General features: G+C 38.8%; 1 protein-coding gene across 1 annotated transcript; it reads right to left on the reverse strand.

Moving 5' to 3' along the window:
- Positions 1 to 35,996: 35,996 nt before the first annotated feature.
- On the reverse strand, positions 35,997 to 217,065 carry PREX2 (phosphatidylinositol-3,4,5-trisphosphate dependent Rac exchange factor 2). The gene is made up of 40 exons (XM_059836047.1): positions 216,925 to 217,065; positions 164,914 to 164,985; positions 164,717 to 164,839; positions 162,709 to 162,813; positions 159,794 to 159,895; positions 157,873 to 158,034; positions 150,227 to 150,360; positions 145,824 to 145,927; positions 138,859 to 139,008; positions 135,894 to 136,038; positions 134,266 to 134,366; positions 129,411 to 129,514; positions 128,013 to 128,062; positions 127,381 to 127,456; positions 126,542 to 126,614; positions 125,232 to 125,374; positions 124,986 to 125,078; positions 122,215 to 122,363; positions 119,670 to 119,755; positions 117,369 to 117,505; positions 113,975 to 114,092; positions 112,927 to 113,111; positions 109,934 to 110,095; positions 105,864 to 106,086; positions 105,304 to 105,511; positions 99,121 to 99,300; positions 96,106 to 96,200; positions 94,063 to 94,145; positions 93,641 to 93,731; positions 91,975 to 92,103; positions 85,898 to 85,939; positions 83,031 to 83,248; positions 80,177 to 80,279; positions 77,819 to 77,962; positions 73,847 to 73,961; positions 61,172 to 61,238; positions 58,940 to 59,130; positions 46,963 to 47,065; positions 40,096 to 40,163; positions 35,997 to 36,065 (listed from the first exon to the last, which is right to left on the reverse strand). The coding sequence occupies exons 1-40, from the start codon at positions 217,063 to 217,065 to the stop codon at positions 36,020 to 36,022; spliced, it is 4,821 nt and encodes a 1,606-aa protein (XP_059692030.1). The 3' UTR covers positions 35,997 to 36,019.
- Between the last annotated feature and the right edge of the window lie 71,293 nt (positions 217,066 to 288,358).

The following is a 288,358-nucleotide window of genomic DNA, read 5'->3' on the forward strand; positions in this document are numbered from 1 at the left end:
AAAGGCGGCCCCCGAGCCCGCGCCGCTCCGCGCGCTGTCTCTCTGTGTGTGCGCGCCTGTGCCTGGCAGCGCCTTGGTTACGGGAACAGCCGCGGCTCGAGCTGCCGCCCTCGCGACAGCGCCGCTCCCGAAGCCAATGGCCGGGGGCTCCTGTCAGCGCCGCGGCCGTTGACGGCCGTTAGCGCCCGGGCTCCGGCGCACAAAAGGCGGGAGCGAGGGAAGGGGGAGGAGAGCGGGCGGGGGGCGGGGGCTGCTCTGCCCTGCCGCCGTCTTACCGCCGCCACTCCCGTGCCCTCCCGGGGACGGGCTTTTACCCCGGCGGAGCCGAGTTCCCGCTCTCTGGGGGCGCTGCCTGCGCGCCGGCGTTTTGGCAGGGACCCCGCCCGGCTGCGCTCCCCCGGGCTGGGAGTCCCCCGAGCCGGGGTGAGCGCCGCGGGCGCGCTTCACCTGGTGGAGGGGCGCGGGAGGGTGAAACGAGTCTCTCGGAGAGCAGGGAATGGGGGTGCAGGGACTATAGCCAGCGCTTTTCCTCAATTTTTTAAACATTTTCTTATAAATCTTAAAATGCAGCCTTTCATACAATACTGATGAAATTCCCAATCAGCGACACCGAGCATCTTGGTACGATAATTCGGGTAGCTGTGTAGATGCACACTGGTCGTAGGTTGTGTCGAGCTCCCCCCAACAGCTAAGGGCTCTCGTCCAAAACCCGCTGGACGAAATGAGAAATTTCCAGCTGGCTTCAGGGAGTAGCAAGTTAGCAGCTACATCAAAGAAGCGGTATTTATTCTTTCTCCACTTAAAGTAATTAGTTCCCCACCTTTTCTGAAAGCAGGGTCATAACCAGCTTTTTTTCTCCCTCTCTTTAGAGCAGAACAAACAAAAATAGGCTTCTTGGGATTTGACACTTCAGTTCTTCTGCAATAACTGATTCTGCTGTACCAGCATTCCCGTGTTGAAAAAAAACCCCACAAAACAGTAAAAAAGAGACATCCTATTTTTTCATAAGAATTTTTTTTAAAGCATGAAACAGCTTTGAAGAATGCTAAGGTATTGGGAACATTCAGCACATCTGCTGAATCAGGCTGCCTGGTCCCAATCAAGCCGTGCTCTGCAAATGCAAGAGTACAAGCCTCTCCTGATTCAGAAACCGTTAAAGAAAAGGATGAATTTTGTCAGGAGTCAAAAGATCGTGAGTTCTGCTCCCACAGCCATTGACTGTTTTTTGTCTTCAAAGTCCTCCTTACTGACTTAAAACTCATGCCTCTACCTAGAAGGAGGTCATATGTTTGGTGTGTTGTAAAGAGTTAGCAGTGTACCCTGTAACATAAGCAAAAGCTTGTAGAATTCTTCCATGGTTTTGATGGTGCATGCTCAGTTTCACTGTTCATCCCAGTCTCAGTGAGGCAGAGTGTTTATTTTCCATAGTGGCCACTAAAAAATGGCCTTTTTTAATTTGGATTTTTAGTGTGTTGGTAGTCTTCTAAAATTCTTATCAGCTCAGAGTTTCAGCATAGTTTTAGCATATCACCTCCAGCAAAGTACAGCTGCTTTGCCTGTTGCCACTTAAATAATATGGTGCTAAGCTAGTTTAATCAGCCTAATGAGGATCATACAATCATAAGGGTAATTGCCAGTGATGCAGGTTCTCTATAGTGGCTCTAATGATTCCCATCAGATGAGGATGTTTGTAAAATTTCACAAATCTCACCAGAACCCAGACTGCTCCAACAGCTAAAAGTCTTCCACTTTGCAAAATGATGCTTTCCTCCCATGATCCAAAAATGAGAACATATGTTTCTATAGCCCTACACAGCCTGACTTTTCAAAGCAGCAGTACTTCCAGACCTGCTGGGACCTGACCGCACCAGGACCTGCAAACTATCACTGCTCTATGTAGGACCAATAAGAGGACTGAAAAAAAGAAACAAGACTATCAGCAATACAAATAATAAAAAAGAGAACTTATTAAATGAGGTTTTAAAAACAGCATAACTGTCTATGGTTGCATATTATGCAATTAGCTAGATCCTAAGATCTCACTGTTAAAACCCCAGAGTTTAGCATTTTTTCCTCTTTCCAAGAAAGCACAAAAACTTTTGCTAAATTTAACACAAGCCACGGTAAGATACCTATCAATAAATACCTGTGATTTGCAAATAAGCACAGAGAGCTGGGTATGTCCCTTCTGTCCTCTCAGTTGTTAGAGGAAAAGCATTTTTTAAATTTAATTAAGATATTTTAAATTAGTTTTTTAAATTGGTATTAATACAGGTCTTTTAAAATGAACATTCATTTTAATGCTGAAGCATCACAGACTTAAAAAAAATCTCGGGTTAAAATTACTGATTGGGACATGAATAAGTTTATATTAATCTCAGGAATCTTTTTGTATGAGAAACTGACACTAAATTACTTTACAAGCCAAGTAGTAAAATGAAGTCTCTCTATTGTGCTGTGCTATGATTCTGTTTCATTTTGTAGGTATTTTTCTTAAAGAACAGTATACAGCATGCACATCTATGTAACGCTCAGGACTGAACTGCAAGAACAGAAATGACTGTAAGAATTTACACACAGGCATCAAAAAATGGAAGGTGTCTTGATTTCAAATTATGTGTACCACACAAACCAAAAACCATGAGATTCCAAAAAAACAGGGAGAGGGACAAAAGAATAGAGCTAATTTTAAGATGCTTGTGACTACACTCTATTCAATTCTTAATCCTGTGTCCGCACCTGTGATACCTGAGCTCCGTGCTTACTACCATCGTATGTTGGTGGTTTTCTTGTCCTTTGCTCTTCTCACCAAGAGAACAAGAGTGTGCATGTTTTGGTACATTTCTGGTTTGACTTACTTAGTTCAAGAACTTCACTGGAGTAGGGGCCCGTTAAGTAATGCCTTAGTATTCTATGTAATTTCAGTCCTGTATGCATTTTCAAGGAATAAGATTGCTGCAGTTCCAATGCCAAGCACCGAATTTTCAAAGTTACGGGCACTTGCAGTACCCATTGATCATTGTTGGAGTTAAAATACCCAGGCTTTACATGCAAAGAAGGTGTTCTTCGGGAGTCAGAGCTGCCACTGCCTAGCAGAAAAGGAAACTGAAGACTTGGCTGTCTGTAAAGGTACTCTGTGGGTCACAAATACCTGGTGCCAAGTCAACAATTTTCTTTCTGCTGGATAAAATTTGATTTATATGCTCTGTAAGAAGTTTATTTTTTGAGATGGCATCTGGAGTGTAAAAGAGACATTAAGATCTAAGAGAAATCTATAGTGGCAATATATGAATTTATTACAGACCTTTACATGGCTTTCTAGCTCCCATTAAGCGCTTTATGTTTCGGCTATCAAAAATTGTCACTAGAAATTCCTTAATGAACCTTTCAAAGGACAATTAGGGAGAAAAAAAAAGAACTAGCAGGCACATTAAAAGAGGTAGTATTCCTCAAAACCTGGTGATATTTTCTTGATAAAGTTTTCAATTTTGTCAATGTTTCCTTTAATAACTTTGTAACAAATAATTCTTCTTCCATTACTGTGGTCTTTTTCTTTTGAGTTTGATATTCTATGCAAAGTCATTATCTACTTCATGAAGAAGTGAGAGAGCCATTAGTCAACAGCTGACTAAATGTAGTTCCTACAGTATGCTTGTACTTTAAAAAAATGCAACTGAAGTTACCTTCAGGAAAATAAAATCCCTGAGTTCCTGCACTTTATACGTGAGGCAATATTTTTTATGCTAAAGCATAGCCTTGGAACTTTACAAACCCCTGTTGTAAAATTTTCTTAAACAGCGCACACACACACACACACACACACAGGCTGAATATTCCAGTGCTTCAAGCTGTTTAAAATAATGGAGGTCTAGTAGTTCCTGACCTAGAAAGCTGCCATCTAGCTTTTTATTTATTATTCCCCTAGGAATGGATCTGCTCAGATAGGATGTTGTGAAAAGAAATTGAAGCATCTTAGCACATTGTATTGAAATATCCAATTTACCTTTTATCCCGTATCAAGTTAGCAGAAGAACTGGGAATAACGTTACTGGAGGACTCATGCCAGTGATTTGGCATACTTAATTTTGTTTGTTTTTTTTTTAAACCTACTCAGTACAGGATAATATCCCCACAAGCATCTGCTTGAGTTTAGACAACCTTGAATACCCTTTCTATGGTTTTATATTCACACCAAACTAAGAGCCATACAACTTAAAAATCTGGGCTGGCGACAGACTTCTTGTAAAGAGCAAGGATTCCTTTGCATCATCATTATACTAGAGAATTCAACCTAAGTTTTGGATATTTTGTCTTTTATACACTGTGATCTTGCCCACAAACACTCAGTCTCTGTGATAAAACAGTTCCTGTTCCCTGCAGGGCAGGGGCCCTTCGGAAGTAAAAGCTTGCGTTATCTTCAGGCTCTCAATAAGGACAAGAACAAATCACTAGAAAATCCAAGATTCATAAACCTCGCTGTGGTTAAGGAGGATGAGTGACTACCTCTTTGACTCCTCTTATTCTCAGATGTATTGTGTAATTTGTTTTCATTCATCATGTTCACTTTCCTGCTTCCAATAGTTTGTTCATGAATGCTCTTCTCTCATCCTATTCAGAGAAAAATCCATCTAAACTTGAAAAATTTAGTTAATATCATATTGCCAATCCAACCATTAATAGAAATCACTACTCTTTCAAGACTTTATTGCAGCTTATATCCATTTTTAGCACTTCTGTAGTTGCTTTCTTTCTGTTTGGCTATACATAAATATAATACATTAGTAAGAGGAAAAGTAGCAGTACTTATGAGCACACTGACGACAGAGCAGGACCTGACTGTATATATTAAATATGTTTCAAGGACAAATCTGCTCTGAGATTACACAGTCCAAGTGCAGTACAGAAGACTACAGGCAGGCATTATTAGGAAGCCAGCTAAGACTACAATGCAGCCTGCTAAGCAGAGCTCTTAGTACTCTCCTAAAGATGGATAGGCCAGATTCATATTCAGCTACACTAACACTCAGGGACTCAATTAAAGACTTACCACACCAAATGACAGTTACGTTCTTCCTTTCTGAGGGATACAAATATTAATTTAATTATTTGGTAGTGGCTCAGAGCATAAAAACACAAGCCTTCAAAAACTGTTCCCTTGCCCTCTGTCTCTAGCACTACCAGATCACAGGAGCATGTGTATACGCACTGTTGGCATTTTGGTGGTGCGGATGGCCGCAGGGACTGCACCAAGACCTTTTGGCGTGTCCAAAAGTCTGGTCTGGTTCCTCTAGCCCGTGACTAGCAACTGTAATATTATGTAGACCAGCCACTAGAGGGGAATAAAGAGTCACACTCTATTAACATGGGTTACTGCATTGTAAACTGCTTTGCAGGAAGATCTCAAACACGGCCATGAACAAGAGCTGTACCTGACTCAGCTGGCACCTCTGGTTTGTGCTGTAGTCCAATTATATTTGTGTGTGCATATTGCATTCAGACAGCAAGGTTTACTTAAGGGTCTATAAACCTGGAATATGTTTGTATATTCACTGCATAATTATTATAAATGTACTGCTAACTGTATCCTAATTACTTGCAGTGGTAAAGTCATGTAGGCTCTGAACCACCAAGCATTTCAGCATGTTTTTTTAGCTAAAAACATGCAGGTAAGTTAGGTTGTCAGGTGCTTATTTGAAGTGCATTGCTAGATGATGACCATTTCAAGGGGGGACAGTGGGGACAGCACAGGAGATCAGTCTCAGCTGTCTCTAGCCTAGGAGGGCTGTTAAGCCTTAGCTGCCTATAAGACACTCCTCTGGGAAGCTATTGAAAGCAGGTAACATTACTAAAGCTGCTAAAGAGTGAACCAGTGCAGAAGCCAATCTAGATAGAGGAAGTTTAGGACAACTGGTTTTCAGACGCTGGAGTCAGCTTTTGTGTGTACAACTTGGGCTCCTCTGCTCTTAACAACACAAGTTAACACTAGTCAGGGATTCTCCTTATTCATCAGGAATCCCCAAAATGCACAGGAGGCTGTTTTCCAGGTTGCTTTTTTAATACGAGAACATACCTAAGAATGAACAGGATTATGCTCAATGAGCATACTAGGAATGCCAACTTCCAACATTTAAAAAAGAAAAAAAAGTCTCTAAGCCAAAATCATCAGGAGAGACCTTAAAATAGATTTTAAACCTTTAAATTTCACAGTTTCAAGGCCTCTGAATGCCCCTTCTCCCCTGCCCCCTCCCCTGATACAAAGCTGTGATCTCTGGTAATTCCTTTTTTATAGTGAAAGCAAGGATTCTGTTGTAGCCATTTGATTGCAGGAACTAGAGGTGGAACAAAACCAACACTAAACATAAAAGGAGTAATGGTAAAAAAATATATGAGTTGGCAATGCTGCTGTATCTTCTTTTCCAGGCTTAAGGGAGCTGGATTTGAAGACAATACCCAGGGACAAGAGCTTAAAAATTGAAAATTTACTAACCTAAAGATTGCTGTCTTAACACAAAAATCCAGGCAAAGAGGTATGTGTTGCTTTTTAGCGAGAGGGAGGCTAGCAATGATCCCATTTAATTTCCTGTAGTAGGAAGCTTAACAACTATTTGGTAATAATATCTCCTTAGGTGATTACTGCTTATCCTTGGAGGGATGTGAAATTAGAGGAAGTCCTTGAAATATTAATGCCAATGCCCATCACACTCCTTGAAGAGGAGGACAAGGACTTTGGACTGAATGTGCCATTGAATTCTTGCCCTTGGCAGCGTTGCAGCTATCACACACACATCTGATTCTTTCCAAAGGGGAAAAATTCTTGGCTTGGAATCCATCCCCTTGGGTTTGTTTCTCATGGAAAATGCTGGACACAAGGTTACTTCATCATGGCTGATTTGCTTAATTGGAAAGAGAGATTGATTTCTGCTATGAAAGTAGCTGGAGTTTAACATTTCTGCATCTATCTGCTTTCATAAAGTTTCGACTGATTTTCCTAAAGCAGCATGTGTGCAGGTCTTCATAGGCTCCTGCATTGATAATGAGTTGCATTTTCCACCTGATACACCAAATCTTAGCCATACAGCTGTCTCCCACTAGCAATTATGAACTTGGAGCATTTAAAAGAATATGCATTACAAAAGAACATACATAAGACAATTAGCAAAAAGGTAATTAAATTTGTCTCCTGTCTCAAAATAGAGGGAAAAGCTTGGCTTGTTATTAGTAACATGACATCCCTAATAACATTTTAAAATGTATTTTTAATCTAGGATTAATTTTCAAGCACTTGATAAAGCAATTTACATTTCATAAGCTTCATTGTCCTAAACAATTTTTAAATAAAGGATTATCTTCTGTAGCAAAATTGAAAGGCTCATTTGGAGACCAGGTTACCTATGTGCCTGAGCTTTTTTATGCAAAGATGTAGATGGTTATTTTGCTGGAAAATTTTCATGCAAATAGGGGAATGTATTGTCTATTTTACAGAAATATTTTAGGTTCAGTCATGTTCTTATCAGGAAATTCAAATTCCAAACTCTACGTATAAAAAATAATATGTGGGTTGGTACCAACTTCCCCTCAAAAGAATAAAGCATGCAAATATAGGCCACATATATTATAGAGATACTAACTCAGTGTTTATAAACAACAGTGCAATTAACTATTAATTGTATTTTTAAGTGTTCTAGGAGTCAAGATTCTAATGTTTTAGTAATCATTGGCTGACCGGCTTTAAATCTTCTTACTAATGTGTTTACATGACTTGGACCACAGTTGTTCTATTCCAGTTGGATTTGTGGACTGAGTCTTGAATGTTTTGTTCTGTGAGAAATATTCGTACCAACTGACCCATGTGGAATTATACTGTATTTTTCATAATGCACTACAGAAATTCAGTGTAGTGGCTTTCTTTACAACAAGAACTATTTTCTAATTGTTAGGTAAGCATTAATACATGACTTAAAAGACTCTAATTTATGGACTTCAGTTCATTATCAAAGATAAGATAAGCATAAGAAATTTTTTACATTTGTCTGACTTTTAAGGCTTTTTGGCAAATGCTGTAGGGGAGGGATTTTTAAAAAGAAATGGGGATACTCACAATTGTGAATTTACCTAAGGACTTTTTGGTGATGTCTAAATGATGGCACAAAAGCTGAAAAAGCATGGAGAAAAGCACAAGGACTAAGTGGTTGGAAAACCATTAAGGGAGGTAACTCTGTGAGTATCTACATAACTAACATACATACATAAATAGTGGGAGTGAGCAAAGTACTAGAATCATGCAGTGTACAACATCAGTTCTCTGGAGAATGTGGAAAGGACTGTAGACCAGGTTCATTAGAAAATGATATCTACCAAGCTCACTATACTATGTTATGCTGGCAGTTTTGTCAAAATGACAAAGCACACAATACATTTGTCTACTTGTACCTAAGAAGAGGAAAAAGTTCCAAGAGGTTTGGAATCACACCTGCAGGATGGAGCCTATGCCTCTAAGTTTAGTGGGATCAGTATCAGGTAAGGATAAAGGGTAAAAAGAACAGAAAGCCTGAAGCTTTGAAGGTAATTTTGAAAGGTTTTATTTCAGAAAACAGAAATACATTGATCTGCCAGATTTGTTGGTGCAGCCTTTTTCTTAAGTAGCAACATGCTGCACTTGAGAAAAAAAAATGCATGAATGAACAGTCTGTTCAAAACAGAAAATGTAAGAAAGATAACAACATTGTCAGTATCGCCAACAGATTGTGAGCATGTACACAGGTTGCTATTACTGAGCTTTAGAAAAAGTACACTGGTATTTGGAACATCTCAAAAGGTTTGGAGAATCAATTCAGATAGTTATCAGAGATTAAGTTGGTAGTGAACATTCTCCTAAACAATTATATCACAACACATTCAGGAATGCAATACTCCTCTTTCTTACTCAAATATTTTTCCCATTTCTTTTCCCCCTATTCACTTCCTATTTATCATTTCTGATTGCTATGAAGAGGTATTCAACACAGATGAATACATTATCAATCAAAGTAGATAAGCACATTATCTACTTCTTTATTGTTTTTCAGTAAGGATGCTCTGCAAATTCAATAGTGTGTGGAAATAAAGAAACAAAGATGACTGGGGTTTGGTCTCCAGTACCTAAGCATATCACACAGAACAATCCAGATGTTCACTGACAATGCATTTTCCTACGATAAACTCAGCATCTCTCTCTTTTCCTACTTTGCACTGAATTTCCTCTGTCTAGTCTGTAAAGGCCTCTTAAACACCATACTTTCCCTTCTATCCCTTTCTTTGGCATAGATGAAGCATTCCTGCCACTGAAAAAATTCGTTATCCCAGGATCTACCCTAACTACTCTCATCTCAGATGCTAACATGGGTTCCAAGGATGGGAATCTCAGTTTTTGTTACTTTAGGCATTGTTTTGCCCCTCTTATCTGGCTATGCTGAAATATTTGTAGTAAAGATACTTCTGTTTAAGGTTGCAAATCTGATGTCTCAGTTCAATTACAAAGAAGGTAACCAGCTTAAGTGCAACTTTGTTTCAATGACATTAAGAAATTGTACCTCAGGATTTAGTCTTTTGTCTCCACCCATGGTAAAGTCTTCCTTCAAGAAATCACCATTTTAGTTTTCTACTCAAGCTCCTTAGGACAGAAAAATAATTGTAGTTATCTAACACCAGCTCTGCAGAAAGATTTATTTCATTGCAGATGTTCTCCATAATCAAGTTGCTTTCACCTCAGCGCTGAGATTGAAGTTGCACTGATTTTCAAAATTCTTCAATCCCTTTTCCACCCACCATTCTTGACAAGAATTTTTCAATCATCTCAGTCACTGCCCTTACACTGTTGGTGTCCTGTCTTACCTGATTCATAGTCTGCAATGATGAAAAGTTTATATTCTGTGTCATTTATTGGAATATTAATATTTGGAATATTTCTCCAAATCATTTATTTGCTAGCATCACAACAAGATTTTTACTTCTTTTTAGTGTAAAAATGCTTACCCATTTGAGTCATTATGCATGACAGCAATGAAGCTGTGTACAAATACATTTCCTTTATAGAGTTATGACTGCCTGGTCCAAATTGATGAGCTGTTTTCTATTGCATTGCATTTTAACAGAAATTCAAATATGATATACACTGGTACAAGTTAACAAGTTACAAGTCTTTTCATGACAAAATTAGCTTTCACAGAAACAAAATTTTCTTCTTAGTTTAAAAGTAGGTTAGCAATAAGAAATATTAACCTTTTAGTTTGTAAGTGTTTCTCATCATCTGAATAAACTGATGTTTCAAATATGAATTCCCATTCCACTGTAATGAGCACCTTAAACCAGTACATTCCAGTCAAAGGCTGGCTAGCATATGGGCATCCTCTTCAAATTTTCTTTCAGTAAATTAAAAAAATACATAATATTACAAAATTATCTGGTTCTGGTTTCTCAAAGAGGTTGAAATCACTCCTGCCTCCCATGAGGATATTATCTAAGGAGAGCAGGAGAGAAACTGCCATCTGGGAATTATTTTTAAAACATTGTAAATGTATCGTAAAGTGTTTTTAAAGTAGTTTTAAATGTTCACAGAAAGCATTGCACAGACAAAGGAAGGAAATGGAAATAGTACAAGAAGACATTTTCCTTACAAGTACAGAACAGAGTGTAATTCAGTTTCAGTTCACATTCAAGAAGCTTGAAAAACAACATATCAGAAATGCAAATGTATACAATATGTTTAAGACAAATATAATTCAATTGGTCTGGGTAGTAGCTAAATCAGGAAATTGACTGTAATTGTAGTTTGTTTTATGAGAATATAATATAATTACAAGGCTGTTGAAAGAGAAGCTTATATACATCAAAATTACTGGATTAAGACATGATGTTCTTTGTATGAAATTCTGCCCTCAGACTCTGAGGCAAAGGATAAGGTGGCAGAGAGTGTGGTAATGGAGTTAGGAGCCCCACAGAGCACTAGGGAAAGCCATACTGCCAGCAAAGTTCAGAGGGCGTGCAAGGAAGGAATCAGAGTATCATTTCAAAAAGAAGTGACACAAGAACATGGGATAAAGGAACTGCTCAGGCCCCGAAACACACCCTTTCTTTCTACAGGCTTCAGATCACCCCACCCCTATGCCCACATGAAATGCGAGTAAAGAGTATGAGGACACACGTAGCCTTCCGTGTCCAGCCTGGACTGGAGGATAAAGTTACCAATGGGCAAGTGATGATCTCCCAACTGATTTGGAGCTTGGAGGTGCAAAAGTAAGGCTGTTAGTGCTCAGCTGGAATAAAATTTGCCACCATGTATTCAGAGAAAACTAATACTGATCCCTGAGAGCAAGAAAAGCGATGCTTGTAGATTTGCTTGGACATTAAAGTGACCTGTAAAAGGATTAGTTCATCAGTCCTACAGAGTTTCCATTACATTTGTAGAGTAAATGAAATAAAAATTGTAGCATGACTAAGAAAATTTATCTGGAATACAATGGTGGTGATGAGCTGTGGGATAAGATCGGATGTGTTTTCTCATATAGCCTACTGAACAATAAGATCAGAGACTGTTTTGGATATAGTCCAAGGAGCATGCCAAGCAGAGGAAAAAAGATATGAGCTGAAGGAACATTAGGAAATGAGTGATTACAATAAAATCAGATATAAGATGTGTGCAAAACGCATGCTACAAGAAGAGGTAGTGTGCTTTTAAGAAGTGGACTGGAACAGGGGTTGGGAAGATGTAAATTGCAGGGGTTGATCTATCCTAATGACAAAAGTAATGATGTCATTTTGGATAAAGTAAGGATGAGAAATTGAGCCATATAGATACAAAATACTCTAGAGGCAGACTAGGAATCAAATAGGTTTCATATACATTCTGTTCAATTAAGTTTTCCTAAAGCAACTGGACTGTGATTATAATTTGCAGTCTGATATTAATATACTACCCAAAAGATTCTTAAAATGCTACCCAACACTTTGGCAAGGTGACAGCCACAGCAGAATCACATTTAAAACATTTGCAAAACCTTTCAAAAGTGCAATCCAGGTGAAAAATACCATTGTTACTTGTTACAAAGAGATTTCTGTGGTGCTGTATTTTCTAACAGCATTTTTTTTATGTCTACCTGAACTTTATTCTACCCCTGGATAATGTAGGGGAGCTTTTCAGTTGTAAGAAATTTCAAATTTCTTAGGTCAGGATTCTAGAAAGAACAATTTTTCTGTTCTGTATTACATTAGGCCACAAGACTGCCAGGCATCAAGTTTTTATCAGGTGAAAGAAGAGCTTGTCTATATAAATGTGTTACTTTCTACCAGCAGTTGACAAAGGCATTCCCTTTTCCAGTTCAGAATTTCTACCAAGTGGGCTTACTAGAGATCTTCCAATAAGCTATCATGCGCTGGGGGAGGGAGGGGGTAGTAAAAATCTCTAGTGTACACATTTATCCTCATACAAAACATGTAGAATGGTACAGCTTAATACATTACAAAGAGGTTTGTGGTACTTCCACACAGCCCGAAGTTTTAGTTCTTCTTATAAGTTAATGTAGAATGAACGTGGATACAACTATGTAGGCTTGGCAAAGATACAGATGTTCAGTTTGCTTGGATTAGCCTTGGCTTACCCAATTCTGCAATGGAGACATACATTATTACTTGCGATAGGAATATGCAAAAAACCTTCGAGTTTCAATTAGAGAAAGCCTAAAAATCCAAGAGTTTGCAGACAATACCTTTAACAATAGCCCTTTTTGTCTATGCATGAGGACATGTATGTGCTCACTCCACAGAGTGTGGCAGAAACCAGCCAGTAGGTAGGTAAGTGTTTGGCTTTCACAGGTGTAATTATTACTGGATAAGTAATACCCTCTGCCCTACATCTCCCTCTTCTCTCTCCTCCCTCTGGCAATCAGCATGAACTTTCAGAGTCACAGTAAGCAGCTATACCAACAATTTGTCATAGCTTTCTACTCCAAATGAGTACTTTATTTTGCAACCTTTATCTATTTAGATGCTATTATGCATATGTTAATATTTAATTATTTTATGTAATTAGCAAGTCCTTATGGCTCTCCATTGTATAATATGGTCATTGTATTCACTCCTTATTTTTTTTATAAGTGATGGCAGAAATGAACAGTAGTTCACAGTGTTCTGTGATCTCATCAGCTCACACAAACTAATTTAGGTCAGGCTACACCAGGTTTGGATGCTCTTCCAAAATACATAAAGGGACTTTAGTAGATGGAAGTAGAGTGATTTTCAACTTGACAATTAATCTGGTGTGATTTAATGCCAAATGAGCTAGAAGACACTGGATTGCTGCAGAAATTATTTGTGAGCTAAAGAGTGGATTCCAGCTCCTGATCAAATTCAACTTCCTTCTTCAGAAGGGTTTTATCCAAGTAATATCATTACCATTAGCATATATAATAAAACTTTTCACTTACACATATATCAAGAATACTTGTGGATAAAGATGCTATCTGAGATGAATAAGGGTAGCAGAATTTGTTCCAAAGATTTATTGGGATCTCCCTTTTAATCACATAAATGAATAGTGGCTATCAGGTACACACAACTCTCCAAAGGGCTTCAACTCGCCCTCTATTGCATACTCAAGTACTGAACAAGAACCCCTCACATCTGCTCTCTGCATGTGAAAATCAATGCCAGAAATCAAAAAACACAGGAGGAGGAAGAAGTAGGAGACCCACCTTTTCCCCAAATCCTCAATTCCCTATCTATTCCTATAATTACCCAAATTCTCCAGTCCATTTCAGAAAGTTTTCTAAATTAATCTCTGGACCTTTTACATTTGCTGTTTTCCTGCCTTTGTGTCACCTTGCAATGTTTTTACTATGTTCAAAACTGGTCTTAAAAAGCAGAGGGTTTTTTTGTGGACGAGAGCTGGGTTTTTGTTGTTTGTTTTCTAAAGAAAAGATCATAATTTCTTTAAGAACCAGGTCCACAAATGTAAAATCTGCTATACGACTGCAGGAGTACTACAAAATTGTAATTGATATATTGAATGAACATAACATAACAACAAGGATCCAGTACATTTGTAATGGAATTGCAGTCCATCTATAAGACATGCAGCTTTACAGATTGGGTAAATATTGTTGAGGAATGGTTAAAAAAAATGTGATTGCTGTTACGGTAGGAATTTGAGGAGTATGGCGGAGAATACAGTATAAACTTAGCAAAACAAGGACTAGCATATGAAATTTGGTGGAAGATTATTCATAAATTATCAGAACTGGGAGGGTGAATCATAAGACAAATTTAAAAAAATATTTTTCAATCAAGTGGGATCAAAACTGCTAGCGTAATATCTACTAAATAGTTTCAGTGTCTTATTTGTGAAATTGTTTCAACAGGTAATATGGACAAAAATCGTTAACTATTTCTGTTCTTTACCTTGATTGGCCATTTATGCATTTCTTTTAATGTGTATCTAGGTTAATTTAAAAACCTTTAAAATCTTTTTTTTCTCTATGCAGGGAAAACATATTATTAAAAGAAATATAAATGTACGTATATGACATATTTCAACAGAACTAATGCTTTCAGTGGCAATTAGATTTTTGGGTTGGTAAGTTTGTTATATAGCAAAGCCAAACAAATGCTGCATCCAGAGAGCAAGTAATACTTAGAAAAAACCCCACATCATAGAACATAGTAAAATCCTAAACATATATGCAAATGAGAGGGAAAACTCGGTAATTAAAACTTGTGATGCTAATGGAACAAATTTTCTTAGTTAGAAAAAGATTCACTGCAGAATTCAGCATGGTTAGAAATTCCTAGACAAAGGCAAGTCAAAACAGTAAGGCGCACAGATAGAAATTGCTTACCACAATTCAGTAAAAATCCACAAAGACTGGAAAATGTACTGTGTAAATATTCCCAATATCTAATAAGGGAGCCAAGGCCAGTAGGAGCACAGAGGCAATTAGGTTAGCCTTGTTGTAATAGAAGTCATAGAAACTATAAGATCAAATAGAAGCAATATCCAGATGTTTAAATTTAGGTGTCTAGAGACAGCTGAGACCTTGTTCCTGAAAGTATTTATACATATGCTTAACTTTACAGATCTTAATAGCTTCATGAGCACAGAATCAACAGGAGCTGAGTGGTCTGCATCTCAGGAAACATGAGACCAGTCCACAGAGGCAGACAGGACAAATGGAAAAGAAAAAAAGCCAGGGCAAATGCAAAAGAACAGAACAGATTTAAATATGTGCATACGTATATACACACACATGTATATATACATACACATATGTATGTGTGTATATATGTACATATGTATGTGTATATATGCATGTATATATAATGCCCAAAGAATGAAGAAGAAGAAATAAAGACATACAAGATTACGTCTGGTTATAAATGCCTTGAAAAAATAACACCAAAGCACAGTTCGTTTGAAAAGTGTCCATATTTCACAGGCTAGGCCAACTATTATTAATGTTTGCTACATAGTGCAGAATACCCTTGCCAGTTCCTTTTGGTCCCAGTTCCAGTTTTTGCACATACTTTTGTTCTGATCTACATTTTGCTGGATTTAGATCTTACGTATTACCCACTTTATTCAAAATCCTGGTAGGTAAGATAGTAAGAATCCTCCAAAAAGCAGTGGCAAACAATGATTTTTACTTCTATAAGGCACACACAGTTGTGTAGCAATATGCTTATGAACAGCTAACTTCTTGGAACAGGCAGAAATGGTGTAATTTATTTCAACAGTGCCATTCTTATTTACAGCAGCTGAAAGTGGGTATCTTCATGCTTAACTTCTATTTTGTGTAACTTTAACACAAAACAAAATAATTTCGTTCAAGTCTAAAATAGAAATTTTATGGTAATGGTTGCTTTTGAAATAGTTTTGTGTTTGTTCTAAATGACCAGATACTATCAGTTCCAAAATGTGACTTTGAACATTCAAAGTAAAGAAAGAGCTTTTTTCTGTTGATGCCAGCAGATGTGCAAAACCACAAATGATATAAAATGGACATTGACTGTGTTTCATTATCAGCCTGTGGGTCAGGGCAGGCTCAGGGTCATACTAGAATTTCATATAAACATTGAAAATTAGGGTAGAAGGGTTTTTGAGAAGTCCTTTATGCCATTCTTTGGTCCAAAGGCAAAACCAGCTACATCTGTATCATTTGTGACGTATGTTTGTCAAATATATTTCTTAAGACCTGCAGTGTGAGACACTGCACACCTTTCCAATTCCAGCTCTTCACATTGTGATGGAAAGCATTTCCTAATTTTCACTTGTTTTTCTTCTGCTATTTGAGATCTCTCATACAAAAGACATGGAGGGAAAAAAATCCCCATCCTTTCTGCAGCAGCATTCAATATACGTGAAACTCAGTTCTAGTTCAAAAAAGAAATAGTTTGTTTTCTGGTCAATAAAAAAGAAAAGCTGTTAAAAAAGATTTAACACAAAAAGTGTACTTAGAGTAACCCAAAATTTTTTTTAAATGTCTAGTTTTCTATGGAATATTCAGACAGAAAACAATGCTGTTTCATTCTAGGAAAGCACATTTATTCTTTGCTTTTTCTCTATCTAAGGATTCTTGGCTCTCTAAATCTCATTGAATCATTGTGCTGTCACCACTTCCTACAGTGTAGGGATGAAAGCATGTATTCTTTATCATCACTATCTCTGTATTCTGTTATTAATTTTTCAATAGGTAACCGAGACCATTCCAAAAAGGGAGGAAGCAGAGTCTTCCAGTCCTCATGAGGAGGCTATATTTTAGCCAGATTTCCATCTCTGCATTCCCCTGAGGAATGCCATTCACTATTCTTATTGGCAGCAAACAAAAGTAAGTATTCAAATATTTCTCCTTTTTATATTTATATGCATACCCTATCTTCTTTTAAAGCTCTGTTTTAGGATTCTGTTCTCCGTCTCGCATCCAGGCCCTAAAACTTAGATGATGAGTTACAACCCTTTTCTTGATATGTTCTTGGTTTGAAACTTCTTATTATAGTGAAGTTCTGAATTCTTAGTCAAAAAGTCATGTTATATTCATGGGTCGAGTAACTACTGTAGGCAACTATTTGATGGCACTTGACAGTCCAGGACTTCCTGTTCCTCCTACTTTTGCTCTTTGTTATGCTTTTTCTAAGTCCCTTTACTACAGAAAATGAAATCTCTCAACTCCCATGCAGGTGTCCAGGGCTATTTGAGAAGGACTGAAAATATGTTATTAGTTTCAAAATGGCATTCACCTTTCCGATGTATTTTGTCGTCGAATAGCTTTATCCAGAAGTGATGAAGCATTCAATCTTTGTCTTGCTTTGCCTTTCATTTGACCATCTAATGAAATTGCTGACACATCGCTCCTTCTGCTCAAGAGTCTATGCCATCTGAAGTGTATCTGGCTTTCCCTAGCCACCAGCATTGCATAACATGAGCCATTGCTATGTAGATAGTCAACAATCTGCAAGAACTGGTGTTTGAAAACTGTCAGTGAATAGAGGAGACATTTCCATCAGCAGCTCAGGTCTTTGACCACTGGACTGTTTGACACCATTCTAGCCAGTCTCCCCATCACAAAGAGGAAGTTTGAGTCCAGAAGATCAGTGCCACTTGTTGAAGACACATGGTTCAACACTCCTGGAATGACCAGGAAGCCTGTCCAGAATTTTCATAGGGAGACAGCCGTATTTGAGAATGTGGTTCACCACATCTAGCACCTTCAGGAAGCCTGTGGAGCCTACAGGCCTTAGCTTGTACTGATCAGCTGGCAACCAGTCCAGGGTCAGTGTCTCTGGAAGGAGCATGCTGGTGGCTGAGACCTTCATCTACTGGCAATTGATACAGCAACCAGAGTGAGTAATTTAGGTCAGAGGGGATGTGAAAGCCATGCTAACTTCAAAGTTAGATCAGATTGCTTAGGGCATTTTCCAGCTGAGTGTTAAAAAACTCCACGGGTGAGGATGAATTTCACAGCCTGTCTGGGGCAAACTCTTCTAGTGCTTAAGGTGATGAATGTTCTTTCCCTTAACATTGGTCATTCTGCATTTCCCGTATTTTATCTTGTGACCATCACATCATGTGCTTCAGCTCTGCACTTCTCAGAAGAATCTGGCTTTGTTTCTGCAACCCAACCCCCTTCTCTCCTGGCTGAGCAAGCTCAGATCCTGAGTGCCAAGTAGGTGGGATTACTCACTTGATCTGCTGTTTACACTCTAAGAGAGTCCAGTATGTGGTTAGCTTTCATTGCAGCTGATGACTCATGACCAGCTTAATCACTACAGTCCCCAGGCCCTTGGCTCCAGAGCTGTCACCTAGACAATTAGTTACCCCAGCCTGCACTGCTGCTCCACATAAAGCATTTTGCGTTTGCCATCGTTGAACTCTATGAGGTTGCCATGGGACCATTCCTCCAGCTCATCGAGGCCTCTCACAATGGCACCCCATCCTCCAGTGCATCTACTAGTCCCCACATTTTGGTGCCATCCATAGTTGTGCTGTGAAGGTAGTCGCCATCCCATTGGTCAGCCCATCAATGATTGTGTCAGACACATTGGCCCCAGTGTCAACCCTAAGTAAGCAAGGTGACGTGTGAGGGTGGTGGCTGCTCCAGAAGGAAGGCCACCATGATAGCATGATGGTCAGGTATGGCAGGAAACATAATAAGCTCCCAGAAGCATTGTTAGACTTGTTCTAATGTCCCTTACCTCTTGACCTCATGTTCCTTACAGAGCTCCTCTGGTAACCACTTGCCTCTGTGGCCAGTCGCTGTGCTACGGCAGGCCTATACCTTCAGTGATTCTGACTGTGGATTTGCTCCAGGATGATCTCCAGTACCCACTGCTTGGACAACCTGAATTTCACAGTCCTGGGCCTGACAATTGGTGTGTCTGGAGCTGAAGTCTTCTCCTTTTCTCCACTTTTTCCTGGAAAAGTAATGATGGGAAGAATGCACATTCTTTCTTATTTCTGGGAATGCATAATATTCTATACTGCTGCATGTACCAGCTGTTTCAGAAACCAGTATTCTAGTTTTGCAGCTGTTATGAGCATGGCTAGGGTGGGCTCATTCCTTGGAAGATACGACTTGCATCAAAGTCGTAAGGTATGGAACTTAAAGTATAGGTTTTCAAAGCATTCTCTAAAGACTTCCATCACTTAACTATCATATGAAGCCAGGCAAAGTTTGAAAATGCCTAGGTATTTAAAAACAAAAAACAAAATCAAAAACGAAGTAAAACATTTCACAAAAGTGTTTTTATTGTTTTTACGTTTGACAGAGCCAACTTTCATCCTAGTTTGATTCTGTCCCATTGTTGACCTCAAACGTATAAGGCGGCAGTTTGCTTCATAAAAGGTTTGTAGAAGGCTTGGAACTGTTTGGCAATATATAAAAAAAAACTTAGTGCTGATTTTTTTTACACAATACACTGTTCTCTATAGAGCTGTCCTTTATAGAAATCAATGCAATAACAGCTTATTGAGGCTTATTCTAGAAAAATCTCATTTTGGAGGAGTGGATGAGTTTCTGTGATTGCTTGATAACAAGCTTCATTATTTGGATTGATTCTTTATTGCACTTCTTTATTTTTTAAATGGTTTCATTACATTACTTTTAAAAAATTTCTTCCTGTACCAATTGAATTTTAAAGTCTCTCAATGAGCCGATAAGCCTTACCTTTTCATGTTCAGTGTTTCACCAAGATGTAACTGTTTGCTTCAGTGAACACACGGGGATCTTGGTAAAATCAGTGGAAATCCTGGTTTTCAGTACTACTGAAAATCTGGTCATAATGAGCATGTGCAGCTGTCATGTAAGACCTCTGGAGTCTATGGAGTTGTTCCAGAAAAGAGTATCACCCATAATAAAACTGCATAAGCATTATTCTTTTCTACTACTATGTATATTTTTTAGAAAAGGAAACTTCCAAATGACAGCAGGTTTTGCTTAAGTACAAAATATAAATCTTCTCTGTCTTCTCAATCTTACAAATGTAACAAAATATTGCAGTTATCAAAGAAAATTCTACCTCCTGTCTGGCAAAAAAAGCCTTTACAGTAAGAGTGTTCAAAATGTTTTTTACGTTATACATAGCAGAACACAGATGCAAGATGTAATATTGACAGTGCCTCATTTTACCAGAAAAACCTTGTAGAAATGGTTGTAGTTTGGTTTTATATTCGTAGCCATCATGCTACGTAAAGCCTTTCCTCAGAGCCTTTTTTGCTTATAGTAAAATACTCTGGACTCCTCAAAACACAGCCCTGCAGCGAGACTCACCAACTCAGCTGATATGTCCTGTTTTCAGAAATAACTTAGACATTCAGGGGCCTAAATCTTCTTATTCTTCACTCAAGACTTAAGTAGCTTTTGATCCAGTGCTCAATTTAGACATGCAAAACCATGCGTAGTACTTCTGCGACCATTAAGAGGCCATGGACCATGATGAAATCCAGATTCAGTTCTGTATCATAACTTCCAACCAAAAGAAACATCTTGACATTCTGGATAAGTACCATCACTTGTATTTCAAAAAGGTGGAATAAAATTGGAGTTACTTGAGATATTACTAAGTCAGAGCCAAACACATCTAGTCTTAAACTAACTACCCCTTTCTCCACTGTTTCAATACAGCCAAGTAGAAATATCTTTGCTAACACTTCTACTGCAAACAGCACAAGAGGCAGATCCATAGAAGGATGGTATTTATGCCCCTGGAACCACTGGACCAGCAAATTCCTAGTCTATTGAGAATCCAAATACACTCTCTTCTATTCCCTTTCCAAAGGCAGTAACGCCAATCTAATTCAGATGTACGTAGCTGTCTCTACTGCAAAGAACAAAGCTCTAGTTTTCATTAACCAATGTTCAGCTCTAGAAGACACTCCCAAATGGAGTCTGAAAAACTGGAACAATTGATGCAGTTTCCATCTTACAGCTTTATGTAATTGCTTAGCAGGTCTTCTCAACTGACAAGTCACGATGATTTTTCTATCTTTTCACAGCTTATAAAATGCCAGCCCTGAGTTGTTTCTGAGAGAGGTAGCAAGAAACTTAAGCTAGTGCCACTTACTTGAACATGGTTCCCTCCCAACCCCTCTAGGGATAAGGAGATGTGACAGCTCAGCTGCTTCCATTGGAATTACTTCCTTTTGCAACCACTGAAATGAAATATGGTAAGAAGTTGGGTTTTATTCCTGTGTTTGCTTTAATTTAAGCTTGAGGTTTGAGCCCTGAAACATCCTTCAGAGAGTAGAATCCGTAGGAGCAGACATGTCTGAGAATTTTGAAAATACTGTGCAACAATGAAAAAGCATCTTTAATTTTTTTCCTAGGAGGGATGACCCCTGATATTTTAAATGCTGCACTAAAAATACAGGAGTTCACTCCAAATGATCAATACCAGTCCTACATACAATTTTAGTGATTTCAGTCCCAGGTACTTAGTAATTCAAGTTTTTCAGTAGTCAATAGCCCTTCTCTCTTAAGGAGACTCTTACTACCTTTTTTATCACAGAATTATTTTTTTTTCCACAGCAGATAAAGCTGTTTGCTGTTGAATAAGTTCCAGTGAGAAAAAAGAAAAGAAAACGTATCAGCAAAGCAGACCCCCCCCCCTTCCTGGAATTAAAGTTTCATTCAGAAGCTCCCTATTCTTCACATTGCTATGGTGCTTCATTTGCTTTTGTTTACTGTAATCCAACCATACAGAATTTTCTACATAAGTGTTGCGGGGGGGGAGGCTTGGGGTGGTTTTGTTTATGTTTTACAAATACATAGTTTCCTCAGGCACATGTCCTTCTACCTCACTTTTCTCATTGCAAGTTCTGAAGAGCTATAGAAAATTAATTGCCAAATTGTTCTTTCTTTGGGTACCAAACAGCCATGTCAAGGAAATTTCAGGAAGAATGAAGTTAAACAATCCTAAGAACATCATATTTCCAGTCTCTGGATTTTTTTTTAATTTGTTTTGGAAATTAAGAGGTAACTAATGCATTAATGCATTACTTTCCCAGTCAGTATTCTGCAGTGACATAAAAGCAAATGCATATTGGCAATATATTCCTTTTGTTGATTCCTATCCTGAATAATCTTTCTTTGGGATGCAATATGAAACTTTTTTTCCTGTTTCACAACTTTCATACACACGCACGGTGTGTGCACCTAAAGAACCCTAAAAAATGAAAAAGTAGAAAGAATGTTTAGCTCCAGGTACACATCCTAGAGACATTTTTTCCAAACATATTAAAGCAATCATGCACTTTAAGGCTCAGTCAAAACTAAATTTAAACCACTGTCAGCTTGGCCACCTGAGCCTGGAAGACGCTTCTGCACATTAAGCATCCTCAAGGGCTCTCAAAATACTTGCCACCAAGAAAAAATGGCAGAAATTCTGAAACACATTTTCTTATGATCGTATGTGTGATCCTGCTCCCAGAAACCTCTTCAGCATTAACACCACTATGGCAATCAACTATGTATGTTCAATATAGCTTCTGAGCAATATCAATGGCTAAAGCCTCTGTATCCTTGTTTGCAGAATTACAAAATTACGATTTATACAACTTACTCAGCCCGTCATAATAAGACTGCAAAGTTATGTCATTATCTGAGCAAATGTTATGAAGAAAAAAATCCTGAATGCAATCCAAAACCTATTCAAATCTACAGATATATGAAAGATTAATCTGTTGCTCTAATTCTTCCATAATTGTTTTTCCTCCATGTAACAGTAATGTGCATCATAGATTAGAGTCTGTATTTTTCTTGCATATACAATGCTCTGTATACTTGCTCAGCTTCCAACCCCCACGTAATGTTAGAACTCAACTTTGAAATGTTTTATACTGCTGTTCTGATCATGCTTTTAGTTTCATCTGAAGGAGTGAGAGAGCTTTCTCTCATCTTCTCATTCAAATGAAGGCTCCTTCAAAGCCACCTGAGGCCAAGAGAGGTTTTGCCATTAATGTTACTGGGTTTTGAGCATGGCCTCTATCTAAAGAGCTTACTCATCTTACCAGCTTACTTATCTTCCCCTCCTTCTCAGCTGCTCTCTTCTTCCTCATCGAGTTAGGTAATTTGGAGGCACTTGAGAAAAAAAGATTCTGTATGCTTAGAGAATAAGAACATGCTAAATAATGAATACACTGATGTAAAACTTTACTTGTCTTGCTCACTATGTAGACAGAATACAGAAATATCACTGAACATATTTTGTTGCAAATGACCCATTTGTTAGAACAATTAGGGCAAAGCAGAGCTAATTATCACCAGCAGAATTATAGATTCAGCAAATTGCATAGCTTCTCTGTTGATAGCTTTAGAATAAATACCACCCTAATAGTTAGCCTGAAGAGTATTGACAAGGGCCTGACTTGGCATGTCTGGCCCATGTAAGACCTTATTATAAGAATAATCTATAGTTATGTGGTGAAATAATTAGGGTTCAGCTGTTCCTGGAAGCCTCTGCCAGAAGAACTGAACGATTCAGCAGCGCACCCCCTCTCTCAGTTGGTGTGTCTGAAAAGTTATGAATTCTCCAGAAAGTCCAGAGGACATGGATCCTCCTCTCCCACTATAACTGTATATAGTGCTTTACTGCTAGCAAAATCACTAAACACAGGTGGGCTGGTCTCCCTATCTGCTGGAGGACAACCTGGCTATACCACCTCACTCTCAAGGTTTTGTGTGAGCTCTGATCTGACATTTGTGTTCTAAGAAAACTCCTGTTAACAAAATATGCAGGAGAATATCTGCTTTGTGTTTCCAAAGAGGTTAAATCATTTACTAGATAATGACAGAGACTTGCATAGTTTTAGGGATGCCCCAAAGCAGGCAGGCAGGTAGGCAGCCAGGGACTTGACTATGGAATATTACTGGTGCAAATATCATGACTTTAAAGGTTGGTTGGCATTAAGAGCATCAAAAACTTGGATACAGATGCTTGTAAGCAGTGTTTGCATGTTTTTTTATAGAGAAAGAGAGAACAGAAAGACCTTAAAGGTTGAAGGAATAGTATTATTCACGTTTTACAGATGTTGAAACAGAAAAGATTCTATGCATTATTTACCTCAAGTAAGTATTTACCTCAGGAAACTGATCCAAGACTTCTTAATTCCTTACCATGGTCATGAACTATCCTCCTTTCCTAACTTAGTTATAATCCTGCAATAGGACAGGAAGACTATATATAACATTTCCACATAGATCTAAGAATGATGTGGTATCTAGAGGACTGAACAACAGCATGAATATGATGACTGTGTAACAATCCTTTAAGATTATTATGGTGCCTTTTATTATCCTCAGGGAATACTTGCAGGGATTAGTTCTATCCCTGCTGTTTCAACAGAAACACTGACTTACTTGAGTTGTGATCTTCCAGATTATGCACAATTTTTAAAAATCTTTGGATAGTTGAGATATCTGGGAAGCTGTGGTGGTACAAATACAACATGAGTACTAAGGTTCGCAGTGGGTGGGAGCCAGCCAGAGAGCCTGTCATTAGGTGGTTAGCTGAGACATTTATACATTCAAGGACATTTGGAAAGGAGGTTAGAGAAGAGGAAGCTCTGAATATGAGCCAGAAGCTCTGAATAACTATCATTTTGCCAGTAAGGATTTAAATATAACTTGCCATACACTGGGATTGGCAGTTATGGGGAAAGGTCTCTACAGCAATGACTCAAGCCAAATTAGACAAATATACAGTGAATTGAACTGCAAGTGAAAGGCTGTTGCTTTGATAAATACTGGAACTTCAAGTGAGTATGAAAAAATGTGCACTGCTTTTATGACTGAAAAATCATAAATGAAAGATAAAGTTTGTTTATAAGAATTGGTAATTTCACTTCTGTTCTGAAGGAAGTTTATGACACCATGAATATTACCTCCTTCATCGTACATTTTCTATGCATCTAGATGAGATTTTTAAAGCTACCTCTTTACAAATGGTGCAGATAGCCTGGTGGGATTTTCAAAAGCATTTTGATGCCTAACTGGCATGGAAATAATTTAGAATAGGCTTTAGAAATTGTAACAAATGGTTCTCTTCATGATTAGGTATCCAAATACAAATGCCTCATAAAAGGGATTTAAGACTTCTCTTGCCATAAGTTAGAAGTACTTAGGTGTTCACTGTGAAATTATCAGAGCTGGCTAATGGAACAGGAGCATTAGTTCTGTTCTCAGAAGTAACTGATATACCTGGACACTTAGCATTTGTTGACACAGTGACTAAATTAGTAGAAGCCAGGTTGCACATCAGAATCCAAGTCCAAAACTGGATTAATTCTCTTGATCCATGTCTTAACGCCAGTTGAATATATATATATATATATTTTCTGATAACTCAGCCCTGAATCATTTTTGAAAAACATGACATAATTTCTGATTTTACTTTTGGATAACTACAACTTCAGTACCTATACCAGGATGTCAATCCAAAGATGTTACTCAAAATGGCCTGTGAGTCTGCCTAAATTCTCCAGATGCCTCCCTTCTGGACGGAAAATCCCTTGCGTGACTGTAGCTCTGCTCTAGGTATGCCTAGGGCTGATAGGCAAATAGGTTGGAGCCTAGCTCTCAGATATCTAAGTCTCTCCAGGATCTGGAAACAAAGCAGGCCTGATCCAAAGCACATAGGTTTATAACACCTAACACACACAAGACTGGGCCACCTGCTGAAAGGGTGTAAGAATCTTCTCAGAGTTTTTGGCCTGGCAATTGGAAGTTTTTTAGTCCAAACTAAACATCATACTCTCCTCTGCCTGAAAAGAGCTGAGCGTGCTTATCCCAAGACGGCACATCAGTAGCCTGACTGTGCTCTAGAAGAGGAGCAACTCTTTATCTGTCCTGCTGAGGCTACAGAAGATGCACTGGACTAACAAGAGTGCAAGGCAGAGGAACCTCAACATCATCTCTGGTATGTCCTCCCACATCTTCACGCTGCTATCCAGTAGCTGAAACATCACACAACTATAACTTCAAGATGCAGACAGCAGATTATTTTTCAGTAGACTGACTGTTTAGATCCAGATTGATAAAAAGTCATCTTTCCCGGGGCAGCATATTTGAATAGTCCTGTGTGGGATCCAAACAGCAAATTTCACAAGAAGGGGAATCACATTTCTTCCATTTCACCCCACCTTGTTCAAAGCAGACCTACTTCCACGTATCATAACTTTGAAATAATCTGGCAGAGCTTGTATTTCTGCACTGCACCAGCCCTGCTCAGTGACATACAGACCAATGCTGAACAAAACAGAAAATGGTTGTGGCTCAGCACATTTGAAAAGCCTTCAGCACCTGTGATTTTTCTTTCCTTTGAACATGAGCAGAGTCCATTTTCCATGCTGGTTTATTCTTTGGCCTCCCCATTGAGTCTGCTTTAAGGAACGTTCACAGGGATTATTGGTGTTTGGAAACAGGGAAATAGGACTTGGAGAGTAGAAAAACAGTAGAATAAGTTCCTCAGTTTGTATCAAATTTTCTACTTCTTCAGAGAAAATGTTGACCTGCTTTGAATTTTATTGAAATCCTGATTATAATCAGGATACATTCTCATTCTTTTGATCTAATGTGGCCTAAAGCAAATTTAAATATTAAGGATACCTAGGGAAAAACTAGGAATTTCCACTGTTTTTTCTGCCCTTCTCATTCAAACTTTATTACCATCCTAAAACATGATATAAGCAGTTGTCCCACTTTTATTCTAACTGGTACAGAATATCTGTTTCCTGTTTTTCTACTAATCAGATATACGAAGGACCATCAGTAAGGCTCATATTCTACTTTCACTATACTGAACTGTGTTTTTTGTTATAAGCTCATTGAGATCACAGCTAAACTCCAATGGAAACAGCGTGCATTTTTACCACAATCTCGAGAGAAAGCACTTTGGTCACTCCTCCATTTTCACAGTCCTCTCTTTGCCTGACTGCTCACCACCGGGACAAGTGCACCTGAGGAAGCTCCAAACGGACTATCGTCTTCAAGAGAGGTTTTGAAAGCACAACAGGCCCATAACATCAATGTGACTGGAATCTTAACTTCTACTGTTCTTCTGAAAAGGCATCTCACCTGGCATGAACAAATGAGCTTATCAAATGAAGGGGGGGGGGGGGGGGGCGGGGAAGTCTTAAAATCCTGTTTAACACATTGTTTTGTTACTGAGGAGAGTAGAGAGACACTGATTATTTCTCACATTAGAAATTAGAAGCTATGATTAGGTAGGGAATTTGTGTTTCTTTAAAGGTAAGGATTAAGATTAAAAGAGATTCTCTTTCTCCTCATGACTATTGTGCGATGACTATCCAGATAATGTAGTTTAAGTCCTACACTACAGTTTCAAATATTAATGCTTTCTCTCAAAGTCATGGGAACTACTCCAGAAATAAAAGCCTACTGTCTGTTCTGTCTGCATCAGGCCCACAAATGTCCTTTAAAATTGGCACATGATTATACTTATTTCCCTGGGCTTCCCAAGCTACCAGTTTTCCAGGGTGTGTTGACAAAATTGGATGAAAAATGAAAAATGAAAGCTTTATGTATTTTCCTATTTTGGAACAGCATCTAATTATTGCTAAACATTCAGTCAAGCTTCACTTTGTCTTGAATTTGAATTCAACTGTCACGCAATGTATTTTGAAATGTATTACAGTATGAGGAGGTAGCACTGGTTAGGATCAGACATTCTTTCTCTCTTAATGTGGGTGATAGTTCATCATTAACTTTCGCGATGATGCACCAACTTTAGTTAATGCAGTACTGATGTTCATTTGCTTGCAGTCATGCCCTGTATTGGTTTGATTAGACCTACTGTACAGCTGATTGATGACAAACCCCCATTGATTACATGCGGTCTGCTTCTTTCCAGTCAAGCTTTCTGTCTTGAGACATGAATAGTTTCATTAATTAGGTGACCTAAACACATTGAGAAGCATTCAAGCTAGTCCAGTTCTGGCATAATAGTCCCAGTATTATGGATTCATTCTCTGTAGTCGATGAAAATTTGGTTATTTGTTTAAATGAAAGCAGAATCAAAACCTATTGGTGTTCCTTTTATTTGATTATGCTCCCAGAATATATCCAGTACAATTTCCGCCTACTTTTAGGGGCTGTTATGCTTCATAAGGAAAGACACCCATTATTTATTCCAGATGTTAAAATCCCTCCTGCCCTGATAAAGAAATCAAAATAACAAGAACAAAACATGACTAGCTAAAACGTAGAGCTTTAAGAAGAGTTCTGGATATAAGTCAAAATACTAAGAATTTACACTGAGTCTTCTATAAATGATGCAGTTGTTTAATAACGTATCAACTGTGCTAAACACTTGGAAAAACTGAAGTCACTTCAGGACATTTCATTTCTGTGTTGGCACTGCTCAGCACTTGTCTTATCTTGCACTCCTCAGTAGCTAATATCTTTTTTTTTGTTTGCCTGTCCTGTCATGTTCTGGAGATGCATTTTCAAATCTTTTCACCAAATTAAGGCTATAGAGCATTTTTGGATGCTACCCTTAGTCCCAAGATTAAAATCAATGGAAGAGGCCTCCCATCCGTCTTGTGACTGGAAATGGGCATTTTTCCTCACCAACAGCACTCTAATCCATTAATCTGCTTTAATGCAACACAAGCCAGTAGTATGTTAGACATGGCAGAACCCATACCAGCACTGGATGTTCCTCTTGGGGAGCAGCAACAGCAGGTCCCCTCCCTGAAGGAGGACAAGTCGGGAGCCATGGGTGAACACAGCCCAGTGGCCTCCCCCTGGCAGGACCAGGACAACAACAGGCACTCCTGACAGTCCCAGCGTGATCAGACAAGGCAAAATATTGAATCAGGTGCAGGGTCCATCCAGAAAGTCCCGTCAGAAACAGCAGAAGATGGGACTAGAGACAAAGCTACCCCTAACACAGGTTTCCAGGTCCACCCAGGAGATGAGGCTGGAGACAGGAGCTGCCGTGGCCTGGGCTGAAATGCTGCCCCAGATCCATGGCCAGCAGGTACAGTGGTGAGGCTGGCTGGGGCAATTAGGGCCCTTTAGTGTCCTCAGGACCCTGGCAGCTCCACAGAGGACAATGTATATCAGAAATGAGTGGGGGGAAAAAAAAATAAAAATCGAGTACTATCTGGGAAAGCAGTTTCAGAGAATTAAGATTTCTACAAGCAAGAATTAAGTACTTGTTAGCAATTCCACTTCATTAGTATAAGCAAAGTATGAGCATCATCTATCCTGTTTCTGCATGACATAATGAGCCATGAAAAAAAAGCAAGCAATCAAATACATAGTAAAAGTAAGTTTATGAGTAACATTTAAAAGGAAGTGTCTGAACTTTCACAGATCAGCTGTTGCCTACTTTGATGTGAGGCAAAGATACATTATCTTTTTTGAATCGTGGACTCACACTGTGCCTCATATGACCTCTGGCATGTAAGCGTAGCAAGTCCCTTTGCAGACATTTTGACTTTCAAATCATGGTGATAGCAACACTTTCTCATGAAAGATGACAAATTACTGAACATCCAAGTGCTACCATAGTGTAATTGATATCTTTCTCAGAAGTTGTTTCAAAGCACTATTTATTCCCATTGTGTACACTAATGAAGAAAACAATTCTTTGGACTTTATTTCTGATGTATTCATGGCAGCAAGTTAAGACCACAGAAATGAGGAGCACTGAAAAAAGAAACCTCACTTATGATGGTAGAAAAGCAGGCCATATTTGAAATCATCTGGTCACTTATGCTTCTCAATACTTCTCTGAAATTCCCTGCTGCCTTCCTTCACAAAATTATGGAGAGAGGAATACTTAGGACAGAAGGAAAAAAAGAAAAAGTAATCTATCCTTTGAAGTCCAGTTATCCAGAAATACTTTCATCCTCACCCTCCTCCCTGCTAGCAGAAGATGGAAAACAAAAGGGATTTTACAAAACCATTGTAGCTGCTCTTGGTCCTGCCTCCACTGTTCCTCTTGGTCTTGATCACAACCACCATGCAGAAATTGGAACTTACTTCATATAGAGACAGCAGCGGCGCAGCAAGGTCTAATATTTCATCAGCTTTCAGTCCTATGAAAGAAACATTCAGTGCAACTCCTCAAACCCCTGGCATCCCAGCAGTAGCTAGGAGCTAGTTCCCAATCCCTCTAAAGTATCAGTCATTTATAGGTGCTTTTTCAGCACAGGAAGTGCAACACTCCATGTAACACCTGTCAGATTATCCTGTGCACAGCAGTAAACAGATGATGACCGCTTACACACTTCAGTCTTCAGACAAGGGAATGCCAGAAACACTGGATGTTTTGGACCTTCGTGGGGCAGTAATGGCACCATGGGGCCAGAAAGGGATTTTCATGTCGGTGTCTCTTTCAGCCTCCACAAAATACAGCTGCCCAAAGCCAGGGACTACTGCTCACGCAGGCTTCAGTTTTCCACTGGTTATAAAGACATACTTTAATTGTCAGCAATAAACCTAATTGGGCCTGGGTTCTCAGAAGAGATTCTTATTATAAACATTTCTTTCTAGAAGTTTAAATTTCTGTTCTCCTGCAGCAGAATTCCTAGGGCAGCCATACTGAAAGGGTTAAAAGACCCCCAACCTCCTTCCCCACAACTTATTTCTTGCTTACAAATAAAGAGGTTTGCAGTGGCCATATTATGAATGGGTTTATTGCTGTCTGACATTTTGTAATACATTGTTACCATTCCAGTCTTTAATATGTAGACTAAAAAAATAAACCATAGATCAAGAAGTACACAGTATTAGTTTAAGCCATAATCAATATAGCAACTGATTCAAAGAATACCACACAGGCACTTTACAAAAAAGGAAAAAGTAATTTAAATCCATGTTTCAAGGATATTCAACATTAAATTCCAAAGGTTACTTCTAACAAACTCAAACTACCCACAGACCTGCTAGTTTGACTGTTTTCAAACAAAAGCTCACTGAGAGATTTTGTGTATGACTGTAATTATGCATAATATTTCAAAGCAGTAATGCTCTCTTGTGCTTAATGAGACCTTACAAACAATATATTCTTCATCTGAAAAACATGTGCAATACTCAATGCAGAAATTAAGTTCATTTTTAAAGTGTAACACAAGTATAACCAAATACGTACACTATATACAGGGTGTTAAAAAGTTAATAAGGCTGCTTAGTCTGTTAAATCTGGCACATGATACAGGTAAGACACACACCCACAAAAGACATTGTGGATATTCCCATGAAAGTCCAAATCTAAGTACTTGCAGAAATGTCCCAGCTACTTTCAACGCTCTACTGGACTTTCAAACTGAAGCGGAAGTTATTTCTAAAGTAGTTCTAGTCTGACCATACAGGATTTCTAGAATGGAGATGTTATTTCTGGAGAAGAACATAAGAAATGACTACTTGATTGGTCTCTGGACATTCTGAAATTTCTTGCCGGTGTTAATATCTGCATGACTGTGCATGCTGTATATTCATTTATACATACATAACAAGAAAACATAAACCCACATCTTCTAGCAGGAAAAGGGAAACATCCCTAGTAATACATTTTCTTTAGGAAAACTTGATTGATATATACAGTATATAAAAAAATACCTACACAATTGTCAGCATACAAAAATATGAGTTCAGTATCTTTTTATACTTCAAAACCTAATGATGAAAAATCCTGAGACAGGTATGTAATGCGCATCTAATTTACCAATGCCAGTGTACTGCTGGAGTACAATTAGAAAAGCACTACCTGCATTTATCAACAAGTACAGAGATAAAATACATAAGGCAATGCATTAGCTTGAGAAATTCTCCTCTTTTCATGTTAAACAAAAATGGTGCAAAATATGCGTAAAATGCTGGCAGACATATCCATGAAGTAGCTGTAAAGTAGAGAGTATGGAACAGTATGTATATACACTACAGTTACTGATTTCACAACTTAAATGAAAATAAATGAAAGATACTTTCCTTTTTTGAGCATCATGCTTAGCCATGATATGTATACCCACATTCAGGCAATTGTCTTAAATACATATATATATACACACACACACACACACACTACATCTGACCATGAATTCATAAAACAAAAACCCATTGTTCTTTGCTTGTGAATTTCTCTGGGTAAAAACAGATCAATAAAACTGGTTCATTTTTTTCCATAATGGGATTCTAACAAATGAAATGAAGTAGGATTACTATAAATAGTCATCAACTTCAGTTTAATTGTTTTGGCTCTAAAACAGTAGAAGAGCAGTTCTGATGACTATTGACTGCATTAAAACAAACAAATAAAAATCCGAAAACCTGATGCATTTGCTAAAACTCAGTGAAAACTACCTAAAAAGCCACTAAAGATTGCAACTCTCTCAGTGGACATAAAATTGGCTGGTTGGTTCAGCTGATAGCAGGAATATTTACTTTAAAATGGATCCCTAAACACAAAAATGTTTGACATAGAGAAACTGGAATATATACATTTTTGTATTTGTTTACATTTACAATCTACGAGGAAAATAAGTGTTATGAAATACTTAATTTGGGGAACTAGACTGAATCAATGCTCATTTCTAGATTAAAAACTGTTTAGCATCCTATTATTCATGGATGATGTTTACAAAGATAGGCCAATCATCAGCTCTACCTTAAAATCAAAATCCAAGTTTTCTCCAAGCAGGAACTGTACAGCAACTTAGCTGTTCCTTGGCCCTTAACCCTCCCTTCCCAGCTGTTAAATCGCCTATACGTCCCCCATAGACTACCACTGAATCATGGTAGTCAGTATTTGATAATGTATGTCTCTAGATCCTTGAACTTAATCCCAGAATTACACTTGTCTTGGATGAAAAAGTAAAAATTACATACAGAATGGTTTCCCTAAACCAGTACAATGCATTATCATAAAAACAGGCTGCATAATCTGTTGCTGTAGAAGCAAAGCTTTAACAAGCTATGGGTGTTACAGTTCTTGGAAATCATCACTCTTGGTCATCTCTTCTTGTCATCTGTAAGTCTAAAAATTTGTGAGAGGATAAACATACTGTGATAAGAATGGATTTTTTTTTTACTCTGCAAGTGCACCTTGCAGGAACAAATACATCCTCTACATATACCAAACAAGATAAATAGCTTTAATAATGAATATGTGTAAATTTGTAATTTAAGAATGGGCTTCCTAAAGGTCCATCTAATGTTATTAGAAGCCAGATGTGTTAGATTGTGCAGTGTGCTCTGAAAACAGAGGGACAAGAAAAGCAGTTTGAAAAGCTGCACAATGTTTCAAGCGAACACTGGCTTTTGAAGGGAATTTTGAGAAATTAGGCACCCACTTTCTATAGACAGTCAGTGGGACATTTATGCCCAATTTCCTGCAGAAATCCTATCTTTATATGCTACCTGTAATACCAGAAAACCAGGGCTTAAGTTTCTCAGCCCCTTTGATACCAGGCTAAATAAATACTTTGTTTTACAGTATGGGTCACCAATGAAGCTTACAGTGCTGAATAAGTTTTTGAAAACTGCCTCTAGAGGGGAAAAAAAAGAATAAAGAACCCAAAATTAGATACAAAAACAAGAGGTCAAGATTTCTGATGCACATTCATGAAACAATTGCTAAAGAATTTGGTCCAGTCCCTAGCTCATAACTGTTTGTTCCTCAGTGTTTACAGATGTCTATTATCCCATGCTTTCAACAACAGAACGAATTAGAAAATTACCATATTATACAGGAGACTATTTTGGCATATTTGCACTCCTACCAGTTTCAATGCAATAAAAAAGTGATGACTAGTTACAATAATGTGCGTGCATGCAACAGATTTTGTCCTCTAGGTTATTTTATATTATACAGGATTAGCAGCTCCATGCAGCTGACAGCTGACTTGCCTCATAGTAAAAAACTAAAACTCATGTGGGCAAATCTCACAGGAAGATGTGAGCTTGCAGCCAGGGCTGACACCGGCACCATCCTTGGCATGAGGAGGTTACGGCTCCTCTGTACTCCTGGTGTCTGAACAAGCAGAAACTGAAACATTTTTGGTGCTTTTGCTTGGAGTGGGAGTTACTATAGCCATTACTGCCTCTCTGAATAAAACACAACCAAAAGTGTAAGATCATGACTAGAACGACAACTATAGAAATTGTGACTCTTTCTTACGTACAAGCATTAGGTCATCCTAGACAAAACGAGTAAGTTTCTAAAGAGTAAAACTTCTGTTTTCTGGCTTGGGTTTGTTGTTTGTTGGTTTGTTTGGTTTTTTTTAACCAAAAGGATAGTAGTCCCACAGCTTCCAGTAACTATGAAAGAGTGTAAACTTCAAAGCACAAAGGAGAAATTGTTACTGAAGTGTTCGTTATTGCATGTCTTTGTCACAGTTTAAGGCAAACATTCTATATTTAATGTTGGACCAGTAATTGATATGACTACATAAATATATACATATTGAAATTCACATATATGTGCAGACATATATATCCGTGGATATATAAAAATATTTATTTTCTTAGCAAAGTTAAAGTCTGTGTAAAAATATTAAGAATACTGAAAAAGGTAGGAGCTCTAATTCCTCCTTTGGAGAAAAGTAACAAGTCCCCCAGATAGCCTATATAAAAACACTCTCTGCAAGAGTACAGCTCATTTTGAATTCTCACTTATTTCACTGTGGATTAATATATTTGTTGAAGATTCCATAAATAATCAATAATATGCAAAAATTACGTTGTGAAGTTTGATTGCTACAGCATAACTATAGGCCCCTGTTGTACAAAAAATAAATTCTATTCAGACAGTATATGTCCTGCTCTAATAGAATGTATAGCTACTGGTACAAGTAGAACTATTTCAGAATATAGTTTTTGTTTTAATGTGTTCACATATGAAACCTCATTTGGGGGCATTTTCTCTGAAAATTCTTTGGCCAGAAGAACAGCCAAACACAGCTACATTTTCCCTTGGCCCTGTAAATACTCAGTACAATTTCAAAATAAATCTATAACAATTACCACTCCAAAGAACTGAAACACTACACAAAACAATTCTGACAAAATATGGGAAACAGTAGCATAAAACATCAAACACCCAAACTATTCTTCAACTTAAACCACAGGCATTTCCAGTTAAACATAACAATACTGCCTCATCCTTGCCTTACGTAGATTTGCTACTATAGTACTATACAAGAACATACACAACTCTGGAAAACTCTGAAAGGCAGAGGTGCAATAATGTAAAACATCCATTAGACAGAGTCTGAAATTCAGTCTAACTACAGACGAAGATCAGACTTACCCTTCTCCTTCATTACACTGGCAACTGAAAAAGGGCAAAACTTCACCTCATATGCCATCTAGGTATTCCTTCTAAAGGAGTATGACAACTGACTGCTTAAGACATGGATGAGTTTACTGATTACAAGCACACCTTCATAGCAGCAGTCTGCCTGCAGCCATTAAACACAATTCTGAGATGAGTTTTCCATCTTTAAACCTCACTTACATTATATCCTTGAAACAGTAATGTCATCGTTCTGAGAAATTATGATGGTGACAGGAAAAAAGTGATTATCAGTGCAAAGGGCCCCATATGAAGTGCATGCTCATTATCAAGCCTAGTTTATCTAGGCTTTTATTCCTTCCACAAGAACACATTCTGTATAGTGTACAAGTGAAGTCATTCTCTCTGAACAAGACACTTGTTTTCAAGCTGCTAGCTATACCTATCATGTGGCTGAACAAGACCCATCAAAGGAATCTGATTCCAGTGTAAAATTCCCAAGGAAGATTCCTGTTCTACTAGTGTAAGGCCAGAGTGCACAGATTCCAGAAATGCTTTTTGGAAGCCATTTTTCAAAACCAATAGATAATATTCAGGGTATTTCTTTCTTAATCCTGAGTAAAGGGTTTTTTTATTTATCAAAGCCCCAGGCACATACTGCTGTAGTGCAGTTAGGTTTTGTCATGTAGTCCCAGTATCCCAAAGGCCATTATTGGGTTATTTTCTGGAGCAGTTCTCCTCATTCTTCTCCAACAGGTGGTGGTGGCTGGCATAGCTTGTATAATCTGACAATGACAAAAAACAAAGCAATTGTTATTCTGAGAGCTTGGTCATTATTAAAATGAGTAAATTTAAGGAACACAAACTAAATCGAAGCCTTCCTGCACTGCAAAACAAGAGGTGCTGAATTCAGCTTAATAACACTGATACAAAACCAGTAAAATCTTATTCATGAGCATGAATGTTTACATTGAAAGTGGTATTATTAAAATACACATCTATACACAACCTTATAAAGACATTCCAGTTTATTCAAGTTTTCATATTTCTGCACTGAAGACCCCGTTCTGGAGAAAGCTAAGTCTCACTAATCCAATTACCAGTTGTTGCTCTGAATTTCTAAATTGGAAAAGCTGCTTGCTGAATGCCATTGGCTCCATTTTTGTTTTGGCACAGAGTCAGACCTCACTCTAACATAGTTCGCTGTAAAACTGATGCTGTTTGAAGAACCTAAGACATATGTCAGACATGTCACATGCCAGCATGAAGATTTTAAACTCTCTCCCCCCCAACTTCCACATGTGTGAAGTCAAGACCAGTAAGATTTGGTTCAAATGACTACCTCAGTACAGACTGAAATAGCCACTCTTTCATTCATAGAGGCTTTTGAATTTCTATTAAATCCTTTTGCATGGATTTGGTTATTAGCAAGTGTTTGAAACTTTACCCTAATGTTAGGAATACTGAAAATAAACAGCAATCATTCTGACCCCAGGCTCTCTGTTCCCTAAGTATGCCCAGCATACAGTATCTCCCCTGCAACCACAGCAATTAGAACCAGCAATAGACATGATCTCATTTGGAGATTACATATTTTCCTCAGGGAAACTCTATCATTGAAGGAATAGCAAAGAGAAGAGACCGAGTATGGCATGGCAAGGAGAAAAAGCATCAGAAGCCAAAAATGAAGAGACAATGACACAGCATCTGCATTAATACTTAACATGAAGAATCTCTGACGTCGAAATACAAAAGCAATAGAAATAGCAGGTTTGGTAGGTCTGGCTACAGGCAGGGTGGTGAATCGTCCAGTGGCTTGGGGGCTGGAGATATTTAAGATGCTCAGGGCATCTGAGTTTTCCAAGTATATTTTGCAAATTTGCCTGCTAAGCATCACATTAATTTATATGACTCCATTTTAACTAATCATAAATTCCAAAATCGTATGACAGATAAACACAGAAAACAAAAATCTGTACATGTGGCTGGGCTCCCCAAGCAATTCAAGATCAATGGGCTGATGATATTCTGCTACTGAAATTATGTGCGGCATGGTATGTATGGCTGCCCCTGTGAGTACCGAAAGCCTGTTCAACATCTAGGCACATCCTGTCAGAAAAAGCATCCTGTGGCTACACAAGAGCAGGGCAGGATAGCTGCTGTTCTCTGATTTCAGTTCCCTTTGGAGTTAAAACCCATGGGACGCTGACAACACACCATGGCCATGGGCTAAATAACTTTTCTCTGAATCACTGGAAGTGATTATCAAGCAGAGTTGCTAGATGGTAAGAATAAGAAGCATCAGTTCTGTCAGCCAAACAGCAACTGCAAATCTGCTTTCAAACCTCCACCATAAAGTGTTCTGAAGATCACTGGGCTCTTCCACACTGTCATCTGGCAGATTCAGAAATACAATCATTTAAGGTCACATTGTACAGACACCAATGTATTTGTTAGAAACCATATATAAGCCATTACACATATATCTCATATTTGCATACCAATGAGAGAAGAAGATGGCCTGATCTTTATACAGACAAGTATGCAGAGAAAAATAAACAGGGGTCATTTGAGTTATTTGATTCTGCTGGTGTAATAAAGCAGTAATACTCAAAGCTGGCAAAAGACAGATAAAATTACTGTCAGAATCTCACTGAAGTAATTGCAGTGGGGTTAGTTTGTGATGATGTTTTAGAAAAATCTAATTTCTGCGGAACAATGTGCAGAAAAGCTCAGCCCCAAGTACCAAGGTCTGTGTATTCTTCAGGTTAAAATGGTAATCATTAAGGTTGCTTGTCTTCAGAGCAAGTGATGTAGGAGAATTCTGAGGCAAACTAACAAGGCTGCATAAATCCCTAAAGAGCTATAGTTGCTGAAGACGGTATGGAGCAGAAACAGACTGTTCTGAGTCAATATATATCGAACAACTGTTTGAGATGGTACAAACAGATCAGCTGAGAAAAGACAGAAAACACTGGCAACTGCAGAGAACTGAGAACACTGTCACATGACATTAAATGGAGCCAAATGTAATGGTAAAATTCTTTTCAAGGCAAAGAATTAAGAACTCACAGTGTCATTTACCTATACATCAAAAGTATCACTCCTTCTGATGACTATTCTGACTTATGTGACTTATCTCTCTAACAGTACATCAAATGCCGCAAACACTGAGGTCAATGAGATATCGCTGTGACATTGCTGTTGCTGCTGGCTGGCAAGCTTGTTGGATGCATCTGTCTATGCTATGTTCTAGGAGCCATCTCATAATTTTCCTTCAGCTTTTCATTGCTATGTTGTGGGAGCGTCAACTGGAAAGAGGCAATCTTTTCTTAACTGATGCAAAGCCAAAAAATGTCTTATGGCTAAGTTTTTTCTTTTTAAAACTTAGATTTTTCCTTTATCACAAAAGCTCTGAATCTAGATACATGCTCTGTCATTTAGAGGAGGGAAAAGTTTGGTTTGCAACAATTCTTTGGCTGTCTCCAGAATTATGTCATGAAGGAGGAGTCCATTTAAGGCCAAAACCATACCGTTCAAAATATGACAAGGCTTCTCACAGCTTTTACTGTAAGAAAATGTTGGCTTACTGCCTTAGGTTCCCACAATGCACGACAGTTGGTCAGGCAATTTTGGTCCTGGATGTCCTCACCTGCTGGTACAGGCAATGACTTTATTGCTGATGGGTTTACTCTAGGATCAGTACTTTGTTGGATCTTATTTAATCTCCTTTATGGCTCATACAAGATGCATATATGCTCCAACAAATGCTGCTACTCAGCAACTGAACAGCAGCTGCTACTCAGACTTACTCATACCTTGTACACTTAAGGTACACTCCTTTTCCAGAATCAGATTGAGCACATGCACAGAACAATGTGCAGTGATTTGTTATAAACAAGTTATCACCAGTAGCCTGATTCCCTACTGGGAGAAACTGGGACACCTGATAAAAGCGGAGCAAACTGCATAAGAAGAAAAAATTCCTGAGTATTATTGGTCAGAATCCAGAAGACAGTCTTTCTGTGAGGCTGTGGATAGCATACGTGTTCATTCACATGGTCACCTCTATCAGGTATACTAATTCATTGTTTCCTTACTGAAATTTAAACACCACAGGGAGTCTGTTATGTATTCCACATATCTGTTTAGCTCATTCAATATGTAATCATTAGTCAACAAAAACCATGTTTTAAATTAGTAAAAAAAAAGTTTAAATTAGAGCTGGATTAATAAAACCACTTTAAGATAAGATTAAGAACATTATTGTTCGGTTATTTTCATTTATGGGTATTGTGCTTAAGAAATTTCAGGTACCTGCAATCCATCACAGCATTAAAAGCTGGATAAATATAGAACAGTCACATTTTTCATTCTAATGGATGTTTCAGAAAGAGACAAAGAAAGACTACATCATCTCTAAAAGCAACTAGAATATGATTTTGCTGAGATATTGCAGTACAGTATTTCATTAAAATGGGGTTATGGATTTAGTTATGAAGATTTCCCCAAAACCACTAAACATCACAAGTGATGAAGGACTTACTCCAGTGTTTTCATAATTAACATGAACTAGGTTTCATTTTTCAAAAATGGGCACATTTTGAAGTGCTACATAGCCTGAATTTCTTCAACTAATTACCTTAAGTAAAATTGTATGGCTAAGAACATAATTGATTTTATGTACATTAAAAGCCAAGTCTTAACAGTTAGTGCACAATACAGACAGTGTTTATTGTTAACTTTTGAGTAGCTAGGACAGAATTTGGCACAAACTAGACAAAATCATGGTCTAGGACACAAGCAATCAATTACCTTGGGACAGACTGTGGTGTTCGATCCCTCACTCCTAAATTCTTAGCTGTGTTTTGTACTCTCGCACCCTGTGAAAGAAAAACAATTTTGCTTCATTTATTCCAACACAAGTTAGAAAGTTTTCTGAGCTTTCTAGATGAACGTAGCTATTTGATTCTAATTAATTAATACATATGCTCCATGTCCCAAAACAATGCTCCTCTTTAAGGTGGGGAACAAGTTACAGCAGTACATTAATTCTCAACTTAAGAGAAATATGCAGAAAAGAGACAAAATCTTTCCATTTGACATTAAATAAATGCGTACATCTATATCTTACTAACACAAAAGACTTCATAAAAAATTAACATTTAAAGTTTAAAACAATCCAAACACATCTTGTTTCAATTTGTTTGATTTTTGTCACTGTTCTTTGTGGAAGGCATAGATAACAAATTTTTTTCTGAAATGTAACTTATTTCCCATGAACTTCTAAACAAACAAATACTACAGATTATTTCCTATGAATAGCTTTCTAGGTAAATCTAGAAAAATGGCCTAAATTGAGGCACTAAATTAGGATTAGAAAAATGCAGGTCCTGATCTTCCTTTATAATCACAGAATCACAAAAAAAAAAAAAAAAAAAAAAAAAATATCAGGTTGGAAGGGACCTCCCGAGATTGTTTAGTCCAACACCCCTGCTTAAAGCAGGGTCAACTAGAAAAGCTGATCTCTCTGTACCTCAGTTGATCCTTTGAAAAAACAATAATGAAAGTACTCTTGTCTCACTGACTCATCCACCGTAAGGAGGAATTTGATAAAACATGCACAATGTTCATATACCATGATAGTGAAAAATGCAGACTCTTCTGCAAACTAGCTTAGACATATGAAAGAACTTAGTAAAATTTGTTCTTAAATTATGAGGTCTAGCTTTTAGAGTGCAGTTTTATTAATGTAAAGTAGTCATCATAAAGAAACATATCTGTTAGATTTACAGTCTCTTTATGTTTTCTAATACTTTGAAGGACAGGAAAACTACTTGTTCTGTCTATAATACATACACTGACTCTCCCTTTATTTGTTCTTCTGTACTACCTACAGAACCTACCTACCTACCTGTACTACCTAATTCAGGACAAAATAACAGAGAACAAAAATAGGTAATCTCAGAACTCCTACAGTGAGATCTTAGATTGGTATGAAACATCAAAGATAATTTACATTCCAAATAGAGCTGCAATGGCAGCTACACATGATGTAAAAATGAGGTATAATCATTGATTCAATACGTAGAGTAAGACTAGACCTTGCATTTGACTGAAATCTGGTACTCAGGTAATTGAGAAGGTATTAGTTCACTGTTATGGGCTCAAACAAAAGATGAAAAAGGCCTGCTGGTTACACACAGGTCGGTTCTCAGAGTTTATGCAAATCAACACGTGACAGAAAACATACTGTGTCCTTACATTTCTTTTGGGAAAAAAAATAGTGGTAAAGATAGAGAAAATAACTAGAGTACCTACAAAACTGAAGGCAGAATATAAAAGTGATTTTACTAGCTTTACATCTAGCTCAGTAAGCTTGTCTCTGACAGTTGCAAAAGACACGTGACTACAGACCACAACAAACATATTTCTTTCCCCAGAAAATCATCCAGAATTCAATGATTAGTCACTCAATACTTCCTCTCTTCAGCAGCGAGTATGTATTTAATTGATTTCAGTGATTCTCTTCTCTTCTTTCCCATCTCATCTTGAACCCATGAATAACTGCACATCACTAACATCCTTGTGGAAGGAGATCCACATTTGGGGTACAATCTTAGCTTGTTGTGTCAAGAACCACTATTTTCATTTGGTTTGAATCTGCTAGTTTCATTTGATGCCTTTAGTTCTGCACTGGTGAGGACAATGGTTAGTCCCTAACCGTGCCACATGTTCTTTAGACCTCTGTCATATCCTCCCTCACTCATAAAGCTGAAAACCCCTAGATTATTTTGTCTGTCTGTCTTGTCTATAAACCATTTCCAACTGTTGATCATTTTTTCTGACCTTCTCTGAACCTTTTCCATTATGCTGTATCCTTATGGAAGGGATCAGAACATCCTCTAGTTCAAAATGAAGGGTCATGACAGTATGATTTCTACTTTGTCATCTATCCTTGCCTAAACCATTATAACTTCTGATTTGCTTTATTGATAGCTACTGAGAATTGAGCTGATGTTTTCTATCATATCCTGAGGTCTTGAACATGAGATGTAATGGCAAGCTCACAGTCAATTATTGTGAATGTGAACTTAGGGTTTGTTTTTTTCCCCCTGTATGCATCACTTAAGAGTTATCTACACTGATTTTCACCTGCCATTTTATTGCTCAATCATGAAGTCCTGTAAGATTCTTTTGTAATTCTTCATAGTTACTTCTCATCTTTAATAAAAACTTGAAAAGAGTTCAGAGGAGAATAGGGAGAATGATTAGGTAAGAAAACACAACTGAAAAAAAGAAAGATCAGATGGATTGATGTTGTTCTATCTACAAAAGTGATGGCTTATCAGGAAAACTATAATCAAATTGGGGCAGACTTTTTAGCAGGGCCTGTAGCAATAGAACAAGGGATAATGGTTTTAAACTAAAAGCCAGTAGATTCAGACTAGACATAAGGAAGAAATTTTTTACAAAAAGGTTGCTAAAGTACTGGAACAGATTGCCCAGAGAGGTGGTAGATGCCCCATCTCTGGAAGCATTCAAAAGTCTATTGTTAAAAAGGAAGTAAAATCTGATCTTTAAGTCTACAGCACACTGGACAGAAAACAGGAGACAAACTGAAGGGGAAAAAAAAAAGACAAAAAAAAAAAGAGACTCAAATGAGGCACTAAGTAAAACATCTTAACAAAAACATTAAGAAAACTCTGGAACAGACCACTTGGAAGCACTGTGCAGAAATATCCACTACTGGAGGTTTAAGAACAGAGATGAAAAGTGTCTGTCCATGAATTACATAAGGATAGCTGATCCAGTGTTGGTTATAAAGTTAGACATGTCAAGTCCAGACCTTCATCACCTTCAGTGTCCTTTCCTCAGTGCCATTTTCTGAATTTTTATCATAATAAAGAAAACCCACCGTGACAGACTGCTGAGATTGGCATATCATTACATAACTGAGAGCCAGAATATACATATACATGGGAAAACTATCTAAATCAATCACATGTAGATCCTACCGTCAGTGCTGTGACTACCTCTGAGAACAAAACCAGCCTATTTTACTTGCATCACTCCCTAGACAAATTAATTTTAGTATCTTGCTCACATAATAAATCAAATGCATTAAAAGAGTCTAGCTTTATACAACCATGTAATTTATTGTTTAGCAGGAGAACAAATTAGACCTTACCTGCAACCACCAGATTCTTACTTCTTTTGAGGAAAAGCTCCCAAGAATTACTAGCAACTTGCTACATGACATCTCTTGGTCTCCACTGAGCACCATTACACCATTTCTGTTTCAATATACTGTTAATTTATACTTCTCCAATATTATTCTTAAAGCTATAGCAATAGTTGTGCTATGTGGCTCCCGAATGCCTCCCTCTGCTTACCAGTACTGCCAGAGCACTGCTGAAAGATGCTGGCACCTCTGAGGAGACACTGCCATCAATCTGGACTCTTATATATGAACTAGTATTCTCATTGCCATGAGAAAAAATTATAGCTTTATTTTCAAGCTACATGCTAATTTAAGGATAGCAAGAACCAGCCACATAAAGAAAACAGATTCTCTTTATGCCCTGCTCAAAGAGCTTTAAATCACTACAATTCTCCTAAGAATTATTCAAAATGCAGTGCTCTTATTATACTCATGAAAAAGCATGGGAAAATGATTACTCACTTAAAAGACAACACAAATTATCTCCTAGCCTTTTCTGTTTATCAGCTTTTTAGTTACCTTTCTTCCTCAGAGCCCTGTGCCCTCCTGCAGCTTCTTTCCTAGGCCTCCATCCTCTCCACACACTGCTGCATCCTGAAGACACACTCCTGTCAGGATGCTTTACATAGTATTTTGTGGGTACAGATGTTTATGTGAATTAACATACATGAGTAAATGTTTTAGTAAAAGTAAATACTTTAGTAAAAGTTACTAAAAGATAGTTGGGATGTTTTGTCAAAATTTTTATTTTAGAAATCAGTCTAGACTGCATTAGCAGATGAAAGACAGAAATCTCTTAACTAAAACCATCCCACAGAGCCAAGTTCATACCAACTCTCACAAGTTGGTCTCTTTTCTTTAGATCTCGCAGAACAGGTGCTTGTGAATACCTAATTGTAACTGACAGGGCAATTACTTTGAAAATTGTTCTAACAATACTGTCAGGGCTATGATAAGTCTTGTTAAACATGATCACAGCCTCATTCAAATTAAAAGAAAAAACCCACTTCCTGAGGTCATCCATTCAGTCAGGTGTCTCCAGTTATTCAGTACTGGTGCCCCAAGCTGGAAGAGATATCAGCTTCATGTAGAGACAATTTCCCCCTGTGGAAAGCTGATACTGCTAGGAGCTAACGTTGCTGGCTTCTCTAGAATAACAGATGGAATAGATGTCCTTTCATTTGCACCTCCCTGTGGCTAATCTCTTTATTCCACAAAAGATTCAGGGTGTAAATGGGCTAACAAAGTTTTTGTTCAGTTGGTTTTTTTATATTAAGCCAGATAAAAGACACATGTATTGCCCTTAACTAAATGTTCTGTATCAAACCCCAAGAAGCTTTATTTTTCCACCCCTCATCCAAGTTTTATGGCCTGCGTTCTGCTCCTGACAGTTAAATCCTACAGATAATTTAAACATTAAATCCAGAACAGGTTTCTATAAAATACCATAGTGCATTGTTGAAAATACTCCAAAATATTTAGAATTTAATGGAGGGTTATATTTCTACTACAGAACTCCAAGCCCGATTTAAAATTACAACAAAAGATTATTACTCTATTAAATGCAGTAGTTGTTTCCTGCAAGAGGAAGAATGTGTGAAAAAAGTCTGGCTTGATATACTACCAGACTTTTTTGCAGTGTCTGTGGGTGGTATTGAGGATATTGGTATCTTTAACAGCTATTGATCACCTGCTGTTTTACTTCAGAGAATGTAGCCCCACTGCAGGCTTCTTTCTACATCTCTATTTGAGCAAGTACAGTTACAGCTGCTCAAAACCAAGCAGGTTAACTTTCATTTTGTCTTTCATTTAACAAACTGCAGAAGATCCATAGATGAATCAGCATTTTTTAAAACTGTCCAGAACTGTACATTGAAAATGCGCCCTTTGACAGAACATATCCTGCAAGCAGACATATGCACAATCCTACATCCATGGTTTTTGATTGTGAAATACACAGATCTGCCTTTTGCCTACAACTTCAGGAGCAGACATATCAATGTGTAAATGCAAGTTTATTTTTATACAGCAGTAGCTTTCTTTTCAAGTCAACTTAAAGCTGTAATTCCTGAGCAGACCTACATGATCTGATTCAAGAACCTTAAGGGTATTTATTTACCCCAGAAACTTAATTTATGAACCGAATAAAGTGAAAGTCCGATATGAAAAGGAATGAGACTAATCACTCTGACGTATCCATGTTAGGCAACAGCACTTACATATAATTGATCAGAATCTATGGCTTGAGAATATCTACACAATTGCTTTAACAGACTACAGGTTTGATCTAGCATACATGTATTTTTATCTACAGCAAGTCAAAAGTAAAGTACAGCTGTTTAATCATTTTTATAACTAAACTGTGATTGCTGAACAGAATATGTAGCAGAATTAAGGAAAATAATAAAATTAGATGCAAATTAAACCCCAGAAATTATGAATCTCATCTTATCTGTGATTACGTGTTCCAATATTTAATTACCTTTTTTTTTTTTTAACTTCACAATTGAGTGCATCCCGTATCTTGTTTATGCTTTTGTCATAAGGTTAAAAGCTACCACACGCTGGGATATATGTTCCCTATGTATACAGAGTGATTAAGCCCCCACTCAACCTCTCTTTGATCAAATGAATAGGTTGAGCTCTTTAATCTTCACTTCATAAGCCTTGTCTAACAACCTCTGGATCATTTGTGCGCCTCCTTTGAACTCCTTCCAAGATTCCAAACATCCTTTTGAAAGCATTTATCTGATAACAAGATATTCTAGGTAAAGTTGTGCCAATACAGTACAGTGTATCCCCTATTTTCAGTTGATACTGCCTTTTAATCCAGCATTTTTTGTCATACCTTAGCACTAAGACTTCATGTTGAGGTGGTTAACTATCCACAACATCCTCTAAATCCTAATATTCTATTATGACCAAAGAGTGAAAAACACTATTTCAAAATAAGCACATTGTCCTCAGGAATCTTGCCTGGTAAGTTAAGAACCACGGTATTTATTTCTCCCCTGCCTTCCTACAGTTCCCCTTCATTTGGTACGAGTCACTTTTTATTAACAATAGTTAATAATCTTAAGTTATTTTTATGGACAATACATATTAAAATAAAGACTGTCTTACTCAACAGACTATTCTGATGTAAGGCGATGCCACAGGAGTTACAATACAAAAATCATTAAGTAAAATCATAACCCTGTAAAAATTACGATCCATTTACACATACAGAGAAAGCAAGCATCTGTTCCATTATTTAGAAAAAACAAACACCTTTCAGTCAACAATAAAGGAAGAGAATTTAAAAAAATAACCCAACAAAATACCCAAACTAAGAAAACTCACACAGACATTACACAACACTAAGATGGAGGTTAAAAAATGCTTGGTCAAGTCATTCTTGTTTAATGATAACACATCTTGAAGAAACATCAAGACTTTACCCTTAGCGAGCATCCTACCTGTTTGCGCATGACATCTGTAGCTTGCATGATATAGCGAGGAGGTAGCCCATGGCTCCGAGCCAGAATGATCGCCTGCTCCAGGGTAACACTCAGAGTGCAGCTGCAATGGAAGACAGAAGTCAGCTATCTGCTAGCAGTGATTTCCTTAAAATAATTGCTTTTAGATCAATTAGCTTTTAGTAGACCTGCCCCCTATCCCTCACCCATCCATGCAGGCATTAGCCTGGACACTAAAATGTTTCTTAAGTAGAAAGATTCTGAGTGTAACAAGTGTTCCTGCTGACTTACAACCAAATGCATTTGCCTTTTTCACTGTTGTTAAAAAAAACACCGAACAGCAAAACCCACAAGCCAACTATGGCTTGGCAAGTGCATGAGAGAGTGATAATGCAAGGAGAAGAATTTTTTGTAGTTGTATAAATCCCTTTCCAGGTGGTTTCTGCACGTGTTATCTCTCACCCTCCACTGTTAATGCAGACCATAGCTTTGGTATCAGGATCCTGACCTCTTGGCATTAATTTAGCTTGGCTATTCTTATGGCACATTAGTGCAGTTCAGTCCAAATAAAGAGACATTTCCCCCCTTTCAAAAAATAAAATAAATAAATAGGGCATTCCTTCAAGTAACTGTCCTCTCCTACTCTGACAATCTTTTTTCAAGTAAATACTTGAGGACAAAAACTGATCATGGTACCACATCCTAATGAAAAGGCTGTAATTGCTTTGTCAGAGCAACCAGGAAAGTTTCAGAGCTAAAGATCTTTCTGTAGGACAACCTGTCATCACACCAGACAAAAAACAGTAGGGAAAGTAATTTTGGACATGCCATCCAATTTCAGTTGTCATGGTAAGGACAAGGACGGATAGATGGTTTCTTATACAATCAAGACGAAAGCTGTAGAAGACTCACAGATAAAGGCAAAAAAACTGAGTAGAAACAGGTAGTTTTTGAAAAGCCGAACATGTTTGAGGGCTGCTATCATCCAAGAGGTGAGAGTGGCTCCATCCTGCACCAGTAAGCTGCCTGATAATTTTTCCATTCACAACCAAAGTACTGCAATAATCAAATCTCTTCAACCAGAAAGATGAGGTGTACAGAAAATGATCCTACCTCAGCAGAACCTGACAAAAGCTGCGTGTCTCAAGTTCAAATAATAAAACTAGGACACGTGGTTAAAACATGCTTTTGAGTAGCCTTTTGGCAAAATCTTGACCAAAAGATTCTGCATAGCTTATATTACGCACACAGAACAGACAATATGTTTCAATCACTCATCTTGCTGAGCAGAAGATCTGTAGGAGGAAAAAATGTGTCTGCACTTATTTTCTTACAAAAAAAAAAAAACCCAACCCTGACACATTTTAAATACCACTTAAGTAAATTTATGGACTGTAAAAACTTTCACAGTAGTGAGTGTAGAAGATATTAAATTTGATCTGTAGCTTTATTAATGGTCTTTCATTAAAAATTTATAAGCTAAGTGATTTTCCTTGGTAATGAAGCAATTTTTATTCCCCAGTTTCTTGTGTACACTGACCTCAGAGTTAACTTGAGGCAAAAATCTATTGATCTTTTGTTATATGTTTGATTAAGGGGCATAATAGTTAAATATTAGACTAGAAATTCTAAACACTGTGTTTTCATCTTGCCTTTGAAAGGTGAAATATTGCAAAAATAAAGTACATGCTCATAACATTTGCCAGCACCAAAATCTAAACATCTAACCTTCAAGAACAGACCACAAAGGAAGCTTTGTCCCATTGACAACAGAAAAAAGCAGGAGTATCCGAAACCTAATTTCACAAGTGTAATCCAAGCCAGAGAAAAAGGGCAAAAAGTCTCTTTGTAGGTGTAATAGAGGTTACTGGGCTCAAAGTACAGGTTTCAACAAACCAGTTACTAAACCAACTTTCCCATAAATCCCATCTTCCTGGAACCCACAAGACTGAAAGAACAGAAAAATCATATTCTGCACGTGTGAATCAAAACTAGCAAAAACCTCCTAAATGAAGTTCAGCTTGAAGAATTAGCTGCAAACACTAATTTTGTGATTGGAAAAGACTGCCAAACTCCAAAATCTGATGAAATGGCTGGTGATGGTGGACATTATGAGCTGTCTACATTTTGACAATGCTAACCAGTTCAGAAAAAAGGTTGCCAAGTGCGTAGATAAAGACATAACCAGAGTGGGAAACACAGAGACAAAGAGTAAAATAGCATCATGAAAATTTCTTTAATAGGCTACTATGGAAATAGCCAACAACTACAGTACAGTCCTGAAACATATAAACAGACTACAATTGAAGATCTCACCTCAAGACAAAAAAATAGTAATTCTGAAGATAATTTTTTTAACATATCCTAGGAAATCAGTAGTGAAGACACTCAAGATGACAGCAGTGATGATGTTAACTATTATCACATCTCTTTAATAAAAGATTTTACATTTGAGGTTAAGTCCTACAGTAATGCTGGCTAGATACATTTACTGTTTCTTTTAAAAAACATTCTTACTTGTTAAAATATGTTAAAAAATGTTAAAATAAGATCAGTCGCATGAATTCATTTCAATATAACATGTCATTAGAGATGCAGTTTAATATCGCTAGATTTTTTTTTAGACTTGACATTAGGAAACATTTCTTTACCAAGAGGGTGGTCAAACACTAGAAGAGGCTTCCTAGAGAAGTGGTCCATGCCCCAAGCCCGTCAGTGTTTAAGAGGCATTTGGACAATGCCCTTAATAGTATGCTTTAACTTTTGGTCAGCCCTGAATTGGTCAGGCAGGTGGACTAGATGATCGTTGCAGGTCCCTTCCAAGTGAAATAGTCTAGTCTATTTTCTTGCGTTTCTCTTGAGGTATGTAAAAGGTCTGATGAATGCAGAATTAAATACATATGATTGTTTATGGCTTTTGTCACGTAATTATAAAATAAGGTTACTACTTTCTAAACATAAAAACCAACAACACTCAAATAGCTTCATTTTGAATACCGAACCAATGAGATGGCATCCTCTAATAAAACTGATCATATAAACTTTCCATGGTGCTATGCTGAACTGACTCACTCACTAGTAAACCTGTATTTACATGCTGGTGCTTTCTTCCAGCTCTTCAAATACAGTTTTTGAATTACTACAGATTTGTTATCACAAATCAAACTACCTTGGAAATCAGCTCTGAAAACAACAAATGCACACACAAAACATCAGACAGTAACATGGAAAAGTCATAACTGGAAGTACCTCAGCAATAGGACTGCCAAGCACAGAGAGATTAACCAAATGCAAATTTAAAACAATACAACTTGTACAATTTTGTGAAACAATACGAAAGCTGGGAATTCCTCATATGGTAAGACTGTTCTGGTGGTCTGAACGAGGTTCAATATCAAGGATTGTCAGCAAATACGTGCAATAGGTAATAATCCACCCTTCTTCCCCATTTTGAGAGCTGATAAGCAGATGGTATTAAAGTTTGCAAAGCAACTTGGAAGTAGTTCTGACCACTGGAAGTATCCAGTCATTTGGAAGCAATCAGCCCAGACAAACCATACAAGGAAAATATTAGGGGGAAAACTCTTTCAATGCTCTCATAACATTCTGTTATGGGAAGCATAATTCCCAAATCCATATATTTTACAGTGTAAACAAATCAAAATCTGTTCTCACTCCCTCTCTTTTCCTCTCATCCCTTTTTTTATGCGAGAAAAACAAAAGACCCGAATTCATAATCTCAGAATTTATGTCAGTTAGAATCACAAATTCCCTGCCTTGACAGATTACAGGAGCAAGGCAGCACAGACATTTGGCTTTCCCAGCACAACTGGGCTGAGAATTCCTCATTTCACCCATTTGGTTTCCAAGAAACAGAAGGGGCTGCAGCTGCTCCCAGCCCCTGCCTGCTATCCCCAGTCACCCAACACTCATAACAGTATTGATGTGAAGATTAAATACAAACTTTCAACCATCTTCTGGATCAGACCATCCTGAACAAAAGAGGTTAAATCATTTTCTATCACCAATAGTCCATTTGTTTCTGACTGGATGTGATTTTTACTGAAGGGCAGCAAATCGGCTGGATAGACATACATCTACACTGAAAAATGGAGTTGTAAAAGGGAAAAACAGTTTCAAATTTTCTAAGAAATGGATTATTTTGTGACAGCTTGTTTAATGGCACCTGAAAGGAAAAATAATTTGAGTTCATGTGCACTACCTACAGAGCTGCCACTGAGCGAACTGTATATCTATGTTACCAGAGTAAACCAAATCTAAATCATTCAATTCATTCTCAGGTTTCAATTAGGATTCCAGCCATCCTACATCCAAAGATGCATCACAACATCCCTTAGAAAAATGCCCTGAACAGAAAAGATGAGGTGAATCAAATTAGTTTAGTAGTTACCACAGTCAGAGATGTCAAAATGCATTATGTTCTGGCTATGTGAATAGGAAAAAAATATGAAAAGGATGCATGTATGCTTCGTCTAATTACAATCTAAAGCTTCTACTCAACATGTAATTTAATGCCATTGTTATTATTTTAATTCCTTTTCTTTCCATACATCATAAGTGAATCATACTTACATTTAACCACCTTTTAAACCAATTATACTATTAAGTATTCATTTGTTTCTGCTGTCATTTAAATTAATACTTATAGAGCAGCTATTATTTATGTCAGTGTATGCAGCAATTAAAAAACTTAGTACTAAGTAAGTCACTTTGAGGTAAAAATTTTTGGAGGTATTTCTTTATATTTACTGGTGACGCCTGGGTAATATGTATTGATTCTGATGAGTAACCCACAGAAGAAAATAGGCCATGATAAACCTAAAAAGGAGGGATAGTGCTGTTCAGGACTATAAGAAATTAGCATAAAAAGTATAGACAGGCCTAACTCAAGACTCTCCCACAACTTCTAAGCTGTTCTCATTGTGGCAATGTCTCCATGCAAGTAAAATTGAAGTTTGCATTCTCTGTGCCCATGTATTGAAACTTGGTTGAACAGAATCTCATCTCACAGGGAGAGGGAAGTCGGGCCAGTCAGTAGGTATTGGAGAGAAAATGAGCAAGAAGTTTGCACATTAAACTACCATATTGTATTCTACAATTACCATAAAACTCTACTGGAGTTCAGGACTTAGGTTCAGTCCCTTTATGAACCTTTGTGAAGCTGAGATGTTCCCAGTGTGGAAAGACCACTACTTTAAAATCAGCCTTGGATTGAACCCATCCACTGAAGGTTAGTCCAAAACTTCTGCTATTTTTGCAACATACAGCAAGCCGTTACTCTGCATGTGAAATATATTTATTCCATTATGATGGTTCAGTAATCAGGCACTTTTCAAAGCATTGTTTATATCTGTGGAAGATATTACACCACCACACAGAAATGGGTAGTCCATGGTTAAAGGGACTTCGGCCTTTTATCCATTAAGCATCAGCATGCACAGGTTTCCCTTCACAAGGGGCACCACTGTGATTCCGCAGTTGTGCAAACCTCAAAATAAATATATCCCACCTCCTGTATCAGGCATACATCCACCCTCCCATGGCAGGATATTCAAACCCAGCTCTACCAGGTATTTTCAAACACAAGCTACCAACAAAGTTCTGACTTGCTGAAGTAGATGGCATGAACTTACCAAGCTAGAGAATCAGTCTTGGGAAGTAAGTATACATTAGCCGTATTTCAGACCTAACCTTGGTTAATGACTTCTTTCTTCATTTACAAATAAAGTTTTAATTAGGTTTATTAGATTCAATATTAGCAATTTTCAATCCTGAAGCATGAAACATGCCTTATGTAATGATGATTTTTTCTGTAGTTTATTTGGAAGATTACTATCATCCAATCTATTTCTAGAAATACAATGTGACTGTTCTACCTTTTTTTAAAACAGAGAGCTTTTCAAAGAATAATTAAAAAACCCAACAAAAACAGCACTTCTTTTCACCGTACATCTGTCAGTGTTAGAAAATTGCACAGAGCATCTTTTCAGAAACATTCTTCCTCTAAGATCTTGCCATCTTTAATCAGCTGGAAATATTGCAAGGAGGCACTTCCACCATTCAGTATCCTTTGTTTGATCAAAGAACAGCATTTTTAAAAGATTCAAAGTATCCCATGCCTTTTGTTGGTCAGTCATACTTGCAAGAACAAACAGAAAAATCTAAAGTCAACTGAAAACCCAGCTTCGGCCATTATCTCTTGTTCTGTGCAGAAAGTCTTTCACATTAAAGACTTCTTCCCATGTAAGCAGGCAAGTAAATCTGCAGGAAAATTGCAATTTACTTCCCGTCTTGTAACAGTTCAGGTTATTCAGTCAACTCTCTTCCACTCAGAATTTAAAGAAGATTTGGATAAGTTTTTAATGTTAGATCGTTCAAGACGATCTATTCTATTTTTGTTGTAATGTAGCAGTTTTTGTAAGGAAGAATCAGATTCTCCCAAAGACCTGGACTGCAGATAAGGTAATGCTGCAGGAACTGACGCATGAGAGGACGATTCTGCAGAGCAAGGCGATTGAGTTGTGTGTCACCCTTGCTACTAAATGTCTATCCTGGTCCATTATGTTAAAAGGAATCCAGGTAGGAAAAAAAAAACCACCTTGAAATCCGTACTAGTAACAAGTAAGATCCATCTTATCTGTTTCAGTGCACTTTACGCACTTCTCTGCTTTTTCAGATTGCGTTGTAAACAAAATAGTGTCTCACAATTTAAAACATGCAAGAGAACTCTAATACGTATTTGAAGGACTATAGTCTTCGAGATGAACAAAGCAAAAGTGTATCAGATTGCCTATGAAAGGCAGATATAGATCAAAATAAAATGATCATCACTGTAGAAATAACCTATTTGTGCTAAATGTTTTGCTTATTTTGTCTTAAGACAAATTATCACATATTTAACAATTACATAATTGTTTTGAAATAGTAACCAGCACAGAATGACTACTATCTTAAATTCTTTTACGAAAACAGAAGTTTGTTTATGCCTCAGTATGTAAGGTATCACAAAAATGCGCTAATTGTAGACAGGCATAACAAAACTGCCATTTAAAAAAAGAATGGGAAGGTAGCAGGACTAAAAGCACGGTTTAGACCAGAAGCCTGGAGAGGAGCAAGGATTAGTTCTTCAGCCTGTGCTGACCTGCCTGCTGAAAGTAGTCCCATCGATCCCAGAAAGCCTTCTTACTGTGGAGCTAATAGTCAGCCTAAATACAGCTGCAAAACTTCAAGAAGACTTTTTTTTGGTAGCACACATTTTGCTCAGAACTAAATTCCTACAGAAAAATTTCTAAAACAATCTAAACGGAAGACTTTTTACAATAGAATGTCTTAAATATAAAGTCAGAGCTCCTGGTTTTCACCTTGTTTTATTTGATTCACAAAAAGGCAGCTGGCCGTGATGGACAGCTTATGGTGTTACTCTACTTTGCTGTGTGGAAGATGGAGCAGGTTTAGTTGGATTGCAGGAGCTGTGCCAGCTACAGGGGACAGCATAATCAACCCTTGGCAAAACCTGCCTCATCATTCAGCCGAGTGTCTGCCAGCCAGAACCCCACTGCTTGAAGGATGGTAACACTAAGGAGAGACTTTCTGGAGGGGAAATTAAAATTCAGAAAAGAAAATAAGACAGTGATTTTTCTGGGGTTCATCAAGATTATAAAAGACTTCTTTTCTCTCGGTCCTCCAGGAAATGCAAAATTTTAAATAAACTTGGGATTTATTTCATTTGGATGCTTTAAATGATTCCTTTGAGCTTGTAAGGCCTATAGTCCCTGAATAGACTTCTGCAGCTGCTGCACCTAATTTCATTTTGGCATGGAAAGAGGCTAGGGCATGTCTGTGCAATGCAGTCTCGCTCTTCTCCCTCAAGCAGGAGCTAGCATCATGATTCAATAAAATTTAAAAGTGCCTTTCATCACCTACATTTGTAGGGAGTGATTGCAACTCCAAACAGAATGAATACAAGTAAAGAAAGCAGAGCATTGTTTACAGGGTGACAGCTGATTGGCAGGCAGAAATATAATTATGGATGATAAAAAAGGGAAAATAGAAATGCAAACTATTGATTTCCTGGACTAATTTAGAGCTCTGTTCCTGATGTTGATCAACAAGGCATGTTCACTTATGATAATCCAAGAGGAGTTTGTATTATTCACATGTCACTTAGGACAGTGAAGGTTAAAGGGACTTATATTTCCCCATCGTTGTTTTTCTGGTGATCGAATCATATTTGAAAAGAACCGCTGTCTGAAATAGATATAGGATTTCAGGCTTTAATGTAAATTGGTAAACATATTGTCATAACAAAAATCAAAGCAAAGCAATCACCAGCAATTCAAAATCCCCAGCATTATCTTGGATATAGGGATGAAAATATGAACTCTGTCAAGCTGTTTTAGCCTAGTGCAGTGTAAAAAGCAATTTAATATGGATCACAGAGAAGTCAGAAACCAAGACACTGCTGATCCAGAGATCAGCAATCACTGTCAAAGCAGACAAAGCTGCTGTTTCATAGTTCTTGGCCTCTTCTGCCTTGGACTGCCACCCAGCACCTCCCTCCCAAGTTATCTGGGATTTGCTTCTGGTTAGAAGGAGAGGAAGGGTGCCAGAAACCTCCCCCCACCATCAACCCATGACACCTAAGTTGAGAAAACACAGAAAGGGCTCTCCAGTCAGTTCAGTAAGAGACAAATAAATTCAGTGAGAGATGGTTCATACATATTTTGTTTAAAGGATACTAAATATATCTAAATTCTGACAGATTGTTTGCTCAGTTCCCACTCCCCATGAACAAAAGAAAGATGCTGACCAGCAGAGCATCCTGCACTCTTCCACAGACTCAGAGATTCTCTCCCATTAGACACCAATCACAGAAATTAGGCTAAAATGAGTTTGTGCCATTTTTTAAAGAAAGCATACAGGAACCTTTCTCTGAGTTGATTATTCTTCATTTTTAAGCTGGCAAGACTGGTAAATGAAGAATACACTTTCAAAGTTTAACCTGCAAGCTCGATTCAAATCTTTCCCCCATCTGCTTGCCTAGTAGCATCTGTAGATAATACCAGTTTTCAACTCATTTAATATCTGTAGCACAGTGTTAAACAGTCATGAGTCCTTTGGTCTGGGCCTCCAAAATGCCGATTTCTGCAACTGATCGCAATCAAACACTTCACAGCATTTAGTTTCTAAGAACACAGAAGGCCAGATACACTGCTGAATAGAACCAGAGATAAATATCCTCTCTTACTGAAAATCAGTAGGTTGAACTCTAAAGAACCAACTTACAACTTAAAGATCATTATTTTGCATTATCATCTGCCCTGATTAAATAATACTCCACCAAACAAGCAGAGGAATTAAGTCTTCAAGATTGCAGGCAAGAGGCAAAATCAATCTATGTCTACAGGACTCGATCACATCCAGCATCTTATTCTTCCCTCTTCTGTCCTCCCCACAGGATTTCATGGTGCTGCAAGACAGTTTCACTCTACAGAGCAGCAAGGGGAGAAGGTTCACAAAAACACAGCAGAATTTAGCAGAAGAAATGTCAGGAACAAAATTCACCCAGCAAGCCTCCTAGCTGGAGACAAAATAAGCTTTCCATCTGGGCAAAGGCAATTTCAGAATGCCAAAAAGCAGAGCCTACTTAGTGGACTGTCAGAATGTGGCCTACAGAGGCCAGAAAGGAAACAGCACCCGAAGTGACTTTATATGACTTTGAATTTTAAGGAGAAACTTCTTCATCCCTCCAGTTTGTATGCACAACAGTAATTTCAAGAAACGGTTGCTAAAAAAAAAACTTCCTCAACTTTTACCACTTCAAATAACAGCACAAGAATCCCTTCCAGTCTCTAAATACATGAGTTTTCTTCTGAACTTTCAGAAATTCAGGGCAAAAACTCTTTAAGTACCTATAAAATCTCAACTAATGCATTCCTTTTTCCTGGAGGGCCTATCTTAAAATGTCTTTGATAATGCCAAGAGTTGATGTTTCTTTCTCTGAACAGATGGTAGCCACAAAGGCAGTATTAATGCACAAGTGAAGTAACAGTATCTTGTACAAAAGCTCAAATGAACTCTCTGTAAAGCAAAACTAGTCATGCTTTAGAGAAAAGTGTTTTGCACCTTTACTATATGTAAACAGGTGATCTTGAATGCTTTAACATCTAGATGGAGACTCATAACACACTTAAACCCCATTACTGTTGCTCATAATATAGTCTTGAAATCCAGTGTGTTGGCTTTCTAATATTTTGTGGGTTTTAAATATACTTAAACAGACATTTAATAGTTTATAGCTTTGAATTAGCCCTAGTTTTGAGCAGAAATTTCACAAATAATTTATTTTCATCTAAGAACAGCTCACATTTGGAATCAAGCATACCACCCTTTATTCAGTCACTGAATTACTCTGAATAATTTGTGACCCACACACTGTGGGGTAAGAGTTTACTGGGGCTATTAAAGATGCGCTGACTTTATTCCTAAACTATAAGGATTTTTGGCACAAATATACTAGCAAATTTAGAACTTAATCCATGAAATCATAATGAAACCCAGAGGTAGTCTTTTTCAGCTTTATAAAGAAATGGCAGAATTAATCCCAAAGTCTTTTCTGATCACATAAGACATAAAACTGAAACCAAGATAAAGAGCCAAAGAAAAGCTGTACAGCTCCATGGTCTTCTGAAATGACAACTTCATGTCAGTCCATGCTACATAGTATTTCCATCTTTATCTGATATATTGACTAGCATTTAATAATACAGACTTTTTCTGTTATTGCCTAAAATCAAGGACAGTATACAGCATGTTATATACAGTTGTATCAGTGATGGAGAGCAATACAAATAATCCATTGCAAATTTTGTTAAAAGAAATGGCAAGCGCTGTTTCTATACAAGTTAATTGTGTTGGCTACGTATGGAGCTTTTCCTGGTTTTCATGCCTGATGATCTGCATTGCAGCTATGTTGCTTTTTTTTTTCCCCCTCCTCAAAGCTCTTTTAAAGAAAGGACATTAGTTAAAATGAGGAAAAAGTATGCTCTTTCTAACACAATGTACTGGTAACCAAGTCTGCTAAAATAAGGATTTGCATAAATCAGAAACTAAGGAGCATATTTTTAACATATTGCTACCTATAATCTAGAGTTTGGAATTCTTAGAAAAAGAGCAGATATTTATCATCAGATTCTTGGTTATGTTTGGGTTTTTGTTTGTTGGGGTTCCCCCCCTCAAGACCCCCCCCCTGCTTCCAATTGTAGTATTTGGCTTTTTGGTACAATGTACAAAAGAATTGTAATCTGCCCAGCTGGAACATAAACATATTGCTGCCTTTAATGAATATCATTAAGTACTAGAGAGCTCTACAATGAGACTATTGTCATATATATGCGTGTGTGTCTATTAAAATCTCTTAGCGTTAATGACAAAGATCAGTTGCTTATAGCTCAGTTCCTTTTTTGATATTGTATTAATCACACCAACTGTTCTACAGGCTGAACTTCTAGTTATAAGGTACACCTGCAAAAATGCCTCTCTCTTCTGTTTCATTTTTTTCTTGAAAAAAGCTCTACTACGATTCCCCCTAGCATACAAAGCAAATACAAATCTCAGCATTTCTTGCCTGTATTAAGAGTTTAATATAGCATGTGTTATTCACCCAGGAAACCTTCTTTTTTTTCTGCTTTAGCAATTAAGATTTCTGCCTTTTACTGACTTGAACGAGGAACAATCCATTACAACTGCACAAAACAAAATCGTACTGCTCATTTCTGTCAATCACTGCAAATACAATTCCAGAATTTCACCACAAATCTTTCAAGTGTGTTAGATATTTAGTCTAAGATATTAGGTATTTAGTGTAAGACCTCTCTATAAATAAAAAGCAGGAGTCTCCAACCTGCAATGACTTGTTGACCAACTGAAATAAAGGGAGGAAAAGAAATTGTCATACCGGTGAACTCCGCTGTTGCACATAATGATGTGACAAGCTCCAAGCCTGCTACAGAGTTCAGAAGACACTGAAAGCAATCCAACTCCGGAAGCACTGCACGCAGTGTACGCACAGGCAGCGGTGCGCTTGGATCGGATAAAGGACCCTATCAGTCGGTAAAGTTCATCCAAGCAATTCAGAGGCCTCATCAGCTGCAAAAGAGGAAGAGAGAGATTTAAGTATTTGCTACTGAGTGCGCATGAAATGCTCTTTTAGCATAGGTCATCACAGATGCAGATGGAATGGCAGGGCTGGCTGACAGCACCAAAGCCAAATTCCGTAACACAAATACAGAGCACGCAGTCTTCTGTTACATGACCTATGACAACTTCTCCAATCTTTTAAATTCTTACCGTCACTGACTGTTTCATTCCCAGTCCTGCCTACAGAGTGTTTTTCACATCAATAAACTAAATAGACCCATCAGTGCCATTTCCATTAATGGTATGGCCGAAGAAGGGGAGCCACGAAAAGGCACCCTACAACCGTACGCACATACAGGAGGGATGCCAAACTGATTAATTGACTCACTGAGAAAATCAGCCTTTAATTAAGACAACACTGTCCTTTATTTATGCAAATGTCTAGCTCCTAATCCTGACTAACAACATGGACAAATAAAACTTAACGGAAGTGACAAAAACATACTACAAAACAAGAATAGTTTACTTTGTAGCAGGACTTAAAAGAACCTCAGCATTACAGTATGGAACATAAATGATCCACCTAGTAAAGAAGGCAGCTTCAAGTGGAAGGGTGCTCTCAGAAGAGGAACCTTCAAGAGCAGTCTAGCAATGAAAAGCACCACCTCATGGTGTTTTCTGTAAAGGAGACATTCACAAGACAGTTTTTGCAGCTCTCATAATTCCAAATTCCCCATTCTCTTTATTCCAGAAACACAAAAGGTTCCAACAAACCCCCCTGTTACTCAAAGAATGAAACTTTTGAAAGACAGATTCATTCCCTAATGACAGTTTTAACTAATTAGGGAAATGGCAGCCTCACTTGCTTCTATATGAACGTTACTTGACCTCTATGCTTTCCAATGAAGTAAATCAGTTATAACAATCAGCATATTTAAACACAAATAGATTTAACTTGTTTTAGGTCCTATTGCTTTAACTTGCATCAATTTAAATTAATTTTAACTGGTGCCACTTAATAATCCAGAGCAACAGAGACTAGAGCAAAAGTCACAGCCACAAACTGAGATCATGCATGCACTCTTAGCTTGCTCCAATTACAAAATAAATGCATTAGCTTAACCTAGCATCCCCCGGTCAGATCTGGATTATGAGATGCTTTTATCTTGCCCTTGACCTTTTCACTGAAATAGATAGGGAACAGGTTTAGGGGTAACAAGCACTCCACATATAGCTAGATGTCTCATGCTACACCTGTGACTGCTTAGAAAGTTGCTAACCCACCAGGGAAGGAGAGGCACAGGCACATGTCCTCCTCCTCTCCTATGTGGTCCAGCACAGATCCAAGAAACAGGAACTATCAGTCTGTTAACACCCATTCTGGATGATATCAACATAAAATTTTAGTCTGTTATAGGGCTCAGCTGATGATCACTATATTTCTTAAGCCACAGTAGCTCAATCACTTTTGAAGTCAGTGTAGGCAAGCCCCTAGGAACTTCTTTTTTCCCTTACTGGGCTGCAATATGGGCATTAACTCTCCAACAATAGGAGAGAGCATTAAAAGTATTTTCATAGCCCCTGGGATCTCTCAGTCACAGAGGTTTAAAGACAGATGAAAGCATTTGAAGAAAGCCCAAATGAGGAGGTTCAGAAGAAAGCCTTCTGAGCAGAATGGTGAAGGAGTACTTAATTCAGAACAGCCCTTCCAATTTTCAGAACAAAGAATTTCTGCCTGCACCTGCTCTCCCCCTGCACATGCTCCTGGAGCAATTGCATTGCTCTGAAAGCACAGTGAAAAAGGTGGTTCCCCTTCTCAGATACGCTGATGCTCTCCAGCCACACCTTTTGATACAGAACCACATGGCACCACATACCCCTAAAACACAAGTGGGAAAAAATGCTGCAAGAGAGCTCTTCCTTTCCCTGCCGGCCCCCAGCTTTAAATAATTCAAGTTTTCTATGGAATTAAGAAAACGTCAGGAAAGGATTACAATAACACAGTGTGTAACATGCAAATTTTAATTAGGAACTTAGCATTTTTATTTACCTTATCTATATAAGCCGCTTTAGATGTTGAATTTGGAGGCAAGTTTGACTTGTCCAGGTAGAATGCCCTGAGAGAACAAACAGAGTAAGGCAAAAACTGTTAATTGTTTAAACTCCTGAACAAAATTTATGTAGGTGACTATTAGACACTGTCCTAAAGGTGGAATTTTTTTTTTTTTTTTAAATTTCATTATAAAGAGAGGATCAAGGAATAATAACTACATGGGTAAATAGGCACTAAGACACTAAGACAAAAAGGAATGTTTTTCTTTTTCTGGAGACAAACTGTCCCTCTGCCCTATGAAAAATACAGTGCAAAATTTTTCATCTCTAGTTAGCAGAAAAACTGCATCTGAAAATTATTTTCACTGAAGGGTTGTGGCAACTGCCTAGATTTTAAGTGACTTTGGGAAACTTGGCATGTAAATAGTGCCTGAGCCTCATGCGCTATGAGCTTTTTTTTATATTAGCTCTATATAAATGCAATAATATCAGAACAGAATCCCAAACATGAAACAGTACTGACAGAGGAAAATACACGCAAGCTCACAATATAAAAAGAAACAAAAATGCAAAAACCCTACAAGGGGCAAATACACATCATACAAGCAAAATGACGTTTGCAATGTGTGCACTCATGCATGCATGTGCAAATAAAAAACAAAATGGCTTTCTTTACAATTTCTGCACACTTTAAAAATGAATTAGTACATAAAAGGAAAAGCCAAAGAAAACTGCCATTTACCTGCAGAACACAAACGGGATAGAGAAAGCATACTTACTGTATCAGGTTTATCTATTGTGCACTAAAGCTCATCAACCCACATTCTCCTAGTTCCTTCTATAACCGTTCCCTTATCAATGAGTAGTACCAGAAAAAGTTTCTATAAAACAGACAAATGCAACATGCAATGTTTTAAAAAACAAAGGTTGGCTAATCTCTGTATGGCACAAAGGAGGCTGACATTTTGTACAGAGGACTTCCATGCTATCCTTCTCTCCTAAAACATGAACACTTCTCTTATTCAACACCAGAAAGGAAGAACTTTAGCAAAGAGCACACTGGAAGCACGGAGCTCTTCTCCTGTCTCCTTCAACTCAGGAACCCTAGAGGAATTTTTTTTTTTTTTCTTTCTACCTAATAAGCAAATTAATTGCTCACCACAGATGAGCTATCATTAAACATCTGATAAGCAAAGGAAATATCTCACACACCTCTGTGATAAGATCACAGTTTCTCTGCCTCTGCAGCATCGCTTAAGAAAAAAGAAAATAATTGTCCCTGTCTGTGGCAGGGAGGTTGGAGCAGATGATCTTTAAAGGTCCCTTCCAACCCAAACCATTCTGTGATTCTCTGATCACAAAACTCATTCTGCTGGTTGAAAAGCTCCTAAAAGTGGCTGGGCAGCTGAAAATGGAAACATCTGGTAGGCTTCCCTGCCTGGATGAGGCACCCAGTGAGAACCAGGCAACAGCTACCACTGCAGCAATTCTGGCCAAGGTTAAAATAAAACAAAACAAGAAAAACCCCACTGAACTATGCAACGTGTAGGGGACAAAAAAAAAATAGATTCTCCAGTGGAAACCTCAAGGTATCACCATGATCCAGCTCCATTTGCCTGTTCACAAAGTACAGACCGGACTAAAGGTCACAGCTGAGCCATGACCCAGGCTGGAACTGTGGAGTGTGGTAACCAAATTTCAGTTGCGATAAAATATAAACACTGAAAAGGATGCATCCTTGCATCCTAACTCTCAAATGACAGCATCACCTGGATCCTCCAGTCATTAAAACATTGATTCATATAACCTACATGGACAAAAATCCCTTTCTTCTCTTTTTTCTGCTTTTATCCCTGAGTGAAGTCATTCACATAGTTACATACTTGCAGGGCAGGGGTGTAGACTGCAGATTTGAATAGCCTTTTGTTCTTCAGTAATCTGGAATGACTACACTGATAAAAAAATCCAGCCACCTTTAATTCTAGTAGATTTTGCTTCCCATAGCTTTCAGTTTTGAAAAGCATCTTCTCCCAAATTTAAGGTTTGAACTAATCTCCTTAGAAAGCACAGCAAAGCTAATCTAGTTCTGTTATTCCATTAAGCCTGTTGCATGATCCAGAATGTACTCTGTGTCAAAGGAAGCTGGAGACTATTGGAAGGAAAAGAGGTTTGGAGAGAAAATTACTCATAAATCACTTTGAGTGGCCACAGCACATAAAAGCTACCTCAGCAGCAACAGACCAACCTTCTTCTTTGTTAGCAAAGCTAAATAACAAAGCACCACCCTGCCATCCACCGAACATTATCAAACTGAAAGCCTATACTGTTTTTTCCTGCCATGCCCCAGGAAAATCTGCTTCGTTCAGAGTCTGTTCAGCACTCCCATTCTCTTTGGACTGTTATTTCAGCAAATTCAGCTGCATTAAATGAAACCAGAAACCAAATATAGAACAGTACACACATTAATGGAGTACATGGAAAAGAATCAACTCAGGGTACAAAATGAAGCAACATGGACACTAGAATGGGATATACAATTATAGGAATTACTCCATTAATGCAGTCAATTATTCATTAACCTAAAGAACAAACAAAAATCAACTATACACAACATCAATTTTCAATATCAAAATATCCTGTTACAAATGAAACTATTCCCCCCCCATCAGATAACACTCCCAGATGTTTCTCAAGTGCTGTATTTTTATTGCTTTTCATAAAAACTGTCTTCAGTATTTTACAGAATGTGACAAACTGTGGACAGCATATAAATTTCCAAAGCACTTCACTTAATTACTAAATGCTGGTTAAGGTCCTTAATCATATTTTATGGGAAAAGTTAATGGCAATCTTGGCATGGTGCCCAATTTGGACAATATTTTCTAATCCATTTGAAATGAACAAGAATGAAATCATAGTTCTTTGTCTGCAAATGTGACGCTGGTTTTGCTTCTAAAAGCTTTACAATTTCTCGAAGCTGTAGCAGAAAAGCCTTTCTTCAAAAAAAATGGTAGAAAATCCAATAGGCATTAAAGCTACAGGGGATTATTGCTGTGTTCCACTTTTGTAAGGTATCCCCTATGTAACAATGTCAAATAATGGGACAAGTATCTCAGGGAAAACTTACACTGGAATGAGGTAACAAATATCTTAAGGTTCAAAAAGAAAAATCTATCACAAGATGAATGCTTTCCCAAGATGTTTTCCCAGAACTTGATTACAAAGGAGATGCAGAAGTACTGATGTTTTCTGAATGAAGCATTTTACAGGGTACCCTCCAAAATTGAGCCAGACATGTAAAAACCTGAAAATTTGTAATATTGAAAATTGAACCCTAAGCAGGCTCCAAACCTGTAGAGACATGCATTCCTGACCAACTTCGTACATGCAAATAATTTAAGCAAAGCCAAGTTTCTAGTCTTACTCTCAGTTTGTTGTTCCAGGAAGCCCACAGGGTTATCCTAGATGTTCATCGTCTTGTCTTTGAAATACAAGGACAACAAAGAAGTGATGTGGGGGCATGTAATTGGGTTAGGGCACTAAATAAAGGCAAGTTGGGGGTTCTGCTCTAGACAGGTTTTGCTTTGATGTTATACCAGAGACAAATTTAGACTTTTATATTTTCTTCATCACTGTGGGATACATATAAATAAATTTACATTGTCTTCAATAGAAGGATGGAAATATATTTTAGTTCTACTTGATTTTCAATCCCTTGGTCACAACATATTCAAGATCATGTAAATAAACATGGTCAACAACACGGCAAAGGATACATCAGTACAGAGGTGCAGAGTCAGGAACTGTAAGAATTAGTGTCCCTAATTCTTTTCTTCAGCTCAAACTACAAAGCATGTATTTATGACATAGGTAAATAATATCTCTGTGTATTTGCATATATATGCACACATGCTTTTGTATTTCTTTAATAAGAATTCTGTGTTCTGCCATCTGGTTGTTAACTATATAGGTGAGCACATGTATAGCGTGCATATTCTATATATGTACACACACACATCTGGAAATAAATTTTTTATACATATATATATATAAATTCAATTGTTTCTGTAGTACAAAATATCTGTTGCAGAAAACTATTTGCTGTCACAGCAAACAAATCTAGAAGTGTTTTACATGTTCTTTCTGCTAAATGGTAAGTCTCAATAAAAGATAAATCACCAAGCATAATTACCCTCTCAGCCCATACGAAGACCTAGTGATTTTAAATGATGCGTCCTAACATCTATGTCAGTGATACAATCCTATGTACAGAGTCATTAGTAGTTATAGAAAGGTTTAATTACAACAAGAGAAAACCTTCATGACAGTATCATGGTTTTAAATTATCAAAAAGCATACATAGTAATATTCTGACCTTTCACAACTATTGTGCAAACTGAAGTGCAGAACAGAAAATTTTAACACCATGTGGCTCTAAACCTACCATGGGTAATTCATATTTCATGTGTAAGCAACTCAGTAAGCCCTTTGTACTCAGCACTGGTGAGGCTACACCTTGAATACTGTGTTCAGTTTTGGGCCCCTCACTACAAGAAGGACATTGAGGTGCTGGAGCGTGTCCAGAGAAGGGCGACGAAGCTGGTGAGGGGTCTGGAGCACAAGTCTTATAAGGAGCGGCTGAGGGAACTGGGGTTGTTTAGCCTGGAGAAGAGGAGGCTGAGGGGAGACCTCATCGTTCTCTACAATTACCTGAAAGGGGGTTGTAGGGAGGTGGGTGTTGGTCTCTTCTCCCAAGTGACAAGTGATAGGACAAGAGGAAATGGCTGCAAGTTGAGTCAGAGGGGGTTTAGATTGGATATTAGGAAAAATTGCTTCACTGAAAGGGTTGTCAAGCATTGGAACAGGCTGCCCAGGGAGGTGGTGGAGTCACCCTCATTGGAGGTATTTAAAAGATGTGTAGACATGGCGCTTAGGGACATGGTTTAGTGGTGGACTTAGCAGTGTTAGGTTAACAGTTGGACTCGATGATCTTAAGGGTCTTTTCCAACCTAAATGAGGGATTGTTGAGAAATTGCTGTTAGGATAAGTACAAGTATGTGAGGTGCGAACTGAGGGGGATGCTTGCAAAGGAACAGCCCTACTGTCCCAGCAGGCACATCACAGCCTTACTCTCAAACCTTTATAAATGCACAAGGGGATCATAGAAATGTGAGCATAGAAATGAGAAGACAGAAAGTCATGGATGACAAAAAATGGAAAAAAATACCATTTGGTCTATGTATCACTGCCCACTTTTCACATGCTACATTTTAATCCCTATTTTTCCAGGAATCTAGTCTCCAGCATATCTATGTACTTCCAAGATCACTTGAAACCATCCTATTTGTGATGTGAAAGGGAACTTCTCGGGCCACAGACTATTTACAGCTGCCTTCCTGCTTCTCCCATCGTTATCCAAACAGCCAAATCCACACTGAACCCATTAGTACTAACTAATTGCTTCCACATTTGCCTTTCAGACAGTAGATGTCTCCTTTTTGGCTCCTGATTTTCCAGACATGGAATACACTGTTAAAAAAGACAACATGCCAAATAGTCATTGGGTGGTCAGGGTTTCGACTACAGCTATGAGCTGTACAAGCTGCAGGCTTGGGCTGGATTCCTATCAGTGACCAGGAGTGAAAGAAACGGCTCCATCTCTGATCACTGCGGATACATGTTCTCTGTGTTTGCAGAGGATAAAGACAGCAGAATGAACAAGATGCCCACTTCAGTGAGCAAAGATTCAGTATATATAATCTATCAAGACACGTAACTTTCAATTTCAGAACACTACCTATAATAAATACTGATCATACTTTGTCAAAAATCTATAGAAACAATGAATTTACACTCACAGAAAGAGCATAGCACTGGAAGAGAAAAAAAAAACAACTAAATTTAAGCCAGCTGCCAATATCTTTTAGACTAGCTAGACAAATTTAATTTACTTTGTCCAGGATCTCTCTATTCTCTCTGGTCTTGCTTCACTTAGATGCAATGAATCTTAAGTTCTGTTCTACCTAAAATGCTTCTCATTAAGTTCATCAGGAGACAGACAAATTTAGCTATTATTTCCTTGTTACGTCCTTCAGAGTGAATGCTTAATTTTCAATCTCTCCTTCATAAAGATTTTGCATTTAGAGAGAGTTCAGCCACAAGTATCTAGTTCATTTGAAACCACATCTTAACAATCTAAAAGGCATTAGATTTACAATTTTTATAGTCATATAAACTACATGATAAATTTGTATATGTAGCATTGCAGTCCAGTTTTACTGTTGCTTTTTTGAACACAAAGCAATGTATCAAATACCTAGTATTGAAAATAGGAAAACGTTTTTTCACCTGCTTTATAAATATCCCATTTCACCAAAAAGAAAGTATTTACACAGAATCACTCTCTGAAACCTGTAACTCTCCTCAGGTTACTCTTTTCTGAATTTGACGGCAATGACAAAATCTGTTAATATTGCTTATTAACACGTCACATGCTGAAGTGAATAGACATGAAGGAAAGGAGAGTAAGCCTAAAATCACAGGACAACAGCCGCACAAGAACAAACAGCATAAGCTTCTTAACCACATGACCAATTTGGTTTGGAAAAGCTTTCCACTGCTAACAGTGGGGGAAGGAAGGAATCTGCCAGTTTTAAGATGGATTTTAATGCATTTATTACAGGAATTGTTATATGATCTGGTCTTTGTGATAACGCAGGTATTGTTTTGAGGACCCATCAATTTGTTCCAGAGACAGACAAGCTCTTTCTTTCATAGTAATTAACTATCTCCAAGTGGATACGTCCTTCATGTCATTGTATCTCATTTATACCAAAGCAACTATTAGAGAAATTTAGTTCAGCCTGAAGCCATGAGTGCCATCACATCTATTTTCTGCCTTGACTAAATTATACAGGATACGGAAAACATCAGCCTGCCAAGAAGCCTGCAACTTGAGAGGCTGCTGTGCATGTATACGTGCGTGTATAAATAAAAAAGATGTTATATTCCTCAGACAGATTTTGTTCCATGCTTACATAAATTCTAGGGGAAGAAATAGTTTCCTTCTCTTGTCTTCTTAAAAATTAAAAGAAACAAGAAAACCCAACAACATGAAAACCTCATGAATTATAACATCCCCGAATAAAGGATTAAATTAAATTTGCCATCATTCTGTGGAGGGCTACTTATGCCATAAAATAAATACAGGAGGCTTCTGACGGAGAAACTGTTTGAAGTTACATTGTAAGCGAAACACTTTAAAATGACAAATATTACATGCAGCGTAATCAGATGTTCAATGTAATGAGGGTAGTTAGCTAAATCATTTGTCATTAGATTCACTGATTATAATTGCTTCCTTAGCGTAACAGACTTGCATTTACCTCCTAAAACGATATCCAAGAAAGCAGCAACATAGGGAAAAATCCCACAAAAATGGCCTTCTCCCTTTACTGCTTGATTTTTTCTTCTATTACCGCTGTACAACAGGCTACAAAAGTAGCTGCCAATAACCCTGGACGCAGCTGACTTCAAAGAATAGTTCCAAATCACACAGAATGGTAGGCAGGAAGGAAGGAACATTTTTTCCAGACCTTCTTTGTCTGCTGATGCACAGGCAAGTTAATTACTACACAGTGGTAATTAGCACCCACACCAGTGGCGGGGATGGATAGCAATCCTTGGATGTCTTTCCCACAGCATGATCCTGTACTAGGAATGAAGAACTGGGTCATCATATAGTCACAAGAAAGTGCCATGCTGGGGATAAAAGAAAAGTTATGGGAAAGTAGAGCTTTCCCAGTCTCACCTTCATCTATTATTTTGCTTATTGCCCTCTGAATATTCCCAGTCCAAGCCACCATAACATCAGGAACCAAATTTTAAAGGTGTTTAAATGTCTAAATGCAAGCATAGGTGCTGAAGAGGCATTAAAAATGCTTATGAATCTAAAAGCCAGTGATTTCACTAATTTCTCATCAGCTAAAAATTATCTGCATAGACAGTTTTGGAACACAAACAGGTATATTGACGTGCAGTTTTAGGGACCTATATTCCACCATAGTTTGCTCTTGTAGTCAACAACTTGCAATGAAGCATACTGCAGAGACCCAGAAGCTGGAAGCATACTTGGTACAGCCACAGCCCTGCACCCCACTGAATGACCCGTGCCCTGAACATCCTCTCTGTCTTTGAGATACATCCCTTGTGTGCACAGACACATCCAGGAAAAAACTCTTAAAGAGCAGATGTGCCTGGACTTTTCTGATTAAGAAGCTAACCAGGAGCACCACTAGAAAATTGCATTTTAATAGAATGTCACAGGAGGGACCCAATTTTTTCCCAGAAAGAGAATTCACAGACAAAAAAAAACCCCACTAATCTGATAAAATGTCACATACTCACAAAGGAAGGAAGACTGGAAGAGCAAGCTTCCTTACTACTGTAGACTGAAAGTCCCATCCAGGGCCATCAAGTCCAAACCTCTCATAACTTGGACAAACATTACAGAAGTTGTCATTCCTACACTCATCAAGGTCCATTTTAAGAAATGGCTTACTTTTTGCAGGAAGCTAATCCAAAACCTAATTTCTCTGAGAATAAAAAAAGCTGTTCTCATATCCAGCTAAATGTTTTATCTTAAAGTCACTATTCAGTCCAAGGATTGGCTGAGTTATGGCCACTCAGCTAACCTGTCTGCCAGGGTCTGTCCCAGCTTCCAACAGGCCCGCACTGCAACCAATCTTTTGGTTGCAGTAATGACCATAAGATTTATTTCTATACAACATAAAAAACTATTATACTGCATCTCACTCTGCAGGAAAGAGACCTTTACCAAATATAAAAAACATATTCAAAGGACAGAATGTATTTTAACTAAATAATTCTTAAAGCAGTAATGCTTCAAAAATTACAATTAAAGTTTACCCTCATGCTTTTACAATTACATGACTCAAGATTTGCAAGAGAATACTGCAACCAACCAAGCAATCCAAATAAATATAGTGCATTTGTGAGTTTTTGTTATTCCTATTAGCATTTGTAGTAGTTACGGATTCAAACACCATTGTCCCCTGCACTGTTGAAGCAAAATGGTCTCTGGTATCTGTAAAAGCAAAAGGACTGATTCAGGATCGAAAAAGCCTATTCAAATGGCAAGGAGTACCAAAACAGGAAGGTGGGGAAAACTGGGAGGAGGCAGGAGAATACAGAATGGGCTCACTTAACATCAGCCTCTGTACAGATCAGATACACAGGTTCTCTCTAGTCCTCTTCTAAATTAGAAGACAACTTCTGAGCTATCAAACACATAGTAATAAAGACCTTAAAAATCTTTGCTGAACTTATTACTTTCACTTGGTTGTACTGCATGTTTCTCATTAGCAAACAATTTGATGAGGTTAAATTTACATTATTGGCAACTATTAGCACCAGCTCAACTTGCAAACAGAATTTGAGCATATCTTTCTTTTCCTTATCAGTGTCAGAAAAACGGAATTGGTGAACTATAAAAATAAGCGCAATCTGGCTGACTGTGAAAAAGAAATCCAGCATGATTAATTGTGGGCCAGATGCCGCAGATTTCCCAGCAGTTTCAGAAATTTCATAAACTAGGTATTGGTTGGTTTTTTTAAAATAACATCTTATCTTTATTCTGATAAAGGACTTCCCACATATTGCTGGGATAGGGGAAGTTGCCTCAGAAATTGTAGAAAAACTCAACTTTAGCTGGCCTTAGAATAAAAGTTCCCTTATATCTTTAATTAGATTCAAATAGCTAGGGTTAAGTCTATTACAGAAGATGGAGGAACATTCTCTCCATTCCACATAAGCATGAAATTCTATAATCGATTTTCAACTGTCTTTCATGCATTCTCATAAAAATCATAATCTTATCATTACTATTTCATAGTTGAGGTAGTATTTGCAAAAGCCCTAAAGCAAGAACTATGAAAGACAGAAGCTCTTACGACTCTCAAATCAGTGTCAAGGAGGACAATTTTGCACCTGAATTTATTATATCACTTCTGATACTGTGGAAAAGCTGGTCACAGTTCCATAGTTATGAATGAATTTTGCAATAAAAGCAAGGATTCAGCTTCTTGACTTTATATGACGGTAAAGGTTATCCTTCCTGAAATCCACTAAAAATTTACTAATCTATCTTTTGATTCATTCAAATAAATAATTTGTAAATGAATTCTTTTAAGGCACACATCAGTATCAGATTTGTCACCCAAAAGACAGCACATTCCTCAAAAATGTTCTATGTACTCAAACTTTAACAAGACTTTACCACAAGAAATTAAGTAGTAGCTGAACAAAGGTACTACTCTCTTTTAATTCTACTGTCCTGCTTGGGTACATCCCAAGTTAGGCCAACATCTCTGTTTGTAAGTGGGACCATACACAACAAAATGGTCTCATCTGTTTCACATTATCATCTAAATGCATCAGGAGTAAGAAAAGATGAACTTGTATCGAGAGTTCTCATCAACAGATGGCTCGGCTGCAGTGTCACTGCCAGCCAGTGGTTTCATTCCCACTAATCCCCATCCTCTTCTCCCACTACTTTTTCCTTTGCTGTTGCTCCCATTTGCTTTCTGCTGCTGTAGCGATGGAGAGATTATCAGATGGTCATTTCACAGGCAAGCAATGCATTCCTTTTCTACGGAGAAAGAATGGTTTATGGATTGTGTCTTGAATGACTTAATTACTGATTAGGTGGTTCTGCACAGAGGATTTCTTCCACGTGAACAGTTTAAAGTAGTATTATTGCACTTGAGTATGTTTCCAGGGAATATTCAATTTCACTTTTTTGTTCTTCTTTAGAGCAATTATCCAAATGTTAATATCTTTTGCTGCTGTAGTTACTTTATTAGATTCTTCTGGCCAAACACCTACACAGGCTAGCAAATGGCAGAATAAAAACGAAGCATCTGCTTTTCTGTTTTTCCTCTTCACATTATGTCAGTGAATTCCTGAAGCTGTTTGTGCCTCATTTAAGAAATGGGCAGAGTTCACCAGAAAGCAAACAAAAAAATCAATTACTGAATGTTCTCATCAGACATTAGATGGCTGGAAAAAAATCCAAAATTTTCCTATTCTTGTGACTGGACAGAGCTATCCATGGTAATTTTTGTTGAACGCTAACTTTTTCATAGTAACTTCTTGCAAAACTAGGCCTTGGAGGTTAGCAACTGATCAGAGCTGTGAGTCACAACACCGTAAGAGGAATGTACCTCATTAGAGCCACAGCATGAAAGGAGGTCCTAACACACGAGGTAAGCAAGGTCAGGGAACACTAGAACATGAAGTCAGGACGAATTTCTTTTAATGATTTTCATGGGGGCTAAATTGGGCCTATTCATAGAAAAAACAGCACAAAAAGTCTTGCCTTGTCCAACTGATAGAAATCTCTTTCCAACACTAGCTGACTTCATCTAGGCCAAATACTGGCATGACCAAAACTCCCTGTAAAACTGATTTATAATGTAAGTCTTGTCAAATAAATACTCAGGAGGAACTTTTTTTCCCCAATAGGAAGTACTAATACAAGAAGGTGGAAAACAGAGTAAATAAATACTACATTTGTCATTAACATGGAAGTGCACTGACACAGATGACACAAGAAAAGGAAAGACAGAGTACTCACTGAATACAACTGGCTTTAAAATCACTTTTGCTATAGTACTGCTTAGATTAAAACAGAATCTAGAAAGTCCACTGCTTTCATAATGCATTAGAGAAATACTTTTGCAAGATCCATGAAGAAAACCTTCCAAAGACAGGAGTGGGCCAACATGTGAAGGAATTGGAAAGATTGACCCTCATTTGTCCTCTTTCCCCTTCTCCACTGTCCTTAACCTCTTTTTTTAACTCCTGTCCTCTGTTGCTTTTAAAAGCTGAGTTCGTAATTTCTAGTGAAATGATAGAGTTTTCATCTGATTCAAGAATTTTAAAAGTGAATAGATGTGATTTTACTGCAGTCTTTGCACTTTTCAACTCATGTGCAAATAAGTGTACTCAAACGGGTATTTTTCACAGATACAGTGAGATGCAAGAGTGGTCTATATACGCATCTTTATTATTATTTTACTTCATAGCTAATAGATTATTTCGTATACCAGAAATTCTGTCTTTATGTGCAACTTCTTAATGAAATATCTACTGACATACACAGCTGCATAACCCTTACATATACTGGCAAGTATACGCTCTGTAACCCATACGGGAAGCTGATGCAAGTACTACCTCATTAGTATGATGGGGGGCGGGGAGATAGATGCTCAGCTTTAAGGAAAACAACACTATTTTTTAAGTCCTGTTCTGTAGAAATTAGGTAAATATGGTCTGCAAAACTCATATCATATAATGTTTAGCCATTCTGATACTCCATTTGTGATCAAGCAGACATTTCCTTTTCTATATGCATTAGTACAACAACCTGGAGGCAATTACAGCTATAGCTTTCATGGGAAAGCAATTTTTTAAAAAGTAACTTAACAGTGCAGAAAACAAGAGTCAGAACCATGGATCTTGGATCTTATTCAATCAGGCACCAAAAAACAACCACCATACAACACACTTCAGTTTAAAGATGTGTCACAGAAACTGAGCTGAAAAGCAGAACTTGGTAAACTAATCTCAGGAATGTTGGTTTATTACCCACCGTAGTTTCTGGTTATACTGCTTGACTTTTTCTAGTGAGGCTGCATTAATCTGAGCTTGAAATTCTTCTACTGAGACACTGTCTCTGTAATAATATCCTTCCATGCTCTCCAATGCTGTGAAAAGAGAAAGGAGAATGGAGAAGAGAAAAATCAGTATTAAATATTTAGTATTCGACTTCTTTGTAGCTTTGTTCACACATTAGTGAATTACTTTTTAACCTTGAGGCTGTGACCCCACTGTGGATTTCTGAGCTGTTTCCGTATGTCATCAAATTCATATAGATTTCTCTTTAAGATTTCATTTACAAAAAAAATTGTATTTCTTGCCCTGTGGAAAATACAAAGGAGAGCACTAGTTTGAGTTCCATTGCTCTAATTAAAGTACTCCTACCCTGTGAATGTAAATGGGGTTTTTAGTTCTGATGTATCTTGGAAGAAAACAGTAGAATGAGCTGGGGTAGAAGAAAGAAAGAATTAATGCACCAGCTACTTTCACAGAGGGAGACCTAACACCATCTTACGAAGCCCAATTCTGGGGTATGTGGAGCTCTTGAACCTCTAGTTATTCCCACTAATAATGTGAACGCCTTCTTCTGGATCAAGTAAAGCAAACTTCTCTGTATCTGTGAAAATGCCCTATAAGCTCCTTTTCAGGGATCAGGTAAGTTTCTAAAGTCAAGTACTTGACTATGTCCACCTCTGCTGTATTCACTTCATCAAAGCAAGGATGAATACTGCTACAAAGACTTCCATTAAGGGAAGGATTGTATGTCTTTCTGATATGATCACTGCACAGAAATTAAAAGGAGGAAAAAATGAATGCACTACCATTCCATTTTGGGATGCTTTTCCTAGCAATAGTTTTCCAAAAAAGAAAGAAAAAGAAGAACATTTCCCCAGCCCCTTTAATTTAGATACTCGGGGAAGTTTACCCTTTTCTTTAGCCAAGTCAACTCAAGTGTTTGAAAGGTTCTCAAGAAAATTTGGACTGGAAAAATCAAGATCTTCACATTAAGAGGTTAACCTTATTATAACATAAAACACAGGCTCTTGGTGAAATAGTTTTTTCAGGGAGAAGCATTAAAGATTTTACATTTAGGAATATTGCTACTTTAATAATCCATACACATTCTAAGAATTCATCACCCTTTCAGAAAATGCAAGCAATAAGCAGAGTTCTGATGGAAACATGCTGCCATCTTACAGCTTCAGCTGCACACAGAATATTAATTCTGCTTGTACTGCTTAATATGACCAGTTAATAAATAATTCATTCATTGTGAAAGAACATGCAAATTGCACTCCCCTTCTGTGCTTTCAGAGTTTGTAATTCTACTCCTGTGTGAAAAATATTAAATTTCAACAGTCAGACTTGCTTCTTAACTTCCTTGGTGTTAAGTCACACCAGAAAGCCTCCACAAAAATATCCGCTGAACTCCATTTATAATAGCATGTTAGAGTGCAAACAGAGTTGATAATCCATACTGCTTATTTTACTGGCATGTAGTTGGTTTTATCCAATTAGATTACCCAACTGGGAAACTCAGTCATCTGTCGGGACTGGCTGGAGCACACAGTTCTGCCTCTACAGGCACTGCGGGGGCTGTGCTCACAGGCGCTGGCAGGGAATCCCACAGTGTGTCCTTTGGTTCTCCCCATTTTGAAGGGTTTAACATTTTTCTACCTAATGTATTAGAAAGCTCTTTTGTAAGGAAGCTTTCCTTACAAACATGTCTTCTATGGTATTCTTGAATCCAAGTTAGGATATTATGGTCTGAATAAATAGATAACTGAATGGGAAAAAAACCTGTTGGAATGGGAAAAAAACGGGTAGGCTCAAAGCGTAGTAGCTAATGGGACATGGTCTACCTAGGGGCCCATTACAAGCAGAATACCACAGGGATCTATATTGTTCAACATCTTTATCACTGACCGGAAGGAGGTAAGTCAAGTTTGCAGCTAATACCAAATTGGGAGAAGCAGTGGATATAATCAAGTGCAGGGTCACCTAGAGCGGGACCTAGACAGGCTGGAGGAATGGGCCAGCAGGAACCTTGTGAAACTGAACAAGGACAAATACAGAGTCCTGCACCTGGGAAGGTAAAGCCGAAAGAGCAGCTCTGCTGAGAAGGACCTCAGGGTCATGTTCGACAGCAAGCTGAACAGGAGCATGCAGTGTTGTCTGGCAACAAAGAAGGCCAAGAGCATCTTAAACTTTATTAACATTAGCATGACCAGTAGACTGAAAGAAGTGCTTGTCCTTACTTTACTCAACACTCATTAGATAGTGTCCTGAATACCGTGTCTAGTTTTGGGCCCCACAGTACACGAAAGCTGTTCCATTTGAAAACATTATAAACCATTGCATTTTAGGCAGGAAACAACTTAGCTCTGTCAAGCTTGGGAAGCAAGAATTCACTTCTCAGAGGAACTTACAGAAGATTTCTACATTTGTAGCTAATAAATTTCAGTTAAAGATGGGAATCTACTGAGTTAAGTTTGATGGCAGCTCAGCCAAACCTCATACGAAAGAAGTGAAAAATAGAATCCCTATTCACTCATTAATGAGGAAAAAAAACCCAAAATAATGATTTAAACATTAGGATTTAACTTCTTATCTTGGACTTCCTATTCGTGGAGTCTAATGGACTATTTTGGAGGGGGATCCTTGAAATATTAAAGAAATTTGGTATGATAAAGAAAGAAGACATCTTCTATATTACTGAAAATTATTAAGCAGATGTAACACTTGAATGAATCTTTGCCCTTTTCCTTTAGCTGACTACAAAGATGCTTATCCTAAGACTCAAATATTTTGGGCTTCTGGAAACAGAAAGTGAAAAAATTCTGCAAAATAAATTCTGTAGCACACCAATCCCCTCCCGAATATAAAAAAACCAGTATTTCCAGGATTTCATCTGAACCAAGGTATTTTCTGTTCTCTTTCATGTGCCTTTTTGTCTGCTCTACTGAAATGTATCTCCTGCTCAGTGTTCTCATTTTCCCCTATGACTGAAATCAATCTGTTCAAAAGAAATCCACTGAAGTTTGTCTTTATTAGTTTGCTTAAAAATCAGACTTCAGGGATCCTGTTTGTAAAAAATTCTGTGTTTTAAGTTTACAGTAAGTTCAGCTATTTCTCCATGTATCTTACTGTTTGCTATTTCCTTTTACATCCTCCTTATCTATCAGAGACCAAACCCTCCTCAAAACCTTCATTTGTATGCTTGACTTCTGCCTATTCCACGTAGACCCTGGAAGCCTTTCGCAAGGTATGGAGTACTTTCAGCTCCCTCTGAAATCAAAGGCAGCTCAAGGCAATCAGCATCTCGCATTCACCATTTCAGTGAATCAAACTCCACGCTCCTGATGACTGTAAGGACACTGCAGCTAATGCAGGCTGCCTGCAATTTATGAACAGTCTGAGCATCAGCGCCACCATTCATCACATTGGTAACATTTGCAGTGTCATAACTACAAAAGCCTGAAAATGTTATTTAAGTCTTCATTACATTTTAAAGAGACAGCATTCTCAGGGGATAACAATTTAGTCCTTAAATCTGAAGTAACAGGAAAAGATTACAATAGCATTTGGACTGCAAAACACTTTTAAAAGCAAGTTTCATGGTCTGACCATTGTCCACTAATGTCTAGAAAGAACAAAACAATACTGATGAAAGAAGATTCATTCTTCAGTGTCGGAATCATATAAAAGGTATAAACTTAGAAATATATACCATGCCTCTATTTTTTTATCACAAATCTCAGCATTTCTTAAATTCACATTTTAATTCAAAATTCTCAATAAATGCCCACATCAAACAACATATTTAAATATAAGGATTGTGCCCTTATAGTTACAAAGGATTTAAATCAGAATGAATCAGTAGGGTTTTAAAGAGAGTTAAACATTATGTGAAAGAATTGGGGGGGGGGGGGGGGGGGGGGGGGGGGATTAAAACTCAAGTTACCTTGCGAAAAAAGTACTGGGTGGATTTTAAATCCCCCTCCATTCTTCAGCCTTTGAGGAAGCTGTTCAAAATGGTAACTATCAAGGTAGAAGTAAACCTTCAGGGTTTGCCGGCTTCCTTCTGCTTGGTATGTGATTGGTACATCTATGAATACAGTCAGTGTTACTTTTTAATTAAAAGCAACTAATACATGCAACATTTTACATTATACTTGGTGTTGCTGGGGTCACTTTTGGCCTATCCATTATCAGGAAGTAGATAAACAGAAAAGCAGCGACTGTCATCTTTGCCAGCCTGTCAATGACAGCAAAAATACTAAGCAAATAATGTAGTTGGCAACACCCTACTTGTATTCCCTGTAAATCTGAAGAAGTATCTACGTACAGCACGTAGTTTGAAATCACTGGAAGGATACCTTTAGCCATATTTCACATGCCTTCCTCAGGTGCACAATGTATAAGGTCAGTGTGATACATAGACTCAGCTTCTCCTCAGATTTGTGTGTGATAGAACACAAGTACATACACAGTAGCTACCAGCATATTCATTCAACTTTTAATAAAAATCAGTACTCAACTGAGAAAACAAATGTATTATGGTAGAACATATAAAACTGTAAGAGCATATTTCATTGCACTTTGACAAGCTACATGTCGTAACACATCAATTGGTGTAGAGTTCAGGGCAACTAGCGGCATCATTTTGCAGTTACAGTGATTCCCCAACATACATTGTGTGTATTATGCCTGACGATTAACATGTAATGACCATTAGCAAAAGTTGATGAAAATTTTCCATTTAGCTAAATGTCTCAGATGAAGTCAGTTTAATTCAGATTAAGCTTTGTATGTATTTCCTGTTTAAGTACCACTTCCATACATACGTCTCCAAGTTGAAAGCAGTAACAATAAAATTTATTGATTTGCATTAATATTATCATGTCGTTTTTACACCATACGCATAAATTATTTTGTATCTAAATGGAAAAGATTCCAAAGGAACATTTTTAACTATAAGACTTTTTTTTCTTTTATTGATTACGCAGAATCATAAATGGAAAAAACAAATTTGCCAGTTCCTTGTCTTCTGTAATCACAGTCAGGATGACTGTGGTGGCAGCACTTAAACCAAAAGGAAATACAGAGTTTATTACAATCCTAGAACACACAGACTTTCCATTTATCTCTTTTTTAGCACAGACAACTCAGTTGGAAGATGCAGCAATATGAACAGTTCATGACACAGGCATAGCGTTAACTCCCCATCAGGAGGCCCTCCTGTAACTCCAGTTCCATGTTGTTACCTGGCTTGGCAGGGCTTCTTTTTAAAACAAACACTCTGAACAGGGTCCTTACTTGAATTATACAGAAATAAATACGGTCTTACATAGGCTAACGCCTACCTGACTACCAGCCCTGCGCTACTGAATTCTTCAGAGCAGGGACAGATTTGTGTCTTCTGGTTTTGGTTATTGCAGAAGTTCTCTCATGTGTGGTCTCAATCCAGCAAGGGAATTGTTTTAGAAAAGCTTGATGTGAAGCAGACATGCTTTCCTCCCTTCCCATGGGAGTTACGAGACTTAGGAAAATATGAGGGCTTTTTACTCACTAAACAAAGTTCACTGCAGGAAAATCTCTACTGGCTGAAAACATAGTGACTGAAAATGAGTGAAGAGTATGAACAGCAGACTGCAAAGACAGTCCCTTCCTGTGAGTTGGGCAAGTATTGGGAGGAAGGGTTCAGGACCCTGACCGTCTGCACTAGCAGGTCTCAGAGGAAGTTTCTTGCACAATTTAAAGCTATCCTAATAGTGTTTGCCACCTCCTTTCAAGGAACTCTTCCAAGATCTACTTTGTCTTTCAGACGATAAAATGAAATGGGTTTTATGCTTCTCCATCTCATCTCATTTGCACTTCACTATTAAGACCTTCAAGCTTATTTTACACATGCTTCAATAACAACTAGATCTTCCAGGGACTTCCCTGATGCAGTCACATACTCCCAATGGAAAATTTGGTTAAGCAAACAGTTTTGCCCCCAAGGTTAGTGACATTGCCAGATAATGACTCTGCATTGTCACTGATGATAGCTGTATTTCAGGAAATCTAGGAGTATTAGGAGAGCTACAGATCTACTAATTCTTCATAATCCCAAGTTATATAATACTCCCTGTGGGAGGTAATGTTCTAGGAGAGAAAAATGTTACAAATACAGAAAATGTTTATTACAATCCTAGAACACACAGACTTTCCATTTATCTCTGGTTTAGCACAGACACCTCAGTTGGAAGATACAGCAATGTAATGCAATAAACAGAAACTGAACAGCAAAGCACAGGTGTTAATTATAATTACTTACTTGCAACTAGTGGTTCTGGCTCTGACTGTCTGAAGTAGAAAGTAACTTTTTCCAAGTCAAACAGTGCAACCAATGTATCTTCTAGCATGGCTTGCTCATCAGCCTAAAAAAGGCAAAAGAAAAAGTTAAATGGTCAGTTCAGCCAGATGTTTCCCCTACCAGAAATAATATGAGAGCAGGACATAAAAGTAACTACAGAATGTTGCACAACATTTCACTGATGTAGTGTATAACCTAATTAACTCCTAGATAATGTAAATATCTCTGTTTCTATTGGCATTTTCCCTTTTATTACTAGTCCAAGATTATTAAAATGAATGTTATCGTTACACATACATAGTAAATCAATAGGTAATTTATAGCTACCATTACTTCTCATGGCTTTTAATCAAACAATACTGTAATTATTCTTTATGTAAGATACCAGACTTCAACAGCTTGTCTTGACATCAGGTCTAGCTTGTAAATTAACAGAGAGGAAATGTGAAAAACAATTTCTTTTTAGCAATTTTCTTTAAAAAAATGCCATAACTTTAGCATTTCATTTATAAACAACAGATGAGAGTTCATCGTGTCCACTCTAAGCACCAATAATCGAACCAGCCGCTCAGAACTAGCACAGCTCAGTGTGATTTGCACCTTCACCTAAAAAACTCTAGATGCAAATCAAGTATGTAGATATGCCAATATTCTGATTTGCACCTATGGTTCACTCTGTGTACTCCTGAGCTAAAGAGATGGCTAAAGAGATCCAGACTAATCTACCAAAAAAGCTTCAGGAAGTAAATTACTAACTTCACAGGACACTTTACTGAACCTTTAAAAAGCAAAATAGTAATCTACAAGTACGGTTATCTTGAGTTAAATATGCAGAGCAACTATAGCAGAAATCAATAATCACTTAAAGTAACTCTGTTCTTTATACAACCCTCCCTTAGCACCTTAAGTTAGCAAGAGCCAAATGGAAATCTGAGGCATGCATTTTTCCTCCTCTAAGAACTGAAACAGTAGGAAGGCAAAGAACAATAAACTAGGTGCCTATAAAATGAGAATAAACTATAGATTACTGAATTATAGAAAGGAAAAAAACCCCATGATTTTCCCTGATCTATATAGTGAAATATCATTCCCACTTGTATTTATGAAAAAGCAAAACTGCTAGAAATATTTTGTCTCCTGGCTCAATTTATGAAGTCTCTATGGACACAGCAGTTTTATCAGCAGAATAGTCTGAAAACCATTCAGCGACATGGGAAATCTGTGCACAACTGCTCATTCTTTACTGAACTCTGGCCATAATGAGTGCAATTTCCTTCAAATACCCTTGTTTAAAATAACACGGATCATTTGTAAGCAAAATAGTGCTGAGAAGGTATTGAAAAATTTGCCTTTAAATACTTTTCCCTTGGTTAAGAACAGTTAGAAGAGACTAAATTTCATTTTATTTTCAATTCAACAATGCATACTGCTGGTATCTGATTACGTGAAAATAGCTAAGTAGCATGCATTTTCACTACAAAGAAAATCTCTACAATCTTCAAAGAAAAAACAGAAGTATTCAGTGCTGTAAAGACAACAGTTATTTCGTGATAACATAACAACTAAGCACATGGGAAAAACAGAAGACAGGCACCAACTGAATTTATTCTTGAACTCTGAGGACTCCAGCACCAGGACATGTTGGTGCTGCACAGCGCTAAAAAGCATCCAAGACTCAAGACATAATCCCAAGCTCCCCTGACCATGCTTTCTTCACATACTCCTCATGTGGATAAAGAGCCCTCCTGTTTCTCTCAGGCACTGACTTTATCTGTTTTTAAGCTGCACACCTCATCCTGATGTACCCAGTCCCACACAAGCCCACGTAGGTACCTCAACTACCTGTGAGGTAGCTGCTCACACTAGCTCAACTCAATATTGTCCAACAATACCAGAGACTAATACTTTAGGATTGTGATTTAGAAATACCTTTATTTTTATTGATATCTTCTGCTTCTGAAGTTTATCAGGTCAACTTGACAGCAATTTGCTACCGAGATGATAGACAAGGCAGGGAAAGAAGATCTTTGATACTAGGAACATCATCTGTTATTTGCATGGACTTTTATACAGCAGGATGTACCAAATCAGTTATTTTCAGTGAGCAGCTCCAGAGGCTGAGAAGACTGCCACGGAGCAGACCGTGCAGACTGCTTCACAGTTCTTCAGGTTAGCAGGAACCAGTCTAGTGTGAGAAGCAGCTTCAATAGCCAAAGGGGTACTTTAGATAACGGGGGATTAGAGGACTACAAAGCCATGTCCCTTTTTTAATTGTTTCTTAAGCCATGGCTCTTTGCCAATCCTTGTGAAGAAATAGCAGATTTCAAATTACCCTGACAGGCTACGAGGATTCGTCCTATGACAGGAGCAAAACAGACTAGAATGGTTAGTCCTCCAACTACTACAGACCTATAGTTCTTTGGGGAAGGGAGTGATAAATAAAATACCTGGTTTGGATAATGTTATCTTGCATTGCTGCTTATTGCAAACTGAAGTTCTGGTTATGACCTAATAATACATTCACTCCTAGGGAACAGCTACGACAGCAGTGGGGAGTCAAGGGTAAACTCACTATCTGCTATCTCAAAAGAAACATAATATTGTCTTTGTGGAATATGTATTTCCCATATCACAAACAAACATTTCCCGTACCCGTAATTATCTAAAACACAAATTTTCCAAATAACAGCTAATTAAGTAACAAGCTAAGCACAAAGGAGACAGAAAATCACATTTATAACTAAGACTGTTGTGTCCCTGGGTTCAGGGAACAAACATGGGCTGTGACCAAGCATGCCACATGAGGAGTCTTTACCAGGTTAGGTGACAGCAGGGACTGGAAATGAAGGAGAAGACCCGCACTGGCTATCTGTTCCAACCACCTTCTGCTGGCCTCCAGTGTCTCCATTTCATATTCTTTGTTGTTGTCAAACATCTGATTTAAGGCCACCATTAGTTGCTCTGAAAAAGCGCAGACTGTGGCCACTAGGCTCTGACAGAAGACCATGTCTCGCCTCAGTTGTATCTCGCTATCTGTGATGGGTAAAAGCCAGAAGAGGAAAAGCAAAAATGGAGCAGGAGATTAATTAACAGCAAAGGAACTGGGATGGAATTTTTTTTTTGTGTAAAAAACAAGTCATTTTAATGTAAAGTAAATTACAGGTTTACAGCCTAATGTTATTCCCAGTAAATAGCACTCCATGACCAAAACTGCCATTTTCTACTTTAAAATATTACTTTATCATTCTAAAATTATATGGAAATGTGTTTAAAATCTGGAATTTAAAGTAGTTCTTCATAAACAATGTATGCTTATCTTGTAGATTTTAATGTACATGCCATCAATTCTATGTACTTTTGATGTTACAAGGTGACTGATGTGATTCAGATCTCTTTCCTGCACTGTGAGAACCAGCTGGGCACAAAAACATTTACTTTCCACAGGAAAGCAAGGATAGTCAGAAGCTCTCAATATGACTCCATCATCTGGTCAACTCCACAGCTACCAGCTGGGTAGGGCAGATGAAGACTACCTGCTGTAAAGGGCATACAAGAGCCTTGCTACCAGAACACAATCTATCCAAATACTATATATATATATATGAATATGAAATCCATAAAATAAGCACAGAGCAGCATCGCATATCCAGGAAGCTGCAGAGATTTATGGTGTCAGGAAAGTCCAGGACAGGTCCCTAGGTAGAAGTCTATGGAACCATTAGCAGCTGATTTAAATTAGGGACTAGCTAACCTACCAATTTATTCTGGAGGGCACAGGCATTAGATTAGCTAAAGGTCAAAAGAGTTAGAAAGGGAAACACGTTCTCAATAAAGCACAAAAATGTGGTGATAAATATTCAGTGCTTCCTTCTTCTCCTCTTTTCTGAAGGTCTTCAAGTATTTTTATCATTATGAGCTGTTAGGCAAACATCAATCACAAATGGTACAGGTAGACTTAATCTTTCTCAGAGCAAGAGAAGAAGATTAGGTGATATCAAGCTCTTTCCAAAGCCTAAAATCTTTGTCCTTACTTTTAGATTCCTCTGCCTCTAAGAGGTTTAGTTGCTTTTCCACCTTCTCTATGGAGCTAGCAAGACTTCAGATGACTGGATAAGTCAGCAGAAATAATTCTGTACTCACAAAATTAATATTGACTTTAAAAATATGCTTTTCTTGGACTCCCAAGTATTTCTCAAAGTAACTCCATTCTGTTTTCCTTCTGAGATCTTCTTCAATTTTTTTCTTGACTATTGATAATAGTGACCACTCTTTTACTATCATTTTGATTCCATTTGCCAGCCTTTCAGGACCTCAGGAATGTTCTCCATAAATGGTCTAACCAGTACTGCTTTTTGGTTTGATTATTAAAATTAACCTCTCTTTCTCCAATCTCTCAAGTTGTGCAGAATCCAGTACGGACAGAATTTTCATCTTTAAAAACTCCACCCATCTCCAGCTTCAAAAATCCCACTGGCTTCTCCATGGTCAAAAACTTCCCAGTGTCACAGCAGTACTCAAGGATTTGAGCCCAGCGCTCAGGGATGTGAGCCCACCACACATTCTTCCTCCTCGCTTTGCTCAATTTTATCTCTGTTTAACAGCAGCTGACTTTCAGTGCCTTCCTCTGTATTGCCTGCTTCTGAAGCAGCCCTCTTGTGTCTCCAACACCTCATTTCCAAATCTCATTTAATACTACTCGAACATCAGATACTGCATACAGGAGCACTTTGGGCTCTTTTTACAAAAAGATTTTTATACAAAATAAACAACAGAATTTACGAACTTACTAAACCGTGTAAATAGGGAAAACTTCTTTAAAAAAAAAAAAATCAAGTCTGGGGTATTTTCTCAGGTCACTTCTTATTTTAAAACACCTGAGGAATTACTAAAAAACTTGTAATATTTGGAAGAAATCTGTCAATAAAGAAATGTTATATTCCCCTTTATAAAACTGCTGTTATGTCTAATAACAAAATCATGAAATAATAATGCATTCATGTGGTCCTGCATGATGGTTAAAATGATCAGCTTTTACAGTCAAATGTGACTGCTTACTTGAACACTTATGCACCTACAAACTGTAGAGAATCTTCTGCCATAAGTATTATTTTCTACATACTGATTTACTGACATTTATTTTGCAGGCACACATGCCTATTTTGTGTATTTGAAGCTGTATGCTGTATGGGGTGATGGTAGAATAATACACAGAATAATAAGACCTCTTCCAAAAAGGAGGGACTTAAAAAAAGGCATTCTCTGAAAAAAAAAAAAAAAAAGATAAAAGGAAAGGCATGGGTTAGAATAGTAAGGTAAGTCTGGAAATAGATGGGAATGAAGAGAAAAGGAAAAAAAGATTGCAACTAGGAAAAAGCCGAAAATAAGAAAAACAGAAGTACTGTGCACAAGTTCAGTGATTTAGTAGTTACTTCATCTGCCAAGATCCAAAGTAAATGACCAGAGAAGGTATTTTGCATTTAAAAAAAGGAATGTGTAATGTTTATTAGAAATGTCTTTGGAATTGTTGTGTTCTTCAGGAATCCTCACTGTAAACACAGGGGTAAAGTTGTTGATTATCAGGTTATCATATCTGATATTTTTCCCCTTTCTCTAAACACAGTATTCTGTCCAAAAGTAAAAAAAAAAGTCTCAAACCCCACTCCCAAAAACAAGCAAAATTACCTGTATACTCAAGAAGTGCCAAGAGTATTCGTGCCTTCACCTCTTAAAGAAAAAAGAAAATATATTGAGGTCATGGTTAAAAGAGTTTTCACCAACATAATAACGCATTTGCAGTTTCTCATTGTATACCAGCTTAACTCCAACTTCTTGTGTAGGCAATCCTGATTTATATCTACAAAACTTCACTTAATTTTACATATGACTTGAAAAAATTCGTAATAGTCAAAAGAAACAACACTGAGAAAGACACATGAAGAGGCAGCTGCTCAGAGTACATGTGTACCAGCCGGCCAGTGCAAATCCACTTACAAAGAACTCCAGTCTTAAAACTCTGAAAAACAAGACCAGTTTTCACTGATTCCCACATTACCCCAATTCTTTCTTTTTTCTTTCCCCTCTCTCATTCCATACTTAAAAATCTCAAATTATCCTCGTCTTAATGTATAGCAAAGCATCCAGGAAAAATACAACGGCACTTTCACTTTATTCTCAGCCTTCAGGATTTTATTTTGCTTCAAATGTCTCTTTTCACTTAACAATTTATGAAGTAAAAAAGTATAGATTAAAAAAAAGTCTTAATGTACACTGACAAAAATTTGGGTTTATATCTTTTTTTATCTTTTTTTGGAGGGGGGGTGGGGCTTCTCAAAGTTTGCAGGCTGAAGTGATTCTTCCCCTCTACCACGTACCAGAGCACAAATTTAAATGTGTTAACCACCACTGCAAGGAATAGGCAGATTAAAAAGCTGCCATAACCTTAGAGAGTGTCAAACTTCCAGCGCATGAGTTGTCCTACAGTAACTGCCTGTAGGAACACACTGCTACTTCACTTCACATCTTCCCAAACTTTCTTTCACACACCCAATCTTCTGTGCAGTCCTATTCCAAGCCCTGCTCAGTGGACCAGCAGAGCTGCTATGGGGTATATGGACAACAGGACAATTTGGGAATATGTTGCTCCCTACTAAAACTAACCTTACAGGTTTGAATTTTGAATCATTTGAAATTTGAATACAACTCATGATCGAACTGACATGGGAGTTGACTGTATCAACAGCACAGTCTGGACTCTGTGTGTACTTGAATGTTTCTATGAAAAGCCAGAATCTTCCCCAAAGGTGACTATGCTTAAAAAAGAAGAAAACCTTTCAAGCCTGATCTTCATCCATGCTGTACATACGTTGCAAAAAGAACTGGCAGTGCCTATGCTTCTGAAATGCATGCCCACGGTATCTCAAATACAAGCACCAAAACACTCAAAATTACTGGTTATTCTTGAAAATTGCCTGGTGACGGGTCTTTGCCTTAGCTTCTGTCTTTTGAAAAAAAACTTAGAGATTAATAACTTGGCATCTTCGAGTCTGAACACAGCTTAGTAACTGAAAATACAATATAGGGAAATACAGCTTTTATCTGAAGAATTTAGATACATTAAGGCAATTACTTGCAGCTTATTTTGTAAGAGATTTGTTGGATCTCTGAACTCAAAAGCACTTGAGGTATCTATAAATAATGATTTCCTGCTTATGGGAAAATCACAGGACACTGTAACTCTCCTTTATCATTGCTATAAGTCTTCTCCATTTCAAAATATATCCGCAGGCAAGAGAGTATTTTTAGGTTATTTGTGTAAGTAGAGACTTACCTGGGGTTAGAAGTGAACCTTGGATGACAACCATTTGCTTTTCAACAAATTCCAAATGCTATGGAAGTTTTCACCCCTTCTTGCTACATGGCACATGGAAAGGAATAACTCCCTAGCAATTTCTCTTTAGATTGTATGATTTGTAATGCAAGATGCCTTCAACTTCTTTTATTCTTAAACATTCTTTTGTACTTTTTTTTTATCATGCTATTCTGATCTTTGCCAGTAAGGGCTAGATTTTAGTTTTATTTTGTTTCACACATCTGAAAATATTTTTTAAATAAGACTGAGATTTGCACTGCATGTTCCATGATTTAAATTGAAATACATTTTTTATAACTTCAATGACTGAAAGGCTCCTTCATGCCTCACTCCTAATTTAAATTAAAATAGATGTGAACTTTCTCAACTGCATAGTATTTCCTGTTTAAACTTAAAATTATTGTGCTAGCAAAACAACTGCACTTCCTCATGCAGTTATGTGACTAGCTGACTAAAAATCTCACTTGCTCTACAACATCTCTTCTTTTGACCAAAAATCTTACCTTTTTTTCCTTTGGGAAAAAGCAACTACAGAAATTTCTCCTCCTCTTTGTTCTCTTTCTGTTGTTATGCTGGCCAGTTTTGGTTTTACTTTCCTTCTGAAGGGTCCTTTTCTTTCCGTCCACCTTGTTGACTTTTCTGGTTCCTACTCGAGTCATCTCTCAGCTTTTCCTCTTGTGCTTTCTGATTCTCATGTGACATATCTCATGTACATCCAGAATCCTGTACCTACATTATTCTTTCTCTATTCAGTGACCATTGAATTCCTCCCCTGACTGCTCTCTCCTGCACCAAAATCAAGCACTCCATCTTCAAAGATCTGCCTGTGCCAACAACTTATCTTTATCTTTATTGATTTAGTAGGCCCAGTCATTCCAAAAAATAACTTTCACCTTTTCGTTACTTAGCTCCAGATAAATCCTCCTAGAATCTGTACGCTATTTCAGAGAACTCTTCAATTCTACCAACTTGATTAGCCTTCTAGGGTTGCCTTCTACTGTAACCATAACCATTCTCTAATGATATGGTAGGACAAATGAGACAAAGCAATCTCCACGTATGTTTTAAATTTATGGTCAAGGAAGATTTGGTTGTTTTTTTCTGTTGGGTTTTTTTTTTTTTAATCTGTGCAAACCTTCATAGATTTTTTTAAAAATTGTTCTCCCAATACTAATAAAAAGAAAACTTACAGACCAGAATGATCATCCTCAAGGCATTCTGAGTTTTCACATTTCTTCATACTTATAAAGAATCCTAAGATCTAGGACTTAAAATGTCTCATTTTTGTGGGACTCCCACATCTCCTTCTGCTTTAAAGCACTAATCAGTCTAATCTAATACAACACATTCTACAATGCAACAGAACAATGAGTAAAAAATTACAATAGACTATGATATTTTTATGAAAATAAAGATGAGTCAGTTTTCAATAAGGAGATGCATTTACTGAAAGCATTCATCCTTACTTTAGCATTCATCAATAATGGTTAAGAATGTTTTAACAATTGGAGGTTTTAATTACAACATTTTTTCCCCATGGTGAACAAAGTTGTATCTATGGTCTCCTTTGACTACTTTCTCTAGAACCTTCTAGAAAAGACAAAATATCTGCTTTCCTCAATTATTAAAATACTGCCTTTTACTTATAAACAAACATAAAGATTCTTCTAAAATCCCAAGACTTTGTTCAACTTGTTCTCATAAGCCCAATTAAGCAGCCAAATTAGGGGACATCTTTTGTTTTTTCTGAATCAGGCGAGTAAGAGGGAAAATGAGGAGGTAAATCTCTATCGTGTTAGATTTACAGCCAGAAATAGCTCAGGGCAGTACTAGTGGTTCTTCTAGGTATCCTGACCATTTGTGAACACAATGCATAATGGCAAGATTGGAAAGGAGAAAACAAGAAATGAAGATATGAAAGGAAAATTTAGCTGCTAAAGCTGTTTTAACCCTGCTTCGTGCTCATCTGATATCAGTTAGTTCCAGCTGCTGGTTGTGTCTCGAGTTTAATTTATACAGGCCTAAGCCTGTCTAAATCACAGCAGTCTCCCGAAACCGCCTGAGGGCACATTTCTGCCCTGAATCTTTTCAACACTGAATTACATATACCTGTCCAGACATGCCTTGGAAACTAAGGCTTGAGAAGTAATTATTCACTTCCATTCTCCTATTTCTCCTGCACATTATTCGTGCTAGCGAAGTCACAAGAACCTAGACTTTCAGGTATCCATTACATCACACCAACTCCTTGGTCCGATAGGCAAATTAAAATTATGATGAAGATGTGGGTCATGATTTTCAAGAATACTTCTCAGGAACAATTATTAGTGACACCAGTTTGTGGGGAGGGTGGTGGTGGTGGTAAAGGAATCAAACTAAAGAAAAAAAAACTACAAGAGAATAGAAAGATGTAAAGACAGACAGTGAATTAACAACCCAAGATGATTATTTTCCATGTAAACCCATGTGTTTGGTTAAGAAGATGGCACAGAAGCCAGGTGTTGGAAATCTCTGACAAAAGCTCAGATGCCATGGATGGAAAGGGAGAGCCAAGAATATTTAAAATTGGCAGACAACTTCTGAGACACAGTGATGAGAGAAGGTAAGGCAGAGTGTGTGCTCTCCTTGAACCACAGAAGAATAATGCCTTTTACTATTTATCTCTCTGAATCATGCACCATTCACAAGCATGACATTTGCAATAGCTAGTTACTATAATTTATTAACAGAGAAAACACTTTTAATCCTAATTTCTAAAACACTAGAAAATGCCAACAGTTTTATTGTTCTCTAAACATCCACATTTCTTCTGATAAATATCACTATTGCATTATAGTATTGTATAATATTGTAAAAAGAGAAGTTTTGTATTATAGAGAGGCAGCAAATCTTTTGGACCTTGCTGAACTCTCCCACAAAATTGTGTGGTAGATTTAAAACCAAATTTATCTAAATAACCTCAGCTCAGTATTGACGGTACATGAGCAGTGTTGAAATGGGTTAAGTCTCTTAATCCTATTTATGGGCAAACAAGTTATGTGAAAATGGTCTGTTAGGCTTGGCTTCAGGAGGGGGGCAATGAAGGACTATTAAAGACACATTTCCATTCCTCCTGAACTGTGAAAGAAAGCATGATTAATACTTGAAAATAATTCGGTTTAGTCTGAAGATAGACCCATCGAAAAAAGGATCCAAAGATATTTATTCATTTTCCACTCAGTGACAGCCACCATTAAACTAAAAGAAGTATTCTTAGTATTGAAGCCAACCCAGTGTGATTGACTCCAAAAATAGGAGAACTTTTTGTGGTTGTTTTTATAATTTTCTAAGCCAGGGTCTGAAAATATGATTGTATCTGAAATGAGAAATACCAAAAATCAGAGGAGGAGGAGTTTGTTTGGTTTGGCTGGTTGGTTTTTGGATGTTTATCTTAATAAAGCTTATCACAAAGTTCTTTTCCAGTGATCTGAAATTTAGCAGTTTCTTTATGGGACACCATGGAAATTAGCCAACAAAACAAAAGAAGTTAAACACACACACACAAATCATTTAAAGCTAGCCCTGACACAAGTTTTTGTTCCCATGTAGACTCCTAGTGCAAGCAGTTTTATAAAAATAATTTTGCTCATTATTTCTGTTTCTCTATCAAACAGCACAGAAAAGATTTCCTGGAGAGGAAATCCCAGTTACTTTCTTATGAAGGCAGGGGAAAGAGCAGAAAACCCCAACTCACATTGTCACTTGGTGGTGAAGAGGAGCAGAGTGCTACGTAACTTTTATACAGTGGTGGGAGGGAGGTGGAGGAGGAGGAATGATAGGATCAGTTGTGATGGAGTGAATAAGTGAAAACCAGTGGAAGAGGTTTGGCTTCATGGCAGAAGAGGGAGCATGATTTTAGAGGGATAATGATTCCACATCAATGACAGATAAGAGCAAGATATAGAACAAAAGTTGTCCTGCAGAATCTTCATCTTTCCATTGAAGATGGTAGAAAAAAGGGAGTTTAATTTCAAGGAAAGCCCCATTTTGGTGTATCAGTCCCATGAAGTTCTGTGACAAATCAGTCCAGCCCCCTGGACTTCAGCAGCAACTGAAATACCATAGCACATGCAACATACGGTTCATTTGTTTTCACTTGTCAGAAGAGACGGTTTTCTCTTCAGTACCTGAAGCAAATAGGGTGAGCACAATACAGCTGAGATATACTCCACTAACCTTGTTACTAAGAACACAAAAAAGTCCTGAAATTTAGGCATTTCCCATAGATCACACTGTGTTCAGCAAACTTTGCCTAGCAGCAACATGAAACAGTTGTATCTTTCCCATTCCCTTCCCCAGGCTCTCTATTGTTAATGAAGTGTTTCTTTATGGTCATGTTGTTCTTACTAACCTTCAACAAATTTTCGGATATTCTGGGCAAGACTCCGGACACTGCTGGGGAGGTTCCAAGGGTCTTGCTTGATATGGAGTCGTAGCCTCTTTGGACAGTTGAGCTTCGGTTCCATTTCCTGCTGAAACTCTAAGCAAGGACAAAAATATTTTTCTGCTTAAACCTCATGAGAAAGGCACATTAAGACATTATTTCTTCCTAAATGTTTCCACAGCTCAAGGAGTTGTCAACTTATTTAACTCTAGTTAAAGCTAGGGTGACAGGTCTAACAGTCATCTAAGCTCCCTACTTTGTCAAAGGAGAGAGCGAGCAGCATTCCCAAACATGAGTCTTTCTGAACCAGGTACATAGATAGAAGGTGCCTGTCTCCACAGAGTAAGCAGGACCCTGGAACTTTTAGAAGCAAAATTAATTCAATCGGAAAATTAAACTTAAAACAAAAGTACTTATTGCTTAACCTAGCCGATCTTTCAAATCATTGAAGTGCTCCTTGTACAGTTCATGAAGATGGTGCAAATCAAGAATAAAATATCTGACATGTCCCTATCTTCTGTCTGTCTGAACTTTTGTTATACCACTGAAAGGATAACACTTTGTTGAGTGAGTCTGTCAGGTACTCATTCTGAAACACAAGAGAGTAGAAATGCTCTAGGTTCATCCCCATTATCTTGGTCCCAAAATAGGAAACAAAACAAAAAAAAAAAAAAAAAGAAAAAGAAAAAGAGGATGTTATGCGGTCTTCCATGCAAATTCAGTGAGGGGGAAGTACTTCAGGCTTTGTAAAACCAGATAATCAGGGTACAGTAATTATGCTCTGTTGAATGCAGTGGGATTTTGGTGATTTATACAAGCCAAAGATCCACCCTCTGGCCATCTAAAATTAGTTTTCTTTGCCAAAAGACATATGCAGGATCAATAAAATCATAGTCAAACCTAGTTTGGATCAAAAAACATAGTCAATACATATTAATACAACATTCAGTCTCCCATTGAGCTTTTTTCTTCTTTTTTTTTTTTTTAATTCAGTTCACTGAAACAAATCCTTTGTATTTTTCATCACAATCTTATGGCTACCACCAGATACCTATTTATACACTTAGACATAAGCAACTACTTGATTGTCAACAGAGTATCGGAAATTACATATAGGGTTTTTTTAAAACAATCAATAATACTTATATAAGCATATATCTGGCACAAATATTACTGTGACTATAAAATTACATTTGCAAATTATTTATAAGTCAACTTCACAAATAATATATCTACAAAAAGTAATAAAAATCTGGCATTAGTAATAAAATAGATCAGAAATGGCTTCAGTAGTTGAGACAAAAACATAATACAAACACCTGCAATACACAAAACCTGTTTCTTGCTTCAAAAACCTCAGCAATTCTACAGCCAGTTCAGAGTCTACAATTTAAAGCTGACTTTCCAACAAACCTGAAATTCTTTCATACGTTGTGCAATAAAAGTGCAAGAAGCCAGTTTTCGACAAAGAATAAGATCTACTTAACAAGAATTTCAACAGTCAATTATTGCAGAAGACACCAGGATTAAGCAAATCAGTTCTTTAATACCCAGCTCAAGGAGTAAATAGCCATATATATCCATGTACCCTTCAAGCTGCCTTTTGATTCTGATAGATAGAATTCAGTGTTACCTTGGAGGCCTCGACCTGGTGAAAAGTATTTTGTCTGCTCAAAGGCCCTCATCACAGCTGGTCCTTTCAGAAGATTGACAATTGAATCGACCTGTGGGGATCAAGGTTCTGTGAGAAAGATGTTTTTTACAGCAACAATTAGAAATTCTTTCTTTAAGAAATATGGACTACAGAAAAGCAGCTTTGGATTCTTTCTTACCTAATGGTTCTAGTTAAAGTAACAAGCTAGGGAATGTTAGACTAAATCTAAGGACCTGTTTAATTTGCAGTTTTGAAGTATTTACAGAAAACTGATGGAGAACAAGTAAACACATACCATCCCAGGAAACAGTGGAAAGCAAAAGTAAAAAGAAGTATTTGCTAAAGACATGTTAGCTCAAACATGGACTTTAGTATCAAAGCCAAGAAAAATAATCTCATACTTGACCAAAAAGATGCTCCAAACAGCTATGGAGCTTGTCCTGTTTATCATGGGAGATTCGAACACTTATGGGAAGCTCATCACCTGAAAAATATTTTAAAATGAGAAATTGTTTAGAAGTTTCAGCATATTTTCTAAAATCTTTGTAGCTTAGATAATCTGCTTTGCACACAGACCGATGCTTAGGCTTTCAGGATGATAGTAACTGTTCTCGCTACATATTTTGCATTTAGTAGTCACTCAATAATACAGAATTAGCTCTTAGAGAAAAAAACATATTCAAAACCCAACTGGACATGGTCCTGGACAACCTGCTTTAGATGGCCCTGCGTGAGGCAGGGGATTGGACTGGATGATTTCAAGAGGTCCCTTCAAACCTCAACCATTCTGTGACCAGAACACACAATTGTTCTATGCTGGAGAATATCCTAAACACCAGACTAAATGGCTAAGTAGTGTCAACCTAATACAGCAGACCACAAAGTCACTGAAATGCATTCACCATAAAATTTTTGTAGGGACTCTACAGACAATTCACAATCTTACTGTTCTTCCTAATCAAATGGTTCTGAGATTTTAGTAATTCAACAAAAATACAGCATCCAAATCCTGTATTTGATACGAAGCTTTTAGTAGTACATACCACATCATTTCCTAAGAGAGTACAAAGGAGAAGGACTCTCCTAAGTCACTGCCCTCAGTCACTCGCTGTCTCAGACAATGGGTCTGCAACCTGAACTCTTTCAAAAACTGTGAAAAATTGAGCTTAAAACTGGTTTTCCTCCTTGCTGTTGCAGTGACAGATAAGAAGTAGCCACTTGATAATTTATAATCCAAATTTATTCATGGTCAATCTAGACTCATTTTTCTTATGTCAGTGAAACACTTAAACAGCATTTTTCTCTCCTTGATTTTTTTTCCGCTCCTTTAGATGTCCTTACAGCCAGTAGTTGTAACCCTTCACAGAATTTTAATTACAACAGATAAAGCATGGTGCCAAAGAGCCCTGATCTGGAGTTAACCAGGTTAGCTTTGGAACTAGGAGAAAATTAAGTCATCAGGAGAGCGGGAGTTTCACTGAGCAGCAGTATTTATCAACTCGAACACTATCTGCGCTTGGCTAGCACAGACATATTCTTTTAGGCACCTCAGTTGGTACTCCAGCTTGATGCCACGCAAGTGCCTAACAGCTCATTTATAGCTTAAGTTGAAGATACAGACCCTGGGTCACCTCTTTTATTAACAGTTCTTTATGCCCTTCATCCTTTCCTCTGTATCTGCTCAGGTCTGTAAGCATGTATCATTTCTGGAAAGTAGCTGCCTAGAATTGCATTATTCACAAGGTAGCTCAGATACCTTGCATGTCATTAATACCCTCCTGTCCCAACTGAAAATACCTCTCCTGGTACAACCAGCAATAAAATTTGCCTCCTCTATGGCCAAGTCTCACTGGTGGCTCATATTCAACTAATATGCCCAGTTCTTTCTTTTCCTAAATCATTCCCAAATTATAAACTCCCAGCTTAGAGCAAATACTTTTCATTATTACTCCCTGAGTATATGACCTTGTACTCCATGCAGTTAAATCTCATCTCATCCCTATTAGCAGCTGCATTTATTTAAATTCAATTTGTCATGGCATAAACAAGAATGTGCTTCTATGTGGTCTCACATTCCTTCCTACAAACATACACAGCCGTATCCTGACATCCGGGTGCTGACGCAGGCTGGGAGAGCATTCCACACTCACCTAAAATGCTCCTTACTCTGTGCAAAATAACAAAGTGGTTGCAAGTGGTTAAAAGCAGTGACTCTAAGAGCTCTAACTAATTCAGTCCATTCACAGAGATGCTGGAATGTTGGCTCTCTTTCACAGGACTCTTAAGTGCAGCACTAGCTAGGCAGAAGCAAAATGATACTCTTCTGTTACAAAGGAGGATGCAATTTTTAAAACAAAAACAACAAAACTGCCAGGCAAATGAAAAGAATAAAATTGTATAAAATGAACAGATGACAGATGCATAGCTGACTTTTCTAAACATACCTGAATCCATTTCATCACTGTGAAAGTAAGAACTGCACTGACTGCTACAAATGCTGGTGAATGAGGCAATGGAGTTCCTATTGCTGTTGCAATCGCTTGGAAAAAAAAAAACACAAAACAACAAGTCATGTCCTTTAACACAGGCTCTGTATCAAAGTTATGGAAAGTCTTTCCCTTTTCCCCTTTTAAATTTAATGATGAGATGGTCTGTACAATTCTTCATCAACAATAAAGATCCCTATACTTAGGCTATCATTTAATTTGCAATCCTAGTAGGACTCAGAAGACCAGATTCCCAAAATAGATGATTCGATTGTCTCCCTTCACCTTGCATGTGAACAAGTACTTGCAGAATGATAATACACACTTTCAATGAAAAACAACCAACTTTTCTTACATGACTAACAGTTTTTGAAACTGTGGCCTCAAATGTTTTAGTAACTCCACATTTAAATTCTGTACTCCTAGTGCATTCTGGACTCCTAGTCCATAGCTAATACAAATGACAAAATACTCTGGTTTATGACTTGCAAACTAGAGTCCATAATGGGTTTAGAAGAGATTTGATCCATTTGAGTAGCACCAAAACTCAAATTACAAACTATTTTTCCCTGCCAGCCAAAATATAGTTTATGATCCTGTCTCTTTCAGCTGTTCATTTTATTAGAGATGTACAGACATTTACATCTGTGACTTCAGTGAAAACTTCTGTGCATACAAAATGTCACCCACATTGATCTAGTAAGGATATTTGGGGATTAAAATGTGTAAATTTTTTTCTGCTCTTTTATCTCAAAAATAAATTGTTCTGTACAGAAAACAGATGGAGAACATACCTACTTCTGCAGCATAAACAGAGTAAAACATAGACTTTTGTACTGAAAATCCTATGAAGATAAATTTGAATTCAAAGTCTTCAGAGTTGTTTAGCCACATGAAGGTTGTTTAGTTTCAGTGCAGGAAATGCTTAAATAATTATCCAGCAGAGGGAGTTTTAAAACCCCAGGTCAGTGTAAGATAATGTAGAAGTGTACCTAAAGGATATTTATACATAATGATCTGGTTTTGGTTTTATGAATCATAGAATTGTTTAGGTTGGAAAAGACCTTGAAGATCATCAAGTCCAACCGTTAACCTAGCACTGCCAAGTCCACCACTAAACCATGTCCTTAAGTGCCTCATCCACACGTCTTGGGCGTACCAATTAACCAAGACACACATATCTATGTTTTACATATAATGCTGCAGTTATACATGTGCCCATGTGCTTCCTACTTGTTTTCTTTATTTTTGTAAATAGAGAAGTGATCTTTCACTAGTTTTGGCATACTGACCTACATTTCCTGGCTAAGGTGTATGTTTTGGACCTGTAGCCAACCAGGTTAAGTGAATGGGGAAAACTTTTAAATGAAGCAATATGATATAACTACAATCATATCCATTAAGTAGATGAAAAGACATCAGTAACAACATGTTCCTAACAGAGGGTGAACAGTCCCAAGGAGTATTAAGAATTTCTGGCTGGGTATTAAGAAATATTTTCTAACTAACTCGATTCACTTATTAAAGTCTCCAAAGGGAAGTGAAGGTTATTTAAAACTGGATTGTGCAAAGCATGAGAAAATAAAACACAGGCAAATGAGAAACAGATTAGATGTATTAGCTATACCATTCTGCTTTTTTATTGTGTTGTATTGTAAGGTTTAGAATGAGACCCTACAACACAAAATGAGAGCATTCTAACAGCTGAAATTAGCCTACTAGTTCTAAATAATAACCACAGTGGCATTATGGGATCTGGAGATTTTAAGTATTGCCTAATATAATTATTTAAGCAAAGAAACAAAAAATTCCAATCTCACTCCAACAATTGTTCGAAACTCACAGATCTTATTATTATTTTGCATATGGAACCCTAGATTTTATCATTCCTAATCAGCCAGAATGGACTGTAAATGACTGGAATCAGAATAAAGAAAATATTTTTAACAAAGAGACACTCATGTCCTAAGTCACACCTTCTTTCTCCACATACAAATCTTGTGCCAGCTGGGGAACTTCCCAACTGGAGCAAGCGCAGGCCACTGGAGCAGCTCCTGCACAGTCAGTTTGATGTATCATGGACATGCAGAAACCCCTAAACAAGCTTCAACTGGAAGAGCACTTTGCTTGGGTGTTCACCATGGTTAGAACAAGATGGACTTAATCTTTGCAAATTATCTCTACATTTATTTCTGTTCAAATTTATACTTATATTTCTGTTTCTACTCTGACAAAGAGTTCCCATCTACCATGCTGCAGTGATCAAATATTAGCTTATGAAAGAGATCTCAGCAGCAGAGGGTTCTGTAGAAAAACGATGACCCTACTGAGATTCTACTTTCTGAGCATAATAATGAAGCAGGATAATGAACAAATAATGAACCCTTATTTTACTTGCAGCTAAAATTTTAATTTAGATTTTGTATCGTGTAGTTAACCAATTCTCTCTGAGCAACAGAAGATAATTTTCATAAGACCTATGCTTGCTATAATTACTCCTTCCTTTTCAAAATTCTTTGTATTTTCATTCACAGTAAACATGATGCATCATGAATTCTAGAGATGAGATGATACTACAATATTTAGAGTGGAAAAAGGTGAGGAATATATGTTGAGAAACAGGTATTTTTTTTCTTTAGATCAGCAAGAGTGGTGGCTCTGGCATCTTGCTTTCCATAGCAGATACTTGGTTTGTTGTTGGGGAACATAGTAACAGATATTATTTCTGTTTTTTATAAAACAGGTAATCTTAAGTAAAGCTTTACACCTCTGGCTGTGATAACCTATAAAGGTTAGGGATACTGAGATCTAATAACTAATCTGTACTCATAAAAGAGTTTATTTTACACATCTTGCAACAAATCTTGCTGCTAGTCATTCATTATATTCTGATAATGTTCAGAGCCACTTGACAGTCTACAAACCCACAGGTTTGATTCAGCTGACAAATAAAAATATTATTAGTAAAGTTACCTGTAAGAATCCCTGTTGCTGATAGTATCATGACCAGAATCTTCTTGTTCATCACCTGTCACGCTGAAACAGACTTTCTTCCCATTCCTTTCCCCCTTTTCATTATCACTGTCTGCCGGTATTAAAGGCTCAGGCGTTTTACGTTCTGATTTGGGAGAATATGTTATTGAAGAAAGAAGGCTGTGAGACAAAAAAAAAAGAAAAAAGATAAATTCATGTTTTTCAAAAGTGAGCTAACAATGGGATAACATTTCTCGTCAACGTCCTCCAACTATTATTCTACATTATGTAAAGGGAACATCTTAATTCAGTCCATATCTATTTGAAACAAGGGAAGAAAGTCACACAGTTTGCTGTTAAAAAGTGTAACGGTGAAACCCATTAGCATTACTAAATACTCAGTCGTGTATGAAGGCAATGATTCCAGCTGGGGAAGAAATACAGCACATTCTTGAACACTTGGGGTCAAAATTTATATTAACATAACTATTTTTAAACACAAACCATGTACTTCTCAGCACAAATCAGGGAAAAAAACCAAAGAAACTACATCTCTGTGAAAAGCATGTATTTTCTCGATTACTACTGTACCAGACATGCCAGCCTGCATGACAAGCTATTTTACTAAGGCATTTTAAGAATCTTTATTAACATATCTGTGTATTTCCTGACATTCAAAGTGTCTAAGCCACTATCACTAGTACAACTGATGATTAATATACAAGCTTCTGTGACGAGCACAAAAGTGACATTCAGTCAAGAAGAGAGAACAGTGCAGACTGCTACATTTAGAACATGCATAAATACTGGAAGCAAAAGATTCTTATTCTCGGGTGATTAACTCATATTGAGATGTTCTAATTTACTTTGAAGATCAGAACAGCTATAATGGGCAATTGTCCTTTAATTCCTATTACTCAAACACTTCATTAGAATGTTTTCAAACTAATATTTGGAATTGAAAGGCAGCGTTTTTCTTGCAAAAACTACCTTCTAACTACCTGAAATCAGAAGACACTGAATTAAGCTTTTTTTCCCTGTAAAGTACTTAGACATAGTAACAGGGTTTTATTGTAGGAGCTGTCAGAATGGTCAGCTGGCCAACTTTCTACCAAATAGACAGGACAAGAGGAAATGGCCTCAAGTTGTGCCAGGGGAGATTCACACCGGATATTAGGAAAAATGTCTTTACTGAGAGAGTGGTGAGACACTGGAATAAGCTGCCCAGGGAAGTGGGTGGGGTCACCATCCCTGGAGGTGTTCAAGGAACATGTGGACGAGGCATTGTGGGACATGGTTTAATGGGCATGGTGGTGTTAGTTGATGGTTGGACTTGATGATCTTACAGATCTTTTCCAACCTTTGTGATTCTGTGAAATACATGGCAGGATTCAAACACGTTCGATCTTTTTGTTACACATAATTCTTACTTCTGAAGGGAAACTAGGGGAGATGCATATCTTCTGTGATCAAAAATGCTACCCTAATTGTTATTAAAAGGTAGCATTCAAAATTCCTTCCTTTACTCTTAGTTCTCGGCACACATATTAGCATTTTACTTTGCACAAGGGGGAATTCTGCTTTTAAATGGTTTAGAGCTCCATCTTAATTTTGTGGGGCTCTGCCAGTTGAGGTAATTCATTCTTAATCCTAAAAAAGTTAAGTTTGTTCAGCTACAGTTACATCAGCACTGAGCTATCAATTTCTCTACTCTTTTGACACAGATATTCTATCAGAAAATAACCTGATCCCAAGCTGTTCTTGAAAGTTGAAGTTTATGGACTTTTTGCATACAAAACACAGACAATGTATTCAATACCATGTTCAACTGTAATATTTTTGAGTTTACACAAATAATTTCCTGACTCTCAGGAACAGACAGAGTTTTAAGAAAGAAATTAAGAAACCATATACTTTGGAAACGCAATAGGGTAGATTATCCCTATAATGCTGTCTGTTGACTGTATAGCAATGAATACATACCTCAAATGGTATATCAATCTTGGTCTCATTGAAATCATGACCTGATAGATGTCAACACAGGGTTTGACATTAACTTCAGGGAAACAAGGATGATAAGTAAAGCTTTTTAGCAAATCCTTTCACCATTTCTGCATAACTTTCTCTGGTGAAGAGCTAACAAGAGATAGACATATTTATCCTACACATAGGAAAAGGTACTGATCTGAATTGCAACTGAAATATAGAAAAATGATACAAAAGGTATAATTTTACTGGACTTTAAACCCACCCATCCAGTAGACAGACATCTTTTAGGCTACATGATGCCTTAATAGTTCATATCAGTGTGAAATAACAACTCAGTTCTTCCCTATCACTTTAGTCACCGGTTAGCAGGATTCCATGAGAATGGGAAGAAAGATGGGGCCCATGTTTTACAGCAGTGTTCAGTTTCAATCTACCTGTTAGAGCATACATGTTCTTGAACATATCCTAAAACAAATGTGTTATAAAAATGTAGACCTTAGAAAATCAGTTCTTTGTACTTGTAAAACTTATCTTCTGAATACGAAAATACAAAAGGGGTTCAAAAAGGGATTAGATAATTTCAGGGCATATCATTCTAACAGTAGTCTTAAAACAAAAGGTACGTTCCAAGAAGACCTTGTAGCACTGCCTGCTGGAAGATGAGGTAAGAACAAGGATTAATCTATACTTTTGCTTTTTCTTGTGTTTCCATTATCATCCACTTCTAGGAAAACAAAAATGGGCTTTGGGCAGATACTTTCTGGTAACTTCTTGTGGATTTTGTTGTTGCAAGAAAATAATCAAGAGTAAGAAACAAGCATAATGAACTGCAATTTCAACTCCTGAAAATACCTTCCCCTGAGTAATTATTTGTCAAGACACAGACAGACTATTATATCCTCTTCTTTTATGTGACTGTTTAGTCACTGCTGCCAAGATCTCGGTAAAAGACTGATGAAGGTAGCTGGAGCTTTTCCTAAGGGAGCTTTTCACTTTCTCTCAGCAGGCAGGCTCTTTTTCTAAGGAAAATTTTTTTGCTGAACTACCATGAACGAAAGCTGGAACTTTGGATAACAGAGTTCTGGAGCTGGTAGTTCCTCAGGTCACTGAAGTGCTCTTAGAAACCCAGTTCAGGGAGTCTAAAACACACAAACCCAAATCTGGATGCAAAACAAACCCCAATAATCATACATATAATACCCCAATAATCATACAGCACATGCACATCACATTTTTCAAACAAAATTATCTTAGACGTCTATCTCTCATAGGATAAATATGTGAATGAGTAGTAACTAACAGCTAGAAAGTCTCTGTAACTATGAAGAAAATTTCCATCTATGAAGAGAAATTTAAATCTCAACCCAAAAAGTCCTCACATGTGGAATTAGTCCTATATGCAACCCAAATAAACACAATCCTAAAAGTATGTCAGAAACAAACAAAACCTGCTATGGTCAGTCAAAGCATTAAAAATGGATAGCCACAGGCAGTAACAAAAAACCTATGCAACCTGTGAGCTGCTTTGCCTTCTCACTCCACAGAGGCTCAGAAAATCTTCAAGCCTCTTGTATACTCCCAACAGACATCTTTCCAAAAAACAGCTGGGATCATGGGAGCACACTCAGTGCACGTGAACCAAGAACACAGCAGAGTCACCATATAGAAAACAACTTGAATAAGGACTTATTTCTGTATAACACCTAGCATCAGTGGTGGGTATCTGGCAATGGTACTAAAGAAGTACTAGGATACTATTAAACTATTTGAACGAGGAGCCAGTGGAACTTTGAGAGGCTCTGGAAAGGGGATATATGTGGGTTTTGTGTGTATCTCTCTTTCTCTCTCCATCAGTACTGTATTTTCTTATGCAATCCAATCTCATCAACAAGCCATGACAAAAGTTATTATGAAGATAATGCTAGGAGTACACAACCTTCTCTTAGACATTCCCTCCCCATAATCCTCTCTCCCACAAGCTCTCACAGACCTGCTTTTCAAGTGAAACACTTGGTTTTCAGTTCACTTTCATTCACTAATAGATAGGAGAGGTTGGGCAGATAACACTGGCCCAAGATTTTGGGAGCTGAGGGAGAGACCATTAGTGACCTCAACACAGAGCAGAGACATCTAGTAACACCGAAGAGCAACAGTTTTTCAACAGTACTTTATAAAGGGTACCAAAGAGTCATTTTGTAGCCCAATTTTTCTATCATTCAAAATCTTATAAATTTGTAATTGTGATACCGTGTTCATATTTTCTGTCCTGAGAAAATTATGATAATGAGGATTGCTTATAATAATAAGCAGCTCAGTAAATAAAGACATCAATTTTATTGTTGCTATGTTGTAACAGAAAACAGAAGTTCTACAGTCTTTATAAAGTTCAAGGATCGGTATGTTCAAGCATTTACTCCTAGCTGCTGACGTATGAATATTTCTAATTAAAGCACAGCTGTTTGATTATCCTATCTTATTACTCTATCTTTTATTTCTTAGTAGTCCCAACTTTTCTCTCAAGAGTTAATTAGTAGCTCTAACATGTTCTAATATAATAATATACCATGCAATGCTGAACTGCTTACACCCAGATAGTCCCGGCTTCCCACTTCCCTGTTCAGCACTTCAAGCAGGTCCCTTGGCTACCCTGTTTCCTGTATAGAAAGAACTGCTTTCCTCCACAGTAATGACACACTGGCAGTCCACTCAAAGTCCGTGAGGAATAAAGCATGAAAAGTCTCAGTCTTACAAATAGCAAAAGGTAAAATTTGCTGAATAAATCTGTGCACCTTACACAAGATCTGCTACAAGGTCAGTGTACAGGAAATTTATGAAAGAAAAAAAAGTGAATCCTTGCATTTACTGCCACAACTGTGTGAGTCTCAAAATGAATGTGTGTGTATATATATGTACATACCTGTACACACAATAAATACGTGTGTGTGTATTTATCTATACATATGTATGAAAGAAAGGCTCAAAAGTTCCTGTGCTTTTGCATCACAGGCTCAAGGGAGTGGAAAGGAAAGGCGTGGCAGACTGGTAGCTGGAACTTCCTGAAATATTGACTGAACTTCCATATATAATTTTCTGACTTCCTTGAGGAAGTGACAACACCGGCTTTACAGACAGTCATTTTTAAGTGCATCCAAGCACTGGAATTATCTTAAATCTAACTAACTGACTTCATCTTCAGCATGAGAACTAGCAGAACTATGTAAAGGCACAGAACACAACATTTTCTTTAAATAATTTGAGGCCAGTCTTACTTTCATTCCAATTGCATTATGTAATACACTAAAAATACTTATTACTGTGTAACTATTACATTACATTACTATTAGAACAGTACAAAAAAATTCCCACTATGAAATAACTATGAAAAGACAAAACGTTGTACAGTCTTCAAAATAACAGGAGAAGCAATGATACACCAACTTTTCCCAACTGGAGATCATGAAAGATTGGCTTTTAAGCTCAAAAAATTATATTATTGATATTTTCAAAATAAATAATTTTGACATTTCCATTACACATGGGATCTTTCAAAACTGAAAGACCTATCATCCTTCTTCATCCTTATCCCATGACAGCAAATAGCCTAGCAGTCAACCCAGTTACCTCACAAACGGAAAAGCAAGTTTTAAATCCTTGTCCCGAATTAGGACAAACTGTGATGAGACTCTGGGTCTCCCACATTCAAGCCAAGTGTCCTAATCATTCAAGAGTGGCTCTCCCTAGATCCATAGCTCTTCATTAAGGCCAATTTGTTTTTGAAAAATGTCTAACAAATTAATAATCTTCCTATGGGTGAAAAATGCTTTACCTACAAATTCATCTTTGGGACTATTCAGCAATACCTGAAGAGTCAAATAAAAGATATTTTTATACCTCTGCTCTTTGTTTCCATTCCTAGTGAAATTTTAGATGACACGTGGGCCTCATAATTCTCTCACCTCAAAATAATTACCATTCCCACATTCTAGAGAAAAGCTACAAACTAAAGTGCGAAAAAATCAGGGATGCTGGGAAAAAGAACAAATTATAATATGACTTACACTTAAATTCTTCGCCTTATTTCAATTCTATCTGAAGTCAACATTGGTTCCTACACTACACAAAAAGGATACCCAGATTTATCAGTATCTTCAATGGAAAAATTAAAGGCAAGTCCAGATGGTAACATTTACTTACTCATCTATTTGACAGACACATGTTTCCACTTCTTTCAGTGCAGCTTGCAATTTGAACAGCAATTTTTGATAGACATCTTGTGTTTCTAAATCTTCTTCTTTTAAGAGGTACCTCAGACCATGGCCTTCTTGCTGGCTAAGAGACTGTCCTGAAGGGGCAGCCATAGTAGTAATGGTATGTTGGACATAAATCATGGGATTCAGTTTACCTGGGAATAATCCAAAGAGGTTACACCATTATCTTTTTTTCAACATACATTTTGAAGTTAGTAAAATACCTAACAGATATTGAAATATTTTCCTGCTTAAAAACTCCATGTAATTATTTAATTTTGCATTTTATTTTGCATATCAAAGTCAAGCTATTTAAGGAAAAATTTATTGTGAAATTATGACTAGCCTTTAATATGCTTTAAAATAAACCGAAGTATCAAATATAGGGGGATTTCAAAAAGACTTGTCCTTAATTTTAGTATTTGGAACATAAACCTAAACCAGTTACCTTTTAAGAGTCTATATCAGAAGCACTGGAAGCAGTTCTTTCAAGCTCAACTGACTTACCTTGATCAGTGTTTTTATTTTCCTTTTCATGGGAAGAATGTTTTCTGCTGTCTAACTGTACACCAAAGGCACTACCAAGGGAAGTTGAGGTTTTAGGGTAAGACACTTCCATCACATTGATATGGCAATTGGTTGGACAGAAATCACTGCTGTGAAGTGGTGAAATCTTTGACTTAGCTTGTTTGAAGGTAGGCCAAGCTCTGTTTTTTAATACTCTTGAAAACTAGAAGTGAGAAAGAAAACAAAATTTTGATTAACAGCTTTTGATGTGTCAGCACTTGGCTGACAAAACTTGTGTACCTGACTAGAAAACAAAAGTTTAAAATATTCCAGGCATCCTTGATTTCAGACGCCTTGACTTCATAATTTTCATCTTTTTCTACAAGGGAAAGAAACAATATTTTTCATTTTACATTTTTGAGGGGCTGGTTTTTGAAATAAATTATATTTACAAATGTAAATAGCCGTGTAACAAGAAGACAGAATTTATTTTCCTTGCAACATAATAAAATATTAAGTGTCTTCCTAGGGAGAAAGTCTGGAAATGCTCTATGATCCAGTGCTGTACTGCACATGACATTTATAAACACATGCTGACATAGAAGTTTTCAAGTCAATGTATTGCAAAAATTTCTGAAATTCTTGCCTGAAGCTATAATAAAGACAGAATTGGAAGCTGAATTATGAACTTCACATTCAGGAAGGATGAAGTCCTCCCTAATGGTTTCCTGGGCTGCATTAGGAGAGGCGTTTCCAGGAGGGAGGTGATCCTGCCCCCTCTACTCAGCACTGGTGAGGCCACACCTGGGTACTGTGTCCAGTTCTGGGCTCCCCAGTAGAAGAGAGACATGGGCATACCAGAGAGAGTCCAGAGAAGGGCAACCAAAGGGATGAAGGGACTGGAGCATCTCTCCTATGAGGAAAGGCTGAGAGAGCTCAGATTGTTCAGCCTGGAGAAGAGCAGGCTCAGGGGGATCTCATCAACGTATTCAAATACCTGAAGGGAGGGTGCAAAGAGGACAGAGCCTGGCTCTTTTCAGTGGTGCCCAGTGACAGGACCAGAAGCAATGGGCACAAACTGAAACACAGGAGGTTCCCTCTGAACATCAGGAGACACTTTTTTACTGTGAGGGTGACTTAAGCACTTGCACAGCTTACCCAGAGAGGTTGTCAGATCTCCCTCCTTGGAGATACTCAAAAGCCATGTGGACATGGTCCTGGGCAACCATCTCTAAGTGGCCCTGCTTGAGCAGGGGGGTTGGACAAGACCTCCAGAGGTCCCTTCCAACCCCAACCATTCCGTGATTTTGAGTGATTCTGTGAAGCTGGTAAACATTACAGCACAAAAATTGCAAACACTATATTTTAGACTTTGCTAGTCCACCACCTCTTCTCTCCCCCATGTATCAGTGATGAATTTTTTTTTTCCCCTGTGTTTTACGGCCTAATTCTAATACAGTGTTTAGCCACATCTCCTTCACTATAACACCTCAAATTTTGCATGCACTCTTGAACAGGCTTAGAGTTATTTGTTTTTTAAGATGAGATGATGTCAACCCAAAATGGCTAAGGCTGAATTGTAGTAAAATTGGCCACTTGGAAAATACACCTACTTCAGAATCATAAAAGTCATGAGATCAAGCTCTCCCATTGGAAAAGAGACTTGTCAGTCACAAGTAGGATTTTTGTCAAAATGTGTCCTTTCAAGTGCAGTTTGTTGTTAAGGGAGAATTTTTGCTGGAAAAGATGTAATCAGTTCCAAGTCCCTGGTATTTTAATCACAGTATCACTCCAGTCAAAATATTGCACAGACCTACCTCAGCTACAGAGCATAGCTCATGCATAAGAATATTTTCAAAGTTAACTTGCAAAGTTCCTTCCCTAATAAATGTCAGTACAAATTCAGTCAAGTTTTGACTAACACTTCAGTTGAACAAAGGTATGTCCCTTCTGAGTAGTAACAGGTTTTTGTGCTGGGATTTAAATTTCTGTTTATTTTGGTGTCATATTACTTCAGCCAGATGAACATTTGACTGATTAATTGCATTTAAACCCTTGTATAAGAACAAGATCTGGAAGGTTACAAGAAATCCAATTATGGAATTGTTCGAAGGCTGAAGAATGTACAAATAGTTAAGAAGGGCACTAAGGACATTCAATGATGAAAATGTTCCTGCAAGCAGTGCATATTTCACATCTCAGTCTCCCACACATCCTGCTCCAGAGAGACCAAATGCCTGGCTACGATTTAATCAGGTCATAAGTCAGGCCCAAAATTCTTTTCATATATGTATTGAGAAACATCTGGGACTCATGGCACTGGACTTGAGGTCTATTATGAGCAAAATGTTCTGATAATAATAATAGTAGGAACTGCAGAAATCTACAGGGTTTCTATTTATAGAATTCGAACTTTCACAGTGAAACTAGGAGCCAAGCTGGGCTCAGGCACTCTGAAAGTCTCCTGTAACTATGGTTACCTTTACCTTGCCAAGAAAACGACATATCTATTCCTGAAATTCATTGTGTTACTAATTGTCATTAAAAGCTGTAACTGTGAAGCTACTGATCTTTGAGCAGATGAGCTTGAAAGTGCAGGTTGTATCAGCACTATCTGCTTCTAGACAGTATAAGCACTATGAAAACTTCCCCGAGGCTGTTCATTTAATATCCAGCATAACACAGTAAAATGGCATTTATTATCTTGGCCTCCGGTAAACAGACTGTACATCATACTCAACTTTTTTGGCTACAGGAAAGGTATAAATCACCTACATGTTACTCAAACTCTAAATACGCTATTATTAATGCTAAAACGAATGGATTTGTTTTTTTAAAAAGATATTTTGATTTTTAATCAATTTGAAAACACGGACGTTTGTAATTCAGGCAAACAATGGAAAGATCAGATGTTTGGTAATGCAGTATCAGAATCCTTTTGATGTCTCTTTCTGTGACTCAACTCCTCAGTTTATTCCATTTCTTGTCGGAGAGCACCCTGAAAAGTCTTTGGAAAGCTGCTTTTTGGCCTTCATCGTACTGAAGCTACAGGTTTTCCTTACAGTTTTCCCTCCTTTTCCTTAGAAAAACAGGAAAACATTGTCTGTTCTTTCCCATGCAACTTTTAGAACTGTGTGAAGCTTCTACATTGAACCTCTTTTTCCTTTTCATTTTTCTTTTCAATTTTTTGCGTATTAACTCTCAGAACAGACCAGTTTGTAAATGCCACAACTCAGATCCCCAACTGAGATAAGACAGGGCAGAGCCAGTTCTATGTAGCCATTTTGGGCCTACTTCAAAGTAGTTCCAAACTCCCAAGAATTAGGTTGTATGGGAGAAGAACCAGACTCCAGGATGAGAAAATAAGTTTGCATTAACAAATTGGCAAATGGCTGATTCATTTATGCCCTGCTTAGCTAAACGACTATAGAGAAATACACTGACAGCAACTAGAGGTCTTACTCTGGGTTATTTATTCATTCACATCTCATTAATTTAGATCTTAAGTGTATGAAAGTCAGCACCTTCTCCTTTTTTCCGTGCTATAATGTTTTGTTAACCCCAGTTAATCTAACAATTTATAGAGCTATTACTATTAATAGTCATGCTAGAAAAAGTCATACCAATTTGAAGGGCATAAAAGATGAATAAAAGGGTAACAACTTGGTATTTAAAATTAAGATGCATTAGAAGGAAAAAAACAATTCTGCTGTTATTGCTTCATTTTTGGTTAACATCTGCAAAATCACTAGAGTATTGGTTTAAGGCATTTACAAGAATGCTGGGCCTTTTGTGGGAAATATGCAGCTGATTACATCTACAACTGAACACAGCAAACAAGAAAGGATATGATCTACCCAGCGTCTGAAAAAGGGATAATAAGGAGCACGGTTTGAAAACAATTTATGCATTTACTCAGTTTAGGCATCCACGCCTCAAAATAGCTAAACTTTCAGCCATATTTTTGTCATTGCAATAGACATTTTGAAGAGTTATTAAAACGGTACCACATTCCCCTGTTTTTCCCTTAGAAGATAAATATCACCAAGCTTAAGACATGCCAGTCCTACCTTTTTATAACTAGAGATTCTTTGGTAGATATGCTCAATTTTCTCACTGCAAATGACACTGAATTTACTCTGAAGCTCAGTGGGGATCACTTCATTTAACGAATTGAGGCTGTTGCAATTCTGCACAAAATGTTCATCGCTTTTTGCCAGTGCTTCCAGAATCTAAGATAATAAAAACGAGAGCAGTACGTTATGAAATAAGATGACTAAGATAACCCCTTACTTAACCTCTTACTTATCATCCCTTATAATTAAAGCTGAAAAGCCCAATAATCAGTTGCCTTTTGTCATTACAGGCAATGCTGCATAACAACAATTAATGAAACTTGGAAAGCAAAGAGGTTTCTTTAAATCTATCCCCTGCATAAGTTATACCCATAAGTACTTTTATTTGGCTTCTCATGACATTGCCTGATAATGGATTTACTACTAATTTCCTACTAATGCAACCGCTATGGCTCCTCTGAAATACATTATCTGCTGTATTTACTTGAACAGCACATATTATGCAAAGCTGATGAATTAATTCATTACTTGTAGCAAAACTTTGGTCTAGCAGTATACGCGATATTAACACATTGAAAAAGCATACAAGAAAACTGAGTGCTATCCTCTTGTATATTCTGCATATATAAACAGGAAATAGGGAACAGAATAAGCTATACTGCCCAACAAAGACTTAAGTCTTGCTATGATGGAAATAGCACCAGCAAATGATGGCGACAGAAAACTGAAAAAAAGGCATGTTGAAGACATGAGGGTAGTATATAGACCTTTTTTTTGAGTTGGAGTTACATTTCAGGCATTGAAATTCACTGTGTTATGGAACTTGGGAGATGCCTATTGCTGTCTGGGTCCAGCTCTGAAGATGCGTTTGAAAAACATACCCAAAATATCTTTCTAACAAAGGCACCCAAAATCCAGATTAAGGCACCTAAATAAGAAAAGGCTTGCGTTTTAGAGATACTCAAAGAAGTCTGGACAAAACACATACAGTATTAATCCATCATGGGACTTAAGTCTGTAATTCACTTCTGCTACAGTTCATTATTATACCATACACCATCACAGGTGTAATATACAATTTATAAGCTTGACCAAGGAGTTTAGAAAAAAATGACAACGCACAGAAATTTTGGAGTGCAAAATCTGAAGTTTTTAAGAAGTCACAGATTATAAATGACTAGATCCTGAGACAATTTTTTTCTCAGGCCCCAAGGAGGATGAATTAAGGAAAGCCTTTAACTCTTCTGCTACAGTGTTTAATTACTGTAATAAAACATCCCAGTCACTTTGGTCACACTTTTAAGCTTCCTTTATGTCAGGGTTAATTAATAATACAAATCTAAATAATTCAAGTGGGTTTTTTTGCAGCTGTACATTAATGTAAGTGCATTCAAACCCGGTAATTTTTGCAGCAAAACTTTGGCTACTTCCTCATCATAATAATTAACACAAAGATTTGCACAATATAGGAAAGCAGTCCAGGACTACTTCACTCCCTACTACGTCTGATGCAGAACAGAGATGTTTAAAAAGGCAAAGCAACAATAAATACACAGCAAAGAGAGAAAGAAGCATATGGAGAGAAGCATAAGATGCCACTGAATGCACAGAGAAGTTTATGTTTAGAATATTTAAAACCATTTACAGACAGTTATATTTGATGAAATGCCACTACAATTTTTATTATTGCCTTTGAGTTAAGGGACCTGATTTTTCTACCAGTGGATCTTTTGTAGTCATTTAGACCACTATCACTTGATATAAACTTTCCATTATTCTAATGTAGTCACATTACATCTCCGTATTGTTTTTTAATAATTCCTAAATATGTAATTAGCCAGTCTAAACACTAAGAGTGGTGACACTGAATTATTTAAGGCCAGAATCAGTGTGCTGGAAGTACTTCTTTACTTAACTACTCCATATACAACAATGGAAAAATATTTCTTAAGCAGTTAGGGAATAATAACTTACGCTTTTTATACTAAATTGTAATTACAGCAAGACTTAACATCTTTCAGGCCAATGACTTGACGCATTGTCTAGACCAGCTCTAGCAAATCTTGTGATGTTGCTGCAAGAAGTTACTCCCCTGTCTGTCAACCTGACCTGCTCCAAAGTGAAGTCAGGGAAAAGAAACATGTGCCCATGCTCAGTTATTTCAGCAAAATATCAGTACTTTAGTTTACACTTCTGACGGAAAGTTCAACAGAAAAAGACATTTGCAGATATCAATACACTCCCCAAAAGTTTGGGCTTTCATACTTTTATTAAGTGTACTTTATTAATATGCATTTGTGTGTGAAAATATAAAAACAAACGTAGTAAAAGAGCTGTATTACTACATAATTTTCAATCTGACCCAGACAATACCAGATACATATAAAAAATTTCACATCCCATTCATAGCTATCATAGATTTTACCATTTGGAAATATTCACAAAATAAAAACTCCAAAGTAAACTCTGAAGTTTGCTTTAGTTACTCTAAAGTAAACTCTGTGATTTTGCCAATGTGTGCGCCTGTGTATGCACAGCTTTATTTTACTTCCAGACACAGAAAAGACAGATGTTGTGCTACTCCTTTTACTGAAACAAATTTTAAAAGTTGCACAAGCGATTCTGATGAGATTAAATAACTTTTGGGAACTACAGCCTACCTTCACCAAGTTTTGACATTTCACTGAGTCCTTGACTTTCTTTCAAGTTTCATTTGATAATTAAAAAAAAATGGGAGAGGGGCAGAAGGAATGGAAGACTTCAAAGTTCTTCAACATTTTTTCAGTTTAGAGACTCAATTTATAACCACACCATAACTTAGTTTGCTTCCTGAGTACACAATCATCCTCCAAAATGTCAGAGGGATAAAGGTGACCAATTATAAGATATTAAATGATTCTGTAATCCTAATAATAAGCAAAAGACAGATGTTGCTCCATTGGTATTAAGCTTAGTAAGAATTAATACATACAAAAATTGCTTCATACCTTTGCAGTCAAGCTGAAAAATCCTTTTGGTTCAATCATTTTTTCTAACACGTGGCACTTTATTCCAGCTGTGCTGTCATACTCATAAACCACTCCGTACTCCAGATGAACATTGTCAACAGCCAGACTCACATGATCTTTCTTCCCATCAATTATTGCCATAGTGTTAAATTTGTCAATTACCTCTAGAATAAATAAAGTAACACAAATCAGTTGAGGAGGGTTATCCATTAAACAAACTGAAAAGGACATAGGCAAACGTTCTAGGAACAGGTATGCTCTGATCATTCTACTTAAAAACATTCATCAAAAAACCCAGCTACCAGCTGAATGACTTAAAAAGCAGAACACCAGTAGGTTTATGGATGCTAAAATACTAGATTGCTAAAGAGGCATGAACAGACAAGTCACAGTAGTCTCTTTACAAACAGTTATCGAAGGGGACTAATTCAATTGCATTTATAATCCAGAGACATAAAAATTCAACAAAAAACGGGAAAACTGAGAACTTCTAAATAAACTAGAAGAAAATGACCGTGAAAAGTGTCAACATTCAGAAATGAAACCACAATATCAGCATTTACCCAGAGAACATAAATACAGTTCACATGTTAACTGTCTCTTTAATTACCATGATGCATATGAGTGGAGCTTTATCCAAATGTTAATTGCCTGAAAATAATCTGAAGCATAGCTGATTTGTTATTTCTCATGCAGTAGTGACTAACGTGTCTAATTTAGCCTTAAATGATTACTAGCGGTGAAAATAAATCAGGTAATTCCTAGGATTACGTATACTATGAATGAAAATTGATTTTCCCTGAAGTGTCCACAGAAGCTTTTTCTCAAAATGGGAAATACAATAATTTTCAGAGAACAGCATTTTAAATTTACATCTTTAGAATACATAAAAAGTAAATCCTTACGAAAAATACATCATATAGTCTGCATGCAATTTCCTCTTTGAAAACAAAACCACTGCCTATAATTTCCTTTCTACTACACCAACGTTCTGAGCAACAACAAAACCAAAATAAGCATCACATACCTTCCACTTTGCAGTCAAAAGCATCTCCTCCATCATCTCCAGAGGGCTTGGTGTTTGTTTTCTGAAGATCTTCCTGTGCACTTTCAATGCTATTGTAAACCCACTGTATAGAATCTTGCTAAAAAACAACAAAAAAGAGACAGCTAGGAAAAGCTTTGCAAGTGCAATTGATAGCAACTTATTTCACTGCTCTGAAACATGAAATAATTGCTTTAATTCCCTGATTATTATCAGCTTTATTGCATTCTGAGCTCCAAGGTAAAAATAATATTTTGAAAATTACAGAGAATTTTGGCTTTGTCTAAAACCATCTGAAGCATTTTGTCAACATATTTTTATTTCAGAATATACCGTCATGAGACAGTATGAAATCTGTGACAGCATGACATCCATCAGTTTCATGTCTCTGCCAAAAATAATTTAAGACATTTCAAATCAAACTGCAGATTGAAAAAAATTTGAGACAAGAATTCATGAAAAAATAAAGAGAACCGATTTTTGCCTTGCTAAATCTGCTGTGCGTCCACAAATCTGCTGGCAACTATTATGGAATACCAACCAAAGATATAGTATGTCCAGTTAATCTATCACCTATGTGTCACTAGCAAGAAAAACATATACTACAGCCTTCATTACTTATATTTACCTTTACTACAGTTATTTTACTAGATGTTCTTTGTTTTTCCCCCAGATTAGCAAACCCCCCAAAAAGGACAGAATCCCAGGCCCCAAAAGTCCAGCATCCGATGTGACCGAGTGACACATGAGCACAGGAATGGCAGCTTGGTCATACAACCTATGAAGAAGCCACGTGTACACCTTACATCTTGTTCTCCCCCCTCACTTACTCAGCCATATGCCCATCACATCCTTGTGGAAGAGCCTTTCAAGTATGGCATCTCCATACTACTCTTCCCTTTCCCTTACACTTCAAAAGAAGCTTGATGGTCAGTTAATCACTCCCTCTCCAACAGTTACAGCAGAATAAATGACATGATTATGACTAATCTGAATTCACAGACTTTAAAAAGTTTGTGGAAGAATTCAATGTTAAGCCAGGATAGCAAAAGTTTAAGCTGAATGTTACAATTTTCATGCAAAATGCCAAGTACATCCAATTATGCTTTGCTAATATACAATATTCAGCTGCTATCTTTATACCATTAATCATAGATAACTAAATTTTTGTATGACTAAGGTACTATTTCTCTCTAGGTTTCCAAGATTCATCCATGCCTTACTTTTCACTCAATGGCACTGAAATATTTTAATAAGGAAGCTTAACTTTCAGAGCTCTCTGTTGATTCTTGGAAGACACCTGTGCACAAGCTGATCAACAGAAACACTCCTGAAACCCACGCTTCTTTGCAGGCACACCTGAAAGCTTGCTGCTTATTTATGGAGTCTTACAGGTTTGCTTGGCAGCATTTAGACTGCCATGCCAATCTCTAACAGGAGATTTACATTATGTCAAAGGGTTTCTTCATTATTTGAACTTAGTAACACCTAATGGAAGGACTAACTACTTAAACTGGAAGTCCCTCTTTCAAAAGTTAACACAAGATACAATGCAATACGATTTGAAGCGATGTTCTCCAAAAGCATTACAGAGGCACAAACTAAGCATAAATCTGTCACATCATGATTAGTATCACTGCAAAGAAATTGCAATTCCAAGAAGTAAAATCTGCTTTCAATTTTCTTTATCCAGACAAGACAGAAAGAATATAAACATTGTCCAACAGAAGTTACACAGTTATTCATACTGCAAGAATCTGAAATGAAACTTCACGCTCCAGGCAAGCAGGAAGACTCTTCACTCAGAACTGGAATACACAGGAAACAGAAAAAGATCCCCTTTCAATTATGCAACTGCCAACCACAGGAGAGACTGCAATATTCATGTTGATTAAATGATAACCTAATGCACTGTACTAACAAAATAGGAGAAATCCATAGTCAACTTCCAATAATTAAAACCCAAAATTTCTGAAGGGGAAATGAAATTTTAGCTGTCTTGACACCAGTGGGAACACTGCCATTTATTTCAGTCTAGACAGCTATCCCATAGCATTTGATAGCACTACATCCTAAATGAAGCTTTTCTTGCCAGTCTGGGGGATTTTAGTTATTTGTGATTCGCTGAATTATGATCAGCTACTTTTTAAGATTGAAATAAACACTCTTTATAGGAAAAACAGTTAGGTAGTCCAACATATACCACAAGTGGATTAAAAAAACAGAGTAATTTTGCATGTCAGGGCATTGATTCATGTTGGCTGGCATGTTTTTCCTATAAAGAGTGTTTGGATGTCACTAATCTATGTAGGAACTCTACAGTTATACACAGAGAGAACACACCTGCTATAAAGAATTTAATTTATCTTTTATTCTAGCCAGTTTTGTTACTAGTGCACAAAGCACCATGTCTTTACTAGAGCGCATCTTCCTTTAAAGAATAGGTGAGCTTGATCTTGATATGCTATGTAACAATTTCAATTCTGTATTAGAGTTCAAACACAAACATCCAGACAAACCTTTTCATAAAGACTGTATTTGCATGACACAGTTCTAACTAACTCTCACTTATAATTCTTATCTCATCTATGCAGTAGGTGTGAGAGAAGTATTTCACTCTCCATTTTAATTGGACTTTTCCTCTCAATTAACATGCACCAGAAGAGTTTGTGAAGTTTATTAATGATATTGGTTCACAGATTATGAAAAGTTTGCAGGGACTTGGAAAAATTACGCTATAGAATCCAGCTGGTTTTGGTTTTCTTCCTTAAAGTTGTGTCTTGGAAGCTTTAGATTTTCTCCTTCACTAATGTGAAAAAGGTAACAAAAATGTCATGCTTATATTAAAAAAAGTGAAATGTTGAGTCATTGAATGTATGTTTATTCCCAAAATTGGAATGCAATGGGAACACAGACTTTTATAGATGGAATATGTGCACTCTGCTCTCTATGTGCTGAAGTGTTACAAAATTCTGGAAGAAGATCAGCTTTTTGCATTGCCTTCTCATGCAGCTGAGCAGGCAGCGAGCTGTGTAAATCCTTCTCCATCAGGATGAGAATATACCTCGTAATGCTTTCTGCATAGAACTGCAGAAACACTGTAAATAATCCTTTAAAAATACCATATTTTTAAAAATAGCTATAAACTTAGATTTATTTCAATGTAGAAATTAAATAGACCTTGAACATCGGCAATATATTAAGCAATCTTCAGCTTTTACCATTCATCTGTCTTCCCTTCAGTTTCATTCACCATTCGTTTCCCTCATCCCACTCAAACACAACAGATACATGGACAGAGATATACACCATACTGTTTACTTTGACCAAAAAAAAATTCAGAAGAAAACCTGCAAGCGTACCAAGTGAGACGTACCTGCATTGGCCGCCTGTACTTTCTGCATGCTGTGACATGAGCAATAACACTTGCATGAGTCTCTTTGCTGACATTAATTCCATTCACTTTGATTATGCATTGGCCAGGGTGAAGACCTGCTGCAGCTGCCACCGTTCCTATTAAAAAAACCCACATAGTTAAGAGACTTCTTTTCCTAAATATCTCCTTTAAAGCTTACAGTCCAAAAGCCTCATTTTTTAATCAGAATCTGCTCCCACTGATTCTTACATACTTCCCCTGACCACAGGGTGCTTCTGCAGTCAGCCGGACCTGGACTCCAAGAAAATGGAGTTCCCCAGCAGATGATTCCATAAAAAGAGACCAGACTATTTTCTAAAGACTGTTTTATAAAACAAATGTTGATTAGTAATATGAAAATGTGATAAATTCATCTTAAAGGATTTTAAAAGGATAAAAAGGCTCTACCTTGAAACTCACTAATTATAACTTAGACCACTTTTATTCTGAATTCTTTTATATGCCCCACGCTTATGAGCTTCTTGACTACTTCAGGCATCTCTATTTTATATACAAAACAGAAGCTTTCTGGCAATTCATAAAGAAGTATCAGAGCATACTAGAGTTTCTTGTTAAACATTAAGTGAAATATCCAAATCCAAAGACATTTCCAAGGATCTTGTTCTTCTTTTAATCTTTTTACCAACTCAATTATAAGAGGGTGCATTACAGCTTTAATCAAAATACCCAAAGATAATCAAGTAGGAGATCTCAAATTTACTTATTTTGGGGGGGAAAAAAACCACCAAAACAAAACAATCTCTTTGAGCAACATAAAATATATGGTTCAGTGATTTATTTTCACAACGGAGTAACCACCTTGGGAAAATCTTCTATCCACTGAATAAGTACTACAAAAACAGCAACTGTCTCCCGGTCTTTTCAGTGTGACTCAAGCCCACTCCTGAAAGACAGCCTCCTTAGTTCCAGCTATCTGAACGTTTGCCTGCCTTGATACTGCCACAAAGGTACCAGGGAAGTCAAAATCTAGGCTAGACTGAATTTGCAGGGCTGACAAATAGAAAAGCATGTCATGACTTGTCAGCTGAGCATATTTGACAAGGACATAACTTAAAGAATATACCTGGATTTCCCCCATTTTAGGTACTATCAGGTTAGATGATAGCTGCATTTTAAATCTAATATCAAAGAAAGTCTTTGGAAATGACACCATTACCAGCTATTGCAATTCCACCCCAAAAAAGGATTTAAAAATAAACAACTAAATAGGCCTTATTAAAGATCTCTCAAAAAAAAAAATCTCTCTTCAAAAAACGTAAGGTCCCAATTCAGCAAAGTATGTAAGAATATGCTTAAAATCTTTCAGGTTTAGCAAACCACATAAGCAAGCACTTAGATACTGTTGAGGCTAATTGAAATAAAGTATGGGCTTAATGAATAAAGATAGGCAGTTGAATTGAGATCCAGGTGCAGAAATAATTACCACATCAGCTCAACAGTCTGTAGTTTATTAGACTTTCTCTTGAAAATCTAATTTCTAGCAACACAGCCTAGAAAAAAAGTCATCAAGCTCTGTTCAAATTTGACTGTTTTGCAGATCAGTTCACATTGAATTCCTCAATTACAAAGGGAGGAGGGGGGAAAAAGGACACAGCTGCCCCACAACAGCTGAAAATACAGTGTTAGTTGGCTCTACCATTAACAACGCGCGACAGCAACAAAGAATGCTTCAACTTCTTTTATTGCCAGTGCACCAGTCAAGAACATATTGAGTTAGGGATGGCAAGCATTTGACAGTCACATCACAAAATGGACAAAACAGTATTTAGAGGAAACATCTGCAATTACTAAGACAGGCTAGGTCACTAGCACACTTGAAAAGATTTCTGAAAAGTGCATCTTCCGTAAAATGTTTTCAGAACATTGCAGAACCACATGGCCACCTAACAAATTAATGCTTAGGAACTGAGTGGTTCCCAACACCCATTCACTAGAGAAGGTGATTTTGCATCCATCAGCTATTCCTTACTCTGTAAAGAATGCACAGCCTTAACTTAACTTTCTTACATTCGCATAAATGCATACAACAAAAAAAAAAAAGCCAGAAAATCTATCCAAAGATTACAAAGTGTAAGAACACAAAATAGTCTTATTTGGTTTTATTTAATATTGTTTGTTACTTTTTTTTGGGAAAAAAAAATCTAAACTGAACCACTGGACCTAATTTTGATTTATCTCAGCCACGCCATTTAGACATTAAATGTATATTTACCACTGCCGTTGACAGCTCTGACAGCTTACCTCTCCCAACAGCATGGACAACTGATGGGCCAAAGCCCCGGATTTGGAAGCCGAGTCCATCTGCAGAATCAGGAATCTTCACTGTCCTGATACAAGCAAAGGTTCAATATGAATGTAGCAGAAGGTAGCATTTTGTTATTCAAGAGAAAAGTGGACAGCAATAAGTAGGTTAGAAGGGTGTAAGATTCCACACTTTAATTCAATTTACAGTTTCAGAGTCAGTACCATTCATATTCCAGATACTTTGCACCACTGACATCAGAAATAAGAGCAAGCTTAGATACTGAAACCAATCAGAGGAACACGATACTATTTCACAGGGAAATCCAATATGCTGGTTACAACCAAAGCACCACCATAGCTTTCAAATTCCTCCCAAAGGGACTGCGATTTGGGTAAGTTGCCAGAACACAGCAACACTGAAAGCCCTGGGAAGGCAAGTGGTCTCTCAGCCAAGAGGACAGAGCCTGGGGACTACAGATCATGGCAGGCCTTGTCAGATGAGCTGCAGAAGACTACGGAGACTAGATCCGTATTACAATTTGTTAACATCTAAGTGTCTACTTGGTGAGTTTTACCGAAAAAATATTTTGTTGCAGTTTTTCTGAGCAGCTATGCAAAGTACTGAGTTTTGTAAAGCAAGAATTGCCTACTACTGTTCACATAACCTGTAAGCACATTCTGCTACACTCCTGCTTGGTCTAAGTGCAGCAGTAATAAACCTACTGACAAACATAACCAACAAAAAACACAGTTCTGAGAATCAAAATTCACATCTACTCCTTAAAATGAAGCCCTGAGCTCACCCAAAGTAAGCTAGCATACCCACATGGTATCAGCTCAGGTTCCAGAAAAAGCAACACAGCTGCATTAGCCGTTATCAGAGCTAGTTAGGTCATGCATAACAGTGCACTGATTTAACTTTGCAGCCTTTGCTTCCAGAGCCAGCTCTGTTATATTTAAGGGATCTTTGCCCCGAGCTCCATTTGCCAGTACAAATGCAGACAAATTAAAATTGATGCTGAAAAGTGATTTTAAAATGCATTTGGACTGTAATAAACTTAATTTACACGTAGTTTTGAATAATATCATTGCATCGTTTCTTGTACTTTCATTTTTTTCTGGTATACATAATGTTTAGCATTTGGAGATGATTATCAGCAAAGGTGAGATCCAAAAGCCACTGAAGTCTATAAATTTTTTTTAAATATTAGAATATTCTTGCGATTAATAAATTTTCTTTTGAAATATTTTCTTAAGCATAGCATCATTTAGTATACTTATATATTAACTAAGGTTGATAGAATCTATATGTTTTCATTCTGAAAATGCTTTGTGAACATGCTAATGAGCTATGAAAGACCATCACTGGCAGTTGATTCCTAAGAATTTAGGAGAGAACTGTCTCTTCTGCCAACACAGTTGTGCTAGCAGCAGCTCCTGACAAAAAGCAGGCAGCACTGAGAAACAAATTCTACAAGTACTCTGAACTCCTCATTCACTAGATAATCTCTGTCAACCTTGAAATTCACCCACATTTTCACTGGCACGTTGTGTCAGAAATTAAACCAAGATCTACATTAAAGAAAGACCAAGATATGCCTTTTATGCTTGCTAAACACTATCATCTACTGGTTTGGGGAACTTTTTTCTTGTTGTTTTTGTTTGTTTGTTTGGAGGGTTTTTTTTGGAGTATCAGTCCAGATGATCATCTTTATGCCATATTTCTTTCTTTGCTCTTTTCCCCTTTCTGGGTGCGACTATATTTCTCAAGACACCTTTGCTTATTAACAGGAGAAATACATCTCCATGCTACCGCTGAACCAGAGGCATTTACAAGGCACTCTGTGTGTGCTATAGGGTAACAGAGGCTGGTTCCTTCTTACCCTGCAAAATTTCATCAAAACTACTCCTGACCACTGTTTCTTACTCTCCTCTTTCTTTAGTATGTATAAACTAGTAACACCTGCATTAACTTTATTAATAGACCTATGCTCATTTACGTACTTAGTGAACCCAGCCATTAAGCCTCACTTTGTATTTCCTTTACGTAACAAAAATTGCATTCAGGTAGGAATGGTCAAAACTGCGTACAGAAATGCATCTGCTACATAAAGATGGGGATCTGTTTACTTGCTCCTGCTGTTTACATGACCAGCACTGCCACTGAAGAGTCTCATTAGATCACAGAATCTGACTTCTGCCAAACCAGCAACTAATCCCCAGAGAGGAACTTGTTTAATAAACACAGTGAGAGATAAGTGATCAAAACTGTCCATATAGTCAAGGAAACTTCATTTACACTTGCGGTTTCTGCATGAATTTACAGTGGCAGAAATTATGATCTAAAGCACTTGTGTTTCACTTTTGCTGACTGACAAATGCAATAAAACAAAATCAAAGCAGATCAAATTGCTTGACTTTACAAAGTGAGACACAGCATTTAAAATAACTTTACAGTAGTGCTGTCTGAAGTTCCACTGGTCTTTTAAAATTCACTTCAATTGTAGTTTGTAAAAATTTCCCCAAAGGAATGACAACTTACTCCCGTGGTTTAGTGCTCACAAGAACCCGCAAGGGTTTTCTGCTGTTTAAACATGCTTTCAGGAAGCAATCCACTTCACTGAAGGGTCGCAGAAAAACCAGGTCACCGTTAATGGCAAAGATTTTTTTCCCAACTTCCAAGCCTGCCATCTAGAAAACAATAACAGTTGTTTATATGTTTGCCTTTTATAACCATTAACATTATGTTTTCTTCTGCTGGCATGCAACCCCAATAGGAATAATGACATGCACGTTTCCTTCACATTCGTTATGCCTACTTGACATCCCACACACAAAAGACTTACACCACAAAATGCTTCTAGAATTGGTTAAATTGACGTGAAGCATACAGTAAACACTCATTCTGAAGAGACCTAAATACAAGACCTAGTCTTAATCAAGATTTTATGACAGTATTACAATATCAGTTAATATTTGTAATAATTAACATAACAGCTTTCATTGAGCCAGTTTATTTTTTTATGACATTACCTAATTTATCCATCCATCATTCTCCAAGGGAACTAAAGCTTCTTTTCATAAGGAAAGACCTGATTAATATTTTAGTAAGTGAATATGTATTAAGTTCCAAAACAAAACAGTATCCTTAAATGTTTCATGGCCTTTGAGCCAAAGTATGGCAAGCCAAATTGCATACAGTTTTTAAACTCTGGTCTAACAAGAAAGGAACCATAACCAGCTGGGTGGCAGGAGTACACAGAGCGGCTCAGGTCACAGGCTAAGCCTCAGCGCCATCTGAGACCATGGCAGAACTTGACTGCTAGAAATCACCCTGGATATAGCTCTGTGGATGTATTATATTATTGAAGATTATGGAGCAGATCACCCTGAGCGCCATCACGTGGCATGTACAGGACAACCAGGTGATCAGGCCCAGTCCAGCATGGGTTTATGAAAGGCAGGTCCTGCCTGACTAACCTGATCTCCTTCTATGACCAGGTGACCCGCTTAGTGGACGAGGAAAAGGCTGTGCATATAGTCTACCTACACTTTAGTAAAGCCTTTCCCACAGCATTCTCCTGGAGAAACTGACTGCTTATGGCTTAGGATGAGCACACTCTTCGCTGGGTAAAAAACTGGCTGGATGGCCGGGCCCGAAGGGTTGTGGTGAATGGAGTTAAATCCAGTTGGTGGCCGCTCACAAGTGGTGCTCCCCAGGGCTCAGTTTTGGGGCCGGTCTTGTTTAATAGTTTTACCAATGATCTGGACGAGGGGATCAAGTGCACTCTCAGTAAGTTTGCAGACAACACCAAGATGGGCGGGAATATTGATCTGCTCAAGGGTAGCAAGGCTCTGCAGAGGGATCTGGACAGGCTGGATCGATGGGCCCAGGCCAACTGTATGAGGTTCAACAAGGCCAAGTGCCAGGTCCCGCACTTGGGTCACAACAACCCCATGCAACGCTACAGGCTTGGGGACAAGTACCTGGAAAGCTCCCCCGCAGAAAAGGACCTGGGGGTGTTGATCGACAGCCGGCTGAATATGAGCCAGCAGTGTGCCCAGGTGGCCAAGAAGGCCAACGGCATCCTGGCCTGTATCAGAAATAGTGTGGCCAGCAGGAGCAGGGAGGTGATCGTGCCTCTGTACTCGGCTCTGGTGAGGCCGCACCTCAAATACTGTGTTCTGTTTTGGGTCCCTCACTACAAGAAGGACATTGAGGTGCTGGAGCGCGTCCAGAGAAGGGCAACAAAGCTGGTGAGGGGGTCTGGAGCACAAGTCTTACGAGAAGCAGGTGAGGGAACTGGGGTTGTTCAGCCTGGAGAAGAGGAGGGTCTGGGGAGACCTTCTTGCTCTCCACAACTACCTGAAAGGAGGTTGTAGAGAGGTGGGTGCTGGTCTCTTCTCCCAAGTGATGAGTGATAGGACAAGAGGAAACAGCCTCAAGTTGTGCCAGGGGAGGTTTAGACTGGATATTAGGAAAAACTTCTTCACTGAAAGGGCCGTCAGGCCTTGGAACAGGCTGCCCAGGGCGGTGGGTGAGTCACCATCCTTGGAGGTATTTAAAAGACGTGGATGAGGCGCTTAGGGACATAGTTTAGTGGTGGACTTAGCAGGGTTAGGTTTACAGTTGGACTTGATGATCTTAAGTTCTTTTCCAACCTAAACGATTCTATGATTTGCCGTATCTATTTTTATCTAAAATTTCTATTTCTCCATGAGATTTAGAAAGGCTTGAAATCTAGGTCTAAATTTTTTCTCTCATGGAAGAGACTGGTTCTTTACCTTTACATGTATAGAGACTCCCATGCAGTTCAGTAGAATGTGAATTTACCCAAAGAGCATCTAAAGCAATACTAACAAAGAGAAAGGCTGTAATTTATTCATTCAGATTCTCAACTTCTAGACTTTATCCAAAGCTTGATACATCCTTTATTATTAAATATATCAAGTGCAACTCACAGTCTTTATACTAATTTCATATTCTACCAAAAATGTTTATTCCACTCATGATTAATGTAATCACTGGAATACTATAAAATGTATTAAAAAAAAAAATAACTTTTATATCACCACTCAATACGACAATTTACCTGAGCAGAAAATAAGTGTTGATAATGGTCAGAGCAATATTTTAAACAAAAAAACCAAAAACAAAGGAAAAAAAGGAAAAAGAAAGATTCATAACCACAGCTTACTTGGAAAGTTGTCATTGTTACCTTCTACTACTATAGATTCTCCTAACTGATGTACAAAACATACACCTGTGATCAAGTGAATAAAAGAGGGAATATCATTTATAATTCTTGATACCTCAGCATTGGATCCTTTCTCCACCACTTTAATAATTGGCACCTTGTTTTTATCTTCTAAACCAAAACCATAGGTGCCTTCATTAGATTTAATCTGAAAAACAAAATTGTTCAAAATATTGTTCAGAAAGGCATTAAGAAGAGCTAAAATATATCACCATTAAATAACAATACACAGTGTTAATTTATTGTCGCTGCAACCAATTTTTTTACTCATCAAAGCACACAATCATTGGGTTCCACTCACCAGTAATGACTTGGCTATCACATTTTCCACCACTTTCAGATCATGTTTCATGAGTCTGTGCTTCATATTTGACCCTTCCATTTCTTCATCCGCATAAAAACGGAACAGCAGTGGTTCATCTTTAAATTCACTTTTCTCTAACACTGTATGATACAAACCCACACGTATTAATCCTTTTTTTCTTTTGAATTTTTGAATATTATGTGTTTCATGAACCGTAAAATACTGAACATACATACACATATTAAATGCTAGCAAACTATTTTTGTGTGTGGATCTAGAGAAATCTTAATTTTTAACGTAAACAATGATTTTTATTTGGATCCATTACAGATAGGTATCACTAAGCTCATTTTCAACTACAACATCTGGATTCCACCAAGCTGAGGAAGGCACATTAGCCTGAAATGGTTTTAGTGAAAATGCCAAGCACAAGGTTTTTTCCTAAAAAGGATTCAAAAACATGATTTTGAAAAGTTCTGCTGGACAGCTGCTGGAGATGCTCACCACCAAGTTCTGGCACTCTCCAGGTGGTGAAGCATGCCAGGTTCAGCATTAGAAATGGATTTGGTGGGGATGTGGAAGTGACTAGAACAGCAGATGGATGCAGTTTGTATGTTTAAAAGTCAAAGGAAAAAGAATGATCAGTGCCAGAGAGGAAGTTAATTCTCCCTTCTTCTCTAAACAAGCTGATGAGAAAATAATTTCTTCCTCTTTTTTTTTTTCAGTAAATGACCTACTGCTTCAATCCTTTCACTGAAATCTTCCCTCTGATAGTATTAAATGTGACCTCGTTCACCCCATTTTTGGTACTGCACATATCTCTGCTCTCTTCTCCCTTCTTTGTTCGCTGCTGTCCTTATGATTTTCTCATTTTTCTACAGTCCACTTTCCCCTGTTGTCACCACTTCACTTTTTTAAAGTCATGCTCCTCCATACTTTATTCATTCCCCCAAAAATATTTCCTTTCTTTCCTACGTATTTCCTAAATTTTTAACATCTCATCTGTGCAAACATGTATTACCTGCTTAAGAAATTTCTTTCAAAGTGGCTAATAAAACTGCCCCACTAAATCCTTTAGAGGATGAATTCCTCAGTACATGCTACAAAATTGACTGAAAATAATTTTCAGAGTATACAATAGCTATTTTTTTTTTTTGAAGATTGTAGCATAGGTCTCTTCAGCAATACAATGAAAGAACTTCCTATCCCTTCTGTAATATCTTTACCAGCCCCTGCATTTCCTTCCAAGTATGTAGATAGCATTAAACAAAAGGTAAGCATAGCTTGTACAGAATGTATTTACTTACCATGGTGCATAAACCCATTATCACAAAGAGCTACACCAAATATCATAGCTTCCTCCCTTGTCCGGCAATCCCCCTGTTAAACCATAGCATATTTTTTTTAATATATTTTAATATAGCAGGAAAATGGATTCTATGCACAACAGCGTAACCTCACAGGGCTGGTAATGGTTGTAGATTATATTTACCACTGCCACCTTTACATACATTTATAGCATACATATAAAACAGTATATACATGTTTATGATAGAATTATGGAATCATAGAATAGTTTGGGTTGGAAGGGACCTTTATATGGTATACCTCTTTATAGTTACAAATAAATATATAAACATTTTAGTAACACTGCATTCTCCTTAAAATTGAGCATAATAGAATCTAGAAGTCTTGAAGTGAAGTTTTTAACTTTTATTTTATAAAACGAGCGTGTTGACTGAATGAACAGGATACCCTGTTCTTGTTCCTAGTTCCCTTAAAATAAAACAGAACTGATGACAGCGAATTGGTACGGACTTTTATCCATCTAGTTAGCAATTTAGTTTTTTCAGAGCCTATCCATTTCATTTTAAGCCATGAACAATGTTACACACTGAATCACAAAGCTAAGTCTCATTAAAACATTTAAAGTTCAATTGCAAATAAGGAAGATAAGCACAAATGGGATGAACAGCATGGCTGCTGACAGCTGATTTTTGTTACTTTACTAGTTTAAGAGGATTACACTTACACATGCTGTTCTAATAACCCTTACACAAAGTGTTTGCATGTTAATTCTGCTTCGCTACCTTTCAAATTAGAATTTAAATGCAAAACGTACACAAATCCAAAGGTGTATACTTGCCTGTGCAATCAACCAGTCTATGAGTTTGTTAGCCATGACCACAGATTTGTAGGTTCTCAAGTGATAATCTTTATCCCTGTTCAAAACAAAACAATTTTAAAAAATCAAACAAAAACTCAAAAAGAGCCTAATAGACAAAAACCTTGTATTTTATAAACAAGTTAGTACAAGCATGAATTGAGCATTTTGTAATGGTTCAGAAATTGCCTCTGGAGTAAAAAAGCAAGTCAAACCTTTCAGTGTAGATAGAAAGGAGGAGGCTGACCATATCTTACTTCGGCAATAATGTCACTGGAGCAGAAAGGCGGTTGTCTTGTTACAGCTGGGACTCTCCAAATGAGGTAATGGAGTGTTAGTAAAGGAGTGTATTAATACATACAGTAAGCATCTAAGCATATCCATCAGACCTAGAAGGCTCTAAAAGTCTGTAAAAAAAGGTCATGATGAACAGAGTTTGCAGTCATTTAATGATTCAATTATGCTTTTTGTCTTGATAGCCCTTCAGTCTTGTTCAATTACTCCCAAGAGACCGATCTTGAAAGGATTGGTTAGGTTCCTACATTCAAACACAGTATCTTCAGATTATATACTTCTTCCAAGTGACTCCCTAAGGATTTCCCAATTGGACTTACCTAATTACTGGGGTAAAGAGACTGTGAAGACGACAGTACAGTCGTACACCCTGTTAAAGAGAAAGATAAGGTTAGTTAACCACACATTCACACCACAGAGAACATAAGAGGAATGGATGCAGCAAGGAAGCCTATATGTTCTAAATGCACTTCATTTAGATAGCAGAAAAAGTCTGTTCAAACTTCTATGTATTTTCATGTGCCAAAACTTAGGATTTCCAGATAACAATATTGATGAATAAATTATGAGAAATAAAACATTTCCAATCCAATCTAAGCTTCACTAAGACACGTGCAAAAAGGATTAGCTTTAAGTTAGTATTAAAAAATTCTGAATATATAAGTACTTTGAAAGAAAAGTACACAAAACCTGAAAGATAAAGCAATGTTTCCATGCATTAAGTTTTTCCCAATCACTGGGTGCTATTCTACACACAAAGTGAGTAGTTAAAGTAAAAAAATACTGCATTTGATTATATGCATCGATACTTTGCTTACAAATTGAAATTATAACTAACCAATAAACATCAAAAAAATTGCAAGATGATTCAAAGATTGGAAATGTTTTCAATTAAAGACAAAAAATAAAGCATTTGGAGGAATTTAAGAAACTACTATCAGAAAACGTTACATAAAAAAAGAAATCACATTAGTATTCCTTAGCAGCCTACCAAAAAACAATTATGTTTATAACATGCAAGAACCATGTATAACAATTAAAAAGTTGTGTCAAATTAGATTCCCTACTACTTTGCTGTGTCTGATAGTTCAGTATTGAAGATTTTTCTAGACAGACATTAACAAATGACACCAAAAAAGTGAATGACACTGTAATGTAATACCCAAATGCTGCCATTTTCTACTGCCTCAAAATCATAAAAAGTTTGAATATTAATGAGTTTAAAGGCAACTTTCCTCAATCATTTTGTTATGCTTAGTAGTGTAGATGGATAGCACTACCTATCCATGTTTAAACATCTACGTGACTGCAGATTTACTGGCTTGTTAAGGCACTAGTAAAAGACACTCAGATTTAAGAGAAAATTAAAACCAATTTTCTATGTATAGCTTCATATTCATTAAAATGGACTGAAAAATACAATAGACTGAAACACCAGCTTCAGAACCACTCAGAAACACAGACAATGCATCCTGCATATGAAACCATTAAATAAAAAAAATAATTAAACAATAACAAACTTTAATTTTGTATTTAAAATGTGTAATAACAAACCAAAAACAACAAACAGAAAAGTGAATTTGATTCACATAAATATTGAGACAGGCAAGTGTGAGGGGATGTTATTTATCCTAGCATAATATTTTACATCTTTTTTCAAGCAGAAACTCCACTTCTGATGTGTTCTTCCTAATAATAGCAACTATTCTATGCTGTACCTTAGAGATCATATCCTGCATCTCATTCCTGGGGTAGTATGTTCCATCATCGTATCGGAATCTGTACAGCATGTGTTCGGGTTTGAATTGGTGCTTATCTGTAACTAAATTAAAAAAAAAGTCATGTATTGTTAGGTAACTTTCTGAAGAAATCCACAAGAGAGAAGAGAGCCGGCACCATTTCTTATAACAGCCCATTACACAGTAACAGGTAGATTTCAGACAGGGAGGGCAGGAAGCCCAATTAGATCATCTGCCCTAAGCTCCTTTATGTCACTGGTGACAATATTTCTCACAATGTTTAAGTAGTCCAGAAGAAACCAAGCAATTTCAAGTCACAGGGCAAAGAATAAGAAACACAAACAGGCAGGAAGGAAACAGCCTGAAAAATTAGGCCCTCAAATCTGTTCTAGTCTTCAGCGATTTTTGCAAAGCTTATCGACCAAATAGCTAAATAAAGCTTCTTTTGCAACTATTCATACTATTGTTCCACATTATTCTCTTTTCTAATTCCTGCAGAGGCCAGTCTCAGATGAGCCAAGAAAGATACGAACCCTCTAAAACATATCTGACCAGTCTTGCACTGGGGAGGAAAGGGAGAAGGAACATCTTCCTCTATGTATAGCCAGCTGAAGGTTTTCAGTGCAAGAGACTTGCAATCATTATGAAGGTGTTGATAATCAATTTCCCCAAAGACCCATGAAAAAGGATCTCAACGTGGATTTCCAGAGCTTCACAAGATTCCAACAACAACTTCACAGCTTCAAGTGTTTTGTCAAAAGAGTCGTATCATATGATACAAGACTTCTCCTGAAACGGTACTACAGCAAGTCTTTCTGAAAAACAGCTGATTCATTTGATGGCTGAGGACAGTATTAGGCACTAGCACCATCCTAGGATAACCGTCTTGTATTAATTACTGTTTTGCTTGCAGATGTAAGCCTTAATTTTGAAACTAAATTTGCATATCATCAACTGATAAAGGAGGCTACTGTAATGTCTTCATTAATCAGAGTAACAGACCTGACAGTGTTAGGTAATTCTTCTGTGCATGCCTTGCTATAGCAAGTGACTAAGCCATCATCCCTTATTCTCTTCAAAAAATTTAGTTATGCACCATAAACTTTGTATAGCAAGGTGCCTTCTGTCTGCATCATTTTTCATGCCCCTTCAAGCTCTTCAGTACCTCCACACATCATTTGATACATGGACATAAAAACTGGACTTCTTATATTAAGAGGTTTCACCACTGTCATGTGCAAGAGCAAAATAACTTCTATACCTGTATTTGATATATCGACTAATAGTAAAGCCCAGGACAGTATTCCAATTGCCTTGAACTGATGGTTCACACTAAGGTGATTATCCAAAATAACCCCTAAGCTCTCTTACGTATCATTGCTTCTCAACACATCAAATATAGACTACAAAATTTTCACATACAATGCCTATTATAATTATCTAAATGGATTTTAATCAATTGCGACCATTTAACTCAGAAAAAAAAGTTACCTTCTAGTTCTGTATGAAAAATAATTTCCTGCTGTTGGAGAAAAGATATATTACACTAGATCAGCACACATTAAAAGTTTTTAAAACCATCAACTGCAGAAAACAGAAAAAAACGCCACCAGGACAGTATTGCTTAAGGCCAAATTGTTCCTCACTGTTACAAAGATGCGCAGGGAGGGAACCAGGACTACAAAGCACCTTTCCATCCTTGCATGCCCATGACGAACAGAGCAGGCTCTGCCCTCTGAGGAACACAAGCACCGCTCTGCCTTTGCAGCCCCTGCTTACACACAGTGCACCAGAAACTAAGGGAGCAGGTCCACAGAGCTGGCATATCCTGAGCCCTGGAAAGCAAGGAAACCAGACAAGGATGCTTCTGACTACAGTATTGTGTAAAATACCACACATATCCAGGGAATGCTGTGAGGGAAGCTGTAAAAATCACTATTTGGTTTGTTGTTTTGTGGTTTGTTTTTTTTTTTTTTTTTTGGGGGGGGGGGGAGGCGGTTTCTATGATGTAGACGTGATTTGGCTTGTTTTTCTCAACAGGAAGGATAGATGATCTATCAGCTACTGTACTAACATGGAAACCTTAAAACAATTCTGAAAACATTTAGCTTACTGTATAGCTTTCCTTTTAACTAGAATCAGCTACGCATTTGCAAGGCCATAGTTTCAAACACTTAAAGCTGATAAAAAGCTGCATTACCACTAAAATAAGGAACCCCAAGTTGTTTTGTATGTCACTCCCAACAATGTACCTGTACTTTGTGTTGGGATAGATATTTATATGGCACAAACTAAGAAAAGGGAACTGATCCAGGTTTAAACTGGTCTTTACTTCTTTTGCCAGGCTAATTTTGACTCATATCAGCACATCATTCCAGGAAACTGCACAGCCACATAAATACCTATTAATATTAAAACTATCTTATATTCAGATTATTTTTGTAAGTACAAAGCTCCTCACTGCCTTGAGAGGAAGCTTCCACCTCTAATCAGCAGCAGCAAGTGACTGGACAAAGTATCCCAGCCCACTGTCTGATAGAAGTCATTTCATGTATTAGAGAATGCCACCAGGTGGATTTAAAACAGCAACATACAAACAGATTTTTCCCTTTTGCAAAACCGGAGGGAAAAAAAAAAAAACAAGGAAAAAACAGAAATAGTGTGGCCAGCAGGAGTAGGGAGGTGATGTCACCCCTGTATTTGGCACTGGTGAGGCTGCACCTCAAAGACTGTGTTCAGTTTTGGGCCCCTCACTACAGGAAGGACATTGAGGTGCTGGAGCGTGTCCAGAGAAGGGTGGCGAAGCCGGTGAGGGGTCTGGAGCACAAGTCTTATGAGGAGCGGCTGAGGGAACTGGGGTTGTTCAGCCTGGAGAAGAGGAGGCTGAGGGGAGACCTTATCGCTCTCTACAGTTACCTGAAAGGAGGTTGCAGAGAGGTGGCTGTTGGTCTCTTCTCCCAAGTGACTAGTGACAGGACTAGAGGAAATGGCCTCAAGTTGCGCCAGGGGAGGTTCAGGCTGGATATTAGGAAAAAGTTCTTCACTGAGAGAGTGGTGAAAGACTGGAACAGGCTGACCAGGCAGGTGGTGGAGTCACCCTCACTGGAGGTGTTCAAGGAACGTGTGGACGTGGCATTGCGGGACATGGTTTAGTGGGAATGGTGGTGTTGGGTTGATGGTTGGACTTGATGATCTTACAGGTCTTTTCCAACCTTAGTGATTCTGTGATTTTCTACTTGCAAGAGTTCACACACCAGGAAGTAAAACAATGCCCATCACAACATGGGTCTGGCATTGCTAGAATGAAGCCCAGAACAGTGAAAATAATGGCCAGCATAGTGAATATGCAAAGTCTAACAAAGCCCTCTACAACATTTGCAATGTGAATAACAGCCAAACTTTCTTTCTCCCTTGCTCCCTCTGTGAAAACAGATGGTTCATTCAACTTTATTTTAAGAATTCTATTTTCACTGAACCACAGCTGGATCCACTATTCAAAGTAGCATGTCTGGCTCACATTTCTGTGCTCTAATATAATTACCCTTTTATCTCATGACATTACACAATATTCATTTAACTCTGTATTGAGAGAGTCTATGAGTGTATTTGGGATATAAATTACAAGATCAGGAGAAGAAACTTTGGCAACAGAATCATTCCATTGAAAACAATTCTGTGTGTGTAGTAAACATAATAGCATCTGACATTTGAATGATGGTGGAGGAAAATCATGTAGACTGACGTTAAAGAATTAAAGACTACATGACTACCGATGAAGAACCTTAACGTTTTTCCTCCTACTCTGCGTATGTTTAAAATACACACAGCTAAGTGGCACTCTCTTATTCCTGCTTTCTTTCCAGTCAGGGACACTGAAAACATCGTGGCAAAGAACTTGAAAAGTAAATTCATTGCTGGCTGAAGTATAGAAGTATTAAGATGTATATTATCAATTATTCCATCTAAATTTACACCCTGGATCTATGATGGAACAGTAGTTAACTTCACAATTGTTTCACTATTTTTTTTTTTTTAAGTGACCATGTCTGGCTTATTGTAAACCAGACATGCCTTCAAAAACAGAAGTTTCTCCAGTTCGCTTATATGGTCCTGTTGGACTATACCTTGTAAAAGGGACAGCGATGAGGAGCTGCTCTGGTAAAAGAAAAATGTTGCCAATGCAAATTAGCTTCAGAAATCAAACCTTCTTATTGGCTCAAAAACTGAACCATTTCAGTGATTCTTCTCTCCAGAATGAGCTAAACGCAGATAGTTGACTGAAAGTTTCAGCATAAAAATATCAATTTTAGTAACTATACAATGTAGTGAAAATAAGGCCTTAAAATTCAAAAGATTAAACTGTTGGGTTCTAGGTTGGATTCCACCAGCTCCACTTGTAATACCTAACAGATGAGCAAGCACATTTATCAACAACCAACTGTGACTCGCTCCCTTCTACAATTGTTAGCTGAACATATATCCCTAAAAAGCCTGGCCTTAATTAAAAGGTTTAAATCCTTAAAAGCAGTCTCCTGTTCTCTGTTCCCCCAGAATTTATTTTTGCTTACAAGAGAATAGCACTGTTTCTCTAGGTCTCTGTTTGCAGTGTTGTGATGCCAACAGCATAGATGTAATCTGATTAAATCAATGGAGCCTCTCCCAGTAAATCTGCTAGGCATGGACAATGGCCCCATGAGGTCCCTGCAAGGATATAATGCAGATTCAACAAGCTGTCTTGCATTAACAAGACCATCTTCTTGTCAAACAAAATTAAGTCCACTCTAATTACAACAATTACCTTGAAAACAAGTAAGTTAAAACTAATTATATTTACCATGATGGATAATGCCATTCTCTAATAAAGCTTGGCCAAGATGAACACCTTCTTCAGATTTGTGTATCTCTCCAATTTCCAACAACCAGGACACAAATTCACTGAAATAAAAACAGATACAAAACCCAAACTTTAAATGTCATACCACCAGATCTACTACATTTCCTTCTCAGTTCCTAGTGTTTCTTACTAACCTAGTAAGTGATTCTTAAGCCTAATGATCTTCAGAATGTCATACCACCTTTAAAAAACCCACTCATTTCAACTTTTTTATTATTTCGACATAAATACATATGGTTTCCCTTGAGATGTCTTGAGACTTCCCTTGAGACTTCCCATGTTTTCTGGGATTTCCTAAACTAGCATAGCCACATCTGACCAGACAGTCAAATATAAGGCAATCCCAGGCATACCTACTGCACCTGCCCAGGGCAGATATGCCATGAAGACAGAACATAATCGCAGTATGATGGAACAGTAGGCCTGTTACTTCCAAGGTGTGTCAGACACATTAACATCCTGAGCATATACACAAAGTACATACTGCATGTGCAGGAAATGCCTGGCTTGTATCGTAACAAATCTGATGCAGTTCAGAGACATCAAATTTATAGCATGTAAGATATTTGCATGTGTGTTACAAATCAAAAGAACAGTGTAGTGAGGTAGTGCAATGCTCACATTCATGGGTTTTAACTGGTGACACAGGGACCAGCAAAAGCATACTTCAAAAGGGTCCACTTCAAAGATAGAACAGAAAAGCAGCCATTTGATGGTAGGTTTAAGGCTCCTCACCATAAGTGTATTCTTTACCTGCTTCCAACAATTTCACTGAGGGAACATGATTCAACCACAACTCAATCATTAATCTTAATCCTGGTTTCAATTCTCATCATCTATGTGACTTCTGACAGCACATGAAAATCTCCCAAGTTTCATTTCCACTTTTGAACCCAGTGGTATCTTTGGTATCTTCACTATGACGTGTTCGTGTAAAACAATCATTGTACTTTATAAAAATACTTTCCATACTTAAATGTCTTATGCTCAAATGAAATAAGTGATAATCCCTTCATCACCCAAACTAATTTTTTTGTCAGATACACATGTTATAGTACCTATTGCTTTCTCTTTCTCTTGCATTCAGTATTCTTAAGCCATAGGTATAATATGGCATTATAAAGATAATAGGGGTGAATTTTTAAACATGTAAACTTTATTTAGTAACTCGGTCCCTGACATTCAGGCAAGAGGAGGACCGAAACAGTTTTAGAGACAGAGATTTTCTGAAGTGGAATAAAGCAAATTTGATACTCTAAACTAGGCATTTCAAAGACAAAATGCATTTTAAAAGTTGGGAATTATTTCTTTAAAGAAACTATTTTATTTGATGTATTTTCATATTTTCAACATGCCTTTGCAGCCTTGTCCCTTTTATAAAACTACTTTGGAATACGAATACACATCCATAAATTTTAGGCAGACCAATTCACATTTTGGCTAAATTCTGGGAGGCAAATAGACCTAACAGAAATTACAAATAGAGCATGGTTTCCACAGAATCCCAAAGAAGATTTAAAATGTGTTTTTAGCTGGTTAAAATTCATGCTATAAAATGCATATAATACCTTCCAAGAAAGCATTTGGGGAAAGTGGTTAATTTCCTCTTTCTGTCTTTGATGAGATTCCCTTGTTTGCACATCATTTTGTACAGTCTTTCTCCTTGCTCAGAGATCATCACCCAAGTGTCCTGTTCCATGCCCAATTTTAAACCTGCCAAAAATGCATTAAAATTTTATGAAGTGATATTGCCATTATATTTCAGTATCTTTCACAAAGTGGAGAACAAATACCAATATTTTACATAGAAAAAAAATTAAAGGAACTGTTTTCCATTATTTTTCTTACAATCAACATTAAATCATGAACATCTGATCTTCATAAAGCATAATCAAATGATATCTTTAAGTTCCTCATAGTCAAGTTGAACTGTTACTATATCGACATCACCGCTAATACTGTAGTAATAAATACTAATGCTGTGATTTTCAGACTTCAGTATATGAACATTTGCAAGGGAGTAGTCATGTCTTCACAAGTTTAAAAGAAAAGGGTCTTGGTTTTGCTCTTACTATGTGATAATAAAAATGTTTTCACTTAAAGGAAACTTTTTCAAATTTCAATTAATAGTAACTAGTTATCTGTTATACATTTGTTAGTTTCACGTATTTCCACAAAAGCATATACACAACTTGATTTTTATTTGCTTCAGAATTTTTTCAACAATAGAGAGCTATCAAGGGTTTTATTTCAGTATTTCTTACTGGTTTATCTTTTCCTGTTTCTCTTCTTGAGAAAATCATTATGTTTTCTGAGTAACAGATTATCAAAACCAGTTTGTGTTGAATTATGCATCCTACTGGCCACTCACAGAAGCTTGTGCTTCCAAGGAATACTACAGACTTTCTATCCCATGTGCTTTCTCAATAAACAATTATTAATGCTGGACAAAACCACACATTTCTGGAATGTCTTGTGTACATGTTCTCAGCTTCTGTTCAGATTTTCACATTTTAAAAAATGTAACTGTACATATTCAATCTGAGTAATAGTCTGACACTTCTTTAATTCTGAAAATATAGCCAGAAAAAATGTACTTGTCATGAGAAAAAGATAACAATGGTACTGGACACAGATACAGGAGTGTCTCTCATTATCCATGAACCAGATAGTGGTGATGCCACACAAACAGATAAAACCTGATGTGTTCCCGGGAAAAGAAAACTTAACCAATATACTGCTTTTGGAGCTTATAGGATGTTGATACTTTTATTTGCTTTGACTGTTTGAATCAGATCATCACAGCATCATCAGCCTTAAAGATGATCACCTTTTAAATAAATTTCTAACTTGCTGAATGCCTCAGGTGGTTACAGGAAAGCCCCAAATCCAACAGAAAGACTTCCTAGCAAAAAGTTTCCAGCTCAGCTTGATTTCTCCTAGCAAGGAAATACAATCTATAAAGTGGTCCTAGTTGACAATTCAGTTACAACTGCTGAAATATCTGCTAAAGTACTTCACTCAGGGTATTCTCGCCTTGTTGCTCAGCTTCTGCTATAGGGATTCCAAATAAAAGTATAGGTCGAGTTTCCCTAAGTACACTGAATCTCTGAGTCTCCCAACACAAACAGCCCAGCAAGCCCCAGCTACAGGGCACACTCAAGCTGTAGTTCCATGCCTCACTCCTGCTCCACATGCTGTATTTACCTCATCTGAGGATCACTGCAATCTGACATTCTGTGTGAGATGTGGGGTCTACAGCACCACTACAAACAAATGCATGGGCACGCACAGCCCAGCCAGGAGGGAGTCGTTCACATGAGCCTCACTCCTAGCCTAAAAGATCTGTGAAGTGTGTTCTAACACTGTTCTAACATGTGCAGTCACTTAGACTTCAGTATAATTGCCTATATACATACACACATGAACAGGCTCCATGTCTTATTAAGTAAACATACAATTAAAGCATCTTTACATTCACAGTGAATGGGAAAGTGTTATAGCTACATTTAGATACAGTATTTGAATTCTAAAAAGATAGCTGTTTGGTTCCTGAGTCATTTGGCAACTTGACTGCAATTAAGCTGATACATCCTGCTTTGCAAGAGGTGTTTAAACTGTGGTCCTAAGGCAGATGTTCTACAAACTTCCATTATTCAACTTTAAAACACCGAAGAAAGTAGTTAGTCTCCATTTACAACGGAGGCACCAAACAACAGCTACTGCAACAGGCGATGGAAAACCTACACAGACCAGGAAAAGAATCCCACACTTAACTACAAGGTCATACTTTCTTTCAATACCAAGGCTCCAAACATCGTTACTGATTAGGGTATTTTAGCTTGCAAATGAAATTAGCTCCAGAAGATGATGATGCGTCATCTTTCCCTGGTTCTACTTTGTGCTGGGTTCACCTTGAATAGATGAGGTTATCTGTGGTCACATTTGAGATCAGGATTATATTTCGTCCCAGTATTCTTCCACCTTAATTCAGTTATTCAAAAAGATAGTGGTTTGCCAATGGTGATTGCTTACTTTCTTGGGTAGGGGAGAATACATGAAAGATGAGGTTGTGGTTATATTCCGTACCCCTTCATTTTGGATCATCTGCATGAAGATCTAACGCAGAAAACCTGCTCATTTCAGTGATTCAAATGTCCAATCACAAAAGGAGATCAATGCATACAAATCCCACAAGGCATTTAGGATAGACCCTCATATACCACAAACCATAACAGTACACAGGCCTCAATGAAATTATGACAATTTATACTGGTTGAGGATAAACTGCAACATCATAGATTAAATCATCTCCTCATTTCCAAAACAGCATTCACTACCAGCACATATGATTCAAGTCATTATGCCCCCCCCAGTACAAGTTTGACTTATTTTTTCCAAGCTGGTATTTACAAACCTTCAGCTGAACCTGACACCACAAGTTTGCCTAGCAGCTGGTTTTGCTTTATATCTCAACATCAAAATACAGTATGGCTTTCTGGCAAAGCACCACAAGGAAGTTTATTAACCTACCTTTTCTTCTCTCTCGCTCTTTCAAAATAGCTTCCAGCCATTCTTGCTTCTCTTCAGGGGTTTTTGCCATGCATACAAACCATTTGTTCTTTGCTGTGTTGTGGATCTTCCAGCCATTAATAACGGTGTGGCCACTGCTGTGATAATCAGCTGGGAATAGATAAAATGGCTTAAAGAGCACCAATTCTTAAAAAAGCAATAATTGTTACAATTATTAAGAACTCTTATCCTTATCCATAAAGCTCAGGAAATAGAGAAGAATAAAAACGAATTTAAAGTTATCTGTGACGCTTGTGAACTATGTTATAACTTAATAAGCTGTACTTTTAACTTTTAGCAAATAATGTCCTTTTTAAAATGTAAGAGAATTGCCTAGCGTATGAAAGAAGGTATAAACTCGACACTAAAACAGGCAGAGTCATATTAAAAGAACAGATCACAGTACTTGGGAGTACTTTTGTTCGTGTTAAACTGTAATAAATAATTTCTTAAAAAAGCAGCATTGTGGTTTTGCCCCTTAAATTACTCAGAGCTGCTGTGCTGATTGAATGATTGACTATTAAATTTAAAAAAGGACCAAATATACAGGGGAAAAATACAATTTCTATTTGACAAGTAAGCAAATCATATATATTTGATGTATCTTTACTGGCTACCTGAATAAAGAAATACCTACATTTGTTTAAACAAACTGAAATATAATACAAGATTTACTCTGATTTTAAAAAAATGCATTAACCAAATGCATAATTTTTGAAATATGATCCTAACAGCCCTATGTTCAGTGTGCACATTATAGAAGAGAGGTAAAAATTGCTGATGTTCTTAGATATCTAGGACTCCTGACTCTTAACATGTTAACTACCATGCTGTAAAAAGTGATTTACTACTTATTACTCTTTCTTTACCTACATAACATTTGATTTTAACATGGTAGTCCATAAATCGGAAATTCGGAAATTAGCTAAATAAACTTCCTCTCCAAAGCTAACACCCTTGAATATCCTTCACTAGGATTACCCACATTTCCTGGGGGAAAATTAGTGAGGCGTAAGTGCCCCATAATAACAAATAAATTTTTTTTGCATAAAATACAGATTAAAACTAGAACTCGCAACTATTGTACGAAACATTAAAAAATCAAAGGTCAACATTCTCTCACCGTGAACTTTCATTAAGGGGCAAGAAAGTACTGGGGCCAGCCCTGGACTACTATAATAACTACAGAACTTTTTATTTTGTAAATACTTTTTCATAATTCAGCCCTGTTTTGTATAATGAGATGGGATTTTCAGAAACTGAAACTCTTACTGAAATGCTTGCTAAGATTTATCATAAATCTCAGCAAACATGCTAGTATCCTTTCAATAACTCTGCATTTTAATTAGATGGAAAGCAGCCAAACTTTGTATATTGGGCTGGGAAATGTCAGGAACTACTAGAAAATCATGAGACTGATGGCTAATTTCTAAACCAACAAAACTTTCTAGTACTTGAAGTATGTAAGAAAGTGCAAGCAAGTCTATGACAGGGAAAAAAATGCTGAAGTAAGTTATGAAGTAAGTTATTTTTATGAAGTAAGTTATTTTTGCAACATCATGTTTATGCCACTTTACCTATTTATCGTATTTTTATTCACATAACCTATGCATAATATCCTTTGTCCCTTTAAAAACACTGTTTCTTGAAAACTAGCCATCATATCATTCGTGCACTGTCAGAAAATCAGAGTCAAAAGTCAGGGAAAAGAAAGAAGCCTCAGACAGAAGCTCTCAGCTGACAGACTGCAACTTATAAACCTTGCAATACGGCAATAGCTGCACCTTTTTGTTTATTTATTAAGTTAGAGGTTAATACATATAAAACTACAGGGTGATATCTCTCCTGTGCTCTTTGTTACCATGTATCTATCATCGCAACACCCATGATATGTAGGAAAATATTATGATCTCTAATGCAGTGAACCATAACAGTTAAAACTGTGGCAAAAACTTTAAAAATTATGGCTCACACTCACAAATGGGTTTAGACCCTCCTATTTCACTTTGGACAGAAATTTGATGTCAACTTAGTAGTTTAATCCAGAAAAAATGGCTCATGCAGCCACTTGAATATCTCAATGTAGAGATGACATTTTAAACATGCAGCTTCCTTGGCATGTGAAGGTCTGTAACTGCAGGGCGAAAAGCACTGGCAGTTTGACCATGTTTATCTCATGCCACTACAAACTCACTGAATTCTGTGAAAAGCCCAATCACCTAGCTAGGTACTAAGACTGCCTAATGTATGCAGATGGCAATGAGTTCAGGTGGAGGAAAATGGGCAGCTATTGCCCGGTTTTGGAATAGTAACCCACTCCTGTGATGCCCAGCTTGACTTCAACCTCTGCCTTTAACTGCAACACCCCTGCTTTCTCTTTTGCTACCTGTGTTCCCCATGACTATAGTCCTCCAAGGCTCTCATGAGCAATTTGTTCTCCCCAATACACCCATGCCCATAGTTTCCTGAAGAGCACTTCAGCATTCTGCTATCATCCCATATAAACTCATACCTTTTTTGGACTGCCTGTTGGACAAAATCTGGTCAAGAGCTGCAGATGTACTGGCCGGCCAGCCAGGAGGTATGCATGTTCTGACTGGCCAGCTGCACAGGATATATGCACACTCTTCACATCAAGGCAATCACAGCTGCCAGTCAGTCTAAACAAATGATTTGCAAACCTGACATAATGGTTACAGAAGGAAGAAGAGCATGAGACTTCAAGTTGCTCCATGCAAAGTCTGAACAAGCATGCCTAAAAAATTATTAACCTCCACCGTCCCAAGAAAAGGTGATGAAAGATGACATCATCTTCTAATGATACTTGGTAATACATTAAAGCTTGTAATTTGAACTGTAATATATTGTTCAAAATTCAAGACTCAAACATTTCAGAGATGCATAACAAGCAATTTGTTAGAGCCATGTATAATAGAATTTCTTTCTTTCCTTAAAAAAAACCAAACAGAAATCTCTGTATTGAAGTACTTCTAAGTTTCTCAGACTTTAGGTTCTTAGGAGCACCGATACTCAGAAATACCAAGGAAATAATAGCTGCATAGTATCAATTCCCTTCCTCCTCCGTATACTTTTTGATGCAGTCCTAGTTACTATCAGCATGTAGGGGTTTTTCTATTTCATGCCTCATTTCAAGACATCGGGAGACAGAACTAAGATAGTATAAGCAACCATAAATTTGGTATTTCCTAAGTCTCAAGTGCTTGTCTTCATAAACTAAATAACATTCATTTAATGGCTGTAGAATGCCTTTAGAAAGATACTTTTCTCTCTAAATTGAATTTTAAAAACTGAATACAGCAAAAACAATATCACAACATATCCACCTCTCTAATACTTTCAAGTGGTTGTGTAGTCACATTGTTTTAAGAACACAAATAGTCTGCCCTGATAAGTAATATGCATTCCACTTTAATCAGTGCAATCAAAAAAAGGCAGAGTGCTTCATGATGCTGAAACAAAAAAGAAAGCTAACACCAACTGTACTGCTCTGCCAAGGCCTAATTTCATCAAAGAAAATTTGCTTTCCAGAAAAAGCTTTGTTAATTTCTGTAGGCATGTAATTAGCATGACAATAAACCACACTGAGGATCTGTTTTCCTGTTTCTATACTTCTACTTACAAACAATGAAGACTACATTCCTACATCTACCAACGCTGAGAGCAAACACTCTCAGTTATCCTGTTCCCTGGAGCCCTACAGTTCCTTATACCAAGTGAGCAGAGGATCCCAAAATCTACAGTAAAGAACTGTAGCAGTATCATCTAGACTCAAGTCTTTAACGTCTATAAAGAGACCCATGAAGAGTACATGAAAAAGAGTCATGCATAGATATGAAAAAAAAAGCACTCTGCACTCAGAGCTTGCACTCTGAATTAAGAATTATAGAAAGTGATAGGTAATAGATGGTTAAGAGGAATAAAATAATACATTACCAAAAAAAGCACATGCAAAGTTAATATGAATGAGTCTCAGATGACCAGATTACTACTCTTGGGAATGAAAGGAGACAAAAAGAACACAGGAGAATACTGGGTTACAGTTCAAACATGGATGACTACACGGGATGAGAAACAAGACATCTGGGTGCAACAAATGAGAACAGTACAAAAACCAATACAGAGCAAGGTTAATGAAGGGCATTATGATCTGAGTGAAAGAAAAAAAGTGTCAGTGTGAGGAAAGGTAATACACTTCTGACTACAAGGAATTAAAACAGGTGGGTTTTTTTTTTTTTTAAAAAAAAGGGAGGGGGTGGCAAAAAAAGGACAGAAAGGTGCCACAGGCCAGGGAAGTAACACAGACATTTCCATATTTCAAAAAGAACCATAGAAAGGAGGGATCAAATAGCAGTAATTACAAGAAAAAAAATTTTAGGATCTTGAACAAACTGAAATGGAGAAGGCAGAAAATGTGGGGATATGGAAAAAAAAGCAGGTAAGAATAATCTAGAAATCAAAATAACCAAACCATTAACTGATGTCTCAGAAGTGTGGAAAGGAGGACACATTTTAGAAATGTTGCGTATATAACACTGACAAGATTTGTTATGGCTCAGGAGAGCAAGTGGGAAGGAAGCATGATAGCCTCCAGTACTGTGTGCAAAGCTATAGGAAATGGGGACGGTCGCAAAATTTCCTGTGGTTGGAGGAAATTAGACTACTGGTGTCTGGAGTGGAGAGGAAGACAATTTGTGCTCTAGCCAAACTGTACTTGAAGATTCATTGAGAAAGAAAACAAACAGGCAGGAAGGAAAATGGACAGTGTGAAAGAGACCAAGGACTGGATAGCTAGAACAAGCAAATTAAGAAAGTTAGGACAAATTTGAGAAATACAGGTTAGTCATGGAAGGAGGAAGGAAGAAATATTTGCTAAAGCCAACACTAAAAGCATGGCAATATGTGGGATCGGAACCAGTGAAAGAAAAAAGTTACAGAATTCTTGGAATATTCATCAGGAAGAAGATGGTTGGTATAAGCCTCTGTGGCCACAGTAACATCAAGAGTTATAAGGAAAGAGATGCCATCTTAGAAAGTGACAAAATGGAAACAGGAAAACTGTCTTTTATTTCTAAAGCATATATAAGGAAGATGAAGGAAAATAAATGCAAGGTAGTCAAATAATACATGACATAAAAGACTGAAACTGTCAACACTCTTTTTTGCATAAACAAAGCGCTGAGATTTCATACAAATAAAGCTCACAATTGGACAGGAATACAGGCCAGAAAAGGGAAATAGCAGGATATAGAATATTGGGTAAATTATATACAAGTCAATGAAGCTTGATGAAATTCACTATAGTGTACCCAAACATATCTCTAAACCATTAACTAAATCGGTGGGCCTGGTGAAGGACATAGCCCAAAACAGATGTCAAGGAGTTCTTAAAAAAAAGTCTAGTAAACAAAGAGAATGAATCAAGTGTGACGCCACAGTGCTCTACCTTATGTTCAGCATTTTCCACTAGTTTTATCAAGAGCTTAAATGGTTCGGTAATAACAATTGTTCATGGAACCAAGCCAAGAAGCATTGCGAGAGCTTTGGGGAACAAGACATGAATTCTGAATGCTTAATAAATTGTGGAAAAAGTAAGATAAAATCCAGCACAGAAAAGAAAGTAATTATTAGGACCCACTCTCAGACATTAACACAGTATAAGATATAATGGGATAGGCACCAGCACTGCACAAAAGGGTCTAGTATGATAGTCTGGAACACAAACTAAAAAATTGAAAAATAACGCTCTCAGAAAAGCCAAACAATCCTGGGATTAGTAATAGACATCCCACATGCAGCACTACAGTAATTATTCTGTTCTACTTGGCACCAGCAAAGTTTCAGCTCTGGACACCTCATAATACAAAAGATGCAAACAACCTTAAAAATAACCCCGAAACTCCAAAGGACACAAAAAGTAATAAAAACTTAGAAAACACAACCCGTGACAAAAGGTTGAAAGACTTCAAAAGAAGAGATGGAGGAGAGACACAACAGCCTTCCAATAAACCTGTTTCTTGCAATAAGTACAATAGTCAAACTGTTCTCCAAGTCTACCTAGTAGAACAAGAAGTGAGCAAACTATTTTGGAATGAAGTAACTCAAGATTAGAAAAAAAAAATAAAAATCTTAATTTTTAAGAATATTTAACTTCTATGATGGACTTCTATGAAGCTTACCTAAGCTGTACAATCCTTGTCATTAATGCTCAGTTTTAGGAAGAAATTACATTAAGAAATGCTCGGAATCCATAGTAGAAGTAGGGCAAACCTAATGCTATTTTAAAATCAGGAGACGTAATATGTTTCAGCTTTTCTTTATTAATTGTAAAGAAATAATAATTGTTAAGCTCAAAGGTCAAACTCAAGTTTCTAAAACAAAAATTGACATTTGTAGAAATACTTTGGGTTTTCACTTTTCTAATGTACGTCAGGAAAATCTCAAGCAATCACATGGATTATATCCCTAAAGGTATTAAAAAAAAATTCCTTTTTTCTTAAACCCTTACATTAAAATTTCAGTATTTATAGTATTTGAGGTTTCATTCCAGAGCTTTGCTTTTGCAAATATATCACATACCTAGGGATAACCTATTTAGGAGTTCTGGAATGCTGTAAAGTGACGTTAAATACATGATTTCAGTTGAGCAATAAATGTCACCTTATTCTATTACTCTGTTCATGTTAGCGGAAAACAGTCATCTATGACTGCCCAGCTAATAATGTATGAAAGCAATGATGTCACAGAAGCAAAGTTTTGATATAGCAGATAGTGTTTTTAACATGGCATCTCACTCTTACTTTCTAAGTACAAGGAGCACCCTCCATTCTCAAAGAAATCACGAAGCTGCATTTGATTTCAGTACCTCGAAAGACTGCTCTGTAAATGAGCAACACAAATATACTCACCTGTTCCATCATCTACATTCTCTACTTCCATCACTTCTGTGTTTATTCTGCCCCGAAAAAGGTAACGGTGGCCGTCTGTAGATGCTTTACTGTTCTTCAATCGCCTGATAAAAGAAAGAGCACATGAGCATTTCATCCACCACCTTTTTCTATGTTTCTGCACCACTACCTGTACATGTAGCATTTAAAGACTACTGTAAGAATCACAATACATTTATACATGTACAATTGAACTGTGGAAACCATTGCTGAATGGGACACTGCTGATGGTAATGCAAAAATGCTACCTCTGGTAAGAGTAAGCTGCAAATTGCTGGCTGACATGAGAGTTTATCAGTAAAGTCTCACTCTGTAAAAGCTCTGTTCCAACACTTTGGTACCCATATGCCACTGTGTGCCATCAAAGACAAAATACTGCATTGGGAGGATCTTTCCTTCTACCTGATGTAGCCTCCTTATGCCAGTCAAGAAATTCAACATGAAGGTAGCATGATTGAAAAAATGAAGTAAGAACACCTTTGGATATAAATCTTGACCTATACACATTAGTCTCATAAATGGGATTTATGCATAGAAGAATGAAGACAACATTTTTCCTTCCTCACATAAGGGTTAACCAAGAATTATAATTGAGAATCCTGAAATTTTGTGGCAGTTTCGCAGTGATATATTCCAAAGCACTTTGCATTGCTGTAACTCTGTTCCCAGTGAAGCCAAGGCCTTTTGAGAATCCCAGTTCTAGGCAGCTTTTCCCACCTCAGATAAGCCAGGGGTGATTTTCTGTCCATTTTTGCCTATAATGGTAATTAATACTGTCTATCAAACAAAGGTCAGTTCCTGAGAATTAATGATCATCTGAATTCTGACCTTCACTCACTCCAGAGAGGTACTAATCTTCAGAAAATTACCTGCCTCTCAGTCATTACTGTCTAATGAGTAATTCCACTGTACTATGTTTCTTATTCAAAAACTGAATAATACATTTAAAAAAACCAAAACAGCAGCAAGCATAAAAGGTTCAGTAACACGTATTTTTTCTGTCCAAAGTGAGATAAATCTAATAACTCTAGTGACCTTTGTATCTATGAACCCGAATTTAGCAGTCCATGTTTATACAACTCCACAGCAAAAGGATGCTTAAAAATTACATAAAATATCTCATAATGTAAAAATAGGCCAATTTTTGTAAAATTTCCAAAATACAAACCTCCTGTGAGCAACATTCTCTTTACCTACTTGCCAATTAATACCCAAAGTATTTTGCTGGCACATAATGAATTCATTTCGCACCATAAACTCTGAAACTATGTTCTAAATTGAGTTATTCTCATGTCTGCAGAGATGTCACCATGGTACCAGCCAATGACATGTAGGACATGATTGCTCAAAACTAAAGAAATCATAGACCTTTCATGTGTTTTGAGATTTTCATCCAATAGTGCATTTTAGTTAGAACACGGCTACAAAAATATGTAATTTAGTGGTTGGATAATTGAAAAGATACTATGTAATCCGTACTTTAATTGTAGTTGCCGGACAAAAAAACATAGCAAAAATTAGAAATTTTAAAAAGAGCATGATTTTATATTTAACCAGTCTACACAAAAATGAAACTGAGCAGTTGCAGAAGGATATCCTTGAAATAAATTCAGTATTCAACATCAGATATAACCACAAGGTTCTTAAATGGTTCATACTCAAATGCTCCGAAAGTTCCGCAACCTAAGCAAGAGGACTGATTTACTATTGCTAATGAAGTATAAATTACCTATCTTCTCACATGTAAATGCTTCCCTGTTAACAGAGTAACGTCTAGGAGGAAACAATATTCCCCGGGGAAGAAGATTTTTAAACCTCCCTCAGGTTTAGCCAGCAGCTTCTTCAGTAGTAACCCACTTGAAAAAACAGCATTTCCAGTGCAGTCTGAATAAGGTTCTTCCAGAACAAGGTTAGCACCTTTACAATATAGAGAGGTTCTTATAAGACATTCTTGATCAAGAGGGTCCATGGCTAATTTCCACTACTACCACTTTCTACTTTCTATACCACATATTGAGGAGTCTGATCTTGCCCACTATTGGTTCAGCAAGAAGCTCTACAGGTGCTACAGTGAACATAACCACAAGTCTATGACGGAATCATAGAACCATTTAGGTTGGAAAAGACCTTTAAGATCGAGTCCAACCATAAACCTAACACTGCTAAGTCCACCACTAAACCATGTCCCTAAGTGCCACATCTACACATCTTTTAAACACCTCCAGGGATGGGGACTCAACCACCTGTTCCAATGTTTGACAACCCTGTCAGTGAAAAATCTTTTCCTAATATCCAATCTAAACCTCCCCTGGCACAACTTGAGGCCGTTTCCTCTTGTCCTATCACTTGTCACTTGGGAGAAGGGGCCAACACCCACCTCCCTACAACCCCCTTTCAGGTATTTGGAGAGAGCGGTAAGGTCTCCCCTCAGCCTCCTCTTCTCCAGACTGAACAACCCCAGTTCCCTCAGCCATTCTTCATCAGATCTGTTTTCTACACCCCTCACCAGCTTCATTGCCCTTCTCTGGACACGCTCCAGCACCTCAATGTCTTTCTTGTAGTGAGGGGCTCAAAACTGAACACAGTATTCGAGGTGTGGCCTCACCAGAGCCGAGTACAAAGGCACGATCACTTCCCTATAATTAGCACAGGAGAAGAGAAAAGGGATATCCAACCCCTAGCCACCTGTTCTTACATATGACAAAACTAATATGAGTATAAACTTATTTGGAAAAAAAATTTTTAAAATATTTAAAACAATACTTTTGAATCATGAGTCCTATGCAAAAATTCATGTGAAAAATACCAGATATAAGCTATGTACAACAGCAGACAACAAGAGTTGCTAATAAGATTTTAACAGTTCAATTAAAAATTTGTCTCAGATTCATGCATTTTATGCATAAATTTCCATTTACTTTGCTGGCTGCAGTTGTATATACACATCTGAGGTTATAACTAGCCTATGCAACACATGGATATCGTCGTACACATACATACGAGTTCTTTTCTGTATTACCCAACCCTCATATCTCCTTCCCTCTCATCCACCCCCACGAAGAACAGGTAGTAAGAAGAGGACAAAGAGCACACACTATTGCCTAGACACAGCTAAAGCAATAGGGGAGAGGAGGAAATCATCATGGCATCAGGCTGCCCAATCAGCGTTTTCATCCTAAAGTTGATGGTGCTGGGTGCTCCCACACACTGGGCTGCATGGCCAACTACCTTCACCCAGATGCACCAAGCATACATTTTGCTATTAACACTGCATTTCACCATCCTCTCATGCACAGCCTTCAAAAGCAGCTGGGCCAGGATCCATCCTCTAACAGGCACGTGACCACTGCCAAGCCAGAGCACTGATTCAAACAAACAGATATTACAGGTGCAGAGAAAGACATCTTTCACTTGATGCTACAGACAATCCAGGACACTGGTAAAAGACAGTTGGAAAAACAGGATGAAAGCTGGCTATCAAATCTGGAACTACCCTTGAAAATCTTACAGCACTTGCACTGATCCAATGGACATAGCTGTGGTGATGACAGTAGAACATGGATTTATGAAGCAACAGTTTCAGCAGCTGCAGACTGTTTCCTCAACTGGACACTGAGGTCGATGGTGGAGTTTCCTCTGACACCATCCACAAACATGCAGAGGCAGAGGCAAAGATAATGGTATTCGCAGTGCTATTAAAGAGCACGCTCAAGGTCTATCATGCATCTAGGAATCTGTCAAGGATCTATGCAGTAACATGTATACAGTGGCTACTCAAAAACAGTTTCTGGATCAAAGAGACAAACTCAAGCAGTTTCAAAAGAGATGCCTGTATGTAGGAGAACCCTTATTTCTCAGATGCTTAAGAGCACTGGATGAACATTAACTGCAGAAACTTGTTGCTGAACTAAGGAATTGTTCCTTGCAATGCAGCACACAGCAGCTTTCTTACTGTTTTCCCTGATCAGAAATACAAGGCTTGAAACTGTTCAATCTGTAGAGACTAATTTTATAGCATAAGCTACAATACGGATTTGTCTGAACTAAAAGTTCAGTCTGTTCACCCTTCCTAGAAGAGAGTGAGGCCATCACATATAACCTGTTGTGGAAGACTGACAAAACAGATTCCTTCTCCCTGCACTTCATCATTTGGATCCTGCATTCCTACAAAACCTTTAAATACACTTCTCTTTGGAGTGTGAAAAATACACTTCCTCTAAAAATGCTGACTTCTGTATTGCAATTGACTGCAGTAAACACTTTAGTACTGTTCAGATATCCTTATGAAACAGCATACAGAGGATTAGCTCTACTGTGAGAAAACTATTATAAATTCTTTTTCAAAGTATAAATTAATAATTTACCTGTGCTTTTTTTTGCAGTAGACCAAAAGGTTATCAAAAAGAAAAAATATTCTCTCTTGGATATTTCCTGCTGAAATTTTCAGTAGTAGTCCACTTCGCAGCATTTCTGTGCACGTGTCTGTGATGTTGGACCCCTAAAATCAATTGGAAAAAGATTTTTTATTCTGTGAGAACTGAAGGATTCTGCACCAATTACAGAGAAGTTTCTTATACAAACTCACAACCATAGTGGTTCTCTGAAAACATCAAGTATAAAACACATGGTAATTTATTACATTGTAATTAAATAATAATTTCTAGTGTTTACTTAATGATGCTTAACACCAGCTTTGTATTCATTTAGTATTGCCATTAACTGGGGGGGAAGGGTTTGTGGCTTGTTTGAATGGATAAAGTTTAATCACTGAAGTTTCCAAATTATATTACATCTGTGCATGAGACCTCTCCTGAAAAATCAGGCCGACTTAATACAATAACTCTTATCCTCAGTAACTTTACTATTTAGTTAGAAATGTCTGAAAATGGGGCTTTACAAGACATAATCTATGCCAAGATGAACTTGAAAGCTGAAGCAACCTGGAACTTGAACATAATTAAGGGTATATACTTCTATACCAAATTAAGCTAAACACAAAATCAAAATCTAAAACCAGCAAGATTTAAAATTCAGGCAAAGCTAATAGTGGCACATACAAAGACTGTCTAGTATACTTCCTCTTAACACACTCTGAAGACATCAGAATTTTGCTAGGCTGAAAATGTTTGGGACGAAACTTCCCAAGCCTCATTTTTTGCTTCAAGGCAGATCATTCTTTCATGTGAAAAGAAGGCAGGCATTTTCATAAAGGTTAATGAAAAAGAAGCAACTTTAACAAAGGATAACATTTTCCCAAAAATATTTCTATGAAAAAGTCCTGGCATTTCTATGCCTTATAAAGAGAAATTTATCTCTCAAAGCAGCCTGCCTTGAATTCAGAGGTGTATTTTGCTATTGTTCTGAAAATCCATGTGGGACAAAGCTCCTGTCCATGTGCTATATGCATCCAGCCATGTGATCCCATTGATAATTACGCATGCTGGCTGCACTGAGCATACACCCATGGCTCGAGGAGTTTCCTAACTTGAGGCACTCAACAGTCAGCTTGGAAAACCTGCAAAAGCCAGGACTTTCCTTTCATCTGCACATGTTCTGAATGACTTATGCCTGCAATAGCTGTAGTTACTTCCTCTTCTTGATCTAACCACAGTAGCCCAAAGAAAAATGCATTCAATTAAGAGCCAAGAAGCAATCATGGGTTCTGCTCTCAGCTCTTCATCTTACCGTTTATCCTTTGTACATCACAGCACTGAATATTGAGCAATAGCTCAGACGCTGTTCTAAGGAGAATGCAGTCTGTTTACAGAGATGATAAGAGAGATTGCACAACCATCACACTGGAACACAATTCAAGTCTTGAAATAAAGCAGCTTCAGGATCAGTATTAACTAACCACTCTTGTTTCCATTTAGGATCAAATGAGCCAAAAATGAATGCCATCTATAGTCACTACACCATACTTCTCTTCCTAAGACAGAACAAGCACCAGAGGCTGGCATACAAATTTCACAGTTTTATTTGAAAACAAACACTGAAACACCTTAAAAGCACACTCAGTAATATAAATTAAGCATAAATTAGGGCTGCACTTAACGTTTGCTGACCACAACTACAGAAAAGCAGGTAATTTCTTTCCATTCTATTTCATTGCTTTTGCGTATTAAAAAGAGTAACCAATACCTTATGCTGCCTTTAAAATTTGCTGGAACAGTAGCTACTAATAATTTGCATTTTAAAAGGCTGGATATTTTTAAAGGTTTTTGGTTGCTTTTTACAGAAAACTTCAGCTTTGCTGGAAAATTGTGAATTTTTGCAGGGAAGCCAAAAAAATTTCAGCTTAAGGCTTCAAAACTGTTTCAGCAGTTTCAGCTTTCTACAAAAGGATGTATTTTTTCATAGAAAGGGTTTTATGAAAACGTTTTGTCTCTTTCTATTGAAAAATTTCATTTTCACTGTAGAAAAATACTATCTTTTCCCAACAGTTCTAGCAAGATCTGCTACTGTGCCGGCATCATGTCATAAAATACCATATTTTTTACATATTTTAAGTGTATATAATTCAAGCTACTGGAATTATCAGGATTTGCCTCATTCATGATTCAAGCTCAATGTTGCAATATGACAGTGAGTATTATCTGTATCATATTAGTACCCTTTGCTATTGTTTTCTTCTTCATTTTCCTCCTTTTCTAATATAAACTGCTAGATGATGAAAAAAACATTCTAGAGATATTTTTTCCCCTTGGAGACCTCCCGTCCAAATAGTGAACAGTGTTAACCTCACTTTTCGGATACCTTTTGACAAGATCACAACCCATGCTGGTGTTGCCAGAGGTCAGTGAATTTTGTTATTGCTGTTTTATTTGCTGAAGTCCAAGGGAATAAGCTAACAGGATCAGAAGTCACATTTGGCTGTCTCACATAACACTGCCAGTGCAGAAAAATCCCCTGCTACTCCCTTGCCTATGTAACACTGTTAGGGTCAGCCTGTTCCTAGACTTCGGGTGGGCATGGAGCTGAAAGGGAGAAAAGACGAAGGGCATCTTTTGTCAAAGCACTTTGTCTCTACACCTGGGGTCAGCACTCCTCTCCATCGCATCCCTTAGGGATGAAAAACATGCCCGAAGAAGGATGAAGCAGAGAGCACGCAAGCACTGCCACGTCCACCATGCAATTCAGAGGAGGGCTGACAACTATAAGAACGTTTTCATGAAGGATGTAGCTACGCCTTGAACCTCCACATGGGTTTACAGCTGGATCACCAAGCTACAGTAGGATAATTCATCTATCCACCTCCAAGCTGTCCCTCTCATGGGGGAAGGTTCGAGGCTGCAGTAACGGATCAGAGGTCACACTGTCCCAGAAGCAGGAGAGGCTATCTACTGCACAGCTAAAACTGAACTACGCTACCTGCAAGCAGTACTTTTGGAATAAATATTACCAAAATATTCTAACACAAACATGTTTTTATTAAATGTTTCAATTGAAACTACCAGGGAAATGTCAAATATGAGCAATTTGAATCTGAAAAGTAATTTGCTATTTTAAAGTTTTCATGAATGCGTACATTCATACTCAGCGCTTGCAAGGGAAGATCATATAGTTGCTCAACCTAAATGTAGAATCACTACTACTATGCTACAATTCATGTTTCTATACATTTAAAGCACCTGCAGTTAGAGCTGATGGGGTGTTTTCAGTGAAACCAGCATTTTTGGAATATGTCAATTTGAAAATGTCATGTACAACAAACAAACAAACCTGTTCTAATCATCTTCCAACAAAACATATAAAGGATTCAACTGGAAAAAAATGCAAAGCAAGTTTTTGCTTTCCAAAGCAGGCTTACGCTGTGAATCTAGACTAGTTTTCCCTCCTTCTTTCCTACTGAGCCACTGAAGACTCCGAACATCTAACTGCTGAGCAGTCCTCTCCTGTGGGTCACACTGGGGCTGAGGACTGTGAGTACTGTGCACTGGTGTGAAAACTAAAAGCCCGTAAGATCTCAGAGCTTGCAGACTATTTAGACAAACTGGCTCCTAAGAACCCCGGGCTGCCAGTCAGTTGCCTGTCCCCCTCATCCTTAAGTCATTAAATACCGATCTTTGACATTAAAATATGTTCTTCATTACCTTGAGATCAAAAGCAGCATTTGTTGGTTTTATTTGTTACAAAAGCTACTTATCCACATATTCTGGGCAAATTTCAGTCAAACACGGTGGTCTGACCATACTGATTCAGTGGCCATCACGCTAGCAGTGATAAAGGTCAGAAATAGCAGATATTAACTTACTCTTCAGTACTTGCACATGGCCAGAGGAAACAGAAATAAAATAGGGGAAAGGGCTAAAAATTCTGGAGTTTAAAACAGAAATTTCTATTAAAATACTACTTGATGATATGGCGGAAAGGAAAGGAACAGAATACCCCATGCTATTGTCATTAAGTTGGCCTGTGATTCAGACTGGGTTGTTCGGTTTCCAGCTTACAACAAATGCAACAATTTTATTTTTTCTTCTCTCACTGTAACATCCACGCAAATTTTACTGACAGACTCCTTCAGCTGCTGAGCCATTCTCCAGCTGAGACAGCCACCTACACAAGTTCTGAATTCAGGCCAATAAATTTAACCACTTAGGAAATTAAGTGAGAAAGTCATTATATTCAAAATTTTCTTTCTTGAAACAGATGTTCCATTTTTCCATGAATCCGTATTTTTATCATAATAAACACAGGCTTCATTTTATGACACTTATGTATAGGAATTCAAGTCATGCTTTGATCAGATTCTAAAAATAGTCTTTATTTTTTTCCCTTTCCTTCTAGTTGGGGCCAAGCAATGTGCTAAGCATTTCCTTCTGGAAGGAAATCTCCAACAAGTTTGCCTCTTTATTTTTAGGCAATGCAGAAAACCAGATGTTTATTTAATTAAATCCACTCTCATACACTGCATTCAGAGATTTTTGGTAGTTGTTGTTGGGAATCATTCAAAATACTGTTAGCTCTTATACATACTCTGGAATTCTTACCATTTCAAGGACTAACCGTATATTATGTTTGAAAAGGATGCACATATTAAGACCAGGGCAATTTTGCCAGATTGGGCACCTGGTGGTTGCCATATGATAACATCAAACCCAATCAGCTAAACTACAATAAACACCTCATAACACTACTGAAAACATACTGTTTTAAAACTAAAATTAAATCGGGGGGGGGGGACGGACGGATGACCAAACAACCAAAAAAAAAAATATCCAAGATTGGAAGGAAATTACTATGTTACGGTTCATGGAATACATTCTGAGCACAAAGAGAGTAAGTCTATGTTTCGCGTGCTTCTGTCCATATTGTTACCTTTCCTTATTGTTACCTTTGCTCATTAACATATTTCCAACAGCAAACATATTTACTACTGTATGTCTTACTAAGGATTCAGAAGAAACTTAATGCAGGAAAGTGGATTCCTTTTTCAGGGTTAGAGGTTTGAGAACAGTGAGTTCTTAACCAACTTATATGACAGATAATGCACTGAGTTAATAATACTCCAACTTTATACTTGAGTGTGTTCATTAAGATGGATTTGACAAATATAAGACTCACGCACTGAAAGCAAGTAGAAGTATTTTAATCACTATAGCTCAGTAGAAAACTTAGTTGAGAAGTTGAAAATAATAGGAGTAAAGTCAGTGCTAGGTTATAAGGATTATTTCACAAATTTCCTTGCCACAAAATATTCAGCAACACAAGCACTTAACTTGCTGTTGCTTCTATCATGAAGTTATTGTACAAGCATGTCTAATGTATTTTAATATTCACATACACTAATCTTTCCAAGTTATTGCTGATGACAGCAAGTTCAAGCCAATTACAGAAAGAAACTTATCTTCACCAAGTCTAAACAGCATTGCTTCTCTTGGAAAGTGTTAGGTCAACTAGACCTCCTCTCAATTACAATATTTAGAGGTTTACTTTATGTAAGTAGTCCTTTCTTTTTCAAAATCCTACAAACAATATCATGGCATGAGTACACATTCTCTGTCATTTGTCTTTAATGGCTTTTTTTTTAATTTGAGATTGAGGATTACAACTAAATGCAGAAAGGTTTGTCTGAATACAGACTAGCAATTATATAGCTTTTGTACTTGCTAAAATTCCTTCTCTTGAGGCACAGTGAGTTTTAGTGGAATGTGTTACAGTGACAGTCCTGTACCAAAAGACTACAGTGCCCTGAGCTCTGGCATAAGAGGATTTCTCTGTGCTAAATTATACCTACGCTAATTACAGAAATGGAAGAGAAGTTCTTGAAAATGCTGCTACACAGGAAAAGGAAAAATACCTTAAGTGATACATTTCAAATCCCACAATGTGCTGAAGAAACACAAAGAATTTCGATTAAAGTAAAATTAGGTGCTTAATCCACGTTTAGAATGAATCAAATCTTCCCACACTACTCAATTAACAACAAACCAAAGGTTTGCATAAGTCCACGGATCAGGAGATTTCACATGGAGCAGATAGGAAATAATTTTGCAGTGTCATGGGCAGTATTTAGAGGGTTCATTGTTCAGTATCATTTTTATGCTCCTTTCAGATAGTGGCTTGTTCCGCTGAACCCTTCTGGAAGGCAGGGGAAGTCCGAATCCACTGCTACAGAAACAGAGCGTATCCTTAGGCAGAGCAAGTTCAAGGAACAGCAGGTGTGGTAACAGCAGCAGATGTAGGGAGGGAACAAAGCTGTGCAGAAACTATTTTTTTATTTCTGCTGTTTTATCTATTACTATGAATATCTCCTTAAAAATTGACTCTTCTAGTCAATATTCTAATTTTTAGTCATCAGACTTCTTGGGGAACTCTGTCAGTTAATGTTCAGGCAGGTCTAGCTCAAACCTTTCTCTGATTCAGTGTCCCATTGGTGTCCCTAACCTGTTCTTTTCTCTGCACCATACAAAGGCCATTTCCCACGACATAGCTGAAAGATCAGGTCTCAGTCGATCAGACTAACATGCAAAAAATACATTTTTCTTGCTACCTTCTCCATCCAGCAAGCCTTCCACAAAGCTTAAAGGGATAAAATCTCTTCCTCTAGTTCTTAAGCAGCTCCCTCAGGAAGAGAAGTAGCACATCTGAGTAAAGTATTCAAAAAAGCAAAGCACTACTTCCATGTTGCAATTTGTGTCTTAAAAAACCCTGTGTATTACATTCAAAACTGGTTTTTTTAACAAATGTTTGCATTACTTGCTTTAGAATTCTTTTACTAGGACTTCACTCGTTTTTCCCTCCCACCTCTGTGCAGGCAGCTCAGACATTTTGATACAAAACACCCAAGGCAATTTAAAAACACACCTGTATCTACGTCTATCTTTCTGTACAAAATAATTATAGTGCTCAAAATAACACAAAAGGAAGATTTTGGTGCTACAACTACTTGATCTTGTTGTTATCTAGGGGAAAGGGTGGCTCTTCTGGTTACTACTGAAACTCGTAACGCAGAAACAGACCTATGGTTTCTTCACAAAATTAAAGCATTAAAGCTCTTCCATTTGCAAACTATAAAAAAACCCCACAAGTCTTACACAGATTCTGTTGAACACATTTATGTTAGTTTAGCTCAGCCAATAGTAAGGGACTACCTACAAGCTGACAAAAACTAATAGACTCAGTGCTTAATCAATAATAAATAACAAAAATTTTTTTCAACCAGACAAAATCCTGTTAGGCAGGCATCAATAGCAGTAAAATCAGAGCAACTGTTAAATTCAAGTTTATAGATGTGTATGTGTGCGCACATACACGTTGATGTAAATGATCAACACTCTAAGTCAAACACTAAAAATTTGCCCTCTTTCCTGGAAGTCTGCTATTTTATATAATGGTGCTCAGTCATGGACAACACTTAATTTATAGAGTAGATCCCAAATAAAAGTTGTGATTTCACAGAATTGGGGCATTGACAGTACCTCAGGATCACAAAAACAGTGCAACAGGGAGTTGTTAAAAACTGTTACTTCCTCCTCAATATACAAAGCAACAAATCTTACGACAGTACCTCCCATCCTTCAACATGAGACTGCCATTCCTCCAAAAACTCTAATTTTTCCATTTGTCTCTTGGCCTCATTTATGTTGGAACAGACAGCTTTCATGGCCTGGAGGGCTTCCATTAGTGCCGCATAGTCACTGTGCTTCCTTGGAGTCCGCTTCAGTAACTCCTATTTAGACATTTTAAAAAAAAAGAAAAAAGAAACCTGTCTTTGATCTCTAAATGTACATTACAGGAGGCTTAAATTGAGTAGGATACAAAATCAAAAAGTAGCCAGACTTCTCTTTTACTAGGTGGAAAAGTAATAAACTGTCCAGTACTGTGTCCTAGGAGGACACTAAAACTCAGAGAAATAAATTACTAACAATAAAAATAACCACTACTTAGGAAAAAGGTTGCATTTCAGCTACTTTCTCCCCCCAGCAATGTTTCTTCATGCTGAGCTTTGGTTTTGGGGTTTTTTTTTTTGGTTTTTTTATTCCACAGGATGGAACGGTTCAACAGCAAGGATAACAATTCTGCTTAAAAATGTTAGTTTACGGATGTCAAAATTAACACCTGCCTTTCCCACAACTCAGAGCAAAAACCATGTTCCTTTAGCTCCACGCTATTGTTTAATCTAGTGCAATACACCAGAGCACTGAACAATAGCCTAGGTGACTCATTGATCTTGGGCGGTTACTGGCAATGGCAGCCATACTAAAAAACAAAAGTGGACTTGCCAGTATGCATCTGAGATTTCCCATTTCAAACTACCAATTACCCATTTACAGCTGGACCAACTATGGACAGCATTCAGTGCATACCCTGACTGAGGCGTGGGTACATTGCTTCTGGAGCCTTAACCCTGCTGCCACCACACCTTGTATTTAAATTTAACATAAATATATTAATTTCAATGTATCCCTGAAGTAATTCATTAGTCATTTTCCCTTGTTTTGTCTGTAGATCCTTCATTCAAAAAATAGAAGATAAAAATAATGTTAAAATAGGCCAAGGGAACTGTAAAACCACAGATATCTGGGATGACTCAAACCTCATTGCAATTATTATATTATTTAACATGTCTTAAAAACCTTTCTTTTAACATGTTTACTTTTAGTTTTTTATGTCAGTGCAATGAAATGCATATGCCTCATAACTGGCAATGTTTTGCATCTAAACTCATACATGCATTGTGAAAAATACTGTCCAATAATCAGGTTTCAAGTAGCTTCTAGAGCAGAATCTGCTTTGGCTTTTCTCTCTCAGTTTGAAATTATAAACAATATTAAACCTTACTTTGTTAAGCATAAATTTGTTTTAAATATTTACTTTCCTGCCAATTGTATTATTTTCTTTCCTAACATGCGAAAAATTTCAGTAACTCAGAATTTTGAATATCTAACATTTATCAGCACGTTTAACATTTTTCATTAAGTTTTAAGCATTAACAGTACGATAAGAACAAACATATAAATGTACATAGAACCACCTACAGCATCTTACTGTTACTCTACAGTTCTTACGAATCATTTTCATAAATAGTTTTCATTTACAGTTTGGTGATGGTAAATTAGAATCATCAAAGCATGTCACTAACAAACTCTGCCATCCCCAGCATTTTAAGCAAGGACATGGTCAAACCCAGCTGAAATCAGTCTCATTAAACTCCCTTAAATGGCTCACTTCCGTTCAACAATGGAGAGGCAACCTTACGACTAGATGCAGAAGGGAGCTAATCATCTTGACCCAGCCAAACTCCTCAGTCCTTTTAATACTGATGTCAGAAGACTTGCCACTGGTTTTAATGAGAGCAAGTCTGGGTCCAATATCTAATAAAGACATTATTCACTGTGTAGAGAGATTGTTCCTGCAGTTTGGAAATATGCTTAGCAACCAGTTTTTATACAGAAGTATGAAGTTCTAGATAAAAATCTTGTAAGTACCTTCAAAAGAAGGGGATACTTGCATATTCTCTGTATCGGTGTTACTAGATATCCCTCCAATGGTACATCTGTGTTCTTGCGTCCTCCAAGGAGCATGCAATTCTAGAGTGTGAACAGTTTCAGAAATTATTAAAAAATCCCAAGAAAATTATCAGAAATAAAGACAAGGTCATACGCATACAGCAATATTGGCTAAGCTATATATAAATTATACATGTATATGTTAAATATGTGATGAGGAGGTTTTAAAGAGTGTCAAAAGAACAGGCTTGAACACATGCATAGGAAGGTACATTGACTATCATACATGACTAGGAAGCTGCAATGGTGTTATGCAGGCATCTCCCCTAAGCATCCTCTTCATCCAGTCTGATTAAGAGTGGCCTTTTTTTAAAGTTTAAAAATAAAATACAGTAAATAAAATGCTAAAAATATGCTTTCACACTTCAATGAACAAAAATAAAATTAATTCAGGGTGACCACTATAGGTGCTGTTGGTTCCAAAAGGTGTGTTCACAACAGTAAGCAGCATCAAAGATGCTTTGAAAAGTTTGAATACGGCCATCCTAATGCACACACACAAAAAAAGTCTGTTTACATGCTTCTATATTTAAACACAATGTGCAATGAATAAAATATCCTTAGTCACGGGCTAAAGAATATGTGAGTTTTGACAAGACATCCAACTATGGAAGCAGAGAATACATGAGATATTGGGTGGAAACATCCATGAAAAAGCAGCTGAGAGAGAAAAGAACAAGGGCTATTTGAGATAGCAAAGTATGCAAGGGACATCACAGCAAATATTTGAAATTGCTGGCATTAAAGTGTAAGTACATAAAGACCTAAAGTAATGATGGAAATTATTTTATGGAGAGATCAGAAGGAATTGTGATGCAATGGTATGAGATAATCTACAGCTTCAAAGAGCAAGATGTCTAAACTGAGAACACTAAACATAAGTAGTTCAACACAGCCAGATGGTATGTTGATGCAGGCCACAAATCTGGATGCAGACACATTGTTGATGGAACAGAGACTACCCAAATGGGTGGCCGCTCCACTCAGCACGTAACTCACAACACACATACCCCATAACCAGTGCTGCCAGGGGGATCTCTACACCCACCCTTAAGTCTCTGCTTTGAACTCATGGTTAACCAGCTTCTGTCTTACCCTAGAGGATCCTTTATCCTGAAGGAACTGACTTAACCTGCCAACAAAAAAGCCTTACTGAAAAAGACTGGGCAACTTAAACAAGTTAATGGCAATGCAGACTATAGGTTTATATAATGTCTGTCCTTATACTTAAAGGCTCAAAAATCTGGTTTCAACTCCCAGCCTCTAATGACCTGAACTGTTCTGTCTGGCTAGAAGGCTTCAACTGTACCTTGAAACCGAACTGTCAGACCTCCTGTTCTCTAGGTTAGACTGCTGCCACTTATTCTACAGATATGTCCTGAATCTATGAGGAACCCAAAGCAGATGTGGAAGCCCTGTGCACGCCTCCAGGAGTACATGACACTGACACATCATGAACTGCCACAACTGCACGCTTGACTTCCTTTCTCACAGAACAAGCTCTTTGCAATCTTTCTCCAGAATGTTTTGCTTTTTGTCTCTGTAGTCAGCATCCACCCCTTCTTGAGTCCGGCCATGCTGCTCTCAATACAAGAACCATGTTTGTGCAGCTCCTCAAGTCTGGGGCAAGTTGAGGGATACTGTGTCAACTGCTGAGGAAAAACAGTACAATTTTGAAGCTGTTTTTAACTATGAATGGAACACTGCTGAATAAGAGACTCTTAGCAAAAAGGCGGATGGAGTTTCACATCACCCAGTACCCCCTTACAACAAGGGAATTTCCACACTGCTCACTGACTTGGCTGTAAGTAAATGCAGCTAGGAAGAGAGTCAGACTCAGTATCTTTCAAAAATTTAGTGAGCTGCAATAGGACAACTTCACCAAGAACTCTGTCAACAGTGGTCATGAAAGCTTACTGCATGCTAAAAATAATTATTAAAATTCAATAAAACTTGTGATACTGTCAGCATTGGCATCATCTTTTTTTTTTAAACATATCTGTGATGCTTTGCTGATAGTATCATTTGCTCTTCAGTCCCAAAATGCAGTAAACAGATCTGATAACTCCAAAATTTAATATCACATCTGAGGGCACCTTCTCAAGCATTTAAGTTGCAATACAGTAGGCCCCACATTTCAAAGCTGACCTTGTTATCACATGACGCCATGAAGGAAAACACAAAAATCATTGCATACTGAATCCTTCTTTTAACAACTAATGTCAACTATTAGAAAACTGAGTATTTACATGGAAACTGGTTTTGCTGTGGGAAAATCATGAGGATTGGCATGCTTAACATTTTAAAAGCCCTCCTTATTTGCCTTGTAAAGTGAAAGACTAATTGTGTAGCTGTTTCTTTTGGCCTCAGATTAAGTCAGCATCTAAGACCAGGATGGCTACTCTATGATCCATAACAAAACATTTTTCTGTCTGGCACAGCCGTGGCTACAGTACCAGAACATGGACCTTCTCTTCAGAAGTTCTGATGAGTCCTTCAGCTTCCTTTCTCTAATTTCTTTCCCTATCCCTCCTCACATATCTTACCCTCTTCTTTTTTCTTTCTACAGACATGTCTGGATTTACAACCTTGTCTCTTGGCCAGCAAGTTCAAGGCACACTGCCTAATGCTGTATTACGCACGGATCCAAGTGCAGCAGTGAAAATATGATGTACACCCCCTTCCTCCGTAAACACCACCACCCCCAGCTGAAACTGCCTGCTAACCACCTGCAGGTGTGCTTGTAGTTGTTACATGGTGGAGGTGACAGTGCTAACAATTCACTGCCCACTCAAAAAATATTAAGTTGGAACACCAGTTCAAAGTTTATTTACCAAAAGAAACGTCCGCACTGTCCTTATTTTGTTAAGGTCAAGCAGAACTTTCTGTGCCTTCTCATGATTACTGCAGTATTCATCATAGATACGGAATTTCTCTTTCTGCAGAAATAAAGAAATACATTGTTCTTCACATGCCATTTTGACTTTTTATTTTAATAAATAAAACATGGAATGAACACTTTTCAAAGCTGAATAGCTAATATAGTTTTCATCTTCGAAGGTCAGCTCTTCCTCCTACATTTACTATTTGAGGTCCAACCTCAAATTAGAATTATCACAGAATCACAGAATCACTACGGTTGGAAAAGACCTGTAAGATCATCAAGTCCAACCATCAACCCAACACCACCATGCCCACTAAACCATGTCCCACAATGCCATGTCCACACATTCCTTGAACACCTCCAGTGAGGGTGACTCCACCACCTGCCTGGGCAGCCTGTTCCAGTGTTTCACCACTCTCTCAGTAAAGAAATTTTTCCCAATATCCAGCCTATGAAGTCTGGAAGCTTCATTTGGGAATTTGCTGAAAAATTTCAGAGACTGGACTATTACAAAAAACAGGATGAAAAAAACAGGAAGAAAATGTCCAAGTTGCTTATTTACTGACATTACTACCTATTTTGACTGCAAACACTTGTGTGCAAATATAATCCATACTTCTGCAGAGTCAAAAACTGATGTTACTCAACTCCTGCAAAATACTTCCATGAACCATTAGTAATTTTCTCCTCCCACAACGAATAAATAAAGACTTAGCAAACAAATGGGACTCTAACCAGAGATAACAACAAAACCTAGACTTTTTGTTAGGGCTACAACTGAAAGCAAACTAACTTGTCCTGATTTTGAAGAGCTTTGTAACACTGACATCCTTGTTTTGCTCCTATAGGAAAAATACTCCCAGAAAACAATTACTACAGGACATACAAACATACTTGTGGAGATACTGCAGTTGTGAGAAGTAAAACATCTTCACAGTCACGAACCATGGAGATATTTTACCTAGCGTATGCAATTCTTTGTTAAATACTTAACATTTTTGCCTAGAATCAAAAGGGAACAAAAATAAAGCCTACTATTACTTTCCCTGTTCTGTACTGCCCTGTTCCTGGTACCTCCATCTCATGTATGGGCACGAGTAAGTCTCGCCCATGCTGCAGGGCTCAGTTTGTCAGCCTGGGCTGAGGTCTACTTCCAAAGCCCATCACCCCACAGGGATTCTCACCAAATGGAGCTCTGGTGAAAGAGAGAGCCCTTGGCCCCCGCAGGTCCTGTGGTCTGAGTTACAATGCTGTGGGACTCAGCAGTGCTCCCACTGCCCACCACTAGACACCTGCACCCCAGCACACGGACCCTTCCTCACCCATGGCCCCACATGCCGGCACCCCAGCCACCACTTGGCTCTGGGGGTCTCTCATCCAGCAGGACACTGGCAAGTGCAAGACCTCTGCGGTTACTTTTGTAACTAAAACACAGTTGTAGGAAATATTCATGTTTCTGTTAGGCAAAGCACAGCATTAGGCATATAGTTTTGACTCCTTGTCCAGGACTCAAAAGCCCTGAAGATAGGATTATGTGAAACCTCTGGCAGAAGGTGTAAGCTTGCACACTTGTTTGAAAGAAAAAGTTATCATTGACAGGATTAACTTTTAGCCCTTCAACTGATTTTTCCTCTGCATTTAAAAGAGAAAAAAATTCAGTTTTGTGAAGAACCATCCCAATTCATAGCTACAAAAGACAGGAAAAGCTAATTTGATGAATATAAAAATGAAGCAACAACAAAAGTTTGCCCATTTGATATGTTCTTTCTTCATTCGCCTCCCCGTCTCTTTTTTTAGAGGTGACAATAACCAAGAGATGACCTCAAAGTACTCTACATTACGCAATCGAGTCATATTTTGTCCTCATGACTATGTACACTCATCATCATGACAATAATTAATAAAGACAATCAGAAAAGGAAAAAAGTGAAATAAGGCTGTAATAAAAGAGAGCATACATAATGAAGAAAGCAGGTTCCGACTTCGTGCTGCGCATTAGGTTCTGGCTGTAAGCACTCCTCCACCAGGGACAGGAAGTTTTTGTGAACTACAAGAATATCTTCAATGTTTGAAAACAACATCTGCAAAAGAATAAAACATACATCAATAAAACATCAGATACAAAACAGAAGAAATATGTAATAAGGAGACTAACCTTAACTGTCTCTTCTGTGACATTTTTATCCACTTTGGCTGTAGCACACTGGATCATTCGGTGAAGGAAAGCCTGCACGAAACAAGACAAATAAGGAAAAAAGTTATTTCAGGAAGATTTGAACAACTTTTGGCATTTTACACTTATAATTTGTTTCCCAAATTTCTTATGCTTTGGATACAGAGTCACATCAGAATACTATTTGGAATCTAAAATAAGTGTTTTATTTAGTAAGCATTTAGTAGTTCTTTTATCCTAACATGATATAAGCCCTATCTACATAATGTATAAAAAGAGTTCAACAGGGAAATACTAATAGAGCTGAGAAACTGAACATTCTCTGAAGTACTGCTTTCACCCTGCATTCATATTACAATCAAGCACAAGCAAAATGAGTCATTTTCAAAAATCTCACTCTAGCACTTTACAAATTGACTACAAGACAAGCCAAAATAAGCCTCTAATTTCTAAATTAAAACTAGTCGGGAAATACTATTATGAAATGTAACTTTTACCATAGTAACCACAAGTAAGATTTCTGATGTATTAATAATCAAGCCCATTGTAAAGTAAATTGGCTTAGACAACAGTCAGCTGCACCTGGTTTTGCGTAATGAAAATGTTCACTCTTCCCTCCCCAAGAACCGCATCCTTGGGGATCAAATGAGAAGTTAGTAATACCAGTAATGAAATACCAAAAGAGTAAGTTTTGTTATATTTCACATTCAAGAACTGGAAACAACAAGAAGACAAGATGTACAGTAAGTCATTCCAAAATAAATAAATCACATTTCAGATACAAAGGATATAATTAATTTTTATTAATTCATTCCATTACAAAGACTTGGGTACGTTCTGAAAATATCTACATATTGTAGACTAAAATTTTACATTGATAATTCTTCACCCGGACATGCATATTCTTTAGTCATTAAAAACTAGCACCACAAGTGCACAACTGTCATGTCTTTCGTAACCATTTAGCTCCAAGTCACTGTGCATTGTATACTGTACACAAACTCATCTAAATTCTGGCGTGGTGCAAATTCCATAAAAGAGGCAATAAATAACCCCTGTGTGGAAGGAGAGCAGTCACAGCATCCCTTTTTTTTCTCTCCACTGGGATTTAAACATTTTCATTCCCAAGCAGTGATCCTTTCTCTGCTGAAGAGGACCATGTAACTGGCATTACACATTTTTCTTACTGAAGAGACAAATCTAGTTATCCAGGACATAAACAGAATTAAGTGTGGAATATTGCCAGCATATTATATGTTTCATATCACTTTCTGGAGTGAGGTAGATTTTCTACTTCTTTAAACCCCTCTTTTTCCTGACTATTTATGCTTTCTTTCTAATGTTTTATTGATGGTAAAAAATATCACTAATTCATTTGCAGCAGTTAACTATTGGTGGACAACAGCCCTTTATATCCTTCCCTGCTACAAATATCAAGAGGGTTATGGGAAATTTGCTGTGCGCATCGCCTGTACAGTGCTCAACTAATCCCACATAGAGTGAAAGCCTGTTTAACTATATGACCCTAAATTCATTTTTGAAAGTTTTCACTAAACCAGCCAACAGTATTAAATATACTTCAGAATTGAGAGGGGGAAAAAAAAAATCACAACTACTTCTGAGACTCATGTCTATTTTTACTGTCTGTAATCTCTCTCTGTTCACATTATTTCCCCATAGACCAAACATACTGCTCATCCACACTCATGTTATCCCAGAAGATCTTCATTTCCTGTAACTGTGAAGTAAGGTGAACATTCAGTTGGCTGAAGGCGGAACTGAGAATGGTCTGGGAGCCAGGGCATTAGTTATTCTCAAGTCACTCAAGACACTAGCCGAGAGTCATAAGGTCAAGAAGAGTATACATCAGCTGCAATTAAACAGAGCTCTCGCCTGTCCAAGCAGCGCTGTCCCAGACCCCGCATCTGCAGAGGTTATCAGAAACCGAATCCAGGAAAATCCAGCCTCTCGCAGAACCCAGACACAAGCCACTAATAAAGGTAGGGAGGCCTGGGATGACTTCAGCCCCTTCCAGCAACTTGGCGCAAGCCCATGTGTTATTTTCCTGTACTCATACTGAAGGGGTAGTGTAGTGACAATGCTAGTTTTTCCTAAAGATTTGCCACCTGTTGTCCCCATCATTGCAGATTTGCTTCCTGAAAAAATCATAACACTATGTCCCACAAAGCAACGGATGTGACCATTTGAATCTTTCAGAGCACTTACATGAAAGCACTATGAAACCACACACATCTCAAAATAACTGGAATAATCTCACATTTTCTAGAAAAGCAATGAAAAAGAATTCAGGGGCGTGCAGGCAGGGATGGAGGTGTCTACCTCCATCCACCTCCACCAAGACCCATTCTTGGTGGGCTTCACCTGCTGTGGAGTGAGCAATGCAAAGCAACGTTGAAACCTCTGGCTTCTCCCCATGTTTCTCTGCTGCCAAATACCCTTACCAACTGCCTTCCTGGAACGCAGAGACACTGCTCACTCCATACGCACATCACCTCTGCTCTGGGACTTTGCTAGGGAGAACAGACAGCCATCACCAGGCAGGAGGATGGAGAAGTAACTGCTTTTGTTACAGTGTAAAATAACCTTAATCCAGCACCGTGGCTATGGAAAGATAAATGTCTCAGAACTTGTATGAACACACAGTAGGTCTGAGGGAGAGATGACTATTCAAAAGACTCCAGAATTATTTGAACATCAATTGAGAACAGTTCTTCAAAAATTAGTAAACAAAGAAAATAACAGGTCATTTGTAGACACAGCTTTAAGGAGCACCTTAAAAGGAAAATACGTAAGGATGCCCAGAAACTACTCAGGAGTTGACAGCTGCTGCGCTGTGACAGCTAACAGAAAAAAGTTTATAGAAGCTTTTGAAGATAAACTGCATAAACTACTACTAAACATAGAAAAAACACACCTGTAAAAAAAATGAAAGAAAAGTAAAATGGACATCTCAGCCAATTTATGATTCACTAAAGAACCAGACACACAAATAAAGTTAGAAACTCCTCTGAAATAGCACTAAATGGTTCTAAAAACTATACCATAACTTCAAGTTTGCTGCTCAAAGTCCAGACTCATTGCTGAGCACCACATTACATGAAGGAGTAAAGCATTACAAATTGGAAGGACACAGCTAAAAAAGCCATGTTCCTGGACTGAGCAATCAATTGGCATACATGATTCCCATGCTCGTCAGAAAAAAAAAAAAAGGGAAAAATCAGCTCAAACTTAATGCAATTTCATTTATCACGCACACATGTCAATAAATCATCTTTGTTTCCTGGAGTATAGTGCAGGTCTAGCTGAGGTTACTTCAACATTCATCTCCATTAGTGTAGATGTTTCTTAGCACAACATCAAGCACAGAAAATAACACGTATCCCTGTGCACAGCAGGATTCCAGACCTTTGTCACCTAGACAGTGGTCCTCAACTTTCTCAAAGCTTTTCAAGTGGATTCCAGAGTTTCCCTTAACTTACCCTCAATTCTTAGTTTTGTCAAGTAACAGCAAAGCCATATGGTTTAAACATAACATAATCTTCCAAATTTTCATCTTGTGCTACCAGCATTCTAGTTACTTTGCTATAGTACAGGGATTCATCCTTGCAGCACTGCAAATGGAGATCTGCTGCCCCTGGCACAGACTCTAGCTGATTTCCTGAATTCAGAGTTAAGAGACCTCCATGAAACATTCCAGAGGAGTAAGTTGGTTGGGTACCATAAAAAGCAGTCTAAATTTAAATGATCAGATGAATAGGAAAGATAAAAGATAGGACGTTTGTCATTTACATTTAAAAAAAATAAATAATCTTAATCCAGTTTTGTTTGCCAACCTTTAGAATTATCTATGGAAAACTCTGTCATTCTAGGAATATCCTTGAGTCACTCAGATTGCTACAACCCTGTCCGGGCAAAGCTTGAAATTCAAATTACAAACCTAAACTTCCTCAAGCATTCTTCTGGAAACTTCATTAGCACAAAATGGCATCTAAATGACCAGTGTACAGCTTCTTTGAAGAATGAGAAGACATGCCCAAAAATGCTGAGAAAATTCTAAACATGAAGAGGCACATCCTTAGAAATTTGATGATCTTTAGAAGTTTGACAAACTTGCGACCAAAACGTGGTGTACCAACTGAGCCTTTTGGAACAGGGGAGCAGCTACACATGCAATATATAAGATAACAGTTTAGGGCTGAGGTTCCCTAACTCCACTGGGGACATAAAAACTCTATTTCTGGCTCTGACTCAGGGTCTTTGTGCAACACTGGTAAGGAGGAGAGCAATTCACCTCCACCTTAGAGAAATGTGGCAAAGAATTACACAGAATATTTGGAGAAGATTCCATACTAATAACATCAATGCAGACAACAAAATCCTTTTTTCATGACTGTGTATTGTTACTTCCAAAATATTTTGACATACTTTCTGTACTAGTCCGTGTTCTAACACTTTTACCCTTTGCTTGATACTGCTGTAACACACTATAGGAAACACCAGGACTGAAAATTCAAACATAAAGACTGAAAAACCAAATGCAAAGAATTATAAAAGATACTGCTCACTATGCCAAATAAACACGAATGTGTTCGCCTGTCTGTTGATCTGCTGCCATTTTGCAAGGCAGCGTGTTTCATGGAGAACGCACACTGAGTTCTTGTTATGGGGATTTTACTTCTGGTCTTATCAAAATAAGAGTAGCATTGTTGGGTTGTTTGGTGAGTTGTGGTTTTTTTTTCTCCATAGTTGCTCTGTGTGCTGTTGAAAAAAAAGAAAAACACCACCGCTACAGATAGCACAGGAAGCTGCCAACAGCACAAATGACTTCTCTGACATCTGGAATTAAATCAGGGAAGACAAAGAAGTCTGCCTGCAGAAGATTCCCAGGGCACAAAGAGTTTTCGCCTTCTCAACAGATAAGAAATTAAGTCCTGAAATTATGTCAGAGCACCTGGATCACAAAATATATGTAATTATTTTTCTAAGAGCAACCATCCTGCTTTTGGGAGCCTAGCAAGAAATATTCTTTTTTGTTTGAAAAAAGAATTAAAGAAAAATTACTTATTTTTTTCCCCTCAGACTTCTTTTAACATTGTTTCTACCCTTAAGTCTATACTGTCATAAACAAAACCAAGGTGGGCTGCAAAAACATATATATTTATAATAAGGTCATTGCTTGTATATTTTCACTTTAGGAAAACCAGTTCAACTGAAGCGCCCAATCTATCATATTGACACCTACTGAACAAAGCTAGCACGATGTTTTGTACATTAAAACTGAATAAAAATTTATTTTGCACACTGTCAAAAGAAGATATCCTAAAAGAAACCCACAACAAGGAAAACGTTCATATATTACAATTTTTATAAGTGTCTATGATAGTAGGCTTATCTTCACAAATTTAGAAACAATGCTGAAATACTTGTGTTTTTTATGTTTTCTCTTTATGTTCTTAGTGTATCTATAGGCATCTGGATGGTGGAAAATATTTTGCTCTTTCACAATATTCAAAATGATCCTAGAGAGAACACGGAGACCTATGCTTGGAAAGGAAACTGCCCAAGATTATAGCAGACTAGCCAAACGTATTTTCTTATCATGGCTAATTCAGCTCACAAACATCAAGGTAGTATTTTGCACATCAGCCTGAGGTTTTGTGCGCTTTAATTAACGCACATCAGATTCCAGGTCCCAGAAGACCACCACACCAGTTTTGCTGAAGCACTTTTGCTTGATTTTGCCACAAAAAAAACCATTTTCCATAGAGAAGACTCCAGCAGCAATAGCAGCTGTGGCAAGCCCTGTGTGCTTACCCTCCTCTTCCCATTAACCTGTGCCAGAAGCAGTGGCAGTAGCTGCTCAGGCTGGCTTCTGCTACTGAACAAAAGACTCTTCTTCTCCCTCCAGTAATTCACCAGCTGAGGCACCACCTGTTTCTCCCATCTTGCCTGCAGGACTGGATGACTCACAAGCAGCAGCGAGAGCATTAGCCAAGGTCAGATATAGTCTTTCTCCCTACTGTACCTAGAGCCACTTTCAAAGCCGGCGTCAGATCCTGCTGCCCCTAAGGACAGGGGAATAGATGGACCGCATCTGCAATACCTTCTATTCTAGCGCTAATTTTCTTTCCACAACTGACCAAACTATTCCCTTCTTCATTCATCTGACCCAAAGAGGCATCAGTCTGCCTGAAAGACTTACTGCCTTAAAGTAAACATGGCCTCTTAGAAGTATACACACACAAAAAAGGTGATTGCATTGACAAAAGACGGATCTTCATAACCTGCTCATACATGATGACTATACTGCCAGATTTTGGGATAACTGTAACCCTCTGTCTGTCATGTATAATTTTTTATTTTCTGCTAAAGTTGTTCTCTATCATATCAGAAAATGTTTTCCAAGGGAAGAGCAAGAAAGCCTTTTCTCACCTTGTCCTGTATCTCAATCTCCTTTTCTGCATTTCCCTAGTCACCAACAATATTTTTCAACTTTTTTCTGCACATCTTGTTTATCCTTTCATGCCCACTGAGACTCCTAACTCAGTTTCCTCGTTTGATGAGGAAGTGCCCCCTAAACTGATCTCCCCGGCCTCTAAAATCACCTGAGTTATGACTGTGCTTTCACTTTTGATCTCCTCCTTCCTTTCAGCTCCACAGCAGATGAAAGCAAGAGATTTATAGCCAAAGTCCAGTTCCCCTCAGCCAGGCGGGAAGTCAGATGTCTCCACCCTCTTCCCTGTAATGAAGCCTTTCTCAGAAAGATTTAGTACAATCTTTTCCTGGCCCAAATCAGAAGATATCTGTTCCCTTTTCTTCCCAGATGTCAAGAATCCTGTCACCCGTATCTAATATCTTCATTTTGGGAAACTGGCTTTCTGAGGACTAGCTATGCTCTTGCTGGTCAATACAAGCTTGGCTGATGAGTAACGATGGAGTTACTCGCGCAACTGCAGTTAAGATCATGCCTGAGTGAATTGCCAAATCAGAGGCTGGATGTCAGGCTGGCTCATGCACGCTGCTGCAATCTGAAGTCACATGTAGAAAGCTGCTAGAAGATCATACCATTTTTTTCTTGATTAAAACATAGCTTAACTAGAGCTTTAGAGAAAGGCCGTACATTGCCGTAAGGGATGAACACCCGTCTGCAAGTTGAGCAGAAGGCAGAGTCTGTCTAATATTTTTGGCAAATATTTTATGCAACATGGGTTGCTGGTAACCAGGCCTTTGTCCCATTAAAAATGCAAACAGGTTAGATTCTGGTCTCAGCATCACCAATGGAGAGTTTTTGGAAGGGTAAGGGGAAAAGAGGGATTTGCCTGTCCCACATGAATTTCTGAAAAGACTGCTGGGATTGCAACAGATAAACCAACCAAGCAAGGGGCATCCGTATCAATAATGAATAAAATGTTTCCAGCATGTTTGTGATGAGTACAAGATTAATCTTTATTGTATTTTGAAGAATTCCTGATGAAGAAGAAGATACTCTGGATTGAAAAATGTCCACAGGCATGTGGAATTCCCTCTGGTAATGCATCATATGGTCCTGTTGCTGCATTTTACAAAGTGAATAATATGCTGCTAATCATACAACTGATCTTGTATCACTCTAGTGGGAATGGAAAAGAAATGACATCTACAAAGTTTACCTCATAAAAGTCAGCAGTTTCCTGAATTTACAGAACACTAGGTTCTGACTGGGAAATCTCAGTGAATTCAGCTGTGTTCACTACCAGCAAATCAAAACAAAAAACTAGGAAAACTGAGAGCAGTTGTAGACCTGGAAGTAACAGTATGTTCCTATTAAACTGCAATCATAATTAGAAAAGAATTTATACATTTGAAAGCTTTATAATTCATAGCAAAGTTTCTGCTCCTTTTATGCAGACATGTCTGCTTATTCTAATCAATAAAAACAATTTTTTCTTGAATTTGCATTTAATTTTTACTCCAAAAATGATGATTTTTCTAAACTTTTTTTTTAGTAGGAGAACACTGGTTTGAAAGATTTCAACATTTCCAAAATATTTTGGAGACAACTTTAAAATTCTACACATCAAATTATATTTCTTTTTAGCTTAAAGCATCTCACGAGCTTCAGAAAGTGTAAAATGAGCAAGATGCAAAACACGTCTGTCACAAATTAGCCCAATGAAAGAATCTTTTTGATTTTCTGATTCACTTTGAGATATAATAGAAATCTTGAAAATATTACAAGAAAGTAATTTTCTGCTAATCTCCCTTCTTTTTATCCTTCCAAAGTTCATTAACATGTTTAAAAACAAGTTTGAGTCTTTTCTGACTCAAAAATTTCCACCAGAATTGAGAGCGCCATAATCTTTATTACCAATTAGGAGAAACCTGAAATAACACATCGCACCTTCACTTTCAGAATTAAAATTTAAAGCTTAATTCTGAATGTATCTGAATAAGAGAGGAAAGCTGATGTAGCACCAATGAAAATGCAATATTAAGTCCTTACCAATTAAGGCAGCTACTTAAAAAAACCAACTGTTTTACCTATAAGCTGAGAAAACTTCAAACTACAACAGGCGATCATAGTGGAAGCCCACTGAACCCCTTTTACATGCTCGGTTTTCAACACATAACACATTTTTTTCTAATATTGCATTGCACAGTCCTTAATTGTGAGTTTATTTAATGTTTAATGTGGTTAGATTCTAATTAGGAATTAGAGTGTTTGAGAGTTCTACAATTATTATTGCTGGAGTTGTATAAATAAAGTGTACTTCTCAAATACTATTCAGTGCCAATTCTGGCTGCCATTTGTATTTGCACACTTATGCCAAGAAAAACACGAAGCAGGGAAGAGTATGAAACAGCAGTTTTCTATCCCAATTTCAATTCTTCACAAAGCCTACAGGGAAGCTGTAGTGAGTACAGAACTTCTAAAAAGTGCCCTCCTGATCACAGAAGAAAAGCAGAAACATCCCGTTTAAGTTCTTTTCCTATCATTAGAAATCAGAGCAGTTCCCTACAAAAGGAAACCTCTCTTATGTCTGGGATACATATCCCTACTTCCTATCACTTGTCATTTAGGTAGGTCCTGGGATGATCAAATGGTACAAAGTTAACAGGCTCATATGAAACGATGCCTCATTTCATGCAACAATTATGTGCTGCATTTCCGAGTCTTAATAAGACAATAGCTTTATTTTGGAAAAGGTCACAGACAATGATACATACTCTGGCTTCCCCTAAAAATACACCAAACTGAGAATCTGCATAATCAAAAGACATGCAGGTCTATACTATGATGATGTTGCTATTTAAATGCATAGTGAAACAATTTCTACCTTCAAGGCAAAATAAGGTTTTAAGAAAACCGTATTACTTTAAATTACTTATTTCACAGAGAATTAAGATGCTCTTGGCTTCTGAACTCATTTCAGCCACTAGTTTAGCAACACAGACAGTTCTGCAGAATTATTAAATAAATGCAAACTGTAAGTCATAGAAAAGCCTTGAAAACATAGCAAATAATCCCAGACCAAAAGCAAGGCTTTACTATTGTCAGCAAATCTAAGGTATACAAAAAAACCACCATGGAGAGCCAGGTCCCAAGAAATACAACAAAAATTCAAGTCAATCCACACTTTTACAGTTATCCCAAGTATGCTTAACTCTGCCTAGTAATGACAACAAATACATATAATGATGTCACTATTTAAGAATACTAACATTTGCATTTCCAGGTTTATTTCAAGTAATTTCACTACAGAAGTTTTCGTATGTTCAAGTATCTTGGCTGCATTCATGTGCTTTCAAGTTCTGCAAATCATGGGGGAAAAAACCTTACAATTTCATGTATAATAAACCAGAGTTTATTCGAACTCCAAGAGAATACTAACCTGCAACGTTTCCACTGGCCTTAGATGTGTAGTATTAAATATAAACCAATTAAATTACAACTTCAAAGAAATTATATACCAGAACAGCCAAAGCAGCCAGAATGGTCATTAAAGTGAGCTTTAATGATAGACCCCATAAAGAAAGTGACTGAAGCATCTCCATGAATTTGATCCTTAATTTGAAATCCAAGATGATACACCCAACACTTTGGATTAGGAGAACCATCTGACAGCAGATTGTCTGAACAGCAATTATCCTTCTATGCAGACATGTAGAGCAGTTAATTTCTGATGCAAATGTTCAAGTGCATACTTGAATTCAGGTGGATAAACCAAGCAAAAGTCCTATAAGAGCGCCCAGATAAAAATTACATGGGTTTGCAGTTTTACATTTCTTCTCCCCTCCCCTTCCCCCCCCCCCCCCTTTTGTAAGACTATGAAGTTTGCAAAATTTCATTGGAAAAGTGGATCTTCTTCACAAGAGAATTCAAATACAGAGAGCAGGATTGTGGTGAATGGAGTGAAATCCAGTTGGCAGCCGGTCACAAGTGGAGTCCCCCAGGGCTCAGTTTTGGGACCAGTCTTGTTTAGTATCTTTATCGACGATCTGGATGAGGGGATTGTGCGCTCCCTCAGCAAGTTTGCAGACGACACCAAGTTGGGTGGGAGTGTTGATCTGCTTGAGGGTAGGAAGGCTCTGCAGAGGGATCTGGACAGGCTGGATCGATGGGCCCAGGCCAACTGTATGAGGTTCAACAAGGCCAAGTGCCGGGTCCTGCACTTTGGCCACAACAACCCCATGCAAGGCTACAGGCTTGGGGAAGAGTGGCTGGAAAGCTCCCCTGCAGAAAAGGACCTGGGGGTGTTGGTCGACAGCCGGCTGAGTATGAGCCAGCAGTGTGCCCAGGTGGCCAAGAAGGCCAACGGCATCCTGGCCTGTATCAGAAATAGTGTGGCCAGCAGGAGCAGGGAGGTGATCGTGCCCCTGTACTCGGCACTGGTGAGGCCGCACCTCAAATACTGTGTTCAGTTTTGGGCCCCTCACTACAAGATGTGGATGTGGCATTGTGGGATGTAGCTTGATGGACATGGTGCTGTGTGGTGTTGGGTGGGTTGTGGCTTGTTATTGTTGTTGTGTGGCGTGGGTTTTGTGGTTGTGTTGTGGTTTTTTGGTTTTTTTTTTTTTTTTTTTTTTTTTGGTGGGTTTTTTGATGTTGTGTGTTGCGGGCTTTTTTTTTTTTTTTTTTTTTTTTTTTTTTTTTTTCCCCCCCCCCAGGTTGGACTCGACGATCTTACAGGTCTTTTCCAACCGTACTGATTCTGTGATTCTGTGATTCTGTGAAGAAGGACATTGAGGTGCTGGAGCGTGTCCAGAGAAGGGCGACGAAGCTGGTGAGGGGTCTGGAGCACAAGTCTTATGAGGAGCGGCTGAGGGAACTGGGGTTGTTCAGTCTGGAGAAGAGGAGGCTGAGGGGAGACCTTATCGCTCTCTATAGTTACCTGAAAGGGGGTTGTAGAGAGGTGGGTGTTGGTCTCTTCTCCCAAGTGACTAGCAACAGGACAAGAGGAAATGGCCTCAAGTTGCGCCAGGGGAGGTTTAGACTGGGTATTAGGAAAAATTTCTTCACTGAAAGGGTTGTCAGACACTGGAACAGGCTGCCCAGGGATGTGGTTGAGTCCCCATCCCTGGAGGTATTTAAAAGACGTGTGGATGAGACGCTTAGGGACATGGTTTAGTGGTGGGCTTAGCAGTGTTAGGTTAACAGTGGACTTGATCTTAAAGGTCTTTTCCAACCTAAATGATGCTATGATTCTTTGTAACTAGGTCAGAAAGCAGTTTCAGCTGTAATGTATTTCTGTATCCAGCAATAAACTGACAGACTACTTGTGAAGATAGCATTAGTGATAGTGGTGGGTATTTAAGAAAACATAGACACACACATGCTTACTTATATGTAAAAGAACAATTTACAGAGAGCATTATACTTATTCTTGCTGTACCATCATATAGTACAAAATGTCATCATCAGAGAAATACAGTCTTATTGCACTTGTATAAAACAACTTTAAATCTTTAATATTTATTTAAACTCAAAGCTCCTACTATCACTCCTAGTTTTCACACTTTACAATTTTAAATGAGAAGTAACACTGTGACCTGAATGCCCTCTGCCATCCCAAACCAGGAAATAACCAGTCTACAAACCCAGGCTGCATTAACTGCTACCAACAGCAACTTACATAACACCTGCACCTTATACCGTATTTGTCAGATGTTGGAAATTAAACCAAATTAAAGGATTTCTCAACAATAACGGGATCTTCCTGTCAACTAGTCAATGAACTCTTCCCAGGGCAGCACACAACACTGAATTCACTCGTATCTGGTAAGCAAGATTAACCAAAGCAATTCTTTCCAGCAAGGCTGACCAAAGCCATGCTAATTACTTAAGGCATGCAGGTCTGAAAAAAAAAAAAATCATTTCAAAGGAGAAACACGCAACTTTATTACAGGATGCTGACAAATTCTGTGTCTCTTCTTGGAATATTTTGCCTAAATTTTAACTTATTTTTCTTTGGAAATGATCAAGAGTAGATAGGTTGAACAAACTAAACAACTAGAAACGCAAACTGGCTGCAGCAGTAAACTGAGGTTTACAATTTCTGCATACTGGCACAGACCCAGCACTCAGATTTGCAGGGCCAGATCCCCAGCACTTCTGATGCAGGATCCCACAGGAATTAGTGACATTCAGTGCAAGAACAGGACCCCATTCAACTGGACCTTACTGCAGTGTTAAAGGATTAAATTACAACTAGGATCGATTCTACATCGAAGATATTCTGATGACAAGAAATGGGCTTAAAATTCACCCTGAAAAACTAGAAGTATTTTAATTAAAATACATTTATTTTTTAGTAAGTATTTAGTAAACACTGCAGTGTCATATGTATATGTATATGATTGTGACTTTAAACTCCCATTTCTGAACAAATATTTTGAAGTGTCTGAAAAAATTTTCTTCTATCATCCATGGAAAAAAGTATGATTATAGCTATGCAAGTCTTGCAACCTGGCTGGAAAAACTAATTTTTTACTTCGAACCAGAACATAAATATCAGAAATAAAACCAGCAAATGAGGAAACTGGTGGCTTCTAAAGATTAGATGCCAATGTTAATTGTCTTAACTCCATTCCAACAAGAATACAACCATACCAAAATTTAAATTATTTTATTTTACACACAGCTTCATGAAAACAAAAGACTGTAACATGCCCTTATTGCCTGCCATGAATTGGTCTCATGAACTTTCATCTGCCTATACGGTTTTGAGCCAATTTCCATGGAAATGCAATCAATAATTTTTTCTGGCTTATATTTGATTCATGAGCTGCTTCAACTGTGCAAATGAAAAGAATTCATCTTCTATGTCATTATTGGCTTGATAACTGTCAGAAAGAATATATGATAAAAAAATGTTAGCGCTCTGCCTTTTTTTCTTTATGCTACCATCTAAACATCTGCTGAACATTAATTATATCACAGGTTATTTATGCCAATCTCAGTTTACATCGATCAAAGAGGTTTCATCTCTTGAAGTATACAATGATCACCAAGGACAAGATTTTAGAAAAAGAAATGGAGCATATTCACATACAGAATAGAGCTGCAGGAATAAAGCCATGCCATTTGAATTTATCCACATTAGCTGGATTGCCTTACTGTCAAATACACTCATAATTTCAAGAAATAGTGACCTGGATTCTACATGCATGCTAGGGAGAAATAACCCCACACACACACTCACAGGCTTTCCTTCTCTCACTGGTCCTTTCTTTTCTCCTTTCCCTATTCAAGCACAGACTTTTTTTGTAGGTCTTATGTAGGTCTATAGCCTGTCATTGGCTTTGATGAGTTCCCAGCATAATTGCACCATTTCACTGAACCGTCTGTGAAGCATGTGTTCTTCAGGAACACAAAGACTGCATGGCTGTTCTTGTTCCTTTCATTAATTTTTATAAGGGAAAAACCCGATTACAGTACAATTTTAGTTGCCGCCTTAATGAAATCTTTTGTTTGAATGCTGGGACCTAAAGATGAGAGAGCTTATTATTACCTTTTCTTGAAATAAGAGCCTCATTTTTTTAGGTTATAATCAAAAGCTTTAAACCATCCTCCACTTAAAGCAGGGAGGATTTGGGATTTTTTTTAGTTATTATTAAATCTGTAAAACATAGTACAAGAAAAACTGCCACTCCCAATCAGTCCGCAGGGAGAGCTTGTAAGAGTGTTACTTAAGGTAAAAAAGTAAAATATTCAGCTGTCACAACAACACGCGAATCACCCTGCCCACCAAACTACCTGCACTGTAACTGCAGACAAGTACCAGCAGAGCACATTGGTAGCAACTGCCATCTGCTAATACTCAACTGGAGTTTGACAACTCTAAATACTGCTCGTACCAGGACATACTGCTGCTTACCAAGACACCCACATTGATTACACAAGCAAACTGAAGTCTCACAGAGTCCTTCCAGATAAGGTTACATAAGGATATGGAACTTTTCTTTTTTTCTTTTTTATTTCATTCATGAATTTGCTGTGAGGAACATACTTTCAGTTCCTACTCTCCAAAGAAAAAAATAATTGTCTAAACCATTCAAAACCCCAGATACCAGACTTCTAAGAACAACACAAGGGAACAATGGTGTTAGTGGGACCAGGAAATCAAGAAACCATAAGTAAATATTAAGTATTGTTTTCCAGCATCTTCAATAGTTTTGGATCCTTCCTCTGGGTGAGGAAATGACGCCTCCGCAAGTTTTTCTCATGTCCATAATAGACCACTATAGTTTGCCATACCTGGACAAACTGAAGGCATTGAACTTGCAGCTGGTGAGCCATGCACAGGCCCATCTGCTGGGCCACAGAGCCACTGTGACCACAGATTAATTTCTTGACTACAAAGTGCTGCCCCTCCACTACAAAGCCTGATTTCTCCCTTTTAAGGAACAGATTACGGCTGCCTCGGAGATGACCAAACCATCTGAGCTATGGTACTGCATGAATGTACTGGTAGAGATAGCTTGAAAAGACAGGCAAAATAGCTTCAGGAGCAGTATCATGGCTAGGAAGCAGCTTTAGGAGGACAACTGATGCCAAGATCAAGTCTGACAGTCTTCGGGTCTATACATGATCCTGGTAGAAACCTCTTCATCTTCCTCTTCCCTTAGATCCTGCCCGTAGGAAGGACCAGCAGCAGGGAGGCAAATGAGGCAAGGCAGGGAGGCCAGGGCAAGATGTTCTCTACTAATGTCATTCCAGATGTGCAGTATTCACAATTACACCAAAAACGAAGGGAAAAGGAAGCAAAACTTGCAGGAAGACAGGTTTGCTTTAAATTAGGAAGCACAAGCCCAGAGAAGAATTAATACTTCACACACACAAATGCAGCGGGCGCTACATTAACAAGCTGAAATCCTGTCAGAAGGAAGCAAAAAGAAAAGTAGATTGCTTGGTCTTTCGGGCTTAATCTTACTTTCCCCAAACTGCCTGTTAAAAAGTTACTAACTGCTAGACTTTGATTTTTTCCAGTGGCGTGTGAAAGAAACTGGGATAAGTACAGAGCAAAAGCTGCCAAATCCAGAGAGTTAGAAACTTTCCACAAGGATTTTTTTAGAAGATAGAGAGTTTCATTTCAAAATATTTTTCTAGCCTCTTCTACTGTGAAGAGTGCAGTGCAATGATTTACAGAATGGATGCTATCTCTATAGACAAACAAAACCATAATTCCCAAGAGATTTGACCTTCACCTTCCATCCCAAAATAGTATGGCCAATTACATAGCAGCAGCAGCCCACATCCGTAAAACATGTTTGACTGAATTATGGAACTAAGTGCTAGTCTTGACCTCTCAAGTTTGCGAGGGACTGAAACTAACTAGAAGAATAAAATATACAACTACAACAAACAGTTACGTTTGTCAGAAAATAAATTTCAGCAACTAAATGGTGATGCAGTACTGTTGAATTTGTTCTAGTTAAAAAAAGGAGCTAAAAAAATGCACAAACCAACTTATCATCATTACATCAACTCGAGCAGTAAACTACAAGCTTGCAGGAAGTTTATCATCCTGTTTGCTGACTATAATTTGGCTTGTTGTGTTTTGATACCATGTTCCTGTTCCTTCAACTCACGTCCTCCAAACAGGGCAAGCATTGGAGTCTCCCTGCCTGTACTCCAAACACTTACCCAGCCCATATTCTCATCCCAAATATGCTGTAAAGAGTGTTGTAGGGCAGAAACAGCTTCACATCTTCCCTCAAATCTGAGCGAAAGAGCAGACCTGTGGCTCATCTGGCTAGGGAAGGGTAACAAAAATGCACCTATATGAAAAGCATCTTAAATATACTGGACATTTACCGACCAAACACAGGGCAAATATTTAGGTAACAGGATGTTAATCTGATCCACTGTCACTGAAAGAGAAAACCACTGCAGGTCCAACAAATAAAAAACCCTGAAGTTTACAATTAGGCCTCCGTTTTTTGGATGTTATGTTACATTTTAGTCCCATTTTTAACATTATAGAATTTCCTTTCCATTAATACTGTACTTAGCTAGAATTACCATCAACAAATGTGCAGAACAAATCCACAATACAGACTCAGCCCTAATATTGCCACTATCATTTCTGCCACAAGAGCAACGATAACTCTTTGATGACGAACAAGGGATACTGCTCTCTACATAAATGATATTTTCCTATCATTTAAATTATTTTCTGAAAATTCTGTTCTAAGTCCAGGATAATGGGATTAACTCCACCACACAAGAGCTATGGAAAAATTTAAATCCTTATCAGTGATTCCGCAAGCCCTCTCATGATGACCAACTCAAAAGCAGCAGCTTTTGAAATACAATAGTCATCACAGAAAACTGAGCTCCCTTATTAATAAGATAAATCAGCTGAACACCATGAGTTCAAATGTTATCATGAGGGAAAAACTAATTTGTTATTAAGGAACGTTTCCTTCTCTCCTTTGTAGTCTCTGCCATTATCTACGAAACACAATAAGCACACATCACATTTTACTCTCTGCATAAAGAAACTCAGCATCCAGCACTAAGAACACTGAACAGAAATAAAATTTCAAGGAAGTCTGATAACATGGCAAATACTCCAGGCTTTCCTTCTGAACCCTGAGTGGACAGGCATCCTGAGCACATACAATAGAGAAAAATAACACCCATTGTAACAGAAAACCCTTCTAGAGATGCCTCCATTTAGAGTTAAGGACAATCTGGCAAGGCTTTAGTGCACAGAGCTGTCATACATGAGGGTGGAAATTTCCAGATCCGGAGTGCTACAGGGAGCTCATAGACACAGGATCCCTTCTGGAAGCACCAGAAGGCTTGTCTCGTTTTCCGAAGGGATGGGTGACATCCAGATATTGTTTTTCAACTATCCTTTTAGACAGCAAGGACACTTCTTTTTCATTGTCATCCGAAGAAAGGGACCAAAGGAAAAGAGCACAATTTCCTGCCTATTTTGAAAAACCAGAGTTCACCTAAGGAACAAAGGAGGGTGGAGGCCCCAACACTACTGCGTCCTTCTGGACCAGAGTAAGTGCTCGGAAATAGGCAACACTCATAGCATGCCGACTTAGAGCAACCAAATTACGCTCAAATAAATAAGCCCGGCAGACAATTAAAAAAAAAAAAAAAAAAAGAAGTCTCCATGTGCAGAAGTCTCCATGTGAAGACAGAGCTGCTCCTGGCTGAGCTACCCCCAAGCAGCTCAATACCTCAGCACACTTTGCAAGGCAAATACATGGAGGATTTAATGGCCAATGTCGTTTTCCTGGTCATGTGATGTTATCTAGCATTGGACTGTGTATTTTCAGACAGAAAGGGACCTTGGCCATGGGCCTTTTTTCAGGGGCTGAGGTGGGAAAAGGATCAGATTAGCAGCTAGTTCGGACTGAGAAGTCAACCAAAAGTACATACCCTGTCTGTCAAACAGCTGGTATGTAAACAGGTAACAGTGATTAGCATTGCTTTACACAAATATCTACCTACCCGACTAATTATGTTGAAGAAAGCAGGACTAAGTCACTCTGTAAATACCCCACAATATTCTGTATGTTTGTTTTCTCCTCCAAACCTGGACATTGATTTGAAGAGGTTTCATAACATGCTGTCATTCAGCAAACAGACAAGAACATTATAATTGCGCAGCCAGCTTCTCCCACAATACCCATTTTTGTCAAATTTCTTCTGCACATGAAAAATTGCAGAAGCAAAGTTCTGGTTTACAGGGTTTCTGAACGCACCTTGCACAAGTCTCTGTGCAATGCTGTCAGTCTGGCATCCATCCCAACAGCTACTCGACATTCTTCATCTGAGCAGCATGCAAAGGTCTGGAAATTTCCCAAACTAAAGAACAAGCAAAGTTGTCAATAGACATAGGCCTCCTGCTCCTATATAACCAGATTCTTACATGGTCTTCCCAGACTACTGTATCAGGGAGTGCTCTGAGAAAACACAACAAAACAAAACAAACCTCTCTTCTTCCCGAAGTGTTCAGCATTTATTGGAACCGAATGCATGTTTCCCCTCCCCTCACCACAAGGGAGAAAAAAAGGATCTGCTTGCTTATTTTATTTGCCCTGTTTTGTTCATGTCCTAGATAATGGAGGAACTGAGGCAAAGTTCTGCTCTTACTCCTGGCAAGAGCACTTTTTTCCAGTTTTCTCCATGAATTCCATGATCTAGATCAAATTCTTAAAGTGCACATCTTGTATCCCAAAGACTCCGTCTTAGCAACCAACCAGACTACTAGTTTTCCACTGGATCACACAATATAATGTAGGATAAGCAGATGGAGTCTTCTTAAAGCCCAGAACCTCCTCTGTATCAGTGGGAAGTCAGTGCATAATGCTGTTTTTGAGAGGTGTTCCTGGTAATTCATAGATAGTCAGGTTGCTGAGCTATGGGCTACCGAAAACTTTTTTAGATTGGGTAGTAGAATTTGTACAGTTCAGATCAAGTAACGGAGTCTGAATGAGCTTGGCCTACAGTGGGTACAATGTTCATGTGAAAGCTCCCGTGACCACCAAGAAGAAAACTATCAGCAGTTCCTTCAAGCTATTTGGTCTCTCAATTTCCAGTGCTGTGAAAATCTGCACAAAGGTCTGATGTGTCTTGTTTCTGAGATTCCTGGGCACTAGAGACAAGCCAAGTAGACACAATCCTCCCAGCTACTATGTTTAGACTATGTATGTGCTTTGCAATCCCCATGAATGCCAATGGATTAATTTTCGACCACAGGAAAACATCTCCAGCTTTACTGTTTGCCTCTGGCTGGAGCGAGTGCAAAACCGCAACAACTTTGATAGGAAGGAGGACCTACACCCATCTGCTTTTGCCTTACTTCCGTGAACCAAGTCTTGCTCTCAGAAAAGTACTGCATGCCTAGTCACTGATTTTGGGGAAAAAATGACTTTGAAAAGATGAACATTTTGTCATCAGTTTGCAATGTTTACCCTGAGATGAGAAATTTCGTTTATTGACCACTTTATGAATAACTTGAATCAGATTTTGCTGAAAGCTGACTTTTCACTGTGCCTCAGAGTACGCATACAGGACTCTCACTCCAAAGTGCTTTGCTAGCAGTCTTCACACTCACAACAGCTGATACAATGTCAAATATATCGACTATTATCAGATCCACTACCACAGTTAAATAAAATCAACATATTCTAAGTACAAAATAACAATGGTTTTTCTAGCAATTTAAAAGTGACCTGGGACATGTCAGAACGACAAGTTTCTGGGTAACAATTACTAACACTTCAGAAGCCCACAGCAGATTCCTGCCTCGGCAGTTATTTAAATCCAAGAAATAATAAGCACTTTCTTTAGAATTCCTTTATCTCTAGATAAAGTATAAATATTCCCTCATCAATCAGTTTGAATGAGCTTTCCAAAGAAGTAAATAGTACAGAGGGGGCAAAGCAAAGGCTGATACACAGGACATTAGGATCTTAATATAAAAGCCTCCACTCCCTAGTCTGAAATACCATATTTGTTACAAAGGGAGGTAACTTCTCGCTGGCTAACCCACCATACATGTAGGCTAGATTGCCGCATTATACAGATTTACAAATACACTGTCTCACATGAGGAAGCCCTACAGGTGAGACCAGTCAGGATATGATTAACATGATGCATAATCGAGATGATATTCTGTTCTGGGTTATTGGGTCTTGATTTTGTGGTACTGCTGACGTAGATAGCAGGTTTCTTCCCTTGTTTGGCCTTCCCAATGAATATTCTAATGACATTCTACCTGTACGGTCCAGTCCTACTCCTGTAGTTCTCATGCTTGAGATGAACCTCAGGGGAAAATAATCAAATTTAGCCACTTATTTTCCACAAATATGTCACGTTACCCATTTAAAGTATGCTATCTGTATGATGTTAAACTTGGCTATTCTAAGCAAAAAATAAAGTCAAATACCAGTGCTGGGCTTTTTCAGGATATTTTCACTTGTAGTACTCCCTCATGCATGGACAGAACGATAACTTTTTTTAGAACTTTATTTAAATGGCTACAGTAATTCTATAACATGTTTTAAGGTCTTCTTCCATGATTCTAAGTATCTGGCTGGGTTTATACTGGGTTAGAACTTCAGGATCAAGCTATTTTGCTAACTGGATATGCTGTCATTCATTTTCCAAAAGGACAGACACTCTTACTGAAACTTATTCTTCAAACATAAACTTTCACTCAAAACCTATGAAAGGCAAAATGCAGCATCAAGCTTTTACTCTATTTTTTTTGCTTATCCGTAGGACTGTATGCTGAACATACCAGATTCAAGTCTCAAAAGCTCATAGAAGTGCTGGTTAATTAGATATTCAGGATACAAAAGGAACTGCTTTTCCACAGAATTTAATGTGGTATTTTGGAAAAAGAGTAATCCTTGATAGAGTGTACTAATTTAACTTGCAACCACTGCCATGTTCCTGCCTCTTTTTTTCCCATCACAACACAGTCAGATTGTGGGAACTTTCAAGGTCCAACACTTTCTTCTAAGCTCTGTGACAACAAAGCCCCGGACATCATTTCACTCCACCTCCTTCACATGAAAAAGCTGGAGAAAGCAGCCAGAACAATAAGAACATGCTGATGCAAGCAGGAACTCAACCCTTTTTTCATGTTAGAGGAACACCCCTCTCCAAGAGGCACTAAGTCAGAGACCTCAGAGGTAAGGGGCTGGTAGCTAACTCCTGGCTGAGACAAAGTCAAGGACAGTCTCTCCTTACTGTGCCACACTAGAGCACACCCAATGCTAGTGAGATGCAACATCAGAGAACTAGTGCTCCTATCGCCCTTCATGAATTAGTCAATTATGCTTGCAGTTTGCAGAAATATGGAGTTCTGGATTAAGTCTTATAAAATATCCAGGTTACATCTTAAAAGGAAAATGCCAACTCCTGTGAAAAAAAGAATCCTTAAATTGTGTAAGACTTACAAGCAGCGCTTTCAGAAGCATGCCCACAGAGGACTGAACCTGAGGCTGTGCTTGCTGCAAGATGCTTTTCCTGGCTTCTGCTATGCCAGCCTGCACTGCTATGCTGCTATGCCCAGCACTGCTGTCCAGGCACCACAAACAGGGCACAGCTGTCTTGGGGAGCTCTTCCAAGGTGTCCATCAAAGACAGAAAAGACGTCTGTGGTTTCTATTCTGAATAGAGCCCAGGAAGTGTTCAGTCAGTACTACATATATTTCCACACATTGTACTTGCCTGGTGTTTACTACAGGTTGGTTCTCCCTCCCCCATTTATTTTATTTTTTTAAGATTATTGGCACCACAAATGCAAAAAACATCAGCTTCTCAATATCTGGAGAACAATGGTTATGCCTCTGTACTGAGGCACAGTCATCCAGGGGTATGGAAGCACTTCACAAACAACACACTGAGCTTCCACAACATGCTTGCAACAGTAAATAACAACTTCTGCACATTGTAGCTGTACAAGCTAAAAGTGAAAAGGGGATGCTACCACACATTTGCAATAAAGCACAACTTCTATATATATAAAATCAAGTGGCATTCTTTGCAAAGAAAAGTGAGTTCTGAAAAGATGCGATTAAAAGGCTTAATTTCCATGAAGGAAAACCAAAACTGAGGGGAGTAAAGCCACATAATTCATTAAATCCACTTATGTTCAGCTGGAATACTTATTAAGGCCCATATTCCCATAAGAGATCTACGTAACTGTAAATGTACCCCATCAGGAAGCCTTCAGTGCCTAATAACTCCAACTAGTGCAGAACACAGACAAAACGCTGCAGCAAAATAAACTAGAAACATCACGCCTATTCACCTTCTTTACAGAATTTTAATATGGCTTCAAGGAAACACACAGACAGAGCCTCAATGATATAACAGATTGTCAAACTTCCGCATAATGGTTATGATGGACATTTCTGCTCCCTAGGATCCATGCAGATCTCTGCAAGTAACGGTCTAATTAATTCATATAAAAAGAAGAAACTTCAAGCATAGTCAGTGGTTGTACAAGAAACATTTCCTGATGTTCTTACAGGAAATAAGGCACATCGCTGTCTCAGTCACCTTCCGCTTCGAGTGCGGAACACATTCCTTTGATTTTGTCTTCCCTTAACAAAAACATAGCAACAAGAGTATTTAAACAAAAAACCTCATAACCCTCCTGAAACAAAACACTCAACTGCACATGCTTTTCCCTCCCTGCAGAAAAGATGAAAAAGCAAAGACCCTATGACAAATGTTAGTCGCATCACTTAGTATATAAATGGAAGACACTCATCGTAAGGTCCACAATGCAAAAAACTGACATAGCGCTAAAAGCTTGAGAGCACTCTTACTATCCTAGATGGATATTTTTTAGCAAGTAATTTTACAACTGAGACACACATTGAATTTCCATTGGTGTCCAAGTTTTTCAGAAGCATACAGCTTTGAAACCTTCTTTTAAAACTTGTGTTTAAGTGTGCATGCGTTAAGTGCTGAAAGAAGCCCATTTTGGAAATCCCTTAATTCTTGAATCACAATTAAGTTGTTTGTATCTGTTTTCTTTGCAGCAAGTCTGAAATGCAAAACTTGCCAGTCCACTTCTTACCAATAGCTAACTTTTTCCTTTAAACTGCATAAAAGACTCAAAAATGAAATATCCCAGATTTCAAATAGATACTTCTGTGAGTTATTAAAGTGAATTTTTATATGACCTTTTTTGCTTTAGAAATGAAGAGATTTCTAAGCCAGGTTTTGAGCTACAGCAATTCTTATGTCATTAGTTTGGAGATATTGTTCCCTCCCCTTTTTTTTTTTTTTAAATAATTACTGACAAGTTACAATAAAAAGCTACAGTTAAAAAAAAAAAAGGTCACAGAGTCATGAATGTTAACCACATTACCAGTTAACTGCTTCCATGAAACTGTGGGAGCGCTGGGCAGAATGGTGGGCCCTTCCTGAATATACAGATCACAGTCCTATAGACACCAGACCACTGTGGATTACATTTAACACAAGGATATAGCAGAGAGAGATGCTCTGTAGATTTAAAAAGAAAATAACCACAGTAATAATTTTCTCCCATGTATAACATATTTGATGTAACAAGATACATTAACTTCCTTCCTTCCTTCCTTTCATTTTTCTCCATCCATTCCTAATCTCAAGACCATAAGGCTGTGAAATCCACCTTTTTGGAGAGAGTACCTGTGAGAGGCATTTCTGAGACTAGTGCTGAAGCCTATCCTCTTCCTACGAACAATTCACTCAAAGTCTCCAGAAAAATATAATCTATTGCAATAGCAAATGAAGCTGAGATGTGAAGAGGTTTCCTTCCTTTAAGTGAGTTATAAATCTAAAGAAAAATGAAGTACATTTATTCACCCTACAGACAACACCCCAGGTAAGAACGCGGGGGAAATAGCTGCCTTCACAGCAGGAAGATTCGCCATTCTCCTTCTCCACGCAATACAGAAATTCAATGCCCTGCAAGAAAAGCACAGGTAGTTTAGGCTTGAACTCTCAACACCAACCACTGACAGCAACCCTGCGATCAGAGCCAGGGAGCCAGGCATCACGTCAGTCCCACTCTTTCTAGAAAAATCAGGGGAACTCTACAGTGGATTATTATAGTTTATCCTTTTCTTTCACTCCCAAAACATCAGTATGAATGAAACGGGATTTCTTCAAAAGTAAGGACTTGCTTGCAATGGCCTTCTTAACCTGGGCAAAGCTGTACTTCTAATAGCAATGTGAAATGGTGACTAGTATCACCATCTGCCACGTAAAGGATCAGTATTTGAGAATTCAATCTGCTTCACAAAAGTCAGATTTCTGACCCGCATAAACCGATCCCTTCAACAGGGGTTACAGAACTGGCCAAAATCGTGGTTAGTTTACCACAGATGACCTTTAAGGTCTGAAGCTAACAGCAGCTGCTTTGGGTTTTCTCAAGAGCAGCACAGCCAGCACCCATCTCTGACTTTTTATACCATTTATTAACATATTCTCAAGTACTAATAGTTCCCGCTTCCTTCTGATAGTAACATGATCTTTTGCCATATAGTATTATGTCACATATACTCCTCTCCAGGAGAGCCCACTGGCTGACACAGGAAGACAGTGCTGCCAAGACATCTTTGTGAAGGGGCTACAACCACTGCCTGCCACATCTTTTGGTAGCAAGGGGGGAAGTTGGTGTAATAAAAGAAGGAGCTGAAGGCATATTACTGTTGCTTGCTTATAATTACAGTAAGAGAAGTTTTAATTCATTTTTTTCTTATTAAACTATCATTTTCATACTGCCTTGCAAGCTAAAGAAAAAAAATTATAAATTATTACCACCTCAGAACTGAGGGAATTTATAACAGCAGGTTTGTTTAAGAAGCATTTTTATCAACATCTACTATGTAAACCTCTTGTTTCCTAAAATCACCATTATCTGCAACATCTACAGTTAATTGTTAATTAGTAAGCACATATAAGCCAGAAATTTCAGAGTTAGAAATGCCCCGCACATGCCTGGAACAGGCTGCAACAGTAAGCGAATCACTCAATTTAAGGAACTATGTGAAAGAATTTACCCACTGAGTAATATAATTAGGAGCACTTGTAGTCAAAAAAACTGTAAGAGAAGTTACAGAAAGATTAGGACAGGAAATAAATACTTTAAAATGTTAATATTCTGCCTACGGACCAAATTCGAACTATTATTAAATTTAACCATAAATTTGGACTTCCTTCACTTACCATAGCATGAACTTACCCTTGAAATAAAAATACAAATTCCTTTCTTTGAGTTCTTTTTCAATTAACTGAATTGATTAGAGTATTTCATTATGGAAATACTTTTGCCTGTGTGCATTGCTTTAAATCCTCAGAATCTGAAGATTCAAAACTTTTCCCAGTTTTTACCTCTCTGACTGGACTGTCATCTGATGCAAAGAACAGTGACGTAGAACAACAACATAAACCCAATGAACACACCCCTACTATTGCCAAACTTTGCTTGGTAACAATATTATGACAAGCATCAGAGGTCTTTGTTGTTTAAAATCAGCTTAAAGCAGAGAGAATGCAATATTTAGTTGTGATCATCCTATCCTTGTACTGTACAGTACAGGATAAACTTAAGGGCATCTGCGTATCATCACCACATCTTACCACAGATTTCTACCATTTCATTACTTTTTAGTATAACCTAAGTATAATATTTGAAGTATAACTTCCCATTTGATTTTTTTTTAATAAATCCTTGTAGGAGCAAATAAAATTTCAGCATGTTGAAGCATTATAGTATTCTTAGCCCTTCCTCCATTTTCATAGGTATTTACAGTGCAGTGGAGTAAGACAAAAGAGAAACAGTTGAGAGTTTTGGTGTTTTGGTTTGTCTGGAAATACTGTTAAAATGAAGCCTGTATCTCAGACCCCTGAGGTTTGGTGCTTGCAAAGAGCACAAAGATCAGGAACAGACTGCACTCCTAATTACATCAACTGTAGAGCACGGGACCTCTGTGCTAGAGTCATTTGTTAACAACTTTGTTTACATAAGACATATGCTTGAAAGTCTTCCCATTAGAAATGTCAGACAACTTATGGATCTTATCTCGAATTCACATTGAATTTCAATGGGATACAGTCTTCAGACTCTCTTGACCATCTTCGAAAAACCTTAGGCTTCATTCAGAAGCAATGAAACTAAGTTTAGGGAATTAAAGTACTCCTTTTATAAAATAAGAAATACAATGTCATCATCAAGAATAATCAATATATTCTCTTTCTCAAATTCTTGGGCGCTCTACTGAATAAATATTTCAGGGGTTGAAAATTTTTACAACTATTGAAAATAGACAATTTTGTTCCCCAAACTATAGGTAATAAGCCAGGTGATCTGTACAGCACTGGAAGAATGAGTTATAACTTTTTGAAGCATCACTAGGAAAAGAATGTTGCATCAGAATATGTTTTATTTTACTTTACATTGATACCTGTCAAACTATACAGAAATGAAACAAAGAAAATAATTCTCCAAGTGTAATGAAGCAATGGAAAAAATCCTCAAACAATTCTGGGTTTATGGACCCTAATTTTTTTTAAATGCAAAAAATGGTGAAATTCTGCAACCGCCTGTTGGATTTCATAGGAATAAAGAATTCAAGTCATTTTACTAACACACTGAGCTTCATAAGTCAATGTATATGATTGCTGAAATCTCTGACCTTCAATTCAAGACTCATGGAATGTGAGGTATAACACATTGCACTTCAACTATATTAACATGTTGGAGACATCTTTAACACATCACATCTGAAAAAAACCAAAAACTCCTATTCGATTCATATCCTAAACTTCAAGGGAGAGAATGGAGAATCATTGCAGCCCAAATTGTATCAGAAAGGAAGATGCCAGAGCATAATTATTTTTAATTGGGTCCCACTAACAATGAGAACACTTCTTACCACTCAAAAAATAAGGCAGAAATATTAGTCTAATCATCATCATCCAGGGCACTGTCATAACTGTTTTGTTTTCATAGACTTTTTGGGGTCCTTTTTCCTGAATATCTTTCTTATTGGGTGCAAATAATTTAAATACCACCTCTCAGTTGTGTTGTAGTACAGTTGAGTATGTTTAAGGACTAAACAAAACTGCTACACACATATTTTAATTATGAAGACTTACTTCCATTTTTAAGCATCATAAGAAACTGCAGACAGCTTAGTGCAATAAAGGAGAAGAAGAATGTCCTCAGACAGCAAAACAAACAAACACCCTTTTATTCTGGTCAGACCTAGTACTGATTGGGCACGACAGTACTTAGCTCATCCTATGAATTTAGATCACTAAGATCTTTTATTCTTACTCATCTTTAATCATCTTTAATTCCTTGAAATGTTTAATTTTTTCTCATGCACTGAACCCATAACTGTATCACTACTTGAATGTTTCTGACTGTGTGGTTTGGAAGAAGTTTTAGGACCCTTTACCTCCCAGCCAGTAGGATGGTCCAGGCTCATTCAATACACAAAAATGAATCTATTGCGGTTTTAATTTCATTTTACAAAACAACTGAGACCTAAACTAACCTAAAACCTGACTGTATACATCACATTGATCATGCAAAACAAGCCACAAAACTAGAAAAAGACAGCATTTTGAAAGTTACTGTTACTCAGGCATCTAAATAACAATAGGGAAAAAATCTGCTTACATTTCTAGCTCTGCAGACTTATTCAAACTCAGCAAAGCTAGGACAGTACAGGAGAAGATGATTTGCTCCACATATTTCATGAGCTGATAAGCCAATTCATTTTTTAAGTCATACAGACTACTTTCATCTTTAGAGTATTAATACCTAATAAGTGTGAATGCTTTTTGCAATTTCTTTCAGCTACCCACAGAATTCTTTGTCCTTACTGGAAACAGTTTTGTCTTCCAATAAACAGTTTTCATTCATTAACATAACGGGGGGGGCGGGGGGACAATCAACCCACAAATTAAAAATTATACAGTTCTAATCAGAGACATACATGTGAAAACAGGTATGGGTAGTTTTCAAGGTTAAAAAAAACCTTGACAAAAAGCTGATTACAGCCACACCCATCGTTACAGCTTTATTCTAAATTCTCCATAGAGTTCTTTTCTTTACAAAAACAACAGCAGCATCACCGCCCATCCTCCAAACTGAAATCACATTAATTAGCTAGGCAGCAAAGTTTCAAAGCATACCAAATGCTTACTAGAGCTCACTCTGCTATTGTGTTTAACTTTGAAAACAAGTCATGATGAGGAAAATCTACATGGTAAGCATACTTCAGCTGCAGAAAAAAGGTTTTAATCTGCCTAGAAATTGGCAACCGCTCACTGTGTTTTCTATACTTTATGTTATGTTTCTCCGCTCACTGGAACGAATTGGCTGCTATGAATGAAAAGAAACTTTGCATCTAATCAGTGGCATGAATTTAGACTGAAAGCTGCTGTGCAGGACGTCTATGGAGAATCTGGGCCCTCTGCCATCCTTGTGCTTGTGAATGAAACGGCGTGAGCCTCATGCCCTCCTCCTCCCCCTCCCCAGCTGGGGTCTTCGCCCTTCCCTTTGCAGGGGGGCCCGGGGACCAGCCCTTTGCTGGTGAGACGACCATGACCCAGAAAGGCATTCAGTGCCATCAATGCCATCAATGCGCTCGCTTGAGAGATCTCAGCTGCGCCTTCCATCCTGTGGCTTTCACTTCTGGTTTCTAAATCAACTTGTGAACCTATGGCGAGGCAGCCCTCCAACTCATTCCCTTGACAAATAGGCCCCTAAACTGATCTCTGACCTCTCTGCATACTTTTCCTAAGTTACTACTGACCCCAGAGACTCTGGACCCCACTGCCTGTACAGGTTTGACTGTTTTTGTATAGGGACATACTGATCAAGAAAAAAACCCAAACAAACAAAAAAAACTTCATTACCATACAATTACTCTAACAGCAAAGTCCCTATTCCTCTATTCACTCGTAAGAACTACCATATGTTTTTGATTAAAGTACTACAGCCAGTGAATTTTCAGGAGATACAAAATAATACAAAATCTATTTAGGCTAATGGAATTTCACATTTGTTTCAAAATTAGTGATAGATGTCCTACTTAACCAAAGAAGTTCATAACAAGCTAAATTTTAAATATAAAATTCTGCTGAATCTGGATGAAGAACCAGCTGCTGTCAAGTAATTCTTTAACTTAAGAGTTGAATCAGACTTAGAGAACAGACTATTAACAATTTCAAAGAACAAACACAATGTCTGTTTCAGACGTGTATTTGTTTAGCTCTCTTCAGCAGTCCTTAACTATGTTCAAATACTACTTAGATCAACTTCAATAATGCACTTCTCAAAACAATTTTAAATATATATACTTAAAACAGTAAAACTATAAAATACCACCATTTTCCATTGAATACTATATTAATGGTTTTCTCTCATTTAAAACACTAATTCATTAAACTTCCTAGCATGTAATTCAAGTTTGTCATTTAAGTATTCAAAACTTCTTGATATAATATTCAAGTTTTCCCATTCCAGGAGGTTTTTTCAGACATCTACTCAAAGAATTTATGCAGATTTGTTTCCATTCAAATAGTAAATATTACTAAACCCTTGGGCTTTTGCACACTTCTACTTTGCTAAACTGGTTAAAAAAGCACCCCATTTTACTAAAAAAAGTATACTCTAGTGCATCTCAAGTAACCTACAGTCTTTTTTCAGTGGTGCCCAGTGACAGGACAAGAGGTAACGGGCACAAACTTGGTCATAGGAAGTTCCATCTAAACATGAGGAGGAACTTCTTTACTTTGAGGGTGGCAGAGCACTGGAACAAGCTGCCCAGAGAGCTTGTGGAGTCTCCTTCTCTGGAGATACTCAAAACTCGCCTGGACGCATTCCTGTGCAATCTGCTCTAGGTGAACCTGCTCTGGCAGGGGGGGTTGGACTAGATGATCTCCAGAGGTCCCTTCCAACCCCTATCATTCTGTGATTCTGTAATATAAGAAGACCACAACAGATCAATTCCAAACTGTCAAGGAAGCTTCTGGCTTCCAGTGAGAGGAAGATTACTGATGTCCAGCACACGCGAAGAACCTTTCCCAAGCACAGGACCAGTACGACTCCAGAGGCAGCTTCCCTCATCACCTCTCTTCATCCAACACACCTGGCATCTCTTTGTCCCATAGTCAAAGATACATCAGATGGCAAAACTGCAGATCAAGTGTGAGGTGCTTTGCAAAACTTGAGAGACAGAACTCAAAGGTGTCTTCAGAGGAACATTTCATATGAGAGGATACACTGTAAAAGCAATGGACTTCTACCGTGATCACTCCCATTCCGTGTCACATGACAGATCCTCAATAAAACAGATATTCCCTGGCTGTTGCAAAAAAATGGGGTTGGTCAAGCAAAGAGATGATCATGGCAGGAAGCCGAGTCAGGATTAATATTTTGGCTAACTGAAAGAGCAGGGACTGGCCTAGTTGTCCCCAACGTCATAACACTTGCACAAATTACGTCTTTATCTACAACACCAAGAGGATCCTATATGGAAAAAAAGTTGTTCGTATGATGATAGTGAAAACAACCAAGAGGAGGAGTAACAGGGTTAGCAGAACTTCAACAGACACCAGCCACTGGCACTGCAACAAAGACTGATCTTGTCCTGCCCTTCTCTGTCCAACTCACTTAACATGAGCAGTGAAGTATGCTAACCTCTAGTAATCATTTTAATTTTTTTTAACCTGAAAAACATACATTCTGCCATGTAAACTGATACTCACTTCTGCATAAGTCATTAGTCTTTACATTCAGAGCAGAAATCTCTACTGCTTCGGTAGACTAACTGGTAATAATAATAGGTTAAGTAATCCTCAGAGTTTACCAGAGCAAGAAGCACTTCCCTTGTGTTTCACAAATAGTCAAGGAACAAACAGGAAGACCTGGGAACCCAGAATTTCACTCCATGTTTTTTATGCAGAGTGCACTCAAGTGTTCTTATGTATTGACTTCTGCTTACAATTTATTGGCTTTTCCTGCCTGTCCTCCTGCCCTTGCTCACCATTTCCACTCCTATCATCCATTCCCAGCTCACAATTCTGTTGATTTTTGCTTTTACGCTCCTTCTCCCTGATCCTATATTTACTGACACATTTATCCTGCATTTATCAAGTGGGAGAAGAGGCACAAAGTCTTTCCCAACCCAGCTTTAAGGTTTGGTACCGAAAGGGTCCAGCCTATCAGAGATGTAACTGCTTGGAAAATCCCGCTCAGGCCAGTGGCTCTGGACTGGAACAGCCTCAGCGGCTGTAGAGAGATGGCAGATGAAGAGTGAAATCAGTGCAGCAGTATGCAGGGTGCCAAGAACACTGAGTGCAAACAGATTCTGTGGGCAGCGACGGTGGAGGCTTCTAATTAGCCTCCGCTGAGCGCTTCCGAGCTTTTCACTTGGTTGAACTGACTGGATTCACACACAAGACTAAAAGCCAATTCTCCGACATTAGGAAAATAACCCCACCACATCCTCCACTTTGCCTCCCTCTCCCTCAAGTTTAATAAATATCTATGAAATACAAAGGTGCCAGTGTCCTGACCAAACACATAGAAAACCCTATTCTTGCATCTTATCTGTTTATTAAGAGCAAATGTAGCCTGCTTTACTGACTTGGCCATAAAACAATAAAGATAAGCTTTTCATTTGTGCTGAGTGTTACCACTCAGTGCACTGTACGAAATCAGCATCATCATATTTTCTCTACACTATAAAATTATTAAAATATAGACGCTTTAAATACCTCTTTTTACCTTAAAAACTTTAAATACTACATCAGGAGATCAAATGAGTGGGGTTTTTTTAAAATTAAAATTCATAAAGCACTATATAGCTACCTTTTGCTAACATAGAGCACATACATATCACTGAAAGGCACCAGTTTATATTTAAACTATTGTTAACACCTGAAGCACTGATTTCTTTTATCCCATTGCTATGTTTTTCCTGCAGTACCTTCAACTTAACCAGCCCTCTCCTTTATCTGTTTGCAAAACAGTTATCTCATCCAGGTTGCCAAAGCCTGCTGCTCTTTTCCCCAGCAGTATCGATGGCTACACTTTCATACCAGTGATGCTGTTCAACACGACAGCGGATCAGCTTTTCACATCATGTTTTCTTGTACTATGGCAGGCCAATCTACCTTAGACAGAAGTAGCTAGAGGTTCAGTATTGCAGACACATCACTAGGAGACAGCTAAATTTACCCTTCATGCTATTTCCCTAACCAAACCCAGGAGACCCAAGCTTCCAGCATGCATAGGTACACATTCAAACTTAAAGTTACCCGTAATTATTAAAATGCTTGAGCTAAGAAAATAAAATTCCAGAAACTCAAGTCTCTTCTTTTGCAATCTGTTATTAGCAGGGCTAGCAGTTGCCACAGCATTCATCAGCCTCTGTCTCTGGTCCTCCCCGTATTTCATTCAGCAACGACTCCAGATGCGGTCATCAGAATCCCCACCCGCATCAAGAAGTGGCACCGCTGACAGGAACAGCATGGTTTGAGTTCCAGTTGTTCCAAATAATGAAAGCCTGAATGTACCATAAATAACAAGCAAATCTCAGAATAACTGTGGCATTTTGAGAACGCTTATCCATTATGTGTTACCCAGCACTATTATCAGAATACAAAATCTACAATACACATTAAGAATCTTTTTGGCTAATGTAAATTTGAACTTTCAAAGTAAATATTTATTTAAACTAAGACAAAGCACTTCTACTACAACACTAGAGTTCCAGGATAATGTTAACTACTTAGTGCTTTTTTGAGCTAGAAGTACATACAGTAGCTCCTGTAAAAGCCTTTAGAAACACAGACACTAAGTACACTTCTGGAAACTTAAATATTTTATTCACAGTCACTTAATTAATTCATTCTTGCGGTTACCAAAGAGAGGTGATAAAATCTGTCATCTTTTATCCATACTAGGGACAGACAGAGAAGACTGAAAGTGAAAAATGGAATATGAATAAAGGAGTTCTTTACAGCATAAGAAGAGTTTTCAAGGGAAATCTAAAGCTGAAAAATTATAGACAAATCTGATGGCAATCTTGGCTGCTGAAGTAACACCAATAAAGAAAAACTGATCATGCAAAGGAAAAACCTATTGGTCAGCATTTAGGAAGGGTATTTAACTTCATATGGTAACTGAGTGAAAAAAAGAGACAGCCTCCTAACCAAGGTGTTCTGAATTAGTCCTTGAGGCAATTTCTCTTCCCCCATTAACTACCTAGATAAACAGCTCCTAAAGTAGGCATCTCTAGTAGATGCCTCAGGTTAGGACAGACCCCCATTCATATCTGAATATACCTATATTATACAGCCATAGTTCTTTTATTACTCTGACACAGCATTGCTTTGTCTGCCTCTATCTAAAAAGAACCTGGAAATAAAACTGATATTAGACAGATTGGGATCAGCAGCCCAGGGGTTCCCTACCCCACCTCAGAATCTAAGGTAAGTTTGTTTTCCTGTCATTTCCAATTAACAGAATATTCATAAGTATGAGCGTACAAATTTAGAAGTTTATTGTGCAAAAGTTTGTTTACAGAAAATTAGGGGCAATCTAATTGTATTTTCATTCTTGCATTATCAAAGTACTTAGCACTGAAACCATTCTTTCTCATTAAGGGAAAACTGGACATAGACTTTTTAATTAAAAAAATCAGAGCCTCTGTGGGGCAAGAGCAGCAGTATCTAATTCCCCAAGGCCAGGTGGCAAAGTCCTGAATAGTAGTCATTAAAAGAGCTTTTAAAAAAAGATAAAATTATCAAGTGCAAGTACACACAGAGGTTGAGACGCAGTGCCTTGCCTAAGTCCTGTCCCTGTGTGAATAGCTGGGAGTAGCATGAGCACTGGCAGACAAATTGCTTTCACTCTGCACCAGAAGCACTGGAGATCTGAAGACAATCTGAAATTTAACCAGCAGTCTGGTTCCTCAGGTCTTTGTCTTAGCCTGGGCAAAGCATCAGGCTATGTCATGATTTATGTTAATTATCCATTTTTACCAGGATATTAATCATCCTCTAAAAACAGTGGATTCACATGGACAGCTGACTTTTCCTCCTCTGTACCGCAGACACAGCCTGTGCACATGCAGCTACAGAAAGTCAGAGGTGTAAGGACCAGCAGTGACAGGCTAATGCTTGCTGTGGACGCGCCCATTTACAGGGAGCTACCACTTCAGGATTTCACAAGGATTTTGAGATCTCTTTACACCATTTATCAGGGAATATTCTTCCAGGACTGGCTATAGCCCTTAAACATTCTGAAGTATTATCTTTAGCTCTCAAGCTCAAATAGATTAGTTACCATTGGTCTATAGCGCTTTTTGAACAATTTTATTGTATGCAATTTGTATTAAATTTGTACACATACATTTAATCAAAAAGAGAAAAATTATAATACAACACACTTTTCCCATGGATACAAAATATGGGACCTGAATTCAAATATCGAGAGATGTTATTAAACTCCACAGACCAAGCTTTTTTTTTAAAAAAAAAAACCACAGAATCACAAAACCCACAAAAACAGGAAAAAAAAAAAAAGATAAGCTTCCAGAGAAGAAAATATGCATGTAATATACAACAGACATAAAATAAAGGGAGAAAATGAAAGGTTTCAAATTTGGTTTAGTGACATGTTTCTGTAACAATTAAAATGTGACAAACAACTATACTCATATGTGAAGTCTGGTCATGGCTCATCATGGCTTTACAATCCACATAATATTTTGGGATGCGTGTAAATTAGAATTAGAGACATACGAGGAACAGTGGGCTAGATATATCTGTATATGACAGTCTACTGAAGTAGAAACCAATTTATAAAGTGATATGAAAAGCCTTTACATAGAAGGTCAAGATTTGATAGCACCTGTGGTAGCCACTTTTCCTAACTGTGAAAATTCAGGAAGACAGTAGTCCCCTAAAATCTCAGTTTTTATTGTATTAGTAGAGGCTTTGAGGCCAAAAATCTTATTCTAAGATCCTCTCTGCACCAGTTATGCTTCATTTTCTTTCAAAACCTTAAAAGTGAACTGAGTTTAAAATTTGGTTGCATGTGGCAAGTCTGCAGTTCATTTACATTTTTCACTAACTAGAAAAAAACCTCAAATCTTTCACTGTATAAGACTTCATATTGCAATAGGAACATTCAATATGCAAATACTTGCTTCCCATCTACAGTGCACAGTAAAGCTATAGCTGCCTTACTGCCATTAAATGTTGCACCTATGACTTAAGTCCAGTTATCTATCAAGAACAACACCATCTCCCGCAAGATAAAAATAAGTAACTAAAATGTGAATAAATGGGAGAAATAAAAGGTCAATATCCAGAATTGCTGTGATATACCAGTAAAGTCCTTTGGAATTCTGTGCGATAAGTATTAGTTACCTAATACTAATTAGTTACCTAATACTAATAAGTATTAGTTCACTAGCCAGCATATGAGAAATATTTCCTCTGTGAAATGAAAAGGTTTAGAAACCAATGGGAAAGTCAGAGTCTGATGCACTTATTAGCCCAGAGCTGTTTGGTGGCTGCAAAGCAACAGGAAACAGAATGGAATAGCCATCACAGCCTTTATTGCCATGGTATGTTAAGACAGACAACAACACACAGTTTAGACACAAAATAACATTTTGCCAAAATCCTGTTTTATATTTAACAGTTCTTGCAGTCAAAAGCCAAACTACACTTGGCAAGTAAGTACAGGGAATTTTTCAGTACAAAGATGCGTAATATGCAAATGCATAATAGTAGCCATGGTGGTAATTTTTTTTTTAATATTGTAATACCATTTGGTCCAAATATAGCTATTAAATTTTTTATTAGCAAAAGCTACAAGTGCAAAAATTGTTACTTTCAGTGCTGAAAGCTGCTGTAATACAGATGAAAATTAATTAATCCAGTATATTTCCAACACACATTTCTCACAAGATCCCAAATTAACTTCATTTTTCATGATACAGCAATTGCCAGCAGAAAGCAACACTTGCTCACACATCCCATACAGTAACCTACATAAAATGAGTTTAAATGTCAGGAGAATTGAGTATTTTATGTAACACTGCCATTGATGACTGTTGTAAAGTGGCATTTGTATACAAAATACGTTTGACGGAGAAATAGGAGAAGCTTCACAAGATAAAAGGCAATTCCGTTATACCAATTCACCTGAAAATTTTGACTCAGACCCGAAAAAGTGTCTGAAAGGACCCCATTATCAAAAACATTTCTCAGGGAAAAAGTGTCCTGCAAAGAAATTTGGAAAACCTATGTTTTACTGGACTGTATACATTGAAAACTACATTAGAAAAATCTAAGTTAAGAACCTACTGAGACTGAGTATTAACTAATTAACTTAATGACTTAAAAACTGATAGTATAGCAGATGATAAACTACTTAACTATAAAATAGAATTTACTTTTTTAAAAAACAGTATTTAACCTAGCAAAAGTTTCTTCACTTGGACTATTGAATGAAATGATGAATTAATTGCACCAATACTACAGCTCCTGTTAAACTTTTATCTTCATGTATTCCAACTAGAATAACCTTTAATCATGGCTGAAGGTCATCTCCACAAACCCACAGGAGTGTTCTGTAATATATGTATATGAAATTTAAAGACAAGCAATCTCTTGTGAATTCATCAGGGTGAATCTTGACTTAAAGGGGTTTTGCAATGTTTTTTCTGGGAGGGTCAGATCCTTTGTCTTTCCCTATCTATGGAAAAGCACAGCTTATACTGTAGCAGTATCAGTGTAATTTATCCTCAGCTTCACATGAAAATTTCAACATTGTATTTGCTGAGACACTGATTTACCAGCTTTCCCCAATTTTGTCCTGGCACAGTAGACTTAAAAACACAAAACCAAAGCACTCTTCTTTTTTGCAGTTCAAATGCTTATTATTTTGAAAAGCTTCTGAGTCTACTATATTCATATTCTCCTCTGCTACCCTTTTGAGGATGTCAGAGTCAGGCCCATAGTAGGCACACAAACGTGAGGATTATTTAATATAATTTTATTTCACCACCTAGCCAAAAGCATTCTAACCACAGAATCACAGAATCATTACAGTTGGAAAAGACCTGTAAGATCATCAAGTCCAACCATCAAACACACCACCATTCCCACTAAACCATGTCCTGGAATGCCACGTCCACACGTTCCTTAAACACCTCCAGTGATGGTGACTCTACCACTTCCTTGGGCAGCTTATTCCAGTGTTTCACCACCCTCTCAGTAAAGAAATTTTTCCTAATACCCAGCCTGAACTTCCCCTGGCACAACCTGAGGCTGTTTCCTCTTGTCCTGTCGCTAGTCACTTGGGAGAAGAGACCAACATGGCACAATATATTTGAGCATTTATAAAGAAGGAACTTTAAGCTTTCCCTGCTGTAATTTACTATTTCTAAATGCAAATACTGAAATGTAATCAAGACAGGTAGAACATTTAAGAGAGTGAACCACTGCTTTTCAATAGAGATCACAGCAACTTCATACACTAATGAAAAACAGTTCTTTGTGCACTCACACATGGACTGAAGAAAGCTTTACCTTCCTTGGGGCCAAAGACCTCTTCGATATCTGCAGAAAACAGGAAACTTTCCTTCCCATTGTTTCTGTCTGGTCTGACTATGGTAACAGTTCAGTGTAACTAAACATGGGAAAAAGTTCCTTTATTTCCTGTGAGGACAACCTCGTAGCATATGGGAAGAAATTAACACACTCATACAGAATATAACTGCCAACTTCCAGGCATTATTCTTAATAAACAGGATCTCACACAGTGTCAAAGAGATAAATGAATGAGGAGTAACCTTAAAGTAAACAAAAATAAAAGTTATTGCTATTAGGTCTTCACTCTCCTGCCCCTGTCCACATAAATAATGCTTCCAAGTATATTACAACATATTTAAATGTGGTAACTACATCCAATTAATTTTGTAATTTCCATTCATTATTTCCAATATTATTATTAATGGTAGTTACATGTTGTTTTGTGTAACCAAACTACAGAATAAACTCTTATTAGAAAACAAACCTTTCTACTTCGAGAAAACAGCAGATACGATCCTTCTATTTAAGAAGTCTCCTCTGTAATTCTAACCCACAGAAAGATCTCAACTCTGCCAAGAATATTTCCAACATTATGAAGCAATCTACAACTTGTCACTTTCAAAATGTTAAATCAGTCACACCATCTTGAAAACCTGGAGGTCTCTTTTGCTGGTAAGCTTGAGATCAGCTAAAGACAGCTCTCTTGAATTACAAAATTCTCAGTTATCTCTTGATAATTATTGAAACTTCGTATTTTATCATAAAATAAATGAAAATAAGCAGACAATAAGCAAAGGCAAAGGTAATGGTACTTTCACACCTCAAGCTGACTGTATTTGAAGAGATCTAAGAAACTGCACTTCTACCTTATTGCTAGCTACAGTCACTTCAACCACCCAACAACACAGTTAACTTCTGGGACCACGAGTGGCACCTAATTTAACACCGCAAAAGCCAGTGATGCCTGTCCTGTTAACACAAATACTACAATATGAGGAAATCTCATCACATACTTGACATGTTTCAAAGAGGTTTTTTGCGTGCTTTTTCATTTTCAGAAGAACCAGTAACCTTTCCCTCTTCCTTTTCTACCCTGTTGATGCATTTTTTTCTTCATTTCCAGTATTCTCCCCCTCCTATTTCCAGAGCACAGTTTCTCCTGTAATCTCACACTGCTCATTCTTCATATTTATTACTGTTGGTGACTACTTTTGTCCTTCAGTGAGCACTTTTTTCAAACCTTTTCCCCATACAGTTTCACACTGCAAAACAGAATGGTGAGGACGACAGCAAACAGCAGCTACAACTCATACTTCAGGCATCTTCCCCAACATCTAAAAACATCACTTTCAGTATTTAAAGATAAATGAAGAGAGGAAAGCAGGAACTAAGTAAGGTGCAAACTACACTTTACAAAAGAAGGATAAGCAGAATTCTTTAACATCTTTTGGTACAAGAAAAATCATAATTCGGTACCTCAAACATCTATTACACACATTTGGGGGTTTTAATTTTTACGCTCTGAAAACCGTTGCGCAGAAGATTAGGAATAAAACCAGGGTGAAGATCAATGATACTGACACCAGAAGAATTCATCCCACAGGAGTTTGAAAGATGATCAGAAGTATGAAAGGGCTTTCATAACAGGAATAATTAGACTTGGACTTCTAACAAGAAAAATAGTGACGCAAGTACTTAGTGAATTTTTCAGGCAGGACATTTAAAATGAGCAAAAAGAATTATTTTGTGGGAAACACATTCAGAAGTTACTGGTGCCAAAAAAATACAAACTGTACAAAAATAAAGTAGTCAAACTCAGAGATTACATAGTTTGCATCCAGGCCCTACATCCACAATCTCCAGTACAGACAGCCCCCAAACTACTGGTGCCTGAAGCTGGGAAGGATACACCCTCTTTAAATAATGCTACTAACCACCATTACAAAAAAAAATTACTGTGATAGATTAAATCTACCACAGCAATTCACAGGTTCCTTCTAACACCTCTCATTTTAGGTCTTTATCTTACACTGCAAGTTCATTTTTAAGTGGTATTTTATAAGCTTTCAGGAACAAAAATCAGCAGGCACAGGAAGGAAGGAAGCAACTATCATTATAAATTTTGGGTGGCCATTTTTACAAAGGCATTCTATGAATCAGGACGTATTTACTGTCTTCCTGCTTTATATGGCTTCTGCAAAATAACTCTCCCCCACATACAATAAAAGGATAAATAGGAAGTAATCAGCAATGAACATTTCACAAGTGACAGAACACAAACACTACAGGTATGTGCCACTCTTTCCCTTCCCTCTATCTTGTAAGGCTTTGGTATCTTTTTAATGAAAGTACTGCTTATACACTGCAAAGCTTCAGTTGCTTCCACGTCTGTTTAAGTTTCAAATGCTTCCATGACTCTTAAAACGACGTCCCTTTACCACGCTCACACTACAGAATCCAAGGATGTTGTCTCAAAGCGTCCTGTCACATGCTATTTCTTCTAGGCATCTGGATACCCCATATGCTTAAATTCCTTGGGTAAGGTAACTTAGCACATACTAAGCAATAAAATGAAGTGATTTTCCAGTCTTGTTACACAAATTCATAGCATCCCAGAGATCAACCACTTTGTCATACAGAACATCATTTCAACTTTATGGCTTTGTGTTTTTAGTGTCCAATTTTTTTCAAAATGTCACAGTAGGCATTAAGAAGTAAAAACATGGCCAGTTAAGTTTACAGAAGAACCTGTGAACATCCTGAAAGTCTATTAAAGGCTGGGGAAGAGAAATCTTGCTTACCATTCTTCCATTCTACATCTAGTACTTTCTAGCTTATTTCAATACGTAAAATGGGAAGTTGATGATTTTTATGGTATCTTTTGTTAATGAAAATACAAGCTAATGAATTATTTCAGGGGTTGCTCCATTTCGGTGCTGTTACCTAGTAATCACTATTTAACTTAATTCCCAATCTGGAATTTTTAGCTGAGTAATAACATAAAACCAGCTTTGGTTTAGATACACATTCATCATGTTTTGAACTGTCATGCTTTTGGGGGTGGGGGGCAGTGAGAACACAAATATGGATGATTCAGGGTTTGCCACTGGACGTGTCTTGAAGTGTCGCATCTACTTCACCAGTCCGTGCCTATTACAAGGCAGTCTTTCCAATACAGATCCTTGGCTACCAAGCTCGCCCTTCATTGCTTCCAGCAAACTATTCCTAAACAAGCCCCAAGATACAGGTCTCTGAAGCCTGTAAGCACAACTTCATGAAGTTAGTAAGGCAAAGAAATCAGGCTTTTCAAAAAACTGGACATATACAACAAATATGAACACAATTCTAGCCCAAGTCAGAAAACTCTCTTGTAGTTTAGCCTTTCTGACTTACAGTTCCTGAAATATGTCCCAGCCATTTCAGCTGGGGACTCAGAGGTCAAAGCCACACATATATTCCAAGTGTTACCTTCAGATTTGTTTCTCAGATTACCGAGTACATGACACTAATCATTGTCCCTCAGCCAGCCAGACCTGGCCAGCCTTTAAGCTCTGACCAGCCACTACCCAATTATATTTTCTCAATTGCTTTTTGTGATGCAAATAAAAACATACTTGTTACCTACCAAGAGGCTGAAGTCCCAAGTACAGAGAATTTCTCATAGTCCAGCTCATACCTAACCAGCTACAATGAGGATTAACTGCATAAATCTCATGGGTAACTCTTCCTGGCCTAGATATTCTCCATGTTTGCAGCCTATTTCTCCTTTTCTATTCAGTCTGCCAACTGATTGCTCTTGCCTAATCCACACTATTCAAATTGATTTATATCCCTGACGGAGCTCTTAACACCTCATCTTTAAATATTACAGAAGACACCATGCACACACCTCAAGCAAGTCAGCTCTCCAATATATTACCACATTCCTGTTGAGATCGCTTATAACACATTACTAACAAGTTGTTTTCCGAGACTTGTCTAAGAGCACTCTGTATCCACTGATGGTCCTCTGTCACATCATGTTTGATTTTGGCATAAGGAGGCTGGGATTGTTGAGTCAACATGTAGGAACACATCCATCTATCTCTCTAGGAATGACTCCATTTAAACAGCCTGAGAAATTAACAGTATATTTCACAGGGCAAAATATAAAAAAACTTATTTAATATAAATTCACTTATCGATAGATCCTGGTCACTTGCTCTAGCTGTTACGACAGGCAAAACTGTATTTAGAAAGCAAACATATGAACACATATAATGTATTTAAACTTCAGGTGTAAATATCAGCAGCTACATCCAAATTTCATTTTGAAGTGAGAACGCATATAAAACTTCCCTAGGAAGGTCAAGGAGTGGATTATTTAACTATGCTCCATTCAGCAAGATATTACCAATTTGTCAGGGGGCCTGCACCACACAAATGATATTGAAAGAAAGCAAGCCACCCTCCTACATCTTATTACTGTTCAGTCCACTCCTTTTCAGTTCTAGTTGTTTCTCCTACCCATTCCCCTACACTGAACTCATGTTCTTCAGCCTTGAACTTGAAAGTTCATGAGGTAAGCCAGATGACTTGGCAGCCAGGCTGCCAAAAGCAAAAAGGAGAATCAGGAGGTCTCATGAGACCTAAAGCAAGTGTCAACCCCCAAGACCTCAGTTCTGTCCCTACAACAGGGTAACTTCAGTTGTGAACAGTCTATGAGAGAATCACAGGAGCAACAAAGCTTGCACAAAATGAAGCTGGCTTTGAAGAATCATCCTTGCAGTTTCTCAGACATTTTAAGTAGACAACCATTCTTCTAGCATCAATTATAAATAAAGGGAAAGGACTGCTTTGCTGTCAGAGTACTGAACTGGAAATCAAGACATCAGATTATATTTCTGGCTCTGCCATAAACTTCCACTGGGACCCAAAAATCAAGATCTGTCTCTTAAGTTTCCCATTTGTAGAACTACTCATATTTGATTTATTAACGACAGCAATGCACTGAGAGATCTCTGAATAGAAAATATTACAGAAGCACCAAGTTATCTGTTTCCTGAGCAAATATAATACAGTGGAAAAAATATCTGTTTATCCAAGTTTCCTCTTGGGTTTTGAATATTTGTTTGCTGAATAATATAGCCTGGCCATTGGCATTGCAATTTCAGAAGACAGAGGAAACAACAAAGTAGAAGTACAACCCTGAAAAATTTGCTTTCCTGAAGAGTTGAAACTTCAAGACACTCTCCCTTCTTTTTCCCCATCATATCAACAGACTGCAAAATTGATGAGTCATGTAGGTTGGAAGGGACCTCCAGAGGTCATCTAGCCCAACCACTTGAGCAAAGCAGTGTCAACTACAACAGGTTGCCCAGTCTTGCCCAGCTGAGCTTTGAACAAAATACAGATATTCCACAGGCTCTGGGCAAGCTGTTGCTGTTTTCAACCATTCTCATGGTAAACAATATTTTTTCCTCTCACACTGAGTTGGAATTTCCCATTGCCTCTCCTTCTTCCACTGTGCATCTCTGAGAGGAGTGTGGCTCCATCTTCTCCATATCCACCCATCAGGGAGATGCAGACAACAATAAAAATTTCACTGAGACTTCTCTTCTTAAGGTCGAAGAAACCTTGTTCTCTCAGCCTCTTTTTGCAAGTAATATGCTCCAGGCCCCTCATCACCTTGCTGGCCCTCCACTGGACTTGCTCCAGTACATAAATTTATTTCTTGAACTAGGGAGCCCAAAGCTAAGACCACAAAGGTCTCACAACTCTAGAGTAGAAGGTAAAGAATCACTTCCCTCGACCTACTGGTGACACCGTTGCTAAAATAGCCTAGGATGCTGATTGTTTTCTGCACTGCAACTGACTCATGTTCCAGTTCTTGTCCACAAGCACTGCCACAGCCCTTTCTGTAAAGCTGCTTCTGGCCTCCAGCCTGTATTGGTGCATAGTGTTATTCCATCCCAGGTGCAGGACTCTGCGTTTGCCTTCACTGAACTTCATGAGGCTCCTGTCAGTACTGTAAGTACCCCAGCCTCTTGAGACCCCTTTGCTGAAAGTGCACCTTCCTATCCCACCATTCAGGACATTACTGAAGACATGATACAGTCTTGGTTCTTCAGGGACACCATTCATAACTGGCCACCACTTGTAGTTTGTGCTATTAACAACTGTCCCTTGAGTCTAACAGATCCACCAGTTTCCCACTCACCTTACTGTCTATTTATCCAGTCCAAATTGATGAGATCTGGATGTAAGGATACTATTTCAGACCATGCCAAAGACTTTGGTTAAATCAAGGTAAACAATATCCATAGCTCTCACCAAGTTCCCTGAGCCAGTCATCTCCTCATAGAAGGCAATCAGGTTGATCACACATGATTCACCCTTGGTAAATCCCCAGAGGCTGCTTCCAATCACTTTCTTTTCCATCTGCTGCATGGAAATGGTTTTGAAGATGATTCACTGCATCACCTCCCCAAGGACTGAAGTGAGGCTGATGAGCTCGAACTTCCCCAGATCCTCTTCCTTGTAGTTCCTGAAGCTAGGTTTGACATTCGTGTTTTCCCAGTCATTAGGAATTTCCCACAATCACCATGACAATTCAAAGATGACAGATAGGCTTCACACTGACATCAGCCAGCTTCCTCAGATGCATCCCATCTGATCTCAGACTTGTGTATATCCAATTGCCTTAAGTACTTTGTAACTGTGCCGCCTTCTACTGTAGAACACGCCACATTCTCACAAAATCTGCAAGTAAGCTTCCAGAGGCCTAAGAGAAACCATTATCAGTGAAAACTCCAGGAGAAAAAGCATGGAGTACCTCAGCCTTGTCTATGTCCCCTTTTCACAAGGCTCCCTGCCCCACTGAGCTGTAGGCACACATTTTCCCTAGCCTTCATTTTGCTACCAATGTACTTAAAGAAGTCCTTTCTGTTGCCCTTCACATCCCTAATTTCAATGCCAGTTGAGCTTTGGCTTTGCTATCTCCAGTCTTGCATGTCGTTATATTCATCCTGAGTAGCCTGTCCCTAAGCTCTCTCAAGTCCCACACCAATGTACACAATCTACTCACCAAAGACAGGGACAATCCTGCTCAGTCCAAACCAGAAAATCGAATATGCATGCAGTTTAGAATTAAAGCAAAAATAGTTTAACGAAAATTCCTGAAAAAGAATACACATTAGTACATAAGTATACAAAATTATTCAAGATACTTATATAAAAAGATAGAACCTAAATAATTCAAATTATTAATAAAAATTATTATCTTATTCAAGTCTATACTTGATTCATGGGTAGCCCAATTCCTTTCCAAACAGGGACATATACTTAACATACAGACACATGGTTATAGCCTTCTACAGGCTGGCAAGTTGCCCCCACCAGTATCTTAGGTCAACTATAGCCAGTTTGGATTTGTTTATTTTGGCCAAAATACAGTTCCTTTTGGTTTCCAACGTGAAGAACTTCTCAGTTCCTCCTATAGTGTAATACTGTTACTAACTCTGAATTCCTCTGCTTTGACAAAATTGTTCTTCATGCTAACCCTACCAAAAAAAATACAAACCAACCCTGGAATGCATAGTTTCAAAGCACTTGGTGTTTTAAAATGGTGACAAAAATTACTACTGAAGAGGGTTGAAAAATATGTCTCCATAAATATTTGAAATCACTGCAAACAGCATACTATTCAATCGCATTAGGCTGCATAGAGTAACTTAAGTCTGGACATGTTGATTGACGGTCCCCTCCAAATAGTCTCTTCTAAATTAGCAGCTCACATTACAAACTTGTGAAATATATGCAGCAGTAGAGTTAGGACTGAGCTATGAAGCAGAGCAAAGGAATAACTAGAACACTGCAAATATAATGATATTTATAAATACAGATACATCAAGAAGTTGTACAACACCCCTAAGCATATCTTGGTCTTCAGCATGATACATCTTAGTCCCCAGTAAGTCTTAGGAACAGAAAAGTTTCTTAAATGTTATGAAACAAAGATTTCTCCTTTCAGTATTTTAGGCTTTTCACTGAACAGCTAAACAAAACACCTTTTTTTCTTAAAAAGCAGCTTTTCAAAATATAGTCTAAGTACATCTGAGAGCAATAAGAGGAAATCCATTGATAAGTATGAAACATCTCTCTAGAGTATAGCGCAGTATAATTCTTTACACTTCCAAACAAGATAAGATACGTGCTTAAAGATTCTTCTGAAAAACCTCTGCTTTTTGCCACTATCATACCTGGCACGAACTCTGTGCTCAACTAGTAGAGGCGCGAATAATCTTTCTTGCTAATCCACTCCATTAAGCAAGCATTCAACCTTGGGTGCAGGGTTTAGAAAGAAATAAACAGCTTTTAAGCAGTTACCCTCACTCTGATAAAGACCACAGGTGGTGCTATCGATATAGCCAAGCAAAGTCAAATAAGAATAGAATACCGCATTCAGATTTTTTGTAATGCTTAAGCAAGTTAAAAACAGCAGAAATTGGAAGTGAATGGAAAAGATATTGACTTTCTATAGTAATTGTGTTTGCACTTCCTTTTGACTTTTTATGATGAAGTAGCCATAGAATGTTGTTTTTCTTTTCCTGAAGAGAAAGGAAATCACATACCCTTATCAAAAAATGCAGCCAGCTAAAACCCTTCCCTTCCATTCATTTAAATCCCTTTTATAAAATATAAATGCAATTATGCAAACCATTATGAAGTTACTCATCATTACGGTAATTGAGATATACATATAGCATATTTAGGGAGTTGGACTCGATGATCCTTATGGGTCCCTTCCAACTTGAGATATTCTATGATACATGCACATACATACAAAAACAACACACGCAGGTTGTTATTGTATCAAACTGCAGCCATAAAATATCATTTAAAAGTGGTTCTTTTGTGAAAGGCCCACCATCTAATTTCATCATCTAGCATAACCATTTGAGGAGTTTCAATTCAGGACACAAATCCTCTACTGCTGGTCAGGGTCAGTAATAAGACTGAATTTGACTAAAGTTTACCTGGAGTCTCAATTACTATTAATCACTTATCCAACTAATTAGTCTGCTCAACAACTAGAAAAATACCTATTGAGCCAAGAGAAAGGAAAGGCTCAGTGTCACAGGGAAATACAGATCCTGCGGAGTCACGCAGCCACCGAGGACGCTGGGCAATAAACTTTATGAACAAAATCTCTTTATGCGCGTTGAAAAGCAAGGACTCGGCTTCCCTTAACAGGGCACACATTTAAAGAAAACAAACCCTTTTGCCACTTTAGTGCAAGCAGAAGAGAGGAGAGAAGATAGTACAGTAGGATTTAAAGGCAGTAAACTGAGAGTTGAGAGTTAACTGACAGAAATGTATATATATTCACAGAAGAGATTCTGTAAACCATGCTATAGTCTACATAATAAACTAGCTTTTTTTTTTTTCCCCAGCTGCTTCAGGATCTAACTAGTCACCCCAGCTGAGGCCGTGGGGTTTTGCAAGGCTTGCATAAGTGCCAACATCTGCTTCTATTCCCATCAACGTCAAATTTGTCAGAACACAAAACTGCACCAGAAAAACAATCCCTGTCATAGGAAAAATAAACCCTACTTCCATGGCTATCCCCTGAAGTACCAAGTGTAGCAGATCTATTACATTTCCAATTTCTATTCCAAAATAAAATTTCTTTCCAAAATATATATATACACACGCATATATATATTTTTTATATATATATATATATAGACCTACTGTTGTATCTAGCCTATTTCCCTGCAGTGTATCTACATCCTAAAGTTGTTCACAGCTTGGTTTGCCCTTACTGGCCAACAATCAGTGTAAAGTACAATCATAAAAACTAAGCCTTATACCAAGTTACAAGGTGACAAATTAAGCCAGCCACTTTTTGGCAACTCTTTACTACTAAATACTTTTTAATTTCTCAGCAACTTCTGCCCACAGTTTTACTGGTCTCTTTACTACTGGTGTGTTGAGGGTTCAGGTGAGCACCCCAATTTATACAGTAAATGAAACCTTACATGAAAACTTTAAGCAAATTAAAAAAAAAACTTATTTTTTAAAACATTAATTAAAAAGTCAAGTCTATTACCCAGCATAAAATCATGGACCAAGGACAGTCTTGGAAAAGTTTATTCAGTTTTACTCTAGTTAGCTAATTGTGCTTATAGAGCAAAATAGGAAATTTTCATTTTATTTACACAGAGCACATTAGGTATAGACGCTTTGTTGTTTGCTGTAAAGAATGAAATAGATAAGGTACATATTGATAAAGTCACAAAATTTTTTAAAAAAAGCATCTTTACCATGAACACTAAAGGTAGTATTAAGTACTCAGTTACACAGCTGGGTGACATGTAATTATTTTCGACAGAGTAAACATTCACCAATTGCTGCTTTCTCTCCCTTCCAGAAAGGGCATTTTGGTGAAAAAAGATTCTCCTCTATCCTTGCAAGTACAGCTTCTTTTTCATTGGAAAACAAAGATTTTGCCATAGGAAGATGGTATGATCACCAGAGAGATCACCCAGCAGCAGAAAAATCCCAGTTGCTAATTTAGCCAGTAAAGTATCAATAGTTTGTAACCGAAACCTCATATTGTAGCTCTTAATAAACTCCATCTGTAGATATAGTTTTCAAAAACGTTTTAGTGCCTTAGGTAAATTCTTCCATCACTAGATTAATTTCGTTTAAGAAATGCTAAATGCTAACAAGAACAAAAACTCTGGTATTGCCATGACACTCTGAATGTTATAATGAAATGTTTGAAGGAAAAGTGTAAGCCTTTCTTCATAATTTCCTGTGCATGCCTGCTCCCTCCAACATTGCTGCAACTACTGGGGGACTTAAGTTTATCCACCTCATGTATGTTTACATACCACACGCGGATGGGCCCAAAATTGTTATTGCTCAGTATTACTCACGTCTCAACATACTGAGCTACTATAGTTTATTACTGGAAGATTCAGGAGATGCGAAAGAATAATATTAATACAACCAGACCTTTCCACTCAGATTTTATCTGTGATGAGTGCAGATTAAAAACAATATACTGTATTTACACAGCGTAAAGCCAAAAAGAAGAGGTGAATGAACTCACATGGGAATGACTACTTGGCTACGTCTATCTAATAAAATAATGAATATATTAAATATATTAAATCTTCTGTTTTGCACTTAATAGCTTTGTAGACTTTTGACAGAATACACCAACTAAGCTGCTTCTCACTACACTGATGATACCTGGAGGATGAAGAATCACAGAGGAGCAGGGGAACAAAAATACTTTAAATAACGAACAAGAAATTTGTCCTCAGTGAGACGCTCTTTAATTCCAATATAAACTGAAGAACCTAAATAAATCTAACATATAATAGACATGTTTCCAGTGTAGGGAAACCAGCAAAGCATTTCCCATGTTGACACGCACCAGCAAAGCCATTTCCTCCCTATAATGTCTTCATTCTCCAGCCAACCACAAGCTCTACCAGGCAAAGGGCCATTTCCCCAACATGACTGCATCAGCAACAGGGGTCTTCTCCTCCCACCACTCAGATAAATCAGGCTTACACTTCACTTCCACTCCTGTTTATATTATATATTGCCCATTGCAACAGTGTAATTTTGCCTCAGATGAAGGGGTCATAGACATTATCAATTCACTTCACAAGATCTCATGAAGTACTCAGGAAAATTAGTTAGGTGAGGTATGATGTACATTATGCTTCCACACAAATCCCACTTATATACTTTCCTACACAATAACAATAAATTGAAGAAAATTGATTGAATTTTTCTGTTCTTTAATTTAACTGCCTCCTCTACAGGGCATGTACACAAAAATTTCAGTCCAAGTAAGTGAAAAGTTAGGTCTCTTACCCACCACTACTACACAAATGCTAATGTACTTTTCCACATGAACCATACACATCATAAAAGATTACATTCTGTGACCCCGCAGAAGAAATAGGCTCCAACCCTGAAACCACAGGGTTTTTTCATTTATCTAAGTGAATACTCTGTTCCTATTAACTTCAGTGAAAACTGCAGGTACTCCGTGCAAACTGTCAGAAAGACTATAAATGGCTTCAGCTTTTCAATCATAAAGGAAACACGGTTTCTACCACAATGACCTCTACTGACGGTGTTGAGGAGACCTGGAAGCCTAACTCTTAACATTTATTGGAACTTCAACCCCTCGGGCTGCCTCTACTTTAACTTTTAGTCCTGCAAAAGAGGATAGGGTTTGGACAGAGAAACAGTCGGTGCTGGGACCCCACACTGCTGGCGGGGTGGGGGGTCACTTCAGACTAGCTCTAGTCTAGTCCCAGGAACTGCACATTCATTAGCAGCTGGATGTGCTCCTACGGAAAGCCTTACAGTTCACTTCCATCCAAAAGGAACCCAGGATGTGTGCCCCAAGACCACCTCATGGTGTGAGACAAAGTAAGCTGGGATAGCGTTCCTGTCTCAGAAGAGCTGATCGTAGGAAAATGGTTTTAAGAAAGGCAACCGTAAGCCTAGGACACCTAAATGAGAGGAGCTAGCCTCCACATCAACAAGTAACCATAGGAAGAAGTACAATGATGGTTTTGATGGCTTATGTAAAATAAATGTGATGGTCCCCATACTGGCCCTAGTCCAGGGCTGTCCCCCTTGTAAAATCCACCACCACAGCTGCTCTCAACAGCAGTCCTAGCAGGCAGGCCAAGGAAAGCTCAGAATTTTTTTCCTCAAACCAAGGCTGAGGTACAGTTAAAATGCATGACATTTCCCTGTGAAGGATTTATATCTCTGAACCATCACTTGAACCCTGTTCACAACCATTAATGAATATGAAAAATTCAATGTAGAACCAGGTATTTAACTCCAGCCCTCCTCCCTTTCTCTATATGATTTATTTGTATCATCTTGATGCACACTGCAGAAAGACTTATTACTAAATTCAATATTTGGATGCAACTTGAAACATGTACAGAGTCTGCTCTTTAGAAGGAGCTGAGCACTTACTGCTTGAACACCAATATCTGTTACATCTTAAATGATAGAGTCCAACATTAAAGATATTACAAATTCTCTAAATTTGCTGAAATGACCTACGACTTTGACATACACCAAATTCAGGGCTTAAGATAAAACACTGAAGAACATTCCCTTAGGATAGATATTTTTTACAATAAGTAAAATCTGATTGTTAAATGGAAACACGTAAAACACAATCGCACAGCCACTTTCTCAAATATACATGTTAAAATTTTTTTTAGAAAAAACAGAAAACACATTGCACCATTTACCATTTTTCATGGTTCTGCTGAGGATAAACATATGGAGAAAATAAGCTACTCTGTAGATCTTATTTTGCTCCAGTGTCTGTGCTTTTATTCTCCCTGTCACAGCCAAGTTGAGAATTTCCTCCTTCATGATAATAAGCAGAAAGTTCACAGATCTCAGGGCAGCAAAGCAGGAAGTTTGCAGTTTGAAGGATTTCCCCTCTTCAGTGGGACAGGGGAGGAGAGAAAAGTATGAGGGGGCTACTGTGAAATCTGTTGCAAACTTAAGCAGCTGATGTGGACATACCTATCTCAACAGGGTCCTAAAGTGATGCTACCGAGCCCATGCGCAAATGAAACACTGCCCACATCTGTTCTGTAATAATGTGTCACTTTGGCTTTTTGAGAGAGTGAAAACTCCTGCCTTTCTAATTAGCGTACTACCTGGCACAAATAATCCTATCAACAGTGACAGTCAGACGTAGAAGGAAGCTAAAACTGCTGTAACACAGCTCTCACCAGAACACGCTACTTTCCCAGCTGACCCCTGTATCACAAGGCAGGAGTGAATGCCGCATGTGGCTTTAATGCCAAGCAGCTGCTGCACACCAGCACCCCCCCGTCCTCCTCCTTACCCCCCTGCGCCGCTGTGTTTCACGGGCTATCGCAAGTAATGGAACTGCGGCGCCCTGTAAAGAACACAAGCCCCCACACCCAAGGCAGACCCGAACCCAAACGCATCCCCCCCCTCAGCCTCCGTGCCCGGAGAAGTGAGACAGCTCATCACCAGTACAGGCTCTCCGAGGAGAGCGGCTGGGGGGAACACACGAGCCCTCCCCAGCCACTTCAAAACCTGTTACTCTCCCTCCCTTTTAAGCAAAAGCGGCCGCCCCGCAGAGCTCGGGGCGGAAAACCCCTCCCGGCTGCGAGCCCCCGTGCCCCGCGGCCGGCAGCAGCCCGCCGCCCTCCCCACGGTGGGCGCCGCCTTCCCTGCGCGGGACCGGCAGCGAGGCGAGCGCGGCCCCGCGGGGCCGGCGGGCGAGGCGAGGCGAGGCGAGGCGAGGCGAGGCCCCCCCGCTTCGCTCCGCGCCCCTCCGCTCACCGACACCAGGAACTCCAGCGTGCCCACGTAGTCCCGCTCGGTCTTGAGCAGCTCGTTGAGGACGCAGACGCGCAGGCGAAGCTGCTTCTCCAGGTCCTTCCCGCTTTCCCCCTTGCCTTCTCCTTTGCTTTCCTCTGTCATGGTGCGGCGAGGAGGAGCGCTGCTCCCAGCCCGGCGCCCTTCCCGGCTGCAGGCAGCGCTGCCTGAGCGCCCCGGCACTGCGCTGCGGACAAGGACAACAAAAGACCCCGCTAAGTTACATAGCGGGGCCGGGCTCCGGCCGGTCCCCAGTCGCGGAGCAGCCTCGGCCCCTTCTCACCCAGCTCCAGCAGCGGCCCGAGGTCCGGAGGCGAGGAGCCACCCCAGTGCGTGGTCCTTTCCCGTCAGGAAGGGGACACAGCCTGGAGGAAACGAGCGGTCACTGGTTCCCAGCTCGCCCTCTTAGCTGCGAGGTTGGAAAGCCGCCGCAGCAGCACAGACTTGGACATTAATCAAAAGCTTTGTATCCATGTGACTCCAACCCCTTCCCCCCCTTCGCTAAATCTCAGGAAAAAGGAAAGGAAACAACTTCGGGGAAGATTGCGTGCCAGCAGCTGCCTGTTTCACACACAAGCTGCGAGCTCCAGTTTGAGGCTAATTGGAGATCTCCAACAACAGAGCAGAAGAATTATAAAAATGTCCCAGCAAGCTTGCTGGCCAGGGAATCAGCAGTTGTTTTTGTTTGGGTTTAATCATCAGCAAAAGAGCCGTTTCAACTTCCCCTTCCACACCTTCCCACGAGGCGTATATTACAACGTATATTGCAACTGATGTGTATTACAAATACCTGCTTTGATATTCTTCTGAACAAACATCCACAGCTAAGCATGTGGATGTGCTAAGTAGGTACAAACAGTATATTCTACAATAGTTACAGAAAAGTTCCTCCAAGATAGAGGGGTTTTAGGTTTTTTTGTTTAATGAAAACGACGTGCTATAAAATCCCCAGGTTATAGTTTTCCTGTCTGCATTGGAAGTTCAGATTTGCATGAGACATTAAAAGAGTAAAAAAGAATTCAGTAAGCTTTTCAAACAGTTAGCAAAAAGTATATAGCTACTTTATACAAGAGGGACGGACTTCTTGAAAACTGAAATGTGTCAGGACACTACCGTGTGAATTTTGGGAACACTGTTGAAAGCTGAAGGTTTCTCTGGCTAGCTCTTCCATCTGTGACTGGAAAGAAAATCCAGGTATTCAGTTTCGAGATTCCATATCAAAGTATCTTTCCCAACCTGCAACATCCTAAAAGGAAAGAATAAAATGGAAACCAGGGTGTAAAACTTTTCTACAGCCACAGTACAAGCTGAGGCAGCAAGAACTGTCCTTACTGGGAGAGACTAAGCAAAGACATTTGTGTTCTGATAACTAGACATCATCTAGCTGTCTGCCGCAGACATCTACTGGGAAATACAGAATACAGTTCCCACAAGATGTTTCTCAAAGAACGGAAATAAAAAAGCCTGTTTCTTTGGATATGTCCTACTTCCCTGCATCCCTCCCTTCCCAAACACAGCTCCCTCACATAAAACCTAGGCAGGAAGCAGCAGTTGCTGGGACTGGTTCTGCTACATGTGTCCTGCTCCGCCATTTCTGCATGTGCAGACTAGCCTGCAAACTTGCCTGCTGACCTCGGTGTAGCTCTTTCCTCAATGGGACCCTAGTCCTCAATGGGACACTAGTTCATTCCAAAAACAGACACTTGATTTTCATGAGAATCAGAACTTCATGTTTTTAAGGACCTCACTCCCCTGCCAAATCTGGTTCAAATGGACTGATGAGTTGAAAACAGACTGGGGCAGAAAAGCCAACACAGTTCAATCATTGAAGTTTGTTTCCTTAGGAAACCTGTCTAAAATAGACGACGTGTCTGATGATTAGCTAGACACTTTTTCACCCTCTCGGGTGGACTTCACCAGTGAGGCACAGAACTGGAGTCCCAAAGCTCTGTGGCATCTACCCTGATCCTATGGAGATTAAGTGCTTCACACTTGCTTGCACTAGCACCAAGAAAGCTGATGCTATGGTGGAAAGGCAAAAAAAGAGGGATCCACTGAACCCCATGGTAAGTTTTCCCAAGTGATAACTAGCAAATGGATCCGAAACCACTGGCATAGAACACCAAGCTACTGCTTTCCCACTCCTAAACGCATGTGGGTGCCCTTTCTCAGGCAGTCATAGCCAGATGCCTCAAACTAGTTAAATTTCCTGTCAGCAAGTACCCTCTCTTTCTTTTAGAAGAACAGAAATAAGACATGGTTACAGTTTCTGATTTCAGACATTCCCCTTTGCTCTTGGCTTCAGCCATGTGCTATTAGTTTTCACAACCCACATGCACACTCACAGACCAAGGTGAAGGCTAAAAGAGGCAGGAGCAGCAGTTTACTGTCTTTTTCTTTCCCATCATCTACAGCTCTAAGAGTCCCTTCCCTTCAAAGGTTTGTCATCTCATTGCCAGGAGACCTTAAAGCCTAAGCGATCCTTGTCCAGTTTACACTCCTGCTGTCCTCACACAACTGATTCTTGCTCCTTCATTCAAGCTGGCAGCTCCAGCTATTTGGGCGAGCAAAAGCATAACTGACAACACTGAAGAGGTTTTTATGACTCACTTAAGGCCACTGAACCCAGCAAAGCCCGCAGCAGCTGTGCAGTGATAGGGAAAGTAGTTCCAAGTACCAGACATAATCTATGGGAAACACGTGCATACAAGCTTAGCCAATTTTCCTGACAACCTGCTTGAAGTACTAAAGACAAGGGCAAATTACTCTTTTCCCCCCAGTTTCAGGAAAAAGCTGAATTGCTCCAATTGTAGTTTTCAGTACAGCAAAATTGGAAAAAAAAATAAAATTAAAGAAAGGTAGAGCATACACACAAGATGAAAAATTTCAGCCCAAACAAAATGTTGTAAGCAACTAAAGGACAGATTTAGGAGGTATCAGGGAACCTGACTAATAGATAGCACTACCTGTCTTAAATACAGAAACAAGTTACGTAGAACAGTATATTGATTATGCTAGCATGTGAGAGATGGCAATTCTTGCTCTCCATGGGGAAAGCCATAGGTTTGGAGAAACTGCAAAAATCAGATTGTTCCCATGGGCTAATGCTACACCTTTGGAATGCCACAAGAACTATTTCGGTCCAAGGGTACTTGAGGCCCAAGTTTGAATTCTGTTTAAAGAGTTTTGTTGAAAAAATATGGCACTGAACAACTTTGGGCCTATTCACAAAACCACATAAGCATTGAGGGTGGATGAGACCTCTCAAGACCATCTAGTCCAACCCCCCTGCTGAAGCACAGTCACCTACAGCAGGCTGCCCAGGACAACAGGACAAGTCGTCTAGCAGGTTCTGAGTATCTCCGCAGATGGAGACTCTCCACAGCCTCTGTGGGAAAATTGTGCCAGTGTTTGGCCAGTGTTCTACAGTAAAAAAAAAAGTCTTCTCTTGTGTTTAAAAAGAATTTCATGTTTTTTAATGTGTCCCCATTGCCTCTTGTCCTGTCTTCTCTTCCTGAGAAGAGTCTGGCTCTCTCTTCTTCATTCCCTCTTATTAAGCATTTAGAAACATGGATAAGATTGCCCATGAACCTTCTCCTGTCCAGGCCGAACAGTCCCAGCTCTCTCAGCTTCTCCTCCATTCCCTTAATCATCTTAGTGGTCCTATCTGATGACCTGGAACAAGTTTCCAGCTATTAAAACCTTTATGCATGGTAGTAATTAAACTTCAACGATCTGCCATGACACTTGTGTCCTCTATGGGAAAACCACATGGATTTGTTTCTGCGTTGCTACTGAACAATGGCTATCAATGCAAGACAGTTCCAGTATCCCATGTGAATGAAATCAAACATTCTGCAGGGCTTATTATGTTCTATCACAGCATTGTGAAGGACTCTTCAGTCCAGATGGGAATTTCAAATTGTCTTCTTTTCAGAGAATTCTGAAAAAAGTTTCTGAAGCCGTATCAATAGATGGGATAGTTTACTTTGCAGGCTTCTCACCAACACTGAAGACTTTTCTCTCTCCAAGAGAGACAAGCCAGCCATTTTTACTGACTTTGTAGAAAACATTACTGGGGGTCCCCATTCTCCAGGTAATCTTGATAATGCAGTAGTTTCTCCCACTCTAACCTGCCCAAAGGGTCCATGCAATGCAGAAATTGCTATCAAAGCTGAAACTAGCCATTTCCCCCAAACAATCTTCACTAGCAGAATTTAAAAAACCCACAAGAATTCTTAAGAGACCCATTCAAGAAATGTGATTAACAAGCAACGCTAAAAAAGTTCACTTGAATAAAAACAGTTTCTTTAGAGGTGGCTCTGTATTGAGCATTAAAAAGGTTAATATCTAAGGCAGTAGCTGTTAACTGGTATAAATTGTTGGGGGGTGAGTAAATGGAGAAGTTCACTTCTGACACACTGCTGTCTTTTCATTCACCACAGAGTTTACAATAAACCATGTTTTCAGCCACAGGTTTTAAAGAGAAGTCATTATTTGTACAGAATGGACCAAAATGATCAGTTTTGTAATATTTCTTTATGGCATTTTCAAAGGAAGATAGAGGTACTTTAACCACAAAGACATTTAAAGGGCCCCAACTGTATGTTTGTGGAGGCAATGTAATACCGTCATCAACATAATGCTTAGAGTGAATTCATATAATTAAAAGACTTCTTCAAGTATTCTGAATACCAGCTGGTCCCCCTCAAAAAAGAGGCTTTTTTACCCCAAACTGCTACAATATTACTTTCCAAGGATTAATATACTGGACTTCACCAGATAGTTTTTCCACAAGCCTCTAATAATGGTGCATATCTATCTGCAAGGCTCTCAACCATTTTATTCCCACCTGACAAAGGGACACAGCAAATGTCTGTAGCAAACACAAACTTAACATTCAGCTTGCCTTAGCATGTAAAGAATTACTGTGTAATCCAAATCTGATTTATCAAAAAATAAAGCTAAAAGGATTTATTTAGATTGTAACTCTTAAGAAAAGGGGTGATTAGCAATTCACTTGAAGGAGTGTATTTTGACTTTCCTTATAAGAATTGTTTGTACCTTTAAGAAATCCTGCAGCAAGAAGCCACATAAGTCTTATAATGGCAAGTGATCACTAGGGGTGTTTTTTCTTCAGAAGGATATCTAGCATGAGCCAGCACATCTCCAGAACGTCAAGACAGGAGCGCAGTTAGTTCACATACCTTTTGAATTTAAATTAGTATTAAAAGAACATGAACTAACATAAAAGCATGGCAAGACCTCCTCAGGAAACTCTAATTCAGGAAGAAACAGACCTTACATGGAGACAGCATGGTCTCCACTAGGTTCAACACCAGGTTAGCGTACCTTGATGAAAGCTATTTAAATTAAAACCTCACCTTATGTAGTATCTAAGCAGAAGGACAGAATGGACAGCTGTGGACAATTACTCCACCTCAATTTCAAGAGGACAGCTGATTACAGCTTCTTCACACTAGATATTTAACAACCTTTTTTAAAGCAGAGAGGAAACTGACAAAAATTAATTATAAGCCATGCAAGCTGAAATAAACTGAATACAATTTACCCAAGTAATCTCAAAAAAAAAAATTCCACATCTTAGTGAGGAAGAAAACAAATTAACTTCAGAGTATACAAGGTCTTTCATGTTGCTAGCCAGATTTATATCACTCTGGATTCTCCATGGGAAAGAAACCATAACTGATTGATTAAAGCACCTTTTTTGATCTGCTCTGTGTCGTGGGAGCTCTGCAGAACAACCAAACAGAGATTGAGGAACAGGGCTTTATGTGGAAACAGTGACAGAAGAATAACTCAACCATTTCTTTGACTTTTAGAACGGACAATAAACCAAAACTTGTTACGAAGGAAAGCATAATGAATTTCCATTTGGTTTACTTTAGGGTAAAAAGAAAAACAACCTGCTAATAATAAAAAGCTAATTATGAGCTTTCAGGAGAAATGTTAGCTGATCTACAGGGAGCTCTCCAAAGACAATAGCACATTCGTTTGTTTATAGTTAGCCAGTGGACAGTAACTAATCAATAAGTTCCCAGCAATTATGGATGAACTAGTGTAGAAACATGCCCAACTATTCTGTAGTATTTAGAAAGTGGAAAGAACATTAGATTCATCAGCTGGTACAAGCTATAAGACAGACACATCTATATCTGCCTTTCACAGGCATCCTTTATACCTTGGCAAGTACATGACATGTTAGACCCACTTGAAGGCACTCTTTCACTCAGCTTGAAGTATCTTTGATATAAGAGGTAATTTTATCACATCTAAGTAAGGAACTTTTGTCCCTCAAAGTGCAAAGACTCACTACTGTTATTCAGAGGCTAATACATTAAATATTTTATTTAACAAAATCTTTGTTGTGCTGTTCAAAAAAGCTGGTTTTTTCTGAAGTATTTTAATATTCTTGTACAATGAATTAGAAGAGGTTTTTTCATCTTTTTTCGATGTGTAAAATTGATCAGAATTCTCTCTAGTACTTACATGTGCAGTGAATGGTACTGTCAATATTTGCTGAAAATCTTAAATTAATCTTAAATTAAGCAAGGCTACTAATTAGGTTAAAATTTTTTCTATCTTGCTTTAATTGCTGGATGAAGTGATACAGGAGCCTTACATATCAATCAATTGAAAGCCCAAGACAAAAAAAAACCAACCTAAATTCCTACTTTGTCAGAAATTATTTTTTTATGTTCGCAAATGTGTGTGTGAGAGAGAGGGTAGGGAGCAGACAATGAGAGGTAACAAAAAGCAGATGTCCAGAAGCAAGTTATACATACATGTGAGCAGAACACAAGTCACATTGGTAATGCCAGCACAAAACAAACAGCATTTGACTGGTCTCAAGATTTCCATTTTGTTTTAAGTAACCGATACTTGCGCTGTATCTCTTTGTCTCTGCGAAAGCAAGAGTAACTACAGACTGTTCGAGTTATGATGTGCTATAAGGTACATGGCAGCTAAGCTGCTTTTTTCTTGTAGTTTCTTTTGCCATGCAACAACTTGCATAGATAATAAAAAACAGCTGAGGTACTGAGTTCACTGGTTGAAGTTGAAAGTACAGAACAAACTGCCATTATACTCCAGAGGTTTAATGTTGATGATACCCAAAACAGATATTTTGTATTTCTAACACTTCAGAGAGTACAAGAGTGGAGAGAGTAATATTTGAAACCTTTCCAAATTAGGGGTTCTAGCAAGACCTATCAATCAAGAAAAGATAAACTTTTAAATGAATCCTTTAAAAATCTTTTTCTATTAGAGATTATTACCAGAAAAGCAGAGTAAGACTGGACATGCCCAGGATTTTAAAAAAAATCTGAATGGTAAGTTTACCACAGTGGCAACTTACTATTTTATAGCAAGATATTTCACAGACAAACTATGATTTGTATGTTCTGATGTTCTTTATTCATTTGTCCAAACAGGGAATAAGCCAAGGCTCCGCAATCCAAGCCATGTGCTTTAACCACGACACAACATGACACAAGGTTAGATCATCAGCTGACATAAATCACCGTAATTCCATTAATTTCACTGACCATTAAAGACTCAAATGAAATATGGACTAGCAGTCTAACCTTGCTTGAACTATCACCCATTTATTTTAACTATGTACGTGAAAAAGAACAAACATATTACCATGGAGTTGCAGTAGTTATTTGGAGGCAGAAATGTTGCTATTTTACAGAGTGTTCCTAATATACTTTTCTTCTCTGGGAATGCAGGAGAAGGACAGAAAACATTAGAAACAAAATAGAAAATCACTACCAAAAAAATCTATGAACTAAACAACAATACACAGATTCCTTCATAAATATACTTAGTTCTTCAACCATGAAAGGGTTACACATTAATATTAAATGTCTGTAGACTACTTCAAATAAAACATCATAATTTGCTCTGAGTCACTTACTTTCTTTTTAACCTTCCTTTTCACTTCTACCTCTCATAATAACATATATGACTTTATCAATATATTCACATCACTTGCCCCCAGTGAGCTATAAAATGTCAACTATACCAGAACAAATTTCTTTCAGGCAAGACCGATTGAACAACAATGTACAACATTTTTTAAAAAAAGACAAACTTCCTCATTCAGCTCCTCTATCTTCCAGGATTTTGTTTCCATAACACAACTATTTTGATACACTACTTTAAAAACTGACAATTGACTTACAAAAATGAAGATTTAAGCTGGAAATACAAATCTAATTTTATACAATAGAAAGTGAAAAGATTCAGTGTTACGCTTAATTCTACCTGAGTTTAAGCTAAACATCTAGATTTTGCAGCCAAGTCGTACTGACCAAACTCCAAAGTTTCTTCAGATTTTTTTTCGCAGTTTGTTCTTACGTGACACTACAAAACTAGGTTACATTGGAGGTAGAAGTATCTCAGCCTATCAATAATCACAGCCTTCCTCCTTGGCTGATGTTCCTCCAGAAGCCTCTGATGCACAAAACTAGTATCTTTTGACCGTAAGTTTTTCCCCTTTTCCACAGTTTTCTGCCCTGACTACACACTTCTGAGACTACTGTGTTTATTTTTTAGAAGCCTCTTCTATGTAGATTTTTACCTGATCTTTGTGGTATGATCCAAGTGACTACCACTCAGGCATTAAGCAACATGACTGGGATCTGGTACATATTTATTCTCTTACCCTTCCTTTAAGGAAAATGGCCTATGCTGTTAAGTGTTAAGGTTGGGATTAAAAAAATCACATACCAACACACAAATATTGCTATTTATAATGGAGGAAGGAGAGTCAAAGCAACACTCCTTGCACTTCAGGCAGAAACTGGTTAAGAAAACAACAGTCCCCAATTTTTGGGCAAGTTAATTGCAGCCCTTTGAGACTATGAGAAAGTTTCTTTTTTTCACATGTACAACTAATAATACAAGTGTTTAAGAAATACTTTGGCTAGGTAAATCTAGACTTTGAGGCTATGTCTCTTTTCCCTGAACCATGGGACCAAATAGTAACGAGTTCTGGATCCAGCCAAGTAAATCGGACAGGATTCCTCTAATCTGTGTGTTTTCATCTGTAGCTCTAAAATCCCTTTTGCCTGGTCCCTATACCAGGGGTCTGGAAGGAAGTACAACAACTGTTACAGTAACCAAAAAATCTTATAGGTGGAAGGGACCTCTGGGGCACTTCCAGATCAAACATCCTGCTCAAAGCACATACAGTTAGAGCAGGCTGCGCAGCTGAGTTTTTAGTATCTACTACTCTGGGCAACCTGCTCCAGTGTTTTACCTCTCCTATGGGGTTTTTTCCCCTTGTAGAGGTAGCATTTTCCAAGTTCTAACTTGTGTCTGTTGCCCCTCATCCTTCCACTGTACAACCCTGAGAAGATTCTGGCTCCATCTCTCTACAGCTTGCCATTTAGGGAGTTACAGAGGGCACCACCACCACCACCTGCTCTTCTAAAGGTTGAACAAACCCATCTGGTTCTCTAAGCCCCTCCTCATATATCATGTTGCCCAGCCCTATAAGCTTCCTCTTGGCTCTCTGCTGGACTAATTCCAATATGTCAATGTCTCACTGGTACTGGGGAGCCCAGAACTGGGTACAGCGCTCCAGCAGCAGTCTCTGAAGAGCCAGACACAGGGGAAGAATCACTTCCCTTAACCTGCTGGCTACACTCTTGTTCTTATACTCAGCCCAGTATGACATCCGTCACTGGATAACTTCTTATGAAGGGAATACAGGACTTGCTGACTGTGCTGATTTTAAAACACTTTTGTTCCGCCAAGAAGCAATGCAACCTGAAACAGAGCCAAGTGGTGTCTCAATATTAATCTTCTCTCAGTTATTACCCAAGTTTAGCATCATTCTATGGCTAACAGAAGTGTTAAAGGTCAGCAGCAGCATAATGCTGCTCTGAGACAAAAGCTTACTAGATGCAGGATATAAATGTGCCTGTCAGTGACAGCACACTGATTTATGAGTGCTGAAAAATCAGTAATTTGAATAAAAGTTAGGTTTGGAACAGCAACCATTTATGACCATCCATAAAGGCTGTGTAGCAATAAGTGCTGTAAGGCAGCCATGGGAATGGATGATTGGGAATTTCCTGTGGAAGTAGCATTTTTTTTTCCACAGTAAGAATTCCCACTCAGTTACTATGACATTGTTTGGAATCTAAAAAGTTTCCTGTACAGGTGCTCCACGAATGCTGGAAGGAACTGCAGAAATGTTTGTGCAGCTAAACAGCACACAAACACGTTCTGTCAACAACATGAAATCACAATTAAAAAAATGTGTCAATATACTGATGAAGATACACATCTCACTGGCCAGGAAGCAGTAAACTAGGAACTGAATCTGGAGTTTACCACTAATTTGTCATGTAAGCACCAGTAAGTCATTCCTCTACATGCACCTCTGGGTTCCTACCGGCTGTTAGCTCCATTTATACACTTGACTACCGCTAACCCTCAAATCAATACAGGCTTTTTTTTAGCAGCTGTTATGTTTTCATAGGTCTTCATAACTCACACTTCCTTGCTCACGTAATGTCAAAAATAGCTGGTGGTATTTCCACAAACTACCTCTCACTGAAAAGAGACACAAATTTGCTATTCTTGTAAACTGGAAGTATTGGTGAAGGGCTGCTCTCTTACACTATCAGGAGTTTCACTGTAGGAGACTAAACAGTCACATCCATGCAAATCAGTGTAAATTGTAGTATCTGTTAGATTCTCCCTTCTCAGACAACAGAATTTAATCTGTTAGAGTAGTAAAGTTGCCTCAATATTTATAATTTCTGTTATTTTTCAAATTACTGCAAAAGATTTTATTTTTACTTTACAAAGGAGTTTATATACAACAGTAACACAGCTGTAAGATCTGCTATCCCAGCAAGTTTTCACAGATTTGCATACCACTTGCTAGTGCAGTTGGTTTCCCTGTGAGACAGTGGCATACAGCTCTGGTACTTGACTCCATGAATGCTTAATAACACTGGATGCAGGATTTAGACTTACAGCAAGGACTGGTGAACTGAGGTTCATCCAGCAAATGACAAGAATAATTGCAGAGTTTGATTTGAGGAGCTGAGCAGTATGGTTATACTGAAAAATCTTTCTAAGATTCAGAGTAATAAGCCCAAGACGGTCATGTTGCTTGTAGGGTGAAGAAGTTGAGCCACTTCCAATGTATAAGTTCAAAACCCAAGGCTTGCACTCTTTTTGGTAGAAAATATACTTTTTATTTTGTCATTCTTTGATAAACCATGACACATTTGGTAATATAGGAACTTTATATTACCATATATATCTGGGACTGTTTAGCCTAGACTGGGACTCTGTAGCCTGGAGAAGAGAAGGCTCGGGTTCAGGGGAGCAGCTGATACATACATATGACAGGAGCAGTGGCTGATACACAAGACCGTTGTGCTGCCATTCAGAGGGACCTCAACAGGCTGGAGAAAAAGGCAGAGAAGTGCCCATGAAATTCAACAAAAGGGAATGTGAAGTCCTGCACTGGGGAAAAATAACTCCATGCATCAGCATGCACTGGCAGCCAACCAGCTAGAAAGCAGCTTTGTAGAGAAGGACCTGGGGGTTCTGATGGACAAGGTTAACATGAGTCAACAATGTGCTGCAGCCCCATGAATAAGACCAGCATGGAGCAGAGCAAAAATGTCAGAAGAAAGAAGCAGCAAAAGAAAAGAAGTAAGGAGCAGCAGAAGGAAACTGCTACACACTGACCCCAAGTGCCTGTGCCACCCATCACCTCACAAGAGGGACTGGGAGTAACCGGCAGTAATTACAGGGGGAGTGAAGACAAGGAAGATGGAAGGAGAGGTGTCTGGAGTGAAGTTAAGCCTCGGAAAAGGGAAGGAAAGGTGTTTTCCCCAAGTCTTTCAATGTTTGTCTTCTTTCTCAATACCCAAATCAGTAATTAAATGTTTATGTTAACTGACAATAAATTCTCCAGCTGGAGTCTGTCTTGCCCATGACTGCACTTTGACTTCTGCACAGCCGTACCTTACCACCCCCCAAGCCCCACCTTGACATTCCTCCCCACATGCACCTACCCCTACAGTCTTAGGAGTCTCACCCCACTGTTCCCTACAGACCCTCAAAACTTCCCTTGACCTGCACCCAAAGAGCACCAGCACCCCAACAACCAACAAACCCACCACAAGTCTATGCCACCAGCAATGCCCCTGATACCTGTCATGGTTTAGTCCCAGCCGGACTAATCACCACACAGCCGCTCACTCACTCCCCTTCCTCAGCTGGACAGGAGAGAGAAAATATGACGAAAGGCTTGTAGGTCGAGACAAGGACATAGGAAGATCACTCACCAATTACCATCATGGGCAAAATAGACTTGACTTGGGGAAATTAGTTTAATTTATCACCAATCAAAATCAGAGTAGGATAATGAGAAATAAAACCAAATCTTAAAAAAAACACCTTCCCCCCACCCCTCCCTTCTTCCCGGGCTCAACTTCACTCCTGATTTTCTCCACCTCTTCCCCCTGAGCAGCGCAGGGGGATGGGGAATGCAGGTTGCGGTCAGTTCATCACACATCGTTTCTGCCGCTCTTTCCTCCTCACACTCTTCCCCTGCTCCAGTGTGGGGTCCCTCCCAAGGGAGACAGTTCTCCACGAACTTCTCCAACGTGGGTCCTTCCCATGGGCTGCAGTTCTTCACGAACTGCTCCAGCATGGGTCCTTTCCACGGGGTGCAGTCCTTCAGGAACAGACTGCTCCAGCATGGGTCCCCCATGGGGTCACAAGTCCTGCCAGCAAACCTGCTCCAGTGTGGGCTCCTCTCTCCACGGCTCCACAGGTCCTGCCAGGAGCCTGCTCCAGCGTGGGCTTCCCACAGGGTCACAGCCTCCTTCGGGCATCCACCTGCTCCTGCATGGGGTCCTCCACGGGCTGCAGGTGGATATCTGCTCCACCGTGGACCTCCATGGACTGGATGGGGACAGCCTGCCTCATCATGGTCTTCTCCAGAGGCTGCAGGGGAATCTCTGCTCCGGCACCTGGAACACCTCCTCCCCCTCCTTCTTCACTGACCTTGGTGTCTGCAGAGTTGTTTCTCTCTCACATATTCTCACTCCTCTCTTCCACGGCTGCTATTTCCCAGTTTTTCCCCCTCTTCTTAAATATGTTATCACAGAGGCACTACCACTGTTGCTGATTAGCTCGGCCTTGGCCAGTGGCAGGTCTGTCTTGGAGCCGGCTGGCATTGGCTCTATCAGACATCGGGGAAGTTTCTAGCAGCTTCTCACAGAAGCCACCCCTGTAGCCCCCGCCCACCACCACCAAAACGTTGCCACGCAAACCCAATACAATACCAAACACTGATGAAGTATACCAGTCTCTCTAGTCAGAAAACATTTTCTGCATGTTAAGTCATTATGCGTGGAATTTAGTCTCAGGTGTGTAAAAGTTGCTTTCTTATCTCAGTCTTGTTTCCCCCCTGTGCTGCCATGTCAGCTGGTGTGGCCCATCCTGCATTTAGCTCAGCAGATCTGGAGCAGGGCTATTGCTCTACATTGTATCTGCTTCACTGTCCTGATCCTCCCTGTTTTCTCAATCACCACAAGAGAAAGCAGAATCAATAAGACAACATCAGCAAACCACCAAAACCTAAATATACTTGCTCTGATGTTCACCTAGAATTTAACCGTGTTAACTGCAGCACTTCTGCAAACTAAACCTTACGGCTTCTGCTCAGGTTTTGGCACAATATCTCAAAAACTAAATATAACACAGCTGCTCTGTGATTTACCAGCATGTCACTTAACTGTACAATTCCCCAATCTAAAGCAACCAGAGAAAAAACTTTTTCTGAAGCAACTTTACTATGAAAACAATCATCGGCCTTTAGAATAAAGTACAATGTCTGTAAAATTGCACATGCGTAATAAGAACAGCTGTGTTGAGGATTTAAAGAACAAAAATATATGTGGGATATAATCTATTCCACAGAAAAAAACCCATTATGTATACAGCAGGAAATCAATAATCTGATCTATATCAATTGGAGACTCCATAGGAGACAGTGACTGAAATAAGGAAATGTGTGAAATGCAGTCAAAGGGCTGTCTCGCTGCTTGAAAACAGCCCAGTTAGTTACTTTAGTGAGCTCAGGATACCTGAGGCGAGACAAAACCCCATCCAATTTTCTTTCTTATTTGGGGGTAAGAAAAGAGGTATAGAATCCTCTGCCAAGGATTAGATGTCTGGACACTGTCCTGGGCAGCTGGTTCTGAGTGGCCCTGTCTAGGCAGGGGGAGCTGGACCCGAGGACCTTCAGAGGTGCCTTCCCACCTCAGCCATTCTGTGATTGTGTGATTGCCTTTGTACAAACTCATAATAATGACCCTACTTTGCCATTTAAATCTTCAAAATTTCACAGACAGCAACTTCAGGTTAAGAGTATCAGAACAGATACATTTACTGTCAAGTATGAGTACGGAGACATACATACTTCGTCGTGGCCCTGAAGGCACTTACCAGCCTTAACAGCCTTGCCCCCTCCCCGGGGTTCCCCCCACCCTGCCGACAGCCCAGGAGGCCATTTCAACTCCCCAGGGCTCCCCTGACCCTGCCCACAGCTCAGGACCCCATGTCAGCTCCCTGGGGGTCCCTCCACCCTGCCCACGGCCCAGGACCCCATGTCAGCTCCAGTCAGCCTGAGGCCATCAGCCCCTGCCCCAGCAATGCAGCAGCAGGGCTGCTCTCCAGCTCCCCACAGCCCTGTGGGGCTGAGACGGGCCCACCCATGCGCTGAAGCCCCAGCCTGGCCTCTGCCCAGCCCCGGCCCCATGGCACTGCCCAGCCGTGTCTGACGCTTGTTCTCCTCACCAGGCCTCATCTCACCACTCCCAGCTGCAGGCCAATGTCCTGGCCTGGCCCCAGCCCGCCTCCGTCACCATGGCCCTGCCTGGCGGCCACTGGACCCAACTGCAGACCTCCCTCCATCATCTTCTGTATTTTTGTTCCTGTACTATCAAAACATTAGTGATGCTGCCGCTGCAGCGTGTTCTTCATGTGCGGGTCCACATTTTCTTAAAAAGCAATCGCTTCTGTCTTTTTATTCTTCCCTAAGTAATCTGTGTGTGCTTAACATCACTAGTCCAGATCACAGCAATTAACGTAGAAACCATTTAGGAGCTTAAAGTAATGAACAACTGTTCATTACTGTTTGAATTGAAAGGTTCATTATAAGACTCCTCGTCTCCCAGAGCTTTCTTGCTTTGGAAGTGAGAATTTCTTTATTACCTTTCTCCCAGCCTAATTTTACCTGAATACTCTACTTTGCTGTTAACCATATTTCACCTTCCAGAAAATACTTTTTTTTTTCCTTCATAATTGTTGCTTCCCCTGCTACTCATACATCTGCTAAAAATGGCAACAATTTCCCACTCTGAAAATGTAATTGTAGCTTGTATTTATAAACAAAGGCAAATGTGTTACTTGTCATATTAAGATTTTTCCCTTAAGTGCTGCACTACAGCTATCCAGTGTATTTCTGTTGTTCTCATGCACAGAAAATGGGACAAAACAGGAGTATCACTTCATGCAGACACATCTCATCCTCCAGATCTCAGTTTTTATTTAAAATACTTAATCAAAAAAGATAAAAATAACTCAAATCATACTAAAGAAAGAAACATAGAACTTCTAAATCAATACTTGTGTAATCTACCCAACCATGATTCTCTGAAGTCAGTAGGGACCCAGTCACACAACCCTTCTTCCAAGCACCATGAAGTCAACAAGAGTGCTTTAGGTTAGATGTAAATCATTCATCCGCCCATCACCATACGCATAAGTACTTTCCTAAATACATTAAGTATTAAATACATCCTTGAATGTGTAGTCAGCATCACCAGAGTTAAATTTTAAGCATTTCTTTAAGTGCTTAGAGTCACTGCCTTCAGGACAGAAGAAATTACATTATATACCTTGTGAAAGCATAACCATAGAGTATTTATTAAGATTAATAATTGGGGTTTTTTAAGGCATTACCAAGATAAATATTTGCCGTCATCTTAGGGTTCCAGAGATTTGGCCATGCATTTTACGTATGTAACTCACATTTACATATCCTGAGGATATTTTTAAGGGAGAAGCAAAATTCAACTCCAACATTGAACAGTGTTATGTAATTTAAAACTTCATAAATTCATCTATATTGTAATGTTATAAAAGTGTGGTCTATATTATCACAGAGTTATGCTGAATACACTCGCTCAGATTTTGACAGTTTTTTGTTTATTTTGGATTTGTGGTGTTTGTGGAGGGGGAATACACTTTCACAGAATCACAGAATGGCTGAGGTTGGATGGGACCTCTGGAGGTCATCAGGTCCAACCTTCCTGCTCAAGCAGGTCCACCCAGAGCCGGCTGCCGAGGAACATGTCCACATGGCTTTTGAATATCTTCAAGGATGGAGACTCCACAACCTCTCTGGACAACCTGTGCCAGTGCTCAGTCACCCTCACGGTAAAGAAGTTTTCATAAGGTGGATAGCAGAAGAATTATTCTAAGTACTGTTCCATCAATATACGGCCTTTTTTTGTTTTTTTTTTTCCTGGTCATTTAGCAGCTAACTAGCAAATAGTATTTCTGATAATGCAACTATTTTTATGCTTATTGAAAGATTTAAATATGACTACCTTGTGTGCAAAAAATGTCTGGAAAAAAGCGGAAGCTCAGAGATTCTAATGTGGTACCAGAGAGTGAGAAAAGATTAGCTCTGAAACAGAAACAGTTGTCATGATCACCAGCACAGTTCACAAAACTAAAAATACATGAGAATGATGAAAAATGTTCATGAGGAACATTTGAGTAAATCACAGAACAAGTTGAGTCATTTTGTGGAACACAACTGAAGGAACAAGAGCTCATTGATATGCCACTGGAAAATATGTCCTAAATGTAGTCAATCCACTGCCAATATCGTAATACTGTCGTAGCAACTGTAATTAGGAGAGAATAACATTTAAGAGCATCCTAAGTACTAAAAACAAGTGAAGTGGTGATGGTGCCTCTCTCTGGTCATTAGCTATGTGTCAGATACTGTTTGATCATATTTTCCATAGCTTCCAGACTGATTTACTCTGTGTAGGAACTTAACCCACAACATTTTAGATATCAATCATCACAGCTCTTCAAAATGTATTTTAACATAATTTGATTTCCCAGTAGAGGAACAGACACATCCAGTGTATTTATAGATCATCCAGCACTGTCTAGTCTGGGAAATGAACCATCTATTTTAAAAATGTATTTGTTTCGGTTATGTTGCCAAATTGATGAATAAAACATTTTAAATACCTAAATAACAAATAAGCATTTTTTTGACATTTTGTCACAAAAAACAACCTCTCTGAGTTTTGTATAAACACAAATTGGTAGCATCAACAGCTGAAGAGCAAGTAAGAATAAACATGCAGATAAGAATTAAAACTGCCCAAGTACCATTTGCCATATTCTTCCATATTCACTACAGAGTAGGGTTTTTTATCTGCAATCTTGAATTAAGTCTCTAAGTCCACACTCTTTGTTACAGATAACAGTCAAGTTTTCAACATAAATGCAAAGTAAAAGCATGCGCTCACATCTTCTTCTCTCATTTATTTTCTATTTAAATAGCTAGGCCATAGAGTCCTTACTAAGCATGGAAATGCACATGAGCTGCAGTGTTGACAGCTCTATCAGCTTTTACAGGTGTACTGGTTCTGGCTGGGATGGAGTTAATCTTCATCATAGCAGCCCGTATGGTGCTGTGTTTTAGACTGGTGACCAACACAGTGTTGATAACATACCAGTGCTTTAGCTATTGCTGAGCAGTGCTTGCACAGTGTCAAGGCCTTCTCTGTTTCTCACTCTGCCCCTCAGCGAGCAGGCTGGGGTGAGCTACAGGCTGGGAGGGGGACACAGCCAGGACAGCTGACCCCAACTGAGCAAAGAGATATTCCGTACCAGATAATGTCATGCTCAGCAATAAAACAGAGGCGGAGTTTTTCCAAAGTAGCCGTTGCTCAGGGACTGGCTGGACATCGGTCTGTGTGATGAGTGATTGCATCTGCATCACTTGTTTTCTTCTTTTTCCCCCCTCTTCACTTATCAAACTCTTTATCTCAACACATGAGTCGTCTTCTCGCCTTTGTCATTCTGATTTTCTCGCCCATCTTGTTACGGGGAGGGGGGGGGGGGGGGGGGGGGGGGAAGTAAGCGAGTGACTGAGTGGGGGAGGCATGCCAGCCAGCCAGGGTCAATACACCACAACAAGTTTCACAATATCTCATTTTATTTACTTTTTATTGTCCAGTGTATCCACTGATGGAAAAATCCCAAATTGTACTTACATAGTTCAAGAGCATTCTTAAATTTCAAAAACCCCAGAGATTTAGTTAAATATTACACTTTTCCCAACCCTTCAATTTACAGAGGCCGTCTTGCTAGTTCTTGACTGTTCAGATATTATACTATTATGTCATGCAACATTGTCTTTTGAAGTGTGCTTCCAGTCTGAGCTGGAGAAATTAACTTCTTTTTCTATGGTTTAAACTGCCCTGTGTTGCCTTGGGTTCAGAGAACACCTGGAGACTGATGCTCTGGCTTTGAGCATCTATGCAGTTTTATCTCTACCTCAAACAGTAGCACCACTCATTTTAAAAAGAACTACTCACATCAATAAAGTTAAGCAATACATAATTAGTAACAGAATAAGAGATATGTTCAAAACAATTAATTTACAGTAAGATATTTTTCTGACTGGATAGCTCAGCCAGCTAATTGTGTTCTTATGCAAAGCAAAGACATAGTGCTAATTCTGAAAGTATTCAAAAACATTTTAATATATGTTTTCTAGTACAGCATCTCAAGGAAATAAATCAAGATAATATTTCTCTTGTGAAAAGTCTAAAAAGATTGAGAGTGGAGGGCTGGCAAGTATGTGATTCTCCATCACTAATGAAGGAGAAAATTATATTATTCTCCAGTAGTTTTGATTACCCTATATCTTATAAGCATTTGATTAGTTAGGTTTGGATTTTCCTGCTTAAGCAAATAGCAAATAAGAGAAAATAGCAGTGTAAGTCTTATAAATTTATGCTTTCTAAAAGTCACCTTTTGGTAAAATAACTCATCAAGAAAAAGAAAGAGAAAACTCCAAGGAAGGGAAACAAACCAATGAAAACAGGGAAGGCCAAACAACCTATAACAAAATTAAGTTTTAATAACTGTAGGTGTTCACTATGTTTAATACATTTTAATCATCCTTTTCAACATGTACCCTTTAATTATTTCAAAGGTGCCAAGAAAAGAGAAAGAACATGGCAGGTTAGTTCAGTGTTGCATACTTTCAAGTTAGACTCCTCACTCTTAAGATTGTTTAAAAGAATAATAAAACTAACATTCCTTGGCCAAGCATGGCATTCTACTCTCTGTTTGATCCTAAGTTTTTATCAAATATTTTTTCCTTTCAAATACTTTTCTCAATATTCTGAAGTCCTGGAAAATTATGAAACAATGCAGATTCATATCTGACCAAGTAGGCTATTCTTCCATGTGCTGAATTGCTAGCCACTAACATTAAAAGGACAACTCCAATTTTTTAGTGCTTTTGGGAAAGGATACTACTCAACGAACCAACTATTGTCCCTATCTGTAAACATAGAGAACACAATGTGTTCACCAAGTTCTTTGCTAACCACAGTAAGAACTTTCTTTACCTTCACATCTTTATTATGAGGCAAGGATTCATTCATCCCTTAACTATCATTCATCTGTTACATCAACAAAATAATCAGAGCTTATCCAATAAGACATAAAGCTCCAGACCGTGCACCTACCAGCGCTAGCAGACTCAGCTACTTTATAGCCATTACGTTCATCTGTAACTATATGATACTCTGTCACCTGAGGTCCTTACATAGATTTATGACTTCAGTACTTCTTTCAATCCAACATCTCTTACCTCAAGTGAAAAGAGTTCAAATTTACATCACAAACCACAAAAATAACAGCCAGAGTTTGATTTGTCATGCAATTTTAAAACACTATTCACTTCCAAAGCCAGCAACAGAAACCTACACTTCTGATGCCCAGAAAGGCACACACAGATATCTGTATAGCTGGAAAGACAGCTCCATCCAGGTGATAAAAATCACGCTTTCACACATAGCTGCTGTAGGAATGATTTGTGTTATAAATCCGAAGGGAAAGGTCTTTGTCCTTGAGAAAAAAAAAACAAAACTTCTGTGTATCATGTAGTACGAGGGCCCCTAAGTAAAATTCCTCACTTACATTACTCTCTACCTAGAAGTGAATGGAATTAATAGTTCATTGCTGTAATTAAGGTTTTACATTTTTAGCTATAGGTGCTGTTCCTTTCACCACATGACAGCTGGAAAAAACTCAGTGTGCCTAAATAAAGAAGATTATTTACTTTTTCCAGCCATATCAGCAAGCCTAACCAAATATATTCTCTTTCTCTTTAGTCATTGCTTCATGACAGTCATGGATGCAACAGTTACTAAGAGTACGGCATCATGAGGCTATGCTCTCACTCCTTTCCAGTCCTTGCTCCCGACTCTATAGATCTACCTTGGTTTCCTCTGGTTATTTTTCTGTTCTTTAGTCTTGCTCAATGTACCTCTTCCACATACAGAAACCATGATAAAAACAACACTGCCACCTCAACACATTCACCCCCAGATACGAATTTCTTTACTCACTTCAAATAGGAATGACCCAGAAAAAAATGTTTTTCTTCTGGAACATGTTCCATCCATTCTGCTTCTGCTGCCAATAAGGATTAGGAGAATGATTTCTATCAACAGTGTGTAGCTTAAACTACATGTATCAAACAATACAGTATCCTACTTTTACTTCTATTTTTATCTGATTTTCGTTAGGACTTCTTATATTAACTTACTTCTCCTTTAATGATAAAAATGTCACTTACTTAATGTCACTTGCATAGTTATTGAGGAAAAAGAAGTGACGGTCGTACATAATTTACAATTTCTTTTGATTAATCATCTTCTGTTGGCAGAACTGCTCATCTTTCATGTAAAAAGCTTGGGTACGTTGAGTAGTTCTGCTGAACTGACACCATATAAAAGCTACTGATCAATTATTCATACACACATTAAAGTGAATTAAAATTGTAATCTTGGAACATCAGGAAAATATAAAATTACCAAGAATTATTAATATAAAAACCTTCAAGGAAGTTATAAAAGTCAATTTCTCAGCTACAAGCCTACTGTTACCTTTTTGGACCCAAAAAATCAAAGGAAAACTTATTTTCTTTTTTTTATACAGTCATTCATTCTTTCACAATTTCAATTAATTCTGCCAAAGATTTCAGAGAATCTTGTTCTTATTAAAGGAGATCATTTCAAGGGGAAAATTGCAAAAGTAGTTCACAGGATCGATTCACAGTTTCATGGTGACCCAAGTCCTATGCAGTCCTCCCATGACTAAAAAAGGCAATCTGAAGCTAAAGGCTTCCTTCTCTGCTCATGATGTCTAAGAGCTGTCATATTTACGTCTTGAGTTCTATCACCAACTGGGGAAAAAAGAAAAAAATGAACCTAGCATTGTGGAGCAACATCATTCTGTAATAAGAGCACCAAAGAGTTGTCAGAGTCCAGTCATGGCACTCATTGCGGTAAGGCTGAGGATATCATTCAGAAAATCCAGATAATGTACAGCCAGTCTCTCACCCGACACCTTGTTTTGCACCAAGAACCCTTGTTGGTCTGTTACAATCCCAGTAAGAAAGTCACTCAGACTCCGTAAGGTGTCATTTAAAATGCTATTTATTAGAGATAATACTATAAGGAGAGAAAAGTAAAGGGAATCTTACGTCCCTTTAGATGCTGGTAACTCCAAGTGTTGTGGCCTCGAATGAGCCTCTGATCCATATGTAGCACACCATGCAGACCCCATCTGTAGAATTTTGGTCATTTGAGATATTATTGCAGGAAAACAACTGTCTTCATAATTTCTACTGTCAAACAGAAAGAGAACTTCTTGAGTGTAATTTTAGGTTCACCTAAAATTACACTAAAATGAGAACTTCTTGCTGCGCTTTTAGACAAAGGCAAGGCCACACGGGTGGCATAATCACTGGTACCCAGTGGGAGCTGCCTGCAGGCTCTCCTTTTACCATAAGCTGGCTGAGTCTATCCTGAAGCCAAGGGACTCAAGGCAGCACAGCATCAGCCTAAAGGCAAAGCTGCATGAGCATAGCACAGCACAAACCAGCCCTGGGCCTGCTCCGGTTGACTGTTTTGTGGATCACTAACTCCTCATGCACCATGGTCTTCTGGTCAGGATCACCACGCACATCCTTCACTCTGTTTCCCTTAGAACATTTGTGTGGCTGATGCTATATTTTTCTGAAAGGGATTTACATTTCTCCCCAAAAGTTTAACACACCCATCCTGAAGGCTCCCTCTCTCACAGCTGCTGTTCTGCTACGGAGAGAGCATGGGTCTTCTCATGGAGCTCACATACAACTAACAAAAATTCTGTTTCCACCATCCCTTCTCCTTTCCTGTAACTGTGTTCTATTAAATACATGATGCATAAATTAGCATTAAGTCAATTTAATTGCACAAACACACAGCTAATGTTTTCCCCACCTGCTTGTTCAGTTGCACTCGGCGCTTACACTTCCTGTAGCTTTTTATTCATTTTTAGCATTGCCATTCACTCCTTTCTCAAAGAACACACTCCATATTTCTACCAGTCAGTTCTACTTGTATTCACCTCTGTTCATTCCAGCTATGCAGAAACAGGGGTTTGCATGCATGCACACTTCATGTGCTCACAGCCCCTCTGTCTGAACACCCATCCTTCTTCACTTCTATATGCAAGACAAAATACAGAGAGGGAATACAACATTGTATGAATGTGTGTGTATGTATGTATCTCTGTGTGCTTTGGTGTGCGTTTATCCACAAGCATACACACATGCACTTGGCTGGGTCCTGGAGTAGAAGAGGATGCAAGCAAGCTCAGTGGGACACAAAACCACGTCCCTGCAGGGAGTGAAAGAAACAAGAGTTGTTTCTCCACCTGAAAGCTGCGACATGTAGGATCTTTATCACTGCTGCTCTCAGGGCTGAGCAAAGCTGAAATCCAAGGATAAATTAAACCTTCTAACAGCATAATCGAAGTCTGAAAATAAGGAAAGCTGCACCCAGAATTACCTGTACCTGACCCCTGGGGAGGATGAATTTGATGTCCTGCCTGTACAAGTCACTGTCTTCTGTACTAATATTCAAATTGTGGTGCACTAGAAGTAGCCATAGAGAATAAACACTGCTTACCTCTATGCAGAGCACTTACAAACCACTGGGGCCACATTGTAGCTTGCCCTACACTGGACACTTAATGCAGTTGTCATGCCTATTGTGGCATTTGCAGACAGGAGACCAGCACCCAGGTTAAACTGCCCGCTGCACAAGGCAGCCGCATCTTGGTCAGTGCACAGACAGAAGCTGTCAGAAAGGCTAAGGTTAGGAACTTCTGGTAGGTATCTATAGAAATGTTTCCGTACCTGTTCCCGCTGAAGGTAAACTTCAAGCCTAATGTGTGACAAATGAGGTATGGCATCTTCTACCATGGGCAAGAAAAGTGAGAGGGGCACACAAAAATACCTGTTATGTCTGTGAAATGCTTGAAGGACCACTTGCCATTTTGTCTTAAATCTTTGCTTAGTTTCATTAGCTCATTCACTAAGTAATACTCAGAAAGTCAACTTCTATTAGGGAAGACAAATTTCACTCCATTAATACTCAATCACAAAGGTATGCTGAATTTTTATCGTACATCAGGTGCATCCTTTTCATCACACTTTTTTCAATAGTGCCAATGCACTATTGTCGCAAGCACAGGTGTTTTAATCACTAATTAATGGAATGCTGCAACCAGAAACATAGCATTACCAAGCCTTTGGGTCTACATGAGAAATTCTAATCAGATTTAAATAGTTCAGTTGTTCCAGTTGGTGCAACAAGCTTTGAATTCATCATTTTTTTAATAGCATGAGACAATCTGACTGTGTCAAAAATGCCATTGCCCGAGTACAAAACTATACATACTGTAGGCACTTCTCAGTTGCCTAATTCTATTTCAAGCCTTGAAACAGCTGTTGGGTTTGTTGTGAGAATTCATTATCACTAATTTTCACAGTTTTTATTTCACTATATTTGTTTTTTTCCATTATGGCCACAGCACCTTTAGTAGCATGACTATTTTCTAAATCCAGCTTGCTTCTTCTTTTCAATAAATATACAGAACTTGTAGTTGTGAAAACAGGAACTAAGTATAACAAGAGATTCCAATGTCAGAAGACAAAGTTCACCTAAAATTACACTAAATGCTATAATTTTTGCAGATGTGACTCAAGTTTTTTTTTAATACCGTAAGTGAGCAATGCTGGGGACCAACCTTCTTCTTCTTTCTGATTGTTCCGGTGCTGTTTGAAGAAACCTGCAGTAAAATGCATCTGCCATTACTCTTGCTGTGTACTGCCCTCTCGTGGATTTGTGTCAGAAAAGAATCACAGAATCACAGAATCACTAAGGTTGGAAAAGACCTGTGAGATCATCAAAGAAGCCCAAAAAGAAATCCAACAGAGTAAGAATATACACCCACTAGATTGTTTTTGCAAGCCCTGTAAAGATTCTGTGCATGCTTGAATTTGGTCACAGAAGTGGGTCCACAGGAATTCACGCTTAGGCGTATATACAAGCATTTCCAGAACTGATCTCTGATTAAGCAGGGATGAATACATTAACAATGTTTTTCATTGTGTATACTTTAAATTCAAGTTATAGCTCTTCATGTCTTCAGGGAATACCTATTCATGTTTTTTACATCAAAATATCTCATAGATTGAAACTTGATAATTTCAGCTGCAGCACTTTCTCTTTGTATCCATTATAATTGAAAAACACTTCAGTTAATGAAGGCCTTAAGCTACTTCAGAATCAAGCCAAGTATTTTAAAATTAAACCAAAGTCTACAGAGATTTTTAATAGGGATTGATAAGTAATGTAAATAATTTAGAACTCATGTAAATTTATGATATACGTCTTTTTAGGCCAAGACTGGTAAAACATCGAAATTTTCACTACCAGAAGGAACATTTTCTACAAGCTGCAGGAAAGAGAGTCACTTCAATACAGCTGACACATTGAGCAAGACAGATCTGCAAATATTCTCAAAAAAAAATCTTTTGAGCAGCAACACTGTTGTTCACTCCATGTGAAAATATGAATTTCTCTACAATTCAGCCTGCTCCTGAAATTCACAAATTCCTGGCTTTTTTTTTTTTTTTAATCATTCAAGTTAGGTAACTAATTTATCTCTGAATTTTGGGTTTAGTAGTTAGCTGATTTTTTTTTAAAGGCAAAATCGGATGTACTCAAAGGCATGCCATAGGAAGGGTGCTTCAGTCTGTAAAGTGTATGGCTAAAAGTCTGTGTCAATAACCGCATTCAGCCCAGTCCAAAAAACCCACATTCCCTTCCACCTCCTTCCCCAATTAATTGATTTGCAACTAATTCTGAGTGTCATAAGGAAAAAGATCAGAAGCTTTTAATTAGCATGGTTTACTATAGTGTGACGAAACAAGCCCTGCCACTGATCAAGGAACATAATACATACATTGTTTCCACCATATTTTAAATCAAGACTTCAGAACAGGGTAAATTATTCTTTATTGCTCCCCTATCAAACAAGTCTGCATCCCACAATACTCTCACAACAAGCAGATGGACATTTGACAGAAAATCAAATCCTGATAGTCTAGGATTTTAATCCATGTAGTCAACTCTGTTATCACACAAATCAAGGGATCTTGGCCAACAACTTTGACGGGAAATAAAATCAAGCCTGTATTGGAGATGAACAGTCACATTGCATGACTATGTCCAGACATGATGGGGGATAACACAGTTCGGAGTTCAATGCTGCAGTGACACTAAAGATTCAGCCCATAGTCTGAATTCATTGCCAACATCTAGGGGCAGATCAAGGGTACAGATTGCCCCATGCCAGCAGCAGCATATCCTTCCTACAGTGCTGGGAAAGGCTCCACCAGAGCCCTTCTGCTACCCATCTGAGTCTGTGCTCATTTCTTCTGACTCCCAGGAACCAGAATATGCAGTGCTCTTAGATTGCTTCATTCGGGATTTAGCTTTTGTGGCATTGCCCGTTTTTAAATACAGATCGGGGAACAGATGGATAGGATGACAATTTTGCATGTCTGTGCAATATAATTCTTTATGGAGCAAGCTGCCAGATTTTAGTATTTCTGATTTACAAGACTGCTTTTATACCTTTTATCAGCATCAGACACTGAAGCTAACTTTCAGAAGCAGCTAGAAGTAAATAGCTATAGATTTTAGAATGGGTAGAAGAGGAACGCACTTCAAGGAATTTCAAATTCAATAGAAGTTTATTTGAGTTTTTGGTTCTTTTATCCGGGCATCTTCTAGAGCCAACTAGGAACGCTACAGAATGAGTTTTCCCTCCCCTGTCATCCAATCAAATTGAGTAGGTCAGCTTTAGAAAGGAAAGCGTTCTTCTGATTCACTTTGAGACTCATACTCGTGCATTGATGCGACATTCTTTACTCTTCTATTAGCACAAGAGTGCCAGGCTCAAGAATACTGGTCTTTTGTTTGATGTCTGTCACAGTAGTAAAATCAGAGCAAAAGCAGGATTCAGCAGAAGAAAAGGTCCATAAAGAGCTTTGGAGACTTGTGGATTCCACTGATTTCCATGGCAGTAGCAGAAAACAAGATCGGCCTTATTCAATTTCCTTCTACAGTGCATTGCTTCCCTCCTATGGTAGATGGCACTAGCAGCACCTATTATCAAGTTTACCACTTTCCACCTAAAATGTTGGGTTTAGTTGTTTATAGCTTTGCCAAGTATCAGTAGTTTACCCTTAGATTTTGTTTCCAGGCCAAGTGTCATGTCAGCTTGAAATCTGTGGAGGAGAGGCAAGAGAAGGGAAAGGAACAGATTTCAATAAAAATAGCCCAGCTGGGTAGTCCGAATTGGCTGAGGCTGGGTTTGCCTCTGTTAAAAAAAAAAAAAAGTAATTTTGTTTGGTTAAAAGTTCTAGCAATTTGTTCTTTGAAGTAAGGACTTGAATTTCAGGTGGGCAAGGATGGGAAGGGGGGAGTGCCAGCCACTATATCGAGAATTTGGCTTTTTCATCCTTTTGAAAAATCCACACAAAATTGTGTAGGTTTTAAGTTCACAAAGAACTACAGTACTAAGATCCTGAATAGAGGCTGAGATCCTAGCAGTGTATTTTCCCATCCAGTCCATCTGTACCTAAGCATGCTTTAATCCCATCTGGGCAAAAGCATTTTTGGAATGGCAGCAGTTGGCTACTGAGGGCTGTGTTTGGTCTCAGTTCAGGTGCGTGCACAGAGGCCAAGACACCTATTGCCTCTGGGCTTTCAGGAGCACCCGTCCTGGAATCATTTTCCACAGACAAGGAACACACATGTGTACACACACACACACAGCAGGAACAGTATCCAGACATGTTCTCAGCAAGGGCTTTGAAGGAGCTATCTGAGAATGGAGGGAAACCCAGAGGCAAAAGGAAGTACAAAAGGAATATGAGATTAGGGGGTGAGCTATCTGTGGGCAAGAGAAGAAACTTGAATTCTGAGACCCAGAGGGGTCTGAAAGCGGGATTCAAACAAGCACAGGTGCTAAGTACAGCAGTACATACCCAAATCTCAGGATATTCAGATAGGAGCCTCAACAGATAACACAGGAGGTGGCAGGCAGCCAACAAGACTGCTATTTCCACATAATGTTGAACTGACCAAGTCTTTTCATGGAGACAGCCTTAGGTCTGGGAGGGAGGAGACCATCTCCAGGTGGCAGAAGGCACAACTGGAACCAACAGACAGAGAAAGTTGAGATAGAGCAAAGAACCAAAACACAGCCAGGGAGTGTGTGGGACTGAGAACAGGTGAGGAGCAAGACTCAAACACTCTGAAAGGCAGAGAAGAACAGACACTGGCAACAAAGATGAATGTGGTTAGGAGGCTGGGTACAGGAAAAATAACAGGCACTGGCTGAACAAACTGATTAAGGGTAGGAGCAGCAAAGCAGAGAGCTGGAAGTGAGTTGGAGACTGCGTAATAAGCCTGAGGGAGAAAAAATATTGAGGTAAAGCGGTAAACAGAGTGAAGAAAAACAGGATTTTTTTGAGGAGGGGTAGGCTTGGCAGAGCATTAGGATAAGGTGGAGAAGGATACAAAAATTAGGAGGAGAGTTGAGCCCAAGAGTCTAGGGCATCGCACTAGAACTTGCACCATCAGGGGACTGTGCCCCCGAGGAGTGGTGCATGCAGCTGGTTGAGAAATCACACTGAACTTGAAACAAAGAACCAACATCAGGGGAGAGCCAAGAGTAGGGCCAGGAGAGACTGAAAGGAACAGGACAAGATTCCCACCTAAAAAGCTTACTCCCCTCCCCAAAGATAAGGGTTTCACTCTTCTGCTGAAGCAACTTCATTTTCTTACATGACAAGCAAGGGAATGGATTCAAGTTCTAGCTGACGAAGCTGCATCAACTAGCATCCCAGTACATGGACTACCATTAAAAATGCACGCAGCATGGAATCCAGATCCATATCCAACTCTGGAACAGACAGAAAATTTTAACAAAAATGAACATCAGCCTTTCAGACATCAAAGTAAGATACTAAATAGTAATACTCTTAGCCCCAATTTGGGAGCACTGTCTCCCCACAGGGAACATGGCATTTGGAGCCTTCTGAATCCAAGAGGAAACAAAGGAACAGAAAGTAGTAGTAGACTGAGATGCCACAGGCTCTGTTGGCAATGCTCCTTTTCTAGCTTCAGCCTTGGACACTTGGCCTGAATTGGTTCAATTTTCAAGGCTGAAGTATCCACTATTACCAGCACTGACTTCTTTACTGAACTTCTTATTAATTTTCTCTTTTTTTTAAGGGGAGGTAGGTCTGGTTTTCACCATCACTGGGGCATACCACTTCCTTCTTCACAGTCAGAAAACTGTTTCTTTGAAGGAAAGCAAGGATTGGCAAGGTGCACCCACCTCAAGCCTGTAGGCAAACATCAGAACCCACTGCTATCAAGAAGAAAACCAGCATCTGCCATACTATTTGAGATGTGTGAGAGTGTATTGCGTTTACGTGGCAAGGTTTCAGTAGCAGGGGTGGGCTACAGGGGTGACTTCTGTGAGAAGATGACAGAAGCTTCCCCCATCTCCGATAGAGCCAGGGGCAGCCGGCTTCAAGATGGACCCACCACTGGCCAAGGCTGAGCCAATCAGCGATGGTGGTACCACATCTGTGATAAAAGATTTAAGGGGAAAAAAACTGTTGTGCAACAGCAGCCAGAAGAGAGGACTGAGAATATGTGAGAGAAACAGCCCTGCAGACACCAAGGTCAGAGAAGGAGGTGGGGGGGGGAGGTGCTCCAGGTGCTGGAACAGAGATTCCCCTGCAGCCTCTGGAGAAGACCATGGTGAGGCAGGCTGTCCCCCTGCAGCCAGTGGAGGTCCACGGTGGAGCAGATGTCCACTCTGCAGCCCGTGGAGGACCCCATGCTAGAGCAGATGGATGTGCCCCAAAGGAGGCTGTGACCCTGTGGAGAGCCCATGAGGGAGCAGGCTCCTGGCAGGACCTGTGGCCTGCAGGGGACCCACACCGGAGCAGTTCATGAAGAACTGCAGCCCATGGGAAAGACCCATGTTAGAGAAGTTTGTGGAGGACTGTCTCCCATGGGTGGGACCCCACATAGGACAACTTAGTAACTTCTGTTAAGTTAAACATGGCATGAAGGTGAGGTGTTGCGGTTGGAAGCAGTAACTCTTTTCATTTCAGTCACACAGCTAAACAACTTCAACCCCTCTTTCCAAGTAGATGCTACTTATCAATACTACTCACACCAATTTTAAGTTGTCCTGCTTGGAAGCTGCTTTTCAAACACTGTAGTCACTAGTACTAGTACTTCATTTGTGACAAGGAAAACTAGGAACATCTTCAGGGGAGGTTATATTAGTCACAGTAATTGTGTAACTAACACATAAGAAACTTTATTTCACTAAAAAAAAGTATGTCATACTATGTGCTGCTGGCATATAAAAATTAGTGGGGCTCCCCTTTTTAAAGAGCTGTTGTTCCACTGTTGCAAACATAAGCAAGCTGTACATATTTGTCTGGCAATACTCCTCAGAGCAATGACATCTGCAGCCTTGCAAGGAAATACTAAGTCCCACTGAGGTGAAAATATGGCAGGGTAAAAATAACTGCACAAGTGCGCGTAAATCAGCACCTATAAATGATAATCCGAGAAGTGAAGTGTATTCAAAGGGGATATTTCACAAAAGTGATGGAACAGTGATCAGAATAATGTGTTATGTTCCCAGGAGTTTTGAGAAAAGCAGGCTGTGACAAAAATCTTGAGAGCACTTTGCACAGATGAGAGCTCCAAGCAATTTGGAAAGTGACAACCAAAATATGGAAAACAGTGACTAAGCTATTTTCTATGAAGAAAAACAAACAAGTGCATCAGAGAAATGAGGTCTACAAATTTACTGAGACTCTCTGCATTGCTGATCCTCTATTTCATGTCATAGACAGCTCTACTCTGCTCTGAAATGTTAACTGGAAAGTTCTTTAGCAGCATTGTTAAATCATCAAAGAAAAGGGTTCATTCTGATGACTTTTGAAAGTCAGGTAAACCATCTAAGAAAACTGCTGAGAGGTTCACAAAATGGTCACAGTTAGAAGTGACCTCTGGAGGTCATCAGGTCCAACCACCCTGCTCAAGCAGGACTACCTAAAGCCAGTTGCCCAGGACAATGTCCAGATGGCTTTTGAGTATCTCCAAGGATGGAGACTCCACAGCCTCCCTGGGCAACCTGGGCCAGTGCTTGGTCACCCTCACAGTCAAAAAGTGTTTCCTGATGTTCAGAGGGAACCTCCTGTGTTTTGGTTTGTGCTCCTTGCCTCTGGTCCTGTCACTGAGTAGCACTGAAAAAAGCCTGGCTCCGTCCTCTTTGCACCCTCCCTTCAGGTATTTATATACATTGATGAGATCCCCCTGAGCCTTCTCGTCTCCAGGCTGAACAGTCCGAGCTCTCTCAGCCTTTCCTCATAGGAGAGATGCTCTAGTCCCTTCATCCCCTTAGCTGCCCTTCTCTGGACTCTCTCTGGTATGCCCATATCTTTTACTGGGGAGCCCAGAACTGGACACAGTACCCAGGTGTGGCCTCACTAGTGTTGAGGAGAGGATCAGGATCACCTCCCTCCACCTGCTGGCAATACTCCTCTAATGCAGCCCAGGACACCTTTAGCCTTCTGTGACAGAAGACAGGAAAATAACCATAGGTTGTCTGAGGAGGTGCCCGTTTTTGAAAGTTGTATTTTCAAAGAATAGCATATTTAGATGAGTTTGAGTAACCTGAAGTTTAAGTTTTGTACATTAAAATACAGTAGGAGAAATTTAAACATGACCTAAGTCGTAGTTCAGCAGCTGAAGATGCCAGCGATTTGAATTGGGATTTTCAGTAATGATCATGGTGGTAAAAACAGATACCAGATTATTTAAAAGCTGTTGTGTAACCATGCACACTTAAATTTTCACACCTTTCTGTTCTTTTTTCTATGTGTCTGACATGAATCTTACTCAAAAGTCCAATGTCAAAGTCACAGCTTTAGCTTTAGGCAAAGGTTCCCAAGGGAGGAAAAAGCACAAAAGCAGTAAGACAAGGTCCTAGCTCACTCCCTCTCACTGATGAAGGCAGGGAAGTCCTGTGCACTCCCCAGCAGAGGGTCTGCCCTACTTGCCCCACAGCCCTTCTGTCTTTTCTCCTCCCAGGGCCCAGGACAAGAGCAGAATGGGGGGGCAGTATCCCCACTATGATCTGGCACCAGCCCCAGGCCAATACCTCCATTATCTCTTGGCAGAAGAGAGCCTCATTTCTCCCTCACTGCTGCTACAGCTTTGCTGTGAAGCAGCCTTCATCTCCAGCTTCACCCGGCCATGTTACATGTTATTCCTCCAAACCTAACTCAGCCACACTGGTCTGCAACCAAAGACCAGGGGGAATGTCAGCTATGCCATATCACAGAATCACAGAATGACTGAGGTTGCTGAATTCAACAAGACAGCTCTAATATTGTATATTTTCTCCCAGTCTTGATATTTCACCTATAAATCTTGGCAATATTGAAAAACAAAGGAACAATATAAAACTGTAACTTTGTAGTTCAGCTTCAGTTGAGAGTTAGAAAAAATGTAGTATCTACTATTTATGTTCTTTTCACATTTGGAGCAGGGTGCTCAAGCAGAACCACAATAACCTAGTAAGATAGAGAAATTAAAATTAAAAAACAGCACCGTGTACATTTGCACATATTCTGTAGGGATTTAGATCCTATGCAACCAGAGATAGCAGTGATTCAGCACAGAATGTGAATTAAAAAGAGAACTTTGCCCAAAACATATAAATAAGTTTTCCTTACAAGCAGCATTGCAGTTTAGTACATACCCCAGCTTACATTGTATACCCCAGGCACTTAATTCTACAAGATCAATGATTCAGCTACAGTGCCACAAGTCTCCCTTGTGACAAGTCACCTTGTTCCCAGACGGTTATGAAACAAGAGCATTGACGCTCTGTCAGAAATCTGTTGGGGTTTTTTTTCTCTCTCTTAACATTTAGTCAAGTTAGAGCTACAGAATTGTGTGAATGACAGCCCTGGTGACTGCATTCCTTTGTGAATTCACAAAAAGGTTCAGCTTGAGCAGAACTGGCAGCAACCTCCCAACACTGTCTTATCAACATCCATCAGCCCTGGGCTGCAGTGACCTCTTCCAGCAGTGAGCTTCCTTAAACCCAATTTAGGCAGCAGTTTCTGTGATGGCCAAGGTTTGCAATGCTGACAGCTATGTTGATGTGGCCAACTAAATCAAGATCACCAGCACATTTCACATAGTTCTCCAAACAGTAGATAGATAATAATCATTGGTCATTATCTATCCAGCCTGGAATGAGTTATTAACTGATTTTTATGTCCATAACAGCTATTATTTGCCTCTATATTAGCATCTTTTTAAAGAAAGCTCAGGGAGCTATTCTTAGCAAGATGTTTAGGCCTTAATATTAGTAGATAAATTATTCCATAAAGCAGTTAAAACTCTGCAAACATCAGGAAGAAATCCAAAGGGATTGCCTAAAATGAGCCTGCAAAGTGCAGCAGCAGCCCAGAAAGCCAATGGCATCCTGGGTTGCATAAAAAGAAATGTGGCCAGCAGGTCGAGGGAGGTGATTCTCCTCCTCTACTTGGCTCTCATGAGACCCCATCTGGACTACTGTGTTCAGCTCTGGGGCCCCCAACATAAGAAAGACATGGACCTGCTTGAGCAGGTACAGAGGAGGGCCACAAAGATAATCAGGGGGCTGGAGTACCTCCCCTATGAAGACAGGGTGAGAGAGTCGGGGTTGTTTAGCCTAAAGAAGAGAAGGCTCTGGGGAGACCATATAGCAGCCTTCCAGTACTTAAAGGGGGCCTACAGGAAAGATGGGGAAGGACTCTATCAGGGAGTGTAGTGATGGGATGAGGGGCAATGGTTTTAAACCCACCACAAGGGTGGATTTAGATTAGATATTAGGAAGAAATTCTTTACTGTGAGGCTTTGAGACACTGGAACAGGTTGCCCAGAGACACTGTGGATGCCCCCTCCCTGGAGGCATTCAAGGCCAGGTTGGATGAGGCTTTAAGCAACCTGGTCTAGTGGAAGGTATCCATGCCCATGGCAGGCGGGTTGGAACTAGATGATCTTTAAGGTCCCTTCCAACCCAAACCATTTATGATTCTACGATTCTATGATCCTATAATTAAAACCTAAAAATATCCTGTGAAGACTACTGTCTCCTTGTTGTTCAGCAGTAAAAGAGAAGTTTTCCTGGGCATAGTTCAACACAAGACCAACTTTAGTCACCCTGCATCTCCCTCTAGAAGAGCCCCAGTGGAAGCCTAGGGTTATTAGCTTTACGAGGCTTAAGCTAACAGGATGTGAAAGACTCTTTAAGAGGCACTTTGTACAGCAAGAAGAACAGGGGCTTTGCGGGATTTTTTGTTTTTTACATTATTTTTGACTGCTCAAAAATATTCTGTAATTCTGCAGATCCACAAAGTTTTAATTCTCAATGAATAACACTGTCAAATTTCTTATAGGAGAAAGATGTTACTTTTATTGGACATACCCCAGGGCATGACGTCCCTGTAATTTCCTCTGTGATTTTGTTATTTCTCCAGGCCTACCTGACAACAACTGCCATTTCAGTCTGACAGCCCAACACATCTGCAGCAGGGAAACACAACAAGAGTTTGATGTCTGATTATGGGCTTATGAGGTATATAACTAGGTAAACTTAAGTCTTGGGTGGGGAACAAGGGAAAGGAGGAAGGAAAAGCACTGCCTGCCTGCACTCACTAATTCCACAATTATGCTGCACGCACTGTTGGGATCCCCTGTTGCAGAGACCCACACCTGGCTACCTTTACTTTGTAGCAGCTTACTGGTTTACACTATTCCACTCTGTCACTTATTCAGAATAAACCTCATATTAAGCTGCAACAGCTTAGTCATTACAATATTTTGACTCAAATAGTATAACAAAATTCTACCAATAGAACCAATATTCTTAGACCATCATGATTATAGCATGGAAATTCCCATATATTTTGAGAAAAAACAACAAAAAAACAATTCCGGAATTATCAAGTTTGAGATGCAAGTAAAGAAATAGTATGATCTATAAAAAGTTTATTAATAAAATGCTTTACACTACTAAAGTGAAATATGCTAATTAAACCTCTCAGTGACCATATCATAATTAGACATATATATTATTCATAATGTTGTGGTTATGGTAAATACCTGAGATACATTCCCCAAGCCTTACAATATTTTTTTTAATAATATAAAATATATTTTTCTAGTGCAAGTGCTTAGTGGTAAAGAAATTAAACAGCTTATAGAAAACAAAATGGATATACTAATTTTGAAACACAAGTACTGATAAATAAGTGACAAAACTGGATGGAAATATAATAATGTGGTTAAACATTGGTTAAAAGATAGTAGACCAGATCCTGATCGCACACATATTATCCACAGGAGTTGACCCATACAAGCCTGGATGGCGTGCTAGCACATCCTGGTGCTCCAAACGATGCACACACATCTTAAGGCACCTTAAATGCTTCCCATGAAGAAACCTAAAGTGATTAGAATCCAAATAGCTCTTACTGCAAAGTAAGCAGTGCAAGATACATATGTACACATGACATATTAGTCCTCCATGGAATGTAAGAATTTTTAGATGTGGTCTGAATAATTTTATGACAACAGCAGAAGTATTTACAGGAATATAAAATGGTTACATTTAGGGGATTGTCAAAATATTTCCATGATGCTTAGAATTCTTCCCATATGTATATATATATCTCTCTCTCTCTATATCTCAGAGTTAAGATACACTGCAGTTGTTGAGTAGCTGCAATGATAGCCCATTATATATTACCGAGTGAGAAACAAGTTTAATTGGTTTCTTATGAAGAGGTGATCTTGGCCTTCATATATAATTTGGGTTATAATTCACTGGAAGCAGCCTAAAGGGGATTCTTCTGTTATATTGATCACCACAAGTTTGTTCAGACAAAGCCTTCTTTCAGATCAAATTAATAATCCTATCTGGTAATATTCCATGTGTTTCATCTAAACTTTCTAGACAAATGGCTAGCTACAGGGGAATGGAAACTTGTAATGCCATTGCAGTGTTCTCCACAGCCGTACCAGAATGTAAAGCAAATGGCACACCTTTAGCAACTTTTCCTCATTTGGGTTCCTGCTTATCCTATTCATGCAACAAGTTGATTCTTAAAATCTCTTATACATTCATTGCTTAATTTTTTCTTTCTGACACGCATTCAGCATATGGTAACATCTAGCTGTTTGTTAGCTTGTTCTCTTTGTCAGAGCCTTTGAACTGATTAAACAGCTCAGCAAACTGATTTTTCATCACATTCAAAGCTGAAACCTGCTCCATCACTTTCCATCAAAGAAGATAAGATTACAAAGCTGCCAACACATTAGTGACCTTTGAAAAATCTCTTCCATTCCTACCTTTCTCTGCTATTGCATTTCACATCTTCTCTGCAAATCCCTTACCTTCAGTGGTAGCGCCATTTCTTCTGGAAAAAAAAATGCATGCAACCAATTATACAGATGAAATTGGTGCTAAGAAACACTGTGGTGTTTCACTGTGGCAAAACAGTTGTTTCAAACAACTGGTAAGTCCTGTTCCAACATCACTGGTATTTCTTAAGTTAGACTTTCAAGGTTCACAGTTCCTGTAAAAGTCCTAAAGTAACCCAAATATCCTGTTTAGAGACTATATAGTTATATTAAATGATGTTTCCCATAAAAAGATAAACCAAAGGCATAGGGATTAAGGCAACCACTCTTCAGCAGAGCTTTAAGAAGCTAGCAAAAATTAATTTGACAGATATCCATGTGGTATAAAAGCAGCATGATGCTGCTTCCTCCTCAGCACATCTTCTTAGGTTCCAACAGCAGCTGACAATGTCTTCAACGCAATTTTGGCATTTTGTTTCCTTTGGTTTTGAGGATTTTCTTTCCAGTGTCACAGGGATACTAAATACTGTTCAATAAAAAATAGCTGCCAGAGCTAGAGGTGATTATTGCAATTCCAGAAAAACTTTTACACTCATTTCTCATGTGCTAAAATCTGAATGTAGCAAATAAGTTGCATGTATACATATATAGAACTGAAACCAGTCTTTTGCTTAAAATTAACCAGGGACTTAGACTCATAGAATTGTTTAGGTTGGAAAAGACCTTTAAGATCATCAGGTCCAACCGTTAACCTAACACTACCAAGTCCACCACTAAACCATGTCCCTAAGCAACTCATTCACAGCTTTTAAATACCTCCAGGGATGGGGACTCAACCACCTCCCTGGGCAGCCTGTTCCAGTGTCTGACAACCCTTTCAGTGAAGAAATTTTTCCTAATACCCAGTCTAAATCTCCCCTGGCACAACTTGAGGCCATTTCCTCTTGTCCTATCACTCGTCACTTGGGAAAAGAGACCAACACCCACCTCTCTACAACCCCCTTTCAGGTAATTGTAGAGAGCAATAAGGTCTCCCCTCAGCCTCCTCTTCTCCAGACTGAACAACCCCAGCTCCCTCAGCTGCTCCTCATAAGGCTTGTGCTGCAGACCCCTCACCAGCTTTGCCACCATTCATTGGACACGCTCCAGCACCTCAATGTCCTTCTTGTAGTGAGGGGCCCAAAACTGAACACAGGATTTGAGGTGCGGCCCCACCAGCGCCGAGTACAGGGGGGACGATCACCTCCCTAATCCTGCTGGCCACACTATTTCTGATACAGGCCAGGATGCCGTTGGCCTTCTTGGCCACCTGGGCACACTGCTGGCTCATCTTCAGCCGGCTGCTGACGAACACCCCCAGGTCCTTTTCTGCGGGGCAGCTTTCCAGCCACTCTTCCCCAAGCCTGTAGCGTTGCATGGGGTTGTTGTGACCCAAGTGCTGGACCTGGCACGTGGCCTTGTTGAACCGCATACAGCTGACCTCAGCCCATTAATCCAGCCTGCAGCCCCCAGATCCCTCTGCAGATACTTCCTACCCTCAAGCAGATCAACATTCCCGCCCAACTTGGTGTTGTCTGCAAACTTACTGAGGGTGCACTTGATCCCCTCGTCCAGATCATTGATAGAGATATTAAACAGAACTGGCCCCAGTACTAAGCCCTGGGGAAGCCCACTTGTGAGCGGCTGCCAACTGGACTTAACTCCATTCACCACAACCCTTTTGGCCCGGCCATCCAGCCAGTTTTTTACCCAGCTAAGAATGTGCCCATCCAAGCCACGAGCAGTCAGTTTCTCCAGGAGAATGCTGTGGGAAACAGTGTCAAAGGCTTTACTAAAGTGTAGGTAGACTATATGCACAGCCTTTTCCTCATCCACTAAGCGGGTCACCTGGTCATAGAAGGAGATCAGGTTAGTCAGGCAGGACCTGCCTTTCATAAACCCATGCTGGACTGGGCTTGATCTCCTGGTTGTCCTGTACATGCCACGTGATGGCGCTCAGGGTGATCCGATCCATAAGATTCCCCAGCACCGAGGTCAGGCTGACAGGCCTGTAGTTCCCCGGATTCTCCTTCCAGCCCTTCTTCAAGATGGGCATCACATTTTGAAACCTCCAGTCCGCTGGGACCTCCCTGGTTAGCCAGGACTGCTGGTAGATGATGGGAAGTGGCTGGTGAGCACTTCCACCAGCTCCCTCAGTACCTTTGGGTGGATCCCATCTGGCCCCATAGACTTGTGGGTGTCTGAGTGGTGTAGCAGGTCACTAACCATTTCCCCTTGGATTGTGTGGGCTTCATTCTGCTCCCCGTCCCTATCTTCCAGCTCAGGGGCCTGCGTACCCAGAGAACAACTGGTCTTACTATTAAAGACTGAGGCAAAGAAGGCGTTAAGTACCTCAGCCTTTTCCTCATCCTTTGTCACTATGTTTCCCTCCGCGTCCAGTAAAGGATGAAGATTCTCCTTAGCCCTCCTTTTGTGGTTACTGTATTTACAGAAACATGTTTTGTTGTCTTCTACGGCCATTGCCAGGTTAAGTTCTAGCTGGGCTTTGGCCCTTCTAATTTTCTCCCTGCAAAACCTCATGACATCCTTGTAGTCCTCATGAGTTGCCTGCACCTTCTTCCACAGGTCGTAAACTCTCTTCTTTTTCCTGAGTTCCATCCAAAGCTCTCTCTTCAGCCAGGCCGGTCGTCTTCCCTGCCGGCTCATCTTCCAGCACATGGGGACGGCCTGCTCCTGCACCTTTAAGACTTCCTTCTTGAAGAGTGTCCAGCCTTCCTGGACTCCTTTGCCCTTCAAGACTGCCTTCCGAGGGACTGTGTCCACCAGGCTCCTAAACAGGCCAAAGTCAGCCCTCTGGAAGTCCAAGGCAGCAGTTCTGCTGACCCCCCTCCTTACTTCTCTGAGAGTCAAAAGCTATCATTTCATGATCACTGTGTGCCCCAGACGGCCTCCCACTGTCACATCCCCCACAAGCCCTTCTCTGTTCACAAATAACATGTCCAGCAGGGCACCTTCCCTAGTTGGCTCACTCACCACCTGTGTCAGGAACCTCCTGGACTGTTTCCTCTCTGCCATATTGTATTTCCAGCAGAAATCTGGTAAGTTGAACTCCCCCACGAGACCAAAGGCTAACAATCATGAGAGTTCTCCCAGTTGCTTACAGAATATTTCATCTGTCGCCTCATCCTGGTTGGGTGGCCTATAACAGATTCCCACCATGATATCTGCCTTGTTGGACTTCCCCCTGATTCTTACCCACACTCAACCCTATTGTCACTATCATTAACCTCTAGACAATCAAAACACTCCTTGACATACAGGGCTACCCCACCACCTCTCCTTCCTTGCCTGTCCCTTCTGAAGAGTTTGTAGCCATCCAGTGCAGCACTCCAGTTGTGCAAGTCATCCCACCGTGCTTCCGTGATGGCCACTATATCATAGTTTTCCTGCTGGACAATGGCTTCCAGCTCCTCCTGTTTGTTGCCCCTGCTGCGTGCATTGGTATAGATGCACTTCAGTTGGGCTATTGATCCTGCCTCTGTTTTGGGAGCAGAAGCCCTAATTCCTATGTGACTGATCTCAGGCACTTCCATGGTTTCTAGCACATCAACAACCCCTATGTCTTTGCTGCTGCATGGGTCCCCATCCCCTACCTCCGCTGAGACAGCAGTCCAAAGATCCTTGCCAGTACACCTCCCCTCAAACGCTGGTGTGCCACCCCCAGGCTTATCATGAGCAAGTCTAATTTTATCCCTTTATACCTTCAAATCTAGTTTGAAGGGGGATCTTTCAAGGACCCCTGGTAACTCTTGCGCCAGGATCCTTCTCCCCCTCAGAGACAGGCATTCCCTGCCTGTCACCAGCAGGCCTGGTGCCATATAGATCAACCCATGATCAAAGAATCCAAAATTCTGGCAGTGACCCCAGTCTCAGAGCCAGGTATTGATCAGCTGGCTCTTCCTGTTTCTTCCCTCATCGTTCCGTGCCAAGGGAAGGATGGAGGAGATCATCACTTGTGCTCCCGATCCCCTGAGGAGTTGTCCCAAAGCCCTGAAATCTCTCTTGATCGCCCTCAGGTTTCTTGTTGCAACTTCATTGCTGCCTATCTGGAGAATCAATAATGGATAATAATCTGAGGGCCACACCAGGCTAGGAAGTTTTCTTGTCACATCTTTAACATGAGCCCCAGGGAGACAGCAGATTTCCTTAAGTGGGTCCAGTCTACATATTGGGCCTTCTGTTCCCCTCAGGAGAGGGTCACCGATGACAATGACTTTTTTTTTAAACACAGGGCGTAGGCCAGCTTAGCTTAGCCTTGGTGACACCTCCAAGCTAGGCAAACCTTCACCCTCGTCATTGTTTTGTTCCCCTTGCAGTGCCTCATACCTATTATGCAAGAGGACCTGGGAAGGTGGGGTAGTAACAGAGGGGGCTCACCTGCTGCGCCAGGCAGGAACCTGTTGCCCCCTACCCCTTGAGTCACCTCATCCCACTGGGTGGAGAGAGGAAAGGGAGTCTTCCGTATCCCGTGCCCTGTCTGCCTGTTGGGCCTGTCCCAGGGAAGGTAGGCTGCAATGCCAGTGGCCTACCTCCCTCTCGCACTCCCCGATACTCCTCAACGTACTCACCTCCTCCCAGAGCTCTGCCACTACGCAGAGCAGCTCCTCTAGCTGGGCGCACCTCCCACAGGCGCGCTCACTGCTGCCGCCTGCTACCGGCGGCAGAGCAGGGCACACGCTGCAGCCTGACGCCTGGGTGGCAGCGCGTACCCACCGGAGCTCGCTCTGGGAGGCTGGGTCAGGCATGGTGGGTGTAGAGCTTAGAGAGGCCGTGGCTGTCTGCCGGGTGGACACCACAGCGCCACTGCTGAGACGGCACAGGGCTTCCTGCGCCCCCCCCCCCCCCCCAATGCGCCACGCCCGGGTCGCTGACGCTCCGTAGGGCCGTTTAAATCTCCCCTGGCAGCGCCTAAGCCACTGTCAGCCTCGCTCCCGAGAGCTTCCGGCTCCTGGCAGGTCTCTCTGCTTAATATAAAAAGACTTAATTATACATAGGCTAAATTAGGCGCTAAGTACTCTCATTTGCCATCATTCTAATTTATCTGCAGGTGCTTGGAAATCAACCAAAAGATTTAGTGGTGCCTTGTCAAAAGCTAACTATGCCTTTTCCATAGAATTTATCCAAGAGACATACCCTGTTTCTAAATGCCAGACACATATTAGTCTATATAACTAATAGGTCACTGTGAATTTTAGTTTACGTAAACAAGTTGGGCAGAACATGCAGAAAGTACGGGAGTCCAGCCTGCCTGCTGCTAGACCAAGGGAATACACCACGGGAGAGCTCATCCTACTTCTGTTTTTAATGGACTTTGTGATTTTGAAGTTTAATTTGAACATACATGGGTTTATCCATTTGCAGCTGAGTTCAAAAAATAGCTATGTGGCAAGTAGAGAATAAAGAGCGCCTAAAAGAGTCACAGGCTAGAAATAACAGTCAGTGGTGATCTTTTTTTTTCTTACGGTGTTGCTCCGACTCTGTCTTTAGACAGTCTTGAGAAAGGAGATGACATTAAATACATTGTCCAACAGCAGCCTGGAAAAGACTCTGTGGCTTAGGCTAGACACAAACCTCTTCCAATTTCCCCTTGCTAAAGGGGAAGGAATAATTTACGGGTCATCTTTGCCTGTTATATAATCCTTCCACGACAAGTCTTGGGAAGATCTGTGGCTCTATTAATTCTCTAATTTCCTTCACACATCGCTTCCTTGACACAAAACCACACTGACATCTGCCTACTCATCACAAGTGTCTTACTGACTGGCATAGGTGTTAAAATGTAGTCTTAATCTACATATATATTGGTCTGTATGTGTAAACCTGCAAAGCTCAAAGGGAAATAAATTTTTAAGGGAAGTAAATTGTATGGTATTTTCCAAATAGCCAGGGTTAGAAGAGCTCATCAGTGCAGTAATACTGTTTTTATGGGAGTCTGTCAAAACTTTGTCTCACCACTATGCCAGGCCACCTTGCAGCAAAATTAAAATATATTCTTCAGGTCAATGTTATATCATGTTTTTACCTTGGACTCTTTGAGCTCAAATGAGAATAAAACAGTGGCAGCAAATTTTAAAGGACTGTCAATCCAAAGCCTAGCAAGTACACAAGGAAGGAGGATCCTGGGCTTCATTAATAGCAATGTAGCCAGTAGATTGAGGACAGTGATTATTCCCTTCTGCTTGGCACTCGTTAGACACCATCTAGAATACAGTGTCTGGTTTTAGGGCCCCAATACAGGAGGGACATCAGTTAAACCACCCAGTGGAGGGCCACCAAGATGCTTGGGGGCTGGAGCATTCCTGTGAGAAGAGGCTGAGAAATCTGGACCTTCAGCCTGGGGAAGAGACAGCTTTGGGGGAGACCAAATAACCCCCTGCGAGTAACTATGAGGAGATCATTGAAAAGACAGAGCTAGGCTAATACAGCAGTATATGGTAGGAGCACAAGAAACAACAGGCACATTGAAGCAAGAGAAGTTCAGATGACATATAAAGAAAAACTTTTTCACTTTGAGGAAAGTGACAGTGAAGGAGGTTGCCCAGAGAGGAAGCACAGCCTCTGTTCTTAGAGGTTTTCAAGATCTGACTGGATAAAGCCCTGGTCTGATCTCATATATATGCCTCTTTTGAGCAGAAGGTTGGGTTACAAACCACCTGAAATCCCTTCCAACCTAAATTTTCCCATGCTCCTATGCAATACTCTTAAGGGGGATTAATCTAGTTGAGTGTCCTCTGTGTACACTTACTCAGGACATTATTTTTTTACTTCTAAACTCAATGTCATTTATCAGTTTCATTAGTGAGGACTGTGAACACGTTATCACAGGTACAATTACAATGATCATACTATTGAGATTTTAGTGTTGCATAGACATACTACCACCAGCTTAAATGAACTGCTTCAGGTAATAGTCACATTCTGGCTCAGGTCTGTAACTCCCAGAGATGGCAGTGGGAAGAGGGAGTTTTGAAAGCATAAGGTTTGAAAACAAGATGGTAACAAGACAGTAAATTTACATACAGTTATAGAAGGGATAGTTCAGACAGCTCCATGGACGACTTTTTTTCCCAAGTTTCTTAATCTAACCTGTAAATCCTTGTACAATTTATCATTGTTCCATCTTACCCTCTTGACTGTACTTGCAGTATTATTTGCACAACAGGTCTCAGACAAGATCAATACCCATTGCACTAGCAACTGTATCAACAAATATTAAAATAAAGAAGTTTAGAGGAGGAGAAGAGTGGAAAATATTACCATTCATACATTTTTTTCTTCACATTATTTCCCATTATGAAGTGTTACATTGAAAACCCCGCCAATTAGTAACTTCCTAGCACAGACATTTGTGGATTTGGATGGAGCATTTAATTGAACAACAAATCCCTCCTTCCCAATAATAAAGGAGCAAGGCAGTTGAATTGCCAGTAATCACTGAGACATGGACATTAAGATATGACATTTTAAAAGTAGTAAGTCCTAACCTTTATTTGGTAAGATGAAAGGGTAATTTGAGTAACCATACTTTCCCATGTACCTATTCTCGGGTACAGCGACAAAAATTTTTGTGTAATCTCGGATCTTCTCACTGGTTCCATTTATAATGGAAAGCAAGGTGTGTGCATACGTGCAAAAACATCTGCATTTAACAATGTGTATAAATGCTATTATATTACATTATATTAGTAATAATTAATGACAGTATATTACATTATTATATTAAATGCTAATATAAAATGCAGCAAGCTAATTGTTTAAGAAAAGGTGATCTTCACCTCTGCTAATGATGAATCTTCCCTCAGCCTTAGGTAAGGATAAAAAGAAAAACCCTCCTGTCCTACCTATTTTGTGTTTAATTTACCACTCAGGTTGCCAGAGGCAACTCTGAAAACAGTTTGTTGCTTATTTCCTGCACTAAGTTATCCATCCTTCAGAGGAATTTTGGACCATCATCTAGAACGTGGCAAAGTGACATGCAGAAAATTCAGATTTTTTTTTTTTTTTCCCAAGAAATACTTGCTGAAGAACAGGAAGAGGACTAAGATGTAGTATGTGATGAAGAAGGCTAATAGCATCCTGGGTTGTATCAAAAATAGACTGGCCAGCAGGACTAGGCAAGTGATTGTCCCCCTGTACTCGGCACTGGTGAGGTCGCACCTCGAAGACTGTGTTCAGTTTTGGGCCCCTCACTACAAGAAGGACATTGAGGTGCTGGAGTGTGTCCAGAGAAGGGCGACGAAGCTGGTGAGGGGTCTGGAGCACAAGTCTTCTGAGGAGCGGCTGAGGGAACTGGGGCTGTTCAGTCTGGAGAAGAGGAGGCTGAGGGGAGACCTTATTGCTCTCTACAGCTACCTGAAAGGAGGTTGTAGAGAGGTGGGTACTGGTCTCTTCTCCCAAGTGACGAGTGATAGGACAAGAGGAAATGGCCTCAAGTTGTGCCGGGGGAGGTTTAGATTGGATATTAAGAAAAATTTCTTCACCGGAAGGGTTGTGAAGCATTGGCACAGGTTGCCCAGGGAGGTGGTTGAGTCCCCATCCCTGGAGGTATTTAGAAGACTTGTAGGTGAGGCACTTAGGGACATGGTTTAGTGGTGGACTTGGCAGTGTTAGGTTACTGGTTGGACTTGATGATCTTAAAGGTCTTTTCCAACATAAATGATTCTATGATTCTATGAATATGAGGGAATTAAATGGGAGGGGAAAGTAAAGAAAGGGAGAAACTGCTGTGTTAAGGGAATCTCATCACCTGAGGGTGAGAGTTCAGGAGCCAATTGGAAAAGGTAGCTAGGATAAAAAAGAGAAAAACTTGAAAGGAATCTGCAAAGGAACCACTGGAAAGAGAGAGGAAGAAGAAAAAGAGGAAGATGTAGTCATAGGTAACTACAAGACCTGGAAACTAATGGACAAGTAGAGTGAATGAATAGACTGAGGGATGGGAAATTCTAACAGGATTCACTTCCCTCTGAAAGGAGCATTGGCCATACCGAAGTGCCTCAGGAAGGTCCTGTCTGCCTCCCTTTCTTTATGGCAGCCCGATCTTTCAGTGAGGGAGCCGATCTACCAGGAGCTGATGTGGAAGCCTTCCAAAACCTTCATCCAGGCTGCTGCAGCAACAGGCTGCCTAAAGACACCACAAAGTCAGCGAAGAAGTTAGCAAAGTAGGTTTTACTGACCACTGGTTAATATATTTTGTATTACCCCCAAAAATATACACAAAAATATGCATGCTTACTTGATTTATCATATAAGGTTTTCTTAAACTATGCTATGCTGAGGTATGAACCCACACATTGTTTCAATGCCAAACGGATCCCAAAGACTGAAAGCAAGGTTTTAGTGCATACATCAGAATCAATAAATACAGAAAAGATCTTTTGTCATATATACAAATACATTTTATACAAATATATGCATGATTTTTGTCATACAAAGGTGCTAAACACTGACAAAAAAATAACTCCACGATATTATATCAGTTTTGTCATGCAGAGTTTGAAGTTGCAAGAGCATGTCAGCTGTAGGAGGTGCAAATGTGTTATTTCTGACACTAGGTGGCAGGAGATTGAAGTGAATTATTTCCAGTGGTCAGAGTAGCCTTTGTAATAAATCAGTTTAAAAAAACAAATGCCTGCAGTTTTGTAAACCGGGTAATAAAATAAAATTGAAAGCTATAGTTAGGATTCCGAAATAAAGCAGAGCAGACTTTTACATTTTTAAAGCTACGATGTTTCTTGGAGATTGACTGTCTGTTCAAATGCACATATACAATTTCAGTAATTAGACGGAGATCGTCATGGGTTAAAAAAATGGTGGAACTGATTCTACAAATTTCAAACCCCAGTGAAGTTTTCTCAGATATGATTAGAAGCCGGTGGTGTATTTAAAAACTAAATTACATGTAAGAAAGTTGTGAAATCTCAAACCTCGGAGTCCATGTTTGTTAGAAAGAAAGAGCAGGATGAAACCTAATGGGAGAGACAGACTATTCCACACCAAGTAAAGGCTATTAAAGTGCTACTTGGTGCAGCTAAAGCAAATAAGCTGTACTAGAGGGACTAAGGTTCTGACAGGCATTTTGGATAGGTTCATACCCACCCTTTGCTCCCTTCTAAAAGTTTATTCTTCATAGTCTCTGGCTTAAACCTTCATTAGTTTTGGACAGGAATCTTCAGTGTTATCAGTGCAAAGGGGCTTCTTAATGCAATTCTTACAAGTATCCCTCATGATTTGTCACACAACGTCATGTTGTCTGAGAGGGATAGAGGTACTACAACAGCCTTCCTGCAGAGCTGATAGGTTCTTTGGGCTGCAGGGAGCCACTCACCCCTTACAGCAGCTCTTGCTTTAGCACTGGACTTGCAAATAGGTAATGCCTCCTCCAGTTCTTCAAGCCCATGAGGCTGATGTGCTGCAGGAAGGCTGGAAAATGAGAAATACCAGGTATGCCTTATGGGTGGAGGATCTTTTTTTATAGGTTTATTTTTAAAAAGTAATGATTCTTTATAGGACTGGTTCTGTCAGTTTTCATGATTTTCTAGGTGTTGCTGTCACTTGCAAGCAGACCTCAGGACAAGCAGGAGAGGTACACATCCACACGTTTAGTATGAAAGAGATTGTGAAGAAGGGAATGTGGCATTTTTTCTGAGAAGTTGCAGTGGTCAAAGTAATTAGTTCCTGATCAACTGCCAAAAGAAGACCCTGAAGCTTTGTCTGCAATTACCTGTCTCATACCACAAGTGATCTGCACAGCTATACGGGGCTACTCTGCAAAAAACAGCACAGTGAGTTGTGGTGGTATATTGTCATTCTGATTCTTTGAACTTTGAATGGCATTGAATGCCTGGAAGGATACAAGACTCCAAAAGACACCCTCACGTTTGCATTCATTAAGTGTTTTGTCAGTCTGTTTCTTTATCAGAAATATGCTTTAGAGCGGTTACTAGCTACATCCATCACACAAGGCTGTAGTTAAGGTAATACAGAGCCAGTAAGACTAGCTGGCACTTTTCACTTTTCATTAAGTGCTCTTTAAAAATGGTGAGTATCATTATACCTGTTTTCTAGACAGGGAAAGTTAAGCTGAGGAAGCTGATGTAATTTGTGTAGGGTCATCAGCAGGCTAGCAGCAAGATCCAGTCAAAAAGTTAAGCCCCTCAGAGTCCTGACCTCAGATTCTAGCCACTGTCTCCCAACAGCACAGTAAATACCTATAAATAGATTTTGGTTTCTTTTGTCATCTAGTAATTTTGTTTTCATATTGATATTTTATACATAGTGGGTGATTAGGAGGTCAGCTATGCCCTGGTAATGGAAACTGGACTAGTCCCAATCTCCTACTAAACCCCCTCAGCTGATGATCCCTTCCACATTTATTGTGAATCCTATCAAATACAGGATACTTGTCTCAGATGTTATAAATTATCCATTTACAAATAGGAAAAGCAGCTCATACTGAATTTAAGCCACTCAAATGATTCTCTGTAACTCATTGCTCCTCTGTTTATTGCACTGATTGAATTTGGTTTGTAAGTAAATGCCTTCCAGCAGTGATTTTACATTTACTTCCAAATCACAAATAAAAGTCCTAGATCAGACTTAATACTTATATCTATGGAGCCTTGCTTAGATGGTTCCCATTAATTAAAATTTCCTAATAACCACCATTTTCTGTGTTTATCTATCAGCTAGTTCTTAAGATGTGAACTTGCACTTTCCTGTATTGCATAGAGCTATTCTTGATTTGTGCTAATCAGAACGTTAGGCAATATGAAATCATGTATTATACTTCTCAAAAGTCTGACTTTATTGCACCTATATGGCAATCAACCCAACTCCCAGAGAGGTAGCTTATACTTTGTGAAAAAATGCCAAGCATACTTGATTTAAATCTTTTGTGGTATCTTTTTTCACAAACCATACTGACTAGCATTACTTCTCCAACCCTCAGATTTTTTTTCCTAATTGCACCCTGTATAAACCACTCCTCTGTCTTCCCTAGGACTTGCGTCAGACCAACAAGCTTATGCTCATCTGGATCAGCCACTTTGCCTTTGTAATATATAATATGGAACAGTATTTGATTTTTCCAGAAACTTTTCAGAAATCCAGTATTTATTTAAAACCATGAGGGGCCAGGATAGAGCTTCTCTGGCCATGCTGATTAATATTTCTTTTATCCCTTGTTAGATATTGTTCATGTTCCTCTGATTACTGCTGAAATGACTTCCCGATTCTCTTGTGGTATAAGGATATAATGTTGCTTCTTGCTTCTTTCCCAATACAGAACAGATTTTCCTAGTGAACACTTCTGCTATTTCTGCATTATTATTAACAATTTACCCATCAAGCAATGGCTCTTTGCCACTGCTGGGATTTACATTGTACCCAATGTATTTAAACCCTTTTGTTCTTAAGCTTGCCAGTCGTGAATTTCTTCCTGAGGGTTTTAGATCCTCTTATAATTCAGAATTTCTAAAGTGTAGAATATGTATATCCACTGCTATATAGTTCTCCTTTTTTCTTGTTGCATATTGCTTTTTTTTTTTTAATTGCTGCACCTATTTCACTACTGAACCAGGATGGGCTTTTAGTCAGCGCTGTCCTATTTCCTGGGAAATGGGAATTGTTGAATTGTGTCTTCACGCCATAAAATAACTTCTCAAAGAACATTCAATTCAATACAGTTTTTATTTCCCTATATTAGAGTAGTGTTTAGGAAATAACACATCTTTTTCATTTAGCCTTTAACAAATCCCAACCAGTGCCCTTCCTGGGCTTTGTTAATATGTTGATCCACAAGTATTCAAGAGCCCACAATTCTTTCTTAATCAGCCTTCAAACAGGTAACGGTGTATTTAATGTGAAAGACCTTACCATTATATGCTTTTTACTCTCTCCACCCTCGCTACGTGGGTTAAAAGTAGTTTCTCTACAGTGGAATAACTGGTCTTTTTGAGGCATTACAGAGGAAGACTATATTACAGCTGTTCTACAAAGGGATGCCATCAATTATCTATATTTCTGGCAGATAACTGAGAATATTGACAGAATGTGCAACTGTCTCTAAACCACCCGATGGCATTTTGAACACGAAAGATGTGTGGAATGGAAGGAAACATCATGGCACTTCTCTTGCTCTGGAGAGTAAGAATATATTCCAGCAGTGGGATGGTACAACCTTCAGAGAGCTGTATGGCAATTTCCTCTTAAGTATTGACCTTCCGAGCTGTTAGAGAAAGCTCTAGATTATCAGTTTGAATCCTTGGATTTAATCCAGAGAGAGGTGTCTCTGAGCTAAGAGATATTCACTATGGAAACAGTTTCCATGGTGCATGGAAGTCAGTCTAATTCTATCAGATATATCAACCAATTTGACAAAATTTGACAAAAGTACCTACACTTATTTTCCATTTTCTTGGAAACAACAGTATTCTCAGCTACAGTCAGTTGTTTATCCCCAGCAACAACTGCATCACAGGAAGCAAAATGGGATTCTGCCAAAATACTTCCATATTAATGAAGACATTACTTGGACAGACTAGCCCTGACAGTTCGTATGGATCTTCACAACTAAGCTTTGCACTAGTAGAGAGCAGCAAACTGTAATTCATTCCCAGGGAAAAGGTCCCACAGTTGTTCTTACTTGGTGTCTTAGAATAAGGAAAGTTTTCACTCTCTGGAGCCCCCCGGTTCAAAAATGTTCATTTCTTGTCTGATATGTCAGGTGCGTGTTGTGAGCAGGAAAGCAGGACACCAGCTGGGCTGGAGAAAAACCCAACTTTTAAAGTTTAGCAAGATAATTGAATTGATAATTGAATAATTGAATTGATAATTGAATCTGAATTGAGTTTTTTCACCTGGAGAACTTATCTACTATCTTTACTTAAGCTTCACGTGTACCTGGGTTAACTCATAAAGGATTATCTCACTTCTATAGTCAGAGATTGAAGGATGGTATGTCAAACACTTAACGGTGTTGAGAAACAGCAGGGAAAGGTATCACTTACAGAAGTAACAAGTTGCTGTCCACTGACTGACTACTCAGAGAAGATGGTTTAACAGGCTCCTAAGGGATAAAGGTATCTTCTACTCTTTTTGGCTGTTCCTCCTTAGTGTTTTCATGTGTTTTCGTTTGTGGACAGTAACACAGAGGCTGAAAAACCTTTTTTTTTTTTTTTTTTTTTTTTTTTATGTATTGCTTTCAGGTTTTTTTCTTGTTCCTCCAACACCAAAACAGCCTATCCAAAGACATGTACATTTTTACATGTGCAAGGGGGGGATGTCATTTGCTTATGCAGGGAAGTTTAATCAATCTAAGTAAAAAAAAAAAAAAAAGTGAAAAAATGTTGCACTTCTCTGTCCCAGCCACTTGCTGTCATGCCTGAAATCACCATGTTTAAGAGAGCAATGAGTGATGAAGACTACCTGCTACTCAAGTTATCAAACACTAGTTACTTTATCTAATGAAGAAAAAGAGATACTGCATTCAGATCATATATTATAAGGTCTAGCTTAGACATCACATTCAGATAACTCTCCCTACCAACAGCAAAGAGAAAAAGCTAAAATGTCATCTGAAATGTGTCCTTCCTGTATTGTATCATGTGTCCTTCCTGTATTGTAACGCTGTGTAAAGCAGCATTACCAACATAGATGTCAGGTGAAAACAACTCTTGGTCTGTCCTGGAGGAAAATATTAATGAGCATCTTTAGCAATTTTGTCTTTCTTTCTACAAACTGTTTTCAATCCTTTCTCTTAGTAAAGAGTTAGAAACAGTTTTACAGGTTGTCCTTTAAAATTTTTCAATGGAAAGAGTACATAACAGTTCACTTTTAAAGGAAGGGGCCCCCAACAGCAGATTACTACAGATAACTTTTTAGGCATATTCTAATCTTCCAGTGCAAATTTCTGGATCCCACAACTTCTGCCAGACAATGGAATGATGAAATTCTGATGATGAAAGTCTTTCCTGAACCAAAAATATGTAAAGTCAGCTCTTGCTAAGTCAGTAGAATATTTGTCAAATTAACTCAATGGCTGTAAATTCAAGTAGAGTGTTAATCGGAAATATGGGGGGTTGAGTTCAGATTTTTTTTTTTTGGCATCATATTTTCCTATTTATGACTATGCCACAACTTCTGGTACCTGCAAGCTTCTGCCACCCTGCCTCTTCTGGTTTTGTAACCACTCGCCTCGGATTTGAACTGCAAGGCTACGCGTGCGTTCACTGCTTCAACTACCAAGATGGAGAAGATAAATGTCAAGGTGGGCAGGGGCAGGCAGGGCTGGCAGTGCCCTCGGGACACTGGCAGTTCTCTATTTCCCAACTGAAACAATTTCCTCTCATGGCCGAGCTTGCGCGCATCCAGTTTTTTTGAAAAGCTGATGACAGACAGGTGGTATTGTCTTGCTGTAATGCTGCCTGCTTGTAAGACACAAGGATGTTTGCATTAAATATGCTTTTGGGGTTCCTCTTGTTTTCCTCCTCTGTTCTCTTTTCTGACATATTGCAGCAGATCTAGACTTTATTCACGGCTTTTTAGTGTTTCAGAACTGGAATGACAGAGTCCTGTAATACCAGTATTTTTCACCATTTAAGTTTTGCAGTCTTTTCAGCATTTTTCAGTAGTCAAGTTGCATAAAGCTCTGAAGTACATGCTACCTAATTATATACAGTTTCAAGCTCTTCAGGCATCCAAATTTGAAGGACAACAATCAAAATCTCATTCCAGGCACAGATGGTAAAATGACCTGATAATTATTAGGCAATCTTAAGGGTGAGAAAGGGAGGAGGAGGAAAGACACTTTTCATGCCAGTGCAGCTGACAGATAAATTAACAACTCAGTAGTTTCTGTTTCACCTACCTCCAGTATGATATTCTGCCTAACATTCCCTTTCCTCACAGAAGATATAATGATAGTCCACTGTAGAATGTCTGCAGCTGGGAGTTGTCTGGGGAGTCACACAGCACACTATTGTACTGAACTTACTCTTTCGAAAGTGCCTTTTCCTTCTAAATATTTTCATATGTGCACATATGGTAAATGCTAGTTGACATAAATAAAACCTCGGCACCTGTCATCTTTTGTGCACAGTAGCTGGTATAGAGCAGTTATAAACACAGTTTCCTGGTTCAGAAGTCACTTAGATTTCTCACAGTATTTCAAAATAAACATTGTTATTATTTTTTCTTTCTTCTCAACATTATAAAAAATCATTACTGGGTATCCAATGATTGCAAGTAACGTGTATATTAAAACTAGATACTGAACATCATCTTTCATTGTGAATATGCCACTCCCCTTGGAATAAAAGAAGTGAAACTGTATCTAAGCCTGAGTATGCTCAGACAAGTTTGAGACTGTGGGAACTAATATGTTTGCCTTTTAGATTAAAAATACAATCTAATACAAATTCACTAATGGTGTATGTTCCAGTGGTTGTTGTCAGGAGACCCCAATGCTAGACTTACAGCTGCCAAAGACTTGCTCTTTCTCCTGGGACAAATCATTCAGCCTCCCCATATCTTAGTATCCCCATCTGCAAAACAACTCCAAAATACTGGTTACATGAAGTTAGAGGAAGGGCAAGATCTTTAATGACTACAAAGTAAAGAAATTCAGAGAGGGCTGAAGGAATATACAATACAAGTTCAATGTGTTACTAGACACAAATCATTTGTACAGAAAATAAATACACATGATTTATGTAGGAGGTGCAAGAAATTTTTAAATTGCCATCCTCATATTTCCCAGTCTGAAATTTTCACCAGAACAGAAAAGCTAGAGAAATCTCTTGCCTGATGAAAGACTGTATTTTCACTCAAATAAAAATCCTGTAGGTTCAGATATAGGAAATATTTTTTGATATTGTTTCTCTGTGAGTGCTAGCAGGGGTAAAGAGGCATCTGAGACAAAGTCTACATATGGTCACACTGCAATTTGTTTATCCCATCATATACATCTCTAACTTAGAAAAAGAAATAAAGTTTTACAGAATTGTCAAGAGCAATGCTTTTTTCAGAACTCTTGGCCAAAAGTTTAAAAGCAAGTGGCCACGTGTGTCTTAAGGCAGAATCTCAAGGCAGAACAAGCTTTCCTTCACAACGTTGCCTGCCACAGATCCTTCAAAGAATTTTTTTTCTCCTATGGGTAGTTTTAAGAAGGAATTCTTAATTCTGTGTTCCTGTCTTCCTGCAGAATAATGGAATAATAGCAGAAGAGAAGGCAGAAATAGTTCAAGTGAAAGAGTTCCATTCTTCCACTTAATTGAACCATTTTATAACAGTTCAGTGCCATTGACACAAGTCCAAATAAAATGACTCAGTTATAGCAATGCAGCATCCCCATGTAAGCTGAAGAGAGAATGTCAAGGTTCTTAATTGCAAAACTCATCCCTTTTAAAGACACTTGTAATTCGTTTTCGAAAGCTAATTACACCTGAATACCCTCCACGGCAATGTTCAGCACTGGTTCATTGTTGCAAAACTAGCTGATCATTTATTCTTTCCTGTGCTGCCACATCTGAGGCCACAGCGAGGGCAGGGTGATGGTGACACCTTCCCAAGTACCAGTCAGCAGACCCAGGAAGAAGGACCACGGAGCTGTGTTAGCAGGCTGAGTGGGAAGTTGAAGAAACTTAAAGGAGATGGGGATGGGGAGGGACACAGGGAAAGGTAGAAAACCTACACAGAGAAGCACAGGCACCCTAAGCGTCTTGCCTCTGCAGCACCCTGGTACCCCAACTAAGTTTAGACTAGCTCAGGTACCGACAGCAGCCTGCCCCTGATAGTACACAGCTCAGCACAACCTGAATAACCAACCCTAGGAGTGGGTAAGTCCTCAGGTTATCAGCTGTCTGTTGCTACAGTAACAGGCCTGACTATGCAGAGTGGTTAATTAAAGTTAACTCAGCTGTGGCACTCATGCATGGATTATATTGCTTTCATGTTCTTTTAGACCCCAAACCTAATCTAGCACAGAATCGGCGGGGCCACTTTCACTGTCCTTCATCTGTCAAGGTCTCTGTGTGAGTTAAAAGAAATGGAGACCGGATCTTGAAAAGGACATTGAACTCAATCAAATTCAATCTTTTTAACTTGTTATAGCAGGGCGAATCCCAGCATGAACACACTTATTCCAATTTATTATTAACCAGTATGATTTAAACTAGAACAAGGTAAATCTTGTTTAAACTCCTGTTTCTGAACCATTATGGCTCTAACAAATGTACAGCAAGGATTGTTTATTCAAGCTAATGCAACCTTCTCATGAAGGTGAGAGTTGGGACAGCTCAAAGGTGTACAAAACATGCCTATAAGAAACTATTTCCCTTTTTCTGCTCTTCTGTGCAATTACAGGCTTCTCAATAAATGGCATGTTCTCAAGTTCAGGTACCAAATGGAGGCTGCCTGCCCACTCACTTTACATGAAGCCTTTCTTGTTTTCATGCCATGTAGACTTGCCTCTGTTTTGGCAGCCTGTGTTCCTTTTAAAGTGTGGGATGCTGTGATAAATCCCACATCTTGATTCATTAAGAGGGAAACCATCTCCCAGTCTTCTCTCTCCTGTTCCTTCACAGGCTCTCATCACCTCCAAGTCAAAGCTGCACACCAGAACCCTTGGTGTTGGCAATTCCTCTTTTCAGCTCCAAGAAGTGAAGGAAAATAAACTCTTACTTTCTTCCTCCCCAAATCCTTTGCTTAGCTGGGTGCAAGTTTTATAGCCCCATCTTGTCAGGAAAGTAGGCTTATCACATGAGTAACTTCCAGGCTCGACTACAGCATTTTAATCCTTTCCTACCTGCCAGCATGACAGAGTTCCAGCCCTCTGTTCAGTCTGCCCTGTTGCCCACTATCATTTAAACTGATGGATCAGAGAGACTGAGGGATCTGTATCCCCCTTGTTATCCCTACGTCTGTTAAAGCCTTTTTTGATATTTTTGAGCTACTTCTCTCTCCAGCTTCTGCACAGCTCTAAAGGCGTATTTTTATTTTTTTAATTTATTTTAAACAAGCAGAAGTGGTACATTTTAACAAAGATAGCAACACCTTGCTTTGAGTGTTTATTCCACATTCTGTTACTTATCTTCACCATGTGGTTTTTGTGATTGAACTCCCTTGCTTTCTCATATCTTCTTGCCTTTTACTTTCAAGGAATGTTGCAGAAAGGCAAGATTTAAGACTGAAATCCACAGCCACAGAAGCCCATAATAAAATTCTCCCTAACTCCAATGGAGCCAAGTTTTCCTCTTGAAAGCAAAAATCTTAGAATAATAGCCCAACTATTTTGCAAATAGAAGCCAATAGTAAAATTCTTCCTAACTCCATTAGAGCCAGGTTTTCATGCTGAAAGCAAATGTGTTCGAACAATAGCCAAACTACATTTTGCAAACATTTTAATAAATTGGTGTATTACCTGATGCGCTTCAGGTGTAGCAAAGATACATAGTAAGAAAAGTAACCAAGAACAGCATGTGAAATAATGCAGTGGGTTTTGTTCCAATATCACATTCATGCCCTCCGAAAGTTAGTTACTTGACTTCATGACAGCTGACTTTACCTTTGAAGTCACCTCTGAACACACAGTAGAGCTTCTATTAAATAGGTGTCTGTAAAGTTAAAGTTGCATTTATTACAAGACCAAAGATTTGAAGAAAAGGTTTGGGCTTTTGCCTATAGTAAATGGAAAGTGTTTTCAACAAGGGATGTACAACATCTCATGCTGAACACACGTCTGTGTATAAGCACACATACACACAAATTCAGCTCTGCGTAGCCTCACCAGAAATGAATCCGGGATTTTAAGCAGGGTATGTTATGGGGGGATGGGCAGCTCAAGGGAGAGAACACCAGTAACCAAACAGAAGGGAATAATCCTGCCCTGGACCAGGTCTTTTCCATCTCCAGACTCTATCACACAGCTAGAGTCAGATTTGGTGCCAGTACGGAAAAGAGACGAAGGAAAACTTTCATTTGTCTTTCAGCCACAGAATGTGAAGTGTGTGTGGTTTAATACAGTCCTTTGTCAAAAAGCTCCCTGTGTCTCTGAAATATTAACAGGGATTTACAGTAGTTCTCAAATGTGTTCAGATGTCAGCTGGTTTTATTTGTCTATAGCCCACTTGTTCTTTTTGCTCTCAGAGAGGCTGAGAATAAGTCAGTTTTGAAGCACTTTTGGTCCTTTTTATGAAAGTCAACATAAAAGTATCGAAGGGGCTATCAATTTATTCCATATTGGCATTATATTTTTACCTACTTTTTCTTTAACAAGTCCTCCATGTGTTTTGTATAAACTACAATTATTTGCAACAAAATTCTCCCCGTTTTCCTGGCTATTCCCAGTACTCCAGTGACTTACCTTTATCTGGATCTTTCGCCCTCACCAGTGTAGAAAAGAGATGGCAAATGCCCAGTTTCCAAAAAAATGTTTTTATTTTATTATAGCAGTCTCTTTTCCCCTTCCTACTACTCAGGTCCAAGATTTCTGGCAACACTGGTAACTCAGAATCCCACTTCTCCTCCCTTCGTGGTTCCTAATGGACTCTCCACCGCTTATGTTTTATGTCAGCGTGTATCTCTGCCCTCTCATCAGACTCACTCTTTTGCCCAGGCCGGAAAATCACGGCGGTAATCCCCCCAATGCCCCTTACTGCGCGTTAACCGGCCCTTGCCGGCTGCCTTGGCGCAGCACCTGCAGGCGAAGCCCACCCCGCGGCACCCCTCTTCCCGGCAGTCCCGACGAAGCGCCGGGTCCGCGGGGGGCTGTTCGCCGCCGCCCGGCCCTTGCCAGCCCCGGCCCCCCCCCGCCCCGGGTCAGGGCGGCGGCGGGGCCGCGCACCCCCCGCATCCCTCAGCCCTCCCAGGCGGGCGGGCGCCTCCCCGCCCCGTCCCGTCCCCGTGTCCCGGCGCGGCGGGGCTTGCGGGCGACGTCCTCCCCCGAGTTTCTCCGCTCGCCGCTGGCGACCAGCGACACCTCCGACCGCCCCGCTCCTCCCGGCCCCCGCCTCCGCGCCGGCTTTGTGTGCGCGGCAGCCGCCACCTGGGGCGGCGGTGGCGGCGCGGCCCCGCACCATGCCGCTCCGCGGGCGCCCCGCCGCGCTCCTGCCCCTTTGTCTGCTCTGCCTCCAGGCTGCGCTGCCGCTCCGCGGCCACCGCGGCCGCTACGCCGGGTAAGTCCGCTCGCCGCCCCTCTCCGCCCCGGCGGGGCAGCGCGGGGGCGCGGCGGCCGCAGCAGCGCCGCAGCCGCGCTCCCTCCGCTAACCTTCCCCAGCGCCGCTAGCAGGAACCGGCTTGTCTGTACGTGTTCGGGCTTTTCTTCCCGCTGCTGAGCCGTTTGTTTGCTTGTTTCCATTCAGTTGTCCAATGCTCCGGCGCTTTCTTGCGGTAGATAGCGTCGGTCTCCGCTAGCACTAGGAAGGATGCTGCAGTGGGGGAGAAAGAAGTTTTGCTGTCCTTGTAGAAAGAGAAACTGCGATTATACAGGGGAAAAAAGTTTTAGGGGCTTCACCGTGCTCTGAAATGAATGAAGGTTTGTATTTTCCTTTAGGGGACAATTTTAATGGAACTTAGAATTGTTTTTTAAAAAGTTGAACAATGTGCAGTCTTACTGAACGCATAAAAAGCTCAACCAATAAGGGAGCCTGATTAACCTTACTGTAAGCAAGTGAAGACGTTTACATGAAGTTCAAACGACTTTTTTTTCTTTTTTTTTTTCAGTTTAAGTTCAAATTTGTGTTAGAAAGGGAAAGATTGAACTAAGTAGTAGTAAAAGGCAAACTGTGGAGGCAAAGCCTAGCAACGATACCAAAGTGTACGTTCTTTTTGCCTGGTTTGGAGACTTTGTTTTTAGCAAGTATTTAACAAAATAGATAGATTTATGGTGCAGATGAAAAGACAGCCAAACATAGGAGCATTAGAAGCCAGTGGCATCTTTTCACATACAGTATAAAATTCATTCAAACTGACCCGCAAATTCCTCAGGATAAGCACACCTCCCTGTGGAAGTAGAAGCTGTATTATTCTTTTTATTTTATTAGAGTAGCCAAGCCAGGCATGTAAATTCCACTGCTAAAACAAAGTTTAAAAAAAACATCCCAGAGCTTCAAGGTTTTGGTAACATGATATGAAGCCATTCACCCCTGGGTCGCTATTAGTGATAGAAAGTAGTTAAACAATTGACAGCTGTTTCACCATCTCAGTTCAGTTCCTCGGGTCCCGGTGTCTATCTGCACTGTGAAACCAAACTGGCCACCCCAGTCAGGAGCCCTCCTGGCAATGCCAGAAAGGAACAGGACAGAAAACTAAACAGTTCTTTAAAGCCAGGGTTCTGTCATAGGTTTTGTGCAGCAGCACTGTTCTCTCTGTCTGGAGCCCATTGCACAGTCATGGTCTTAATAAGACCCATTTTTTTAAAATTCAAGATTGTATTAAATTTGTTTGCAGATGACATTGAGATAAATAACAAATTCCCAGTGCTGGCACATAACTTTTTCTGACTATTATTTACATGAGCTATCTATTGATCAATGTATGAGATGTCAAAAATACACATTTTAATATCCTCTAGGTTTAAGTGAGATTGTCAATCTATAATCAAGCTGATTAAAATAGAGAAAAATGCATGCAGATTCAAGTATTGTACCACTGGTCATTTATGTGATTCACCAATTTTGTTAAAGTTTTAAAAATAATTTTCTTGTTTAGGTATTTTATGTGCCCTGGGTGGCCTGTGAAAGACCCACACAACCTCTCCCTGTTGATCCCTGTCCTAGAAGCTTTCACATAGAGTCTAGCCCAGAAAAATGAAACTTCTCATCAGCTTCCAGAATTTGGGCGAGCACAACAAAAATCACTACTCAAAAAAAAAGGCTAGAGTTAATTATAAAAACTCTTGATCAATAGGCAATTGTAGTAGGGGGCCAAGATACATTTACAAGCCTTGCTGAAAATGTGGTCACATTTGTAATACAAACCAGAATGTGTACCACATGTGTAACGCAAACTGGAAAAATAATCTGATATTTTTCCCACTCTGCTGATCTTTTCCATGTCTACTATCCTGGCATTATTTGTGTCAATAAAAGATGATGAAAAATTAGTTTGAAGCGGGATGAAGGTTTCTTCAGAATTACAAATATATCTTGTCCTTCTGAGGCATCTGTCATTAGCCCAGTGTCCTGGGCAGGCTCATTTGATTTCCTCTGTGTGTGCAATTGATTAGAAACAGTTGAGCAGATATTGCCGTCACTACTGAACCTGGTCATCACCCAAGCGGAAAAATGGTTTGGTAGGGGTTTTTTTTGAGAAAGGCAATCAGGAGTTGAATACAGTTTTCTAATGTTCATCATTAAAAGGGGTGTCCCAACGATCTGACTTCATTTTGTGCTAAGAAATGCATGTCAATCCTAGTCATTTCTATCATGCCAGAAGCTGTACCATATAGGGGAAAGGCATAAATATAATTAGGGCAAAAGGATGAGAGAAAAAAAGAACAAAAAAAGCAATGGAAAACATTTCTCATAAACTCAGGCCAGCACTAGGAGGCACAGAGCGATTGTGGCTCTTTAGCTGAGGACTCTGACCTGAGGCAGTTAACTGATATTGCACATGTTTCTCCAAACTAACTGCTCCTAACTGTGTTCAGAGCAGGCCAGGTAGGCTACATGGACACATCTTTATGCAAATGCGTTCCAGATACCTTTGGGAAGTCAACAAATAATTGGGAAGTCTCAGCAAAGAGGCAGCAGCTCTCATCCCCACTGAGTTCTTGCGAGGACCGAGACGCAGGTGTATTTGCCTTCTGCTGCCTCACACAACACGCAGGAGTTCAACCTGCCTCTGTGCTCTTGTGCCTGCAGGAGCTCAAGAGGAGCTTGGAGCTACAGCCTTCGCCTCTAAAAGACACTGCTAATCAGCTGCCTCACGGCAAACTCAAAACTATAGTCTCACACACACATTTTTCCTTCTTCCATCTGCATGCTCTGTCCAAAGGTTCCAGGGGAGATAGGCAAAAGGGGGACACATCAGGGTGTGGAGAGTGTAGATGTGGTATATTCAAGAGGATTTTCCAGGAGGTCATTACCAGAGATTCAAACAGGGGCAACAAGGATAACCAGATGTACGAAATGGTTTAAGTGCCTGAAATAACCAAGTAAGCTCAGACTCTTTGGTCTGTATTAGAAACAATTTAGGGCCTAACAGATGTCTACAAGCTTTGAGTGACATGGAAGTGGTGGATAGAGATCAGTTGTTCACTGTTTCTTCCAGTTACAAGAAGTAAGAGACATAAAACAAATCTAGTAGGAACCAGGTTGAAAAGAAACTTCTTCAGCCCACAGGTGTGACACCTGTGGAAATCCTTGCTGAAGGATGTGAAATGTTTACAGGGATTCAAGGGGGCTTGACAGGTCCATAGAAGGGCAAGTTAGTAGATATGCTACTGAAATGACATCAGCCCAGGAGATCACTGTGTTGAAAGTAACTGTAGGTTGGGAGAGTGCTTAGTGGTAATACCATACACTTTTGCCTCGCTGTTACTCTTCCTTGGATAATTGTCTTTTGACAGTTTTCCAGAGTAGGGTGCTGGAACAGTTGGACTTTTTGTGGGGGTTTTTTTGACCAAATGCAGCAATCTTCCTACTCTTAGGAATCCTATGCAGAAGGAGATGGCTTCCTATTAGCAGCTCAAGATTTCTTAGAACAAAAAACATCTCTCCCATTTGTTCTTTAAAAATCACTACTAAGATCTTTTTACTCCAGCTCATCTACCTCCACCTGTACATGGCAGCTGGGCATGTTCCCTCCATTTTCTACCCCACTTTCTGTTCTTCCGAAGCATTTTCAGAAGTGTGCCTCATCTCACCTCTGCTCTCACCTCAAATAACCAAATGCAGGCAAAGGCTGAAAAACTTGGCCAATTCTCTAAGGTTTTTGCTGGAGGTTTTGGAGCCTTTTTAAATACTGGATCGAGATGTTAACTCCTCCAAAATGTTACTCTTCTGTGAGTTGCAGTGCTGCAGAAAATTGTAATTTCTTTTGATCAGGTGAAGGCTATGATGCATTCTTACATTATTGTGTAACAACCGCGTAAAATAATCTGGGAGTGATGTTGAGGTGGATAACAAGGAAACTGAAAACAGTAAAGAAATGTTCTGTAATCCAAGATATAGTATGCTGCAACTACAGGGACATCACATCCTGAAAATTGCATAAACCAACTGTTCGTGTAGATAAGCACAGATATCAAATCTGAGAGCATTCAGCAAATTTCAAGTATTTTAATGCCCATTAATATCCCTACATACCATAGCTAAGTGCCTCATATCCCACAATACCTTACACACAATAGCTGGCAATTGTTCTGTCTCATGGAAAAAACACATGGGAGTGTGATGAAAACAAGTTGCTGAGGGAATTGAGAAGTGGAAAGGAACTCCTTCTGTGCTATTCCCTTCTGCAGATTTTTTCCAAATGTTTTAATTGGGGACTAAAAGATCTGCTTTGCTGTGTAAAAAATGTTCTTTCTCTCTGCTGCTCAGGTCTCCTTCCCCACCCCCAAGTCAAAGTAAAATGTCATACACACAACTGGCAAAAACCCCAAAAACATTTGGAAAACACACCACCAGCATTAGGTGGAAGTTAATCATATTCATTCAGATGAAAATCACACAGTATTTCTCTGGATGGTGTCAGGGAGCTTCTAAAAGGTGAAAAGCTGTGAGCTCTCTAGCACAAACAATTTTAAGTATCCTCTCTTCAAATAACCAATAATTCTGTAATCAAAGCACCACTGATTCCTAAAAAGAGCACAGATCAGTGAAATCCACAACAACTCTGGGACCTCTATACCCATTCTTGTCCCAACACCACAACTCTAATTTTGTGCTTTCTCACCACCTGATATTCCCCCTGCACAATATCATTTATGTTCTTCTAGAGGGGAAAAAAAATTACTGCCAAGTTTTGATTCTTTTTCTCCTCTAAGTCCAGGCATGAAAAATTTACTTTTTAAAGCCTCTCTGGCCTCCTCATTATAAATGAGAAATATGAAGTGTTTCAGTTGCTCTTTCTTTCCCTTTTTTACTTAAAAAAAAAAAAAAAAAAAAAAAAAATTGGAACAACAGTGCACATCCACATTACCCAGATGAAGTGAATGCCAGGCAAGGAGGCTCCCAGTTCATTATGGCTGTGTCTAAACTGATCTCCAGGTTCATGTCACCATGTGAGCCTGGTCCCATGCTTGTCCAAATTGAGACCCCATTGGGTAGTGGTGTGGTTCCTGTCTGGCCTCTGCAGGTGGAAGAGAGGGGCAGAAAGCATGGGGAGTAAGGGAAAACATAAAAAATCAGGACGTGGGCAAAGCTTACACCCAGGCTTGAGAGCTCTGAGCCTTTCTGAGGTTTCCTACGTTAGATGCAACCTATGGTCTTCCAGTAAGAATGATTCTTTGGCAAGTGTAAAACCAATTCCAGTAAACATACACACTTTCCTCATTTCTAGAAGTATGTATGTTACAAATGGGAATGTCATATATTATTAAAGAAAATTCATGTTCAGCTTAATTTTGAGTACAACAATTATGTTCTGCAAAAACCAGGATGCATTTAAGGTGTACTTGGACAAAGATATTTATTAAAAAAGAGAATTCACACATCAAATCCATCTAGACCCTCAGTCTAAAGCATCCACTTCGAATCCACCAGCTTCACTGTCTCATGGAAATAAGCAGGCAAAGAAATACAGCTTTTCCCAGAGCTTCTGGTACTATTTGCAGTGGACTCCAAAGCTCCCAATTCTACACTTATACCCACTTTCCAGCTGCTGCTGCTGCTGTGAATTCACTCTCCCAGAGTCACTCATGGGCTTCTTAAAATTAAGTTCTCAACTCTAAATGTTTTTTTACAGGACTTCAACAAGCACTTGACAGAGGACAGATACTATATAAATGACGTACATACTGATTTTTTAATTAAAAAAATTGGAATCTGAAATATGTGAGCAATCCTCATGAAAGACAGTGGAACTTACTTGTAGTCCAGAAGGAAAATCACTGTTCTGGAAGGAGCAAATTTGAAAATGGGAAGCCAAAAATCTGCTTTTCTTGAATACATTGCTAATAATTTGTAAGGAACTCTAGTTTCCTACACTGCATAGGACTGTATCCCACACTGTACAATAAACAGCATCCCAAGGTCTCCTGAAATTCTAGTATCTGTAAAAATGTCATCCGTATGTCTGAAATGGCCATACACGGTCAAAATGCCATAGGAAACTTTTATTGCTGTATCCAGTTGAAGGTGAATGGCCACCATTAATCATTTCTCACTATCTCCAGGAGGTAAACTCTGTCATCTCTGTTTTGCAGAACTGTCCTTCACTTATCTTTTCTCCTTAATTTTACCTCTGAATACATAACAGAAATTGTACTCCCTCTTCTGTTGTAGAATGTAGTATTTAACGGTGCACTGTGTGCATGGTGTTCAGGCAAAAGTCAAGAAAGAAACAGATATGTTGATCATATATTGGGCATCTGTTCAGTAGTCCTGTAAACAAAACCTGCTGTGAATATGCATATAGCAGTAAAAACTGAAAACAGGCGGTGTAGTTCACCATTCAGTGTTTTTACTGTTCAAGCAGTATGATTTGTCTTGCTCCCACGCAGGAGGTAAGGAGACTTTTCCTGCAGTTTGACCCTCTACACCAAAAAAAATTAAACTGAACAGCATTGTTACTGTCCCCTGCCCACCTAGCTTACATATTTATGCTATCAGTATTATTTTTCATACAGAAAACAACTTCCAGTGAATCCTGTACTCTCCATTCTACTTACAATGATAAGCAGGTTTGGTTGCAAAATGAGAACCAATAATTACAATTATACATTAGGCTTCTCTCTGAAAACCCTGCTGCAGGCAAAACTCCTTGCAGAACTTTTGCTGGTCTCAGATTTGCAGGAACAGACCTACAGTCAGCAAACTTCTGGAGACAATTAGGCCCAATCCTAATTTTTTTCAGTAAATTTTGATCCTGATTTAAAGGCTTTGTTCACATCGTTGAGCACAAAGATGTGGTTCTGATTTGATATTGGTGTTCCAGAAAGATGTGCATGGATTTTAAGGGTGCTACTAGTTTACACCTCAGTATATCAGATAGGAATCAGGCCTTAAACAGACACTGATTCTAAGGAAAGCATCTGCAAAGAAAACTCTAAAACTGCTTTTTGTGCAAGGCACCTGAGGGTGAGTGAGCCAAAGTACTCTGAATTGAGAAGATATTCAGACCAGCAAATGGATGGGGACAATATATTCCATTTTTTCTAATACTTTGCACCTTCTGAGCTTGCCAAACGAGGAGGAAGGCCAAGGACCTCACTGCTTTCTTGTGAAACTAAAAGCCAGGCATTGCACATTACCCGGGAGGAGCAAGGACGCCTGGTCTTTGGGGTGGTGGGTGCTGACACAGGCTGGCATACAGCAGCAGGCAGGGAGCATGGACCCGTTCCTTCTGCCTGTGTCTGTTCTGTGCCGGCTGAATGCTCTGGAGAGCAAGGTTCTGTGGAGCCCCCTCTTCCCCTGGGGAGTGATGAGACTTGCAAGTGTGCTTATTTAAAGAGAACCCACACCATAAAGCTAACAGGCAAAGCAATACGCAGAACAGCGCTTACTAAGAAGATAATGTTCCAGACTGCTTAAATACAGCCATGAAAATAACAGAAGTATCTTATCAAATCAAAACTTTTTTTATTTTCTTTATTTTCTGCAGCTCAGTTAAGGCCTCTATACAGGGGAGGCAGGACCTTGAAAATTAGTTTGTAGGGGGTTTATTACAGTAAGGTTATGCTAAGAAAAACTTACTGTTTGTTATATCATACCATATTTCAAATACCTTCAGGAGAGTAATGATACAGTTTGCAGCACCTCATGGTTGACTCAGAGGGAGAAAAAGAGGCTCTTTTTAATTTAGATTTTTGTGTTGCATTTGGATATTAACTCGTGATTACAGTATCCTGCAGGTTTGAGAGCCTCAGGTAAGCAGCATAAAAGGTGGTACATCTCAAATACAAGACAACATAACAGCTTGTTAGGCCAGAAGACTAGAAAATTTTTTCTTTTTTTTGAGGGACAGGTAGCATACATGATAAAACTATGGTCTGTAGATGGACTTTAAATGTGAATGTTTTGGCCATTTTCATTTTTTTTCTCCCAAAGCACTGAAGGTATTAACTTAGTTGAAATAAATGGACAGATTAATGCACTGAAGTCAGGCATTGGATTATACAAGTATGGGATAGGACCTGAAAGAAAGTCAAGCCTCAGGGACAGATGTGAGAAATGACTTTAGCAGGCCTGATGAAAAACTAGTGCACTCTTTGATTTACTCCACCATACTCCTACCAAGATTACCACCAGATGCTACTTTAAGGCTGCAGTGCAGTGATACTGCCAAACCCTACTGATCCCCACTAATGGCCAGCTGCTGCCAGGGCGGGCGGTTTTGCTCCCACTGCTCCAGACGTGCAGCCCCTGCTCAGGGACTGGCACTTCTCTGCCTACAGCAAGCCAATTCCAGGAGCAAAGAGCAAAAAAGCACTTTTCCCCTTTTTTTCTTTTTCCTGGACTAAATTTCAGCTTGTCAGGCTGTGATCTGGCTGCTGCAGAGCCTCTGGGGTGTTCGCGTTGGCACAAGGAAGGGGCGGGAGTGACTGGTTTTTCAGCACCTGCCTGCATACCTCAAGCCTCTGAGTCTCCCTGTGCACATATGCACTGGAGACGGTTGTCTGAAACCAGTTAATTCCAGGTGTGAACTCCAAGGAGCACACTGGGGTTTTGCCTCAGCAGAATTTGGCTTCCTGATCAGTCCTGACTGCCAGATTCCTCTCCAGACCGATGTCAATAGAACAATCCCAAAAGAGTGTTTCAGGCTCACAGAGAGAATAGTGGGATGCTTATTTTCAAATAAGCACCTTCCTAAAAATGCAAAACCAAAGAAGAAGTTAATCTTGGTACTAGCCATCATCACATGTGGGTTTTTGAAGCAAGGGGACTTCAACACTCCTAATGTCTGAAGAAGCTTCAAGTCCTTCTTTATGTAACAGACGAGACTGACATGATAGCATCTAGAGAAAAATAACCTCTGTTTATTAAAGAGGTTGATGTTAGGCAAGCCATAACTCTATTTGTCAAGGAATCAGGGAAGACATTTAAATAAGAACATTTTATTAAGAGCTGCACCTTTTTTATCACAGTGCGATTTCAACAGGGCAATAAAGCTTGGGTTCACTTGAACTGAATAGGACAAGCCAAGAACATACTCTGCTTAAAATTTGTACTGAATAACAAGAATCACCATGTAAGCACACTGCCAAGTCTGGGCTAATAAGCTGAGTGTCCCAGCAGAATGAGCTCGCATCTTTGCCAGCAGTACACGGTGTAAACATACCCTGTGGCACAAAGACAGCATGTCGCATCTTTATCCTATTCCATTATCAACAGGCTGGATCCCTGACCTGTCTGCCTGTGGAAGTGACAATGCTTAAAAATATATATGGGAATCGTTAATAGAACATAAAGTCTAAGTAATTTGCTTTCTTCATGAAAAATCAAATAGTTTCACCTTCAGTCTGTTCAGCTGAGGGTCTTTTGTTTTGCTTTTACCAAAAGCAGTTCTTAGTTTTGATATAGTCATAAAATCACGGCTTACTCAAAAAAGCTTCAGAGGAAATCAAAGCATTGGAGTATAAAGGGTAAAAGCTTTTATATTCACTATCCAACAGCATAAAAATAATTTCTGATGTATTTTCTGAGGCTTAGCCTAGCATTGTAACTGCAGTGAAATATGTAATCATGCAGGTTTTGATCCCTACTGCAAGACTTATTTCTGTTCAACACTAAGTTGTCCTGAGGGAGAGTGGTGGTTCTTACTCCAAAGAGCTGCAAGGAGCGAGAAGCACAGGAACCCAGGGCTCCTCTGCTCAGCAGAAGGGCAACCACATCTTGTGAGGAGCCCTGTCTGCTTGGCATGGGCTATGCAGTGTCTGAGCACATTTGGTGTATTGTATCTCTCAGAGGCCCCAGACAAAGAAACATCACGCCTGGTCAACATCATCAACCTCTGTCATACAGATACATGACAAAGACATTGATCTACTCTTGCCGGGTGGTTCTGGGCCAACATGGAGACAGAAATGTGGGTATCTCAGGCTCAAATTTGGTGAGGGAGGACTCAGGGGCTTCAGCCTTTCCTCCCCTCTATGATGTAGGCTGTTTGTCACATCTAGCCTCACCTGCCAAAAATGTATATCAAATTAGGAAATAGGTGTCCAGTGAGTTCAAGTTCTTTTGCAGTTACGAAGCAGGTTAGCAGGTGTCACAGACCTGGAGGCTTCAGCACCATCAATGTCTCACCCTAGCATCCAGGCCCTCCATGTATGCTTAGTCCTTAGCCAGTGGGCGGCATGCAACCCACCGGTGTGTTATTTTTTGTATGTCCATCCCTCTTCCCTTGGACCTATCATCTCTTCTACATAAGATAACTGGCATTTTTTGGCTACATGATGAGTGATGGACAAAAAGGCGCCCAAAAAGTCTGATAGTCAGCACAGGCTGCCCCTGCCTGACCAAAGTGGAGAACCATTTGTTATGATTAGCATGTACCTCCCACAAACAGATGGGAAAACAGTACAAAACTGTAGAAAGATTAATCAGCTTAAGCTTCGGGGAGATAATGGAAAAGTGCAGTAAAGCCAGTCTCCTACATGGTAAGGAGTCAGTATAGACTAGTGCTGAAGATGAGTTAAGCCTTATGTCTCCTTTTTATGAGGTCGACCTCTCCAAATGCTATAAAAGCTCCACCGAGGAATGGTGAAGGCATCCAGGGACCAGGAAAACCTGATCTTTTGCTTCTGCTGAATGAAACTGTAAGAGTGAGGAGAAAACCTGCAGATTTTACCTTGTCAGACCAGATCAGTCCTACCAATTTGCAGACAGTGAGACAGTGCCATGAAAGAGTTCAGGGTACGGAATTATAGAGAACAAGGGATCCACACTGTGCTCTGTGAAATCTGATCTTTCTGCATTGTTTTTCTTTAATCCAGCATCCATTATCTCTGCTGAAAAAATACATGTGAGCTTTTATGTATGGCAACTGCACTGGGGGTGGTCTTCGAATTAGAAGGCATTTGCTCACAGAGCCTGCAGCAAGTCACGCCGGCTGCAGGCTGCACAGTTATATTGGAAAAAAAGAAGCAAACAGGAGACAAAAAGCATTCTCCTGGATGGTTAAAGAGGACAGGTCCATGAAAACTAGGAGGTCTGTGGAAAGAGGTTTCTAATATTCAGATGTATTTACTGTAAAGTGACATTAACTGAGGGAAGCAAGATACAACATTTTAAAAGTTTATTCTACGGGTAATGGATCTACCAGATTTCATTTATCTTGTTAGAGCTAATGAAATACAGTCTTAAAGATGGAGTAGCTAATAGCTGGCCAATAAAAATGCTAAATAATAATTCTGTTAAAACATGTAAAATAAACAGAACAAAAAAAAGCCTTTATGCAGGAGGCAAATGCAGGGATCTCACTGGGAGGACCAGTTTCACAGCAGCCAATGGAAAACATAATTATTAGGGTGTATTTAGCAACCGACAGTCCCTCTGCCCCACTGGAAAACATTACTTTTTTCAGGAGAAAAAATAACACAAAATTCAAGCAAACAAAGAAGGACTTTTTACATTAGTTGTTGTATAAAGAACTTTGCTGCTTACAAGAATAAATAAACGGACGAATTCAAGGTAATACTTTTGAAGTTATCAAATTGCATGCAGAGTATTTATTTTTAAACTGCACGGCTATAAAACACCAGATGTTGTACAATGAAGTAATGTCAGAAGATGACTGGAATCTGTTGTCTAGGAGGAACACGCTCGCTTTTAGCCGTGACGTCTTGCTCATAAACCAAGAAAGTTTGCTTTCAGTGCAAGGACACCAAACACTCTTCACTGCATTCAAAACTTGTGTCCCCATTGCCTGTGGGGTTTTATTGTTTTAAGCTTAATTATTACTCATGTGAAACAGGGAAGGGGGAGTTTAAAATTAGAGTTTATGGTGGAAGAAGTAAGAGTTGTCTTATCTTATGGTAGGGATTAACCAAAGGGAACATTGCCTGTTGGATGAGCGCTGCAGCCAAAGCCGAGAGGCCTTTGCTGGTTTGGCCACACGTTATCTTGATGTATGGCTTAGGTCATTCCACTCTCTATTTTACAAAAGAAAAATGGAATTACAACAAAAAGATGTATTTTTCATTTGAGATGGAAAAAACAAAATCCTGATATAAACGCAAAGTATCACCTCATATATTGTGCTGCTCCTTCCAGTGTATAAGTTTTTGGCAGCTTATTCATAGCTGTGTAGCATGCCAACTCCATTTTCCATGAAACTTTATGTAAGGATAGCTGGGCACAAAAAGAGTGTAACAAGAAAGAAGCTGCAGAAATATGGAGCTGACAATTTAATGGTTTTGTACAGCTCTAAATTTGTGTGGTATTAATTCACATAACATATCAAGTGTAGCTCAGCGTGCACATATTTTACACATCACAGCTTTATAGACTGAAATAATTGCAAATGGAAATTAATTCACTTTATGAATTTATCTCAGTGTGCAATGTAAAAAAGACAATTTAAATTGTAAGTGTATATTCCTATAAAAGCAGAGAATGTGATTTTAGCTGGGTTTTTTAAAATTACCTAACAACCAAAATAGGCACAGCTATGTATCTGGGTTCTGATTTTAGGGTTTAGTGGACATGTACTGTGGCTGCTAATTGCCAAAAAAACCCCTTCAGTTTATAATTTTGCTAAATCCCATTCCTTCAGATATATCAAAGCAGCTGTCCTCTTCTAGGACAAAATATAGAGCAAGGCTGAGGTTCAATATTGATGACAGGTTTCAAAATTGTGCACTCAAGATAGCATAAGACAATATAAACATTATATATTTCTTCATGTGAAATTTCATCTCACTCTTCTAATTCATTTCAGTCAAACTGAGCTACATCCTATTTATCTACCAAAAACTCAGCAAAATTAAATAGACTAACCAAATCTTTCCCTTCCCTCACTCCAGCATTTCACCTTTAGGTGGGGAGCAAGTACATTAGAAGCTCTATCTGATAAAATCACTGGGTTTTACAGCAGCAGAAGCAGATTTTTAGTGAAAATGCTGCTTGGGGGACGTATCTTGGCAAGCAACAGCTCCCTGATGGAAATAGCATTTGGCATCAAAAGTTCTTTCACAGAAGGCCTGTGTACATAGTTCCTCAGTTGTCATTTTCAAAGGACCTTTCCTTTTGCTGGCTGTGCAGGTGCTGAGCTGAGATTACAGTCTGCTGTGGAAAAACCTGCTCCTTTTCCTCGTACCTGCCTCTCGGTTCTCACCCCCCTTCTACTTCATTGTCCTCATGTCTCGTAAACAGCCTGCAGAACCGTTCTGGGTAGGGACTGGCATTTTACTACCTGCTGGATCAGCAGATAACTCCAGGTCTTTGTTGTCTTGTGTCTGCAGTATAATCAAGTAATAGTTTCAGTTCTAACACAGGTTGTTTGGACAGCGGATCCAGCCAGTATGATAAATAGCAGTCTTATACAGGTGAAAATAAGCTTAACAATTTTTTATTAATACGAATGCTTTCAATTTAGGGATTTGTTTTCAGTTGGACAGAAGGCAACAAATGCTGATGAGATGATTTGTTTAAGGAGCCAGCAGCTCGCTTTGGCATTTCATTAATTTTTGAATGATAATAGCAGGAAAGAACCTGAATTGCATTTATGAAATGAACTGGTAGTTTCCATCAAGTATTAACAGACAAAGCCCCGTTTCTTAACATGTTGATATCAACAAGCTTGAGAAATAGCTGATACCAGAGTGCAAGACTCTACTGACACCCTCTGAACTCGATATCCTGTTCTTCTGGATCCTTTTGGATTTTCTTGGTTTATTTGCTTGGTTTTAGTAGTTTTCTGGATGTGAGAGTTGGAAATTGTGATCAATTAAGAGACGAGTA

The sequence above is a fragment of the Gavia stellata genome, chromosome 3, assembly GCF_030936135.1.
Source record: "Gavia stellata isolate bGavSte3 chromosome 3, bGavSte3.hap2, whole genome shotgun sequence".
In the NCBI taxonomy this organism is placed as follows: Eukaryota; Metazoa; Chordata; class Aves; order Gaviiformes; family Gaviidae; genus Gavia; species Gavia stellata.

What these genes read in the sequence shown, in the direction of transcription:
- PREX2 (XM_059836047.1), bottom strand. Translation starts at nt 217,065, where the DNA reads ATGACAGAGGAAAGCAAAGGAGAAGGCAAGGGGGAAAGCGGGAAGGAC. An exon ending in TGGAGCATCTTTTTGGTCAA is followed by an intron (nt 93,732 to 94,062) that starts GTATGAGATTAT and finishes TGATCCCCACAG; the next exon opens with GTCGATTCAATTGTCAATCT. An exon ending in CCCTGCTGTCACCTAACCTG is followed by an intron (nt 80,280 to 83,030) that starts GTAAAGACTCCT and finishes TGCCTTTTTTAG; the next exon opens with GCTGATGAGCAAGCCATGCT.